This window comes from Thalassophryne amazonica, chromosome 7, assembly GCF_902500255.1.
Source record: "Thalassophryne amazonica chromosome 7, fThaAma1.1, whole genome shotgun sequence".
Lineage (NCBI taxonomy): Eukaryota > Metazoa > Chordata > Actinopteri > Batrachoidiformes > Batrachoididae > Thalassophryne > Thalassophryne amazonica.
The window spans coordinates 34,633,691-34,922,048 of NC_047109.1; the positions used below are offsets into that span (position 1 = coordinate 34,633,691).

General features: G+C 42.8%; 4 protein-coding genes across 7 annotated transcripts; all 4 read left to right on the forward strand.

Moving 5' to 3' along the window:
* The first annotated feature begins 31,550 nt into the window (after positions 1 to 31,550).
* trim35-28 (tripartite motif containing 35-28) lies at positions 31,551 to 74,320 on the forward strand. 2 transcript variants are annotated; one of them, XM_034174002.1, is made up of 7 exons: positions 31,551 to 31,561; positions 37,951 to 38,422; positions 54,950 to 55,045; positions 59,673 to 59,903; positions 60,038 to 60,060; positions 67,158 to 67,276; positions 72,453 to 74,320. In XM_034174002.1, exons 2-7 carry the CDS (start codon positions 38,000 to 38,002, stop codon positions 72,986 to 72,988), a joined length of 1,428 nt encoding a protein of 475 aa, XP_034029893.1. In that variant the 5' UTR covers positions 31,551 to 31,561; positions 37,951 to 37,999; the 3' UTR covers positions 72,989 to 74,320. The 2 variants fall into 2 exon arrangements, with proteins under 2 accessions (XP_034029893.1, XP_034029892.1); XM_034174001.1 differs by lacking the exon at positions 31,551 to 31,561 and having other exon boundaries at positions 37,798 to 38,422.
* A 3,062-nt stretch (positions 74,321 to 77,382) lies between these two features.
* On the forward strand, positions 77,383 to 200,072 carry megf8 (multiple EGF-like-domains 8). 3 transcript variants are annotated; one of them, XM_034173997.1, is made up of 44 exons: positions 77,383 to 77,720; positions 83,725 to 83,905; positions 84,015 to 84,178; positions 86,370 to 86,579; positions 86,716 to 86,896; positions 89,038 to 89,126; positions 93,548 to 93,761; positions 95,427 to 95,610; positions 96,425 to 96,570; positions 96,677 to 96,787; positions 96,893 to 97,044; positions 99,233 to 99,334; positions 104,459 to 104,606; positions 105,950 to 106,113; positions 106,418 to 106,606; positions 106,919 to 107,116; positions 107,439 to 107,684; positions 107,802 to 107,920; positions 108,137 to 108,268; positions 108,476 to 108,589; positions 110,021 to 110,104; positions 120,200 to 120,439; positions 121,076 to 121,260; positions 123,189 to 123,402; positions 123,517 to 123,757; positions 123,863 to 123,995; positions 127,353 to 127,609; positions 127,894 to 128,004; positions 130,315 to 130,433; positions 130,552 to 130,783; positions 130,887 to 131,058; positions 142,746 to 142,909; positions 147,129 to 147,264; positions 150,490 to 150,721; positions 150,808 to 150,934; positions 151,022 to 151,232; positions 154,467 to 154,681; positions 154,763 to 154,958; positions 155,061 to 155,229; positions 155,346 to 155,538; positions 157,073 to 157,243; positions 164,935 to 165,065; positions 172,798 to 172,930; positions 197,360 to 200,072. In XM_034173997.1, the coding sequence occupies exons 1-44, from the start codon at positions 77,697 to 77,699 to the stop codon at positions 198,845 to 198,847; spliced, it is 8,622 nt and encodes a 2,873-aa protein (XP_034029888.1). In that variant the 5' UTR covers positions 77,383 to 77,696; the 3' UTR covers positions 198,848 to 200,072. The 3 variants fall into 3 exon arrangements, with proteins under 3 accessions (XP_034029888.1, XP_034029889.1, XP_034029890.1); XM_034173998.1 differs by having other exon boundaries at positions 151,034 to 151,232; XM_034173999.1 differs by having other exon boundaries at positions 77,383 to 77,565.
* A 5,067-nt stretch (positions 200,073 to 205,139) lies between these two features.
* On the forward strand, positions 205,140 to 237,913 carry LOC117513770 (zinc finger E-box-binding homeobox 1-like). The gene is made up of 3 exons (XM_034174003.1): positions 205,140 to 205,310; positions 208,595 to 209,074; positions 237,375 to 237,913. Exons 2-3 carry the CDS (start codon positions 208,645 to 208,647, stop codon positions 237,893 to 237,895), a joined length of 951 nt encoding a protein of 316 aa, XP_034029894.1. The 5' UTR covers positions 205,140 to 205,310; positions 208,595 to 208,644; the 3' UTR covers positions 237,896 to 237,913.
* LOC117513417 (oocyte zinc finger protein XlCOF6.1-like) lies at positions 237,900 to 238,757 on the forward strand. Its single transcript, XM_034173602.1, has one exon. The coding sequence runs from the start codon at positions 237,900 to 237,902 to the stop codon at positions 238,755 to 238,757; it is 858 nt and encodes a 285-aa protein (XP_034029493.1).
* Positions 238,758 to 288,358: the final 49,601 nt, after the last annotated feature.

Sequence of the window (288,358 nt, forward strand, 5' to 3'; positions counted from 1 at the left end):
TCCTGAGACTCATGTCCGGCATGTCCGTCAGGTCCTGCAGCGGTTGTTGGAGAACCGCCTGTTTGTGAAGGGCGAGAAGTGTGAATTCCACCGCACTTCTTTGTCCTTCCTGGGGTTTATCATCTCCTCTAACTCCGTCGCCCCTGATCCGGCCAAGGTTGCGGCGGTGAGAGATTGGCCCCAACCCACAAGCCGTAGGAAGCTGCAACAGTTCCTCGGCTTTGCTAATTTCTACAGGAGGTTCATTAAGGGCTACAGTCAGGTAGTTAGCCCCCTGACAGCCCTGACCTCTCCAAAAGTCCCCTTCACCTGGTCGGATCGGTGCGAAGCCGCATTCAAGGAGTTGAAACGGCGCTTTTCGTCTGCACCAGTTCTGGTGCAGCCCGATCCTAGCCGCCAGTTAGTGGTTGAAGTGGATGCCTCGGACTCAGGGATAGGAGCGGTGCTCTCCCAGAGCGGGAAGACCGATAAGGTCCTTCACCCGTGTGCCTATTTTTCCCGCAGGTTGACCCCCGCTGAACGGAACTATGACGTCGGCAATCGGGAACTCCTTGCTGTGAAAGAGGCCCTCGAAGAGTGGAGACATCTGTTGGAGGGAACAGCCGTGCCATTCACGGTTTTCACTGACCATCGGAACCTGGAGTACATCAGGACCGCCAAGCGGCTGAACCCCAGGCAAGCCCGCTGGTCACTGTTCTTTGGCCGTTTTGACTTCCGGATTACCTACCGTCCCGGGACCAAGAATCAAAGATCGGATGCATTGTCCCGGGTGCATGAAGACAAAGTCAAAACGGAACCGTCGGATCCCCCGGATCCCATCATCCCGGAGTCCGCTATCGTGGCCGCCCTCACCTGGGACGTGGAGAAGACCGTCCGGGAGGCCCTGACCCGTGACCCGGACCCCGGACACGGACCAAAGAACAGACTATATGTCCCACCAGAGGCTAGGGCTGCAGTCCTGGACTTCTGTCACGGTTCTAAGCTCTCCTGTCACCCTGGGGTGCAAAGGACCGTGGCAGTCGTCCGGCAACGCTTCTGGTGGGCGTCCCTGGAGGCCGACGTCCGGGACTACGTCCAGGCCTGTACCACCTGCGCCAGGGGCAAGGCAGACCACCGAAAGACCTCAGGGCTGCTACAGCCACTGCCCGTGCCTCATCGCCCCTGGTCCCACATCGGCCTGGACTTCGTCACGGGTCTCCCGCCGTCCCAGGGAAACACCGTCGTCTTCACAATAGTGGACCGTTTCTCCAAGGCGGCCCACTTCGTGGCCCTCCCGAAGCTCCCAACGGCCCAGGAGACAGCGGACCTCCTGGTCCACCACGTCGTCCGTCTGCATGGAATACCATCAGACATCGTCTCCGATCGCGGTCCCCAGTTCACCTCGCACGTCTGGAGGAGCTTCTGCCGGGAACTGGGGGCCATGGTCAGCCTCTCGTCTGGGTACCACCCCCAGACCAACGGGCAGGCAGAGCGGGCAAATCAGGAACTGGAGCAGACACTTCGCTGTGTGACAGCCGCGCACCCGACGGCCTGGAGTACCCACCTGGCCTGGATCGAGTACGCCCACAACAGCCAAGTGTCATCAGCCACCGGCCTCTCCCCGTTTGAGGTGTGCTTGGGGTATCAGCCCCCCTTGTTTCCGGTGGTCGAGGGAGAGGTCGGTGTGCCCTCGGTCCAGGCCCACCTACGGAAGTGCCGTCGGGTGTGGCGTGCCGCCCGCTCTGCTTTGTTGAAGGCCCGGACGAGGGCGAAGAAACATGCAGACCGGCGGCGGGCCCCGGCCCCCAAGTATCGTCCTGGGCAGGAAGTGTGGTTGTCCACCAAGGACATTCCCCTTCAAGTGGACTCCCCCAAACTCCAAGAACGATACATTGGTCCCTTCACAATCCTCAAAGTCATCAATCCCGCCGCAGTGAGGCTCCAGCTTCCGGCCTCGCTGCGGATTCATCCAGTTTTTCATGTCTCCCGGATAAAACCCCATCACACCTCACCCCTCTGCACCCCGGGTCCGGCACCACCTCCTGCCCGGATCATCGACGGGGAACCGGCTTGGACTGTGCGCCGGCTCCTCGACGTCCGTCGAATGGGCCGGGGTTTTCAGTACCTGGTGGACTGGGAGGGGTACGGCCCCGAAGAACGCTCCTGGGTGAAGAAGGGCTTCATCCTGGACCCGGCCCTCCTGGCCGACTTCTACCGTCGCCATCCGGACAAGCCCGGTCGTGCGCCAGGAGGCGCCCGTTGAGGGGGGGGTCCTGTTGTGTGGGCCGCTGAAGAGGAGGTACTGCTGGCCCACCACCACCAGAGGGCGCCCTGCCTGGAGTGCGGGCTCCAGGCACCAGAGGGCGCCGCCGCCGTACGAGAGCAGTCAGGGTGACAGCTGTCACCCATTACTGGACACAGCTGACTCCACTCAGCCCGGGGGTATATCATCAGGACGGCGTCTCCACCTCAGTGCCGAGATATCGCCTTAAGACTGAGGTAACGTTCTCTGCATTCATATTCTGAATAACCAGCTAAAACTTGTTAAACCTTTTCAGGACTGCTGACTACTAATAGCTAAATTGCTTGGATAAGTACTCACCTTCCTGCTATATATTGACAAGAGGTGGAGGCGGCTCTTCCCCTCTCCGTTACTGGGTGCTGTCGCATCCACACCTGTGTGTTGTTGCTCTCTCCCGCCAGCAGTACCGGATCCGACGAGCGGAGGCAGTGGCCACCTGGGAATTCGGGACTTGGCGGTTCCAGTATTTCCAGGGTTCGGTGGCAGAGGAGATCTGGGTGGTTCCGGTTCGACTGAGACGGACGTCTCCTACCTTCGAGCCTGCCCACACAACACCAGCGGATTCGACCCCAAATTGTTAATTGTTGTATTCGTTGTGCTCGTTTCACAACAGTAAAACTTGTTATTCACCTTTCTCCATTGTCCGTTCATTACGCCCCCTGTTGTAGGTCCGTGTACCTACACTTTCACAACACTTTTATTGTGTGTGTGTGTGTGTGTGTGTGTGTGTGTGTGTGTGTGTGTGTGTGTGTGTGTGTGTGTGTGTGTGTGTGTGTGTGTGTATACACTATTATATACACTGAACAAAAATATAAATGCAACACTTTTGTTTTTGCTCCCATTTTTCATGAGCTGAACGCACAGAGCTAAAACATTTTCTAAATACACAAAAGACCTTTTTCTCTCAAATGTTCACAAATCTGTCTAAATCGGTGTTAGTGAGCACTTGTTCTTTGCAGAGATAACCCATCCCACCTCACAGGTGTGGTATAACAAGATGCTGATTAGACAGCATGATTATTGCACAATGTGCCTTAGGCTGGCCACAATAAAAGGCCACTCTGAAATTTGCAGTTTTGCTTTATTGGGGGGGTCAGAAAACCAGTCAGTATCTGGTGTGACCTTCATTTGCCTCACACAGTGCAACACATCTCCTTTGCATAGTTGATCAGCAGCCAAACACCATCAAATGTGAGCATTTGCCCACTCAAGTCGGTTATGACGAGGAACTGCAGTCAGGTCGAGACCCGAGGATGGCGAGCATGCAGATGAGCTTCCCTGAGATGGTTTCTGACAGTTTGTGCAGAAATTCTTTGGTTGCAGCAGCTGTCCAGGTGGCTGGTCTCAGACCATCTTGGAGGTGAACATGCTGGATGTGGAGGTCCTGGGCTGGTGTGGTTACACGTGGTGTGCGCTTTTGAGGCCGGTTGGATGTACTGCCAAATTCTCTGAAACGCCTTTGGGGATGGCTTATGATAGGGAAATGAGCATTCAGTTCAGGGGCAACAGCTCTGGTGGACATTCCTGAAGTCAGCATGTCAATTACCGTATGGTAAATCTGTGTGAAGTAGGCAGTTCTCCAAAATTAAGTGAGCATACTGGAAAGAGTCTCGTGAGAGAAGCCACAAAGACACCCAGACAACAACTTTCCACCCAAAGTCCTGCAGCCTCAGAGTGACGCTCACTAAGCCTCACCCTCCCTCGTTCTTGACACAGATATGTGTGTTATCTGTGTCTTGTACAAGTAAATATGAGATCATGACTCTGCATGAGAAAAGCAGAGTTCACCAGGTTTTATTTTTCCGTCTGCACAGGCTGTGGGTTTGTCTTTGAGCATCTATCGGTTTGTCCCTCATTTTCCACATATTTGCCAGAAACTCAGATTTTTTATTTTATTTTATATATATATATATATATATATATATATATATATATATATATATATATATATATATATATATATATATATATATATATACATACAAGGTCTATTAGAAAAGAAACTGACAGTTTTATTTTTTAAAAAACTATATGGATTTGAATCACGTGTGATTACATCAGCCAAGCTTGAACCCTCGTGCTCATGCGTGAGTTTTTTCACGCCTGTCCGTGATGTCATTCGCCTGTGAGCACGCCTTGTGGGAAGAGTGGTCCAGCCCCCTCGTCAGATTTTCATTGTCTGAGAAGTTGCTGAGAGACTGTCGCTGTGCTTGATCAAAATTTTTTCCAAAACTGTGAGGCACATCCGTGTGGACACCATTCAAGAAATTCAGCTGGTTTTCGGTGTAAATTTTAACGGCTGATGAGAGATTTTGGATTGTTTCTATCGCTGTAAGGACTTCCCACGGAGCGGGACGTCGCGCAGCGCTCCGAGGCGATGTTGTCATCCTGTTTCAAGCTGAAAACCTCCAAATTTAAGCCTCTGTTGACCGAGGACGTCGTGAGAGAACAGAGAACTTTCAGAAGAAGTCGGAATCAGCAGTTTATGCGGACATTCTACTGTTAAAGGAGATTTTTTTAATGACAGACGTGCGGACGGATTGGTGCATCGGCTCGCAGCCGGCGTGGCGCGCCCACCACAGGAAAAACACCTCCGTGTTGATAACCATTTATAAAATCCAGGCGGCTTTTGGTGGCTTTCAGTTGAGTGAGTATCTGAGAAATTGTTTAACAGCAGGGCATGTTCCAACTTGTCCTTAAGGCTTCCAACGGAGGTGTTTTTCCTGTGGTGGGCGCCAATCCGTCCGCGCGTCTTTCTTTAAAAAAATCTCCTTTAACAGTGGAATGTCCGGATAAACTGCTGATTCCGACCTCTTCTGAAAGTTCTCTGTTCTCTCACGACGTCCTGGGTCAACAGAGGCTTAAATTTGGAGGTTTTCAGGTTGAAACAGGCTGACGATGGCGCCTCGGAGCGCTGCGCGATGTCCCGCTCCGTGGGAAGTCCTTACAGCGATAGAAACAATCCAAAATCTTTCATCAGCCGTTAAAATTTACACCGAAAACCAGCTGAATTTCTCGAATGGTGTCCACTCGGAAGTGCCTCACAGTTTCTGAAAAAATTTTGATCAAGCACAGCGCCAGTCTCTCAGCAACTTCTCAGACAAAGGAATTCCGACGAGGGGGCTGGACCAATCCTTCCACAAGGCGTGCTCACAGGCGAATGATGTCACCGACAGGCGTGAAAAAACTCTTGCATTCCCACGAGGGTTCAAGCTTGGCTGATGTAATCACACATGATTCAAATCCATATGGTTTTTAAAAAAAATAATAAGGTCAGATACTTTTGTATATATATTATGGGAGGAGTCGTCCAGCCGAGACGACTCCTCCCACAAGGAGTGCTCACAGGCGAATGACATCACCGACAGGCGTGGAAAAACTCACGCATGCGCACGAGGGTTCAAGCATGTCTGACATAAAAACATATGAATGAAATCCATATAGTTTTTGAAAAAAATAAAAAGGACCTATACTTTATGGACAGCCCTCGTATAAGTCTGGTTAGCATAAGCCAGGTTTGTTTAATTGTACGATTGGTTACCAATGAGAAGGTCCATTGTCAGAGTTTGAGTTTTGTTAGTTTTGTATTATTGGGGTTTTGGTTTGTTTATTCTCTTGTTGGGATTTTTCTGCTTGGGTCTGTCTGTCTCTGTTTCTCTTGTCTCTCTCTTGGTTCTTGGTGATGGGTGTTTCTCTGTCTCTCTCTGGCCATGCCCTGCTTCTGGTGCTTTCCATGTGTGGCGGAGAGCCAGAAAAAGACTCAATTTGAATTAGAGCATTTCCCTTTTATTGGGGCTTTTATTTTGGTAGGACAAAAAACCAGAGGTGAAGGGTGCGTTTTTGTGTGGTTGAAGAGTAGTCTCTCATGGATGGTGTGAGTGGCAGGTGTGGTGAGACGGAGCGTGCAAAGAGAAAAAAAAAGAAAGTTCTAGACACAAGAGCTGCGGGGCTCGTCGCAGGAAGAAGGAGGATTTTTCTGCCACTAGTCACCATTTACGGACACTGTGGGCTCGTTAGCACTGAGAGACTACCGTAAAGCTGCTGCTGTGTGGTGCTAAGCGTCGTGCTAATGCTAGCGCTAGTGTTGTTCCGCCATTCATGTGTGTGCGGCTCGTCTGCAGCAGGCTGGAGGAAGGCGCCTATACGTCGAGTCAGGAAGAGCACCGCTGCCTGCCCACGATGGGTGAGTGAGGATGTGAGGGACCCGCTCCGCCTGTCAAGAGGGAGAGAGAGCGGGGTCCGCAGTTACGCCACGCCAGCCAAGGATGGAGAAACGGCAGCATGTGAGGACGAGAGAGCCTGACACGCCAGCAAAGAGGAAGAGAGAGAGCGGGGTCCGTGGTGTCGCTGTGCCAGTCCGGAGGGGAGAAGCGAGACCCATTTTGGTGCTATGTCGTCCTTCACTGGAGCATCGGAGGGAGGTGATCGCATCCACATTGCGACGTAACATTTAGAGTCTGTTTGAATGGGAAACTGTGTTGCGGAGGCTGTGAACATGGAAGGAAGTCTGACACGTGGTCCATTGTCTATCGGTATGAAGTGAAGCCATTATCCCTGCCAACCAGTGACTCCTTTTCATCGCCGGGTCCCTGATCAACACAGTATCCATAGATTTACGGTACCCATTCTGTTTCCTTATATTTGAACTAACTTTGTGTGTAATTTGAGGACACTGAGGACATTTTCTTGTGCAGTGTTCCCCGGTCACTGCAGTTTTGTTTGATATCTATGTTAAGGAGTAGGCTATAGTTTCATAAGGAAATTGTTCAAATTCTGAAGAAAGGTCCGTTGGCTGGGAGGTCATCGCACAATGTGTTGAGAAGTGACTCATTTATTATTCCTTCAAGTAAGATTTGCCTCTGAAGAGATTTTATTTTATTTTATTTTTGGAGGTATCTAAAGTTCTCCTTTTGCAACAAGCCAGTTACTTTCCTTATTAATTTTCTTTAGCTTGTAAATAAATTGTACTGCTAATTGTTTCAAAGGATTGTTCCAGTGACATTATTGAGTTTTTTGTTGTTGTTGGTTCAATCAGGTTTCTACTCTGGAGTGGGGGGGGGGGGGGGGGGGGGACTTCCCTTTTACCACTGTAGGGTTGCATCAGTTGGGGCAGATAAGGTAGGTCGCAGAACCTCACCCATACATGTCACACCCCCCAGGTAACCACCGTGATTCACATTAAATCCTGGGCCCAACTCATGCCACCTGTTAGGCTGGCACGGGGTATTTGGGGAAGTTAATTGAGTCAGGGACAGGGCTAAGACCCATCTGCATTCTCGGCCGTCCTGAGTAGTGTAATTATTCACCCCACTATGCGGACCCAGCTGGTCCGTTACACATGCGCACCTGTTCCTGATTTACTGATTACCACCTGGGGTTTATAAGCTCACTGGGTGGTTTTGTTCCTCGCCAGTTTGTCGTGCCTTGTGCCTTCTTTCCAGCTCTGTACCTATGTTCTTGTTCCTGCCTGCCTCATAGTGTGTACCTGACCTCCTGCCTGTTGCCTTGACCACGCCATTTTGCCTGATGATTTCTATACTGCTGCTTTTGTTTGACTGCCTACTCGTGTACCGACCACTGCTATCCACTTCACTAAAGTTCACTAAAAATCAAAGCTGTCTGCTGGAAGCATGCATTTGTGTCCTACCATTCCTGAGCATCCTGCCTATCATCCATACTGGAACAATCTGGGTTACATTGGTTTTGTATGGTATTCTTTTGGCTGCTTATGCTTTTCCTCAGGTTGCCACATCGAATCCGTGCTGGATCCAAACGTTAATTTGGGAATGATGATGACCACAGAGGTGATCTTTCTGTCACTTATAGAATTAGTTGACAACAAACACACACTTGAAGTTTAGTTCATAAGGTTGTTGGTATACATCAAATGTTCTCTGGCATTTTTTTTTTTTTTTTTTTATGTTAATAGGTCATCTGCTACCAAGTGACAACGTGGTTGCAAATTACATTATGGGGTGGCCCCTATGGGCCTGGGCCCGGTTTCATAAAGCAATCTAATCTTGTTTAGTCAACTAACCTTTTTTGTCTTACCTCAAAAATGGCGGCTATCATGTAGCACCACTGGATGGAGCAGGAAACTAGGAGAGCCTTGCGTCGGGAGCAGGTGTTTGGGACCAGAATAATCCACTGGAGATGTTTACAGATGCAAAGACCGGGAACGCTTCTCCTTGGGGCCCAGTTCTGGCCATGGTTGTAGCAGACAACCAACCCCGAAGTAAACACAACTTTTGCACATTGGAGGTTTCTTGGCAACGGCACTTGCCACCCCGCTATGCCCATGAAAACTGTCAATGGCTAATCTACAAGTTTAGCTGTTGATGTGAAAAGGAGATTAGAAGGCTAATGTTCGGTGACTAAATTTAGCAGACTAAAAGATTAGACCGCTTTATGAAACTGGGCCCTGGTCTTGCAGATGTGACGTGGCTGGATTTTCATCTGTCAAACTCCTCACCCACCTCCTGACTATACTGACATTCAAACAGGCATCGCTAAAGACAACACTTAGTAACTGATGAACGTCCACAGGTCCACAACCCTCCACCGTGAGGAGCTTAACAACAGAATGTTGTTTCAAACACACGTCCATGTATGGTGCTGTTTTGATCTCAACAACCAAAAAGCCTACATTGATCAAACGGAGCAGAAATATTTTTTGGATAGATACCAAGAGGTGATTAGATTTTAGAGTAGTTTGGTCAAACTTCAAGTTCATGGAGGCCGCGGTCTGAAAAATATCTTTTTTTGTATATTTAGTTTTCAATTAAACAGTATCAGTTATTTAATGTTTTTGAGACTTTTCACATTCTGAGTTGGATACGAGCAGAGGCATCCGGCTTCGCCCAGGTGAAAAATAGTTCAGCCAGAAATTAATAAATGGACATCATCAGCCTGTGACCTCCAGCACTCACTGCGTCGGTTCGCAGCTGAGTGTGAAGCGGCTGGGATGAGACTCAGCACCTCTAAATCTGAGACCATGGGTCTCAGCAGGAAACCGATGATTGTCTACTCCGGGTAGGGACTGAGGTCTTTCCCCAAGTGAAGGAGTTCAAGTACCTTGGGGTCTTGTTCACAAGTGAGGGAACAATGGAGCGTGAGATTGGCAGAAGAACCAATGCAGCAGGGGCAGTATTGCATTCACTCTGTTGTGTGTTGGGGGGTTTGGCTGGACATTTGGGTGTTCTTTTCTTTTCTTTGCTCTCCAGGTGGTATGCAAACTGATTTATTGTCTGTGGAGAAGGTGCTGGCAGAAGAGTCTTTCACCCTCATCAACGTGATATGCAGCACCTGTGGATGATGCTCACGTGCAACCTTAAAGACTTTCAGCTGAAGCAGATAATGAGATGGCGTTCTGCATTTAAGCCATGTGTGATTCAAGCAGAATTGCCGGGAACTCGACCTTGTGATGTTCGTTTGTGAGATGCTGAGGACCGCACCTGGGTTTGACACATCGTGCCTGTGAAGGAGGACGGGTGAGGGACACATGCTGTCAGCACACATCAGAGGTGATTTGATTGTCTGAATAATTGTTAACAGTAATTTGGTATTTTGTTATGCAGTATATGTGAATATTGATGAGAATTGTGCAGCTCCCTTCTCACGGCCGTGGCGTGCGGACTGATGATCCTCCACCTGTTGTGAGAAGCTGCTCATTTACATAAAGCTTAAATTCAGACCTGAATGTGTTGCTGATAGTGTGTGCCTTTGAAGGATATTAGTTGTAGCTGCTGACTTACCTCACCTTTTCTATCCTTCGCAGAGTCGGTTTGTCGTGTCCACCTGGGGGGTGTTTGGCGGTGAACGTGGGTCCAGAGGCGCCGGGCTTCGATCCTTTTGGGTGCTGGAGAGCGCGCCGTCCTTCACTCCGCCAGACAGACGCATTTTATGTTTGTACACTGAGTATTGCACAAAAGGGGGAAAATAAATTGTTTTGTTATTGGAACCGCTTTCTGGTTATTTTGGCGCTGGGTTCCGTCAGACGCAGGTCCGCTCCTCAACCTGCGTTGACACATAACACACTCTGTGGGACTGTTGTGATGAAAAGGGAGCTGAGCCAAAAGACAAAGCTCTCCATCTACTGGTCAATCTTTGTTCCTACTGTCACCTGTGGTCATGAGGGTTGCGTCATGACCAAAGAACTAGATTGCCGGTACAAGTGGCCAAAATGGGCTTATTCAGGAGGGTGGCTCGTGTCTCCCTTAAAGATAAGGTGAGAAGCTCGGTCATCCGTGGGGAGCTCAGAGTAGAGCCGCTGCTCCTTCATGTTGAAAGGAGCCAGCTGAGGTGGTTCAGGCATCTGGTAAGGATGTCCCCTGGATGCCTCCAGAGGGAGGTGTTCCAGGCACATCCAGGTGGGAGGAGACCCCAGGGAGGACCCAGGACTAGGTGGAGAGATTATATCTCCACACTGACCTGGGAACACCTCGGGATCCCCCAGTCAGAGGTGGTCAATGTAGCCAGTGAAATGGAAGTCTGGGGTCCCCTGCTAGCGCTCTTGCCCCTGTGATCTGATGCAGGATAAGTGGTTGAAGATGAGAAAGTGAGTGAGTGAGTAATAAATGGACATTAAATATGTCACTCATTAATTTTGCAGCAGCTCAGGATCGTAATTATGAGAGAGTAAAGTTAGGCTACAAATGAAATGCAGCACTCAGAGAATGCTCTGGTTTTTTACTGTATATTTAGATTATTTTTTCTATGCCCTGTAGTTACCAAGTATGAAGTGTTTGTCTTTGGCAGAGATATTCACTCTCTGAGTCAAGTCAAGTCAGGTCTGGGAGCATGCGCTGATGCGCAACACCATGGAACTGCCTTGGGTCCTGGATGGGAACCACCCAGGCAAACAACCAGTCCATTCCAAACTACAGCGCCTTCTGAGTGATTACAACTTCATTTAGTTGCTGGATTCTGTCATTTAAGTGTAGAAAAAATAACCAAAGTTTTGCAGTCAGTCCACAGTTCAGTCATTAGTCAACAGTTTTATAAAGTCAGTCTTTTAAAAGTGCTGGATGGTGGTGTTCATACTATCAAACGTGTGCTGTTTCCTCATAGTATTAATACGGTGCATCCATTATGATGCACTATTTTCCACATTTTGTTATGTTGCAGCCTTATTCCAAAATGGATGAAATTCATTTTTTCCTCAAAACTGAGATTGTTACAAATTTATTAAAAATTAAAAAAACTAAGAAATCACATGTACATAAGTTTTCACAGTCTTTGACATGAATCTCGAAACTGAGCTCAGGTGCATCCTGTTTCCACTGATCAGCCTTGAGATGTTTCTACAGCTTAATTGGAGTCCACCTGGGGTAAATTCAGTTCATTGGACATGATTTGGAAAGACACACACACCTGTCTATATATAAGGTCCCACAGTTGACAGTGCATGTCAGAGCACAAACCAAGAATGAAGTCAAAGGAAATGTCTGTAGATGTCAGAGACAGGATTGTCTCGAGGCACAAATCTGGGGAAGGGTACAGAAACATTTCTACTGCTTTGAAGGTCCCAATGAGCACAGTGGCCTCCATCATCTGTAAATGGAAGAAGTTCGTATCCACCAGGACTCTTCCTAGAGCTGGCCGTCCATCTAAACTGAGCAGTCGGGGCAGAAGGGTGACCAAGAACCCTATGGTCACTTTGTCAGAGCTCCCGCATTCCTCTGTGGAGAGAGGAGAACAACCATCTCTGCAGCAATCCACCAATCAGGCCTGTATGGTAGAGTGGGCAGACAGAAGCTTCTCCTGAGTAAAAGGCACACGACAGCCCGCCTGGAGTTGTCAGGATTCGTGGTGTGGCACAAACAGGTGGTGGACACAAATGCAGACTCATAGGCAGAGGAACAGGAGTAATCTCTCACAGACACAACTTCAACCGTTTAGTCCAGTTAAGGGTCATGGGGGTGCTGGAGCCTATCCCATCAGTCGCGGGGTACACGCTGGTCAGACACCAGTCTGTCACAGGGCCACATATAGACAAACAAACATTTTCACACCCGCACGCACTACAGACAATTTAAAGTTTCCAATCCACTTAAACTTTGTGTCTTTGGATGTGGGAGGAAGCCGGAGCACCCAGAGAGAACCCACGCAAACATGAGGAGAACACGCAAACTCCACATAGAAAGCCCATAGGTGGGAATCGAACCCATGAACTTCTTGGGAGTAATCAAAAAAGGCTTTATCTTGAGATCAGGCAGTAGTACAGTACACAGGCTGACAGTCAGCCATGCAGAGGTGAGACAATCGTTAGACAGTGTCGAGGTCCACAAACAAGCTAGGTTCAGAAACACGGCGAAACATCATCATCATGCTGTGAGGATGTTTCTCAGTGGTAGAAACTGGGAGATTAGTCATGATTGAGGGAAAGATGAAAGCAGCAATGTACAGAGACATCCTGGATGAAAACCTGTTCCAGAGTGCTCTTGACCTCAGACTGGGGCGATGGTTCATCTTTCAGCAGGACAATGACCCTAAGCACACAGTCAAGATATCAAAGGAGTGGCTTCAGGACAACTCTGTGAATGCCCTTGAGTGGCCCAGCCAGAGCCCAGACCTGCTGTGGTGACCCCTAAAGAATGTTTCATTTCTCAAGAATTTTATACAACCCCAATTCCAGTGAAGTTGGGATGTTGTGTAAAATGTAAATAAAACAGAATACAATGATTTGCTGTTATGCTGCCTTTGTTTGCTGTGCCTTGATGCTGGTTCTGCCTCAATCCCCCTCCCTTCCTGTGTCTGCTGGAGTCACCTGTGGAACTCATTGGATTCACCTGTTCACACTCATCATCCTCATGTACAAATACCTCTTCTCTTCACGCTCTCAGATGCCAGAAACTACATTTGCCTTCAGGTTCCCTCGGCCTAGTCTCTGCAGCATTTTCTGTTCCATGTTTCAATGTTATAAACTTACTCTGTGTTTCTTGCGTCCTCAGTGCTCCTGGTTCCATCAGCTTAATGGTACCACCTGGTCCTGTTCTGAGTTGGTTCCGGATGAACTGTGTAAAGGTGTGACGTTCCTGTCTCCTGTGTGCTCCAGTGGTCTCTCCCTCCTCCAATACTTGGCTTCTCAGTTTATACTATTTACTATATCAATAAATCATTATAATTTTGTACTTTGGCCTGTTTTCTGCATTTTGGGTCCAAACAAATTGTCTCCTGGGTTTTTCCCTAACAGGAGTTTCCGGCCACCAAATGGACTCAGTGGAAGCAGAGCAACTTCGCCTGGCCCTCAGCTTGCAGGGACAATTACTCGGTCAACAACAGCAACTTCAGTCCACCTTATCTAATCAACAGCAGTCCCTCGAATCACAGGTATCTCAGCTATGCAGCAGCATTTCTGTACTCTCTCAATGCTTAACAGATAGCTTAGCTTTAGCCGCCCCAGCAACAGTGCCGTCAGCGTCAAGAACCATTCCTCTGTCACACCGACCCATACACTGGTTCAGTAGATGAATGTGCTTCATTCCTGCTTCAGTGTTCGCTTGTTTTCTCACAAAGACCATCCATGTACACCAAAGATAAAGATAAGATAGCTTACCTTTTTAGCTTGCTTCGGGGGGAGGCCCTGGAGTGGGCCACCGCATTATGGGAGCAGCAGTCACCGGTGTTAGCATCTTTTAGCCAGTTTAAGCAGGAGTTCCGGACAGTTTTCGATCATCCGATGCGAGGCAAGCAACCTCCCAGTGATTGTTGGCCCTCAAGCAAGAGACCCGTATTGTGAAGGCATACTCCATTGAATTCCACATCTTGGTGGCCGAATTGGGCTGGAACGCCTCCGCGCTACGGAGAGTTTTTATCAGCAGCTTATCCAAGATGCTTAAAGACGAGCTGGCAGTCTGCGATGTTCCCTCATCCCTCAACAACCTCATCTCTTTAACCATTAAAATTGAGGGAAAGACGGTGGGAGAGAGGCCGAAGGGCGGCACGCGTTTCTTCCCCTCAGATCCCTCCGCAGGCGGACCCTGTTCCTTCTTCCTTGTGTTCCACCGGGAATGCACTCCCCGCGATCACAGCTCCCCCTACTGAGGAACCCATGCAGCTCGGTAGAGCTCGATTGACACCTGAAGAGCGTCGACGGCGCTTGTCAGCCGGGGAGTGCCTGTATTGCAGTACCCGGGGACATATTATTCGCGAATGCCCGGTTTGGCCAAAAGAGAACGCTCACCAATAGACCCCGGGCTATTGGTGAGCTGCACTCGTTTTTTTAGTGGGTAACACTTCATGTACCCAAATGCCAGTCACACTGTTTTTTTCCAATCAGTCATTTAAACTCCGGGCCCTTTTAGATTCTGGTGCAGACGCTAATTTCTTGGATCCTAGCGTGATCGACCAGGCCCACATTCCTGTGGTGAATTACCCTCCCCTATCCAGGTTTTGGCACTTAAAGGCACTCCTCTCCCCGCTATAACTCATCAGACTGTTCCTGTCTGTCCCTCACGTGTGAACAGTGATGTGGTCGCTGTATCGGACCGTCGTGGTGAAGAGAGAGCTGAGTAGGGGGGCAAAGCTCTTGATTTACCGATCGATCTACATTCCGATCCTCACCTATGGTCATGAGATTTGGCTCATGACCAAAAGAACAAGATCGCGAGTACAAGCGGCCGAGATGAGTTTCCTCCGCAGGGTGGCTGGGTGCTCCCTTAGAGATAGGGTGAGGAGCTCGGTCACTCGGGAGGAGCTTGGAGTCGAGCCACTGCTCCTCCACGTCGAAAGGAGTCAGTTGAGGGGGCTCGGGGATCTTTTCCGGATGCCCCCTGGACGCCTCGCTGGAGAGGTGTTCCGGGCACGTCCCATTGGGAGGAGGCCCTGGGAAAGACCCAGGACACGCTGGAGGGACTACATCTCTCGGCTGGCTTGGGAACGTCTTGGGGTTCCCCAGGAGGAGCTGGGGGAGGTGTGTGTGGATCGGGAGGTCTGGGCGGCTTTGCTTGAGCTGCTGCCCCCGTAACCTGACTCCGGATAAAGCGGAAGAAAATGGATGGATGGACTGTTCCTGTCTCATTGCTAGTTTCTGGTAGTCATCGTGAATCTATTCAATTTTTTTGTTTACACATCCACTCCATTGATTGCTTTAGGGCACCCCTGGTTAATCTTGCACAATCCGGATGTTGATTGGCCAACCGGGTCCATTTCCAGGTGGAGCGAAGCATGTCACCTCCGTTGTCTCTGTTCATCATTTCCACTCACCCAGAATTCCAGGGAGTCTATTATTCCCCCCCCCCCCCCCCAGACCTCTCTATAGTTCCTAAAGAGTACCTTGACGTCCAAGAAGTCTTTAGTAAGAGCCGTGCACTATCATTGTCTCCTCATCAACCGTATGACTGCTTCTCCTCATCAACCGTATGACTGCTCCATCGATTTGCTTCTGAGCGCAGAGCTTCCTTCCACCCGCCTGTACAATCTGTCACGCCCAGAGAGGGAATCGATGGAACAGTATATTCAAGACTCCCTGGCAGCAGGTCTTATTCGTCCCTCCTCGTCAACCTTAGGGGCAGGCTTCTTTTTTGTGGGGAAGAAGAATGGGACCCTCCGTCCCTGCATTGATTTCCGTGGGTTAAATGCCATAAGAGTTCGTAACTGATATCCTGACTCCACCTTTGACTCTCTGCAGGGAGCAGCCATCTTTTCCAAACTAGATCTTAGAAATGCCTACCACCTAGTCTGTATCAAAGAGGGAGATGAATGGAAGACTGCGTTTAACACACCCTTGGGGCATTTTGAATATCTTGTTATGCCCTTAGGTCTCACTAATGCTACTGCTGTCTTTAAATCTTTGGTTAATGATGTCTTCCGTGATTTTCTTAATTGTTTTGTTTTGTCTACTTAGACGACATTCTCATCTTTTCTAAGAACCTGCCAGAACACATTCAACATGTCCGTCGAGTGTTTAAACATCTCCTTCAGAATAGCCTCTTCCTCAAAGCTGAGAAATGTGCCTTCCATCAGACCTCCGTGTCCTTCCTAGGGTTCATATTTGAACACAATCAGATTAGACCAGATCCAGCCAAAGTCTCTGCCGTAGTGAAGTGGCCACCTCCCTCCAATCGCAAACAACTTCAACAGTTCCTAGGATTTGCTCATTTTTACCGTCGTTTCATACATAACTTTAGTCAAGTAGCTCCCCCTCTCCATAAACTCACTTCTTCCAATTCCAGTTTTCATTGGTCCACTGAAGCCGAATAAGCCTTTCAGTTCCTTAAACATAGGTTTACCACTGCTCCTGTCCTCATTCAACACGACCCGGACTGCCAGTTTGTTGTGGAGGTCGACGCCTCCGACATCGAGATTGGGGCCGTTCTCTCCCAGTGGGCTGAGGGCGACAATCTATTGCACCCTTGTGCTTTTTTTCCCCAGTGGCTCTCTCCCGCTGAGTGCAACTACGATGTTGGTGACCGGGAACTCTTGGCCATGAAGGAGGCGCTGAAGGAGTGGACACACTGGCTGGAAGGTACGTCAATTCCATTTGTTGTTTGAACTGATCATAAAAACCTGGCTTACATTCAACATGCTAAGAGACTCAATTCCAGACAGGCCAGGTGGTCTTCATTTTTTGGCCAATTTAACTTCACCCTCACCTACAGACCTGGTTCCAAGAACATAAAACCCGATGCCTTGTCTCGCCAGTTTGCTCCTGAGGACTACTCCCCTACACCAGACTGCATCCTTCCGAGCCACATTGTTGTAGGCGCCCTCACCTAGGACATTGAGCGAGTCATCCAGGAGGCCCAAAGAACTCATCCTGACCCTGGAGGGGGGCCTCCCGGCCACCTATTTATGTCACCTCAGCCAGATCTGATGTCCTACAGTCTGTTCATTCCTCCAAATTCTCCTGTCATCCCTGCATTCATAGAACCATGCACCTTGTTCAGCAGTATTTCTGGTGGCCATCTCTCCAAGCGGCACCCGTGGGTTTGTCAATGCTTGCACCATCTGCACCCAAAATACATCTTCTCACCAACAGCCATCTGGTCTTCTTCATCCGCTTCCCACACCTGGTCAACCATGGTCCCACATCTGCCTGGATTTCGTCACCGGATTGCCTCCCTCAAGCGGAAACACAGTCATCCTCTCCATCCTGGATTGGTTTTCAAAGGCAGGACACTTCCTGGCCCTGCCCAAGTTACTCTTCATACTGGAGACTGCAAACCTTGTGGTCCACCATGTGTTCCGGCTGCATGGCATCCCCCTGGACATCGTGTCGGACCGAGGACCCCAGTTTACATCTCAGGTCTGGAAGGCCTTCTGTGCTGCTTTGGGGGCTTAGGTCAGTCTCTCATCTGGATTCCATCCCCAGACCAACGGCCAGGCAGAGCGGGCTAACCAGGAATTGGAAGCTGCCCTTCGCTGTGTCACATCCTCCCACCAATCTTCCTGGAGTAGTCACCTGGGTAGAATATGCACATAATTCTCAGGTGAGCTCTGCCACCAGCCTGTCACCCTTTCAGTGCTCTGTGGGTTATCAACCACCTCTGTTCCCTGCTCAGGAATTGAACCTCTCAGTGCCTTCAGTCCAGGCCCATCTGTGGCATTGTCAATGAGTCTGGTGGAACCGCCTGCTCCGCCCTTCTCCAGACAAGGGAGAGGACTGTTCGCCATGCAGACTGGCATCGTGCCCCGGCCCCCCACTACTGGCCTGGCCAGGAGGTCTGGTTGTCCGCCAAGAATGTGCCTCTTAAGGCAGCCGCCAAGAAGCTGGTTCCTCAGTACCTGGGTCTGTTTCTTATTGATAAGGTTGTCAACCCTGCAGCTGTTAGGCTCAAGTTGCCTTGGACCCTCAGGATCCATCCTGTCTTCCACATGTCTCATCTGAAGCCAGTTTGTTCCAGCACCTTGTTTCCGCCTGCCGTTCCCCCATCTCCCACCTGGACTGTGGATTCCCATCCTGCCTGGACGGTGAGCCGCATCCTCGATGTTTGTCACTGGGGCTTCCAGTGTCTGGTGGACTGGGAGGGGTATGGACCTGAGGAGTGTTCCTGGGTCTCGCGGGGCCTTGTTTTGGACCCCTCTCTTACCTCTGACTTCTATCAGGTTCATCCGGGTCAGCCTGGTAGGTCACCTGCAGCTCCCATTGAAGGAGGGGGGTCCTGTTATGCTGCCTTTGTTTGCTGCACCTTGCTGCTGGTTCTGCCTCACTCCCCCTCCCTTCCTGTGTCTGCTGGAGCCACCTGTGGAACTGATTGAATTCACCTGTTCATACTCATCAACCTCCTGAACAAATACCTCTTCTCTTCACGCTTTCAAATGCCGGAAACTATAGTTGCCTTCAGGTTTCCTCGGCCTCGTTTCTGCAGCATTTCTGTTCCATGTTTCAATGTTATAAACTTACTTTGTTTTTCTTGCATCCTCAGTGCTTCTGGTTCCGTCAGCTTAATGGTGCCACCTGGTCCTGTTTTGAGTTGGTTCTGGACAAACTGTATTTGGGTTTGACGTTCCTGTCTCCTATGTGCTCCAGCGGTCTCTCCCTCCTCCAATACTTGGCTTCTCGGTTTATACTATTTAGAGTATATATCAATAAATCATTATATTTTTGTACTTTGGCCTGTTTTCTGCATTTTGGGTCCTAACAAACTGTCTCGTGGGTTTTTCCCTAACATTTGCAAATCCTCTTCAACCTATATTCAATTGAATACACTACAAAGACAAGATATTTAATGTTCAAACTGATAAACTTTATTGTTTTTGTGCAAATATTTGCTCATTTTGAAATGGATGCCTGCAACATGTTTCAAAAAAGCTGGGACGGGGCAACAAAAGACTGATGAATTGATGAAATTGATGAATGCTCAAAGAACACCTAATTGGAAACAGGTGAGTGTCATGATTGGGTATAAAGGAGCATCTCCGAAAGGCTCAGCCATTGACAAGCAAAGATGGGGTGAGGATCACCACTTTGTGAACAACTGCGTGAAAAAAATGGTCCAACAGTTTAAGAACGTTTCTCAACATTCAATTGCAAGGAATTTAGGGATTCCATCATCTACAGTCCATAATATAATCAGAAGATTCAGATAATCTGGAGAACTTTCTACAAGTAAGTACACTTCAGAAAACTATTGTCAGTTAACACAGTTTGTTGCTACATCTACAAGTTCAAGTTAAAACTCTACCATGCAAAGCGAAAGCCATACATCAACAAAATCCAGAAACGCCGCCGCCTTCTCTGGTCTCGAGCTCATTTGAAATGGACAGAGGTAAAGTTGCAAAATGTACAGTGGTCTGATGAGTCCACATTTCAAATTGTTTTTGGAAATCATGGACGTCGTGTCCTCTGGACAAAAGAGGAAAAAGACTATCCAGATTGTTACCAGCGCAAAGTTCAAAAGCCAGCATCTGTGATGGTATGGGGTGTGTTAGTGCCCATTGCATGGGCAACTTACACATCTGTGATGGCACCATCAATGCTGAAAGGTACATCCAGGTTTTGGAGCAACACATGTTGCTATCCAAGCAATGTCTTTTACATGGACCTTCCTGCTTATTTCAGCAAGACAATACCAAGCCACATTCTGCACGTGTTACAACAGTGTGGCTTTGTAGTAAAAGAGTGCAGGTACTAGACTGGCCTGCCTGCAGTCCAGACCTGTCGCCCACTGAAAATGTGTGGCGCATTATGAAGCGCAAAATACAACAACGGACACCCCGGAAAGTCATACATCAAGCAAGAATAGGGTTGGGTATCGAGAACCGGTTCTTTTCGAGTATCGTTAAGAAATGATTCGATCCATCAGTATCAGTAGCCTTTTTGCTTAATGATTCCCTTATCGGTCCTTCAGAGCAGCCATTGTTTTTGAGGGTGCTTGTCTGGAAAATGAACATTCCTCTACACTGATTACAGACCCTACAGCGGCTCTGTAATCAACCGTTTCTGCAGCACGACACCATTTTGAAGCGTGAACCAATAAAACAATACTTCGATCCACTAACTCATTGGTTCTTTGATTCGCTGCTCTTCAGAAACGGCAAGTCCGCTTCTTAACCACTCTCAAAGCCATTAAAATATCGTGAGTCACTTTTGTGTGGATTAAAGTCACTAACTGGGACTCGTGTCTTGTTGCAGTCAAGAAACTGTTCCGTTGTCACAGCTCCAAATGCTCTCTGCTGAGACAGAGTTTGCTCGGAATTAATAACTTCAAAACAAATTGCCGCTTTAAATAAAATGACACCTCTTACAAACGTTGTAATACAGACAATAAACTACAATCGACTAAAACATTTTTTCCTCCTAAAATGAGACGTCCTCCATTCTTCATAAATTACATTCTGATGTGAAGCACAGCCAGCTGAGCTCAGCTCAGATGTATGGTGTGACATTCATGCCAGTAGTGTCTGAAAGGAAATGCTTTTGACAATAACTACAGAGTTTGTTCATTTCTATTTATGTCCAGAAGTCAAGGAGCCACCATGTAGAGTTTATTATGTCCAGAGTTTAAGGATCCAGTGACCAATTTCATATTTATTTACTTTAAGACTCAATAAATTGTTGTTCAATTTCAATTTAATTGGCTTATAAAGCACCAAATCACGACAACAGCCATCTCAAGGCACCTCACATAGAACAGTTCAACATAGAAAAATGTAAATAAATAAATAAAAATTTAAAAATTCAAATACATAATTAAAAACTGAAAAAAAGAGAATAAAACAAATAAAAAAAAAAAAAATATTCATAAGAAACAGAATAAAAATAGGCTTTAAGTCTTTAAAACCTCCACGGACTCCGACTGCCTCACGGTCGCAGGAACCGTTCCACAGAGTGGGTGCACAATAAGAAAAAGCTCTTTGACCTGCTGACATAGAAAACCTGTAAAGCCTACTTTTAGTACACAAAAAAATTCACAAGAGGTATCGATAAGGGAATTGATAAGGAATTGGATCGATAAGCGGAATCAATAATGGTATCGATATCGATAAAATCTTATCGATACCCATCCCTAAGCAAGAATGGGAAAGAATTCCACCTACAACGCTTCAACAATTTGTTCCCAAATGATTATTGAGTGTTGTTAGAACGAAAGATGATGTAACACAGTGGTAAACATACCACTGTCCCAGCTTTTTTGAAACGTGTTGCAGGCATCCATTTCAAAATGAGCAAATATTTGCAAAAAACAATAAATAAATAAATATCTTGTCTTTGTGGTGTATTAAATTGAATATAGGTTGAAGAGGATTTGCAAATCATTGTATTCTGTTTACATTTTACACAACGTCCCAACTTCACTGGAATTGGGGATGTATGATGATCTACGGTATCAAATGCAGCACTGAGATCTAACAGCACAAGAGCCATAGTGGTGTCCGAATCCATTGCAAGCAGAAGATCATTCACTGTTTTCTAAAAGCACACTGCAGTGGCTCAAAGAGATTATTCTCAGTAAGATAGTCCACGAGCTGCTGTGAAACCACTTTCTCCAGACTTTTAGAGCAAAATGATAGATTTGATATCGTCGATAGTTTTTCAATACACTAGGGTCAAGATTAGGTTTTTTAAGTAATGGTTTAATCACTGCAGATTTGAAACATTTAGGAACAGATCCAGAAGTTAAAGAAAGATTAATAATTTCCAGCACAGTCGGCCCAAGAGTGGGCCACAGGTCCTTAAACAGTTTTGTTGGTATAGGATCAAATAAACAGGTTGTGATTTTTGTTGATGTTACAAGTTTTGTCAGCATACCTAGAGAGACACTCTCAAATTCTGTAAATCTAGGTAATACCTCAATAGTAGGGTGTAGTGGCTGGGTTAAGGCATGCTGGGATATGTTTAACCTCATGTCTTCTATTTTCTTCTGAAAGTAATCCAGGAAATCTTGTGCTGTAAAAGGAAAGCGAACTACAGGTGGTTGTCCATGAATAAGTGTTGCCACTGTGTCGAACAAGAACTTTGAGTTATGCTTGTTTTTGTTGATCAAATCAGAGTAATAGGTCCGCTTTGTAGCCAGTAATGCATGCTTATAGTCTAAGACAGCATCACGCCATGCAAGGTGGAATACTTCTAATTTTGAACTACGCCATTTCCGTTCAAGACCTCTAGCCTTATGCTTGAGGTCACGCAGGTAATCATTGAACCAAGGTGACTGTGTTTTGGAAGCGGAAGGGGAAAGGATTGATGTATTTGTTTTTTTGGTGGGAGAGTGTGTCGGCGTTTTTGGATAGCTAGTGTTCGGGCTATGAGTGATTGATTATGGCAGTAGAAAGTAGTTCTGGATTTGATTTGGTTGGACTGATGGAAGAAGGAGATCCGAAAGATCTGGCAGACGCAAAGAGTCCGATGCAAATCAAAAAAACACAAGATAGTCAGTCATAGACAGTCTGATAACACAACAAATGACAGCAGTAGCAAGAGGCAGGTTGCACCGGAACTGAAAGCTGTGTTAAAGATGGAAAAAGAAGGAGTCTCTTTCAATCGATGGAACCCTGTGAAACTGACAAAGATGATTCTGTAGCTTGTTGGTGATGTCAAGTTTACAAAAGTGCTGCGGGATGGGTTGCTGCTTCTCATATGAGGTCTGTTAGAAAAGTATCGGACCTTTTTATTTTTTGCAAAAACTATATGGATTTGAATCATGTGCACTTGCATCAGCCAAGCTTGAACCTTTGTGCGCATGCGTGAGTTTTTTCACGCCTGTCGGTTGCGTCATTCGCCTGTGGGCAGGCTTTGAGTGAGCACTGGTCCACCCCTCTCGTCGGATTTTCATTGTCAGGAAAATGTCTGAACGGCTGGAGCAGCGCTGGATCAAAATTTTTCAAGAAACTGTGTGAGACAGCCAGGTGGAAACCATTCGGAAAATTCAGATGGCTTTCGGTGAAAATCCTATGGGCATCACACAGATTAAGGAGCATTACAACCGGATTAAAGACGGCCCACAGCGGCTGTGGGTGCGCCGCGCTTCGAGCAGCCATTAACAGGCTGAAATGACCAGATCATTTCCAAAGTGAAGGCTGTGTTCATCCGGGACGTCATGTGACTACCAGAGAAATGGCAGAAAAGGTGGACATCAGCCATTTTTTGTCAGATTCCACTGTTAGAGGAGATTTTGTAATGAAAGACGTGCAGAAGCATTCGCGCGTCGGGACGAAGCCGCAATGGCGTTAGGTCTTCCACCATTCAGAAGATTCAGACGGCTTTCGGTGGCTTTTTAGTCGAGTGAGTATCCGAAAAATTGTGGAGAGCTGGGCATGTCACAACATGTCCTGTGAGACTTCCAACACGGACTTGCTTTTGTTCTCCGCCATATAGTTTTTGCAAAAAATAAAAAGGTCCAATACTTTTCTAACAGACCTTGTATGTAAAAACCTTGTTCAGTTGAAGAAAGTGATTGGTCTGACTGCATTTGGAGGAGAAAAAGTGCGTGGAAAAATAATGGAAGGGAAAACAGGAGTGTGCGATGTTATTACAGATGTTCCTACTGATTTGTCGACTGAAGAAATTACAGGAAATATTGAGGGAGGGAAAGTGCTGGAAGCCATTGATTACTTGAAAAAATTAAAATTACTTGAAATGGTGAAAGATGTGACAGTCTGTTGGTCACGTTGAGGTTTGAGCAGGAATTCCTCCCAGCAAAGGTTTGTATTGGATTCATGAGTTATGATGTTAAAATGTATCCCCCCCTCCCCCAGGCTGAGATGTTTCAAATGTCAAAGATATGGACATGTAGCTGCAGTGTGTAAAGGAAAGCAATGGTGTGAGAGATGTGCGGGTGATCGTGAAGATGGAAAATGTGAGGCTGGAGCTCAGCTGAAGTGCTTGGACTGTGGAGGGGAGCACAGCTCATCATATCGGGGCTGTGAATCCAGCAAAAGAGCAGTGGAAGTGCAAAAGATTAAAGCCACAGTGGGGGTGTCATATGAGGAAGCAGCCAATAAAGTCCCCCCGCCCACTGCAGTCAAACAAGACGGCCACTTTCCAACCGAAGACCCAAGTTGGCAGCAGTTGTCAGGGGAGATGTGATAAAGTAAAGGATGACTCCTTAGTCGTCAGAGAAAGAGATTTTGTCGTGTTTTTGGTTGATGTGATAATTGTTGTGTCCAAACAGACAGTAAAACCGAAAAAAAAAAAAACAATGATCATTTTGAAAGCAGCAGAAAAACATCTTCAAATTCAGGGCCTAACTTTGAAAACAATAACAGCTCAGGTAGAAAAGAGTAATAAAGCCTCACAATCATGTTCGGTGACTTCATCTTTATGTTAACAGTCTTGCAGTGGAATGCAAGACTTATCAGACTGTTAAAGTCTGATAAGTAATGGACAAGAATTTAAGAAGTTTGTTGCAGAATTAGAGGTTAAGCCGCATGTTATTTGTGTCCAGGAGTCATGGCTGAAGCCTTGGTTTGATTTTGTGATCCAGGGATATATAGGTATCAGACGTGATCGACAGGAAGGACAAGGGGGTGGAGTGGTAACCTTCATTAAAAATGGCATGAGGTCTAAGGTTGTGGGCTTAGGGCAGGATCAAGAGGCGATAGTAATTAAAATTTGGATTGAGAATATGGAATTGGTGCTGATTAATTTCTATAACCCCTGTCATGGATTAACTTTAACTGATCTGGATAGTGTGCGTGGGCTTGAACAGGGTAAGGTTTTGTGGTGTGGAGATGTGAATGGGTCTACTATTGACGACAAAGGAAAAAGATTTGGTTTGCCTCAATGACTACGTTTACATGCCGTTAATATTCGGGTTAAAGTCAATATTCCAGTTTCTGAATCATTACGAATAACCTGTTTACATGCTTAAGCAGACAGAGTTATTCCTGTATACATGGTCACTGGTATCATTTGGAATATCCCCATCTAAACAGCGACGCATGGACAACGTCCAGACGCACGGAGAACGTCATGATGCAAATATGCGTCATTTCCGTTTCTTCTTCCTCTTTCTACTGTCAATAAAAGACATTATATTCATGTCTTTCATGATACTAATGAAGTATTCGGTTTCCTCCTCGCTCCAAAAGTGTGATGCTGTACTGCGGCATCTGGATTTCACCATACTTGTTTTCCTCTGCTTCTGTGGTGTCCAGTGAGTTGCGCGCGCCACATACAAGTAGTTGCCGTACTCAAAAGATCAAGATTCCTTGCAGATAGGACATGCGCAGAACACAAAATAATGTTCCTTTCTATGGGGATATTCCAATGCGCGTTTATATGACCTGATATTCGGGTTAGAAAAGGAGTAACCCAGCGGTCATATTCTGGTTTTTAAAAACCGGAATATGAGCATATTCGGGTTTTTGAGGGTGTTTACATGGCCGCAACCGGGTTATTGTTAGTATTCCTGTTATGAAAGGGTTATTGGCTGCATGTAAACGTAGTCAATGATGGCAGAGCCACTAGATACAACACGACCAGTAATACAGAGTTGTATTGATCTCACCCTAGCATCTTGTGAAGTAGCGAGTATCACTACTTGGGAGGTTTTTAAGAAGTCCACTGTAGGTAGTGATCATTTTCCAATGATTACAAGCTTAGGAATATGAGTGCTGAAAGAGGAGCAAGCGAGAGTGCTCAGGTGGGTTTTGGATAAAGCTAAATGGGAGCTGCTTCAAGTTTTGATATAGGAAGAGTTCCTAAAATTTCATGACTTAGATCACATAGAAAGTGAGTGGCTTAATAGTGAAGTGGTTACCTGAGCTGCAAAAGTGGCTTTTCCAAAAGCAGTAGGACAAACAGTCAAGAAGAGTGTGCCTTGGTGGAGTTCAGAGTGTAGAGAGGATGTTAGAATGAGGGACAAAGCCTTTAAATGATTAAAAATATGTCACTCCTTGGAGACGCTCATTCAGTATAACAAGGTGTAAGCTCTGGTTAGGAAAACTATTAAAGTGGCTAAAAAAGTTTGTTGGAGGCAGTACTGTAATAATATTGGAAGGAACATAAACTTGTCAGAGGTATGGGGAGTGGTAAAGAAAATAAATGGTATCCGAAGAAGTGGAGCAATTCCTGTTCTAGAAAATAATGGTAGTGTGGCTACTCGTAACAGAAAAGGCTGAGGTTCTTGCTACCACACTTGCTAAAGTGCATAGTTCAACTAACTTGTCAGAGTCAGCAAGGAAATATAAAGACTACACATTAGCATTGCACCCTGACGCAATATCTTGGAAAAATAAATAATCAAATGAATATGTCGACTTACCCTTTTCTATGTTTGAGCTTAAGCGAGCCCTTAATAGTATGAGACAATCAACCCCGGGTAAAGATGGGATATGTTATGCCATGCTTGCCCATATGAGTGATGCGTCATTACCAATAATCTTGAAACTTTTTAACATTGTTTGGGAAACAGGCAGAATTCCCACTTCATGGAAGGAAGCTATTATAGTGCCGATTCTCGAGCCAGGAAAGGAAGCATCAGATCCTTCTAATTATCGGCCTATTGCTCTTACCTCTCAGCTGGGCAAAACAATGGAGCGTATGATAACAAACAGACTTAGTTATCATTTGGAGAGTAATAATTTGTTCAGTCCCTTTCAAAGTGGTTTCTGTAGAGGAAGGAGCACACTGGATGCTGCCCTGTGTTTGGAATGGTAGATTAAAAAGGCTCATGTTAACAGGGAGCATGTAGTGGCCGTCTTCTTTGATATAGAAAAGGCGCATGATATGTTGTGGAAGCAAGGGTTGCACATTAAACTGGATAAACGTGGAATAAAAGGCAAATTATATAATTGGGTTCTAGATTTTTTTAGCAGGGAGAACCATAGAGGTCCGAGTTGGATCTGACCTATCAAATCCTTACATTGTAGAAAATGGGATGCTGCAGGGAAGTGTGTGTAGTCCTGTGTTGTTTAACATTATGATTAATGATATGCACTGTAAAACTCAGCCACATGGGGTGTGCAGCCAGTACATTCTCAGTGCCGGTCCCAAGCCCGGATAAATGAGGAGGGTTGCGTCAGGAAGGGCATCCGGCGTAAAACAAGCCAACCCAACTATGCAGACTAAGAATCGAATTTCCATACTGGATCGGTTGAGGCCCGGGTTAACAACATCCACCACTGGTGCTGTTGCCCAACAGGGTGCCAGTGGAAATTGGGCTACTGCTGGGTGAAGATGATGAAGAAGAGGAGGAGAACGTTTCCACAAACAGTGGGAGAAGAAGAAAACTAGAAGGGTGGAAACGAGAGTGGGGACTTTGAATGTTGGCGGTATGACTGGTAAAGGATGAGAGCAAGCTGATATGATGGAGAGGAGAAAGGTAGACATATTGGGTGTGCAAGAGACCAAGTGAAAGGGAAGTAAGAGCAGGAGCATCGGCGGTGGGTACAAGTTGTTGTACCATGGTGGGGACAGGAAGAGAAATGGTGTTGAGGTCATTTTAAAGGAAGAGTATGTCAAAAGAGTGTTGGAGGTTAAGCGAGAGTCTGACAGGGTGATGAGTACGAAGTTGGAAATTGAAGGGGTGATGATGAATATCTAGCACAGCACAGCATTAGCACTAGTGCTGTGCTGTGCTAGATGGACTGTGCTAGATTGACTTCTGTGCTAGTCACAGTTTGTCCATCACAAACACCATGTTTGAGCCCAAGCGTGTCCATACGTGCACGTGGCACCAGGACACCCTTCGGCCATGTGTCTCGGACACTCGAGTGAAGAGAGGGGCAGAGCTGTCGACCGATTACCACCTGGTGGTGAGTTGGATCCGCTGGGAGGGGAGGAAGCCGGTCAGATCTGGCAGGCCCAAACGTATCATGAGGGTCTGCTGGGAATGACTGGCAGAACCCTCTGTCAGCGAGGTCTTCAACTCCCACCTCTGGGAGAGCTTCTCCCAGATCCCGGGGGAGGTTGAAGACATGGAGTCCGAGTGGACCATGTTCTCCACCTCCATTGTCGATGCGGCCACTCGTAGCTGTGGTCACAAGGTCTCTGGTGCCTGTCGCGGCAGCAATCCCTGAACCCGGTGGTGGACACCGGAAGTAAGGGATGCTGTCAAGCTGAAGAAGGAGTCCTACTTATCTTTGTTGGTAGGTGGGACCCTGGAAGCAGCTGACAGGTACCGGCAGGCCAAGCGTGCCGCAGCCCGTGCGGTCACAGAGGTGAAAACTCGGGTCTGGGAGGAGTTCGGGGAGACCATGGAGGAGGACTATCGGTCGGCCTCGAAGAGATTCTGGCAAACCGTCCGACGCCTCAGGGGGCAGAAGCAGCTCTCCACCAGCACTGTTTATGGTGCGGGTGGGGAGCTGTTGACCCTGACTGGGGATGTTGTCGGGCGGTGGAAGGAGTACTTCGAGGATCTCCTCAATCCCATCATCACATCTTCCAAAGAGGAAGCAGAGACTGGGGACTCAGAGGCGGACTCATCCATTAGCCAGGCCGAAGTCACCAAGGTGGTTAGAAAGCTCCTCGGTGGCAAGGCTCCTGGGGTGGATGAAATCCGTCCTGAGTACCTTAAGTCTCTGGATGTTGTGGGACTGTCTTGGCTGACACACCTCTGCAACATCGCGTGGCGATCGGGCACAGTGCGTCTGGATTGGCAGACCGGGGTGGTGGTCCCTCTGTTTAAGAAGGGGGACCGGAGGGTGTGTTCCAACTATAGGGGGATCACACTCCTCAGCCTCCCCGGTAAGGTCTGTTCCAGAGTACTGGAGAGGAGAATTCGACCGATGGTCGAACCTCGGATTCAGGAAGAGCAGTGTGGTTTTTGTCCTGGTCGCGGCACACTGGACCAGCTCTACACACTCCATCGGGTGCTCGAGGGTTCATGGGAGTTCACCCCACCAGTCCACATGTGTTTTGTGGATCTGGAGAAGGCGTTCGACTGTGTCCCTCAGGGCACCCTGTGGGGGGTGCTCCGGGAGTACAGGGTCTGGGGTCCTTTGCTAAGGGCTATCTGGTCCCTGTATGATCGCAGCAGGAGCTTGGTTCGCATTGCCGGTAGTAAGTCAAACCTGTTTCCAGTGCACGTTGGCCTCCGCCAGGGCTGCCCTTTGTCACCGGTTCTGTTCATTATTTTTATGGACAGAATTTCTAGGCACAGCCAGGGTGTAGAGGGGGTCTGGTTTGGGAACCACAGAATCTCGTCTCTGCTGTTTGCAGACGATGTGGTTCTGTTGGCTTCGTCAAATCAGGACCTTCAGCGTGCACTGGGGTGGTTTATAGCCGAGTGTGAAGTGTCCGGGATGAAAATCAGCACCTCCAAATCCGAGGCCATGGTTCTCGACCGGAAAAAGGTGCTTTGCCCTCTTCAGGTCGGTGGAGTGTCCTTGCCTCAAGTGGAAGAGTTTAAGTATCTCGGGGTCTTGTTCACGAGTGAGGGACGGATGGAGCATGAGATCGATAGACGGATCGGTGCAGCATCTGCAGTGATGCGGTCGCTGTATCGGACCGTCATGGTGAAGAGAGAGCTGAGTAGGGGGGCAAAGCTCTCAATTTACCGATCGATCTACGTTCCGATCCTCAGCTATGGTCATGAGATTTGGCTCATGACCGAAAGAACGAGATTGCGAGTACAAGTGGCCAAGATGAGTTTCCTCCGCAGGGTGGCTGGGCACTCCCTTAGAGATAGGGTGAGGAGCTCGGTCACTCGGGAGGAGCTCGGAGTCGAGCCGCTGTTCCTCCATGTCGAAAGGAGTCAGTTGAGGTGGCTCGGGCATCTTTTCCGGATGCCCCCTGGACGCCTCGCTGGAAAGGTGTTCTGGGCACGTCCCATTGGGAAGAGGCCCCGGGGAAGACCCAGGACATGCTGGAGGGACTACATCTCTCGGCTGGCTTGGGAAGGCCTTGGGGTTCCCCCGGAGGAGCTGGGGGAGGTGTGTGTGGATCGGGAGGTCTGGGCGGCTTTGCTTGAGCTGCTGCCCCCGTGACCCGACTCCGGATAAAGCGGAAGAAAATGGATGGATGGATGGATGATGAATATCATCAGTGCATATGCCCCACAGGTAGGTTGTGAAATGAAGGAAAAAGAAGATTTCTGGAGTGTGTTGGAGGAGGTGGTGGACAGTGTGCCCAAGCATCAAAGAATGGTGATAGGAGCGGACTTCATTGGACATGTTGGTGAAGGGAACAGAGGTAATGACGAAGTAATGGGTAGATATGGTATCAAGGAGAGCAGCACGGTGGCTTAGTGGTTAGCACTGTTGCCTCACAGCGAGAGGTCATGGGTTCAATTCCCGTGGAGTTTGCATGTTCTCCCCGTGTTTGCGTGGGTTTCCTCCGGGTGCTCCGGTTTCCTCCCACATGCAAAGACATGCGGGTTAGGTGGTTTGGAATCTTTAAAATTGTCCTTAGGTGTGCATGTGGGTGTGTCTGTTTGTTTGTCTATTTGTGGCCCTGCGACAGACTGGTGTCCTGTCCTGGGTGTACCCCGCCTCACGCCCTATGACTGCTGGGATAGGCTCCAGCCCCCTGCAACCTTTAATTGGACTAAGCGGTAGAAGATGGATGGATGGATGGATGGATGGATGGATGGATGGATGGATGGATGGATGGATGGATGGATGGATGGATGGATGGATGGATGGATGGATGGATGGATGGATGGATGGATGGATGGATGGATGGTATCAAGGATAGGAATGGGGACGGACAGATTGTAGTTGATTTTGCAAAAAGGATGGAAATGGCTGTGGTGAATACCTACTTTAAGAAAAGGGAGGAGCACAGGGTAACATATAAGAGTGGAGGAAGATGCACACAGGTGGACTACATTCTTTATAGGAGATGCAAGGTAAACGAAATCAGAGACTGTAAGGTGGTGGCAAGAGAGAGTGTCATTAGACAGCATAGGATGGTTGTTTGTAGGATGACTTTAGAGGTAAAGAAAAAGAAGCGAGTGAGAGCTCAACAAAGGATCAGATGTGGAAGCTGAAGGAGGAAGACTGTTGTGTGAAATTTAGTGAGCAGGTGAGAGAAGCACTGGTTGGAGGGGAAGCAATTTTGGACAACTGGAAAAGTACTGCAGATGTGGTGAGGGAGACAGCTAGGACAGTACTGGGTGTGACATCTGGACAGTGGAAGGAAGACAAGGAGACTTGGTGGTGGAATGAAGAGGTCCAGAAAAGCATAAGGAGAAAGAGGTTGGTGAAAAAGTTTTGGGATAGTCGGAGAGATGAAGAAAGTAGACAGGAGTACAAGGAGATGTGGCGTAAGGCGAAAACAGAAGTGGCAAAAGCAAAGGAAAAGGCGTATTGCGAGCTGTACAAGAAGTTGAATAGTAAGGAAGGAGAAAAGGACTTGTACCGATTGGCCAGACAAAGCGACAGAGCTGGGAAGGATGTGCAGCAGGTTAGGGTTTAGGGTAGGTGATGGTCTAGTGGTTAAGGTGTTGGGCTTGAGTCCAGAAGATCATGGGTTCAAATCTCCACCTGACTGGAAATTTACTAAGGGCCCTTGGGCAAGGCCTTTAATCCCCTTTTGCTCCCGGTGTGTAGTGAGCGCCTTGTATGGCAGCACCCTGACATCGGGGTGAATGTGAGGCATAATTGTAAAGTGCTTTGAGCGTCTGATGCAGATGGAAAAGCGTTATATAAATGCAGTCCATTTACCATTTTAGGGTGGTAAAAGATGCACATGGTAATGTGCTGACAATTGAGGAGTGTGTGCTGAGAAGGTGGATGGAATATTTTGAAGAGCTGATGAATGAAGAAAATGAGCGAGAGAAAGGCTGGATGATGTGGTGAGAGTAAATCAGGAAGTACAAGAGATTAGTAAGGAAGAAGTGAGGGCTGCTATGAAGAGGATGAAGAGTGGAAAGGCAGTTGGTCCAGATGACATTCCAGTGGAGGCATGGAAATGTCTAGGAGAGATGGCAGTAGAGTTTCTAACCAGACTGCTTAATAAAATCTTGGAAAGTGAGAAGATGCCTGAGGAGTGGAGACAAAGTGTGCTGGTTCCTATTTTCAAGAACAACGGTGATGTGCAGAGCTGCAGTAACTACAGAGGCATAAAGTTGATCAGCCACAGCATGAAGTTATGGGAAAGTTATGGGAAAGTAGTAGAAGTAGAAGCTAGGCTTAGAAAACAGGTGAAGATCTGTGAGCAGCAATATGGTTTCATGCCAAGAAAGAGCACTACAGATGCAATGTTTGCTCTGAGAATACTGTTGGAGAAGTACAGAGAAGGCCAGAAAGAGTTACATTGTGTGTTTGTGGACTTAGAAAAAGCTTATGATAGGGTGCCAAGAGAAGAGCTGTGGTATTGTATGAGGAAGTCTGGAGTGGCAGAGAAGTATGTTAGGGTAGTGCAGGACATGTACAAGAATAGTGTGACAGTGGTGAGATGCGCTGTAGGAATGACAGACTCATTCAAGGTTTAGGTGGGATTACACCAACGATCAGCTCTGAGTCCTTTCTTGTTTGCAGTGGTGATGGACAGGTTGACGGATGAGATCAGACAGGAGTCCCCATGGACTATGATGTTTGCAGATGACATTGTGATCTGTAGCGAGAGTAGAGAGCAAGTTGAGTCTAGTCTGGAGAGGTGGAGATATGCTTTGGAGAGAAGGGGAATGAAAGTCAGTAGAAGCAAGACTGAGTATGAGTACATGTGTGTGAATGGGAGGGAGCCCAGTGGAATAGTGCAGTTACAAGGAGTAGAAGTGGTGAAAGGAGATGCGTTTAGATATTTGGGGTCAACTGTTCAAAGTAATGGAGAGTGTGGTAGAGAGGTGAAGAAGAGGGTGCAGGCAGGGTGGAGTGGATGGAGAAAGGTGGCAGGAGTGATTTGTGACCGAAGAATATCAGCAAGAGTGAATGGGAAAGTTTACATGACAGTAGTGAGACCAGCTATGTTGTACAGCTTAGAGACGGTGGCACTAACAAAAAGACAGGAGGCAGAGCTGGAGGTGGCAGAGCTGAAGATGTTGAGATTCTCTTTGCAAGTGATGAGAATGGACAAGATTAGGAATGAACATATCAGAGGGACAGCTCAGGTGAGACGGTTTGGAGACAAAGTCAGAGAGGCAAGATTGAGATGGTTTGGACATGTGCAGAGGAGGGACCCACGGTATATAGGGAGAAGGATGCTGAGGATGGAGCCACCAGGCAGGAGGAGAAGAGGGAGGCCAAAGAGGAGGTTTATGGATGTGCTGAAGGAGGACATGCAGGTGGTTGGTGTGACAGAGGAAGATACAGAGGACAGGGTGAGATGGAAACGACTGATCTGCTGTGGCGACCCCTAACGGGAACAGCCGAAAGACAAAGAAGAAGAAGACTGTAAAACTGAATGAGTTAGCTGAACTCAAACCATTTGAGTTTGCCAACTTAAATAAAATAATTTTCAAAAATGTAATTGTTAAAGTTTTAGTAACTTAACAATTTCTAGTTAATTAAACTTATGTAAATCTAGTTTATGTTTTTCAATAAAAAAAAGTGACAAATAAATTTCTGCCTAAAACAATTTGCATTACATTTTGGATAAGATTTTTTGATGCATTCTTTGGTTTACTTGTTGACTCTGCATTGTGTTGTTATGACTCTGCCCCGTTGCTCCCCTCAGGACACAAACTCACGATTTCTGGCATGGAAGTCTGACTCTCTAACCAGAAGGCTCAAACCCAGGGCTCTGGCCTTGTGATCAGAGAATTCTTTTGAGCTGTTGGGAGTGAGGTTTACTAACTACATATGCACAGTGACACCAGCTGGCCTCTGTTACATAAACTCAGGGCTTAATTTGAGGGGGAGCAAGCCGGAGCGTGCTCCGGAACCTCTGACGTTGGCTCCGCCAGCTATTTGTACTGGATCCGTGATCCGCCACCTCTCTTGACTAACAAAATATTTTTTAAAAATCACCGCGATTGCTCTCACTGCCACTCACACCACCCTCCTGTCTGCTGTGCAGAATTGCGCCAAATCTGGCAACAGGTCCAGAGGCTACGCTCGCTGTTTTGATCCGGATGTTGACCGTAGCCGCAGAGCTCCGTGGCCACCGAGAGAGGACTTGGATTCTTTGCGGGTCCGGCATTGTGTTCTGCGTGTGTCTGTTTTACAGAAGAAAAAAGAGAGTGTTTACACAAGAGAGAAAAGTGAGAAAATGTTAATGCCTGTTTGAGAAAAGTGTGTAGTGAGGGGTTTTACAGCCTTAAAACATCTATAATAAGTGTAAAAAATAGTGCTACTTCGCGGATTTAATGCCGCGTTCACACTGGGCGCGATCAGACACTACAAATTTGCGGGGGCCGCGTGGCGACGGACGCACCTCCTTCGCCCGGTGTGTCGCTCTGCTTGGGTGGACTTTTGCTGCGAAAATTTGCCCCGATGCGTCATCAAATAGGAGGAGCTTCCATTCCGCTCGGTGTCAAGTCATCATGACGGACCTTGATCACACGGAGCGAGTTGCTGTGAAAAGCTCCCAATACAGAGAGTATCATTATTTGCTGCAGGAGCTGCATCTGGATGACGGCCGCTTTCAGTGGTCCTTCCGCCTCTGCGGGACCCAGTTTGAGGACCAACTGTCCCGTTTACACACGCACATGTAAACAATTAAAAAAAAAAGAAACTCCGCTACTTGCTGCAGCTCGCTCCTCCCCCAAAAAACTCTGTCATAATTGTGTTTAGAAACCAGTCACCATTTGTTTTATTATACATCTGTGTAGTTTAATAAAATATTCTCCACACAGACAATTCGCTCACGCACACACGTAAAGAAAAAAAAAAAAGAAAGAAAGAAACTCCGCGGCTTGCTGTGAGGCTGCTCCTCGCTCTTTCCCCCCAAAAAACTCTGTCATAATTGTCTTTAGAAACCAGTCACCATTTGCTTTATTATACATCTGTGTAGTTAATAAGTAAAATAATCTCCATGGACGATTCCCTCGGGCGCGCACATAAAATAAAAATAAAAACTCCGCTCCCCCTGCTGTGGGGCTGCTGCTCACTCCAAAAATTCTCTCATAATTGTGAAATAAAGGACAAAAGAGACATAAGTCTTGCTCACAGGCTGCTACCAGATACAGGACATGTTTACATCCTCAGTCAAACTCCAGACATCTCCACGTCACTACATATTCAGTCCCTGATTGGTCATCGCGGCACGAAGAGATGAAAAAGTTCAGATTTTTCAACTTCGGGAGGAGGACAACACGACGTGACGCGACGCAATATCATGCCACAAACGCGCAAAACGCTCAAAATCGCTTCACTTGCGTCGCACTGCACGGTTTGGCGCCAAAACGCGTCCTTACATAGGGATTACATGGCAACCTGTGGCTGCAGTCGCTCGCGTCGCGCCCGGTGTAAACACGGAGAACGTAACTCCTGCGATAAACGAGGGACCACTGTACATCATTAAACAAGAATTTGTACTCTATCCAGATTTGGTGTGACTAGTGTTATTAGGCCTACAATACATGCCCAGTTTATTTTCGGTGTGGTGCACAGCGTTGTTTGCAAGCCCCCCCCCCTTTTTTTTCTGCACCGGAGCCACCCATACTCTGCGCTCCGGGACCTCCCACTTTACAAATTAAGCACTGCATAAACTCAATTAAAATGAGTGAATGGAATGCACTGGAAATACATCACCAACACTTAAATGCCCTAAAACTTCAAATGCCCTTAAAGTAACTGAGTTGTTATGACAACAATTATTTTTTTAGTGAGTGTAATTAATGGAAATGAGTGACTATAACGTTTTTCAAAGTTTGAGTTACATTAACTTAATTATTGTATTAAATGGAGTGTTTGGTTTAACACTGTATTTGATGAGGTGGACGGGAATGTAGGGAGGTCCCTCTATGCTGACGATTGAGCTCTATGGGTTAGGAGTTGTAATTTGAAGTTTTTACAAACAACAATGCAGAGAGCCATTAATAAAGTGGAGGAGTGATGTAATAAATGGGCCTTTAGACTGTCAGTCTCAAAAACATGTTTTTCGAACTGGCGTAAAAACGTTATGCTAAAGATGTATGGTCAGGTACTTGAACAAGTAGATAGATTTAAATTCCTTGGCACCATCTTTGATGAGAAACTGACCTGGAAACATCAAATTAAGTATGTACAGGCCAAGTGCAAAAAGATCAATAACTTGCTTTGGTGCTTGGCAGGGCAGGAGTGGGGGGCTGCTTGGGGAACATTGTAAAATATTTACCCGTCCTTGATGAGAAGCACACTGTGTTTTGGTTCTCCTGCGTTTATATCTGCTGCAGAATTCCATCTCGTGAAACTTGATAGACAACAAGCACAAGCTTTAAGAACATATAGTGGAGCATTTAAATCTAGTCTGGTGGCTGCACTCCAAGTTGAGGTGGAGGAGATACCTCTCAGGCTGAGAAGACTCCAACTGATGATGAACTATTGGATCAATCTCCAGGAACATGCTCTGAGTCATCCAACTAAAGCTGTCTTGATGGAGTGCTGGGAGCATCAGGAAACTGATTTGTGGAACTTTGGCTGGGTTGGGAATGCTAAAGCCAAAGCTATAAATATACACCATCTTTAGTTGTGCCCTACAGTGCTGCGTTTGCCTGCCCCCCATGGATTTGCGATATCCCAAGAGTCGATATGGGTATACACCCGCTGCTCAATCGGAAGAAAAATATCCCAGAGTGGTTTCATGGACCGAAGTATTTTGAACAATACAAAGACTCTCTCTTCATTTTCACTGATGCTCAAAAGACCCAATGAGTGGTCACACTGGTTCTGCAATTTTCGTCCCAGAGTATAAAATCAGTATAAAAAGAAGAACATCTGATCACCTTTCTGTGGATTCTACTGAGCTGTGTGCTATCTTAATGGTCCTTAACTGGGCTGAAGAAATTCTGTCGCAGAAGTTAGTGTTTGCCTCTGACAGTCAAGCAGCTCTCCTGAGTATTGAATCTGGGAAGTCTTGCAGAACAGATTTGACATACAATATTTATTACTTGATATGGAGGCTGCGTGAGAAGGGAGTTTCTTTGTGCTTCCTCTGGGTACCGGCTCATGTAAGGAATGACGGAAATGAGGACATTGACATCCTGGCCAAACAATCTTTAAGAATGGACAGAATTGACTGGGACATTCCCTTGAGTAAGTTTGAAGAAAAGACTCTTATTAAAGGAAAGGTTATGGAGTTGTGGCAGGAATTTTGGGACATGCATGATACAGGAAGGCACCTATATCAAATCCATAAAGGTGTTTTAGGTAGAATGGATGTGGCTGGAAGCAGGAAAGAGTTAGTAGTCTTGGCCCATCTCAGGATAGGCCACACAGGTCTTAATAACACTCTTCTAAGGAACCATAAACACCCAACAGGAGTCTGCCCCAACTGTGACCAACTGGAAAGTCTTCATCATGCTCTTATACAGTGTGAGGCGTATATTGAGCAACGGAGGAGACTGTCCATAATACTGTGCAGGGAGAATAAGAACATGTCCATTGGAAATCTTCTGCAAAACCCATCACACATCGTGCAAAAATAATTATTTGAATATCGAAATGACACTGGATTACTTTATCGCATCTAAACAAATGCCTATGGCTGCCAGGAGCTAAGGTTTTGTAAATCTCAGCGATTACTCAACCAGCCCGGTAGGTGGCGGTAGATGCACCTTAAACTGGTGCCGTCCGCCATTGAATTCGAAAGAAGAAGAAAAGAAGAAGACGACGAAGCGGAAGAGGATTAAAAAAAGAAAAAGCTGATGGTTAAATGCGTGTAGTGGTTTTTGAGTTTTTCTCCCGCCTCGGTACGTCCCTAAAGCAATTTTGCGTTAATTCTTCAAGTAATAGACAGTACTGTCGTATTTCGTGGGCCACAGTGAAGTGGTTTGTGTGTTCTGGACGGTGTTTAGTTGAAGTGAAGGAGTCATGGCGGACTATCGGGACGAGGAAATGCCAGAGGAACCTTTGATTCTGGAGAAGGACCTGACGTGTCCCGTGTGCCAGGCCATCTTCGTGGAGCCCGTGCTGCTGCCGTGCACGCACAGCTTCTGTCGGGAGTGCCTGCGCCGGAGCTGGGAGCATAACATGAAGTGTCCCGTGTGCAGAAATGAGTGCGAACGCGGACAGGAGATCTTCAACCGCACGCTCGGCGACGCCTGCGAGTCTTTCCTGAAGGAGAAAAACCTGCGACCGCAGAACCGACGAGCCCCTGAGCAGGCGTGTAATCTGCACCTGAAGCCGCTGGAGCTGTACTGTGAGAAGGACGAGGAGCCCGTGTGCGTGGACTGCGTGAGCCTTCACAACACGCACCAACTGCTGACGCTCAGAGACGGAGCACAGCGCTGTAAGGTACGGAGTCCCCTAAGTACCAAAATTAAAATAAAATGTGTGTGGTCCCATAAAATACAAAAACTAAAACAAATAAATGAAATGTACGGAGTTCTAAAAAGTACTGAGTTCCATAAAATACCAAAAAAATGAATGTATGGAGTCCAATTAGGGTTGCCACCCGTCCCTTACAATACAGAATAGTCCTATATTTGAGAATTAATTGTTGCGTCCTGTATTGAATAAATACGGGATGTAAATTGTTCTGTATTTTCATAAATGTCCCTCACACACTCATCAAAACTGAATAATGAACAAAATAAAACACAGGAAATATTAAGGACTTCCAGTGTCTGTACCTCACGTCGGGTCCTGTAGTGAAGACCGGATGTGAGGTACAGCGGATACACTTCAGACTTTCATGTCTGCATCTCCGTGTGCCCAGCTTTCTGATTATGTCACGGGTTGCTTGGCATGTCTGCATCCGAATCTCCACCACATCCAAAGAAACAAAAAGGTTTGCAAATATACAGATGTGAGTGGGAAGAGTCGAACCCCTGGCCTGACACCGTTAGTGGCAATTGGTACAGTGCAAACTGTAGGCAAACAAACATTTTTATTGTTGATTTTCTCTTAAAGTAGCAACAGCAGCAGGCGCCGGCATGCACGTTTCCTATGCCCTATGTCCCTGTACCCATCCCTGGGTCCAGCAGCCAGCCTACCCAACAACGGGTTGGTAGCCCCACCCATCGCAGTGGCCAGGCCAGGTCCACCAACTGAGCACTGTGTGGGGCTCCCAGGAGGCTAGTTGGGTCCAGCAGCAGTTTTAGCACCAGCACATCTACCCCTCAGGCCACAGGGTGCCCCAACCACCTCTCCTGCAAGCACAGCCCTGCCATAGCCATCCCCCACACACCTCGGTGGAACGTCAGTGGCATCAGCGGAGGGTCCGCTGCCACCTACACCCAACTCCTCCACACTGACCTAGACGACACCACCACCCACATACACACCCAGCCACACATGCTCCCCCACACGTACACCGCAGACTGAGCAGCCCAACCAGGGACATGGGTGAAAGGGGGAGAGCACCTCAATGTGCTATATACACACCATGTGGGACTGTGTTTTTTTTTATTTGTTTGAGTTTGCTTTATTTTGTATATATACTGTACAAAAATCTAAACACAACACTTTTGTTTTTGCTCCTCATTTTTCATGAACTGAATTCTGATACAAAACATTTTCTATATACACAAATCCATCCCACATCACAGGTCCCAACTAGAGCATGACACGGGAGTGGATTTCCCATCCCGCTTCCAGAAAAAAAAATCCCATCCTGTCCCAATCCTGGACTGGAGTAAAAAAATAAATCCCATCCTGTCCCACTCCTGTAAAGATGACTCCCAATCCCATCCCGCTCCCACTCATAATCAGTCCCACTCCCATCCCACTCCCGTATGTCTCGCGCCGTGATGATCAATCAGGGACTGAATATGTAGTGACGTGGAGATGTCTGGAGTTTGACTGAAGATGTGAACATGTCCTGTGAGCAGGACTCATGTCTCTTTTGTCCTTTATTTCACAATTATTACAGAGTTTTTGGAGCAAGCAGCAGCACCACAGCAAGCAGCGGAGTTTCTTTCTCTTCATTTTACGTGCGCGCATGAGCGAATCGTCTGTGGAGAAGTTTTTTTGGGAAAGAGCGAGGAGCAGCCCTGCAGCAAGCAGTGGAGTTTCTTTCTTTCATTTTTTGTTTTATGTGCGCGCGCGAGCGAATCGTCTGTGGAGAATATTTTATTAATTAACTACACAGATGTATAATAAAACAAATGGTGACTGGTTTCTAAACACAATTATGACAGAGTTTTTTTGGTGGAAGAGCGAGCTGCAGCAAGCAGCGGAGTTTCTTTTTTTTCTTCTTTTTTTTTAAAATTGTTTACATGTGCGCGCGTGAACGGGACAGTTGGTCCTCAAGTTGGGTCCTGTAGAGGCGGAATGACCGCTGAAAGCAGCCGTCATCCAGACTCAGGTCCTGCAGCAAATAATGATACTCTCTGTATTGGGAGCTTTCCACAACAACTCGCTCCGTGTGATCAAGGTCCGTCATGTTAACTTGACTGACAACCGGAGCCGGCGAGCGGAATGGAAGCTCCTCCTATTTCATGACGCACCGGGGCGAATTTTCGCAGCAAAAGCAGAGCGACACACCGGGCGAAGGAGGTGCGTCCGTCGCCACGCGACCCCCCGCGAATTTGTAGCGTCTGATCGCGCCCGGTGTGAATACGTTTTGGTTGTTTTAAATAGATGAAAATCATCTATTTTTGGCATTCCCGCTCCTGCCCGCTCCCGTTCATTTTTATTCCCGTCCCATCCCAATCACGGGATTGATAAAATTTTGACTCCCATCCTGCGGGAATCCCACAGGAATCACGTGACCCACGGGAATTCCCGAAAAATGTCATCGTCTAGTCCCAACCTTACTTTTATTGTGGCCAACTGAAGACACACCTGTGCAATAAACATGCTGTCTAATCTGCATCTTGAAATGCCAAACCTGTGAGGTGGGACAGATTATCTCAGCAAAGGACAAGGGCTAACACAGATTTAGACAGATTTGTGAACAATATTTGAGAGAAATGACTCTTTTGTGTAGATAAAAAATGTTTTAGATCCTTGAGTTCAGCTCATGAATAAAATGGGGAGCAAAAACAATTTTGGTTGTATTTATGTTTTTGTTCAGTGTAGTTTAGCTTTTGTTTTCTGGGATGTCACCATGTGGAGGGTGGGTGTTATATTTCATTGGGGGTGCTTTATTTTGTATATAGTGTAGCTTTTGTTTCTGGGATCTCACCATGTGGAGGGTTTTTTCAGTTTATTTTCATTTATATAGCGCCAAATCACAACAGAGTTTCCTCAAGGCGCGTCACACAAGTAAGGTCTAACCTTACTAACCCCCAGAGCAGCAGTGGTAAGGTGACAAGTGACACAGTTTTTTATTCGGCACACAAAATATTCAAATAGAAAAAAATGAACAATTCCACAAACTAACACAGACAAAACTAGTGAGTCCGAAAGGGTGTGGGCTGAAGCAAAGCTTATTAGCGCCCACCCCTGCTAGTACAAGTCCAACAATTCTAATCAGTCATATTTACATAAATATAAATTCACTACTACATGTCGACACACAGACATACACATCAATATACTATTCACTTATAATTATATTTATATAGTACCAGATCACAAGAAAGTTGAATCAAGGCACTTTACGCCAGTAAGGACTAACCTTACCAACCCCCAGAGCAAGCACTAGGCAACTGTGTTGAGGAAAAACTCCCTATAAGGAAGAAACCTCAAGCAGACCAGGCTCTTGGGGGTGACCCTCTGCTTGGGCTGTTGATTTTCTCTTAAAGTAGCAACAGCAGCAGGCGCCGGCATGCACTGTATATATACATATACATATACACCTACCCATATCTATATATCTACATACGCATATACATACCCACACATTCAAATATACAATAAGTCCCACTTATAAATTGAACATTCCATATAAATCAAAATATATTTGCTTCTTTATGATACTTAGACATAATGTTCTTTTTGAGTAGTTTCTTAAATCTCACTAAGGTACTACTCATTCTAACCTCTGTTGAACATTTGTTCCATTTCCTCACCCCAACCACAGACACACAAAAACCCTTTACATTTGTTCTTACTGGTGGTTTCATAAAAATTGCACAACCTTTTAAACTATATCTGGATTCCCTCAATCGGAACAGACTCTGGACATGTCTCGGTAAGGCTTGGTTTTTCGCTCGAAATAAAGTTTGAATTGTAATGTAATCGACCAAATCAATCAATTTTAATAAATTTAAAGACACAAATAGAGAATGAGTTGGTTCATGATATTGTTTATTGCAGATGATTCGTATGGCTCGTTTTTGCAAAAGGAATATTGGATTGGTATTTGATTTGTAAGTGTTTCCCCATGACTCAACACAATATGTCATATATGGTACCATCAGAGAATGATATAAAGTAAGTAACCCTTCTTGCGGCAGTAGGTCTTTGGCTTTATACAAAATGGCTATAGTTTTTGACAATTTTGATTTCACATAATTTATATGTGGTTTCCAGCTAAGTTTATTATCAATTATAACACCTAAAAATTTATTCTCTGTTACTAACTCAATTTCCTTATTGTTTATAGTTAAATTTTTACATTTGGGTGCCTGTTTATTTCCAAATATAATACATTTAGTTTTCCCAAGGTTGAGTGACAACTTATTAGCGTCAAACCAAACCTTAAATTTTTCCAGTTCTTTCTCCACTATGTCCAGAAGCTGTTCAAGATTTTCACCGCTACAGAACACAGTTGTATCATCCGCAAAAAGGACACATCTCAGTGAACTCGACACCCAACTTATATCATTTATATAGATTATAAACAACAAAGGACCCAGCACTGAGCCCTGCGGCACCCCACATGTGACATCCCTGAGTTCAGAATTTGTATTATTGAATTGAACATACTGAAATCTGCCTTGTAAATAACTAGCTATCCATTCATATGCCAGACCTCTGATTCCATATTTCTGCAGTTTACTTAATAGTATTCCATGGTTAATTGTGTCAAACGCTTTCTGTAAATAAAAAAACAAAACACCTATTGTGTATTGTTTATTGTCAATTGCAGTTGCTATACTTTCCACAAAGTCCATCAAAGCATGTGATGTAGTTCGAGACCTTCTGAATCCATATTGTTCTTCACAAATGATGTTATGCTTCAGTAAATAATCATTTAATCTTTTAGCAAATATTTTTCCAAAATTTTGGAAAATTGTGGCAGGAGTGATATAGGTCTATAATTAGAAAATGTGTGTTTGTCACCAGTTTTAAACAGAGGAATTACTTTGGCTATTTTCATTTGAGAAGGAAATTTACCAGTACTTAGTGACATATTGCAAATATAATTGAACGGTTTTACTATACAATCAATAACTTTTTTTAATAAAGCCATATCCAAATTATTAAAATCAGTCGATTTCTTACTTTTTAAACCATGAACCAGATCAAGTATTTCCCTTTCATGAGTACCACCAATGAACATTGAAACAGATTTGTTAAACGTTGAATTATTTACCCAGAAGTTATTAGTTGATGAGTCAGTTTTACTGGCAAGATTTTTACCCACATTAACGAAGTATTCATTAAAGTGTTCAGCAATAGACTCGTCATTATCAATCGTGATGTAGTTGTTACTCTGAAAAAATGAAGGATAATCTCTAGTTACTCTGTTCTTTTTTTACTATTTCATTTAATATGTTCCATGTGTTTTTGATGTTATTTCTATTTTTGACAAGTAACTCATTATAATATATTTTTTTTACTGAGTCTCATGATATTGATTAACTTATTCTTATATGTTTTATACTTACTTTCAGCTTCCTTAGTTCGTAGTTTTATGAATTGTTTATATAGTACGTTTTTCTTTTTACATGCCCTCTGAAGTCCCTTAGTTATCCATGGTTTGTTGCTATATTGATTTCTATATATTTTGTCAACAAATGGACAGTGTTTATTATACAAACTGGAAAAATGGAAATGAAAGCATCATATGACCTGTCAACATCATCAACAAAAACATCTGACCAATTCTGACTTGATAAATCCTCCCTTAAATTATCAATTGTTTCAGGTGTTACTTTTCTACTCATGAATTTGATATTGCTTCGATACATACAACAACCCTCCAATGCAAAGACTGAGAAAACTGGCAAGTGATCACTGATATCACTGACCAGTAGTCCCCCACTAAGATTACCGGATATAACGTTAGTTAAAATATTGTCTGAGAGTTGTTGTATCCATAGTTATTCTGCTAGGATGAATGATGGTTGGAAACAGTCCTAAACAGTACAAGGTGTTTATAAATTAGGTAATTTGTGGATGATTGTGAGGGTTTAAAAAATCTATATTGAAATCTCCACAGACAAATAAATGCTTATTTCTGTTGATTTTGTTGTACATTCCTAAGATAATGTCTTCAAAGGTGTCAATATTTGTCCCAGGAGCTCTGTAAATGCAACTAACAACTATATTTTTGGAGTTTATAGATGTAATTTCTATGGTAACACATTCCATGATGTTGTCCACTGTAAATGACATGTTGTTAATGAGTTTACAGTTATAATCTGACCTTACAAACAATGCAACGCCTCCGCCCCTTCTCGTCTGCCTATTAACCAGGAACAATTCATAAACATCAAGATATACCAGATCTTTATTATCCTCATTTAACCATGTTTCTGAAATTGCAATAACTGAAAAACGTTTTTTGGATGTTTTCAAACAATCATTAATAGTGGACAGATTACGAGAAAGACTTCTGCTGTTGAAATGTATAATTGAAAAATCTTCATCATTGATTTTATAATTTTTGAATTGTTCTTCTGTAAAATATTTGCACTGTCTCACAATATTCTCACTGAAAAAGGTATCAGGATCATTTTCAGATTCGAAGGGGTGGTTAGCAGAGTTATTATAATTAAATGTATCTAGACAGAGCTCCTGGGCAGAAATAAATGGATCATTATCGTTAGTCATTATGTCTCTCTTGTCTCCGGGTGTAGATGATGTGGATGAGTGGGTTGCTCCAGTCTGCATCATGGTGCTGTGATGTGTTTGAGTCCTCATACCTATTGTTCATATTTGTCCAGCTCCTCGATGTTCCTTATTGCCATAACCTTTGCTTGTTCTGGTGATCCGTTCAGTTTGATGAATATTTTACAGTTTGAAGTCCATGTGTGCTGTATTTTTCCCTGTTTCTTTAAGAAGCATGCTTTCCTGGCGATGTCGGCATTCCGTTTGGTGAGATGTTCATTGATGAATACGTTTGTCCCTTTCAGTTTTCTTCCTTGTTTTAACAGTGCTGTTTTGTGTTTTCTGTTGATGAATCTCATGATGACGGTTTGTTTATCACCGTCATTTCTCCGGGGCAGAGGGTGGCACGCTTCAATGTTATTTAAATCCATTTCTATACCTTTAGATAGGAGGAAATCAGCAACCTGTTTTTCCACAGAGCTGACCTCCTGTTCACTGGGCTTCCCTCCGCTCTCATCTGTTACCGCCCGTGCGTAGGACCGTGGTTTGATGTGAAGACCTGTGATGATGACGTCGTTAATTCTGGTGTACTGCTCCAATTCAGCCAATCTATTTTCCAGCTGCACCAGACGCCGGTCTTTCTCGGCATTCTGGAGCCGTAATGCCTTCACCTCCTCCACCAGATCCATGATTGATTTCTGTTGCTGCTTCACAACAGAAATCTCCTCTGATAGAAAGTCCAGAGATTTTTTAATATCGTCACCTTCCTCCGCTGTCAGAACCTTCTTAGGCCCCATGGTCGGCTTATGAGCAGCTTGACGATCGCCGATGTTAACAGCCTGCGTTGTTTGTCACCGGGATGGATCTGCAGTGCGCTGGTGCCGCGCGGCCTCGGTGTTTCCGCGCTGTTGGATACGCGGTGGCTGCACGAGGCCTCGGGGAAGCGGCACTCATGATGCAGCGCGCGGCCTCAGTGAATTCACCACGTTGAGCGGGCCTCGGACGTTGTTGCTGTCCAGTCGCGAGGCTGAGTTGCCGGTTGAGGTGGTATTCCCACTGTCCGGGTTGGCAAACACCGGCGTGGCAGATGGCAACTACAAACACCACCTCTGAAAACTCAGGTACAAACTTTTTGCAGCTTGCTCTGACGACACGCAGCTCTCTAGTTACGACACGCAGCTCAATAACGACCAATCAGATAACGCAATACAACACCTACGTGTGTAAGGAAAAACTCCCTCTGAGGAAGAAACCTTAAGCAGACCAGATTCAAAGGGGTGACCCTCTGCTTGGGCCATGCTACAGACATAAATTACAGAACAATTCACAAAACGAATATACAGGAAATGCTGTTGGTGCACAGGACAAGAGGGTCTCCATCACAAATACCACACCCATCTCTGGATGGACCTGCACCTTAAACAGCATGAAAAAACAGAATCAGGCATCAGAAAGACAAGAAATACAGTATAATTTGCCAGCATTAAACAACAAGAAAAACAGGAAATACTAAGGTGATCACCGGCCACTAGCCCTAAGCTTCACTGAAAGACCCAGAATTTAGATCAAATTGAGGCCCTGGCACGCTCCGTTTCCTAATAAAATGAATTAAGAGTAAAAAGCGTAGAACTGTACTATGCCAGTATGCTAGCCATATGAAAGGGAAAATAAGTGCATCTTAAGTCTGGACTTGAAAGTCTCCACAGAATCAGACTGTTTTATTGACGCAGGGAGATCATTCCACAGAACAGGGGCACGATAAGAGAAAGCTCTGTGACCCGCAGACTTCTTATTCACCCTCGGGACACAAAGTAGTCCTGCACCCTTAGAACGCAAAGCCCTGGCTGGTACGTAAGGTTTAAATACGTCAGCTAGATAGGGAGGTGCCAGTCCATGAACAATTTTATGAACTAGTAGCAGAACCTTAAAATCTTATCTCACTGGGACAGGAAGCCAGTGAAGGGATGCCAAAATGGGTGTAATGTAGTTGAACTTTCTGCTTTGTGTCAAAAGTCTGGTTGCAGCATTTTGAACCAGTTGGAGAGTCCTAATGCTGGACTGTGGTAAACCAGAAAAAAAAACATTGCAGTAGTCCAATCAAGAAGAGATAAACGCATGGATCAGGGTCTCAGCATCAGCCATAGACTGGATGGGAGGAATCTTCGCTATATTTTGCAGGTGGAAGAAAGCAGTCCTTGTAATATTTGTAATGTGGAGGTCAAAGGACAATGTAGGATCAAAAATTACCCCAAGGTTCCTCACTTTGTCAGTGTGAGGTGTGACACATGAGCCTAGGCTAAGTGTTAACTGGTCAAATTGATGCCGATGTCTCACTGGACCAAGAACCATCATTTCAGTCTTTTCAGAGTTTAAAAGTAGGAAGTTTCTTGGCATCCAGCTTCTCACTGATGCAAGGCAGTCTTTTAAGGATTTTATGTGGATGAGATTACCAGCAGTTATTGCAAGTATAACTGATTGTCATCAGCATAGCAGTGAAAGGTAATCCCAAAGCGGGCATTTGCCAAATGTAAAGCTAAGACATCAGGCAGTCTAGGTTCGAGTTCAGCCTTAGTTGAGGAGTTGATGCATCGCCGCAGTGATATATAAGGCTGTTGTTCTACTGAACACGACAGTGAAACTGTAAACTTAAGTGAGTGATCAGAGAACACTGATGTAAGAGGCATGATGTCAATATTTGTGGCAGCAATACCACTTCGAGAACCAAATCCAGGGTATTTCCACTAATGAGCGTCGAGTCCCAGATGCATTGCCGAAATCCTAATGCATCCACAATTTCCATAAATGATTTGCAGAGGGGGTCAGAAGGCTTATTTATATGAATGTTAGTCACCAATGATCAGAATGTTATCTGCACTAGTTGACAAGTTAGAGATGAACGCACCAAATTCATATAAGAATTCAAAATATGGGCCAGGAGGCCTATATACAGTGACAAAGTAATACGGCTGCTTTTTATTCTTCTGACCTTGGCAATGCGTAATATCCTGAGTAGGGCTGCAGCTGTCGATTATTTTAGTAATCAAGTATTCTATCGATTATTCTGGTGATTAATCGAGTAATCGGATAAAAAGAACTTTTGTGCTTTAAATCATTAACAGTCCAGGGCTCTCCCTAAGTAATGGCAAAATGTCACTGCGTCATCACGGAGATTGTCAAATTCAGTGTATGCCTTTCTGTTTTCCTGGGTAATTATTTATTTTTTCACATCTTTACAGGTTTTGGCTCTTTCCTGTTGTCAGGAGCTCAACGAAAGTTGGGCCAAAGTCTTGACATTTTGCTGAAATGGCGATGGGTTGTGGCTTTCTGTTTTTTGTTTTCCCCAACTTGTAAAATTTAACCATTTTTATTCATTTATTTATTGATTTATCAAGGTGGTGTACTGGGTCCCTGCATGAATTTTTTTTACAGCTGGAAGTTGAACATGCAGCCTCGCAGTCACTGGTTTTATTTATTATTATTATTTTATTTGAGTTCCCATGTTTGTGAAGCATTGTGTGTTGTCCAAAAAAGCGAAACACTCATTGCGAGTCACACAGAAGAAAGAGTGGACTTCTTCCAGAGACTGTCTGTGGCCAGGATGGAGCTGTGTGAGGGCAGTGCTGAGTCGCTCACACCAGCCAGAGAGAGGCAGCAGCCGGCCGCAGCGAGTAGATGGACGAAACTGTATTAAAAAAAAAAAAAAAACACACACTGCTTTGCTTTAAATGCACAGTAAGCTATTTCAGATGATCAGCGTGGACCGTCTTTTTCCTAAAAGGCTTTATTTGCCTCTGTTTGTCGTGTTGGAAAGCTGTAGCTTTTGAGCTAATTTGATTAGCGCTTGCTCTACTTCTTCTTCTGTTTGTTTTCTTGGGACATTACAGCACCACACACAGGCCTGGCATATGTACTACAATGTTAAACGAAGCTTCGAGGCACAGAAATTGCCTCGAACTTTTTTGTAATCGAATTACTCGACTAATCGTTTCAGCCCTAATCCTGAGCAGAGCGGGGAATTGGATGCTCAAAAACCTCAATCAGAATTCTTCAGTATTAATCCAGAGTACGTAACATGAGCATCACTGGTGATGCATTTAGAATTTTACAGTTTATTTTACAGTTGAAGGGTTTTGTGTTTACAAAAAGTTCGACATTTGGGGGGGAGAGGGGGAGAGAGAACTTGTCATTTTTTATCGTAGCTCCACTTCAACTGTGAGAGACAGAATCTTAAAAAAAAAAATCACAAAATCACTTTGTAAACAAAACCTGAAACATCTCGAGAAGATCTGTATGGAGGAGTGGACCAAAATCCCTGCTGCAGTGTGCAAACTTGGTCAACAACTACAGGACGCATCTGACTTCTGTAATTGCAAACAAAGGTTTCTGTACCAAATATTAAGGTCTGTTTTTATATTGGATCAAATACTTTTTGCATGCAGTAAAATGTAAATTAATTACTTAAAATCATACAATGGGATTTTCTGATTTTTGTTTTTTTTTTAACTGTCTCTTACAGATCTCTTCATCCTTTGTAGATGAGAAAACTTGAAAAATCGACAATGGATCAAAAACAACTTGCCTCACTGTATTTATTTACTTTAGGACAAAATGAAAATTTTGTTGACATGGAAAACCTGTAAAACCTATTTTGTGTACACAGAAAATTCACATGCCGTAGTAAGGGACGTCATAAAGAATAGGATCGATAAGTGGGAAAACTCCTCAGAGGGAGTTTTCCTTACCTCTGTTACTCTGGGGGTTGATAAGGTTAGACCTTGGTCATGCATCGTTAGGTGGAGGGAATTTGCATCACAGTGTCAAAAATGACCATTTTCTAATTTTTTAATATACAGGTAGAGGTGCATAGAAAAATGGCATGGGGTGGTTTGTTTATTTATTTAATATTAACCCTTGTGCGGCCACTTTTAAGATGAACTTTTAAAGGAAAATGCATTATGACCAGAACACGTTTTGGCTGTTTTCTCCAAAGTGACCTTTTTTTTTTTTTAAAACATCATAAAATCGTTTGTTTTGGTCCAAACAAGACCTGGTTTAGACCAAAATGATCCTCGGATAACATTTTATTCAATAAACTGTAAAAGAATTCAGTTTGATTCATACCATGTATTCAAAACTTTGACAGAAATACAGGAATTTGTTTTTTTTTTTTTTATGGGAAGATGCCTTTTTTTTTACACAGCGATCTTTCTCATCAAATTTGGATGCTGCCTGCATCAAAATTACACACAAATGCTTTTTGAATGTTAAGAATTGCTCATCAGACCCCTAGTTAGGCTATTTTAGAGGGGTGCAGTGCCCCGCCCTACACTAGAGTGCCCCTGTGGCCTCCAGGGGGCACCTTGTGCCCTGCCCCTAAATTTTATTTTTTTTTTTTTTTTGTAATTTTGTGCCTCCAGCACCCTCTGCAAAGTGTCACTTCGGGCAAAAATTTTCCCACAAATGTCAGTCATTTCTGGTTTTACACTGAGAAATATGAGAGGTTCATTCGACTTGAGTACTGAACTGGATGCCATACTTTTTACACTTCACATCTGCAGCATGAATTTTCTCATGCCTAATCAAGTTGTCTCGATGAGAGTTTTTTTTGCAACATTTGCACATGTAGATGGATGTCTCTGCTGAATGAGAAATCGCATTTTTTTTTCTGTGGTCTTTTTTTTTTTTTTTCCAACGTGTAGTTTTTACTGCATTAAGTACATGGTATAAAAACAATCCTGCGTGATTTATACTGCTGGAACAATGGAACACAGCAGGAATCATAAATTGGCTTCCGAGTCATGCCGGGTAACGCCTCTTTGCCCCGAGTTACGCCTCTTTGCCCCAACTTGCGCTGGAACCACTTCCTTTCTGCGTCGAGCACAGGACGCCAAAAAATTAAACAGGTTTAATTCTTCGGCGCCCGACTTGCTTCCTCCTTTGCGCCCCTCGTGCTGTTGTGGCGCCGAGCTGCATTGTCTCGGCACTGAGTTGCTTCCACGCGGTGGTGTCATAATGACGCACGGCGCAACCGGGAGCACCCCCGGTGTGAAAGGGGCTCTAAGGAGATCAGCTCTTGTAAATGCAAATCCAGAAACATCACACAAATGCTGCTTCTCGGCACTACCAGGGTCATGTAATTTATAATGTCTCTTCAGGCTGTCTTTCCTTTTAAAGATCTTGTCACACACATCACAGCAAAACTGTGTCTTGGGCATCTAAAAAAAAAGGCACAATACAGTTGTCTGGTCACTCTGGGCTCTAGATATGTCACCAGTGAAGCAACGACAAAAGGCTATGGTGATTTTGACTAAAAAGGGTTAATTCAAATATGATGTTGACAAAGTTTTTTTTTTTTTTAAAGAGTACAGGACTATTCTAACTTCAGCATGCAACATGTGCAAAGAAACTGTTCAGGAAATTAGATGTGGTCCACGTGGCTGGCTGGCCGACCAGCAACTACACCACCACTGATCTAACCACAAGCATAAGTTTTTAAAGTTTTCATCATTATGAACAGATTTTTATGCAAACTTACATTCTGTTAGGGTCTTGACCACTAATTACAATAAATAAGCAGAAAAACCTTTGATAAGTGAAATTTACTGAAAAAATGTGGTGAAAACTTTCCATTCCAAAAACAAAGATGGCTTCTCCAGAGCACATGGAATTTAATTGACACTAATTGCCAATTAAGAAATTCAGTAGAGACACCTGGCATGATTTTAATGAACTACAAAGGGCAATGTGAAAGGTTTTGTGCATTATCTTTCAGTTCAGAATTTTGTCCGCCACATTCCGCCACGAAAAATCCACCCCTGACTTTTTTGCTTCATCAGCCTGGAGCTGTGACATAACAAACTGAAGGCAAATGAGTTTAATACCATCTGAAAGGAAAGATCCAAAGCTATAAAATGACACCTTATTTGCTATTATAAGCCTGGTTTTTGGTTATGAATTTTTCATTTTTTTGGCCCCCAAAAATTTTTCAGGTGTGACAAATCCACCTTTTTGGGGTACCCACTTCACAACACATGACCCCTTACTTGTGTGAAGCACCTTGAGGCGACTGTTGTGATTTGGCACTATATAAATGAAATTAAATTGAAAATTGAATTGATAATGACATCAATATTGATTTTAAAATCTTATCAATACCCATCCCTACTTGGGACATTCGTGTCACAGTCTGAGTCCATTCCTGTTATTCAGGATACATTCCCTTTGGGTCGTTAGACGTTCGCCATGCATTCGGCGCACATTCCAGGACTGTTCTGGCTGCCTTTGAGGTCCATTCATATAGCATTCAGGGCGCATTCTGTGCAGGCCTTGAGTGGTGGTCTGACAGCGTTCGGTCTCTGTTGTATGGCAGTCGAGATGCATTCTGCATATTCCTCATGCATTCGACCTGCATTCTGGGTATTCGTACTGCATTCCGGGTGCATTCAACCTGCATTCAAGAGCTGCTGCACACGGACTGTCAGGGCTGTGGAAATTCCACGGATCCGCGAAATTCCGCAGATTTCATCATGGCGGGGGGGGGGGTGTTAGTGTTTTACTCTGTAATCGTGATCGCCACTGAGTTTTTAAAATGTTTATCGCAAAGTGTTCTTATTCTACGACATTGTGCAAGTTTTATAAGACCATGGCGGTCCGCGGACACTGATCTGTGTGTTAGATACAAATCAGTGTCCTCCGATCCATGGAGTTTCGAGGAGAAAAAAGCCTGGCTGTTACAACAGTTGTCGTAAAGCGGGACTGGTTGGTTGCTGTGGCGACGCTGTGGGTCTCCTGCGTGCAGCTTACGCTAAACGTAGCATGTGGACATAGCAAACCTTTAGAGCTCTAAAGTTTTTTTAAAAGAAGACTTGTGCAGCATGTCTGTGTCACGGACGGATGTCAGACAGAGAGAAGATGGCAAGAAAGACTTTGGAAAAAGTCTGATAAGGACAACAATCCGTGGAATTGTCACTGGCTTCATCAACACACTTGAAAGACTAAAGAAATGGGAAAAGTGAACAGTGCCACCAGAAAACACGGTAAGAATTTTTCTCTCTCCTGAAAATAAACATTGTGCTGTTCAAACAGGATTTTAGACAAGATTATGTGACTTTTTTCATTAATCTAGACTTTCTTTCATTTGGGAAAAAACAAGACTGTGGCTTTGAATGGATTTACATGAATTTACACAAGTATGTAAAAGAGTTTTTATTAATGTAGAATTTTTTTTCATGGGAAAAGACACTGGATTTACAGGAATTTACACAAGAATATGTGGCTTTTTTACTATAAGGTATGTTATTGATGTTTTACCACAATTTTCAAAATATTCTCCAAGCTTTAGCTGTGGTTTTTGAAATGCTGTAACAGTCTTTTCAGTCTTCATGAATTTCATGTAGTTTAATTGTTCTGAGTTAATGCATAATTTGGTTTACAATTAAAAGGAAAATCATTCCAGGTCCTACTTCCACGTCATATTCTGTTAATTCAACATGATCATTGACAGTTCAAATGAAAGGTTGAATACAGGGTCATTTAAATGTTTTGAGCTACTTTTGAGACTTTGTTCCAGGAGATGGTGAAAATGTATCATTAGATAAAAAATTTATTTGGTTTCTGGGATCTCACGGGGCCTGAGACCCCGGCTCCTGGGGCCTATGCTCCCCAGACCCCCTGCAAATTTTCCTCAGATTTCACAGTTTTCATTTCACAGCCCTGACTGTACGCAAATCATTCGTGGCGGCTTTTACCAACATTCTAGGTATTCGAACAGCTGTTCCAATCTGTCCCTCCTGACTGTATCTCAAATTTGGACTTTTTTTTTTTTTTTGGTTTGTTTTTGTTTTTGTTTTGTTTTTTTACCATTCCGGCTGAATTGGTGGGGTTCCAGCTCATTCGTGCTAAGTGTGACAGGGCCCTATCTTTAACATTGACTGAATTTTCAAAAATTCATAACTCTGTCAAAAAAGATATTTGAGAGCATTATATAGGATGATACCCTTCATCGACTCACAAAGTTTGATCCACATCTGATCCAGATTGCAGACTTTGTGGCTATTTAAATTTAGCATTGAAAACCTAATTTTAATTTATATTTCCATTATATCTTAATCAAATGTGCCCCAGTCACTCTCATATTTTAAAGTGAGGTGCAGACTGGCACTCACTATCACATGACAGAAGTTTGATCTGGTTCTGATCCAGATTGTGGATTTTGTGGACATTTGAATTTAATATTGAAAAGCCCATTTGGTGTGCATTTTGCATTATATCTCAATCAAAAGTGCCCCAGTCACTCTGATTTTTCTGTTATTGATTTACCTACACCACCACAATTGCATGGGGGTTCCAATTTTATGCCCGTTTGTCAATCTTCCACTTATCAGTCGAAAACCAAGTGCCAAAAAGCAATGACAGATTGTTCTATGAAAATTATCTGAAAAAGAATTCAGAAACAGAAAACGTTGGGTTAAAAAAAAAAACAAAAAAAAAAACCCCTGACAACACCACTAAAAAAAATTTGGGTTCAAGTGCATGAACTAAATACATACTACTGACGTTTGATCACATCTAATTTATCTTGTGAAAAGCCACTTCAAACAGGATGTTGACCTTGAAAACCTTTTCCAAGGTAAAAATTTGTGGAATTGGAAACTAGTATTGATGGAAGTTTGCAGTCTGAGTGCAGTGCTTTAGTTTTTTTTTTTTTTTCTCTAACTGGTTCGAGAACTTCAGTTTTGGGGTGGAACCCAGCACTGCAAATATTAAAATACCGTTTCTGTTCAGAACAAACCAGTTGTGGAAAAAATTCTGGTTCAAATCCTGGTCATAAGAAATATGTTTTTAGGTAATACAGATTTTGTTGTAATATCTGTCATCAGCCTGAAACATACTAATTTTGCTTTTGTTTCTTTTGTGTTCTTTTTCTCATTGCAGGAAGAGCTGGGCTGGAGAGTCAAAATTTTCGAAACAAAATTGCAGTCACACGAGAAAATGATACACAAACTCAACAACTCCGTGGACTACATAAAGGTGAATTTACTGCCATGTCCCATGGTGCTGATAGCTGTTAGTGGTTCACCCAGCATGAACAGCCCCATTTGGTTTGGCTCTCACAGTACAGTGTATGAAAAACACATACAGTAATTTGTCTTATGGGAGTGCAGTAACCCGATGTCATAATACGTCACAATATGGATTGCGCAATACCATCAACTCTGTGATACTACAGAATACATGTTGGGCCAAAGGTTTTATTTTTTTGTTCCCAGTGTCGCAGACTGAACAGTCCCCACTAAAAATTTGTCCACCCTACCTTCACTGCGCATGCGTGATTTGGGAGCACAGCCACATGTCTGAGTCTCTACACCCAAAGGGTGTAATATGATTTTTAACCTTCAGATGACAAGGTAAAACTTCTTAAATCATTCTAAAGTCAGTTTTAAGCAGAAAGGAGGCTGTTTTAAGCAGAAATGAGGCCGTTTTAAGCAGAAAACGAGGCAATAATCGTTGAGTTGTTACTGACGCTCTGAAATGATGTTAGGCGCTGCAGCATGTCAGTCTAATTTATCTTATGAAAAGCCAGAGTCTGACATGCTGCTGCTGCAATCTAATCACTTCCCCCATCTTTTATGTTGAAATAATGCTGAATTTATGTGGAAATGATTGTTGCACAAAAGGTTCAGATATCTGTCGTTAAGATAGATGACGACTGGAGTGCAGTTTTAAGCAGAAATGGGGTGACGCTCAGAAATGATGCTGCTGAGCTCCAAAATGATGCATGCACAGTGACAGCAGGGTGGACCATTTTTAGGGGGTCTGTTTGGTCTGTGACACCGGTGTGTCCTGAACTAGCTGCTTGTTAGTCTGTTTTTGCTGTGCTTGATGATGTTTCTTGTAACCAATTAACATCTTGCATAGAACGTCTACCAGCACTGTGTAACTGGTGTAGGGGCCGGTTTGATTTACATTCTGCTTGTACTGTCTGTTGTGGTTTATAAGCTTTTGTTATTTTGAACTTGTTTCACTTGCTGTCTTTCTTTGTGATCTTACTATTGCATGCATGATTGTTGTTCCTACTGTTAAATTATAATTTATTATAATTGCATGGTCTTTTCTACAACCCCAGTTCCAGTGAAGTTGGGACGTTGTGTAAAATGTAAATAAAACAGAATACAATGATTTACAAATCCTCTTCAACCTGTATTCAATTGAATACACCACAAAGACAAGATATTTAATGTTTTTGCTCATTTTGAAATGGATGCCTACAACACGTTTCAAAAAAGCTGGGACAGTGGTATGTTTACCACTGTGTTACATCACTTTTCCTTCTAACAACACTCAGTAAGGGTTTCATACTGATGATTGTCAAATGCCTATCACTAAAACAGCCTATGCCACCTGACACCCCTACTCGACTGTCTGTGTGACATCAAGGCTTGGTTATCACAGAAGTTATTAAAACTTGATGAGGGCCTGGAAATGCGATCACATAAGCCCATTTCTTGCATCTTTGCACTGGCTTCCTGTTAATTTTAGAACTGATTTTAAGATTTTATTGTTTGTTTTTAAAACTTTGAATGGAATGGCCCCTCAGTACATTACTGATCTCTTACAAACTTACTCTCCGGCACGTGCTCTGAGGTCTGGCTCGTGGTGCCTAAGACGAGACTTAAAATCAGGGGGGACAGGGCTTTCTCTGTGGCTGGTTCCAGACTCTGGAACGCTCTGCCCCTCCACGTCTGAACAGCCCTCACAGTGGAGTGTTTTAAGTCCCGTCTGAAGACCCACTTTTATTCTCTGGTTTTTAACACCGCATGAGTTGTGTGGTCCTCTGTTTTATTGTTTGGTGTTTTTTATCCAGGTTGATTTTATTGGTTTTATGTTTTGTATGCTGTATTTATATATTTCTGTTGATTTTATTAGTTTTTTTTATTTTTGCATGTTTTATTTATTTTTATTGTTATTTTGCTTATTTTTAATTTATTTCATGACTATTGGGCTCTTATCTATGTTGTTTCTATGTGCAGCACTTTGGAACGTCTTTGTTGTTAAAAGTGCTATATAAATAAAGTGGATTGGATTGGATAATGGTATCAATATTGATACAATCTTACAATAGCCATCCCTGGTCAGGACCAAATACAAGCATAAATGCTGTGTAAAGATTTCTGAATTATTACACCCCTGGTCATCCATATTAAGTCCCCTTCAGCTGCTCCCCTGTTTTCACTCGGGGTCACCATAGCAGACCCAAGGTGTATCTGCATGTTGGTTTGGCAGAAATTTTATGCTTGATACCCTACCTGACACAACTCCACATTGCATGGAGAAATGTGGTAGTGGTGGGGTTTGAACTGGTAACCTTCCACATTGAAAACAAGCACACTAACCACTTGATCACATTGTTGTTGTTCTGCAAACTATTGATCTCTTTCAGTATGACAGCCAATCACAGGACTTTGGTTTTTAGCTGATCTAAGTTAAGGCCAGGTGGGCTTTTGCCATGGCACAGCATCTGTAAAGCCCCTCCCACACAGGAGGGGTGTTTGTGGCATTGAGGGGCATGTGTAGCACGCACCACTCAGTTGGCCAATCTGCCACTAACATGTCCGCCACTAAAAAGGCTTTTGTGTTGTTCCTCTAAAATGCATGAGGTTATTTTACTTTTGCACTGTGAAGGAGTTGAAAAACATTTAATTGAATATGATAGTTAAGAATCTGTAAATATTCAGCATTGATTTTGTTGTATTTGTCAGCAGCCCCGTCGTAACTTAAAATGTAGTCATTTGAGTGAATCAAGCAGGAGCCTCTTGGATTTCACTTACTGCAGCGAATGTTTGGCTGCTCAGAGCGCTCATGCTCAGCTAGCAAATTCTGCAGGTGTTGCTCACTCCTGGCTGCTGCTATAAACTCTGTGTTTTACTCCACATTCGGCACAGTCATTGCCGATGTTGATTGCACGCATATTTGCTGCACTTGCCTCGAAGGCTGCACTGGGAGACCAATCTTGTATGTCAATGAAAAGGAATGTTCAGTCTGCAGCTGGTGCACACCAAACCAGCAGTTTGGGTTGGTCAGGTCAGCCAACATAGTGGTTGGTGAGAGGACTGGAAAGTTGGGCTTGCCAAAGCCAGTACCAAAGCACAGCAACGGGGCAAGCATAGGAAGAACGCTTGTGCTACAAGATGGCAAGTGCACACCTCTCATCAGCTGGAACATGTTACTACTCACCACAAGCACATCACTATCTGTGCCAAAAACATGTCACACAATGCCACAGATGCCAAATCCATGATAAAATGAGGAGAAAAACAGTTAGTAAAACAGTGGCCAGGAAGCAAAAGACGTACAGGTTTTACAAGCTGTATTAAATACAGCTGTATGAAATACCGCTGAAAGATGCGCATACGCCGGCAGGAGCGACCAATACTGGAGGTTATAGTACATAGGGCTTGTCACCGATCACAAAAGACACAGTTCAGATTGGATGTAGTTTTTAAGCTGCAAATTGGAACATTTTCCAAATCAAAAAGAAGGGGATTACTTTACTTTCCATTTTTAAAAAGAACTTAATGAGCAATGAAAATAAGGCTCTTTTTTCCTGTGGTACTGATTAGAAACAAGGTGTCAGATGCGTTACATAATATTTTAATATAAAATACTTTGCGATATTAAACTGCAATTTGAAGTGCATCTGTGAATAACAAAATAAACATAACAAAATTATAAATAAAATTTGAAATCATGAAAAGCAGAAAATACAAAACCAATGCAGCAAAGCTTATAACCTCAAATTATTTTTAAAAATATGTAGATGTTTGCATTGTCTGGTGAGGGAGTAATAATTTTCTTTTTAACCCTTTCAGCATAAATACCTCTGGTCCATGTTCTTTTAGGTCAGTGGTCCTGCCTAGCAGATGCTTGGAAAAGTCAGGAACATTCAGTATTTTCTGGAGCTGCTGAAATTGAGCCAGCATGGCACTCTATTCACCAAGCTCAATCCTGTAGAGACTTGTAGACACTTAATCCTCAACTCCTTTCATTTTTGAGAGATTGTTTCTGTGGTTGGAGTGTACCAAGCCTGCTGTCTATTGCAGAGCAACAGGCTGTATGCACATACAGCTACAGTCATTCTATGAAGCTGTTTTTTTTTTTGTTTTTGTTTTTTTAACAGGCTGCAGGAGCTTTCAGCAGCTGTATTTCTTCTCTCTTTTTTTTTTTTTTTTTACTGCAACTGCATCAAATTTAATGCAGTTATCACCTTAAAAGCAAGTCACCATGACATACAAATATTAACCTGTAGTTCTCATGTGCTGAAGAGTTGGTCAATAAATTTAGAGACAGTCTGATTGTTGCTAACACTCCATGCATGCACCTTCTGTGTGATTGGGGCTTTAATAAAAAAAAGGCTTCTTCTCCAGCAATTATGGTGTGATTTGAATCAAATGTGTTCACAGTGTTCCCCAGGTGGACCTGGGGAACCAGGTGGCTCAAGGTCAAATGTCACAATCCATGGCTACCTAAGAAATTTAATGAAAACACTGCTACTCCTACAGTAGTGTCTGATTTGGACTAAATTTGCACACAGTGTGCTTACAGAATGTCCTCTAAGGCAGTCAGTTACAGACTTGCTTTCCTTTCTGGTTCAACGCAGTGCCAAGCTACACAGGCGGAAAACCAGATCAAGGCAGAGTTTGAGAGGCTCCGTCAGGTGCTCAATGAGGAGGAATCTCTTCGCCTACAAGCACTTTCTGCTGAGGAAGAGCAGAAGACTGCAGCCATAAAGGAGCTGATTGACCGCACCAACAAGGAGATTGGAGAGTTAAAGAAGCTCACTGAGACAGTGAAGAAAGAAATGGGAAATGAGGATTTACCTCTGCTGCGGGTACGGAAGCTCTTTCCTCACCCCTCACTGGAACAGTGTGTTATCACTTTTCAGACAACACCTTGGTTTAACGCTCATGTTTAAGTTGTTTTAAATAGCATTAATCTAACTGCAAGTATTCTTTTCCTTTTTAGACCTTCCAGTGCTTGAAAAGAACGTAAGTATCCCATTAATGCAATGAAACAATTACAATGTGCACTCATTGTTTAAATGTCACTTTTAGTGAATTCTACATGTACACAAAGTCCAAATAGTCTTGTTGCAAGCAGCTTGTTGTGGAACTCAAAATGCAGACTGACAGTTAAAATTTGAGGTCAGCCAACGTAGTGGTTGGTGAAAGGACTGGAAAGTTGGGCTTGCCAAAGCCAGTACCAAAGCACAGCAGTGGGGCAGGCATAGGAAGAACGGGCTTGTGCTACAAGATGCCAAGTGCACAGCTGTCATCAGCTGGAACCTTGTTGCTGAAGAGTACCAGGGGCAGCATCTTGCCTGTCAAGTGCCATGACTCTGTGCTTGGCTTCAACTTGTGCAGTGACCATAGATGTAGACTGCAACATTCATAAAGCATATTACGACTGAATACTATGGGTATGAGGCTCCATTTGACACAGAAATTAAAACTAAAGTGTGATACATAGGAGATCAACATAACGATGGTTTACCAACCTTGGAATGAAACTAGTCAACACCTCTGGTGACCCCTCAGCCACATGAACTGATATGCTGTTGGACCTCCAGATCACCAAAGATTGCAATAATAATTTACAGGCATTGTAACAACATGAAATGGAACACTTTTGACACCTAGATAGACCAGAATTCTGAGTGCTGCACCTAGTGTATGTGATGGTTTTATCGGAAAGGAACGTAATTATTTATTCTGTATTTATTTATTTATTTATTTTTAGAAAAAGCATATGATGCATTAAAGGACATACTTCAATTGGATTTCAGGGGGCACTTGCCCATTTTTGTTTACAGCTTTTTGTAAAATAGACAGTTAAGTGTTCATATTAGAACTTCTTTCTAATTCGTGTTTATGAGAACTAAGGAAGCATTCTCTCTGTTGCTTTGTTCAGTATTAAAATAGACAGCTTGGTCAGCACTTTGCACGCAAACTACATTTTTTTGTATGTGCTACAGTTTTCATGAAACAAAAACCGTTTGTATGCATTTGTGCCTGCTGCAGTCCCTTCGTTACAACCCTGAGGTCAACATGGATGGACATGCTGTGGAAAAAAAAGTCAAATAATACACATGCTTCCAAAACAAAAGCCTCCGAGGCCGAATATGTGCAATGCATCTGGAAAGTATTTACCACTTCCACTCAGTGGAAACAGGATGCACCTGAGCTCAGTTTTGAGCTTCATGGCAAAGGCTGTGAATACTTTTGTACATGTGATTTCTAAGTTGTTTTGTTTTTTTGTTTTTTAAGAAATTTGCACAAAAAAAAAAAAAAAAAAAAAAAATTTTCACATTGTCAATATGGGGCTTTGAGTTTGAAAGAATTTTATCCATTTTGGAATAAGGATGTAATATAAAATGTGGGAAAAATGCAGTGCTGTCAATACTTTCTGGATTCTCTCTCTCTCTCTCTCTCTCTCTCTCCCTCTCCCCCTCTCTCCCTCCCTCCCTCCCTCCCTCCCTCTCTGTGTGTATGACGGCCAATATTCAGAAGTAAATGAAGTCCAGTATTCACTGACCTGCATGCATCCCCTGACTTGTCTCAAGAAAACTGGCTGCAAAATGGTGATTTAATCCTTATACTAAGAACAAATTTCCCCCATCTCAACTTGTTTGAAATATGTTGTAGATGCATATTAAGGAAGGAAATGAAGGTGAAATGCATCTACTTCTGCAATGTTGTGTAAAGGTTTTGTTTTCTTTCCCAAAAAATGAATTCCGATTTTATGTCTTTATTTGATTGGTGTTTCAGCTGTGGTTAGTTGATATGTGACTGAAGTGGATACTTTTGTAGAGGAGACTTTGCTTGACATTTTGATGTATAATAAGTGTATGTTGGTGTCAGCATTGGTTAGTTATGAGTGTTCAAATGTTTCAAAACAGGGCAAGTCCCCAAATTTGGGGACTCTAGGGTTTAAGAGGTTAAGTGAGCATCCTGGAAAGAGTTTAGTGAGGGAAGCCACCAAGACACCCAGACAACAACTTAACACCCAAAGTCCAGCACCCTCAGAGTGACGCTCACTAAGCCTCCCCCTCCTTCTTTCTTTACACAGATATGTGTGTTATCTGTGTCTTGTACAAATAAATACGAGATCGTGACTCTGCATGAGACAAGCAGAGTTCACCAGGTTTTATTTTTCTGTCTGCACAGGCTGTGGGTTTGTCTTTGAGTATCTATCTGTTTGTCCTTCACTTTCCACATAGACTGAACAAAAATATAAACAGAACACTTGTTTTTGCTCCCATTTTTCATGAGTTGAACTCAAAGATCTAAAACATTTTCTATATACACACAAAAGAACTAGTTATCTCAAATATTGTTCACAAATGTGTAAATCTGTGTTAATGAGCACTTTTCCTTTGCTGAGATACTCCATTCCACTTCACAGGTGTGGCATATCATGATGCTGATTAGACAGCGTGATTATTGCACAGGTGTGCCTTAGGCTGGCCACAATAAAAAGGCACTCTAAAATGTGCAGTTTTGCTGTATTGGGTGAGCCGGGGGGGGGGGGGGGGTGTCAGATAACCAGTCAATATCTTGTGTGCCCAACATTTGCCTGTGAGCTTTTTCCCAGTTGACGAACTGCAGTCAGGTCGAGACCCCGATGAGGACAACGAGCATGCAGATGAGCTTCCCTGAGAGGGTTTGTGGCAGTTTGTGCAGAAATTCTTTGGTTCTGCAAACCAATTGTTGCAACAGTTGTCTGGGTGGCTGGTAAATGGACTGCATTTATATAACACTTTTCCATCTGCATCAGACACTCGAAGCGCTTTACCAATATGCCTTATATTCACACAGACACACATCGATGTCAGGGTGCTGCCATGCAAGGTGCTCACTACACATTGAAAGCAACGAGGGGATTGAAGACCTTTCCCAAGGACCCTTAGTGATTTTCCAGTCAGGCTGGGGTTTGAACCGAGGATCCTCTGGTCTTCAGCCCAACGCTTAACCACTAGACCAGGGGTCTTCAACTAATATAATATATCCCATACCTGTGAGGTGCGATGGATTATCTCTGCAAAGAAGTGTTCACTAACACAGATTTAGACAGATTTGTGAACATTTGAGAGAAATAGGTCTTTTGTGGTTACAGAAAATGTTTTAGATCTTTGAGTTCAGATCATACAAAATAAGAGCAAAAACAAAAGTATTGCATTTATATTTTTGTTCATTGTATTTACCAGTAACTCAGATTGTTTTGTTTTTTGTAGGATACTTAACGTTAACATAAACCAGGTTTGTTTAATACAACCCCTGGCAAAAATTGTGGAATCACCGGCCTCGGAGGATGTTTATTCAATTGTTTAATTTAGTAGAAAAAAAGCAGATCACAGACGTGACACAAAACTAAAGTCATTTCAAATGGCAACTTTCTGGCTTTAAGAAACACTATAAGAAATCAGGAAAAAAAATTGTGGCAGTCAGTAACGGTTACTTTTTTAGACCAAGCAGAGGGAAAAAAAATATGGAATCACTCAATTCTGAGGAAAAAATTATGGAATCATGAAAAACAAAAGAACGCTCCAACACATCACTAGTATTTTGTTGTACCACCTCTGGCTTTTATAACAGCTTGCAGTCTCTGAGGCATGGACTTAATGAGTGACAAACAGTACTCTTCATCAATCTGGCTCCAACTTTCTCTGATTGCTGTTGACAGATCAGCTTTGCAGATCGGAGTCTTGTCATGGACCATTTTCTTCAACTTCCACCAAAGATTTTCAATTGGATTAAGATCCGGACTATTTGCAGGCCATGACATTGACCCTATGTGTCTTTTTGCAAGGAATGTTTTCACAGTTTTTGCTCTATGGCAAGATGCATTATCATCTTGAAAAATGATTTCATCATCCCCAAACATCCTTTCAATTGATGGGATAAGAAAAGTGTCCAAAATATCAACGTAAACTTGTGCATTTATTGATGATGTAATGACAGCCATCTCCCCAGTGCCTTTACCTGACATGCAGCCCCATATCATCAATGACTGTGGAAATTTACATGTTCTCTTCAGGCAGTCATCTTTATAAATCTCATTGGAACAGCACCAAACAAAAGTTCCAGCATCATCACTTTGCCCAATGCAGATTCGCGATTCATCACTGAATATGACTTTCATCCAGTCATCCACAGTCCACGATTGCTTTTCCTTAGCCCATTGTAACCTTGTTTTTTTCTGTTTAGGTCTTAATGATGGCTTTCGTTTAGCTTTTCTGTATGTAAATCCCATTTCCTTTAGGCGGTTTCTTACAGTTCGGTCACAGACGTTGACTCCAGTTTCCTCCCATTCATTCGTCATGTGTTTTGTTGTGCATTTTCAATTTTTGAGACATATTGCTTTAAGCTTTCTGTCTTGACGCTTTGATGTCTTCCTTGGTCTACCAGTATGTTTGCCTTTAACAACCTTCCCATGTTGTTTGTATTTGGTCCAGAGTTTAGACACAGCTGACTGTGAACAACCAACATCTTTTGCACCATTGCGTGATGATTTACCCTCTTTTAAGAGTTTGATAATCCTCTCCTTTGTTTCAATTGACATCTCTCGTGTTGGAGCCATGATTCATGTCAGTCCACTTGGTGCAACAGCTCTCCAAGGTGTGATCACTCCTTTTTAGACGCAGACTAAGGAGCACATCTGATTTGATGCAGGTGTTAGTTTTGGGGATGAAAACGTACAGGGTGATTCCATAATTTATTCCTCAGAATTGAGTGAGTCCATTTTTTCTTGATTTCTTATAGTGTTTCTTAAAGCCAGAAAGTTGCCATTTGAAATGACTTTAGTTTTGTGTCATGTCTGTGATCTGCTTTTTTCTACAAAATTAAACAACTGAATGAACATCCTCCGAGGCCGGTGATTCCATAATTTTTGCCAGGGGTTGTAGAATTAGTTGACAACAAACACACACTTGAAGTCTAGCTCATAAGGTTGTTGATACATTGGGGCCAAAAAGTATTTAGTCAGCCCCTGATTGTGCAAGTTTGCCTACTTAGAAAGATGAGAGAGGTCTGTAATTTTCATCATAGGTACACTTCAACTATGAGAGACAAAATGAGGAAAAAAAAATCCAGGAAATCACATTGTAGGATATTCAAAGAATTTATTTGTAAATTATGGTGGAAAATAAGTATTTGGTCAATAACAAAAGTTCAGCTCAATACTTTGTAACATAATCTTTGTTGTCAATGACAGAGGTCAAACTTTCCCTGTAAGTCTTCACCAGGTTTGCACACACTGTAGCTGGTATTTTGGCCCATTCCTCCATGCAGATCTCCTCTAGAGCAGTGATGTTTTGGGGCTGTCGCTGGGCATCATGGAATTTCAACTCCCTCCACAAATTGTCTATGGGTTGGAGGTCTGGAGACTGGCTTGGCCACTCCAGGACCTTGAAATGCTTTTTACAGAGCCACTCCTTTGTTGCCTGAGCGGTGTGTTTGGGATCATTGTCATGCTGGAAGACCCAGCCACGTTGCATCTTTAATGCTCTCACTGATGTAAGGAGGTTTTGGCTTAAAATCTCATGATACATGGCCACGTTCATTCTTCCATTAACACGGATCAGTCGTCCTGTCCATTTTGCAGAAAAAACAGCCCCGAAGCATGATGTTTCCACCCCCATGCTTCACAGTAGATATGGTGTTCTTGGAATGCAACTCAGCATTCTTCTTCCTCCAAACATGACTAGTTGAGTTTTTACCAAAAAGTTCTATTTTTGTTTCATCTGACCACATGAAATTCTCCCAATCCTCTTCTGAATCATCCATATGCTCTCTGGCGAACTTCAGATGGGCCTGGACATGTACTGACTTAAGCAGGGGGACACGCCTGGCACTGCAGGATTTGAGTCTCTTTGTGTTGTGTGTAGCCTTTGTTACTTTGGTCCCAGCTCTCTGCAGGTCATTCATCAGGTCCCTCCGTGTAGTTCTGGGATTTTTGTTCACCGTTCTCATGATCATTTTGACCCCACGGGATGACATCTTGCGTGGAGCCCCAGATCGAGGGAGATTATCAGTGGTCTTGTATGTCTTCCATTTTCTTACAATTGCTACCACAGTTGATTTATTCACACCAACCTGCTTGACTATTGTAGATTCACTCTTCCCAGCCTGGTGCACATCTAAAATTTTCTTCCTGGTGTTCCAACACTTTTGGAGGGCACAGTATCCTAACATTATGATGAGTGCAAAATGAGTGTGGTATTATTCCTGTTTTGTTTAAGAATGTTTAATTTTCACTGTTGCTGCCCTTTGTGTCAATTCAGTCATATCGTATATCATACTGATATGACAATTCATTAAGGTATATCTTCTGTTATACATTCCAAATCTAAGGTGGAACTATACTAGTGTTTACTAAGGTACACCTAAATATCTTATACTCAAAATAAAGTCTGAAGGACCTAAATGACATGATGAGATGCTGACAAGCTTCGCTCATTCATGTCCGTGACATATGCATATTAGATTGATAGATTTAACATCTCCTTATAGTCGTTCAGATGAGCTGCGCTTTGATGCGATCCACTGACGCAACCACTCGCTCTGTTAACTTCTTCCTTATTCCACTTGATGAGCTGCATGTCGTGTTGGCGAGCATATCGCGCAACGTTGCACGACATTTATGCATGAAAAATGTATTTATTTATTTTTGAACATGTCAAAAGTCTCTTTGCGCAGTTACACGTGCCAACTCTCACATTCAGTCTGCACCCGTTAAAGACGAGTTTACTCTCTTGCACTATACAGGTCATGCAAGTGCGTGCATATCAAAGTCGTGCAAGTGTCAGCGCGCCTTTACGTATATGTGCTGTTCCTTTCTTTGGATAAACCTTGCTGAAAGTCTACACTTTGAGCTCATGTCCATTATTTTTCATCAACACAATATATATAAAAAGAAAACTTTGTAAATGTCCAAATATTTTTGAATAATTTCTGTGGAAATTGCGTACATATTTTATTTGTCAAATGTAATTTGTTAATAATAATTATTATTTAATGCTGGTGATTTGTGTCATCCATTTGTAAATGTAGCAATGTGAACTTTGTTACTTGTTGTGTTTGTGCAGAGCCCATTGGACTCATGAAGACCCTTGTCTCCCTGAAGGCTCTCTTTTGAACATGGGCAGGCATGTTGGTGCTTTGAGCTTCAAAATCTGGAAGAACATGCAGGCCCATATACAATACAGTGAGTGAACTCTAACAGCCTTCAGCAGAGAAGCTCTGCAAACTACTGATATTACATATGAAGTATATAACCTTTAGAAGTGAGAAGGAATTGGATTGCGACCGTATCACCCACATAGTGTTTTTCAGTGTGGGTACGGTAGTGTTCCTCTGTGGTTTGACTTTGGAAGGTGCACAAGACTGAGTTTTTATTTTGCTGTGTAATGTTTGGGCCAAAATTTAAGCACTGAGGGCCCTATCTTCAAACTACTACATTGCACAGTGCAGCACGTTGGACAGGCGGCACAGTTGTGGTTTTCACTCCCACTGTTCACATTCAGCGTGGGCTTATCTCTACACAACCTGTTGCAGCATCGAATTTTTGTCAGTTACACAATGCAGTATTCAGATAGCCTTACAAAGATTTCAAAGGGGTTTGGAATGAAAATAGACTTCTGACTGTGGTGGTCACAGTCAACCTAAATGTTAGCTTTGAGAACCATTAATCCGCTAACTGAAAAGTCATGACCCAGTCACACGGCACACAACGATTCCTGAACGAAGGGAAAAAAGTAAAAAAAAAAAAAAAAAAAAAGTCATAATTCGTTGAGTAAGGGTGGACGAAACAGCTTTATCACCGAATAGCCTGCGAAGCAAGAGCGCAAAATGGACGAAAGAGGAACTAAACAAAACCGAAGCCAATGATCTCAGTGCTTTAAACGAAACGCGCCTGGAAGCCACAGCTGGAGCAGTGTGTGTCTGCATCTCTGAGTTCCAGGACTCGGCGCTGGGACAGAGTTCATAGCGTCTGAGTCATGGAGAAACTGCAAACAGAAGCTGTGGGGAGATCTGTGCGCACGTCGGTGGACCCACCTACTCTGGTTCCTAATCCAGAACAAAAGAGGGATCATCTCCTTCATCATCAGAATCCTCACTGTCTGATGACACACTGTGCACTACGTCTTGCTCCATTTAAAAATAAAACAAAAAAATAACGGAAAACTGTCAAAACTGGGAATAAAGATGATTGAATATATCAGAGCAGTAAATTGATCAGTCCCTGTGAACGTGCATTGACTCACATGCGGTTATTTCCACCAGCTGCAGCTGATCCACAACGTGAATTCTGCCTTCCAGAACAGCTCTTTATATAATCATTTGAATTATCAAACTTCAGACAACTTTATTGATCCCTAAAAAGGCAATTCATTTCACGCCCAATTTCCTCAGACAAATATACAGCAATTAATCCACAATTATTACTCATTGAACATAATAATGGCACACATCAGAATTAAAACAACCGCACATATACACTTGACTGTTTATGCACACTAAACTTTGAAACAGTTCGTTATCTGAATTGAGGAAATGTGAGTGTGGGGGGGCCGCAGCAATACGTGGTCGCGCAGCCAGCTTGGGGAGAACAGGGAGCTGCAGCAGCTAAAGCTGCATTGCTACCCCGGAGGGGGAAGTGCGTGGTGTGAGCGGGGGCCGGGATGGGATGCGGTGGGGGATGGGGACATAAACACGAAGGAGGGGGTGGGGGGTGGGAGCATGTGTATCAGTCACTGTCCAAGTGCGAGTGACAAATGAATTAAGTTTCTGTCAGTGTGTGCTGGAGTTGCAGAAAGATAACAAGGCAGCCAAATGGTTCACTAAGTCCGTAGAAATTATTCTGGAGGAAAACAACGGGGCATTTTGCCCTTCAGAGGCTGATAAGCCTGCCATGTTTATGGTTGAGCAGTGAAAACACATTTGCAGCTTTTATGAACAACCAGATCCAATTTATGAATATTCTCTGGTCTCCGACATTTTCCTTTGCATGACGTGCATTTGCTCTGAGATGGTATCCAACTTGCGTCTGAGTTCAAGGGTTAACGCAGTCTGAGAATGTATCGCCTTGCCCAACTGATTAATTATGACGAACAGGTGAGGGGTCGTGGTTCTGGTGGCACCCATCTTGCCAATTATCCGGTAGGTCAGGGCAGCACATAAACCCATAAGTACCAGCCCTCCTACAATAAAACCAAATATTAATAAATCTTTGATGTCCTCCACAGAGAGTGGTGCCAAGTATGCGATGCGCCATTTCTCTCAGGCGTCGAGAACATAGGCCGCATGGTCCCCCGGCTCCTATATTCATGTTGAGAAAAATGGTGTCAATAGTGTTCGGAGACCAGCTGATCAATTCCATGGTTAATCCAATATAGTTTGAAGAATTCACAGACCGGTGAAGTAGGGACTTTGAAAGTTGGAGCAGAGATAGAGGAGAGAGGAGGAGATGCGTCCGCCCTCGCCAGAGTCCCAAGCAGTGAGTATCTACCTATTGCCACATGTACAGAAGGGCTGGATTGTTATTCCTACACTCATATTGTTATATTTAATAAAAAAAAATAAGTACACGCAGGAGCTGCTGCTCTCGCTGCTGCTGTGTTCAAGTACCATCAGAAATTACATAACTTTTTTGTTGTTTCAGATTCAGCAGTTGCTTGTGGCAAAATAATTTTATCCACACAAAAGATTAATTCTTCCCTGTAAAAGGTGCCTGAGGCCAGTGAAGCTGACCTCCCACCCAGATAAAAAAAAAAAAAAAAATCCAAGCAAACAGGCTGAGTTTGCCCTGTAATTTCCGATGGTACATGAACACAGCAGCAGCACTCACAAAGCAGCTTCTGCACTGTGTGAAAACATTCAGCCGGTCAAACGAAGTCAAACTAAACAATAACATTACAAAAACTAAACAAACGATTTAAAAAAAAAATGTCAAGAATGACAGCAAGATGAAACACGGATGAATTGAGGTTTTCGTTGCCCTTCGTTCAAATTTTTCAACAGTTTAAAAATCCTAACGAAGCGCCAGCATCAGGAATGAAGCTACGTGAAGGTTAAACGATGCCAACGAAAGTCCATATATCTTGTTTTGTTTGGGCTTCATTGCCCTTCGTTAAGTGCCGTGTGACTGGGCCATTAACTGTAATAACGCTAAACTGCTACAACATTTCGGTGAAGGTCCTGCTAACTTCTATAAATTCAGACTATTAGCGTTGGGGGGGGGGGGGGCGTAGAACCCAGAAAACCCAGAAAAGAGATGAAATATTAATATGCTGTAGCATAAACATGGAGGTTCCCAGAATGGGCTAGCATGCCAAGATCTGATGATGAGCGAGGTGTCCTAATTAAGTCAACAAATTAAGAAGTAGTCTCCATTTTGCAAAGTGTTTAATCACTATATAGAAAATATTAAACAAAAAATATTAAGAATATTAGCTTATTTGCACCCATGGATGGGTATATTGGGTCTTACAATGAGGTGTGGTCAGGTGCAGGGCCCGTGCATTGCAGTCTTGTGGCAGCAGAAAGTGATTGAGCCATAGACCAGAAAAGGAAATTATTTATGTAAGTTAATTTTAATAAATGCATTCACTCTGCCACGGCCTCCTGTTCTTCCATGTTCTTGACGTGATCCTTCTTGTCTTCGCGTGTTGTTGACTTTGCTTATTGATTTGTGTATAAGCTCCAACAGGAAAAATGTCATTCGACAAACATTTTTGCTGTTAAATTTTATTTTTAAAAAATGTCTGCTGACATAAAAGTCATCAAAACTTAATTTAGTGGAAGCAAATCGGTTTGCTAGTTGTTTGTAAAGTGAGCTAAAAAGCGAATCCACTTATGGAAAATTTAGCTTTGTTAATGAGCTGCGAGCTGATTAGCAGAACAGGTCCCACCGCTGCCTGCTGATAATGCGCCATTAACATGTGTAACAACATGTGCTTTGATGCAAAAACACATTACAGATGATAATTACACACTATGATGAACAGAAACACGCCATAATCTGTCAGGCTGCACAGAAATATTTCACCGCAGTGCCGTGGTTTGAATCCGAGTGAAGCGTTGTCATCTTTCTGTTGAAGGAGCTGCAGACGTCTCAGTGTGGAATCTCCTGTGAACCATTTCCCTCTAATGTATCAGGCATTTGCAGGGATTAAAGTTCTCCCTCGCTACATCGGGTTTCTGTCTGTTTGGCTGCCATTTGCTGATTTGTGACTTTTTTCCTTCGTTCAGCTAACGCTGTGTGCCATTAGACAAGCAGACAACTGCTAATATAGAGGAACAAGTCCACATTCAAATAAACAAGTTCTCAGCCGTAAGCACGTAGATCACTCTTGCCTCAACCTTAGAAACCCAAAACAGACACCAAACCACAAACATTCAATTTCTTGCATTACTACGTCCGTGACATTAACCCAGTGACTAGTTAAATAATGTAGCCAGCACTCGCCTCCTCAGCACTGCAGTGGCAGCCAGTAAATTTTAACATCAAGATTGAAGCTCTCATTCCAGTGAGCAAAGCGTTTCCATGACAACTCTAGTTCCTGCCACCTTTTTCAATGTGGCGTGCATGTTTTGTGCACAGAATTGTGTGTATGTGAGAAAATAGCTTTAATATTTCCATTTTTTTAATATCATTTCAAGTGTTTCTCTGCAGATGTCATCTCTGTTATTTTATATACAGCAGGTTAGTTATCAGATTATCGGATTGCCCAACAAGTAAACATGTCGAGAGGGTTCAGTACCCTCTCGTGATGTAAACGTCGCCTCCCATCTATGTTTTGAAGCACAAAATCTGCTGCCATCTTGGCTTTGGATCACAGCTAACTACCTTAAACCACCTCAAACGGGTGGTCTGAATTTGCAACCTTTGGACTAGAGTAAGATGGGACTAATTTGCCTATTCTGTCCCCATAGCACACCACCACTTTCAGTCTTTGACTGAGTTTGAGTACAAAGCGTGAATCTGTCCATCTCCTTTAGTGCTGCTTCATAAAACTGGGTCCTGGAGAAAAGTGCAGCAGACACCAGCAGACTTGCATCTTAAAGGGAGTGATGGATAGCATTCTGTTTTATTTCATGTTCTGCCCAAAACATGACCATGATGACATGGACCCACTATCCGCCCTGCACACTCATATAATACACAGTATAAATAACACTGTGGAGTTGGACTTGCTGCAAATCCACTTATGTTATGTTCTTTAGACCAGGCCCTGTATAGCCTCAAGATACGGCCCTCAGGAGTAGTCAGGGATTGAACCTATGATCTGTTATTTAACAGAAAAATATACTTTGGTGTCTCTGAGTGTGATCAACAAATGTTTGAAGGTATGTGATACAGATGTGTCCTGTGTGTGCAGATCCAGTGGTGCTGAATCAGAACACCGCCTCTCCTTTCCTGTCCTTGAACGCTGACCTGACGGTGATGAAGGAAAGCTCAGAGCGGGTGACTGTACCTGATAACCCCGAACGCTTTCATCCCTGTGTCTTTGTCCTGGGTGTTGAAGGTTACACCTTTGGAAAACACAGATGGGACATCATGGTTGGTGATAACCCCAAGTGGATTGTGGGAGTGTGCAAAGAGTCAGTGCCCCGTAAAAAAAAATTTACAGTTTGTCCAAACCGTGGCGTGTGGGCCATAGGACTAAGCAAAGGAGTGTACACCGCTTTGACAAATGACCGTACAGAGCTAGTAGTGCAGCAGCGTCCTGAAATGATTCGCGTCAAGTTAAATATTGATAAGGGCGAGGTGTCATTTTGGGACAGTGGAACGGCGAAGCACCTGGTTACACTGACTGATACGTTTGATGAGAGGATTTTTCCCATTTTTGGCCCTGGGCTGTCCAGTACACCCATGACTCTGGTCTCAGGAAAGATTGCTGTTCACACCTCATGATGGGTTTGTCTCAGTTAGAACATTAAAAGAAATAACTTTTCTAAACCTCAGGAAGTTGAGCAGAAAGACTAAAATGACGCGAAAGTAGTCATACAAGCATGAATTCAATTTTTTTTTTAAAAAAACAGAGGGTTGAGAATGACGGCAGAAAGGAGACGTGAAATATAGTCTGAAGTTCCGTTCCCACAACCACAATCACCACTCTTTAGAGACCACAAAACAACAAAAAAAAATTGTAAAAACACCACTTGAAATACGTATGTTTAATCTTAAAGGATCATATTATATATTATTAGGAAGATCATATTGGACACCAGGTGCCTTTCAGACAGCAATTGTCTCTCCAGTGATACAGCCCCCCCCCCCCCCCCCCCCAAAATAAAAAAAAATGTCAGTTACTTTTGACTGCTTTCTGTGCCTGTTGCTTTTAATGGAAAGGAGCTGCTGGTGTGCAGTGTAATTTTACTTTTGGAGGATTACTGTGGTGCATGTTACATCTGCATACATTTGGGGTTTAGGGTGAATTGAATGCCACAATTTTGCTGCTGTAATTCTGCCTTCTTCCTCTGCTTAGGGAAGCTTCTATCCTTATTTCTCGCTCTCATTCTGATCTCATCCTTTGCTTTGTCCAAGGAGTCACTGACCAAATGGTCCCCCCTAAAAATCGGCCCGACCTGGCTTCACTGCGCACGCTTCATTTCAGAGCTCAGCAGCATCATTTCATTAAAAACTGCACTGCAGTCATCATCCATTTCAGCGACAGATATCTGAAGCTTTTGTACAACAATCATTTCCACATCAATTCAACTTCATTTCATCATAAAAGACGGGGGAAGTGATCAGAGCACACAGCAGCAAGACGTGCTACGATGCCTACATCCTTTCAGAGCATCAGTAAGGACTCACCGATTATTGCCTCGTTTTCTGCTTAAAACGCCCCCCTAAAAATTGGCTGGTAATGCTCAGAAATGACAGATGCGCAGTGAAGGCAGGGCGGACCGATTTTTAGCGGGGGGGGGTTGTTCAGTCTGTGACTCTGGCTTATTCCAAGACTTTGAAATGTATTTTTTTAAATTGTTTATTTTTTATTAATGATGTTGCACCCTGTTAATAAACATCTGTGATGATTACAACTACTTACGTGTGTTATGCTGCTAAAGTAGTAAAAAAAAAGAAAAAAAAAAAAAGATTCCCAGTGGATTCTCGCGTAACACCATCCACCACTCGAAAATCCAGACTTTTGCTTCATCAGGAGCTTTGGGTTTTTGTTTTGTGACAAATGCAGTTTTATATTTGACTGCTGTTGCTGTATTAATAAAACTGGTCAGACTACGATACCCTGTCTGTTTCCCCTCTGTGATGGTCTCAGGACTTGCTTTGTAATTGTGACTGAAACATCTGAGCTCCAACAACCAGTGAAATGCTGATCCTTTGGAACATGCCAAAACTGGTCCTCAATACAATACACAGATTGATCACGGAGGATCTTTGAATAAGGCCTCCGTCAGTTACTTAACCATGGGTTTACATCCTATGAATCTCTTTTGTTAGAACATCGGCAGCAGTATGCTTGAATGGCAAGTCTTTTTCCATGAAAGCCACTTCTTTGTGTACTCTGGTCACCATGCTTCCCCACTTCCTGCAGTCTCTTATGTGGGGTTCCCCATGGGTGTCTGGGTTCAGCTTTGAAATCCTTTTTGCAGACATCCTTAAAGTGCAGCAGTGGGTGGACAGTATTTCTGAGTCCAGGCTCCATTTTTTTTTTTTTTTTTTTTTTTTTCCTGCTTGACATAAATTTGTTTATGATATGAAATAATTGGCGCTGGTATGGTGGCTAAATGTCCTCAGACAGGATTTGTTTCATAGGGTGATGCGGGGTAAAGTAATTATCAGAATTTCTGAGTGATGTTTAGCTCACCTGGACCAAAGGTCCGGTGGCCTTCTGCCATGGGTTGTCTGTCCTTTGTCGTCATGTGTAAATACCTTCTCAGAAAGCACTGAACTGATGAAGGTGAACCTTGGTGTGCATGTTCCTACAAATACGAGCACCAAAGATTGTTCTAAACGTTGCGATACAATTTAAAATCACTGATGGATCTTGGGTAGGGGGTTTAACACCCCCCCACCCCCAAGCTGCGCCAAACTGTTACAACTTGCCAGCCCACAACTCCAGGCTATAATTGGCCTTTTTTTGGACTACTTTTGGTTTTATCTTCATAATTTACCTTAAACTCTTCTTTGCCTTGTTTTGTATCAGTTTTTCAGCACAATCTCACCTGTGTGACTTTACAGTTTTTCTTTCATTTTTACATACTGTATTAACACAGTAAACCTAAATTCACACAAAAGCATAAACTATATAACTGAGAATGCAAATATAACTTGTAATTTTTTAAGAAAATATATATGTACAAATGTAGAAAACAAAATTACATACAACTATTTACAATAAAATTCAGGCATTTTGTACAACAAAACAATAAGGTGCCGCACAAATTATTTGTGCCACTCAAAACCACTTCCTGTCCAACACAAGATGGAGTGAACACAGTCCTGACCCAGAGGAGGAGTGTGACTCACAACACAGAGCCCTACAGGTGCCCACAACTGCAGAGGGAAGGGCTAAAGAACAACGTGTCCGGAAAGCCCTCACAGTATGTGGGTACCCACGATGGTCCCTGGACAAAGTGCAGAAGTCCCAGAAAACAAAGGGACCAGATAGACAGGAGACGGAGACAAGAAGAGGAGTGTCTCTCCCTTATTTAGCAGGAGTAGGGGAAAAACTACAGAGGATCTTCAGACAGCACAAAATCCCAGTTTACTTTAAACCGGTTAACACCTTGAGACAGAAATTAGTTCACCCTAAGGACAGGATCCCTAGTTACAAACAGAGTAATGCAGTGTATTCTATCAGATGTCAGGAAAACTGTAACAAACACTACATAGGTGAGACTAAGCAACCTTTAAACAAAAGGCTATACCAGCACCGCAGAGAGGGCACCAGTGGACCTCAGTCTGCAGTTCATCTCCACCTGAAAGACATTAACCACACGTTTGAGGACAAGGAAGTTAAAATCTTAGCCAGAGAGAAGAAATGGTTTGAGAGAGGGGTCAAGGAAGCATTCTTTGTGAAACAGTTGAAACCCAGCTTTAACCAGGGGGCGGGTCTCAGACACGCTTTGTCCCCTGTTTACAATGGGGTACTCAGGTCAAAGCAGTTTCAGTCTTTTGTTCATGGTAATGAGTCATTCACGTCATCAGCAGAGTCGTCAAGGGAGCCATCAGGAGAGGCTTCCGTCCCATCATTAGGAGGGACAGCTGCCCTGTCATTAGGAGGGTGCTAACTAGAGCACAATAGGTGCTAATTAGAGCTATTGTTTAGTCACTAGCCTATAGCAGTCGGCCTCTCAGTAGGAGGGGTCTGGTTAGGTTAAAAACTCCAGCTTTTGTTGGCTTCTGTTTATTCTTCTCTACAAGAGTCAAGACAGAAGTCAGACTACCAGAGCAAGAATTTTAGCTGTGGAAGCTTCTGTGATTTGAAGCAAAACGTCCTCACGTCAAGCAACCCAGTCCAGTCGAAGATTCAAGCTTCTCTACTCATGTTTTTGCATTTTAAATCGGTTTATTTATTTATTTTTTTAATTAATTTTAAATGTAAACATTAGCATTTTCGCTCAACAGCTTCTCAATAGCTTTAAACACTATCTCTGGTTTGAATATTCCACCTTTTTATTTTGAAAACAGGAAGTTGGTACTCGAAGTAGCCGTCTACTGTCGCCGCTTGTTTACTGTAACGTCTGCAATACGGGCGCACTTGAAATGTTGGAGTGGCTTGCTCAGAGTCACTCTGTCGCCGGAGCAAAGAAGAGGTTTAACTGGAGCGAAGAGGACGTTTACCCGCAATAAAGAAGAGGGTAAACCGGAGCGAATGTTTGTCGAATATCTGTCGAATGGCCAACGTAAAACTAACTTCACTGCGGGAAAGCACGAGGAGGAGCAGCAACTTAGTGCTGAGACTGATTTTTTATTTTTTATTTTTCTTCTGTAAGGGGGCTTTTTTTTTTTTTTTTAATTGTATGATTCCATTTGTATTCCCCCCCCCCCCCCTATTTGAACTACATGTCCTTAATCAAAATAATTGTCCTTAATCAAAATAATTACATTTATCTTGTTTGAAGGATATTTCACGAAGCTGGAATGTTTGGCTTTGTGAGTAAAAACATTTTTATTTGTGTCTAATTTATTTCCTACCATGTGAAAAAAGTATCCTCGCTTTGACGTCCAGATGTTTATTTTTCATCAACACTAGATGGCAGCCGTGAGACGTGACGAGGCTTTGTGTTAGTAATAAGCACCGGCTTCCAGCTGGACAGCTAAGGCAAAAAACAAAAAAAAAACCCAAATGTGCTACATTATTAGCTGACAGTATTTTCTGCTCATGACCGAGAGTAGAACACACTATATTTTGTGATTAGATGATGGCATGCATGGAGGAATGAGTTTCCCTGTCGGCCTTTGCAGCTGACTGACGTTTGCGCATCTGGATTACGGCAGAGCTCGCTTTAGCGCTAAGCTAGGTGTGTTTGTCTGTTAGCTGTCCGCTGCAGTGATTGTTTATATGTTTATTTTTTAATTGTTAATCGCCACCTGTCAGCAAGTTAGCTAGTGTGAATGCGAGCTCTAAAAAAAACAAAGTTAAAATGTAACCATGGAGCCCAAGATTCGGAAACTGGTGAGTATGCTAACTGGCTAATAGCCCCAGGTAAAAAACAAAACAAAACGGTATTTATGTGCTAGGTAGCGTTAGCTCCTCTAGCTTTGTTATTAGCCGTCGGGGGTGTCGTGTCCAACCGCTGCTTCGTCATTTTTATTGCCGAAGAAGTGCAATTTATAAAACGTTTTGTATTAGTTTGGATAAGGCCTACTGATCACTTCTTTGGGTTTGGTTGTCCGTTTCATAACGTTTCACTGCCATTTGAAAGGCAATAGTTTTTTTTTTCCGTAATTATGATGTGCAGTCCACATGATGCTCAATATTAATTACACGACAAAGTGACATTTATGAGATATATCGAAATTATGATTTAATATCCATATATGACAGCATCTCATAATTATGATTTTCAAATCAGTTTTTTTTTAAATTAAGGTACAAAGGGTGTTGTATAATTAACCTATACGACACTTTATATTCCTGTAAATCTTCATGGACAGGTGAGCTTGCCCTCAGGTTTGGGTCATAATATCACAGTTAAAGGTATAGCATATAATGTGATTATTATTTTATAAATGAGTATTTGCAAGAAAAGACGAGCTCCAGACAGGTGTCATGAGCAGGATTTGAATCCAGGTCTACGTATTGGCTGGCCTGCTCTTTATCCACTGAGGTACCTGCTGACATAGAGCACAGGCATGTCTTCTCGAAGATAAACACAATCTGAGTCGGCATTCCCAGTGACTTCTCACTGTATGAGTCTGAAGGGTAAACGACAGGAGGATGGAGAGTCTTCAGTAGAAAAAGAAAAGGAACAGGATTCATGTGGTTCACACCTTGGTGTAGACATCACGGTTTGGTACAAGTTCTGTTTTTTTTTTTTCATACATACAATAGCTTTAATCTGAGAGCAGTTGCAAGCGCTGCTGTTAGCTACTATGAGACAGAGTTTAAAATAGACTTTATGAATTTTACGTTTATGAATTGCATTACATCTCTTGTCATTTGTGTTGGGATGAATTTACTGTGCAGCATGTTATGTTTTGTTTTTGTTTGTTTTTTAGGGGTAGGGGGGAACGCATTGTTTTTGTTTTTATGTGTTGCAACATGTCGCACCAGACCACCTTCAATACTTTGTCCATTTTAAGTTTTGATTTTTGCTTGGTGATGGCTTCTCATAACACCTCACTCTACATATTTTAAATCGTTGATTGTATGCGGTGCTGCTATTCAGTGTTCATCTCATCTGTGAAATTTTACACTAATTTATATAAAATGTCAACTTTTGTTTAACATTTCATGAAACCCTTATAATAAAGAAATGTAATTGAGGTATGAAGTGTGAACTTTATGATAAATAACTATAAATATAACTAACAATCATTCAATGTACATTATGCTGCCTTTACTTAGCTTGGCAGTCACCGTGTCACATCACTTGGCAGTTGCATAAAACAGACTTCTTGTCTATTTTTGCCCCACCTAGCTGGTGGCGTAGCGACCACTTTTCTCTTGTTGCTGTGAAATGTCCACTCTGCTTGAAAATTAATGGTGGTTTTGTCTCTCTCTTATCGCGAGTGTAACCAAAGGTGATTGTGTCCCAGCCATGCTAATCAGCATTGTAATCTGTAGTCGTCAGATTGCCCTTTGCTTGACAAACTACATAATGGCACAACTTCGTACAGGCAGTGTTCTTCCCCAGTTGTTTATTCAGTAAAATAAGTTTTCATATTGGCAACAATAATGCAGATACCAATATATTCATGGAAGGCTGATTTATCAGTCCAGCTTTGAGGTAATTATGAATATGCATTTTATTATTTGTCTCATAATTATGTCTTACAATTCTTGCTATTTCATTGTAATTATGGATTATTATTTCAATGATAAATCAGGATCGAACAATTAGGACTAAATCTCCTGTAAGTAAGTCTTGGCATCTTGTAGTTTTAACTTTGTGGACAGCTATAGCTAACAACTGACCCTGTGGTCTCCCAGTTCATGTCATAGACTGTCTTGAAAGAAGAAAAAAAATGAAATCTTCTGTTGAAGTCATGCGACTTGGCAGAATCCTAAAGCTGTGTTTCAAACACTTTGTGATTTAAGAACCAGACATGGGGTCAAATACTTTTCATTGTATTTAAATACAAATACAGATACTTTAGATTTTCAAATTCCAAATACAAATACTTTCTACTTTTTCAAATACAAATACTTTCTATGAGCTATAAACAACAAATCAACACAAAAACTGATAAACCGGTGACAATTTATTGTGAAAATAGCATGACCAAATACTATTGATAAGTAAAGGATGGAATGTTTTATCACAAATTCACTATTATAATATTTCAGGCAATAATCAAACTATCACAATATATATTCTGTTTCCATTAATATTGCATCCTTTTGTATCCACCATATCACAAAACAATAATAAAATGTCATATCTTCTCGCCTCAGCATATTGTATTATTGTATCTCAAGCACAATAACGCAGAGCTTATCGTTTTCTGGTGTGTCTCAACACGGTGTCACAGAGATACCCAAGTTTGAAAAGTATTTGTAAAAGTATTTGTAAATACTTGGGATCGGCGATGTATTTAAAATACAAATACTTTGAATTCAAAATCAGAAAATACAAATACTCCGAAAAACGTATTTAAGTATTTTCAAATACAAATACTTTTGTATTTGGCCCCATGTCTGTTAAGAACTTTTGCAATTGGGCCATCAGAACTACATTTCAGAATTTATGCAATTACTGCCACGTGTATTTTTCACATTCCAGTTTGGAGGTTTGCAGTAATCCATCAGTCCATGAGTCTTGGCAGAACAACTCCTCAGCCAGTTAGTCGATACAGTAAAACTTCACACAATGGTAGCATACCTTATCAAGACGTACATGAAGGAAAATAATTTCCATGTGACATCTTCAAGAGACATAATTGGCCTTTTGTTGTTCTTTTTTTAATGCATCATATTTGTCAATTACATGTATATAACTTACAATGGCCTCTTCATTAAAGATGTTTGTTGGCCTGACTTTTAGTCCATTTGCTATCTTACACACAGTACATCTGTTTTTCTTCTTTCCATGCGAGCTAGCTCTCTCCCTTGACCAGTCATGCTTCCACCATTCAAAGTTCAGTCTTATTTCCACAATTCTAAATTTGCTCCTGTCCCACTTTCTCCAGACACGATCTCCACCTCTTGTTTTCTTTGCTTAACAGCAGCACAGTTTCCACCAGCACCACGTTCAGCAAAAGTACTGCTAACCGTCATTGTTCATCTGGTCTTTGACTGATTTGGTATAGAAATTTGACTTGTTTTCTGCTTTTGATTTGGCAAATTTTACACTGCATGCCTTTCATGTCTTTTACAAAACATGTCAGTGAGTTATTTCTTCAACTCAATACATAGAGATTTGTGCACATGCGATGGTAATTACTGGTCAGTGACTGATATATTTATTTTTTGCTAATTATTCATGACGGAGACTGTGCAGCTGGTCTGCTCTGTGTCAGCCTGATCCCGCCAGATCTCAGAAGCTAAGCAGAGCAGGATCTGGTTAGTACTTGGATGGGAGACTTCTTTGGAACTCCAGCGGTTGTGTGTGTTTCTCCGGGTAAAACTGGAGTTGTGTCAGGAAGGGCATCCGGCGTAAAACTTGTGCTGATTACCAATGCGGATCTGGCTGTATCCGCTGTAGCGACCCCGAACAAAACCGGGAGCAGCTGAATGAACAACAACAACATTCGTGATGGAGACTCCAAGCGTTTTGAACCACTGAATCAATATGAAACAATTGTGTTGAAATGGTTCAGTGTTTTGAAGCTTTTGATGCAATTAAATGTGGTGACATCTGCTGGCCAGTCTTTAACATAGCACTTACATGGAACAAGGAAACAGTCAGGTACTGTTATGTATATTAAATAATAAAAATTCTATGTGCATCTTGAAATTTTTGACTATATTTTCCTTTAAAGACATTAATAATATACTTGTGTTATAATGTGATTGTGCCATCATAAAATACTGTATGTAATAGAGATATAAATTGTGGAATGCTTGTGCAACTAGGGACTCTTATGACTATAGTTGCACAAAAAGAAAGGGGATTTGGGGGCTTCAAAGGTTTTTATTTTAAAACAAGATCATTTCAATGGTGTTAGGCTTGAGTCTGTTGTTCTCTCCAGTTTTGGAGAAGACCCTCTCACACAGCACAGAAGTTGCTAGCATATTAAGACAGAGTTTGTCCAGCTTGTAAAGAATTGGATAAACAGCTGCCTCCATCCCCCAATCTTCAGAAAATAGTTCTGGGGAGCATTTGCATAGCTAAAACCCTTCTGGGGGGCTTCTCTCTCCAGACACCCCCAACCAGGACCCCCTTGACCCCGTGGCATTTTAAGCATTTTTTATTTATTTGTCTCTCACATGCTTGAAGTTTTACTGAAATATTTATCAAATTAAAATAACAACATGGCCAATACCTTGTGAAAAAAGCAACATCAAAGGAACAAGCACTAAAGGGTTCTCACCAGTGCAGTTGAGCATAGGGGACCCCTATGCTGTGATTTGAACCTCTACACTGCGTTTCAACCAGCGCTTGGGGGGCTTATGTGATTTTTTTTTTTTTTTCTGTCTCCTTTTTTAAAAGACATTTCAAATGTTATTTAACATCCCAGGTCGCAACACAAAGTATCCATGATTGTAAATCTATCTGTGCACATGCGGTTATCATTAGCGGTCGCTTATGTATTTTACTGCTAATTAGTCCTCTTGCTTGGCAAGTCATCAGGTGCATTTCCGGAAAACATCAAACTCTGCATTTCTCATCATTTCTTGGTGTGTGACGCACATTTTAGGAAAGGCAGAAACATCCCAGTGGCCAACAGAGTGAAATGAATGCTGCTACATCCAATAACAAAGCTTCTGAGCTTTCATTCGAAAGTAATGGCGCAGATTAACATAGAATGTAGAACCCCAGTTCAAATGAAGGTGGGACATTGTGTGAAATGTAAATAAAAACGGAATGCAATGATTTGCAAATCCTATTCAACCTATATTCAATTGACTACACCACAAAGACAAGATATTTAATGTTCAAAATGATAGACTTTTTTGTTTTTGTGCAAATATTTGCTGATTTTTAAATGGATGTCTGCAACACATTTCAAAAAAGATGGGACAGTGGTATGTTTACCACTGTGTTACATCACCTTTCCTTCTAACAACACTCAGTAAGACTTTGGGAACTGAGGACACTAATTGTTAAAGCTTTGTAGGTAGAATTCTTTCCCATTCTTGCTTGGTGAAACTTTTAAATTGTCCGTAGGTGTGTGTGTGGGTGTCTATATGTGGCCCTGTGACAAATTGGCATCCTGTCCAGGGTATACCCCGCCTTGCGCTCTATGACTGGTGGGATAGGCTCCAGCCCCCTGTGACCCTTCATTGGACTATGAATTTTCATGAGGTGTGTGTGTGTGTGTGTGTGTGTGTGTGTGTGTGTGTGTGTGTGTGTGTGTGTGTGTGTGTGTGTGTGTGTGTGTGTGTGTGTGTGTGTGTGTGTGTGTGTGTGTGTGTGTGTGTGTGTGTGTGTGTGTGTGTGTGTGTGTGTGTGTGTGTGTGATTTTTATGTCAAACTAGAAAAACTTGTTTATTTTTAAATACAATGGAGTTCGATTCTAGTACAGGAGAGACTTGGTTTTCTTCAGTGAAGACAGTTATTATATTTCAGTATCTACATTGTTATTAGGCAGAATGACTTTGAAATATCATATCGAATATCGATAGCATATTGAATATCTGCAAAAATAAAATATTGTGCATCTCTAAAATAAATGACATGCAACCCAACTAACCCTTATCAACACCTATTTCATGTCATAGATGTTCCTTGTTTAAGATGCTGGGAGTGGGGAGAAATGTGAATGAACATTTATCAGTCATTTTGTCTTTCAGCCCACCTGTGATAGAGAATTAACCGATCCTCTTGAAAATTTTGTTTTCCATCAATTAGGCAATGGCCTCCCCCTTCAGCGTCTCCCTCTTGCTGGTGGCTCTGCTGCTGGCCGAGTCCCCTGGGTGCCAGGCAGGGGACTGCAAGAGCCACAGGCAGGTGTTGAGGGGAGCACCAGGCTACGTTACAGATGGACCAGGAAACTATTCTGTCAATGGGAATTGCGAGTGGCTCATCAAAGGTATAATGATAAAATTACTGTTTGCAGTATAAACAGTGGTGTGTGCATTTGTTGTGTAATATTGGAAACCAGTGACAGCAGTATTGTCCAATCCTTCCTTGTCTTTCAGCTCCCAGTAACAGTCACCGCATTGTCTTGAATTTCACCTTTATGGACACTGAGTGTACCTATGATTACTTGTTTGTGTATGATGGCGACTCTTACCAGAGTCCTCTGCTTGCCAGTCTCAGTGGCAACACAACACCACAACCCATTGAAGCCAAGTCTGGCATGGTAAGCAGTTTATTCATGATGAATAAAATGTCTCCTATGTTTTGGAGTTCTTTTTGTGTGTGTGTGTTTAAAGGGAATACGACCCTTGGCAATAATTATGGAATCACCGGCCTCGGAGGATGTTCATTCAGTTGTTTAATTTTGTAGAAAAAAAGCAGATCACAGACATGACACAAAACTAAAGTCATTTCAAATGGGAACTTTCTGGCTTTAAGAAGCGCTATAAGAAATCAGGAAAAAAAATTGTGGCAGTCAGTAACGGTTACTTTTTTAGACCAAGCAGAGGGAAAAAAATATGGACTCACTCAATTCTGAGGAATAAATTATGGAATCACCCTGTAAATTTTCATCCCCAAAACTAACACCTGCATCAAATCATCATGCAATGTTGCAAAAGATGTTGGTTGTTCACAGTCAGCTGTGTCTAAACTCTGGACCAAATACAAACAACATGGGAAGGTTGTTAAAGGCAAACATACTGGTAGACCAAGGAAGACATCAAAGCGTCAAGACAGAAAACGCAAAGCAATATGTCGCAAAAATCGAAAATGCACAACAAAACAAATGAGGAACGAATGGGAGGAAACTGGAGTCAACGTCTGTGACTGAACTGTAAGAAACTGCCTAAAGGAAATGGGATTTACATACAGAAAAGCTAAATGAAAGCCATCATTAACACCTAAACAGAAAAAAACAAGGTTACAATGGGCTAAGGAAAAGCAATCGTGGACTGTGGATGACTGGATGAAAGTCATATTCAGTGATGAATCTCAAATCTGCGTTGGGCAAGGTGATGATGCTGGAACTTTTGTTTGGTGCCGTTCCAATGAGATTTATAAAGATGACTGCCTGAAGAGAACATGTAAATTTCCACAGTCATTGATGATATGGGGCTGCATGTCAGGTAAAGGCACTGGGGAGATGGCTGTCATTACATCATCAATCATCATCAAGTTTACGTTGATATTTTGGACACTTATCCCATCAATTGAAAGGATGTTTGGGGCTGATGAAATCATTTTTCAAGATGATAATGCATCTTGCCTTAGAGCAAAAACCGTGAAAACATTCCTTGCAAAAAGACACATAGGGTCAATGTCATGGCCTGCAAATAGTCCGGATCTTAATCCAATTGAAAATCTTTGGTGGAAGTTGAAGAAAATGGTCCATGACAAGGCTCCAACCTGCAAAGCTGATCTGGCAACAGCAATCAGAGAAAGTTGGAGCCAGATTGATGAAGAGTACTGTTTGTCACTCATTAAGTCCATGCCTCAGAGACTGCAAGCTGTTATAAAAGCCAGAGGTGGTGCAACAAAATACTAGTGATGTGTTGGAGCGTTCTTTTGTTTTCATGATTCCATAATTGATTCCATAATGATTTACCCTCTTTTAAGAGTTTGATAATCCTCTCCTTTGTTTCAGTTGACATCTCTCGTGTTGGAGCCATGATTCATGTCAGTCCACTTGGTGCAACAGCTCTCCAAGGTGTGATCACTCCTTTTTAGATGCAGACTAACGAGCAGATCTGATTTGATGCAGGTGTTAGTTTTGGGGATGAAAATTTACAGGGTGATTCCATAATTTATTCCTCAGAATTGAGTGATTCCATATTTTTTTTCCCTCTGCTTGGTCTAAAAAAGTAACCGTTACTGACTGCCGCAATTTTTTTTCCTGATTTCTTATAGTGTTTCTTAAAGCCATAAAGTTGCCATTTGAAATGACTTTAGTTTTGTGTGATGTCTGTGATCTGCTTTTTTCTACAAAATTAAACAACTGAACGAACATCCTCCGAGGCCGGTGATTCCATAATTTTTGCCAGGGGTTGTAATGTCAGAAATTTTAATATGAATAAGCCTGAATGTTTTGTTTAATTTAGCAGAAAGAGTTTAGAATATGTAAAAGCCCAGGGGTGTGTAGACTTTCTGTGTCCACTGTATATTCCCAGGAACAATAAGCAACATAAACTGTGTTTTTTTCTCTTATGTTTTTGAATCTAGTTATCACTGGGGTTTAAAACACTTCACTTTAGATTGAAGGAGCTACTTGGATGACTGGTGAAATTGTGAAGAAAAAATAAGTTCCAGTTGGTTTGAACTAAATGTGCAAATTGACTGCATGACTGAGAATCTGCATTACTCTTTTCTAATGCTTGCTTTTATTAGTTGGTCTTTGGTTTGCTTCTTTATTCCAGATGCTCCTCCATCTTTTCAGTGATGCTAATTACAACCGACTGGGTTTCAATGCAACCTACACCTTCTCTTTGTGTCCTGGTGCCTGTGGCGGCCATGGCCGCTGTGATCCCTCTACGTCAAAGTGTCACTGCCATCATGGTTGGGGAGGTGCATCGTGTATGAGCCCTCTGTGCTCCAAGGCTTGCTCTGTGCATGGCCAGTGTGACAAGGTAAAAGTAGGAAAGGTGAAGTTATTAATGAAGATGGCAAACACGTCACCCAAAGCATCGCCTCTCTGTAGGAAAAGGACTGTTTGTCAGTGTATTATGGTTTATACTGTTCCAACTCTCCTTTGAACGTCCTCAGAAAGGCGAGCGGTGTCTCTGCCACACAGGCTTCTTGGGACAAAGTTGTCAGCTCGATCTCCATGATGACAGAGGAGCAGGGCAGTGGTGGCATGTGAGTGGGGGAGACCTCTACACCCCCCCTAGAACTGGTTCTTCTGGGGTGTACCTGAACTCAACAGGAGCCTTGTACTTATTTGGTGGTGAGGATAACTGAGTTAAATTCCAGTGATGTTATTTTAATGCCGACCTTTTGAATTCTGATCCGTCTCTGTAATTATTACATTGATGTTTTATGGTTAAATTTTATTATTTAACAAACCTTAGACAGTCTAACCATTTGGAGTTGTGACTGTGATTTGGTAAAGAGTTTATTAGAAATACTTAGAAAATACTTCAGGTGTAAGTTTGAAACTATTCTTTAATTAACCATCTTTCTTTGAAAAATTATAAACGTGGCAAATTTTCTGCCTCAGGAAATCGTACCCATTTCATTAGGTTCCCCCTTTTGCCTTCACTACTTAATTTTTCACGGCTTAGATTCAGCAAGATGTAAAGATTCGTTATAGCTTTTGATCCATGTGGAGACGATGGCATCACACAGATGACATATTACACCAGTTGCCTGGACTGGTGACAAAAAGCATGATGGATCCATACTTTCATGTTTTTACCCAGTTCTGAATCTACCTGAATGTTGAAGCAGAAATTAAGAGTCTTCAAACATGATACCTTTTCTCCCAATAGTCCATTTTCTAATTTAGGCAAGCCTGTGCCCACTTTGTCTTCAGGTGTTCTAAGCTGAGATTGTGTTGGTGGGGTTTCTGGCAGGACCTACAAGCTGTTTTTAAAAATCCTTTTGTTGTTGCTATTGAGGGAAATGTGTAACTGAGATGATCTCAACCTGATCACAGCCTGTTTTCTTGCCTCACTTAGAAAACTTGTTGAATTAATAATTTTGAATATATATATCCTTTCATTAAACTCTTATACCGTGTTGCAAATATTTTAAAGTAGACCTGCATTGAAATAAATGCAGTCAGATCTTTGGACCAAAAAATGACTTATATTTACACATAAGATCCTTCTGAATGTAGTAAAGTAAATCTGCAAGCCCAGATCTGTCATTCAACGGAGAAATCTTCATTTAAAAATGACAAATATACAGCTAAAATTTAGCCCTCTGCAAAACTGTCATCACATCCGGGACGCTGCCAAGACGTCAGGGAGAAGACCCTATCCCAGCATGTATTGCGCGCGCCAACTGTAATTTGTGGATTTACATCAGTTTGCATCTGCACCTTTTTCTTGTCTTATACGGAAGGATCTACTTTTTTTAAAAACTTCATATTGTCTTGCGGCATGTTTGGTGAGTACGCATTTCTTTTATTTGTGCTTGAAAATTATTTTTGGGGGACTTTTTCATATGCCCGTTTGATTGAGTGGTGTCGCATTGAAAATCTGCTGTCTTTCGCCTCCCGTGTTACTGTCGCGGGGTACGGAGGCAGGACCCGCAAAGAATTCAATTCCTTAAAAAGATATAAACCTCTCTCAGCGGGCACGGAGCTCTGCGGCTCCGATTACCGAGACGTGCGGTGCTGCGGATTTTGCCGCAAGAAGTCTGTCCTTGCGAGCAACAGGTGTCACCAGGCGCGCTCCGCATCAAAACGGCGAGCGTAGTCTCTGGACTTGTGCCAAGTTGGCTGCCCCTCCATTCAGTAGACAGAGAGGTGGTGCCAGCTGCACAGCAGACACGGGGGTGTGAGTGGCCCGCTTTGGCATTTACCGAGCCCGCAGACTCGGTAAGCGCATCGGAGGCAGATAGCGAGGCGTTGGGGAAGAACGTCGCCCGCTGTCGATGTCGCCGCTGATCTGAGCATGCAGAGCTGTATCTCACATTCATTGCAGCTTACTTTTGGATGCTGAAACCAGGATGTGTATAACAGTAACATTACTAACAGATAAAATCAATTTCAATGCGGGATCGGACTGAAGGCGCCAGCGCGCCATCTTCTGCCGGACGTCACTGCAATGTCCCGGATGTACAAACAGTTTTCGCTGAGGGCCAAATTTTAGCTGCAAATTTGTCTTTTTTAAACGAAGATTTCTCTGCTGAATTACAAATTTGGGCTTGCAGATTTACTTTACTGCATTCATAAGGGCCTTAGAAATACATATCAGCTATTTCTTTCTGAGATCTGACCACATTTATTTCAATGCAGGTCTACTTTAAACACTTGATTACAAACATAATGTGTTGTTCCAGTACTACTCATATGTGGTAGTGGTTTTGATGAAATAGGTAATGTGCTAATGCTTAATTATTGCCTCTTTTTCCTCTAAGGGTTTGACCTGAACAGAGCTCTAGGTGACTTGATCAAATACAACTTCACATCTAACCAGTGGGAGAGCAGATCTTATGGCCATTCACCTGTAAGTGGTTTGTAAATGTGCACGCACTCCTTCTCTTGTTCTCTTCTTAGACAACTTATACAGTACATTTCCAAGCATTTAAATAACATGTTTACTGTCAACTTTTTGCATCCTCATCCCTCAAAGTATGTATCACTAATAAATAAAATGTCAAATGTGCTGACTATTCTTATTATGAAAATATTGATTTATTTCATTTTATTTTTGGTGCTATATGCACAGAGAAATTACGTCATAAACATGGGGAAATTAGACTGATTTCACCTGCCTCTCATAAAAGCTCAAAAACCTCTAGCTGTGAGGAATATGAATTTTGGTGACGTCCTCTCAGGTCACGCCTCTGAAATGAATGGACCAGTGGGTGTAATTTTTTTTACACTGTGAAATCAGTGTTTTTTGTGGACTTTGACAGTGAAAATAGTTACAATGTGCATTTTGCAAGGTTATAGTCACATGACTAGTGTTGCTTATTAGGTGGACATATTTTCCCAAGATAATATTTTGAGGAGGAAAGTGAGTTGTTTGTTTGTTTGTTTTTTTTTTTTCATGGTGTTTTGTACAAACAGCCGTAAGTGAAGGCCAGCATAGCGTGAGAATGGTCTTCAAAACATGATGGATCTAACCATGAATTTAAAAAAACTCATATTCTGTTCCTATGTTAATGGATTCATGTCGCGGACATTAGCGTGGTGACATCACTTCCTGGTGTCACTAGCTGCTATCTTTGCTTTGTTTTTGGCCTAAATAACACCTTTCTCATATATTATGTAAAAGTAAAGTAAGTAAGTCCCTTCAGCTGCTCTCTTGTTTGCACTTGGGTTCGCCACAGCAAATCCAAGGTGGATCTGCATGTTGAATTGGCACAGGTTTTACGATGGATGCCCTTCCTGACGCAACTCCACATTACATGGAGAGATGTAACAAAGTGCTGTACAGTAGGGGACATAAAAGGCAACAAACCACAAAGTACAAATAAAAACAAGCCCCCCCCCCCCAAAAAAAAGAAAACTAAAACAAGTAAAAACAGTTAAAACAACCAAAACAGATCGATAATCTCATTCTGGGTTAAAAGCCAGTACATAAAAGTGGGTTTTAAGATTGGTTTTAAAAACAGAAAAAGAAAAGTTAGTGAGAAATAAACACTTCTAAATCTGAAAATGCTGTTTTTGGAACCTAATAACTCGGTTGAGACGGCTACTCGTTTAAGAGGAGTATCTGGTACGGATAAAGCATTTTTGACGAGCACGAGCATGATCCGAATAAAACTCATCAATATCTGTTCCCGTGCTGAAGGAAAATTCTCATTAGCTAATTGACTGTCTTCACGCTCTGATTGGCCAGTCACACGCAGCATCCGCCCTTCCCTACACAGACACGTCTCTCTGCAGCTTCTCACACACACACAGACAGGATCTGATGTCTCTCTGACCTTGGCTGCCTCACATTTCTCTCAGTATTCCTTAAGTTTTCTTCAGCTCGCCTCTTTGAAGTTACTTGGTGAACTTGTTTCGTATTGTACTCCGTGCTTTTGACATGACAGAGCTGAAACGGCTCCTGTCGAGTTGCGCCTCCACTCCAGTCTAGGTTTTCTATTTATTTATTTATTCATTCATTCATTTATTTTTTAACCATTTGTTTGCTCTTCATTTTGTTGGTGATATAAAGTCAGTTGCAAATTTGCAACTGAATGCAGTGCTTTTGAGAAGAACACAGTGAACAAGGCTGACATATTATTTCCCCGTTTGCCATCACTGGATATTTGCATGAATCACCAAGTTCACACAGATCATTAATAAATAAAAAAGTCTTACAGACCACTTACACACATACACACAAAGTAGCCTATAGTCATATTTTTATTGAATATGGTCGCATGCAGTATCTGACACTTTCTCATTGCAGTTCATAAAAATAAATTGGTCAGTTGAACAACCTCTCCCTCTCACACAGTCACTCAGTCACACACACATGCACACACAGACACACACACACACACACACCTTAATCAGTATTGTTTAACTTTGTGTCGAAAAAAATGCCAAGAACATTATGTAGTAAAAATAAATAAATAATTGGGAAAAAAAATCGCAGTTTGACCATAAAATTTTTTTAAAAAGTTGTGTTGAGTATGGCAACTCTTGTTCATGCAGTAGTAGTTCATAATTTCCTACTACATTGAATGTCAGTTCTGAGGCTGTTCTGTTATTCATTCATACACTTAAGAATATTCGTGTTCTGAGTTTATAAAAATCTTGTTCTGTAAAATAGTTCCTTTACTATTGTGATCAAAAACATTGAATCTCAATTCTGAGGCTGTTCTGTAAATAGTTTTCAAATAAACTATAAATATAGCAACGTCTGATCAATCCATATCAATTTCAGACTTAAAATAATGTACTGATTTAAGCCCCAGCCATTCTGGGTTAAACCACGCCCACTTCCGGTTTAGGCCCCGCCCAGTACGAGCACAGATATGGATACAGTTAATTTAGATGGTTGAACAGATACAGATAGTGGTGTACTCGCTCATCCCTACTAATAACACCTCTGGAGTTATTTATAAGACATTTTGTGGACGCCAGCATGCACGTTAACTTCCGCTAACTCAAAGCTAAATTCCTATGGAGTTAAATTTGTCTCATTAATACCTACAAATGCACAAAATGGGTGATCTATAAATATTCCTTGATTTGCACAATTTCTGCTCTTGTCAAAAGCTCGTGTACACGCACACTCAAAGCCTCCTGCAGATGCCGTTAAAACGTAAATATTGTTTTTGATTGATTGAGGGCCTTTATTGAACATACAAATTGTAAATGAGACAATAGGATCTTAATTAAACAGCTGAAAATTATAAAGAACACAATGCTCATACAGCCGAGGGTATTTTAGCATTACGTTATATTTTTATTTTTATTAGCTACATCGGGACTCACACAAGTTAAGACTTGGAAGTAGTGATTCATAATCTGGTATATAATTTTTTAAAAGACAGTGCTGATTGGAATGCAATGTGCCCTTTAAAGTTTACATTTACAAGAAATTGGGTTTTGGTAAGGCAACCACAGTTGTGCCCTAAAAAGCATGGTTTCTTTTGACGGCCTTGTGGTTTTTATATATATATATATAATAATATTATTATTATTATTATTATTATTAGCAGCAGAAATGCCCATTTGTTAGGATGCATAATACAAAAGTTAACAAATAAATAAATGCAGCAACCATATTATATTAGTCAGCGAATGAATTATTTGAAAAAGACTATAAATACTGGCCGTGGGCACTGTCATTTTTAAGGGAAATCAATGGTTATTGTCATTGTCTTTGAATGTGCTGTTGTTCAGTACTTTGCTGAAGGGAGTTGAAGATGTATGTAAGACCGAAGCCAGTGATATAATTTAAATATGTATTCACTGGCTTTTCCTACAGCGTCATCATGTTTTTCTTTCATTCACTCACGCCCAGTTATCCTCATCCATGAGGATTCTGGACACTTTGACGGACAGCCTGCATGCCAACACATTTTTTGTTGTTGTTACTCTTATTGCTTGTGTGTTGACACTATGGCTGCCCAGAGGCTCGGCTGGCTGCAGCTGCTGTGAAGGCCTTTTTTCTCACTTGGGAATATTTTATTACAAATATCTGTATTAATATGTCTTGTTGTGTCGTTAAATCACCAAAAGGGATGATCTAAGACATGCGTTGTATTTGCAAAGTGTCAAATTAGAATGTGACCTAATTTTGGGTTTGTGTGGAGTTTGCGCATTCTCCCCGTGTTCGCACTGGATTTCCTCTGGGTGCTACAGTTTCCTCCCACTTCCAAAAACATGCATGTTAGGTGAATTGGTGACTCTAAATTGACCGTTGGTGTGCATGTGTGAATGTATTTGTTCATCTATGTAGCACTGCGACAGACTGGCATCCTGTCCGAGTTGTACAGCCCTTCACGCCCTATAATTGTTGGGATAGGCTCCAGTCATCTGTGACCCTTGATTGGAGTAATTGGGTATAGAAGATGGATGGATGGAATTTTAGCTGCTGACAGTATTAGTGTTTGTAGCAAGCTGCTACAAACACTAATACTGTCATTCATGGTGTTAGGTTGGATGATTACAGAAGAAGTAAATTTTGATGCCCACACTAAAGCAAAAGATTATGAGAACCACCGCTCAGCCCCAAAAATAAGATCTAATAAACACGTAAACCAAGGTGAGCCTCTTAGCTGAGCTTGTTGGTGTTCGGGCTTCTTTTGTCCTGCCCAGGTCATATGGTCTCACCTACGCTTCTCTTTAGCCATATGTGAGCTGCGCACACACATACACACAGAAGGACACACACGAGGCATTTTATATATAAGATTATTATTATTGTTTACATATTTTTATGTAGTTTTTGTCTTTTTCTATCCTATGTGCCAGGCGGCTCGCCACTCACATACAGCAGTGGAGTGGATGGGCAATATGGTTGTTTTTGGAGGGGAGCTAGCCAGTGGCACTCTGGCCAATGATGTCTGGATGTACCGGCCACATCATGATGACTGGCAGCAGCTTGGTTTCTCATATTCACCTGGAGCGCCTAAATTGGCCAATCATGCTGCAGCTGTAGTGGACACCTATCTGTATGTCTTTGGAGGTACGTATCATTATTTGCACCAGATGATTTCTGTTTAAATTTACACAAGTTTGAGTCATTTTGTACCAGCTCAGAAAGCCAGCAACTTGTGTATGTAGTTTAATTATTGTACACAATGTATTCAATGAACTTGAAATATGCTCTATAGAGTAAGAAAGAAGCACATGGCAAAACAACAAAAACACGTAAAAAATGCACGAGTGCAAGAAGCCTAATTTCAGCCAATTTCACATATTTTGTTAGAGGATACAGCCCTGCAAACACAAGCACCTTCACAGTCACTCACATCAAAGTTATGGTTATGTATGTGGGTATCAGTTGTTTCTGAGGAATGCCAGTCTGGCTGTCTGTATTTCACATACAGTTCTATGCAAATGTTTGGGCACGCCTGCTAATTTTCATGATTTTCCTTTATAAATCATTGGTTGTCTGAATCAGAAATTTCAGTTAAATATATCATATCGCAGATGAACACACTGATGTTTGAAAAGTGAAATGAAGTTTCTAGTATTTACAGAAAGTGTGCAGTAATTAAAATTGGGCAGGTGCATAAATTTGGGCACCCTTGTCATTTTATTGATTTGAATACATTTTGCACTAATTATTGAAACACAAAATTGGTTTGTTAAGGTCATTGACCCTTGACCTCCTTACACAGATGAATCCAATCATGAGAAAGGGTATTTAAGGTGGCCATTTGCAAATGTTTCTCCTCTTTGCATCTCTTCTAGTGAGTGGCAACATGGGATCCTCTAAACAACTCTCAAATGACCTGAAAACAAAGATTGTTCAACATCATGGTCTAGGGGAATGATACAAAAAGCTATCTCAGAGATTTCAGCTGTCAGTATCCACTGTGAGGAACATAGTGAGGAAATGGAAGACTGCAGGCACAGTACTAGTTAAGGCCCGAAGTGACATTTGCTACCTACAGTAAAATTTGGAGGTGGTTCCATCATGCTGTGTGGCTAGTGCAGGTACTGGGAATCTCGTTAAAGTTGAGGGTCACATGGATTCCAGTCAGTATCAGCAGATTCTTGAGAACAATGTTCATGAATCAGTGACAAAGTTGAAGTTGCGACGGGGCTGTTTCTTTCAACAAGACAATGACCCAAAACACTGCTCAAAATCTACTAAGGCATTCATGTAGAGGAACAAGTACAACAGTCTGGAATGGCCATCTGAGTCCCCAGACCTAAATATTATTGAAAATCTGTGGTGTGATTTTTAAGCAAGCTGTCCTCAAACCTGAGATGTTCTTAAAGCAGAATGGTCCAAAATACCTACAACCAGATTCCAGACTCCCATTGGAAGCAATAGGAAGCATTTGGAGGCTGTTATTTCTGCAAAAGGAGGATCGACTAAATATTGATGTATTTTGTTTTCTGTTGGGGTGCCCAAACTTTTGCATACTACTGTAGCTTACAAAAATGTGTGTTTTTTTTTTTTTTTTTTTGGTCAGCTCATACAATGTTAGCCACTGGCCCATTTAATTTTAACATTTCAGAATCTTTATATCTCAGTACCTTCAAAGTATATTTATTCAGAATTACTCAGGAATGGTTGTCGCATTCATCTGTTGACTAGGCATGGAATGACACTGATCTTTAAAAAGATAAACACTGTCCAAGATACCAGCTTTTTTCTCATCTCCTTACCTCCTAGGTCGTACTGAGGAGGACATGTTTTCCTCATCTCTGTATCGGTTTGGCCTGCTTGGCTCTGGACTATGGGAAACAGTTGAGGCTACTGGTGGGAAAGCCCCAGCCACTGCTGGCCACTCCCTGGTGTACCACAGCCCTTCCAGGACACTGCTGGTGTATGGTGGTCACAGGCCTACCACTGCCAGGTATACAGTCATGAGCAAAGGTTGGTAACTGACACACAGTTAAGATGAGGAGCAGGAGAACACGAGTAGTTAGATGGGTCAGCGTAATGTCTTCTAGCCTTAATAGTAATGGATTTTGAGGATAGTCCAGATGTGATATGTTTTTATATTTGTAATTATCTGTGGACATTAGAATCGAAAACATTTTTAACCATCAGAGCGAAGAAAATGATCTCTTCAGACAGTTCATTCATTCATTTTCTGTACTCACTTACTGTAATCAAGGGTCAAGGGGATGCTGGAGGCTATCCCAGCAGTCATAGGGCGAGAAGCAAGGTACACCCTGGACAGGACACCAGTCTTAATTGCAGGGTCACATATAGACAGACAAACTCATACATACTCGTGCACACACACACCTACGGTCAATTTAAAGATTCCACTTCACCTAACCTGTATGTCTTTGGAAGTGGGAGGAAGCCAGAGCATCTAGAGGAAAGCCATGCGAACACTGTCTGGAAATGGGGCTAAATCGTCAAGGTGTAACAGCTGCATAACTTATTTGATGTATCCAGCATATTCGCCGTATTTTTCATATGTCAGCATACACTGGCTAAATCGTCAAGGTGTGACAGGGCCCTTAATCTGTATTGTCCCAGTCCACCCCAGTGTAAATGGATACTAGTTGTGGCTGAGGAAATGAGCTGTGTTGGACTTCACACTACGGTATCCAGGGATAAGAACATTTATGCACCTCAATGTTAGTGTCGGACCTACTTCTTTTTCATCGACTTTACTGAAGCGCTCCTGTCATTTCCATTTTGTTTTATTCAAGGTTTAGTGTGAGGGTGAACAACACTGACGTCTTTCATGTGGATCGCCGGTTCTGGACATCCTTCCGTTCCCGTTTTCCATCAACTGGCCCACGAGAAAGGGCCTTTCATTCAGCCACTGTTATTGGAAACTACATGGTGGTCTATGGTGAGCAGAGTCACCTGTGAGATGAGGATGTAAACAGATTTGATGCGTGTAAATGGGTGTGCCTTTTTTATGTTTCTCTCTTTGTCTTCTTACCTTTCTGTCTCAGGGGGAAATGTACATATTCACTATCAAGAAGAAAAGTGCTATGATGAGGAGATCTTCTTTTACCACCTGGGCTGTCATCAGTGGGTTTCTGCAGGAGAGAGCTTGTCATTCAGTGAGTATCATTATCTTCTCAAACTCTGAATGTTTTTGACACATTTCTTTTCACTTGCTTCAGTAGTCAGTGTCACTTTTTGGGGGGTGTTTTTTTCCCTCTAAGGTGGGGAGGATGTGAGGGGACGCTACTCACATGTTGCTGCAGTGATGGAGGGGCGGGTGCTGTTGGTCGCTGGGGGTTACAGCGGTGTTGTCCGTGGAGACCTGGTGGCTTACAAAGTTCCCCTGTTTGTCAGCAGTGATCAGGGTGACCGGGTGAGTCATAAGCCCCTTTTTCCTCATGAGAGAAAACACTCCTGTGACAGATACAAAGATGGTCTGGAAGAAGTAATTGTGAACATGGCTGTTGGGGCCGCCATTTGAGTGTATGTGTTGAATTGAGTACTCTGAGAACCTTCCAGCACTACACTGTCTTCATTTGTTCAGGTACACAGGAGTAAAAGTATATGTCTTTGGAAAGGCTGACAGAAATTCCTGTCAAATGTGAAGAGTGATGGAAATTGAGACAAACTATAACTTCATAATCAATAAATGTCAGTAAACACCAAGCGGTAAACCACCCTACTAGAAGAAGAAACAGTTGCAGTTGCTCGACTGGTCACTTAAGGGTGGTTCCTAAACAGAGCACACTCCCATAGGAGTCCATTTTAAAATATCTAACTTTGTTGTAGAAACAAACACAGCATGGTACCAAAAATAGGTTTTGGTCTTGATACAGTTTCCTGCTCTATGACAGCTGTATGGGATGGGTGAATGTTTTTCTGACTTCTTAGTTTAAGATGTTTTAAGCCATAACATTCTGTAAAATTAGCGATGTGGTCACTTTGACAGCGGCTGAGCCCAGCAACTCCGTCTCTCGTACTGTCTGACCATAGCTCAGAGTCTGCTCATTGTAGCTGCTCGCTGTTGTGGAGGCTGTATCTGTCGTTTGGAGTATCTTATTAGAAACACCTGGGCCTGGTTTCATGAAGCGGTCTCATCTTGTTTAGTTGACTAAACTCATTTAATCGACTAATCTTTTGACATTAGTCGTTGCACAAAGCACATAGTTGACTAACGTTTTGCGTTAGCCTGCTACAGTTTTTAGCCTGCTACAGAAGAGGCAAATCTTATTTTAGTGAGTAAAACCTCTGTGCCTTACCTAAAAAAAAAATTGGCAGCCATCATGTACCACCACTTGATGGAGCAGGAAGGAAGGAGAGCCTTGCGGTAGGAGCGGATGTTCCAGGACCAGAATAATCCATTGGAGATGTTTACGGCCGGGAGTGCTTCTCCTCAGGGCCTGGTTCCAGCCATGGTTGTAGCAGATAACCAACCCGGAAGCAGTGTTGCCGCAGTTACTTTGAAAAGTTACTTTATACAGTTACTTCATCAGCAGCTTTATGCAGTTACTTTATTAGCAGCTGCCGACAACTTGTAACTAATAAGTAATGTAACTAATAATCTAACTTGGTTACTCTTATGATTATGTAATCAGCAAAGTAACTAATAGTTACTTTGCTGATTACACAATCTTAAAAATAACCAAGTTAGATTAATAGTTACTTTATTAGTTACATTCAGCAGCTGCTGACAAGTTGTCCACAGCTGCTAATGAAGTAACTGTAAAAAGTAACTAATAAATAAATTTTCAAAGTAACTGTGGCAACACTGCCAAGAATGAAGCAAAACTCTCGTGAACTGTAGGTGTTTCTTTGCATTGGCACTCGAGAGTCCACTATGCCCATGAAATTGTCGACTAATGTTAGATGGCTAATCTGCAAGTTTAGCCTTCGATGCGAAATGGAGATTGGACGGCTAATGTTGGGTGACTAAGTAAGTATAATAGACTAAAAGATTAGACTGCTTTAAGAAACCGCTCCCTGGAATAATACGGCTTGTTGTGTGGTGAAACATCCTAATAAATTTTCTAAGACGTCTCTGCTGCAATATTTGTGTTGAGTGAAACTCTTGAATGTTGTATGCTAACGGCATTAGTAGCTTTAGCAGCTTTTGGTAGCCAGATCTGTAATGCATTGTTAATGCACAGTTACTGTGAAAATAAGCAGCTCACCACTTTTAATTTCCACACAAAGCAAATTGTAGAACTACAGTGCAGTCCCCAAAACTATGAATTCATAAATACCCAAACCAAGGATAGCCTGTTAGCTTAGGTGGTGTGGACTGGAAGGGAGGCATATGTTCAGGCTTCTTTTTTCACACACTGAGCCACCCACACTTCACCTGTTTATGCATTAGTGAATTAGTCGTCACATTGCCAGAATCAGCTTGGCCACTGCTGTCAACATAGTGATGCCCAGCCATGTGCTTCATATTATATGGGCTGTTCAGGGGCACTGTAGAAAACCTGTGGGTGACGTTATGAAGGTTTTGCCCAGTGTGTATACATTCTATGGGAAACACAGAAAAATCGTGTATATTTGCATTTGTGTTACTTTCTCAGGATGCTGTTTGTGCTGAGGCATTAGATGAGAGCATGTGCCTGAAGAATCCAGAATGCAGCTGGTGCGAAGGCCGCTGTCGAGAGTACCAGCCCACCAATCCGGTAACGCTTCTCTCAGCACAACCTTTGTACAAATGCACTATGGGTAAATATGAAAATCTTATTCTAAAGGCCACTTTTGTACTTCTGCACTGCTGCATGTTGGCACCGTGCCAGAAGATGGTTGTGTGTCTGCTAACCTTTATGGTTTGTCCGCTGGGACAGCGGTACAGCACAGTGGTGCACGTCATAGAAGAAGCAGGGGTTTGCAGTCTGCTATTGCTTTATTATCAATGTTGTTGTTAATGTTAGGGTTAGTGTTCTGAACTTCATCTGTGTTTCTTAAACACTGATGTAAACATCAAACTCCTCAGTGTTCTTTATTATTTTGTTCTTATTCATACTCTATGTGTAGGAAAGACAACAGGCTTTTATAATTCAGCAGAGGTGCAAAACAGCTCTTCAGAAAGTCTTTGCTTCTTTTGATTACTCAGTTTCTTCTTACTTTTTTCAGTCAGAAGCAATGTAGACATGTAGTAACACAGGAGTAAAAACATGCCTTTAAGATGCTTACAAAAACTGTTTTGGTGAATATTTGAAAACTCAGTTTGTTGAAGTTCATATGAAGTCTGTTAATTGAACAGTGGTGCAAACCAGTGACCTGTAGTGATGTCATTTGAAATAGGTGATTTATTTGCAGGCTGAAAACTAAACATACCAAACCAAGGATTGTGTGATAAAGTCTGAGACATGCATTATTTTAAATGCTAAACTGCTGCTTGTATAATCAAGGTATATTCTGGAAATGGTCAGTGAAATGAGGTACCATACATTACACAAGATATAAGTAGCACCAGAATATAAGCCGCATCTGTCCAAAGATGCCTCTTGAAGGGGGGGGGGGGGGGGGGGTGTTGAATCAAATGTATACTTTGCTCCAAAGTATTATGTTGCACTTTTTTTTTTTTTTTGGTATGTCTTCTTGCATGTGTACTTTTTAACACAGCATTTTCCTGGGGGTGACTTTAAACATTGGAAAGAATTCATGAGCACATGTACAAATCAGGTTTTTAATTTGGGATTTTTATTTTGTGTGTGTATTATTGACAGGAACTTTTTGTTTGCTGATTTTCCTTTTGCTTAGTGTGATGGGGACAACTCCATATAAATAGTTGTTGTTGGTGATTCATTTTCTGTACCCGGTTGCTCCAGTAAAAGGTCACGGGAGAGCTAGAGCATATTCTATGCATGTCTACTGGAACAGATGTGTATTAAGCATGACCACTGCCCACATTTAGTATTTTTTTCTGAAATCGATGTGGAACAACATTCAAACAAAGTACTTTGAATACTTTCTGGATGTACTGTATTTGTTCTAGGGCGTGAGGCAGGACCACATATAGACAGACAAACACTTTCACACTCTCACACACCAACAGCCAAGAGTCACCTATTCACTGAACCTGCATGTCTTTTGAAGTGGAAAGAGGCTGGAGCGTCCAGAGGGAACCCACACAAACACAGTGAGAACAAGCACCCTCCACAGAGAAAGGACCCGGTGGAAAGTGATGCCACAACCTTTTTGGTGCGATACAACAGTGCCAGTCATAAAGCCGCTGTGGTGCCCTGATTATTATTAATATTTAATAATGATAGCAGATTTGTAATGTTTTATGTTTTGAAGTCACAGGACCACCTAAACTAGTAAAAAACACTGCAGGTTTCTTTGGAAAATGGTGTAATCCAGAAGGAATATGGATAACTGCCCACAATAAAAGGCCACTCTGAAAGGTGCAGTTTTGTTTTACTGGGGGGGATACCAGTCAGTGTCAGTCAGCGAGTGTAAGCATTTGCCCACTCAAGTCGGTTACGACGACGAACTGGAGTCAGGTCGAGACCCCGATGAGGACGACGAGCATGCAGATGAGCTTCCCTGAGATGGTTTCTGACCGTTTGTGCAGAAATTCTTTGGTTATGCAAACCGATTGTTTCAGCAGCTGTCCGAGTGACTTTGCTCAGACGATCTTGGAGGTGAACATGCTGGATGTGGAGGTCCTGGGCTGGTGTGGTTACACATGGTCTGCGGTTGTGAGGCTGGTTGGATGTACTGCCAAATTCTCTGAAACGCCTTTGGAGACGGCTTATGGTAGAGAAATGAACATTCAATACACGAGCAACAGCTCTGGTTGACATTCCTGCTGTCAGCATGCCAATTGCACACTCCATCAAATCTTGCGATATCTGTGGTATTGTGCTGTGTGATAAAACTGCACCTTTCAGAGTGGCCTTTTATTGTGGGCAGTCTAAGGCACACCTGTGCACTAATCATGGTGTCTAATCAGCATCTTGATATGGCACACCTGTGAGGTGGGATGGATTATCTCAGCAAAGGAGAAGTGCTCACTATCACAGATTTAGACTGGTTTGTGAACAATATTTGAGGGAAATGGTGATATTGTGTATGTGGAAAAAGTTTTAGATCTTTGAGTTAATCACATACAAAATGGGAGCAAAACCAAAAGTGTTGCATTTATATTTTTGTTGAGTGTATGTATGTGTGTCAATTCTACATAAGTAAGCCGCACTCATCGATAAGCTGCGGGTCTCCACGTTATAACGAGATATTTACACAGAAAGATTTTTTAACTTTTAATTAAATATGTGCCATAAATGCTTCTCTGTCTTGGCGCAACATGTCGAAAAAGTCATAGCGCCTCAATAACGTCTCATTTACCACAAGCTCCATGTGATCCTGGCTGCACATGCGATGAAATATCAAGAAAAAGTTTTAAAATGACTCAGTTCTTCGTGTAGAGCAGGGACACCGTGTGTGCGCGCTGGATGACATGCGCGTCAATATTTATGTCTAACATTTCAAGGAAAAAAGAAAAGAAAAAAAACAGGAAAATAAAATAACTACAAAGTGCCGCAGAGTGACTTTTCTTCACTAAAACGCACAGGTAAGATCTCATATTTACACTGTGTGTGTGTGAATTCACAGCACATGAGGAGCGCGGCTTTCAGGAAAATCAGTTGACAGCGTCAGTTGACATATTTATTGTTTATTTGAGAACATTTTATTTAACTTATTACCAGGCAGCACTTTGCAGTTATTTTATTTTCCTGTTTGTATAATGTTTCAATGAATTGTTGGTTTAAACTACAAGCAAATTTATTTATTTATTTATTTTTTCTTATTTTGTTCCCATACTGTACCGAAAATGAACCGAACCGTGATCTTAAAACCGAGGTGCGTATCGAACAGTTAGTGTTGTACTCTTTAATTGTGAGCATCACTGAGTTTTTAAAATGTTTATCACAAAGCGTTCTCTTTTTTTACGACATCGTGTAAGTTTTATAAGTCCGCGGACACTGATCTGTCTGTTACAGATACAAATCAGTTTCCTTCGATCCGCGGAGTTTCGCGGAGGAAAAATGCCACTCAAAGCGTAGCTGTTACGACAGTTGTCGCAAAGCAGGACTGGTTGGTTGCTGTGGCAACGCTGTGTGTCTCCTGCGCGCAGCTTAAGCTAAACTTAGCATGTGGACATCTCAAACTTTTAGAGCTTTCAAGTTTTTAAAATAAGATTTGTGCAGCATGTCTGTGTCACGGACCGACGTCGCACAGAGAGAAGATGGTGAGAAAGACTGAAAAAGTCTGATAAGGACAAGAATCTGTGGAATCGTCGCTGACTTCATCAACACACCTGAAAGATAAAAGAAACGGGAAAAGTGAACTCTCAGGAAAACACGGTAAGAATTTTTCTCTCCCTGGAAAATAAACATTCTGCTGTTCAAACAAGATTTTAGACAAGATTATGTGACTTTTTTCACTAATCTAGACTTTCTTTCATTGTAAAAAAGACATTGTGGCTTTGAATGGATTTAGGCTGCATGAATTTACACAAGAATATGTGACTTTTTACTATAAGGTATGTTATTAATATTTTACCATGATGTTCCAAATATTCTACAAGCTTTAGCTGTGGTTTTTGAAATGCTGTAACAGTCTTTTCAGTCTTAATAAATTTCATGTAGTTTAATTGTTCTGAGTTAATGCATAATTTGGTTTACAATTAAAAGGAAAATCATTCCAGGTCCTACTTCCACGTCATATTCTGTTATTCCAACATCATCATTGACAGGTCAAATAAAAGGTTGAATATAGGATCATTTAAATATCCACTAATTTTGAGATTTGTTCTTCCAGGAGATGCTGAAAAAGTATCATTAGATATAAATTCCGGGGTCCCACAGGGCCCTAGACCCCGGCTCCTGGGGAGCTGTACTCCCTCCCCCAGACCCCCTGCAAATTTTCCTCGGATTTCACAATTTTCATTTCACAGCCCTGCATAGGAGAAGGGCCTTAGTCAGGGGGGAGACTAAGAACCCAATGGTCACTCTGTCAGACCTCCAGCATTCTTCTGTGGAGAGAGGAGAACCTTCCAGAAGAACAACCATCTCTGCAGCAATCCATCAATCAGGCCTGTATGGTAGAGTGGCCAGACAGAGGCCACTCCTTAGTAAAAGGCACATGGCAGCCCACCTGGAGTTTGCCAAAAGGCACCTGAAGGACTCTCGCACCATAAGAAACAAAAATAAACCTTGAGCTCTTTGGCTTGAATACCAGGCATCATGCTTGGAGGAAACCGGGAGCCATCCCTACAGTGACACTGAAGCATGGTGGTGGCAGCATCATGCTGTGGGGATGTTTTTCAGCAGCAGGAACTGGGAGCACAAGGGTGCTGGAGCATATTGCAATGGTCAGCAGATGACGTGGGGTACACACTCAACAGGCCTCCAGTTCAATCCAGAACTGATGCATATCGACATATAAATACGTTCTTACACTCACTCACGCTGAGATCAATTAGAGTCCCCAATTCACCTAATCTGCATGTCTTTTGGCCTGTGCTGTCAGTAATGACTCCCCTCCCCCTATGTTCTGCTGATAAACTCTTTCTTACAGATGCAACTGGCCATAAAGTGAATTTCACAAGATGATATATAACATTCATGTAAATGGTTAACCTGTGGTTCTGTTGAGGATGTATACTGCCTGTAACCCAGATACCGCTGGGATAGGCTCCAGCCACCCTGCGCCCACATACACACAGGAATTTTCAACACGGTGTGTTTATAGGTACTACTATTGTTTTTAATAACCCTGGTTTTTCTTGTTCACAGTGTGGTAGCACTGGATGCTTAGGTCTTGCACGCTTCCTATCCGACTGTCAGTCCTGCCTAGTTTTCAGCGGCACCCCAGCATCGCTAGCCCGTGCCCCCGGTGAATTTGGTTGGTGTGTTCAGAATGAGTCCTGCCTCCCAGTGTCAGGTGAGAGCCATGGAGGGAGGAGGAACAACAGAGAAGGGATCTTTCTAAAAATGAATCTGGAGAGGGTTAACATTGGAGGGACAATACTCATTTTGGACATGTTTTGCTGTTTGGAGGGGGAATAGATTGACTGCACCTACATGACAGTGGCACTCATTCAGACTCTGACTTGGTGTTCTGTTTTGTCATTCTGTACATTCCTGGTTGTAGTGAAGTCATAGTTTTACTTTTTTGAATCTGTTTCAAAATCAGTCACCAGGCATGAAATTTTCTGACTTCTGGAGGAATAGTGTTTTTTTTTGTTTGTTTTTTGTTTTTTTTTTCATCTCGAAGGGTAATTTTTGACAAAAATACATATTGGTGGAAAAATTTTAAGGGGAGGGAGAGTGTGGGGAGTAGATCTTAGTATTCGCCGTCAGTGGTCGCACACTCTGTATTCGGGGGGAACGTATACAACCAATGAATTAGCATGTTCACAGTAGAGTTAAGCTGGCCTATTCTGTTAATTAAGCCCTGCTGTCAGTTGAGCCTAGATGCTAAGCACAGTTAGCAACAGTTATGTTAGATGCACCCATTGAGCTGGAGTCGCATCAAATTTGACAGAGAGTGTGGGAATCATGTGATTGACAAAGGGAATATTTTTGCAACCGTATTTTATGGCATCAGTTTGTTTGACTGCTAAACTGGACTGCCGTAAAATGGTTGCGACTGAACCTCACGGTAACTGCAGCATGGTTGTAATAACATGTTCTTTGTAAACATCGCTTTGTTTTTACTATTTACTTAACAGGAAAATGAAAATATGAGAACTGATTGACAAAAAAATCATGAATCATTTTAAGTGAATACAAGATAATGAATGAAATTAATCAATTGAATGTTGAGTTATAAAGTTATGCCTGGAATCCAAGCGACACTGCGTAGCTGAGACTGAATTTACCATATAAATATGCAGTCTGTTATGTGTACTTCACTCTCAGACAGGGTGCGATTTGAAGTGAAACCATGTTTTCATTCAAAAAAAAAAAAGTTGCCATCAGAAAGAAATTGAGTGTTCATGATTTTTATGTCTCTTCTTATCACTGTTTTAAGTGTTCTTTATATGAATAGTCAACCTAATTTACCTTCAGGCAGGCTACAGTTTAGACCAGTGGTGTCCAAAGTATTCCAGGAAGGGCTAAGAGGGTGCAGGTGTGAGAGAGAGAGATTCAGTCTTTGTCTTGTTGAGTGACTCTCATTTAATGTATATTGTTATATGTGATAGAATCTGTTCCTCAATGTGTCATGTTTGTAAATGGCAAGCGCTTTATTTAAAAGGTGTTGTCTCCTTGTTGATCTTGTAGAGCAAAGTACATGCCGCGTGGGCCAGATATCCAGGGCTTATGGTTGGTGGGGGGAGCGTACTCGTTTCCTCACCTCCCTTGACTCCTGTCGCACAGAGAGCTATGTTCCAGGAATGCACCTGCTTACCTTCCATCACCCTCGCAATGACTCCCAACCTGACAAGGTAAGTGATACCTGTACAGTTCCATCCTCTGTGCTTATTTGCATCAATCTGCCATTTCTCAAATGTTGTTTTGATACTCTGACGCTGTAGGCTTGATAATGTAGTATTTTTTTTCTTTTTCCTCTTGAGTTCCACACTTCTTTTCATCTTTCATATATTTGTTTTGTTTTACTTTTAGAAAAGATTGCCTTTTCTTGTTGTTTTGTCAAAATGGCAGAGCAGTCAGTAGACAAGCGGGCTCCTGTTGATGTGTTTGTGTTCCAACCATCCTGTTATCTTTCTCATTCTTCACCCCCTTCACTAGGTGTCCATCCTCCGCAGCACCACTATTAGCCTTAGCCCCACCACAGAAATGGACATAGCACTGCAATTCAGGGGTTTCATCCACCCATTGTGGGGCGCCTCTCCCTCTGAGACAGTCTTCATGTGGGCTCGCATCCAGAGATTCCACTTTGAAGCACGGATGGCATCAGGACCAAATTCCAGCCAACTGGTGAGAGAAAGAGAATGTGACCACCAGAAACGCGTGTGTAAAGTGTGTCGTGTAGATAGTGTAAGTTGAGAGAGGGGATAAAAGTGACTCTGAATTGGTACACATGCTCTTAACACTGTGTGTATGATGCTGAAAGAATCTGGATTGGATCTGGATGTTCGAAGGTGATAACTCAAAAAACACCCATATTGACTTGGATTATCATATCTGGATCAGTGTAGGGGTATTCCTAAAAAATCCTGCCACCTGTGTGCTGCCACTGTTATTTGAATGTTGTTAGTTTTCTTTTGTTCTTGTGACTCGGCTGACCAGGAGGTGGTGGGTCGCTGGGATGCACAACAGGAAAAGGAGCTGAAGTTGCTGGCTCGCCCTGATGGCAGTAAACTGTTTCCCAACCTGACCAGAGGCAATCATTACCTGATTCAGGCCAAGGGATATCTCAACAACTCTGGCTCTGGTCAGAGCAGTGAGATGGCGCTGATCTGGAACAGGACGCTGCCAGGAGGGAGTGTGAGTACTGGCACAGTTGTGCTACTTTCTAAACAAGTAGTTAATTCAACAGAATTAGGGTTAGGATACACTTACTTTTGTCTGTTTTTGTTTGTTTTTGTTGTGTTTTTTAAGAACAAAACCACTGTCACTAAAGAAAAATGCATATATTTAATGAGGATTTTCAACTGTGTGAAATTTTATGAACTACAAACTCATGGAGTGAACATTTAACTTTAATTTCACAAAAGCACATTTGTGTATTTGTGTTTGCTATCTTTTGTCCATTATAGGCTTCCTTCTTTCCTTTCTGTATTCTCTTGTCATTATTTTGCTCTCCCAGGAGATCTCTTTCCTCTTTTTGGAGCCCTACCGTTCTGGTTCATGCTCAGGGTACATATCCTGCTTGGCTTGTTTGTCTGACCAGTCTTGTGGCTGGTGTCCCTCATTGTCCCGCTGCCTGTTGCGTGCTAACCCCAGTCTAGAGCGCTGCCCTGAAGGGCACGGATCAGGTCACCGCCATCTGCTGTTGGTCCCGCAGCACTGTACCTTATGTGAAGAGTATAGGGACTGCTCCGCTTGCACTCAGGTCCGTAACAAAAAGCAACTCAAAGAAATCATTACACTGATTTATGTCACTAGTATTAACGTAGCTTTAATACGGAGCTATGTGGGTGACTTTTCTAAAACTGTTTTTGGCCTGTAGGATCCTTATTGCGAGTGGCTGATGAACTCCAGCAAAAAAGGTGACTACCAGTGCAGTCGCAGAGGAAGACTGGATGGATCCATACGTGACCCAAGGGCATGTCCGAAAGTCTGCAGCCAGTGGGTTGAAATTTGTGTGTGTGTGTGTGTGTGTGTGTGTGTGTGTGTGTGTGTGTGTGTGTGTGTGTGTGTGTGTGTGTGTGTGTGTGTGTGTGTGTGTGTGTGTGTGTGTGTGTGTGTGTGTGTGTATAAAATGAAACTCTGTTTCTTAATCTTGGACTAACAAGATAATCGTCGACTCTCATTCTTGTCTTCGCTTCACTTTGTCTTTCAAAGGAGGAAGACTTGTGGTGATTGCCTGTCCAACTCCAGCCAGTGTGCATGGTGTGAATCTGCACAGGCCTGCTTCTATTTTGCTGCCTATTTGACAAAATACCCATATGGTGAATGCCGGGACTGGTATGACAGGTAATCACAATTTAAGGAAATTTACATTTTGTTTTCAACTGCTCACATTTTGCTCTCATGACTTCAATTCCTGTTTTGGGTGATTTATGTCATCACAAACTGTACAAGAAGAAGACAAAGTCCAGGCTGATATCTGTTTTGATTGTAATTCAACCATTGTACCTTGCCTGATTTTCATAATGTGATATTGTTTCTCTTATTTATCAGTGTCCATTCAGTTCCTCAGTGTAAGCAATGTACAGCTTTAAGCACTTGTACTGACTGCCTGCGAACATTCCAGTGTGGCTGGTGTGGCGACTACAACAATCCCACCATTGGAAAGTAAGATGTGTGTGTGTGTGTGTGTGAGAGAGAGAGTCACAAAAGTCTGTTTCGTAATCCTTGACTAATTTCGCTAAGATAGTAGCAGTAGATAACTGTCTTGGGGCTCAGTGACACCAAGAAAAACAGTGGTTGGAGATAGCACTGTGACCCAAATTATCGCAACCATGTGCAGTCACCTTGCTATCATGTTGCAACTAGGAATCCTTGAAATGGGCATGTCAAAGACAGCAACCAGGTTGACCAGTTAGACAGTGATAAAATGGTCATAAGACAACATTCAATGGTCATAAAATTGCAGCTTATCGCATTTTATCGATATCGATACCATTATCGATTTCGCTTATCAATCCGATTCCTTATTGATTACCTTATCGATACCTCCTGTAAATTTTCTGTGTGGTAAAAGTAGGCTTTACAGGTTTTCAATGTCAGCAACATTTTATTGAGTCTTGAAGTAAATCAATATGAAATTGTTCACTGGATCCTTGATCTCTGGACATAAACTCTACATGGTGGATCCTTGATCTCTCGACATAGAAAAAAATCTGTAGTTTTTGTCAAAACCATTTCCTTTCAGACATTAGCAGCATGGATGTCACTCCGTACGCCTGAGCTCAGCTGGCTGCTGGAGTCTGCAGGTCTGAAGCCATACAGTCTTGGGCTGCTGCACGTCAGCGCAGGACATCTCATTTTGGGAGTGAAAAAAAACATTTTGATTGATTGCAGTTTGTTTGCATTACAACTTTTGGAAAGAGGTGTCATTTGATTTAAACGGCGATTCGCTTTGAAGTTGTTAATTCCGAGTGGACTCTATCTTTCTAACTTGACTCGGTGGAGCAGCGTTTGGAGCAACAGAATGAAGGACGAGTCTTGTTTCGTTCCCGCAACAAGACAAGAGTCCCAGTTAGTCACTTCAATCCGCACAAAAGTGAATCGTGATTGACATATTTTAATGGCTTTGAGAGGGGATAAGAAGCGGAGTTGCCGCTTCTGCAGAGTGGTGAAGCAAAGATCCAACGAAGCAGCAGATCCAAGCACTGCTTCATTGGTTCAAAGTTCAAAGCAAATGACTCGTCAAGTACTAAATTAGTTGTAGACCGTTTCAATAGTCGATGTAGTCATGACTAGTCAACTAGTCATGGCAGCCCTACCAGGCAACCACCATGTTTTCCTCATCGCAGGGAGGTTGCCATCTTATTTTTACTCTCTCTGGGGCCTTAGTGGGAGGGGAATCCTTTCATTTTAAGAAGGATTTCTCTTTTTTTGTTTCTGTCTGTCACTCACCTTTCTACTGGGCAAATATTTTTAGCACAAGAAAACATGTATTGATTTGTTGTGGGAAATCCAGTTGTTGTGATTTCTTGTTTTCAGCTCATTCCAGAAATCTAGATTGTAATTATAGTTTTGGTTTTCCTCCCATTTTCTTAGATGTCTGAGGGGAGACTGGGCAGGAATGGATGATCCTTCTGTGTATAACTGCAGTGTTGCTGTGGCTGAAGCCCGGGCTGCAAAGTAAGATCTACTATTACCTCACTGTCATACACGATTAACGTCTTGGCATTTTTGTCAGAATCAAGTTGCAGCAATATAAATACACGACAACTTCATGTAAACAAAGGGCTTAGTTTTCAGGCTGCAAAGAAAAAGAACGAGGAACCAATCTTTTGAAAAACTCTAAAGGGCCTTTCGCACCAGACACGTCGGAAGCGTCAGAGGCGTCACGAATCAGTCTAAAAAGCATTATTTTCAATGAGACGCGTTGCTTTTTAGAGGCGTCAAAAGCCGAGCTAAAGCGATGCTTCTGACGGGTGCGCATTGCCACTTCTCGGCAGGCTGATGCGGTCAAAGTTCAGCCCAGTCAAACTTTCGTGATGTAGCTTCGCGCTGTCCAATAAGAATGACGCGTCGGGCCAAAACACGGAAGACTAGTGGCAGAACCACTGATCTCTACAAAACAGATCAATGCAGAAACCACTGATCTCTACAAAACAGAAACGTGTCACAGGACTGCTCATTTATAGAGCAATTTTCTGAAGAAAAATCTTTGCAAATGTTTTTTTAACCTCAAAATTTCTGATTACTGTTTAAAAAAAGTTTAGAACACTTGTAATTAAAATAGCTTAAATAACTAAATAAAAGGTTCTTTAGAAACCTTTCTTCATCTGTAAATTAAAACCACCTGTAACCTTGGAGATTTATTCTTAGACAAATAAAATAACATGGAAATTTGTATTTTTTATTATTTTTTTAAGTCTGGTAGATTATTCATATCTCATTTCAACCAGAAAAACACACTGTAAATAAATACAAATGTTTTTTATAAATGCAACAGGAGATAATTGAAGAATGACTGTAGTGTGATTGTAAAGTAAGATTTCTGTGACATAAACCTCATGAATTTTTTTTTTATTTTTTTATTTTTTTTAGTTATTTCAACTTGTAATTTCATCAAAATTTGTGATTGCCTTTAATATTGTGATCAGGACAGAATAATTTCTAAAATATGAATTTGACTAGTGATTGTGAATGTTTTAAAATTGTGCACAATAAGGGGAGAGCTTCTACCTGTGCAAATGTCTTTGATTTTGTGGACATTTTTAATGATCCATTCATTTATTGTTAAAATATAAAATGAAACAGCTTTTTTAAAAAAATAATAAAATAGTTGCTGTTTAAAGAGACTTTTATTTAGAAGCACGTGATGTTATGCTGGATTCTCAGGACCAGATGCAGGTCTCTTCTGCAGCTTTGACCTCTGGTGGTGTTGTTGAAGACACTTTTCTCCTATTTTGAAGAGCAGAGATGTTTTCTTCCGAATGGAATGCATGGAAGTCATCAATGGAAGTTTTTGAAGCGCATCTGTATTTAGGTTGTCTGCACAGCAAATGTTCCTGATTGGGACACATAAAAAATAAAAACTTATAGCTCGATCATTAAACCTTCACAGCAGTGCAGTAAATGTCACGTTTTATTTTTATATTATTCTCACCTCGATAAAGCTGCAGAACTAAACTCCGTTGGGAAAACTGGGACTTCGCATATATCCAAAAAGTGGGAGATTTCAGACTGAGTGGGTTTGCTCCATCACCCCGGCTGCCTGCCTCGCTCTGCCCAGGGATGATGCGTAAACGCCGGCTTCTCCATGCTGGTCGGCCTGCTGTCGTGGTTTGATCGATATCCCACCAAGTCGTCAGTCCTCCCTCGGTCGGCATCACTCCGAAAAATAGCTGAAAAAAGCTCCTCCCAGCAGGGTGATGGGAGAATCGTTCTACTGCTGTTGTTTTTTTAAAGCATTTTTGTGGTTCAGGCTATGCAAATTCAAGATGGCGATTGCTGAAAAAAAGCTCCTCCCAGCAGGGTGATGGGAGAATCGTTCTACTGCTGTTTTTTAAAGCGTTTTTGTGGTTCAGGTGACGCAAATTCAAGATGGCGATCGCTGAACTTCTTTCAGGTTGTGGAAACGGCAAGAGTCTGACGTCACGACGTGTTGGGAGACGTTGACGCATTGGGCTGATGCTTGCGGTGTGAAAGGCCCTTAAGAATGGAACAGAACTGTATGTCTGGCACACCATTGCATACCATAGTAATTGCTATTCATATTTAGACAAAATATTATACAAATAATAGATATTAAATAATGAATATTTTATAACTTCTATAGTTTTGTGTGCATTTTACTGGTCTTTGAATTGCTTTTGAGCTGGAAACCATCAACTGTATCTGGCAACACAAAGGATGATCATGCTTGAGCAGAACATGGACATGTTTGTGAGAAATTAATTTTAAAAAAGATTAAGCTTGCATGATGCATGTCACTTTTAATGATTCCATTGTAAAGTTGAAAGGTGACTTTATTGATGTTGTTTTGTTAAATAAGAAGTTGTAGTTTTGTTTAAATGACAGTGGAATTTGGAAGCAAAAGATGTGTAGCTACTGGTGTGTCGGGGGGTGCTCAAAAATATTTTTATCTACACAAGAGGAACTCTGCAGAAAAAGTATGGGAACCACTGATATAATCAATGACGTCAACCCTTCATTGAAGCCCTACTTACAGTAGTGTTCAGAATAATAGTAGTGCTATGTGACTAAAAAGATTAATCCAGGTTTTGAGTATATTTATTATTGTTACATGGGAAACAAGGTACCAGTAGATTATCACAAATCCAACAAGACCAAGCATTCATGATATGCACACTCTTAAGGCTATGAAATTGGGATATTACTAAAAAAAAGTAGAAAAGGGGGTGTTCACAATAATAGTAGTGTGGCATTCAGTCAGTGAGTTTGTCAATTTTGTGGAACAAACAGGTGTGAATCAGGTGTCCCCTATTTAAGGATGAAGCCAGCACCTGTTGAACATGCTTTTCTCTTTGAAAGCCTGAGAAAAATGGAACGTTCAAGACATTGTTCAGAAGAACAGCGTAATTTGATTAAAAAGTTGATTGGAGAGGGGAAAACGTATACGCAGGTGCAAAAAAATTATAAGCTGTTCATCTACTCCAGTGCTTTAAAATGGACAATAGAAGAATAACCAGAATGGTAAAGGCTCACCCGTTGATCAAAGACAGTCTGGAGTTACCTGTAAGTGCTGTGACAGTTAGAAGACACCTATGTGAAGCTAATTTATTTGCAAGAATCCCCCGCAAAGTCCCTCTGTTAAATAAAAGACGTGCAGAAGAGGTTACAATTTGCCAAAGAACACATCAACTGACCTAAAGAGAAATGGAGGAATATTTTGTGGACTGATGAGAGTAAAATTGTTCTTTTTGGGTCCAAGGGCCGCAGACAGTTTGTGAGACGACCCCCAAACTCTGAATTCAAGCCACAGTGAAGACAGTGAAGCATAGTGGTGCAAGTATCATGATATGGGCATGTTTCTCCTACTGTGGTGTTGGGCCTATATATCGCATACCAGGTATCATGGATCAGTTTGGATATGTCAAAATACTTGAAGAGGTCATGTTGCCTTATGCTGAAGAGGACATGCCCTTGAAATGGGTGTTTCAACAAGACAATGACCCCAAGCACACTAGTAAACGAGCAAAATCTTGGTTCCAAACCAACAAAATTAATGCCTCACAGATGTCAAGAAATCATGAAAAACAGTGGTTATACAACTAAATACTAGTTTAGTGATTCACAGGATTGCTAAAAAAGCAGTTTAAACATAATAGTTTTGAGTTTGTAGCGTCAACAGCAGATGCTACTATTATTGTGAACACCCCCTTTTCTACTTTTTTTTTTAATAATAGCCCAATTTCATAGCCTTAAGAGTGTGCATATCATGAATGCTTGGTCTTGTTGGATTTGTGAGAATCTGAATCTACTGGTACCTTGTTTCCCATGTAACAATAAGAAATATACCCAAAACCTGGATTAATCTTTTAAGTCACATACTGTAGCATTACTATTATTCTGAACACTAGTGTATGTTTTCATATTGCATTCATACAGGTGGAAATCTGTGGTCTGCATTGGCTCAGGCTGAGGTCACATATTATGTCAAGTTTTGAAGATGTCTGTCCACTAGGCATGTGAATCTCATCACTGACAACAATTCAGTACGCACCTCGATACACTACCAGCGCTGCGATACATTACTCTACGATGCGATACAGTTCACCCGTGTTCCCGATTCGATATGATTTGATATGTGTTCGATGGCGGTTCAATTCCTCACAATGCGATATGATACATTTTGGAGCGATACGATTAGGGATGGGTATTGTTAAGATTTTATTGATATTGATTCCACTTATCAATTTCGGTTAACGATTCCCTGATCAGTACCTTTTGTGATTTTTCTGTATGCTAAAAGTAGACTTTACAGGTTTTCTATGTCAACATTTTATTGAGTCTTAAAGTAAATAAATATGAAATTGGTCACTGGATCCTGGATCTCTAGACATAAATAAAATCTGTACATGATGGTTTCTTGATCTCTGGACAGAAATAGAAATAAACAAAATCTCTAGTTGTTATCAAAAGCATTTCCTTTCAGATATTAATGACTCAAATGTAACTCCATAGACTCTGAGCTGAGCTCTTGCAGTCGGTTGCTGCAAGTCAGGATGTAATTCATAAAAAATGGAGGCCGTCTCATTTTGGGGGAAAAACGGTTTTGGTCGGTTGTAGTTTCTTGTTTGTATTATAACGTTGGGAAAGAGGTGTCATTTGATTTAAAATGGTGATTCGCTTTGAAGTTATTAATTCTGACCGAAATCTGAGCGGTCTTTAGAGCTGTGCACTTAGTCCCATAAAACGGGATATTATTACAACCCCAATTCCACTGAAGTTGGGATGTTGTGTAAAATGTAAATAAAACAGAATACAATGATTTGCGAATCCTCTTCAACCTATATTCAATTGAATACACCACAAAGACAAGATATTTAATGTTCATACTGATAAACTTTATTGTTTTTGTGCAAATATTTGCTCATTTTGAAATGGATGCCTGCAACACATTTCAAAAAAGGTGGGACAGTGGTATGTTTACCACTGTGTTACATCACCTTTCCTTCTAACATCACTCAGTAAGCATTTGGGAATTGAGGACACTAATTGTTGAAGCTTTGTAGGTGGAATTCTTTCCCTTTCTTGCTTGATGTATGACTTCAGTTGTTCAACAGTCCGGGGTCTCCATTGTCTTATTTTGTGCTTTATAATGCGCCACACATTTTCAATGGGCGACAGGTTTGGACTGCAGACAGGCCAGTCTAGTATCTGCATTCTTTTACTACGAAGCCACACTGTTGTAGCATGTACAGAATGTGGCTTGGCATTGTCTTGCTGAAATAAGCAGGGACGTTGAAGAAGACGTTGCTTGGACAGCAGCATGTGTTGCTCCAGAACCTGGATGATTTCAGCATTGATGGTGCCATCACAGATCTGTAAGTTGTCCATGCCATGGGCACTAACACACCCCCATACCATCACAGATGCTTGCTTTTGAACTTTGCGCTTGTAACAATCTGGATGGTCTTTTTCCTCTTTTGTCCGGAGGACACGACATCCATGATTTCCAAAAACAATTTGAAAAGTGGACTCATCAGACTACAGCACACTTTTCCACTTTGTGTCTGTCCATTTCAAATGAGTTCATGCCCAGATAAGGCAGCGGCATTTCTGGATGTTGTTGACGTATGGCTTTCGCTTTGCATGGTAGAGTTTTAACTTGTACTTGTAGCTGTAGCGACAAACTGTGTTAACTGACATTGGTTTTCTGAAGTGTTCCTGAGGCCACACGGTAAGATCCTTTACACAATGATGTCAGTTTTTAATGCAGTGCCACCTGAGGGATCAAAGGTCACGGGCATTCAGTGTTGGTTTTCAGTCTTGCCACTTACATGTAGAAAGTTATCCAGATTCTCTGACTCTTCTGATTATATTATGGACTGTAGATGATGGAATCCCTAAATTCCTTGCAATTGAATGTTGAGAAACATTGTTCTTAACCTGTTGGACTATTTTTTTCATGCAGTTGTCACAAAGTGGTGATCCTCACCCCGTCTTTGCTTGTCAGCAACTGAGCCTTTTGGGGATGCTCCTTTTACATCCAATCATGACAGTCACCTGTTTCCAATTAACCTGTTCACCTGTGGAATGTTCCAAATAGGTGTTCTTTGAGCATTCATCAACCTTCCCAGTCTTTTGTTGCCCTGTCACAGCTTTTTTTGAAACGTATTAAAAACAAGCAAATATTTGCACAAAAACAAAAAAGTCTGTCAGTTTGAACATTAAATATCTTGTCTCTATGGTGTATTCAGTTGAATATAGGTTGAAGAGGATTTGCAAATCATTGTATTCTGTTTTTATTTACATTTCACACAACATCCAAACTTCTTTGGAATTAGGGTTGTATTATTATTATTATTATTACTTCCACTACCTGATGGACAACTTCAGTTTATGCACTGGCTGGTGCTCACGCCAGAGAACCATCACGTAAAACTCCGGTGTGGAACGGAGGACGATTAATCATTTCTTTCTTCGTGACTTTAATCCACACAAAGGTGACTCACAATTGACATCTTTAAATGGCTTTGAGAGGGGTTAATGAAGAAATTGCAGACCTGCCGCTTCTGAAAACCAGTGACGCAGAACCAGCAAAGAGCGGGTCAAAGCGCTGTTTCCTTGTTTCAAGCAGACGCACTGAAGTCTGCAATCAACGTAGAGAAATGATAATTTTCCCAATGAACACCCTCAAAAACAATGGCTGCTCCAGTGTGCCAAACTGAAGGACCAATAAGGGAATCGCTAAGCAAAAAGGCTATTGGTGTCGGTGGATCAAATCATTTCTTAACGATACTTTAAAGGTACCAGTATTCGATACCCAACCCTACTTCCAACTGCTTGCTGTGGTTCTCGCAGACCTGCATGTTTGTTGTGGTAGAAATGTGCTTTCTGGCTTTTGTCCGTGGTGCATTCAATGTGCTTCTGAAAAAATGAATGCAAGCAGGCAGCGAGCGATGCATCACTATGTCACCCGTCAATTAAATTGATGCACACTGAATGAATTGATGCACTTGCATCATGCACGTTTGACTCTAGATACCGATTTGTATTGATTAATCTCCACATGCCAACTGTCCACCAGGGGAAAAGTTGGGCATTTTAACATCAGTGAATTTTGCCCTTTAAAGGTGGGGTGGATGATCCAGTTGTCTGAGCATTTCATTCAGACCACGTGATTGGACAGCCTACTTGCCTGTGTATGTACTTTCCTACTTGTGTGCTCTCGGTCTCTGTAATGATGCAGAAACAAGAATTATTTAATTGGCTCACAAAGCGGCTGTCGGAGCTTAATGGTTCCACCTAAGAAATGCACCAAAGTGTTCACTATGACCCAGAGCCCTGTTGTTTTACAGGGTGGATATTTACTAAAGCACAGAGAACTTTAGATTAGTGCATCTGTGTAGAGGGGATATAGTTCGCTTTGTCTGTGAGGATAAACAAGTTATTGACAGCAGTGACATGCGGAGCTCCACATGTACATTAATACAATTATTCATTATGATTTTTGTCCCTCAGAAACTGACAGAGAACAGAACTAATGCAACAGAATGGAGAGAGACAGGAGAAACTCACTGAGTGATAGGTGATTTATATTCATGTTAATCAATCTGAACAAGTCTCACACACTTGTTCTCTAAACATGAGCCAGCTTGCAGAAAGTGTGTCAGCCACTGTCTCCATAATTTATTCATACTAACGCCATCTTCAGTCGCATACGTCCGCTTTGCTATACAATGGGCTGTCTTACACTGACAGACAAACAGTCAGGTCCATTAAGGAATTGGACAGTAACACAGTTTTTGTAGTTTTACTTCTGTACATCATCGCAATGGAGTTGAAATGAAAGTCAAGACAAGATGAGCCTATAGTGCAGTGGTGTCCAAAGCATTCCAGAAAGGGCCGAGAGGGTGTAGGTTTTCTTTGTAGCTGCTGACTCTAGCAGGTGATTTCACTGATTAACATCACTTTGAGCAGATGGGATTAGTTCATCAGTGAAATCACCTGCTGGAGTCAGTGGCTGCAAAGAAAACCTATACCCCCTCTGCCCTTTCTGGAATGCTTTGGACGCCACTGTTATAGTGTCGTCCTGTCCAAGAGGAATTGTAGACACTCATTCGCTTCACGTTAAGGAATCTAGAGATTAGCACCAGCAACAATGGTCCTTTTGAAAATGGCTTCTTCTTGAATTCAAGCTGACATTCTGTATTACAAGACAGGGCTTGACAATAAGGCAATTTATGCACTGGCCCACAGGGCCAGTAGAATCTGAAAGTTACTGGCCCGGATGAAAATATCACTGGCCCATACTTTCACGCCTGTGCCGAACCGGGGGGGTAACTGATAAGAATTTTTTAAATCAACACTCAGACATTAGAATTGGGTTTCCTTAATGTAAAAACACTTGAAAACAAACACAAAATTCTTATACTACATGATAAAAACCTTAAAGTGAGTAAACTTTGAAAAAAATGTCGGTAGGTAACTGATAGGAATTTTTTCAACACTCAGACATTAATACAAAAATAAATTTATTTCTTGATCATTTACAAAATTAATATGTTAAATTTCATAAACCAAGTTCCCTTGCTAATGTTGTCACCGTGGGGTTTCCACAAGGACATACTGATTAGACTTTTAAACTGGCGTATGAAATCATACCACATTGTCTACCAGGACATGGTATATTTATACTTACTTGTTAGCATATTCTGGCATGGCCCTACAAGTTCCACAGAAGACAACCTCACTCTCCTCATCACGCTCCAGCCATGGCCGTCTTTTCTTCCAGGAAGTTTGCCAAGTTTTCCTCACCCTTTTCTTCTCATATTCAGCATCAGCAGCCTTCCTCTTCTGTGCTTGTTTTGAGGGTGATAGCTGTTCTTTCCTTTGCTTTCCTGGTTTCTGCCCAGGGGCAGGAGGTTTCAAGAAATTCATAATATTCACTGCGCTCGATCTTGCTTAAGCGAAAATGACGCGTCAATGTTGAAGCGAAATTTGCGCCACATCAGAAGATGCGCCTGCAGACGAAGTTTGTCTGCACTTCGGCAATGTTCCCAACATTGCGAAGTGGTGCAACATGTCCTGTCTCTGGTAGCAGCCTGTGAGCAGGACGTATGTCTCTTTTGTCCTTTATTTCACAACTATGACAAGAGTTTTTGGAGGAGCAGCAGCCCCACAGCAGCGGGAGCGGAGTTTCTTTTTCTTTTTTTTTTCTTTTTTTTTTAATTGTTTACATGTGCGCGCGTGAACGGGACAGTTGGTCCTCAAGTTGGGTCCTGCAGAGGCAGAAGGACCACTGAAAGCAGCCATCATCCAGACGCAGCTCCTGCAGCAAATAATGATACTGCCTGAATTGGGAACGTCTCATGACGTTAGCCAGCTTTCCACAACAACTCGCTCCGTGTGATCAAGGTCCGTCATGTTAACTTGACTGACAACCGGAGCCGGCGAGCTGAATGGAAGCTCCTCCTATTTGATGACGCACCGGGGCGAATTTTCGCAGCAAAAGCAGAGCGACACACCGGGTGAAGGAGGCGCGTCCGTTGCCACGCGACCCCCGCGAATTTGTAGCATCTGATCGCGCCCGGTGTGAACGCGGCATTAGACTAATAAATCTGCCCAAAGTGATTTTAATTCTTACTGGCCCATACGGACCAGTGAAATATGAACTTCACTGGCCCGTGGTGGCCCGGAACATGTAAAAAAGGCCGCCGGGCCATCGGACCAGTGCTATTGTCGAGCCCAGCAAGAACATACTGATTCATTCCTTTTAACTCCATTGTGGTGATGTACAAAAGCAAACTTGCAAAAATATCATCATCCAGTTCCAGTTGGTACACTATGGTAATTATTCCCTATGTCTTAGGTCTGGACCTTTTTCTGGCCTGGTCAGCACCCTTTTTTGGCCCTATGCTGGTCTGGGGGCCAGGGTTTGGGAAACCTTTGTCTAAAATACCTTCAAATACACAGTACACGGCACAGTCAGATTAGGATATAACTATACTGTATAATGATATGTTTTTTCCACATTTAACTTTTTTTTCTCTGTGATTTTCAAATTCCACCCATTTCCTTATCCTGCTGTTGTAGTCCTGAGCCCCAAACCTCAGCCCCACCTCGACCTATGGAAATGGAAATGGAGCTGGAGCACCTGGATGATGAAGAACAAGATGCCATCTGGTCCTATCCCACCTGCCCCGATGTGGAGGAATGTAGGCTCGGTCTCCACAACTGCCATTCCTTTGCAACATGCATCAACACCCCCACCACCTATGAGTGCCACTGTGAGAGAGGATATACAGGAGATGGCACACAGCACTGCAACCAGACGTATGGGTCTTTAGCTAAAGTATACTCTTCTTTTGAATCAGTCATTCAGTCTAAAGCCCATTTCTTACACAAGCATAGAATTTTTTTGTTCTTTTTGTTGTAAAGACATTTCATATTTCTTTGCAGATATATGTTGGATTACACGTTTTATGTACTCTTCTGGGTTAAGCAACCTTAAAGCTGTCTGACCTAGTCTTTTGGAAGACTCTGCTAAACATTCTTGTACACAACATGAATTACTGCATTCATATTTTAAATCAGTGGAAACAGCTGTAAATGCCGATGTTCTGCATTTTCTTCTTTGCACGCTTGTTCATTGGCAAAAGCAGGGTTGTAAACAACAAAGTAAAAATTGGTTGGCCATTGGCTAATTTAACTGCTCATGACTTTTGCGTTCAGCAAAGTCAGAGATATGTTTGGAAACACATTTCAACAGCCAACCAAGTGCTAACAGACACCTGAATGAGTTAATCAGCTTGTAGGAGAGATGGAAAATGTGTAGGTCAGGTAGGCTTTGAGGACCAGTTTGGGAAACACTGGCATAGACCATCATTCTATCATAGTCCTCATGCAGTCTCGCTTTTGTAAATCCCATCAATTTGATGCTGCATTATCTCTTTTCTTCTTCTTCCACAGATGCTACAATGAGTGTCGTGAAGGTCAGTGTAGTGGCAGCCCAAGGTTTGAGTGCGAGTGTTCTTTGGGCTGGACCTCTGACCCTGCCACTTTAGTTCTAAGTGGTGTTGAGTGCGATGTTGACTGTGGCTGCAACTTCCATTCCACTTGCATTACTGCACCAGGAATCTGTGATGAATGCCAGGGTAAGATCTCATTTAAATTGTTTATTTTTAGTCTGTTATTATTATTAATGCGCCACACTGAGATATGTCTTTTCACAGCAGTAGTTGTTAAGCTTAATGACCTTGTGTCTTTAATTTCCTATTGGAACATTTAGCAGATAGTCATCTATTCTGAAAAATTAAACTGGGCACTGAATGTCCTGGAGGCGTTCCTTTATAAGATGTCATTGGTGCCAGGGTTTCCTGTTTGAATATAATGCACTTCAAAACACCAAACCTGTGCCATATCTTTCAGTGAAGTACCGTATTTTTCGGACTATAAGTCGCACTTTTTTTTTACGTTTTGGCCGGGGGTGCAACCTATACTCCAGAGCAACTTATAAGTAAGGATTAAACAACTCGAAGCCGTGCATTATATGGTTTGAATGCACTTTGCGTCGTGGTGTTTCAGACTCCGCGTCGTGCATTCAAACCGTATAATGCACGGCTTCGAGTTGTTTAATCCGCTTTTACCATGGTCCCACACAGTGCATTCAAACCGTACGTATAATGCACGCTTCAAGTTGTTTAATCCGCTTATACCATGGTCCCACACAGTGAGCTAACACACAAGTATTTATTTAAGTTAACAGAACTTGATAAAAATGTGTGAGTATTTGGGACTATTTTATGTTTTGTCTGATGCGCTTACCGAGTCTGCGGGCTCGAGCCGCAGCAGGCCACTCACACAGCCCCTCCTCTCTGCTGTGTCGCGCTGTGACAAACTCTGGCAAACAGGTCCAGAAACTACGCTCGCTGTTTTGATGCGATGAAACAGCGTGTGAAGCAGATGAACACGGTGCTTGCTGTTATTAGGGCTATTAGGGCTAACAAAACAGCTTCAACCCTTGGATATCAGTGTGAGCAGAGTGTTTAAGTTGACGCTGAGAGCTGCGTGGGAGCACTGGGTGAGCGACGGTGGAGGATTAGCGTCTGCACTTGGAAGGACCTGGCGTCGACACCACGGGGAGGTCATGAGCTGCGCAGGTAGGTGCTGCACGAACATCGGCAGCTGACACCTGGTGTGTACTATGGTCCACAGCAGGTAATGTGTTAGAAAAGAACCGTTCAGCGATGGTGCGGGTTATGGTTCGGCTCGCAATGTTGTCCGCAAAATACAAACATATCCGTAGGTAAAATGCAGCTCACGAGAGGGCGCTCAAGGCTTGTGTGACTGTTCCTGTGACTTCTGACTACCATAGAAAAATAAAAATTTCAACATTACTGATAACAAGACAACGGAGAAGGCCCAAAAAAATGCCACCAAAAAGAAAATCATACTCTGCAGATTACAAGTTACAACTGGTGAAATATGCATCCGATAATGGTAGCAGTCACAATATTATCATCTGAACTATTCATGTTAAGTTAACATACCTGTATGACCATTTTTCTTTATAATAGATAAAGTGGCTGGTGCGACTTATATTCCGGTGCGACTTATCGTCCGGAAAATACGGTAAATGTCCATGATGATATCATAAAAAAAAAAAGACTGCGCCTCAAGTCACCACCTGCAGACCACAGAAATTCTGCTATAAAGACAGCTGCTGTTGTTTGCTTTGCTGGGTGCCTCCACAGTGGAGAAGACACTGATGGTGGACAGGCGCAGTGAGGAAGTTTGACTTCCTGATCCTCCAGCTAACCAGACTCTAGCCACATTTGCGTTGAGACTTTGGCGAGTCCTGCTCAAATTCAGCGTAAATTGGATTATGTCGTTCAGATTTAGAAAGAAACCTATCCAGCTCAGGACAAATTGTTGTCGTTTTTTAAAACTTCTGGTCAAATCCAGATTGCCAGTCCCACTCTGAATGGGGTCTATCTTTGATCTGAATTTAAGAATCATAGTCCCAGTGCTGTCCCTAAGCCGTTCAGGAATCTTTCTTTCAGCTTCTTTGTTTGTCTTTCAGACTGGACAACAGGCCCTCATTGTGAGTACTGTCATCCGGGTAGCTTTGGTTCAGCCATAGCAGGTGGTGGCGGCTGTGTGCCTTGTGAGTGTAATGGCCATGGGGACCCACTCCAAGGCTACTGTCACAACCAGACAGGCCAGTGCTATTGCACACACAACACTAACGGAGCACATTGTGAGTCCTGTCTGCCTGGTTACTATGGAGACCCCAGGTGAGGAGACCTTTAGATTAGGATATGAATATGGTAGAACATTGAACTGGTTTGTTGCTCTTCTTCTGTGTAATTTATCATGATTTCTTCAATTTGACTTTCCTTTTGCATTAGAAACAATGGCACATGTTACCGCCAGTGTCAGGGACGATCTGTTCTGCTCTCTTCCTCCTCATCTTCCAAACTGCCCCTGTCCTCTTCTCTGGGTTGGAGAAGTGGCACAGAGGGGAAAGGAGGTCTGTCTCATTGCCTATGGGTCCTTTCTGTGACGGAGAACCTGGCACCCTGTCTCCCCATACAACTCTGCCCCCCTGTAGCTCTCACTCTGCATCCAGACTCCCATACACACTGTACTGTGAGTACTAAAATAACCTGGTCAAACAAACTAGCACACACACAAAAATGAGTAACAGCAATATTCACACAACCTTTGTTTAATTTTCTGTGGCTGGTTTTGCAGGACTCCTATGTCTATGTGTTTGATGGCCTTCCCCGTTTTCTGAACAATGGTGTGGTACATTTGGATCACAATCTGATTGGAGCATTTTGTGGCACCACAAGGACTCAGCCCATCACTGTGGAAGCCACGTCAGGTAGTTCTTCATTCTTACATCTCACACTGCAAAGATTTGTAGCACAGTTTGCCAGGGGAAATAAGGAATAACCACTTCATCTGTAAGAGGTGATATCATTGCACTCATGGGCTGTGACTGACTGGCAGTGTTAATTTTGTCACCCGTTATTCATTTTGGTTAGGTTTACGGTATTTTCCAGGGTATAAGTTACACCTATTAAAAACGCCTCTTGGAAGAGGGGGAAAAAACATTTATGTCATACCTGAGTATAAGTAGCACCCATTTTCTGTATTATCAGCTCATTCATTTGGAATTTTTATGTATTGTTGTAATGTAGTTTTTATTATTGACATCTATTCTTCTGTTGTTGAAGTTTTTGTTTAGTGATTTGATTCTTGGGAAAGTCCTATATAGATATGTATATTGTAATAGCTAAGTGACCTCTGTGTGCGTGCATGTGTATGGCTTCCTTCATGGACATACTGGGAAGAGCTGACATTTTCTGTTTGGTATGCTTATGTATTTTGGGATAAGGATGAATGCTGCGAAAAGGGAAAGTTGTTAAGACCAATATTTTTGGAGAAATTAGCAATTTTAGCTAACCAGTAAACAGTGGACGTGGTGCTGCAATGCACTGTGGGAGTTCAGGGTTTGGGGGTTTTAAATGTTGTTATTGTGGTTCATGTTAGTTTAACAGGGTTGTAAGTGTTATTGATTTATTGTGTTTTTGTAGTTCAATTGGTTTAGCCAGTTTAGTTAAGTGTCATGTTGCCAGTACCATGAGTGAGAAGTGTTGTGTGTTTGATGTCTTCTGCCACCGTCTCTGTTTGTGCATGTGTAAAAATAAAAGCACCTGCTTATGGCAGAATGCAGAAAAGACAAAAAGCTCTCCGTGCGTGTATGTGTGTGTATAACTTTGATCATGGACAAAGTGTGGAGAACTGACATTTGCCGTTTGTTATGTTTAAGAATTTGCATCAAGTATGAACACTGCAAAAACGGAACGTTGATAGGACTAATATTGTGGAGAAACTATGGATATTAGCTAACATTGCTAATTTCATTTTGGACTAACGTCCCATTCCAGCAGGGGGCAGTAGATCATCTTTATATTAAAAGCATGAGTGCATGCATGCATGGGTGATTTTATTTAGAAGTTCAATGTAAGTCAAAGTAAGTCCCTTTGGCTGCTCCCTTGTTTGCACTCGGGGTCACCACAGCAAATCCAAGGTGGATCTGCATGTTGAATTGGCACAAGTTTTACGCTGGATGCCCTTCCTTTCGCAACTCCACATTACATGGAGAAATGTGGCAGGTTGTGGGATTTGAACCCGGAACCTTCTGAACTGAAACCAAGCGCATTAACCACTTGGCCACCACCCCTCCTAGAATTTCAATGTAAATATGTAATATAATTGTAAATACATTAATAGAAATACATGGACGACACACGGAAGGGAAAACTGTTGTGTGGGCCGCTGAAGAGGAGGTACTGCTGGCCCACCACCACCAGAGGGCGCCCTGCCTGGAGTGCGGGCTCCAGGCACCAGAGGGCGCTGCCGCCTTACGAGAGCAGTCAGGGTGACAGCTGTCACCCATTACTGGACACAGCTGACTCCACTCAGCACGGAGGTATATCATCAGGACGGCGTCTCCACCTCAGTGCCGAGATATCGCCTTGAGTTTAAGGTAATCACCTCAGCAGCATATTCTGTGTTTTTGACAATATTTGATAACCCTTTCAGGACAGCGGACTACTGAAGGCCAAGTGTTTGGATAAGTACTCACCTTTCCTGCTTAAGTGTGACAAGAGGTGGAGGCGGCTTTGCCCCTCTCCGTCTACTGGGTGCGGTCGCATCCCTACCTGTGTGTTTGTGCTCTTCTCCGCCAGCAGTACCGGATCCGACGAGCGAAGGCAGTGGCCACCTGGGAATTCGGAACTTGGCGGTTCCAGTACTTCTGGGTTTCGGTGGCAGAGGAGATCTGGGTGGTTCCGGTTTGACTAGGACGGGCGTCTCCTACCTTCGAGCCTGCCCACACGACACCAGCAGATTTCGGCTTACGCCTCCAAATTGTGAATTGTTGTATTAGTTGTGTTCTTCTCACAACAGTAAAACTTATTATTTACTTTTCTCCATTGTCCGTTCATTGCGCCCCCTGTTGTGGGTCCGTGCACCTACACTTTCACAACAGAAAACACTTATTTCCATTGTGGTCCATTTAAAAATCAAATGATAAAATAGAAGTAATAATAATGATAATACAGGTGAGCCCTGTTATCTTGTGCGAGGTGGGGTCCACAAAATCGGACCGCGAGTTATCCGAAACCGGGAGTTAATTAAGTTGACTTAAAAAATTTAAATCAGCTTACCTTGCCATCTTATATAGTTTCGACCATTTGAAGCAGGATTCCTTCCTGGATGGTGATGTTTTCTTTATAGAGAGTGGGTTTGGGATCTTTTTTTCCCTCCTCCGGCTGCTGCAGGTCAGCAATGAGGGGTTTGTGGGTTTGTCAGTGCGGAAGTTGCAGGTGCATGTATCAGTTCTGGCCCATCTGAACCAGCATTCAGGATCTAAAGAGTCGTATCCAAAAACTTTGAATCATCAGGAAGTGGAGTTGCATCAGGAAGGGCATCCAGTTTAAAACTTGTGCCAAATCTTGATGCAGGTGTGTAGTGGATCTACTGGTGGCACCTCTGTACAAACGGGGCCACAAACAGCTGTTTATTCATCTAAAATCTCTGGTCATATCAGTCTACTAATTCATTCATGCATTCACTTTCCGAAGTGACTTGTGTCAGTTAAGGGTCCCGGGGGAGCTGGAACATATCCCAGCAGTCATTTTTTGTAAGGGGTGGGGACGGGGTTCATCTTTAACAGCTGCCAGTCTATCACAGGTCTGACACAACAAAAAAAGTCAAACTCTCACTCATGCCTGCAGTCAAAGTAGAGTCACCAAGTCACCTAACATGCATGTCTGTATTTCTGTGTCACGAAAGCACTGCTATCCCCAAGACACACTCCAAAATATGGACAGCCTCAGGTCACTGAATTATGTCTTGTCACTGCTGAGTCCAGTCAGCAGTATGAATTCCTGGAGGAGGAGAAACACATTTCCATTTTGAAGAATATTTTAGTCATGCTGTCCTGTGATTGTCACAAACTCACAAAGCTTATGAGACAAGAGGATAATGACTATTCAGTACATAGCCTCTGCTTAAAATGTTTATGTATTACATTAAATGCCAAAAATACTAAATATTTGAGACAAACGAAAGACACAACTAAAACATATTGACATGTCTATCAAATTGGTCACCTCCTGTTTGTTTTTCTGTGGAAAATCTGATGCCAAATATATTCTCTCGTCTTCAGGTGTGATCTCAGTCTATTTTGAGGCCAATGTATCTTCAAACAGACCTCAAGGCTTCAATGCTTCTTTCTGGGTGCGACGGTGTCATCACAACTCCAATAAAGGTGAAGAAGGGTCAGGGTCACCTGTATGCCTGGGTGGTGCCCAGTGCCACGGCGGACTGTGTCAGTGCCCTCGGGGGTACGGGGGGCCCCACTGTGACCGGCCTTTGTGTCCTCAAGACTGTGGAGTCACAGAAGGAAGAGGATCTTGTAATATAGTAAGATTGATGACACTTTATTTTGAGCTGTGGTTTTGTTCCCATTGGAATTATTTGTTATGAACAGGATTTTGGAGAATAAAATATGAAGTTGATTATTCTTAATTAATTAATAACATCTAAATTATTTAAGAATTTTAAAGTTCAGCGTACTACATTTTCTACATTTAATGTAGGAGATGATGATATTCAGCCTTGTTGTTGGTCATGTTTCCACCCTGAATAATTAGCAGTGATAAAAATGATTCTTTATGGAGTTTTAATATACATTTTGTCTCTGTCAGTCTCTGGGAGTGTGTATTTGTTCAGATGCCTGGGCTGGCTCTGATTGTTCAATCCCTGTGGATTCTAACAACCTGGTCTGGGAGACACTGATGGATACACAACTGACATCGGTAGGAGCTGAACACAGCAACACAAATAGTGTGCAGTACTATTCAAACATAAAAAGGCATATTTTTAGCATTTTTGCCTTTATGAATACCCAAAACTCCCTGTCTTGTAATACTAAAATTAGACAGTGGTCATACTAGGCAAAATCAGCTTTGATCTATGCGTTTGATGTTGAATAGCATGGAAGTCCCACAGTTATTTGACTGTGGATTGTACAAACCCCCCTGCTACAAGCAACATGTATGTCTGAAGCTCACTGTGACCTGTTCTGTGGATGTTCATGTTTGGACTCCTGGTCATGATGTACAGGAGGAGAAAACCTCTGCTTATACAAAGTAGGGGGTGGATGAGGAGCAACAGTAGACACTCAGGTTGAAGACTTGAAAGTTTTTGTTATTTTGTTTGTTTGTTTTTTTTGCGGGGTGGGGGTCTCACCCTTTAAAATTAGTTCATGTGATTCTGCTTAAAAAATAATACAGATGTGAGAATAGACCTCCCTGACAGCTGTAACTTGACAAGTGCGTCAAGAATTTGTGATGCCATGATTTCAACAATTAATAGATAAAAAGAAATTCATCCAATATTACACGTGCATATATAGATTTTATTTGCTGAATTAATTGTTGAAATCCTGGCATTGCAAATTTCTGTAGTGACTGACTAGAGGACACATCTCTGCTGATGGTCATTTGTCCTGTTTATTCTTTATCTGTTCTGCACTTTCTGTTGACGTGCAGCTGGAGGCGCTGTTCTTCTCTTTCTATCTTTTGCACTGTCTGAAGTACAGCTGGGGAGCTGTCTTCACAGTGTACAAATAACATGGAGTCACTGTCATAACGCGTTCACACTGCACGACACGTGACACCATCGCCTGGTGTGTCGCTCTGCTTTCGCTGTGAAAATTCGCCCCAATGCGTCATCAAATAGGAGAGGCTTCCATTCCGTTCGCCGGTTCCGGTTGTCAGTCAAGTCAACACCTCGGACCTTTATCACACGGAGCAAGTTGCTGTCCTTTATTTGTTGTGGAAAGCTGACAAACATCGCCAGCAGCCCCGTCCCTGGGTTAACAACATCCTCATGAGACGTTCCCAATTCGACAAGTTTCATTATTTGCTGCAGGAGCTGCAACTGGATGATGGCCGCTTTCAGCAGTGCTTCCACCTCTCCAGGACCCAGTTTGAGGACCTCCTGTCTCGTTCGCACGCGCATGTGAACAAAGAAAAAAAAAAACTGGCTGCCGCTGCAGTTCCTCACTCTCCTCTCCAACTCTGTCATAATTGTATTATAAACCAGTCACCATTTGTTTTATTATACATCTGTGTATTTAATAAAATTATCTCACAGACGATTCGTTTGCGCACGCACGTGGAAAAAAAAAACTGTTGCTGCTGCAGTGCTGCTGCTCGTTCTCCCCTCAAACTCTGTCATAATTGTGTTATAAACCAGTCACCATTTGTTTTATTATACATCTGTGTAGTTAATAAATAAAATAATCTTCACAGACGATTCGTTCGGGCGCACACGTGAAAAAAAAAAACGGCTGCTGTGCTGCTGCTCGCTCTCTCCTCAAACGCTGTCGTTATTGTGAAATAAAGGACAAAAGAGACATAAGTCCTGCTCACAGGCTGGCTGCCAGAGACAGGACATGTCCACATCAAGTATAAACTCCAGACATCTCCACATCACTACATATCCAGTCCCTGATTGGTCATCGCGACGCAACAAGATGAAAAAGTTCAGATTTTTCAACTTGGGGAGGAGGGTAACATGGCGCGATATCATGCCACAAATGCACCAATCACTTCATTCACATTCATTGCATCGCATTGCGTGGCTTGAACTTTTGTGGCACCACAACACGTCCTTCCATAGGGATTACATGGCACCCTGTCGCTGCTGTTGCTCGCGTGTCGTCCGGTGTAAAAGTGGCATCAGACATCGTACAGACATGAATGGAAAAATGTCCTGCATCAGGATCTAGCTCGGAACATGTTCATCTCTTCCTTGACCCAGGACCTTCCTTGTCAGCAGACTGCATTGAAATTTGCTGATTTTGAGAGATCTTTTTAGCAGACGACCAAAAATTACCTCCTTAATGGGGAGAAGCAAAATTGTGTATCAGTGCAGATTGTGAATTCTACACACTCATTCATTCATTTTCTATACCCGCTTACTCCACTCAAGGGTCACAGGGGGGTGGAGCCTATCCCACCAGTCATAGGGAGGGAGGCGGACCCACATTCATATGAATGTTTTATTTTTTACCTTCTGTGATCTTAAGTATGACTGTAAATTTAATTGTTGTTCCCCAGAACCAGGCCCACAGGTTCCTCCACAGGATGGGCCACTCTTTGGTGTCTGGACCAGAGGGAAACCTCTGGATGTACGGAGGACTCTCACTGTCAGAGGGCATTCTCGGAAATGTCTACAGGTCCGGCAGAGTCATTTAGTTCACAACATTATTAAAGTCTCATTTTGAGTATTTTGAAAAGGTCCCTTTGATAATGTGTATCCACATGTAGTATGTGTGTTTTCTCTGTTTGTTTTAGATATTCAGTGTTGGAGCGGCGGTGGACACAAATGTTGACAAGTTCTGCTGAAGAGGGCTCTACACCAAGCCCTCGATATCATCATGCCTCTGCACTGCTGACTGAGTATGGCTCTGGAAGTCACGGAGCAAACCACAACTTCATGCTGGTGGTGGGTGGTGTCACCCAAAATGGTGTTACCATGGATACGTGGAGCCTCAATCTTAGTAGTTTAGTCTGGAGCGAACACAAGGTCAGGAACAGATTATTTATGTCACTTAAAAATATTCAAAGAACAGTGTGTAAAAAATTAAACCTGATTTTTTTTTTTTTTTTTATTCCCCCACACCTGACAGAGCTCAGTGCTGCCCCCGGTGGCAGGTCACACTCTGACTGTATGTCGAGACTCGGCTGTATTGTTGATTGGTGGTTATTCCCCAGAGAATGGCTTCAATCATCATCTACTGGAGTTCAACCCTCATTCTGGAAACTGGACCATTGCCCCCCACACTGGCACACCCCCGACTGGTCCATGACTCTCCTTTTAATGAGTTGTTTTATGAATGTGTTTGTTTTAGAGGTGTGGGGAAAAATTGATTTAAGTCAGAATCACAAGTCTTATCCTTAACAATTCAAAATCTATTCAAACATTCAGAAATCAATTTTTAAAATGCAAGTCGCTGCTTCTGTTCCTCTGTCTCTTGCTTTCTGCAGGAGGCTGAGTCAGCCTGCTCTGTGTGTGAGCATAGACTGTGTAAGGGGCACTTAGAATGGACAACATACAACAGGGAACTAGCCTGCGTCACTCCATCAGAAAGTTTGGATAGTTACCAATTTTTTTTTCCAAATTAGGAACCTAAAAGCCAAAGCGTACTGATCCACATTTGTGTTAAATCACTGTCCTTTTAAGAGATCAGACCGCACTGCATCCAAGTTTAGGGACTTGATGCTACCCATTTATTGCAAATTTGACGTTTTATACGAATTGGTGTGAGTGTTCAGCTTTTTAATTTGTACATAGTGAGGCTTTCTAACATGTCATAATTTGCACAAACATCAAACAAACTTAAAATCGATGAAATATTGAAGGCTATTTGCCGTGACATGTCACGTGACTAGTAGTCCATGGGCCAAGCAGGTTTTCAGTACCACTTATAGTCCATTGGCTGAGGGGGATCCCGTGGCCATAAAATGTCCCCTAAATTTTTCTTCATATCTTTAAACTAGACCATTAGACATATCAAAAACGGCTGGTTAGACTTTTGCTACCCTGACAGCAAGTGAGAAAATTACGTAGCCACACCCACTTTCGGCTTCTGTAGGTGTATTATTCAGTGGTAAGGAAAACATAAATTGCAATATCTCGAGATTACATAAGTCTTGTAACAGCTATTTGTGATATGATAGACGAAATGGTCATCACTGTCTCTGAGGGACTTCAAACATTTGGCAACGTGATTCATTGGAATATCTGCAGCTTCTCGGATGCGTTTTCTCCCCATTTCACCACTGCTTGTGGCAACTCCTGTTTTCTTCTGGCAAATAATGCACTTGTCGGCTGCGACTTTGTTGACCTTGGCTGGTAGCAACTTCACCCCACTTGTTCCTGCCTCCATCTTTCATTGAATTCATGCAGGTTCCTGCAAGAAAGAGAAGGATACCTCAGCTAACTAGTAAGAACGTGGCCAGTCATGCATGTGCATATACAGAGGAGGGGGCGCAGACACGTACCCTTCTATTCTGATAGAAATAATGAATTTTCATGCTGATTTGCATAATTAATATGCACAATTATAAGAGGACTCAAATACAAGCATTTTGAGGTATATATGGTTGCTATGTGGCTTGTAAGTCTCGAGATACTGCAATTTATGTTTCCCTTACCACTGAATAATACAACTACAGAAGCCGAAAGTGGGCGTGGCTGATCACGTAATTTTCTCGCTTGCTGCCGGGGTAGCAAAAGTCTAACCAGCCGTTTTTGATATGTCTGATGGTCTAGTTTAAAGATATGAAGAAAACTTTAGGGGACATTTTATCAATCAATCAATCAATTTTTTTATATAGCGCCAAATCACAACAAACAGTTGCCCCAAGGCGCCTCATATTGTAAGGCAAGGCCATACAATAATCATGTAAAACCCCAACGGTCAAAACGACCCCCTGTGAGCAAGCACTTGGCTACAGTGGGAAGGAAAAACTCCCTTTTAACAGGAAGAAACCTCCAGCAGAACCAGGCTCAGGGAGGGGCAGTCCTCTGCTGGGACTGGTTGGGGCTGAGGGAGAGAACCAGGAAAAAGACATGCTGTGGAGGGGAGCAGAGATCGATCACTAATGATTAAATGCAGAGTGGTGCATACAGAGCAAAAAGAGAAAGAAACAGTGCATCACGGGAACCCCCCAGCAGTCTACGTCTACAGCAGCATAACTAAGGGATGGTTCAGGGTCACCTGATCCAGCCCTAACTATAAGCTTTAGCAAAAAGGAAAGTTTTAAGCCTAATCTTAAAAGTAGAGAGGGTGTCTGTCTCCCTGATCTGAATTGGGAGCTGGTTCCACAGGAGAGGAGCCTGAAAGCTGAAGGCTCTGCCTCCCATTCTACTCTTACAAACCCTAGGAACTACAAGTAAGCCTGCAGTCTGAGAGCGAAGCGCTCTATTGGGGTGATATGGTACTACAAGGTCCCTAAGATAAGATGGGACCTGATTATTCAAAACCTTATAAGTAAGAAGAAGAATTTTAAATTCTATTCTAGAATTAACAGGAAGCCAATGAAGAGAGGCCAATATGGGTGAGATATGCTCTCTCCTTCTAGTCCCCGTCAGTACTCTAGCTGCAGCATTTTGAATTAACTGAAGGCTTTTTAGGGAACTTTTAGGACAACCTGATAATAATGAATTACAATAGTCCAGCCTAGAGGAAATAAATGCATGAATTAGTTTTTCAGCATCACTCTGAGACAAGACCTTTCTGATTTTAGAGATATTGCGTAAATGCAAAAAAAGCAGTCCTACATATTTGTTTAATATGCGCTTTGAATGACATATCCTGATCAAAAATGACTCCAAGATTTCTCACAGTATTACTAGAGGTCAGGGTAATGCCATCCAGAGTAAGGATCTGGTTAGACACCATGTTTCTAAGATTTGTGGGGCCAAGTACAATAACTTCAGTTTTATCTGAGTTTAAAAGCAGGAAATTAGAGGTCATCCATGTCTTTATGTCTGTAAGACAATCCTGCAGTTTAGCTAATTGGTGTGTGTCCTCTGGCTTCATGGATAGATAAAGCTGGGTATCATCTGCGTAACAATGAGAATTTAAGCAATACCGTCTAATAATACTGCCTAAGGGAAGCATGTATAAAGTGAATAAAATTGGTCCTAGCACAGAACCTTGTGGAACTCCATAATTAACTTTAGTCTGTGAAGAAGATTCCCCATTTACATGAACAAATTGTAATCTATTAGACAAATATGATTCAAACCACCGCAGCGCAGTGCCTTTAATACCTATGGCATGCTCTAATCTCTGTAATAAAATTTTATGGTCAACAGTATCAAAAGCAGCACTGAGGTCTAACAGAACAAGCACAGAGATGAGTCCACTGTCCGAGGCCATAAGAAGATCATTTGTAACCTTCACTAATGCTGTTTCTGTACTATGATGAATTCTAAAACCTGACTGAAACTCTTCAAATAGACCATTCCTCTGCAGATGATCAATTAGCTGTTTTGCAACTACCCTTTCAAGAATTTTTGAGAGAAAAGGAAGGTTGGAGATTGGCCTATAATTAGCTAAGATAGCTGGGTCAAGTGATGGCTTTTTAAGTAATGGTTTAATTACTGCCACCTTAAAAGCCTGTGGTACATAGCCAACTAACAAAGATAGATTGATCATATTTAAGATCGAAGCATTAAATAATGGTAGGGCTTCCTTGAGCAGCCTGGTAGGAATGGGGTCTAATAAACATGTTGATGGTTTGGATGAAGTAACTAATGAAAATAACTCAGACAGAACAATCGGAGAGAAAGAGTCTAACCAAATACCGGCATCACTGAAAGCAGCCAAAGATAACGATACGTCTTTGGGATGGTTATGAGTAATTTTTTCGCTAATAGTTAAAATTTTGTTAGCAAAGAAAGTCATGAAGTCATTACTAGTTAAAGTTAATGGAATACTCAGCTCAATAGAGCTCTGACTCTTTGTCAGCCTGGCTACAGTGCTGAAAAGAAACCTGGGGTTGTTCTTATTTTCTTCAATTAGTGATGAGTAGAAAGATGTCCTAGCTTTACGGAGGGCTTTTTTATAGAGCAACAGACTCTTTTTCCAGGCTAAGTGAAGATCTTCTAAATTAGTGAGACGCCATTTCCTCTCCAACTTACGGGTTATCTGCTTTAAGCTACGAGTTTGTAAGTTATACCATGGAGTCAGGCACTTCTGATTTAAAGCTCTCTTTTTTAGAGGAGCTACAGCATCCAAAGTTGTCTTCAATGAGGATGTAAAACTATTGACGAGATACTCTATCTCACTTACAGAGTTTAGGTAGCTACTCTGCACTGTGTTGGTATATGGCATTAGAGAACATAAAGAAGGAATCATATCCTTAAACCTAGTTACAGCGCTTTCTGAAAGACTTCTAGTGTAATGAAACTTATTCCCCACTGCTGGGTAGTCCATCAGAGTAAATGTAAATGTTATTAAGAAATGATCAGACAGAAGGGAGTTTTCAGGGAATACTGTTAAGTCTTCTATTTCCATACCATAAGTCAGAACAAGATCTAAGATATGATTAAAGTGGTGGGTGGACTCATTTACTTTTTGAGCAAAGCCAATAGAGTCTAATAATAGATTAAATGCAGTGTTGAGGCTGTCATTCTCAGCATCTGTGTGGATGTTAAAATCGCCCACTATAATTATCTTATCTGAGCTAAGCACTAAGTCAGACAAAAGGTCTGAAAATTCACAGAGAAACTCACAGTAACGACCAGGTGGACGATAGATAATAACAAATAAAACTGGTTTTTGGGACTTCCAATTTGGATGGACAAGACTAAGAGTCAAGCTTTCAAATGAATTAAAGCTCTGTCTGTGTTTTTGATTAATTAATAAGCTGGAATGGAAGATTGCTGCTAATCCTCCGCCCCGGCCCGTGCTACGAGCATTCTGACAGTTAGTGTGACTCGGGGGTGTTGACTCATTTAAACTAACATATTCATCCTGCTGTAACCAGGTTTCTGTAAGGCAGAATAAATCAATATGTTGATCAATTATTATATCATTTACCAACAGGGACTTAGAAGAGAGAGACCTAATGTTTAATAGACCACATTTAACTGTTTTAGTCTGTGGTGCAGTTGAAGGTGCTATATTATTTTTTCTTTTTGAATTTTTATGCTTAAATAGATTTTTGCTGGTTATTGGTAGTCTGGGAGCAGGCACCGTCTCTACGGGGATGGGGTAATGAGGGGATGGCAGGGGGAGAGAAGCTGCAGAGAGGTGTGTAAGACTACAACTCTGCTTCCTGGTCCCAACCCTGGATAGTCACGGTTTGGAGGATTTAAGAAAATTGGCCAGATTTCTAGAAATGAGAGCTGCTCCATCCAAAGTGGGATGGATGCCGTCTCTCCTAACAAGACCAGGTTTTCCCCAGAAGCTTTGCCAATTATCTATGAAGCCCACCTCACGGGATCCCCCTCAGCCAGTGGATTATTAGGGGGACTAAACGACACAAAGAATCCTGCATCAGTGTACCATGGCCTACACAAAAATGTATGCTAGCCATCCCAGCATGGTAGTTATAGCTAGGTAGGGTTCATTGGGAGGAGGCCCTGGGGAAGACCCAGGACACGCTGGAGGGACTACATCTCTCGGCTGGCTTGAGAATGCCTTGGGGTTCCCCCGGAGGAGCTGGGGGAGGTGTGTGTGGATCAGGAGGTCTGGGCGGCTTTGCTCGAGCTGCTGCCCCCGCGACCCGACTCCGGATAAAGCGGAAGAAAATGGATGGATGGATGGATGATGGATGGGTTCAATGAAGAATTACACAGGGGTCAAAATTTAAAAATGCCTTAATCATATTGAAAACTATACCACATTATTTGTCTAAGCATAAAGATTCCAAAAAGGTATAGTTTGGATTATCTATGACTAAATGTTATGGAGTTGCGGAGTAAAAACAGCATGAATGGTAACAAAGGCCAATTTCAGGTTGTACAGAGGTCAGAAGTTAAAGTTGCTTCAGTCTTGGTAAAAACTGGTGCAAATTATTGGTTGAGTTAATAGGGTTTTAAAAAGGAATAGTTTGCACCACGTGTCATGCTTGGTTATCATGTTACAGGGTAACATATGTCACATATCATAGAATCCAGTGGACATCAACATTGTTTGAACTTTTACTTTGGAGACCAAACGTTCAACACAGTCAAAACTATTCCATTTATTGATCCTATTAGTTCAACCAATAATTCACAGCACTTTTTTTTTTACCAAAGTAGAGGGAATAGAACAGAGAATAGAGAGACTATTGTCATTGTAATAAACAACAAAACTTCATTGGTGACAACCAGTCAGTGGCAGCAAAGATTAAATATAAACAATAAAATAAATAAAATATAAGTGCAATAAGGTGCAAGAGACAACAATAGACATGTTATTTACAGCGTAAACTAAGATGCAAAAATTGCACTGCCCATGGCTGTTTGGAGAAAAAGCTGTTCCTCAATCTGCTAGTCTGGGTTTTTATCAGTGGTGGGCACAGATAACCAAAAAATTAACTTCGATAACAGATAATCAGATAACTGAAAAGTTATCTTTGATAAAGATAAAACAATAAACCACCCAAAAATGTATCGGAAGGTACAGATAACCGATAACAGATAAATGCCAATATTACCTCTGACACATCTACACCTACTAATAAAACAAATTTAATATAATGTACTTATAATAATATTAAAAATAACAACAGACCCAAACAATAAGACCACACTTTTCTTTCAACATTCAGCCCCTGCTGGAAGCTCTTGCTAACTACAGCGCTCCCAGCACAGAGGCACCCCGAGAGCAGTCATAAAGGCAGCTCTTTATCTATTACGACGTTCCGGTCAGGCGCAGGTCTTGAAAAATAGTCATGCTGAGTTATGGTTTTGATTTATAAATAACATTAATACCGATAGAATAACTCCATTAATGTCAATGATGTCGTTTGTACAAAGTTAAAATATAACATATATCGTTTAATGTTGAATAATGCACTAATTCTGAGGTTTTGTAACAAACAGACAGATTGCAAAGGATTCTGGGTAAAAGTGCTCAAAAAGAGTCAATTCAAACCCCTCCGTTTGGAGGGGTAGGAGGAGCTTACTGCTGTCTCTGAAAAAACAAACATGGCGCCGAATGAAGCAGATTTCGTTATAAATTAAGCTGTTTAGAAAGTTATAACTTGCCAAAAAACTTTACAGGCAGTTGTCTATGACAGCAACGTGTATGCTGCTGGATGCATGTTGTGTATGTTGTCGTTCTGAAGAATATCGTAACATCGCTCGTGCTGCGTTATAATGCATATACACACGAATGATAGGATAAGACACTTTTGTATCTCACAGTGGAGAAAATCATGATAAAGTGTAAGCACATTAATTTGTATGTTCATAAATCTTTGGATAATATTAATCCCTGCTGTTGGATTTCAAGGTCTATAACGTGTGTATTTTGTAAACAAACAGGGAGCCCTGAACACACTCAGCTAATAAGCTTTCAGGCAGAAAATGAGAAGGGCGAATACTGCCATGGCAGTAGAGGCCTTGAAAACAAAATTCCAGATACAGTAATCCATGTCTGCTACATTTAAAATGCGTGGAATTTAACAAATGCAAATAAAACCAACATCTATAAATGCAGAGAATATATTCCAGAGTTTTAGGCACTAGAGTTTAATGCTGTTGTCCGTGAGCCTGAACAGTGTCTCTGAAATGCATTTGTCCTCCTGTCGTGAATGTGAGATTACATCATCCTACCCATAATGCGCTGCTGGGCTCAGCATGTGCTCACAAAACCTTAAAAATTAGCACATTACTTTAAAACTAAAACATATATCTGATATTTTCACTTAATAAAACTTAATAAAACAGTAATTTTAAATAATTTGTCCAAAATTAGTTTTAAATTATTTGCCTCTGAATGACTTAGGTGATATCGCCAGCATATTGGTATGGTGTTAAAAGAAATGGGTTTTTTTTCTTTTGGGGCTGTTTCTCTTTTGTCTGCAGAAGTTTGAGATGCTTTTTATACAAGCAGTTCTCTTCTGTTTGCAAAGGTTATAGATGTGTGTCTGTTACAAAACTTTTAACAGGTGGGTGCTAAATTAATTTTAAAAATGCTTATCGCTGTTCAGCTTTGTTTATTTTGTTTATTGGTTTAAAAGTTATCGGACAAAGATTAATCGGAAGATAATTGGTCCGATAATGGTTTTTAAAGTTATCTAAAAAGATAATCCGATAAAGAAAATGTTATCTTCGATAATTATCGGTTATCGGATTATCGGAAGTGTGCCCACCACTGGTTTTTATGTTGCAGAATCGCTTCCCTGATGGGAGCAGGGTGTCCGGGATGTGTTTGGTCAGTGGAGATTCTGGTTGCTCTCCTCTGCAGGCGTCCAGCATACACAGCATCCAGGACAGGAAGCTCAGCTCCAACAGTCCTCTGGGCTGTCCTCACAGCCCGAGCCAAGTCTTTTCTGTTCTCTGCTGTGCAGCTGGCATACCATACAGCCATGCCCTGACAGAGGATGCTCTCCACAGTGCTCCTGTAGAAGTTCACCAGGTGCTGAGGGGATAGACCAGCCTGCTTCAACTTCCTGAGGAAGAAGAGCCTTTGCTGTGCCTTCTTCATCAGGTGTTAACTGACCGAGAGAGGTCCTTGGTGATGTGGAGTCCCAGGAATTTGATGTTATCCACCACCTCCACTGTCTCACCGTTTATGCGAAGTGGTCGGGGGGATGGTCTTCCTGGTCCACCTGAAATCCACAGTGATGTCCTTGGTTTTGGTTGTGTTCAGAAGCAGATTATTCTCTGAACACCACTGGATCAGATGTATCTCCTCCCTGTAGTGAGCCTCCTCATTGTCACTAATGAGTCCAACTACAGTGGTGTCATCAGCAAACTTCACCATAGTGTTAGAAGAGTGGATGGTGGTGAAGTCCTGAGTAAAGAGGGTGAACAGGGCTGGGCTGAGCACACAGCCCTTTGGCACCCAGTGTTCAGCATGATGGTGGTGGATGTATGTCTTCCTATCCTGATGTTCTGTGGCCTACAGGTAAGAAAGTCCATAATCCATGTGGAGAGTAAAGTGGTAAGTCCAAGATCCTGGAGTTTGTGAACCAGTTTATAGGGGATTATTGTATTGAAAGCAGAGCTGAAGTCTATGAAGAACATCTGGGCATATGTATTTGGTTGTTGAAGGTTGGTCAGGGCTGAGTGGAGTGCAATAGAGACTGCATCCTCTGCAGATCTGTTCCTCTGATAGGTAAACTGGTATCTATCCAGATCTGCAGGGATGATGTCTCTGATGTGGGACAGGATGATCCTCTCAAAGCACTTCATGACTACCGAGGTCAGGGTGACAAGGTGGTAGTGATTAAGGCAGGTCACGGATGTCTTCTTTGGTACAGGGATGATAGTGGTGGATTGAAGGCAAGTGGGGACAGCAGCTTGTTGCAACGACAGCTTAAAGATGTTGGTGAACACTCCCGTTAGCTGATAAGCACATGACTGCAGAGTGGGGCCTGACACCCCGTGAGTTCCTGCCACTTTAGAGGTCTTGATGTGCCTCAGAGCAGATCTCACCTGGTGTTGCTGCAGGACAAGTGCTGGTTCTTCACTTGATGAGGTGGTTTGAGGATCTGCTCTGATATTCTGCATGTTAAAGCGTGCAAAGAAATGGTTTAGGGTGTTAGGCAGTGTGCTGTCAGGGCTGATCTGTGAGCTGCTGCCCTTATAGTCTGTAATGGCTTTGATGGCAGACCACATGCTGTGGGGGTTGTTGTGGGCAGTGTCCTTCGAGGCGCTACCTGTTTGGCCTCTCTTATGCCCCTTTTTAGATCCCTCCGGGCGTGGCTGTAGGCCTGCATGTCACCTGACCTGAAGGCAGTGTCTCGAACCTTGAGGAGTGTCTGAACATGACTGTCCATCCACGGTTTGTGGTTCGGGAACACCTTCATGGTTTTGGTGGTCAGCACTGCCTCAGTGCAAAAGTGGACGTAGGCCAGGATAGCTGAGGTGTATTCCTCCAGATCTGCTCCCTCTGCAAACACCTCCCAGCGTGTGTCCTCAAAACAGTCCTGCAGAAGAGAAGTGGCTTCACCCCCCCAAACCTGGACAAAATTGAAGCAACTTTAACTTTTGACCCATGTACAAACTGAAATTGTCCTTTCTCACCATTCTTGCTGTTTTTACCCCATAACTCCATAACATTCAGTCATAGTTGTTCCAAACTATACCTTTTTGGAACCTTTATGTTCAGGCAAATAATGTGGTATAGGTTTCAACATAATTGGAGCATTTTTAAATTTTGACCTCTGTGTAACCCTTCATTGACCCCTGCCTGGCTATAGCTACCAGCCTGGGATGCTATCATACATTTTTGGGTAGGCCATGGTGCACTGAGGGAGGATTCTGAGTGTTGTTTAGTCCCCTTAAGTGGTACCGATTAGATCAAAACTGGTGACCGGCTCATAGTAATAGAGAAAGAAAAAAAAGACACAACAAAATACATTGCAGAGTAAATTTATCCAATGCAAATGACAAGAGCTCTAATCAATTTTAAAATAATTTAATGAAGAAAAAAAGTGTTTAATTACACTCTGTCTCATGGTGTTAAAGTATCTGTTGCAGCTATCTGCTGGTCATAGATTAAAACTGCTGTGTGTATGTTTTTGAACATGGCAGCAAATATCCATCCAATAGTAATGTTTTTTTAAACACTTTGTTGTTTATGACTAATATGTTACATCAAATCACATGAAATACAACGTAAAATAATGAAATTTGCATTGTATTTAACTTGAAATTAAATTCGCTCAAGTTGTGGCTCTTACAATAGATTAACCCCTTAAAGCCCTAGAGCCAATACCAAAATCACATACTCATACATTATGATTTATTTCTCAGCTTGTACAAGATCAAAAATGCAAAAGTTTGGATCAGCTAAAAGACAGGCCCTAGGGGATGTTGTAGATGCAAAAAATTGAAAGTAAATAATACTTGGTAGGAGTAAATTAGGTTTTTTTTCCCCAAAAAATTTATTCTGATTTATGTCTTTATTTGCTTGGCGTTTCAGCTGTGGTTAGTTGATATGTGACTGAAGTGGATACTTTTGTAGAGGAGACTTCGCTTGACATTTTGATGTATAATAAGTGTATGTTGGTGTCAGCATTGGTTAGTTATGAGTGTTCAAATGTTCCAAAACAGGGCAAGTCCCCAAATTTGTGGACTCTAGGATTTAAGAGGTTAAAAAAATTATTTACCCGGTCCCCACAAATCACTAGTAAAGTGTCATGGGCTCACCCAATAATTTATTAGATGTATGCCAGCATTTTTAATACGGTCGGCATATGCTGGCTAAATCGTCAAGGTGTGAGAGGGGTGTAATAAGGGTAGCAATGACATTATGTTGCTGTGACCTTGAAATGCTGATTGCTATATTCCGCCGGTATCCTACCGGGGTGATATAACAAATTACTTTTATTCTGCTTCCCTTTAACAAATTTCCAGCAAATTCTGAAAGTGCAAAAAGAATAACTAGGTCCATTGCCACACAACCTTTCTTAGCACATTGCAGCACATTTGAATTTGAATAGATCCTAAAATTTGTATTGAATTAATTTGGAATTAAAAATCAATTTTTGATTCAAATTGTGATCCCATGAATTGCAATCAACTAGTTGTGAGATACTGAAAGATTCACACCCCTAGTTTGTTTTGAACTGTTGTACTACATAAGCATTAACAAATAAAAGCACTTATTTTGTGTTGTTGAACAGAAAAATTTAGCTAAAAAAAAAGAATAAAATTGTAAAGTTGCTCACCTGTGTTGTAGCTGCTGCGTACCATCAGTTGTTGCATGGATTCCACATTTCTGTCTGACAGATCACTGATACATGGGAAGAGCTGCTCTGTTTTATGCTTTAACATGAACACTGTCCCATATGTGGTCTTCACTCAGGTTTATATGGACACACAGCGGTCTACCATGATCAGACTGATGCCATCTATGTCTTTGGAGGTTATCGCTTTCATGTGGAGACTGTAGAACCCTCAGGCGAACTCTACAGTCTGTATTACCCCAATTTCACCTGGTCTCTGCTGGTCCCCTCACTTGGAAATAAGGTGAGAACCCAACCACACCTAGTGTGTATCCGCTAGCAATCAGGATAATAGTATGTGCCAAATCAGATGTGAATCACAACATGAGGAGGCACATTTCTTCTGTAAATTTTCAGGTGTGTTAAATACAAGTATGAGTCGGACTAATTGCTACAAACTTTACCATGTAAATATCAGGTTAATTTGACAAATTGATTGAAAGCACTTTTGTATATAAACAGTTGTATTCAGTTTAATCTTCCATCATTTGTGGGCCATGAAATATGCATCACTGTTGAACCTCTCAGTGGTGCACTGCAAACAAATGATAAAATAAAATGCAATGAAACAGACCTATTAAAGCCCCACATACAGTCATTTTTAGTTACAGTCCATTAATTGGACAGTGACAATTTTTGTAATTTTGTCTCTGTACGCCATCATAATAGAGCTAACTGAAACATTCAAGATGTGATTATAGTGTACATTTGTACCATTAATTCAGTGGGTTTAACAAAAATCTTGCATTAACTAACTTCTTCGCTCTATGTGTATTCATTAAACACAAGCATAAACATTTGCAGTGCTTCTTTGAATTATATGATGACTTTCGGTGTGTTTGATTTGGTGGACCGGGCTGCTCTGTGGGTCATCCTGAAACTTTCTTGGCTGCTTTTGGAATGACTGTATTTGGGAAGTATGACCAACATCTCTGGAACCAGTGACCAACAGTAACATGGGCATGTTTAGTAATTTAGGTAAAATTGTACAAACTGACAGTGACTCAAATCAAGATTTTTCATGAAAGATAATCATTCATAATTTTTATGCTGCTTACACAGGTATGGGCTGTGTTGATTAAAAAGAAGAAAATCTTTGAAAGAAATCAAACTGGGGCAGCACAGTGGTTGAGTGGTTAGCACTGTTGTCTCACAGCAGGAAGGTCATGGGATTGATTCCTACCTGTGGCCTTTCTGTGTAGAGTTTACATCTTCTCCACATGTTTGTGTGGGTTCCCTTCGGGTGCTCCGCCTACCCCCCTCCCCCGCAAAAAATGGTCACATGACTCGTGGTGCCATCTTGGGGCCAAAATAGCGTTCACTGTTAACCTGTCTGCATGTAATTCCAGCTATTTTATTTATTAATTCGCTGAAAATGCTGGGTTGTACTGCACAAATAGACACAACAAGGGGTTCAAGATGTACAGATTCCCTTAAGATCCAAACAGAAGAAAAATTTGTACAAAGTTTTGAGAGGTAGGTACGTAAATTTCTCTATCGTAAATTTATTGTTCAGACCCATGCATAGCAAAACGCGCCTAAACCGTCGTATAAGCTGGTTGCTTTTTTATGGTTTTCCATTTAATAAACACCCTATATATAATGGATTTTGTACAACGGGTTTTCATTCACATTGGATGAAATGTCCTGTCCAATCGTAATGTATTTCCATTAAAAAAAAAACCCGCATGTACCAGACAGAGCAGTCTTGACGTGCACAGTAACGGAGGGACGAAATTAAAGCCTCTCCGATTCGAGTAAACTGGGACCAGAGTCATTTCCGTGATTAAAAGCCTGACCGTTTATTTTTTCAAACCATGCTCGGACACGGACCCGCAGCCTGACGTGCACCTGTTAAATCAGACACAGAAGACTGATTTGCAGTGTTGCCACAGTAACTTTGAAAAGTTACTTCATTAACAGCTGCGGACAACTTGTCAGCAGCTGCTGAATGTAATAAAGTAACTAGTAGTCTAACTTGGTTATTTTTAAGCTTGAGTTCTCATAAAAGTAACTCTTAGTTAATTTGCTGATTAGTTACTTTGCTGATTACTCAATCCTAAGAGTAACCAAGTTAGATTCCTAGTTACCTTATTAGTTACATTACTTACTGGATTCAAGTTGTCGGTAGCTCCTAATAAATTAAATGCATAAAGCTGCTAATGACATAACTGTATAAAGTAACTAAAGAAGTAACGAATAAAGTAACTTTTCAAAGTAACTGTGGCAACACTGCCAATTTGACACTTTTGTGCTTTCACTCTTTCCTCTCATATTTTAATATTTTTTGCAGTGCGCACGCAGATAAATGGATCACAAGAGTCTGCACATTTACAGTAGTGTTCAGAATAATATTAGTGCTATGTGACTAAAAAGATTAATCCAGGTTTTGAGTATATTTCTTACTGTTACATGGGAATCAGTAGATTCTCACAAATCCAACAAGACCAAGCATTCATGATATGCACACTCTTAAGGCTATGAAATTGGGCTATTAGTAAAAAAAAAAGTAGAAAAGGGGGTGTACACAATAATAGTAGCATCTGCTGTTGATGCTACAAACTCAAAACTATTATGTTCAAACTGCTTTTTTAGCAATCCTGTGAATCACTAAACTAGTATTTAGTTGTATAACCACAGTTTTTCATGATTTCTTCACATCTGCGAGGCATTAATCTTGTTGGTTTGGAACCAAGATTTTGCTCGTTTACTAGTGTGCTTGGGGTCATTGTCTTGTAGAAACACCCATTTCAGGGGCATGTCCTCTTCAGCATAAGCAACATGACCTCGTCAAGTATTTTGACATATCCAAACTGATCCATGATACCTGGTATGCGATATATAGGTCCAACACCATCGTAGAAGAAACATGCCCATATCATGATGCTTGCACCACCATGCTTCACTGTCTTCACTGTGAACTGTGGCTTGAATTCAGAGTTTGGGGGTCCTCTCACAAACTGTCTGCGGCCCTTGGACCCAAAAAGAACAATTTTACTCATATCAGTCCACAAAATATTCCTTCATTTCTCTTTAGGCCAGTTGATGTGTTCTTTGGCAAATTGTAACCTCTTCTGCACACGTCTTTTATTTAACAGAGGGACTTTGTGGGGGATTCTTGCAATTAAATAAATTAAATAAATAAATAAATTAGCTTCACACAGGTGTCTTCTAACTGTCACAGCACTTACAGGTAACTCCAGACTGTCTTTGATCATCCTGGAGCTGATCAGTGGGTGAGCCTTTGCCATTCTGGTTATTCTTCTATCCATTTTAATGGTTGTTTTCCATTTTCTTCCACGCATCTGGGTTTTTTTTTTTGGGTTTTTTTTGTCCATTTTAAAGCATTGGAGATCATTGTAGATGAACAGCAGCCTATACTTTTTTGCACCTGCGTATGTTTTCCCCTCTCCAATCAACTTTTTAATCAAACTATGCTGTTCTTCTGAACAATGTCTTGAATGTCCCATTTTCCTCAGGCTTTCAAAGAGAAAAGCATGTTCAACAGGTGCTGACTTCATCCTTAAATAGGGGACACCTGATTCACACCTGTTTGTTCCACAAAACTGACGAACTCACTGACTGAATGCCACACTACTACTGTTGTGAACACCCCTTTTCTACTTTTTTTTTTTACTAATAGCCCAATTTCATAGCCTTAAGAGTGTGCATATCATGAATACTTGGTCTTGTTGGATTTGTGAGAATCTATTGAATCTACTGGTACCTTGTTTCCCATGTAACAATAAGAAATATACTCAAAGCCTGGATTAATCTTTTTAGTCACATAGCGCTACTATTATTCTGAACTCTATTGTACAACAAGGAGTCGGAAAAAGAGGAAATTGTACAGCTTACCTTTGATTTGGAGGTGATGATTGTAGAAAGAAAAGGTTGTTGAGGGACAAATTAGTCCAGAATAAAGCATAATCCAGCAATGGAGAACTTTAAAACTGGCTCACACGTCGGTGTCATAACACAAGTTACAGAAGCATAAATCAGGCTTTAAATTAATTTAATGAATCATAAATTTTAAATTCATGTAAATTTGATATCTATTTTTATATTTATTTTGGTAGCACCTATACCAAAATACATAAAAGGTTCGTTCAGTAGTTCAGCACAGTTGCCCCAAAATGGCACCATGTGCTACTCGCTGAATAAAGTGACAATACCCCCAGTGGCCCTTATTTTGAGTAAGCAGTTGAAGGTGAGTGAGTGAAAGCAAACTGTTTTTGTGTTGTCCAGTAATGTTTATTGGAGTGTTTCTTGGCTTCTTTCCCATAGTCCTTCAGATCAAAATTAATCAATCATATGGCTTAATATTTGATCTTGACAGTACTATCAAGTATTTTTCTGTCTTGAATTGATTATAAAATATGGCTATTCTGTTGGCCTGAACTCTTATGTCCCTTTGTTTAATCATTTGTCCATTATTGCTTTGTCGTCTCTTTTCTACCCAGCCCCTGTCCCGTTTCTTCCATGCTGCAGCTTTGATCAAAGATACCATGGTCATAGTTGGAGGGAGGACTGGAACAGAAGATTATAGTAACTCAGTGTCTCTGTATCAGATCAACTGCAACACGTGGATACAACCAGGTGGTTGTTTAGAAGTTTTTCTTAAATGTTAGTTTGGCACATATTACCAATCACACCGGGTTTGTCAGTAGTGAGGCAAATCTGGACATTTTCCAGATTACTGTATTTCCTTGATTGAACACCCAGGCATTTATTTATTTATTTTATTTTCAAACCGTGCTAAGATGTGGCACCTAAACAATGCAGGCCTTTATTCAAGGCTGGAGATTATTCACAAAATGCTGCTTGCTACCTGCACTGTAATATGGTGTTGCGTTTCTCACATATCCCTGGGTGTGGCAAACCAAAGTCAACCGCTTTAGGTCAGAGCCATCTGCGTATCTGCGTACCTTCTCTGAGCCCCTCTAACGTAGCCTGATGTGCACCTCCCAAAAATTTAAACTACTTGCACGTAACAACGGAGACTCTGAAGGCTGTGATTGGACGCTTTTCTGGTTTCTCTCTTTCCTCTCATATTTTAAAAATTATTGCAGTGTGCATGCCAATTACATGTTGATCATGGATCAAACAGAGGACCGTAACTATTGATGTACCTTTGGCAGCAATTACAGCCTTAACTGTTCTTGAACATGATGCCACAAGCTTGGTGCACCTATCTTTGGGCAGTTTTGCCCATTCCTCTTTGCAGCACCTCTCAAGCTCCAGCAGGTTAGATGTGGAGAGTCGGTGCACAGCCATTTTCAGATCTCTCCAGAGATGTTCATTCGGATTCAGGTCTGGGTTCTGGCTGGGCCACTCAAGGACATTCACAGAGTTGTCCTGAATCCACTCCTTTGATTGGCTGTGTGCTTAGGGTCATTGTCTTGCTAAAAGATGAGTCACCGCCCCAGTCTGAGATCGAGCGCTCTGGAGCAGGTTTTCATCCAGGATGTCTCTGTACATTGCTGCATTCATCTTTCCCTCAATCTTGACTAGTCTCCAAGTTCCTGCCACTGAAAACATCCCCATAGCATGATGCTGTCACCATCATGCTTCACTCTAAGGATAGTGCCTTGTTTCCTCCAAATATGATGCCTGGCATTCATACCAAGGAGTTCAGTCTTTGTCTCATCAGACCAGAGAATTTTGTTTCTCATGGTTTGAGAGTCCTTCAGGTGCCTTTTGGCAAACTCCAGCCGGGCCTCCATGTGCCTTTTACTAAGGAGTGGCTTCCGTCTGGCCACTCTACCATACAGGCCTCATTGGTTGATTGCTGCAGAGAGGGTTCTCCTTATGGAAGGTTCGTCTCTCTCCACAGAGGAATGTAGTAGCTCTGACAGAGTGACCATCAGATTCTTGGTCACCTCCCTGCCTAAGGCCCTTCTGCCCAGATCGGTCAGTCTAGAACAGGTGGCCAGCTCTAGGAAGAGTCCTGGTGGATCTGAACTTCCATTTATGGATGATGGAGGCCACTGTGCTCATTGGGGCCTTAAAAGCAGCAGAAATGTTTCTGTACCCTTCTCCAAATTTGTGCCTCGAGACAATCCTGTCTCAGAGGTCTACAGACAATTCCTTTGACTTCATGCTTGGTTTGTGTTCTTACATGCACTGTCAACTGTGGGTCCTTATATGTAGACAGGTGTGTGTCTTTCCAAATCATGTCCAATCAACTGAATTTACCCCAAGTGGACTCCAAGTAAGCTGTAGAAACATCTCAAGAATGATCAGTGGAAGCAGGAAGCACTTGAGCTCAAGTTTGAGCTTCATGGCAAAGGCTGTGAACATTTATTTACATGTGATTTCTTTTTTTTTTTAATACCTTTGCAAAAAATCTAAAAAAGAAAGAAAAAAAGAAAATCACATTGTCATGATGGGGTATTGTGTGTAGAACTTTGAGGAAAAATTTAGTTTCACCCATTTTGGTATAGGGCTGTAATATAACTAAATGTGGAAAAAGTGAAGTGCTGTGAATACTTTCCTGGATGCACTGTATACCAAGAACAGTGGGGGTGCAGGCGGAAATAAAATGCTGTCTTGTTCTCCACGTCATGCCCCCTCCTATTCTGGCAGTAAATTGCATTATGCCACCCACCAATGAGAGGGAGAGCTTCAAAAGGGTCACCCCTGCTTTGACGTCATTGCGTGGCCAAAGAGTTACGGAGTTGTAGAAGCATAAATCAGGCCTGGAACTTATTTAAGGTAGGCTTTTTTTTCCAAACAAAGTTGTGACCCAGCCATTAAATGAGGCAGGCCCTTACTCAAGGCCAGATGGTAATTGTATTAGCTTTTCATACATTTGGATGCATTTTTCCCCCCCCTCTCTGTAATCCAGCTGTCAGACACAGTGTTTTGCCTTAACATCAGTCTACCACACAGGGCACTCTCTTACAGCTGAAAAGTAGCAACACCCAGTGCCAGCATCATTGCTAGGTTCCAACTGAAGGATATGCTGGCTGAATTGTCAAAGTGTGACATGGTTGTAAAGTGGAGTTGAACATATGACAAATGCATTTGAGCTGTGTGTTTTAGACTGTGCACTGGGTTGTCAGCATAGGGCCCAAGTGTTATCAGTCGTGAATGTCTGCAGTGGCTCATTCTTGCTCAGAGTGGTCCATGGACCACTGGTGGTGTTTGACGGACCCCTAGTGGTCTATGAGTGGTCCACACACACTTGAAATGTAACATTTCAAGTGTGTGTGTGTGTGTGTTGTAAATTCTTGTTTTTGCGTGTTTGGGAACTAAGGTGGTCCACAAGATTTATTTATTTATTTATTTTTATTTAAGTGGTCACTGCTGGTTATAGGCTCCAGCCCCCCATGACCCTTAATTGGAGTAAGTGGTTAAAGATGAGTGAGTGATTGACTGTTAAGTGGTCCTTGGTCTGAAAAGGTTTGAGAAACGCTGCTGCAAAAGAAGATTTCCTCATAAGACACTTTTAGCATCAATGTGTGCTGCATTTCTCAGGCAGCAGTGAATGTGGCTGAACAATACAGTAGGTTCACTTTAGCCACCAGAGTGGTTAGATTAGACTGCTAGAAAAGATGACAAATGGTGAATGTGGTTTTTGAGGTTGCCATTATTTTAAGGGCTTTGGCTTCTTAAGAAGAAACTGTCTCTAATTTCTGTGTAACTGTATGACTGCAGTGAGGCACTGATCCCCAATCTTACACATCAAACAAGCCTATTGGAAACCACACTACATTTTCTTGTTGCATTCGCTCTGAGTTGTCAGGTCTGTTACTTTTAATTTAACCTCACTTTTTTAAGGTCCCTCTCTCTCTCTCTCTGTTTCTCTGTTGTTTTCAGCCTCAGCTATAGGAGACCCCGTTAATCGTTCTGTCTCTCTTGCTATGACGAGTCTGGGTGGCCGTCTCTTCCTGTCGGGAGGTTTCAGTGGGGTCACACTGGGTCGCCTCATAACTCTCACTGTGCCCTCTGACCCCTGTTCACTGCTGCACACTCCAGAGGCCTGCAACTCCACTATAGTCAGCTGCATCTGGTGCAGAGGAACCTGTGCTTCCTCTGATGGTGCAGAGAGGTAATGTTTTTGTGGAATTGAGTTGCTAATTACAAGGTTTGTTCTTCAAGCCAAAATTATATCTCACTCACCATTCTGTCTCTTAGACTTGGCTGTTTGACCAGCCAGTCTTACTGCTCCCCAACTCCTACTCAACCAGAGCAGTGTCGCAGGCTGAAGACTTGCAGTGAATGTCTTGCACGACACCCCAAGACATTCTCCAGTCCATCACAGGTAGCATATAATGTCCTTTAGACATCACAAAGAGAGACTTTTCCCTGTTTACTTCAAAAAAAAAAAATCTGTCATTGAATTTTTCAGTTTGCTCTCCAGTGTAAATGGTGCACAAACTGTCCAGAAGGGGCCTGTATCAGCATTTCTGTTAGCTGCACATCTGAACACGATTGTCGGATCAACCAGAGAGAGATCTTCCTGTCAAGTAACTGCACCGAGACCAGCTGTGAAGCCTCTGACTGCCCCAAGTGTACTGCCTCAGGGAAGTGCATGTGGACTCGTCAGTTCAAGCGTACAGGTAAAGCCACCTGTGTTAAAAACACTGGAGGGAACTGAATGCATCAACAGAAAATTTCAAACTTTCATCTGCTGCGGTCTTGAAGCGGGGGGCGTGCTTAGGCTTCTTTGATCATGTGCTGAGTCACCCTATGCGCCACCCCTTAGGCATTAATGAGTTATAATACAGCCATTTATTGTCATTGTACACACACATATATATATACACACACACACACACATCAACATTTGTCCTCTGCATTGAACCCATCCTAATTACAGTTAGACACAATCCAGCCATTAGGAGCAGTGGGCAGCCACAGTCTGGTGCCTGGGGACCAACTCCACATGTATAGGATGTGATTGAAAATTCTGTAGGATTTAAGTAAACCAATTACTACTATAGCTCACAGTAGAGAAGAAATGCTTGTTGAAAGGCCTTCATTAATATTTACCCATACGCAACAGCTGAAAAGTGTAAAAGTTCTCAAATCAGAAATTTAACCATAACATGTGGAGCTTCTGCAGACAGCTCTGCTGCTTCAGCAGATGTTCCACATGTGCCTGAATGACTGCAATCAAAAAAATTATAGTCACTGCATGGACGTTTATCCATGTCGATCACAACCCAGTGACATTTCTGGCTTCTGCTGCTCTTCCCACAGACAACTGAGGAAAAAAGTCACGAAGCAAAAGTATATTTCACTCAAATACTGAACACATGAAGTCCTCTGTTAAAGGATTTACAAGTATCATTTGTTGTAGTTTTTTAAATTTTCTTCACTTCCTGATAGCATTTGAGAAATTAAATGTTGCCTGTCCAGCCACAGGGCTGTAGTACGTCTGACTAATCCAGTCACTTCATGTGGTGTGAATGCACTCCACATGTATACTTACTGCATGTGACTGGAGTTCTATTTCAGAGGGCAGTGCTTAGCGCTTGGATTGTCCCATGAGCAGAGGCCAAGATCTTATACCATCAAAATCATGTTAGTGAACGTGACCTGGTTGTCGTTGGCAACAATATAAAAAGACTGTGTCACCCAGCATTCTCTTCTATCTACATCTCTTGCATAGAGCAGAAGGCTGGAATATTTCAGATCACTTGTCTTGTTGTAGCATCGCAACCATTTTGTTTGGAGCTACGCATGCACATCCTCCAGAGGCTACAAGAGGACTACTTCCTTTCCTTTTTTCACAGTGAGTAAATTGGCTTACTGCGAGTAAACGTGGTGGCTTAACTCATTCCTGTTGCCGTTTGTGTTAGTCCACAGACTGCTGGCATATTTTTTAAATCAAACTGCAGGTTGTGAGTGTTTCCTGCTCTGTTTATATGGCAGCTATAGCCGGGACATACCGCGCTGACTTTGGCCGCTGCAGTGTGAGTATTTCCCACTACCTGTTACATCGCCACTGGGGGCTGTAACATTATGACAGCTGGCTGTGAGTCTGAGGTGCTGTGAGTGCTTTCCGCTTCTTGCCACGATCATTTTGTAGCGCAGAGTGAAGTAGCTGGTGGATGGAGTGTGCTTTCCGCTCCCTGTTTTGCCATGTATCGCCACAGGATTTGACTGCGTAATGTATTGACAGTGTGTGGGAGGCCGTTCTAACAGATACCTCACTTCTAGATTGGGGTGCAGTGTGGAGCCACAGAATGGTCAGTGGTGTCTGGAGCCCTTGGGAGAGGCTTCAACACATCAGTGTGCTGGAGCTGTGGGCTGTCCAGCTAGCTCTGAGTCATTTCTTCCTTGCTTTAGAGAGGAAACATCAGCACTATACCATATAAACCACCAAGGGGGCACCAGGTCTGTTCATTCCCTGAGAGAATCTGCAAAGTGTGTTGCAATCTCTATGCCTTGTCACTTGCTGAGGACTGTGTGCTGTGGAATTCTAATGGGTCAGGGGTTACGCTATGGCCTAACCCTTCCTTTCTGCCAGAGTAAGCTTTGGGTTTTCATGTTAACCAGCCTGTTACCTAGGCTGTCTTTGCCCCACAATTTAAGTCTGTTGTGTCCTGTTCAGGCACTTAGGCGTTATGTTGAATGACAGCTGAGTTCCGTGGAACTGATGCTCTGTTTGTCTGCAATGGGGAGCACAGGAAGGGCTGTGCCATGTCCAAACAAAGACTGTCACATTGGATTGTTGCGGGCTTATAGGGCTGGCATCTGTCAGCCTCGTCCAGTGAGATGTGATTCAGCCTGGGGCATATCCACTTCCTAGGCTGCCCTGAGAGGTGTGCCACTGAGCGACATCTGTGCTGCAACAATGTGGGCTTCCTCCTGTACTTTTGCCCCCTTCTACAGAGTTAATGTGACTGCTCCTCACCCTGTGATGTCAGCTGTATTATCAGCCTCTTCGAACTTCAATTGAGGTTCGGTAAGTTCAGATTCCTCATGACCTTGTTGGTATGAGGTCATTCAGGTGCAAAACACCTCCCTCTGACAGTCAGGAAGAATGAAATGGAACAAGAGTTATGTATGTAACTACAGTTCTATGCCAGAGTTGGATGTCACTCAGTCTAGTCAGTAGATTCTAAAAAAACAGAATGCTGGGTGATAGAGTCTGATATATTGTTGCTGACGTCACCCAGGTCACACTCACTAACTTGACTTTGTTGCTATAAGACCTCGACCTCTGCACATGCATGCATAGGATAATCCGGCCGGTCATCCGAAATTCATCGAACCGTAGATACATACGTAACTCTAGACTTCTGCTGAATGGTCTGTATCCATTTCAGTGTGGGCAGGGCTGAGCCACACACTGTAGAGCAGAGAAGTTGCAGCTGACCGAAGGAGTATCTGCCTTGCTTCATTCATATAAAATCCTTTCCACAGTGTTGTGAGAAGGTGGAACTGTTTTATGTAGTGCCCCCCCTCTCCAATCAGTATGCAAATGCTTTCTGAAATGTTAGCAGGTGTGTAGTCGATGTCTTCTCCAGGATTTATTGAGCAAAATGTTGGTGCTTCTCCTTTATTGTACTTGGTCAGTCATGATATAGAATCTGTTTCAGTCCTCAAGCATTTTTAAAGTACTTGTTTGTGAACATGTTATTTGGAAAATCTTTGTTAAAATCTCCTATTACAAATAGGTCTTCAGTCATTTGAACTTCATGGGCCCAGAGAAATGTTTGTGCTTTAAAAGTTTTTACTTCTACAATAAAATTGTTTCTTTTTATTTTATTTTATTTTTACCCCCATGAGGTGTTAAAAATAGTGAAAAACATGGACTGTACTGTTATTTATTTCCTCTACAGGAGAGACGAGGCGTATCCTGAGTGTCAGTCCCACCTATGATTGGACATGTTTCAGCTACGCCCTGCTTAATGTGTCACCTATGCAGGTGGAGTCTTCTCCCCCTCTCCCATGTCCTCCTCCCTGCCACAGCCTCCAGAACTGCAGCCTGTGTCTGGGCTCCAGAGGCTCTGATGGGGGCTGGCAGCACTGCGTGTGGAGCATGGCTCTGCAGCAGGTGAGACAGCTGAACATTATGGACCATTAAATGTGATTTAATAGTGGCATTATATGATCAATCTGTTTCCCTTCCCCACAGTGCATGAGCCCATCGTTTGTATCACTGCGCTGTGAGGCAGGTCAATGTGGTCGCCTGCTTTCTGGCGGGGACTCCTGTTCTCCACAGTGCTTCCATCTCACCCAGTGTTCCCAGTGCATTGCCAGACCTCAGTGTGGCTGGTGTGCAACTCGAGGTGGTAACGGGGCTGGACGGTGCATGCAGGGAGGACTTGATGGTGACAAATAGCTTTTCTGGATTGTAGGTCAGCGTTAGTTTGATCTTGCAAGATTCAGTTAACCTCTACTTTTCTACCTCCCTACACCGTTTTCTTTGCTAGGTGTGAGTGAGGGTGTTTGTCCCCTGAGAAACAGCAGCTGGTCTTTTCTCCACTGTCCCGAAGAAGACGAGTGTGCCAATGGCCATCACCACTGCAACAGCACCCAGGACTGCCATGATCTTCCACAAGGTTACCACTGTACCTGCAAACAGGGATACATACTCAACAGGTGAGGGTGCTCCTTTCTGAGGTTAAGTGTGGATTAAAAATACCAAGTATTGCTTATCACAATAGCTGGATGGTCTTTATCTGTTTGTCTTGCTGTCTTCCTTTTCTTCTGTTCAGTGTTTCGAGCCAGTGTGAGCCAGTTTGTGCACAAGGCTGTGTGAACGGAAGCTGTGTGTCTCCAGGAGTTTGTCAGTGTCACTTTGGCTTTGTTGGGGATAACTGCTCCTCTCAGTGCAACTGCAACAAACACAGCGACTGCGCTGGAGTTAACAAACTAGATGTATGCCTAGAGTGCCACAATAACACCATCGTAAGTGGTCGCAGATGAGGCTTTCATGCCTGACACATACCTTTACAGACCTGCCAACCTGTATGTAATTTGTGTACCAGGCACATATTTTGACATCAAGGTCCACTGCTATGATTTAACGCCCCCCCCAAAAAAGGAGATCTCAAGTCTACTGAAAAGCAAAGTAAGAGCTTGACAAATTACAGCTTGTAAACACGGTTACATTTGACCAATCATAGCTGTCTCAGAGCTGTGAGCTGAGCTCCACACAGTCCAAAGAGATGGCTGGAAGCACTGGCAGATAGATGCTGTGGACTGAAAGTTTCTGTACTCTCTGTAGATTTTACAGTATTACAAATATCTTACAGTTGTGCTCAAAAGTTTACATACCCTGGCAGATTTTATTTATTTATTTATTTATTTGTCTATTTTTCAGAGAAAATGAACACAAAACCTTTTTTTCCCACTCATGGTTAGTGGTTGGGTGAAGGCATTTATTGTCAGATATTTTTTTTACTCTTTTTAAATCATAATGACAACAAAAACTACCCAAGTGATGCTGATCAAAAGTTTATATACCCCTGTTCTTAATACTGTGTATTGCCCCCTTTAACATCACTGACAGCTTGGAGTCTTTTGTGGTTGTGGACGAGGCTCTCTGATGGTAAAGCTGCCACTGAATGTGTCTTGAACTTTATTTCCGTCAATTACGTAGAAATGCACACAGTATGGCACTCTGTGGTAAATCTGCATGGGGTAGACTGTTCTCAAAAACTGAGTGACTGTGCAAGAAGGAGAAGAGTGAGGAAAGCCACCAAGACACCCAGACAACCCAGAAGAAGTTACAGGCTTATGTGGCTGTGATTGGAGAAATTGTGCACAGTGCAAATTCTGCATTTTGCATCACCACTCAGGTTCATAGTGGAGTAGAGCAGAGAAGAATATTCACCAAAACAGATCTAGTCTAGGCTTGCATCTCAGATGTACCTTCTGGGAATTTGCAGCTAAACTTTCAGGTCTTCTTTTTAAGAAAATTCTCCTCTATACCACTTCATCATGAAGCTGAAAATTATAAAACTGAAAATGCTGTCTTGCCGAGTTATTTTAGCATTGCATTATATTTGAGAACTGCCTCCTCCAGACTGTTTTTACCTACAGTACCATACTGTTTGTATGTCATAATAATCGATGATAGTGAACTCCAACACATATTCATTGATTTGAAAATGTTCATGTGTCCATATCCTGACTTACCAAGAAAGCTAAATTTTTGATAATTTTGGCTTTGATATATTTATGCCAGTTATATCATGCAGATGTTTGTTGAGATGAACATCATTGAGACTCACGGCCTGTATGCGACTTCTTACGTTTTTGCCCCTGTGCATGTACATGAGCTGATTCCCCCCCCCCCCCCCCCCCCCCCCAACCCCAAAAATGAAGTAGTACTCCAACATGTCCTTCAAGGTTGGCAGGTCTGCTTTAAACATACTTCTTAATAATTCATTAGTGTAAAATCTCACATGCAAATTTGTTCTCATTCTCCAAATTTCAGGGTCTGCACTGTGAGAAGTGTAAACCTCTCTTTGTGGGCTCTGCCAAGGGTGGTGGTACTTGTCGACCATGTCGAGAGTTTTGCAGGGGTAACAGTGGTGTGTGTCTGTCCCGGGATGAGCATAAGAAGGCCCTGGAGAACCCGCGACTCTTCCATCTGGACCCTGTCTCTGTGAGTACCTGCTGTCATCCTGATCATATGTACTTTAAAGGGGCACTCTATCAAATTCTCTTCCTAAAATGGAGTACTTTTTTGTTTTGGTTTGGAGGTTTGAATGTATGCTGTTGTCACACCTGTTTGCTGTTGGCATACTTCATGTGTGACTCTTCTGCCTCACTGAGAGCAAATAAAACCCCAGCACAAAATACATGCCTCCAGCATGTGCAGCACAATTTAGTAACTTTGCTGAGTATAGGGGATATGGGTTATAAACATAACAATACTACAGCATTCATTTTAGAGCAGGGACAGAGAGGCTTTCTCAGCTTGTAAAACATGTAACAAAGAAACTTACTGGACACAGGTGCACTTACAGTCCTGCTCACAATTATGGACACACCTGATTTTCAAGAACATTATTCAGAATATCTTCAGAAAAAATCCAAACAAACCAGTTTTGTATAATCAAAATATTTATTAAAATATCCAATGGTATTAAATAATTACTATAATATAAACTATAGCTATAATAAAAATGCAAGTTTATATCATAATATATACAAACATACATGCTTAAAGGAAAAGAAAATTCACTGATAAAATACAACTGCGAAGATAGACTGTGATATAAACTGATTGATGCGTATAAATGAAAATAAGTAGCGCTTACATCTGAAATATCCGCCTGCAAAAGTCAGAATTCATCCATCATCAACAATTTCATGAATTGAATTGAATTCATTAGACATAGGTTTTCTCATAAATTGAAATTAGGGCTGGGCAAGTTAACGTGTTATTATCGTGTTAACACATTAATTAATTAACGCCAACAAATTTTTTTTCACGTTAATGCAGTTGGCTTTTTTTCTTATCAGTATAGTACTTTGAGTCTTAAATATCACCTAAATGCAGCACACACAGCTGATATCAGCAAATCGTTCAACAAAACACTGCAGCGCGAGGCTTCGGCAGACTATGTTAGATGCAGCGTGTGGGAGAACTATTGATAAACAAAGGCAAGAGAAGCTTGCAAATGCCACAGCAAAATGGATTGCTACAGACTGCAGGCCGATTAGTGTTGTGGAAGATGTCTGTCTGAGAGACATTCTGAGAATCACAAAAATGACGGCATGTATGCGATTCCCTCACAACACACCATAAAGGAGAGGACTGCGAAAGCCACAACTTTACATGCACCTGCTGTTGCTCTCACTGGGGACTACTGGACATCACTGGGTAATTTTACAGTGTAATTTAGCATATTTTGTTTGTTTTTTCCTTCTGGGTGGTGGTGGGACAAAGCAGGTTGAGAAACTCACCCAGAGCAGACAGACACTGAGAGACATCTTAAAAACTCCCTTAAAAACCCATAACAATTAATTTCCATTATAAGGAATTAACGCATTTCCAGACATCATCTTCCAAAACAAGTCTATCATGTGGAGAAAAGTTTTCATCTGTGATGATGAATCCTGGGAACAGATCAGATTAAAAGACTTTATTAATCCGTGAGCCGGCTTCTAAAGTTTTAGCTTTTGTTGTTAGCTCCACGTCTTCTCCATTTTTTTGTAGAAGCGTTATAGCACTACATACAGGCATGGCATATGTACAACAGCATTTTCACGCGGTTTCGCTGGATCTGTGAGAACGGAGATATTTCTTGAATGGAACACTTTTTGAAAATGACAAAGAAAAAGATTGTATAGGAGAAGTTCAGTTTCAGTGTAGACAATGCCTTAAAAACATGGGATGAAATTCAATTAAAAAATAAATGAATTATTTTGAAAATAATTCAGTTATTTTTTTAATTTCATTTCATTCTTGGGGATGCTGTGACAAATCCATGGGGAGCTCTCGCACTCCCCTGGCTAGAGTGCCTTTATTAGAGAGAGTGACAACATGGCAGGTCGGGGGGAAAAAAAGCGGTCACGTGACTCATGGTGCCATCTTGGGGCAAAAATAGCATTGGCTGTTAATGTGTCTGTATGTAAAACCAGCTATTTTATTTATTTATTTGCTGAAAATGCCGGGTTGCCGTGCTTTTGGATGCACAAATAGTCACAGCAAGGGCTTCAAGATATACAGATTCCCTTCAGATCTGAACAGAAAAAAAATTTGGGAAAATAAAGTCAGCCGTGTGGGATGTAAGCTGACTTCATCATCAAAGCTTTGCGAGGTAAATTTATTGTTCAGTCCAATGTACAGTAAAACTCAACTAAACCGTCATCCTATAAACCAGATATATGCAGTCACCGGACAAAAAAGTCCCAAAGTTTTTGTATTGTTTTCCATGTAATAAACACTGCATATAATGGATTTTGTACAGCAGATTTTTCACTCACATCAGATAAAATGTCCCATCTGATCATAATGTATTTCCATTAAAAACTCTGAACAATCTGGACACGCAGAGGTACAAATTAAAGTTCAGCTCTGACACTCGCCGATTTGTGAAAAGTGGGAGAGGAATCTTTTCTGTGATTAAATGTCCGACCATTTAGTTTTTCAAACGAGTGTTCAGACTTGGACCAGCAGCCTGACGTGCACCTGTTAAATCAGACAAAAAAGGCTGTGATTTGACACGTTTCTGCTTTTAATCCTTCATTTCCCATCATAGTAGTTTTTATAGCGTGCACGCTGATAAATGGATCAGAAAAGTCCGCATCACATTTACAGCACGAAGTCAGTAAAAGAGGAAAATGTACATCTTACCTTTGATTTGGAAGTGATGATTGCGGAAAGAAAAGCTTGTTGAGGATCAAATTAGTGCATAATCCAGAGACGAAGAACTTTAAAACTGTCACTCACGTCATTGCATGACACAGAGTTACAGAGCAGCAGCTGCATAAATCAGGCTTTAAATTAATTAAATAAATCGTAAATTTGACAGCTTTAACTATTTTTATATTTATTTTGGTAGTACCTGTACCTGGATGTGTTGCTGTATGTGATTAAGTGATTTTAAAAAAATGTTGAAAACATAAATGGTTCAGCACAGTTGGAGCCAAAATGGCGCCATGTTCTGAGTTGACACCACTCTCCAATCAAGGCACTCTGCCCCTGGCACAGCCCATGCTTTTGTTTATATGGCAGAACATTTAAAATAAAATTGTGCTGTACACTACTTTTGAATTCATTTTTGGATTTTGCATATAACAATGCGATTAATCATGGAAATCATGCGATTAATGTCGATTTAAAATTTTTAAACATTGCCCAGCTCTAGTCAAAATACATCAGTTGATGTTGCTCATTAATTGGCTGAAAGCTGCGGTCTTCATGCGTCATCAAACTCATTCCAGAAAGGGCCAAGAGGGTGCAGGTTTTCTTTGCAGCCACTGACTCCACCAGGTGATTTCACTGATTAATATCAGTAGGTGGAGTCAGTTAATCAGTGAAATCACCTGGTGGAGTGGGGGCTGCAAAGAAAACTTGCACCCTCTTGGCCCTTTCTGGAATGAGTTTGAGATCTCTAACATCTTTGCCCCTTCTATACTGCAGGGCGACACTGGTGGAGCGTTGAACCTCTGTGCCCATATGATGTCACATATCGCTGTTATAGCAGACGGCATGGCTGCCTGCTGGTGGCTTTAGACCAGCCATACAAAACGCGCTTAACTTTAACATAAATGATCACACATGCCTAAAACTTTTCATATGAGCTCTCAATATCATAGTCTACCAACCCAATCGTAAATTATCGGTGGGTTTTCTTTTCCTTTAAAATGTTTGCTGGACTTTTCTTCAAAACTATCATTAGAAATTGTTTTATCGCACAAAAAGCAGCTGATTTTCAGTTTCTTCTTCATAACGGTAAAAGCTAAATAAAGTGCTGTCTGAGAGCACCAGAAAAACCATCATCAAAACAACATAACTCCAAAGAAATACAAGGCAGTCATCAATGATCCTAAAATCAGAATCATGCTGTCAAGATGTTATTTTATCACAGTGATAAAACATTTCCAGGACACGGTGCTACAGTTAGTTAGTTGCACTAAACCAACTAGGGCTCTGTGGAATAACACCAAGAAGGACACAACTATTGATTCAAAGCACAAAAAGGCAAGACTGTTTGAATGAATCTTAGAAAAGCCACAGTCTTTGTGTGATAGTGGTCTATGGACTGATAAAACCAAAGTAGACCTTTCTGGGAATGAAGTACATCAGGTGACAAAAACCCACAAAGAAAAGAACATCCTGTCTGCAGACATGATAGATGGAGGTTATATGATGCTGTGGGACTGTTGTGTTGGATCTGGTACTGGAACTATTGAATTATCAAAGGAATGAGGAAATCAGAAAATTATTAAGGCATTTTAGGGCCGGTGTCAGAACACTGTTTCATCCGAAGGATTTGGGTGCAAAAGCCAGTGGTGGGCACAGCTAACCAAAAAGTTAGCTTCGATAACAGCTAATCAGCTAACTGAAAAGTTATCTTTGATGAAGCTAAACCGATAAACCACCCAAAAAATTATTGGAAGCTATAGCTAGCCGATAACTTTCAGTATTGTCTCCAGTACACTTGCAACTACTAACAAGCTGATTTTGAGTTTTAACACCACGATCGCTTAGAACTGGTAGCGTCAAAGGCGACCACAAACCCAAACAATGAGTCAGCACTTCTGTCTTTGTGCACCCTGCCCACTGCTGGAAGCTCCTGTTTACTACATATCTTGCAGCAGTGAAACACACACACAAAGACACACACACAAAAAATTCCTTAACAGCGTATAGCAGTGTTGCCATGAGGCAGAGGTCTTGGAAAATAAAGCAGTTTTGACTTCTAGTTTTGGTTTATAAATGAAATTAATCTGGATAGAATAACTCCATTAATGTCAATTCAGTCATTTGTGCAAAATTTAAATATTACACATATCTTTTCATTTTAAATGGTGCACTAATTCTCAAGTTTTGTAACAGACAGATGGCAAAGGATTATGCGTAAAATGAGCCTCTGCTAACACTGATTGGTTGACTCATTCATTCTATGTAAAAACCAACACATTAATGTGAGATGTGTGTTGGTGTTTACATATAAATGTGCTTTTGTAAAATATGCCTTTTTTATTATTTGTTTTAAAAAAAGCCATTTGCAAAAGACAGAAGTCAAATTGTGATTAGACAACCGTCTGATATAACGGGTCAAAATAAATAGAACACTGCCATCTACTGGCGCTCAGACCCTAACCCATAATCCTTTGCGTGCCAGAGAGTTGCTGCGGTTTAAACAGCACAGAGAGAAAACACGACGACAATTGTAAATGAACATTATAGAACCAAAATGTACATTTTTATTTATTTTCATCAGCTGCAGCAACTCTCTGGTGCGCAAAGGATTATGAGATATCTCAATAATTAGGGCAAATACTGCTATGAACACTACTGGCCAGGAGATGGCAGTAGAGACCCTGAAAACTTGCTAAAACATGTCGAGTGGAATTAAGACCAAAAGGTTCTATTTTGGTCTCATCTGAACACATAACTTTCTCCCATGACTCCTCTGGATCATTCAAATGGTCATGGGGAAACTTCAGACGGGCCTGGACATGTGCTGATTTAAGCAGGGGAACCTTCTGTGCCTTGCATGATTTTAACCCATGACGTCTTAGTTTATTACCCACAGTAACCTTAGAAACAGTGGTGCCAGCTCTCTTCGGATCATTGACCAGTTCCTCCTGTGCAGTTCTGGGCTGATTCCTCACCTTTCTTAGGATCATTGATACGCCACAAGGTGGGATCTTGCATGGAGCCCCAGTCCAAGGGAGATTGACAGCCATGTTTAGCTTCTTCCATTTTCTAATAATTGCTCCAACAGTTGATCTTTGTTTACCAAGCTGCTTGGCAATTGCCCCATAGCCCTTTCCAGCCTTGTGGAGGTCTATAATTTTGTCTCTGGTGTCTTTGGACAGCTCTTTTGTCTTAGCCATGTTAGTAGTTGGAGTCATACTGATTGTGTGGGGTGGACAGGTGTCTTTATGCAGCTAACGACCTCAGATAGGTGCTTCTAATTTGGAATAATAAGTGGAGTGGAGGTGGACTTTTTAGAGGCGGACTAACAGGTCTTTGAGGGCCAGAATATCTGCTGATTGGCAGGTGTTGAAATACTTATTTGCAGCAGTAACATGAAGATAAATTATTTAAAAAAAATCATACATTGTGATTTCCAGATTTTTGATTATGTCTCTCACAGTGGACATGCACCTAAGATGAAAATTTCAGACCCCTGATTTCTAAGTGGGAGAACTTGCAAAATCACAGGGTGTTCAAATACGTATTTTCCTCACTGCATATATTACTCTGGAACAAAGACGACAGACAGTGTTTGACATTAGCAAGACGTTAAAGAGCAAGTGGGAAGCGATTGCAGCTCACAGTGATTCCAATTGAAAATAATGGAGAAGCAACCTCAGCTTCTGGCATTTTTACATAAAACAAACACAATAACAATGTTTATAAACCCAGAGAATATAGTCACGAGAGGTTTAGGCATGTGGAGCCTGATCAGAGCATCTCAAATGCATTTCTCCTGTTGTAAATGTACTGAGATTACCCATAATGCAGCTGGACACAGCATATCCACACTAAAACCTTCAAAATTAGTGCATTACTTTAAAACTAAAACATATATCTGATATTTTCACTTTATAAAACTTCAGAAGTGACATTCATTTAAATAACCTGTCTGAAATTAGTTTGGTTCAAATTTAACCATAAGTTAAAACTGTATGTCTCTGGATGACTTGGGTTATATTGTCAGCGAGTCAGTATGGGGTCAAAAGAAATTAGATTTTTTCTTTTCTGTGACCAGTTCTTTGTCTGCAGAGGATAGAGTGGTTTCTCCTGGAACCAGCTCTCCTCTGTTTGCAGAGGATAGAACTGTACATTTACTAAAAAAAACATTTAAACGGTAGGTGCTCAAATCTTTGATGTCAGACTTCATAAATGTTTGTAACTGTTAAGCTTTGTTCACCATGCTTGCAAAAATATGTTAGCGGTGTAGAACTTATCTGACCAAAATTTATCAGAAGATAATTAGTCCACTGATGGTTTTCAGAATTATCTGAAAAGCTAATCCGATAATGAAAACATTAGCTTTGTTAATTAGCAGTTAGCGGATTAGCGAAACTGTGCCCACCACTGGCCAAAGCACACATCCAGAAACACAAAATAATGATTGAAAAACATGGATTGTGTTTAACTGGCCAGTAATGAGTCCGAACATGGAGAGAACTGTGCTGCTGCGAAAACGGCTCCTGCAAATTTAAAGAGTTTGGATGCATAGCAGTGGAAGAGTGACAGAAACTCAACAGACAGCTGCCAGCTTCTAAACACCACAAGAATCATTTGGAGGTCTGACGGTGTCGTCAACAGTTGTGCAACAAAACTTAGCAAAAGTTATCAATAATTCTGTGATACATTTTTGTTTGTATTATTTCAATAATATGCAGGTTTTATAGTTTTTCTTTGGTTCACTAACCCTGGACATTTTCTTAAATATTCTGACTATATATAATTGGTTGTTTTGCAGTCATGCCTCAATAACATCATAGTTCACCAGTATTACAAGATTGTTAAATGTATACAATATTGATACATTAAAAATCAACACTGAATAGAATGCAGGACAGAGAGATGTCACAGTTCATATCGTTAGGTACCATCTTTATTCTGTGTATCCTCTTGTCAAATTTTTCTTTTATTAGATTCAGAACTGGGTGTCAGAAGGGCCCACAGAAGAAAATGCTGTTTGTGTGAGTTGCCAGAACAACAGTGTGGGGGACAAGTGTGAGAGCTGCCTCAGTGGCTACTTCCTCCTGCAAGATAAGTGTGAGAAGTGAGTGCTCTTTGTTCTTTAATGCAAGGAGGAAATTGGTGTGTTAATTCAGATTGTGTACACAGATACACTTTGGGCCCTATTTTGACAGCAGCCACAAAAATTAGTTGTGTGGAGTGTGCAAGCCCATTTAGGGGATATCTAAGTTGTTGTTGCCCTAGTCCTGAGGCCCATTGGGCTGGTGCTTTTCTCCGCTATCTGTGGCATGAAGTAGACAAGAGACCACAATTTCCCTTGGAGAGGATGCCAATCCATCACAGGTTACTTCCCAGCCGAGGCTATTGTATTTATTTATTGTTTTGTTTTTGTTTTTTAAATAAAAAAAACACACATTTTGTTAAAATGTGACTGACAAATAAAAGCTTGCACTAAAGTCTTTTATATGTAGCCTAATTGGTATTGAATTAAGTAAAAGCTACAGAAAAGCTGTCCTTGTAAAATGTGTTTATCCTGAAGTATTTAAATAATGTGTAAGTTAATGTCTTTCTATAATATGCTGCATTAGAAAAGAGCAGCATTGGTTAGTGAGTGAAATATAATATTGTTCATCGGGAGAACAATTTGCTGTTTTCTTAGCTGTCTCCACCTTGTTTTACCTTAAATCCTAGGACGCAATCACAAAAGCGTTTCTATAACAGGTACTGTAGATGGTGAACAGCTTATGATTTAGCTGTAAAGAAAAAAAAAATGTTTTTTTTTTTTTTTTTGGCTTTAATCCCTGCCTGTAACGAATGTGTCTGTCTACGGATGGACAATCACTATCTATCAAAGAGTCTCTCTAGGGAGGAATGTTACCTTCTCCCCTGAACCACAAACAGAGCCATACTCCTCAAGCACTCCCTGGCTGAATTTATGACACATCAGGTCCCTAACTTGGATAAAGGATCAAAAAGCACTTGTGTTCCGGTCAACACTTATTCAAACAGGATTTACTCAATAGTTTAATGAAACCTGTCCAATTTGGAGAAGTTTCAAACCCAGAACAGGGCGCTTTCTGCCAATAACCTCTCAAGCGCCCTTTTTCTTGTCGTACAGTAGTGTTCAGAATAATAGTAGTGCTATGTGACTAAAAAGATTAATCCAGGTTTTGAGTATATTTCTTATTGTTACATGGGAAACAAGGTACCAGTAGATTCAGTAGATTCTCACAAATCCAACAAGACCAAGCATTTATGATATGCACACTCTTAAGGCTATGAAATTGGGCTATTACAACCCCTGGCAGTAATTATGGAATCACCGGCCTCGGAGGATGTTCATTCAGTTGTTTAATTTTGTAGAAAAAAAGCAGATCACAGACATGACACAAAACTAAAGTTATTTCAAATGGCAACTTTCTGGCTTTAAGAAACACTATAAGAAATCAGGAAAAATAATTGTGGCAGTCAGTAACAGTTACTTTTTTAGACCAAGCAGAGGGAAAAAATATGGACTCACTCAATTCTGAGGAATAAATTATGGAATCACCCTGTAAATTTTCATCCCCAAAACTAACACCTGCATCAAATCAGATCTGCTCGTTAGTCTGCATCTAAAAAGGAGTGATCACACCTTGGAGTCATGGCTCCAACATGAGAGATGTCAATTGAAACAAAGGAGAGGATTATCAAACTCTTAAAAGAGGGTAAATCATCACGCAATGGTGCAAAAGATGTTGTTTGTTCACAGTCAGCTGTGTCTAAACTCTGGACCAAATACAAACAACATGGGAAGGTTGTTAAAGGCAAACATACTGGTAGACCAAGGAAGACATCAAAGCGTCAAGACAGAAAACTTAAAGCAATATGTCTCAAAAATCGAAAATGCACAACAAAACAAATGAGGAACGAATGGGAGGAAACTGGAGTCAACGTCTGTGACCGAACTGTAAGAAACCTCCTAAAGGAAATGGGATTTACATACAGAAAAGCTAAACGAAAGCCATCATTAACACCTAAACAGAAAAAAACAAGGTTACAATGGGCTAAGGAAAAGCAATCATGGACTGTGGATGACTGGATGAAAGTCATATTCAGCAATGAATCTCGAATCTGCATTGGGCAAGGTGATGATGCTGGAACTTTTGTTTGGTGCCGTTCCAATGAGATTTATAAAGATGACTGCCTGAAGAGAACATGCAAATTTCCACAGTCATTAATGATATGGGGCTGCATGTCAGGTAAAGGCACTGGGGAGATGGCTGTCATTACATCATCAATAAATGCACAAGTTTACGTTGATATTTTGGACACTTTTCTTATCCCATCAATTGAAAGGATGTTTGGGGATGATGAAATCATTTTTCAAGATGATAATGCATCTTGCCATAGAGCAAAAACTGTGAAAACATTCCTTGCAAAAAGACACATAGGGTCAATGGCATGGCCTGCAAATAGTCCGGATCTTAATCCAATTGAAAATCTTTGGTGGAAGTTGAAGAAAATGGTCCATGACAAGGCTCCAACCTGCAAAGCTGATCTGGCAACAGAAATCAGAGAAAGTTGGAGCCAGATTGATGAAGAGTACTGTTTGTCACTCATTAAGTCCATACCTCAGAGACTGCAAGCTGTTATAAAAGCCAGAGGTGGTGCAACAGAATACTAGTGATGTGTTGGAGTGTTCTTTTGTTTTTCATGATTCCATAATTTTTTCCTCAGAATTGAGTGATTACATTTTTTTTTTCCCTCTGCTTGGTCTAAAAAAAGTATCCAACCATTACTGACTGCCACATTTTTTTTCCTTATTTCTTATAGCGTCTCTTAAAGCCAGAAAGTTGCCATTTGAAATGACTTTAGTTTAATGTCATGTCTGTGATCTGCTTTTTTTCTACAAAATTAAACAACTGAATGAACATCCTCCGAGGCCGGTGTTTCCATAATTTTTGCCAGGGGTTGTAGTCAAAAAAGTAGAAAAGGAGGTGTTCACAATAATAGTAGTGTGGCATTCAGTCAGTGAGTTCGTCAATTTTGTGGAACAAACAGGTGTGAATCAGGTGTCCCCTATGTAAGGATGAAGCCAGCACCTGTTGAACATGCTGTTCTCTTTGAAAGCCCGAGGAAAATGGCACGTTCAAGACATTGTTCAGAAGAACAGCGTAGTTTGATTAAAAAGTTGATTGGAGAGGGGAAAACGTATACGCAGGTGCAAAAAATTATAGGCTGTTCATCTACAGTGATCTCCAATGCTTTAAAATGGACAAAAAAAAAAAAACCAGAGACGCGTGGAAGAAAACAGAAAACAACCATCAAAATGGATAGAAGAATAACCAGAATGGCAAAGGCTCACCCATTGATCAGCTCCAGGATGATCAAAGACAGTCTGGAGTTATCTCTAAGTGCTGTGACAGTTAGAAGGCACCTGTGTGAAGCTAATTTGTTTGCAAGAATCCCCCGCAAAGTCCCTCTGTTAAATAAAAGACATGTGCAGAAGAGGTTACAATTTGCCAAAGAACACATCAACTGGCCTAAAGAGAAATGGAGGAATATTTTGTGGACTGATGAGAGTAAAATTGTTCTTTTTGGGTCCAAGGGCCGCAGACAGTTTGTGAGACGACCCCCAAACTCTGAATTCAAGCCACAGTTCACAGTGAAGCATGGTGGTGCAAGCATCATGATATGGGCATGTTTCTCCTACTATGGTGTTGGGCCTATATATCGCATACCAGGTATCATGGATCAGTTTGGATATGTCAAAATACTTGAAGAGGTCATGTTGCCTTATGCTGAAGAGGACATGCCCTTGAAATGGGTGTTTCAACAAGACAATGACCCCAAGCACACTAGTAAACCAGCAAAATTAATTCCTCACAGATGTGAAGAAATCATGAAAAACTGTGGTTATACAACTAAATACTAGTTTAGTGATTCACAGGATTGCTATAAAAGCAGTTTGAACATAATAGTTTTGAGTTTGTAGCGTCAACAGCAGATGCTACTATTATTGTGAACACCCCCTTTTCTACTAATAGCCCAATTTCATAGCCTTAAGAGTGTGCATATCATGAATGCTTGGTCTTGTTGGATTTGTGAGAATCTACTGAATCTACTGGTACCTTGTTTCCCATGTAACAATAAGAAATATACTCAAAACCTGGATTAATCTTTTTAGTCACATAGCACTACTATTATTCTGAACATTACTGTATCAGTGAAAACAAGTCACTCAACCCCGTCAGAGATGAAACAGACTATTGATACTGATGGAACCACAGTGCCCCCCGAAGGACATGTTGGGAACTATACTAAAACCATAAGAGGACTAAATCAGAATAGCGTTTATTCACCAAGTATCCTTAAAGAATACAAGGAATTTTATGAGCAGTTACATACAATAATTATTTGCCCAAGAATTTATATACTAATTCAATCCTGGATGAGTTTTCTTTCATATGATGTTAGAGTATTCCTTTGTGCATAATGTGTTGTTGCATACCTCAGTGTAATTTGTTTATTGTTAATAAGAACAAAATGCTTCAGTATGTAGAATATTTTCCCCACTTTGTTTCTTCCTGTGATCTGTTAGGTTAAAGATGATTTTAATTCAGGCATTTGTGTTAGTCAAAGAAAGAAGGCATAATGATATTTCATTTATTCCATATGCAGTTTTATTATTTCAAATACTCTCTGGTTAAAGCAATCTGATGCCAAGTGAGCAGAGCTTATGGTCATGTGTGAACCTCCTTTAAAAGAACACTCAAACAAAGAAGCTGGGATTTTAACTCTCTTGTATTCTCGTTTAGTCTTCGCTTTTTGTCTCTGTTCTTTCTTCGTAAGGTTTATTCCTGACTTTTCTCTGCGGCAGTCCATTTTTTCCCCAAAACAGAACACTACCCGAGACAAGTACCAAAAATAATTAAATAACATAAAATAAAAATGGTAATAATAAAAGTACAATGTATATAATCATTGCTGCATATGGTACAAAAGCACATTCTTCAATAAATACATATTATATAGTACAATAATAAAGATAACACATACACACTCAAAAAAAAAAAAAAAAACATGAGGGGGAAAAAAAACAAATTAACCTCATGCCAGAACCAGTTCCCAAAACATTTTGCACCCCAATACTTTAAAGAGAAAAATATTCTTTGACCATATACCATCTCCTGTTAAAAAGGTCCATTTTCATTTGTAATGATGCAGTCATTTTTTCCATCATATATACCTGTTTTGAACCTCTGTTTCCATTCAGTTATGGTTGGTGACTTCACATTCTTCCAAGTAACAGTCATGATTTTCTTGGCAATCAACAGTAAAATGCGTAAAATATATCTTTGGTCAGCAGTGAAAGCATCAACCAATGTAACACAGAATAAAATTCAAAAAACTTTATTTGTCCCCAAGGGGCAATTCAAATGCCAAGAGCAGCAATATTTCAGACAAAAAAAATAAAAATAATTAATTAATAAAAATAAAATAATACCACAATAAATAAATATCAATACAATTATAAGTACTTCAGAAGTAAAATAGTTGTATCACAAATTATTAAGGGATTGCAAACAAAATTCACTCCTGCCAGGGAAACAGAAAAAGGAGAAGGATTAAGAGGAGTTAGAGGAGAACAGCCCTGGGAACAAATGTCACTCTTCTCTGAAGTTGGTGCCCTGAGGGGAGCCACTCAAATGCAGTGTGCAGAGCATGTGTTGGATCCTGCATGATCTTTTAGCCAACCTAAGTGCTTGCTGATCGATGGTCAAGAGAGATCTAATGGGAAGTCCAGTCATTTTGGAGCAGACTCTGGCTATACTCTCTAAATGATTCCTGTTGTGAAAGCTAATGGAATGAAACAAGCAGGTCACAGAGAATGTAACAATGCTTTCTATAAAAGAAAAGTAAAAAGTTAACAAAATGTTTCTACTGACTCCAAAGGAATTGAGTTTCCTTAGGAGATACTGCCGCTGATGGCACTTCCTGACAATCTCCTCTGTATTGGAGGAGAATTTCAGCAGGCTGTCGATGATGGTGCCCAGGTATTTATACTCCTTCACGAACTCCACCAGCTTCCTGTGAATTAAAGTGATGGATGCTGCAGCCAGCTCTCTGTCGATTAGGGAAAAAGTCACCAGCATCTCTTTGGCCTTACTCACATTTAGCTCAAGACATGAGCTAAATGTGGGAAGGGACTTCCCAAAATATGTGTGTTGAAGGGACTTCTCTTTTAACAATTTTCTCAATCTCTTCTGTAGTGTTTTTCTAGTACTCAAAAACTTTTAACAGCTTTGCGAGTTTTTCCAAGTAACTTTAAGGCATGAGTCAAGTAGAGCTGAAACAACTAATCGAGTTAATCGACTAAAATCAATTATTAAAATAGTTGTCAACTAATTTAGTCATCGATTAGTTGCTAAATAACTTTGTTTTACCACAAATGTTTCGTTTCTTCCATATAATCAACCGAGCTTTGCTTTGAATCTTGAATCAGTGGAGTGCTTCGAGCTGCTGCTTTGTTGGTTTCATTTGTTTTATTTTGCTTTATCTTAATTTTTCCCCACTAAAAACCTAAAGAGCATATGTCTGTGAGGAATATTTGCCTTTTTTATGGTAAACTGACCTGTTATGGTCTTCTGAAACAGTTGATAGATGTATTTTATGCTAACGTTGATGCTAACACGTTAGCAGGTCTATGGCGTTTTCAGTGTTAAAGTTAGCATTAAGCTGCTGGCATTTCAGCATGTTTGTGCATTTGTTTTCTGTATAATAATTAATGGCTCAGCGTTTGTTGTCGTAAAAGAGTCAAATGTATTACAAATTATAATATTTTTAATTTTATTTATATATTAATAATAATAGCAACAATAATAATAGTAATAATAACTAATAATGCTACAATACAATTTTAGAGAAAGAGACATGAGTCACGTGTCATTGTGAAATGAGCACATAGTTTACAAGATAATGTTGCACATATGAGTCAGGCTATAGTTTTTGATTTAGGTTTTATGGTTAACTGGTTATGCCAATTGCTCATTTGCAGTAACAAAAATACCTGTTTTTTTCACCATATATAACGTATATATTTAAATGTTGTTTTATGGAAACTCAGCACTTTGATAAAGCAGTGTCATTTGAAATAATTATTTTTATTCTTTATTATAAACTGTTTTATTCTTTATTATTTTATATTTCAACAGCCAAGGGACATTTGACAATTGTTGATTTTCAAGTATTTTAAGTTTTCAAATAATGTTCTGTTGTTAAATAAAGTGATGGAAGGAGAGAAAAATTGTTTCCCTGGCACATTTTAAAATTTGTTTTAATTAATTAATTATTAATCGTGCCAAAACCCCATCAGATTCATCGATGATCCAAATAATCGTTTGTTGCAGCCCTAGAGTCAAGTCATCTGAGTTTTGAAGACAAACTTTTCTTTGCTTGCCAAAAGCTTTAACTTTAATTTTTCTTCTGTGACTTCCTTTGTCAAGTCTTGAGCCTTTTTCAATTTTTATAAAGGCATTAAATTGATTTTCCACAACTTTTGCAAGCTGCAGGAGCATTATTTTGACAGCAAACACTGATAGAAGTATTCCTCCAATATTAGTGAATCATGTATCAAAACGCACACTCAATATGCATATGAACTTGTTTGGTTAAATTAGTTTACTTTCCGTGCAGCAAGTACATTTGTCTCGCTACTTGCTTGGCATGGCAAGTGACCTCTAGTGGTTTGCATAGAGCCCTGTATGATTGTAACTTTTTAATTTTGTCTGATTCTTTGTTTTCATAGTTATATTTTCTCCTGTTTCTTGCAGGTGTCAGTGTAATGGCCATGCAGATACTTGTAATGAACACGATGGCACAGGTTGCCCATGCCAGAATAACACAGAGACATCTGCCTGCCTCAGCAGCCCTCCAAGTGATCGCAAAGACTGTTACAGGCAACAGGTAAGCATGAGCGAAGAAATTATTTTCAAGCATGGAAAATAATGCAAAAGAAAGTGAATTTGTATGCAGGACAATCAAGGTCTGAAGCAAACATTAAAGTGTCGACAGATTGATTCACAACAATGAAACTTCTGAAAACATGAAAACCTGTCAGCCAGGCACTGTTTTACCTCATATTTCTGGCCAGGGTTATAACAACGTAACGGCTCATTACACTACTGTCTAGACAAATTACACTGCAAATTGGGCCATTATGTTGTTTTCGAGTGTGTGTAGCGGGAAAATGATTTTTTTCTCTACATTGATTGTAACTGACTAACTTACATCTATCCAGGCAAATATTTAACAACAGGCGCCGGTGCAGAGCTTTGCCTTGTTTTGACATCTATCCACGTGTTTGTTTCCTTCCAATGTGGGTTATCTAGGTTCATTTATACCAACTACAGCCCGAGATCGGCTTTGTCATGCGTATGCCTCTACATTGCAATGCTCTCATAGCTCTTTTGTCACCTCATAATTCATCAACCTTCATCAAAGCCATTTAAAGATATTAATTGTGACTCACCTTTCTGCTGATTAAAGTCGCTAACGAGACTCTGGTGTGTTGTTGCGGGCAGGAAACATGAATCGTCCACTGTTTCACACTGGACAGGTTTTATTACTTCTCATTAACATGCTTTTCATGAGGTGTCCCACAACTGTTCGCCGGCATGGACTGGACCATTAATATCTCCCACTTCGCTAATTCCTAAACTGAAGTTATGGTTTCTCATGTAAAGGAAAAATAATTATAATAATATCCTCTGTGTGTTGTTGTGGGTTCTATTTCATTCCTCCTGACCGTCAGAGGGCGGTGCTTTAGCACCTGGATAACTACATGTGCGCAACACAGAGGTCGAGAATATATACCAACAAAGTCACGCCATTGGATGTGACCTGAGTGACATCAGTGGTTGTCTTTATATACCAGACGCACCCAGCGCTCGCTTCTTTCTACATTCTCACATTCTTAGAGGTTGAGAACGCATTTAGCTGCGATTGCCGCTCTCGCTTGTAGCCTCGCAACCCACCTTCGGTTGGAGCTATGTGCACTGCACACGTCCTCCAGAGGCTGCGAGACACGGCTTCACCGTTTTTTGTATTCCTTGACTGACACCTGTCGTGAGTACACCTTCCTAAACGCCGGGTGCGCACCTTCGCCGCTGCCCTGCTGGGTATTTTCCTCTGTGCACATTAGCTGTGTTGTTTTGACGAAAGCTGGCTATTTGTTCAGTTGTGTCACTAACCCCGTTAACTATGTGGTAGTGTGTTTATCAGAACCAGTATAGTGTACTGTGTTGGGCTTGCCGTGAGTGTTTTCCACTCCTTGAAGTACTTATCTGCACTGCCGCCATTTTGCTAAGTTTAACAGCTCTGCTAGCAGCTAGTGTTGTCGTTGTTGCCGTAAGTGACTTAGCACTTGGGCTGAGTTTTTCGGCTGTGTGCATCGTGTTATTACTGTGGCTTTGAGTGTTTCACACTCCGTGCCTTGTATTGACTTTTACACTGTGAGTGCTTCACGCTCCAGGCCTTGTATTAGCTTTTACACTGTTTCACGCTCCGTGCCTCGTCTCAAGTCTGCGGTTGGGAGTGCTTCACGCTCCGTGCCTCGTATCAAGTCTGCGGCTGGGAGTGCTTCACGCTCCGTGCCTCGTATCAAGTCGACGGCTGTGAGTGCCTCACGCTCCGTGCCTCGTATCAAGTCGACGGCTGTGAGTGCCTCATGCTCCGTGCCTCGTATCAAGTCGACGGCTGTGAGTGCCTCACGCTCCGTGCCTCGTGTCAAGTCGACGGCTGTGAGTGCCTCATGCTCCGTGCCTCGTGTCAAGTCGACGGCTGCAAGTGCTTCACACTCCATGCCTTGTGTTACTATTTACACTGCGTGTGATTCACACTTTGTCTTTCTATCTGTAACCGTCAGGGCTTGTGTTAGCCATCTGCACGCAGTCCACAATGTTGACAGGGCTTTTGTTGCATGGTTTGGCTCCCTTGAGCCCAGATGATGGACATATGTTTTGCCCCTTGTGTCTTGGGATTGGACACCTGAGGGAAGCCCTGACTGGCGATGCCTGCCGTAATTGTGCCAGCATGCCACTGGCAGAGAGATCTGCTAGACTTGCGGCATTGGAAAGTGGAATGTCTAGTGCAGCTTTGGCCTCCAGCCCCAGGAAGGAACCAAAGTGCCGTAAACGCCTACATGCAGGAGCCCCTTCTGCTAAGAAGGTTACTCGTGACCATGCTTTGGCTGAAAAGGTCGAAACATTGACTTCTGAGTTTGCTCAGATTAAGTCCTTGCTTCTGAATCTACAGCCTAGGGATGCCGTGACAGTTCCTGTTGTCCCTAATGAGGCTGATCAGACCAGTGTAGTTACTCAGCAGGAGGAAGATGTCATGTCTATTGCTGCGACTGATTCCTTGTACATGACAAGTGATATAAACTGTGTGGAGGATCAGAATGAGAGGGGTCTTTCTCCAAGCCATTCATTAGTGGGCTCTCACACCTCTGAGACAGAGTCCCTGCCGCATACCGGACCTGGACTATCCTTTATCAAGCAAGCTGTTCAGTTGGCTTTATCCAGGCTTGGGATCGACAATCCCCCTCTGGAAACCACCGCTTCAAGTGCCTTTTTCAAAGTCACTCAGAAGCCTGAGTTCAATGTTCCAGTTTCACAACCATATATCGAGGAGCTCCACCGATGTTGGGCGGACCCCAAATCATTTACCCATCTATCGCAGGGCTGTAGAGCCCTTAGCTTTATGTGTGATTCGGCGCAGTATGGTCTGAACCGTATGCCCGCTGTTGACAGCATTATTGCGAACCTGGGTGTGGCTCCGGCTGATGCTGCTTGGCCGGATGCCCGCTGGCCACGACCTCAGTGTAGGGTCACTAATGACCTCCTCACCAAAAGCTATGACATAGCTGCTCGCATCGGTCACCTAGGCAACTCACTGTCCCATTTAGCCCTTGCCCTCTCAAAGTCTTTGAGGGAGGCAGAGGTTGATGATGCTACGCAAAGTCTTAGTGATGCCTCACTGCAAACCTTTGCTTATATGTCCAGATATCTTGGCAGATTGATGTCAACCCTTACCATCACTAAGACATCAGGTGCGGCTTGCGCTGTCCCCCCTGTCCGAATCCTGCAGAGGCACACTCCGTTCACTGCCAGTTCTTCCAGACCAAGTATTTGGACCTGCAGCACAACAAACTTTGGAGTGTGCTGTTGAGGCTAGTAAATCTCGGCGACAGTTTGTTGACCTACACTGGTCTTCCAGACCTCAGCCAGTCAGACGTGCTACAGCTTTTCACTCTACATCCAGGCTCCCGCCGACTCCCAGAGCTGCGCGTGCTTTCGCAGTTGAGGGCCAGCTCTCCCAGCGCCCTGCTTTTCGGGAGCCTACGGGCAGACCCCCGAGAACTGAACGGTTTCACAGAGCTTCCAGTAATCGCGCCCAGAGGTCCTCAGGGATGTGAGGCAGAGGTGGTCGGGTCTGACTGCCAATGTTTGGCCCCCAGCCATTTTTCACGAAATCATCTCAGCCACTGGGAGGCTCAAGTTCAAGACCCATGGGTCATTTCAACCTTGTTTGAGGGTTACAGAATTCAGTTCAGATGTCATCCTCCAAAGTTCATTGGGGTGAGGATGACTGTTGTTTCCGACTCAGTGCAGTCTGCTGCCCTACAACGGGAGATTTTGGAACTCCTGGAGAAGGGGGCCATAGATCCAGTTCACAGTTCAGACCAGCTCAGGGGGTTCTATTCAATTTACTTCCTTGTTCCAAAGAAGGATATCGGCTTTCGTCCTATCCTCGATGTCCGACGTCTGAATTGTTATATCAAAGTGCTGCAGTTTCACATGCTCCACAGTAGACATCCTTCAAACTGTCACACCAGGAGCCTGGTTCACAAGTATTGACTTAAAGGACGCCTATTTCCATGTGCCAGTGGCGCCTCGTCATAGGCAGTTTCTCCGCTTTGCTTTCGATTGGCAGGCATACCAGTTCATGGTGCTTCCTTTTGGCCTCTCTCTTGCCCCTCATACATTTACCAGATGTATGGCTGCAGCACTAGCCCCACTGCAAGCTCTTGGATTAAGAATCCTATCCTACTTAGACGATTGGTTTGTCTGCGCTCCGACTCAGGAGCAGGCGCACAACGACACAGCTCTCCTACTGAACCATGTCTCTGTTAGGACTCACAGTGAACTTTGCAAAGAGTTCTCTTGTTCCCAGTCAACAAACGACCTTCATCGGCATTGCCATCAACTCCCTGACTATGACTGCATCGCCATCCCTGCAGAGAGTGGACGATGTAATTCGTCTCGTCTCACACATTCAACGGGCTGTGACGCTGCCTTTTGGTTTGCTGCACCGGTTGATGGGCAAATTAACTGCAGTGTCGCTAGTGGTACCTTTGGGACTTCTGTTCTTATGTCCCCTACAGATTTGGATCAACAACTTAGGCCTCAACTCAAAGTTGCATCAGCACAGGCTTGTACGACTCTCCAACCAGTGCTTTCTGCCCTGAGAGGAAGACATGTTCTTGTCCAGTCGGACAACACGTCAACAGTCTATCACATAAACCATCGGGGGGCACCAGGTCCAATCACTCATTGGCAGAAACTCGGAGGCTTCTCTTATGGGCGTTGCCTCACCTTCAAAGTGTCAGAGCAGTTCATCTGCCCGGTGTACAGAACAGTGCTGCGGATTTACTCTCCAGACAGAAACCACCACCGGGAGAGTCGAGACTGAACCCGATTGTGGTCCAAATGATCTGGCAGAAGTATGGTATAGCGGAAGTGGACCTTTTCGCTTCAAGCACCTCGACACATTGCCAACAGTGGTACTCCCTCTCAGAACCAGACAGCCCGCTGGGGCAGGATGCATTGGCTCACCCGTGGCTGGATTGCCTCCTTTATGCCTTCCCTCCTCTCCCGCTGCTAATGTTGACACTGCACAGGATAGACCAGAGCAACCACAGGGTGTTGCTGGTTGCATCGTTCTGGCCGGGGAGGATTTGGTTTCCCATGATTTACAAACTCCTCGAGAGGGAACCTTGGGCTTTCCCGGAGAGGAAGGATTTGTTGTCACAGCTACAGGGGAGGATTTGGCACCCTCACCCAGAATGCCTTCAACTGTATTTGTGGCGGTTGAGGGGCTGGACTACGTGTTAAGTTCTTGTGACCAGGCTGTTGTTCAGATTATCCTTAATTCACGTGCTGCTTCTACCAGGGCTTTGTATGACAACAGATGGAAGCTGTTTGCGCGGTGGTGTGAGAACCAAAAGTTAGACCTGGAGCATTGCCCTGTGCCTATTCTCCTCAAATATTTACAAGAACTGCTGGAGAAAGGACTTTCTGTCACTACCTTGAAGGTTTATGTTGCTGCAATCTCTGCCCGGCACATCTACGTTGATGACAGGTCAGTGGGTTCACATCTCTTAGTGTGTCGTTTTTTGAAAGGTGCTCTACGTTTGTGGCCTCCAAGGCTTGCACGCGTACCTTCATGGGACCTTCTTCTAGTCCTGGAGGGTTTAAGCTTATCTCCTTTCGAACCAGTTGAAAGTGCTGATCTTAAATGGGTGTCAGTGAAGACTGCCTTTCTACTTGCACTGTCTTCAGCTAAGCGGGTGGGAGAGCTCCGTGCCCTATCAGTCGCTGGGGACTGTTTGCGATGGAATTCTGACGGACCTGGGGTTACACTGTGGCCTAATCCGTCCTTTTTTACCCAAGAGAATGTCGCGGCTCGTCTTTTTGGTCTTCTCAGGATGTCGTCTTTTAGATAACACAAACTAATTGCAAGTGATATGCTAGAAAGAGGACACAACACTTTAGAATAATTCAGCCTTAAGCAAGATAAAATGCACAGAGTTTTTAAGTTTATTTAAGCCTTCGACACAAAGCTTAGACAAACTGAGTCCTCTAGAGAGACTGAATAGGTGACAACCGCGCTCATCTATTTATTGGAGACCCGCGGGCATCGCTCCTCCTTCGACTTTTTTATTTATTTCATTCCCAAGACATGGTTTTCTATTGGAAGCGTCCTCTAGTGAACCCTAAGCAGGTGTTAGGCCATTATTTCAATGTGACAAACGCTCCCATTAAAACATGAAGGATTTACAACTGATTTTTTTAAAAGACCTTCAGCCACAGGTGCAGCTGGCCTGAGGCCCCCTCCGCACGTGGCCTCAGCCACACGTGCAGCTGGCCTGAGGCCCCCTCCGCACGTGGCCTCAGCCACACGTGCAGCTGGCCTGAGGCCCCCGCACGTGGCCTGCGGGAAAGCACCTAAAAGGCCTTGGAAAGCCCCTGACAGACTAAATGACTAATAGAGCCCTTTTTTTGGGTTGAACACCTGCTAGTTCAACCAGAGGACATACAGTTCGGATCAGGACACTTGATAGTTCATCACAGTTCAAATATGGACCTAAAAATTCTTCTACAGTCCCTCCTCTGGGACTCGAAAGAGTCCCATTACATCAACTATACTCTTGGGTTGTTTACTGACAAGACATCCTCATTTGTGCATTGCAATAAAAAAGAAAAACACATCACTCGAGTTACTGATAACTCTGGTGCGGATATGAATATCAGTGATACTTCACACGGTAAATATATTGCAGTGCAGGTGATCCTACATACTAAGGCACAAGGTGAGCAATTAGCTGGATTATATCAACACAAGGTGACATTCAAACATTGAGTTTTGGTGTAATTCAAGGCACTTAAAATGGCCACATAAAACAAGTTACATCAACCTCTTAATCATGGCAAAGTAAAGGCTTCACATTGACATCAGTGCAACCAATCATCTTCTGGCATCTATTGTCTCACTCGACCAGAGGCTCCAACCCATTATACCTGGTTCTACATATTATTTTGTTAAAGAGTCACACATTTATTATTTAAATGCATCAAATAACCCCTACGTTACCACTATTTAGTCAACCAATCAAGAAACTATTCTAAGGTTAGCGCAGCTATGTCTAGTTAAATGATAAACACAATAAATGGTTTCCCTTCATGTCCGTCCTTAAGTCATTTGCCTTAGTCAATCATATAATGGTTTTCATTATAGGCCATTTCTCAACATTCTCCACTTTGTTTTTCTTCTTTTTCAGCTTGTTTTCTAATGCCCTTTTTGGCCAGACACCAAATTTAGGCAATGCATGTCTCTTGAGGCATGCTATAATTTAAGAAAAAAGGGGTCCCTATGGTGCATCTTTACTACTAAATCTACAAACACGCCGTGTAAGGGTCCCCTTTTTATAACTTTGCAATGTGATATCTATGTGTATGCATTTAGCTTTATCTGTGTTACGCAGATGATGGTAAGGACAGACATTTACCCAACTTTCGTTACTAACATATATCCTTCTTTGTTTTTAGTTACACTCAGATTTCTGAAACCAGTCCGCAATTCAAACTCAAGAACCAAGATCATAGTCCGTGTTCAGTGCCATTACGTCAGTCCGCGCTTCTCAGCATTTACTCAGCATCTGAAGTTTTGGGAGAAGTTGGGGAACATGGGGAGGTTGGCCTTTCAGGGGTAGTGGGGGGAGGATCAGGAATTCTGGCTTTCAGACAGTCGTGCAGTTCTCTGATGGATCTTTCCAGCTCCTTGTGCTGCTTGGCCAGGTTGTACAGGGCCCCCAGAGAATTCTTGCCCACATTCAGGGTGGTGGTGGCCAGCCCTAGCTGTTCCCTTTCCATATGCTCCATCATGCAGGCTAGCATGTCCATACTAGACTGAAGACCACACAGTTGAGTATGGAGGCCCTCCTGAGCACAAGAGATGTTGGCATTGTCACGGTGTATCCTGAACAGGTATGCAGCTGTCTGACTTAGTTGTGGCATGATTTCCTCAAATAGCTCATGGGGAATGTGATTTGTGAGGGGCAGGAGCTGCTCCAAGGTTTTTGGAACAGACTCTTGTGGAAGACGAAGCTCTCGAACTAAGATTGCCATGTCCTGTGGGGTGACCATGACCAGATTAAGGTTGTGCAGTCCAGGGGACAGGAAGTACAAGGGGGAAGGCATTTCGTGTGTGGGGGGAGTATTGTTGATGTCGCACAGGCAAGTGGGTGGGACACTCTGGGCATTTAGCAGCCTGTACAAAGCTCCCCTCTGTCCTGGTGGGTGAGTTCGGCTAAGGTCTACCCCTGCTGATCCTCCTCCAGAGGTACTGGGCTGATCAGAATATCTCTCCTGCCTTGGGGGTGGAAAGCTGGGGACAGGTCCTAGCAGTGAATTGGGTCTAGGATGCACTCGGGCGGTTGCTGCATATGGCCGACCTTGGCTGCCTCCCCTGGAGGGTATCGTTGCCACTGGCACATGTGACTGTCTCCATGGCATCTGCGGAAGGGGTGTGTTCCTGAGTCCAAAGGGTCCTTCAGGTGATGGTGGAGTCCTCGGGCCGACTCTTGCTGCAGGCAGATTCTGTGAAGCCGTCATCGCCAGGTGCTGGAACGATGAAGATCCTTCTGTTGCCAACTGGTTTAGCTGCTGGATGGATGGCGGCTGTGGCGATCAATCATGTCTCGACCATCCCTCTTGTATATCCTCTTCTCCAAACAGTTCTGAGAGTCCAATCAGACTTGATAGAGGCAGATCAGGCATAGGTCCCTGATCAGGGGAGTCTGGTCTCTCAGCCATACTCCTGTGTCCTAGTAATATACATATACGTTCATTATTACAGCTCCATGTCATTCTTTCAGATATTGTCTATCCTATCCCTCATTTTTGTGGGTGCATGTGTGTGAATGTAAATGTGCGTGCATGTCTTCTTCCTCGTCTACAATATCACCAAGCACGGTCCATCCCAGTCCTCCCTATCTGGGGTATACGCCACAATATTAGGGAGCTGGGGGCTGTCGGGGAGGATAATTGGTATTTCATCCATTTCCATATATTCTGGTTCTCTGTCTGTTTCGTTTGTGCTTTCTTCTAGGGCTCGGATGGCTAACAGTGGGAGCTGTCCTACTGTGGATGAAAGCAATTTATTGACCAGAAATTTTATCAAGGGAATACCACAACATATTACCAGCAAGACCGCCACCCCTGTTAGTGCCAAGATTACACCTATCTGGTATAACCAGTCTTTCCATGATATCCACCCTCTCCTTAGAGTCCCAAACAGTGAAAACAGTGGGCCAATATTCATTCCATTCCCTACAATGTATCCAGAATCGTCAGTTTCATTTCTCCCTCCTATGGAGTTACTTAACAGTTCCTGTTGCATCTCTTCAAGTGTGATTAAGAGCTCTGTCAAATTTCCGTCTTCCCCTGTACGCATGGGAATAGCTGTGCAACATTCGGTGGCTTTGATCATAATACAAACTCCTTGTTCATCAGCCATCATCATCTCGATAGCTAATCTATTTTGCATTGTCATTAGCGAGGTGGCGTGCAGTTGTTCGGTTAAGGCTCCTACTGCTGCCAATGTCCAGTTCAGGTATCTTTGCTGATTATACCACAAGTAATTAATCCACTGCACCTCCTGGAACCTAGAACGGATTTTTGGAGTAACCCCGAACAGAGCCAATGCCCATCCCCATTTATCCGCGTCTTCATCTGCTTTAACTCTGCTACTGTCTATGGCTTCTAACTGTCGGGGTATCCCTTCTGGTATCCCGTTTCTTACTGTGATGTTGTAGTCTGTTTTAAACGTCATTATTCCTCTTTTCTTACGAAGTTTCTCTGGCATGGGTTGTATTGAATTCGGCATTTCAATTACTGTTATTGCTCCTGTGAGCATCACAGGAGCACAAAGGCCTTTCCAATTCGGGGACAGCGATGACAGGAGTTTCCTTTTTTGTCCGCATATCCAAAAGATGTCAGCTAAGGGTACCGTTCCCTTAGCTAAATTTGGAGTAGATACCCATGAAGCATGGGTGAGATTCAGTCCAATTACAGACCCCCCTGTGGCCGGTACTATTTGTTCACACTGTATGCCTGCTGCTGGCAGGGTGTGACAGACGGTAATGTTCCATGCTGTTTTGGCCGGTTTGTATTCTTGCTGCTTTTGCATACACTGTATGTGGTGTTTTGGCTGGGTCGTCCCTACCTGCCAATCGCTTATGTATTGTGCTACTAAGCCTTTAGCTATACAGAATGGGTGTATCATCCCTTTCTCTATTTTAATCATAGGTGGAACGGTTCCTTCTGTACTTAGGGGCACTGGACAAAGTTTACTGTCGGCAGCATATTTTTCATCACCTACTGCCATTTTCATAACACATTGTGTATAGCATTCTGCTTGGTCTGAGTTATGTTGGGGACTCCTATAACAGTTGTTGATATCAGGTAGGGGTTTAGCCTGAGGTATCACACCTTTCCGGTGACAGGCTATGCAAGGCTTTTCACTGATCTGCCTAGCCGAAAATTTCAACCATTGGTAAAATAAATTGGTCTTCAACCCTTGTGTGCGGGCTAGGTCTGTACTGGGATCCCATCTCCCTAAGTGACTGCTTGTTTCTAGGCTTCTAATTGTCCTCTTTTTCCTTGGTTTGATTTTTACCCATTTTGTGGCTTCATGTACTGTAACAGTTACGTCTTGCTTGGTTTCCCTGCATCCTCTTTTATCACAAATGACCTCTATGTTGAGTGTTCCCTCCTCTTCACATTTGATGCTAATGGCTTCGCCTAATATGTAATCCCCCAGCTTTCCCTGTATTCCTATGTTCTTGTAGGCTTTTGATTTAATGTATACCAAATTATATGTTTTTCCTGTGTTTAGAATGCCTTGTTTAGCTGCTATTGCGGCCATGGCCACGGCACAGTCCGTTGTATGTTTTGGATGTCTATTTTCTCCCATACTGACCATCAGTAGTGTTGTCAATCCCTTGAATAATTCCTTAATCATTGCTCTGATGACTGTTGAGATACTAGAGCTACTAGATGTGCTACTAAGTGAGCCATCACTAGATGAGCTGTCACTAGGGATGTGTGGTGTATCTGTGCTTTGTCTGGGTTGTACTTCCTGCGGTTCTTCTGTCGGTAAATCTAATGAGTTGCTGTCCGAGTCTGATGTCTCCTGTGGCCTGTCTATCTGTCGGTCTGTATTTCTGTCTGTCTGTTGGCCTGCATCTCCAGTTGTCTCTGAGTCTGCATCTGAGTCTGTCGCTGCTCTATCTGGCAGGGATCCACTACTCTCTGAAGCTGTGCGTCGTCTTTGTTCAATCAGTCTCTGTGAGCGCCTTGGCCGGTGTTCGCCTGGCTGCAGGGAGGCGTGGCCTTCCCTCTGTGCTTCTTCTGGCTGCAGGGAGGCGTGGCCGTCCCTCGGTGCTGCTGTAGGGTCTCTGGCTTCTCCTGCTTCCCCCCTTGGCCCGGCGGCTCTGCCAAGACGAGCTTGCCAAGGCCGCAGGGGCGCTGGGCCACCAACCCTACATCAGTGGTTTAAATGAAACCAAGTGTCCTTACCGTCTACTTTGACTGCTGTACGTGAGGCAAGAATAACTTTAAAAGGACCTTCTCGGCGGGGCCTGTCCCACTTCTTTTTGAACACCTTGACGTAAACCAGATCACCAGGCTGGATGCTCTGATTTTCGAGTGGAATCTCTGCTTCTCTGTCTTCTGTAGCACCTTTGACCTGCAAAAAGATAGTTTTGTGTATTTGGGTTAACTGTCTCAGATAATTATGCCATTCGTCTTGTAGCTGCTCCAGCGATGGTCCTTTGTAGGGTCCTCTCAGGTATGGAATAGGCATCGGCCGACCTGTAAGAGCTTCAAATGGTGTCAAATGGGTTAGTCGGTTAGTTTGTGAGCGCATTGACAATAAAGCAAGCGGCAACGCATCCAGCCAGGTTAGTTTGCCATTGCTGTCTGCTATGATTTTTGCTAGTTTGTTCTTTAAAATGCCATTAGCCCGTTCCACTGCCCCATTTGATTGAGGGTGATAAACACACCCAAACTTCTGTTTGATACCCAATTGTTTGAATGTTTCTTGTGTAACCTTGGCTACAAAAGCCCTACCGTTGTCAGATGAGATAGTATCTGGAATGCCAAATCTTGGAAAGACATCTCGGCACAAGAATTTGGCTACCGTTTTATGGTCTTGATTTGCAGAGGCTACTGCCTCAATCCATCGGCTGAATCTGCATATCACTACCAAAACATATCTCATTCGTTTAACTCGATTTTCAGCTCCCATGTCTATGAAATCCATCATAAGATGTCTGAATGGCCCATCAGGGACCGGAATGTGGGCTAAAGGGGCTGTGAATGATTTCCGGACCTTGTACTGTGCACATACCTCACACTCATTCAACAAACGGTCCACTGTTGCTGCCATATATGGTGACCACCAGACAGCTTTTAGTTTGTTCATAATTTGGACTCGCGAACAATGATCGGGTCCGTGGGCCCAAATGATTGCATGTCGTAATAAATTGGTGGGTAACACAAAATGTCCATGACTACTGCGCCACAGCTTGTCCGCTGGCCCCTGACTGCGTGTCTCAATAGCGCCTCGTTTAACCCACATTCCTTTTTCTTCTCCACTGGCCCTACTTTGAGCCACTATCAGTGCGTCAAGTGAAACCAGTGGGGCACAATCTTGGATGGTTAGCAGGGGAAACATATTTTCTCCTTGTGCTCCTTTGCGAGCTGCGTCATCTGCTAGATTGTTACCTTGAACTATGATGTTATTATTCTTTTGATGAGCTGCACATTTAATGATGGCTACCTCAGACGGTAATTGGAGAGCTTGTAACAGTTGGGAAATCGCTTCTCCATGAGTGACAGGGGTGCCATCTGCTCTCAGGAATCCCCTTTGTTTCCAAATGTTGGCATGTACATGACATACGCCATAAGCGTAGGCTGAGTCTGTGTAGATATTAACACGTTGATCTTTAGCTATCTGGCAAGCCATAGTTAAGGCTTTGATCTCTGCCAGTTGGGCTGAACAAGGCTGATCAATTCCTTGGGACTCCAGTAATTCAAAGGTCTCGCCATCCGTGTTTAGTTTAACTATCCCCATACCCGCATGCAATCCCGCGGCATCCCGAAAGCATGAGCCATCCACGAACAGGGTTAGATCTGCATCTATGGCGTGATTATACAAATGTTCTCTGGCTCTCAAAAATTTCTCTGTCTCTGCCACACAGTTATGTGGAGTACCATCTAACGGTGTGGTCAATTTGGTGGCGGGATTCACCGTGTGACAACGTTGTATTGTTATTTCTGGAGCGGACAACACAACTTCATATCCAGTGCGTCTAGCTTGTGTTAAGACAAAACGTTGACTGGTTAGCAGGGCATGTAACTGATGCGACGTGTACAACGTTACTGCATGTCCCATGATTATGGATGATGCTTTTTGAAATGCAAAGGCAGCTGCTGCTAGACCCTGATAGCATGGTGGCAATCCTGTTTCAATGTTGTCAAGCTTTGTACTATAATAGGCCAATGGTTGTTTTCCTTCATTTGTTTCCTGCATTAGTACAGCACAAGCATATCCAGCTTTTTCAGTAACATACAAATGGAAAGGTTTCCCATAATCTGGGTTACCTAACGCGGGAGCAGATTGCATGTCTGTTTTTAGGGCCTCAAAAGCTCCCGTTGCCTGATCTGTCCAGACGAGGAGAGCTGCATTGCTTGTTTGCCCCACTGCTCTAATCATGGCACGCAAAGGTGCAGTTTTTATAGCATAATCACAAATCCACGGCCGACTGTACCCTGCCATCCCAAGGAATGAAAGCATCTGTCCCACTGTTTGGGGTTTGGGAGCCTTGCCTCCACAAGCCAAGCCTCCACTTGGCTTGGGGCTATACATCGCGTGGTCCCACACAACTGTCTTCCCAAGTATTCTACTTGTTGTTTGCAGAACTGCAATTTGTCCTTACTTACTTTATGACCTCCATCTGCCAATGCATGCAGTACAATTAATGCATCTTTTTCACACTGTTCTTGAGTCTCTGATGCAATAAGGAGATCATCCATATATTGCACCAATGTACTGGGTATATCAAGGTGTTGTAAATCTTCAGCCAGGACTTTGTTAAAGATGGCTGGGGACAGGTTCAGTCCCTGAGGTAGCCGTGTATACGTTAGCTGTTGTCCCAGAAATGTGAATGCAAACAAATGTTGTGAGTCTGGGTGCACAGGCACACTGAAATAGGCTGAACACAGATCGATTACTGTGTACCATTTTGCTCCAGCAGGGATGCTTGATAGTATAGTATGCGGATCAGGTACTATAGGTGCATCCATTTCTATAATTGCATTGATAGGACGCAGATCATGTACCAGCCGATACTCTTTGGTATTGTTTTTAGGGATAGGGTAGATAGGAGTATTGCATGGGCTTGCAGTTTTTATTAAAACTCCAGCTGCCATTAGTCCCTTAATTACTGGTTTTATGCCTTCAATAGCCTGAGGTTTTAATGGATACTGCCTTTGGTGAGGCAGTTTTGCTCCCGGTTTTACTTTTATTTTTACTGGTAAGGCTGTTTTTACTAGTCCTACATCTGTTTTGCTTTTGGACTACACCACTGGTGGTATTTGCTCTAACAATTTCTCTTGTTGGGCCGATAACACCATCTGTCCCTCTGGTCTAGGATTGAGCTCCACTTTTTGAGCTATAGCCTCATCATTTACTTTTAAATTAATTCGTACAAACTGCTGGTCTTTTGACAGATGTACTTGTGGACTTTCCATGTTTTGCCATTCTTCAACTTCTGAGGCTGTCTTTACCATTGGACCTAGGTCATGGGATTCGTACTTTTCTGAGACTAAAAGGGTCACATGAGGCGTGGCATTCGGCACTTGATACCATTGTTGTTCAGCTGAAGTTAGCTTGACAGAAGCTGCGGCCCCTTGGGGGCCTAAATAAATTTCTGTGGTGGTTATGTGAAACAGCCGTTGATTCATCAATGCATCCCAGCAGCATGCATAGTCAGTTTGTTCTTGTTTGGCGTCGAACATCAGGGTGACATGTAAAGGTAAACTAGGTGTACATACTGCTTCATAGTGTTGTTCTGCCCAGGGCTTCCATTTTTCCCATTCCAGTTGGAGATTTGAATTTTCTGGTTGTAACTTCAGCCAGTATACCATGGGTTGCACAGGTCGGCCCTTGTTTTCCATGTCCATAAGCACCATAATGTTGGCGAGTGCTTCGTCAGGAAAGTGTATTTGCAGTCCTTGATGGGTACACACTATCTGGGTTTGTAGCTTACATAAAATGTCTCTTCCCAGCAAATTCACAGGTGTATTTTGTGAGTATAACAGGGGTGCTTCAATTGTTTTTCCTGCAATCGTTACAGGAAGTGGGCGTGTAAACGGTATTATTTGAGTCTTCCCAGAGAAGCCGATGGTCTTAATTACAGACCCAGAGAGGGGGAGATGAGCGCCCATTTTCCCTATGCAAGAGTATGTTGCCCCTGTATCCACCATGAAAGGGAAATCTCTGTTTTGTATATTAACAGTGACGGTTGGCTCTTCCTTAGGTATCATCGAAATAGCCAATGCCACCGTTTCCCCCTCTGTCTTCTCTAGGCCTCCCTATTGCCAATAGGCAGAGGGTCCAACCCAAGGTCGGGCCGGACAATTTCTCATTCGATGTCCAGGTTGTCCACAGCTCCAACACTCATTAGAGGGTTGATCCCCTATTGGGGGTGTTGGTCCCATAGGCGGTCCCGCTTGACTGTTCCTGGGAGCTGAGTTTTGGAATCTACTTCCAAATGAAGGTTGGCGAGATCCTCTTCGCCACCCTCCTCTTTGACCTTGAAAGTTCCGTGACTCTCCTCTCCACCCATGACTGTAGGTGGGTCCATTTCCGGGTGTGCCAGTGCTATGGTAGTGATAGTGATGCTCCACTGGTGCTGAGACTTCTCCTGCATCAGTGCTCCCTGCTGCTCCTTGGGGGCTCTGTGTGGCTGTTACCACAGGTGCCTGTATGGTGGCAGCAGTGTTTGCCTTAGGGCCTAGGCTTGCCGACTCAGAAGGAACAGGGGTCATCATTGGTGCCTGGGTCTTTGTTTTTTCTTTCTTGACTTTGGTTAGCTCTCCCAACTGCATCTGCACCAATTTTTTCGTCAGGGATTTTGCTGCATCTTCTTCTTTTTGTTTTTCTTTCTTGTAGATTTCAAGATGGTGACAAATATGCTCAGAGTATAAAGCCCAATTCATTTTCGATAGTCCCACAACTCCATCTAGGGCTTTCTGACCCTCATCTGGTAGAGCCTTTTTTACAGTTATTTTAAACAGGATTTCAGTTGCTGGAGAATGGTTCCATGCATTTCCTGTTTCCTCCGCCCATCTTTTCTGGAATCGGTGCAGGAACTTCTTTGGGCACTCTTCAGGTGTCCACTCCTCATCATCCAATTTAGAGGGATCCAAGACCTCAGGGTACTTTCTTCTCAGTCCTTCCCACATGGAGTTTCTATAGCGATTAAAGGGGACTTCATCATGTTGATTAGTGCCCATCATTTGTGTTAGTCCAACCTTTCCTGCTAATTCTTCAGTGTCATGTTTTCCCATGACATGCATTAGCAAGGCTTTTATGTCACCTAAAGACAAGGTTACCCCTGCAGTGCCTTCTTCTAAGGCAGTTATCCATCTCCCAGCTCCTTGGGTGATGTCTGGCAGTCTGTTGGCCAGCCCCACCATGTCTGTCCAGCTCCATGGGGTATACACATGATGACCATTTCTAACCACCAATGGGCATATGAGGTCTTCGTCCTCCTCTTCTTCTGTGCGGACTCCATACTGTCTTCCAGATCGAGTGCGACTGACTGGTTCCAGGCAGTCCATCCAGTCGGTTATATTCTGTTCTAAAGCCGCTATGTCTTTGGCTACACATTGTTGTCTTTGCCTGAGTCGGGCCTCTTTTGCAGTCTCAATGATGATCTCACCAGAAATTTTTCGGGTGGGTGGCTGTATAATGTGATTCCCTTGATTGGGCGTCGATTGTTGTAATATTCTTCTTTCCTCGGCGTCCCTATGTCTTTGTATTCTTTCCTTCGCTAGCCGAAGTTGCTCAGCTAGTTCTTCATTATCTCTTCTGGCCAGATCCAGTGTGCCACAGAAGCTCTTGTGCCACTCTTCGGAGCCTCTATAGCCTGTGAAGGTCCAGTCGGCTGACTTATGGTGGGAGGGGACGGTTTTCAGTGGACCTCGATGTGCAGGCGGAGCCTTCAGGTCTCTCTCTTTATCCTCGTCTGCCTCCGTGTCACTGTTATTTGTGGCCCCCCCTGCTGGTCGTGGTGTGCGACCACTTACTTTCGGACTTGGAGACCTTGTATGATCCATTTGACAGACTGAGGACCTGTCTCCTTGTGGCTCTCGAGCTTTTAGTGTCAGTGTGAATTTGCCCTCCACATCCATGCCTTGGTCCTCTTCACGAGTTCCTAATACAAATTGTCCAGCTGTCTTTCCCATATCATGACGTTTATATGGGGGTGGCTCTGCTTCCCAGCTCGGTGCACTGGCTTTAGTCTCTTTGGATCTTTCCTCTGTCATTTTTTCTCTTTTCTGCTGTAGCCTCTGTGCTTCCTGCTTGAACAAGGCCAAAACTTCTTTTTCTTCAGTGCGTTTTTTGTTGTTTTTCACGTTCTTCTGCTGATCTTTAATTTCTTTTTTCTGTATTTCTACCGCAACTGCTTCACACATCACCGGATCAAATGATCCCACCAAAGGCCATTGCCTGCCCCCATGTGACCTTTTGTGCCACTTTCTCATACATTGGTTGGCCTTAGTGCGTTTTCCTGGATATTTTCTTAGTACTAAGTCTAGCGGGGTACTTTCCCGACCTTGACCTTGAGAGTTACCCATGTAACCCTGACAAACGCTATGTGAGGTGTTTCTATGGTGTTCTGGTAGTCCCTCAGGGGCTGTCCTGATCCAGACCAATAACTTGCTGGCTGTAACACCTGTTTTGTATTTTAAACCCTTAAAGGATTAAATTTCCAACTGCTATGCCCGTCTTCTTTTTCTTTAACTAAATATGAAAATTTACCTGTTTCCCACCGAACCTTCCTTGGGACCACAGTCAGAGTCAACCTAGGAAACAGTTCTTCACCTGGATCGGTTGGTAGTGTTACTAAATGATTTAATGGTATGCTAAGTTCTTTATTAGGGTCAGCACAAAGCAGCTCCAGCCACGGGGTTAAACCCTGATGCCACAGACGTCTTATCAGCAGCTCCCAATTAATTAGAGGGAATTGTTCTTTCTTTTGCTTCAGATTGATTACCTTAGTAATCTGCCATAATTTCTGATTGATCTCTTGTTCGTCCTGCCAATGTTCTGCTCCTACCCTGTCAAAATAGGTCCTTTCCAGCCAAAAATGTGTCCTGATTCCCTGGGTTTCGATGTCTCCGTCAGTCAAGTAATGTTCTGGGAGTATTATTTCATCATCACTTAAGTCTCCCATCAATGACTGTCCCAAGCATTGATCAGTCTGTCAGCTTTTTCACTATAATCTAAGCTTTATCTCTTTTGATTTATAACCAACTTTATTTATTTAATCCTCTTACAACCCTAACACTTCCTAATGTCTTTGCTCCCGACTTTCTTCTATTTTCCTTCTAATTTTTTAACTTTCTGCTTCTAGTCTTTTTCTGCTATATTTGTTTATTAGTTTTCTCTCTTTGAAATAATATCTACCTTCTCTGTATTTACATAGCACTCTTCTCCTGTCTTTTCTTCACTGTCTGTTTCACACTTTCCTCTCTGCCTGTCATGCACCTCCCAAGTCCTCCTGTTGGGTCTAAATACCTCCCCCTCGTACTCTTTCACATTAATCTTGTATGTCAGCCAGCCTGCAAGTTCTCACAGCTTTACACAGATTACTCTCCACTCTCCCACACACCAATCTTCAAAAGCTTTATACACAAAAATTATTAAAAACAACTTTCTATATATCTCTATCTAGACTTCTGCCACTTTTCACTCCACGGCTTTAAACAACCTTTTTATTCACTTAACACCAATGTGTTCTGTTTAAGCATGTATCTCTTCTTCACGTTAGACAGCTTCTCCAGCGCTGTCAGCAACTTCATATATTACTTTTTTACAAGCCCTCTTTGAGCGTACAATATTTCATTTACTTCTACGCCTTACCGCGCCTCGCGTGCGTATCCTGTGCTTAATATATTATTTTTCACCAGCTCCTTTCTGAGCATACAATATTTCATTTACTTCTACGCCTTACCGCGCCTCGCGTGCGTATCCTGTGCCTTTCTGCACTTTCTTCTACCTTTTTTCACTTACTGAGCTCCTCGTGAGCTTAATGTGCCTTTGCACTGAAAATATTCTCTTTTTCTTTTCTTATAAAAAAACTCATATTACTGTGTACTTAATTACTTATTCTTCTCCCACGCCCCACAAGCGTGTATCTGGTGCCTTACTGCACTATTTTCTGCTTCATTAATTCTCATGTATTCTGCACTAACTCTTCATTTATTTTATTTTTTATAGTTTTTCTCTTTTCTTAAAAAATGACGTCCTTTATTGAGCTCTTTTACTTACTATCAGCTGTGCCACTTTGCACTTTTAAATCTCTTTATCACGTACGGTATTTCTACTGCGCCCCCTCAGGCGCTTATCTTGTGCTTCCTCTGCACGTATTCTCTGTTAAACTCTTTTTTCTCACTTATTTCACTTCAGTCTCTGTTAAACTCTTTAAATAACCTTGTATTACCTTGTATCTATTTGTCAGTATACTCCCCTAAATTAACCCCTACAGCGCATGCTATCAGCCGGCACGTTAGTAACGAATTTCAACACCAATTATTCCCCAAGCATCCAGGTTAGTTCTCCACGCACTCTTTCCGCACCAGAGTTCATGAACATTCCTGAACTTTCACTCACATAGACATTCTTTTTCCCGGGAACACACACACCTTCTGAGCATTTTATCTACAAGGCCTGATAATTTTCAATCTTATCTTTTTTTAGTCTCTTATCAATTTTCTTAGTCCAGGTTCTTTTGGGTAAGAGGCAATTAAAAAATATCACCTGTCAACTTGGGCGGAAATCCCGACTCACTCCTCCAGATCGTGCAGAAATTATAAAAGGTTTCTGCTTACCTTTTAGTCGTGATCACTGTTATTTACGGTCTGGAGGGATGAGCTGGACTGCCCCAGGCTGCCGGAATGCCCCTGGACCCTCCTGAAGCTGGCTCGCCAAGTTCTGTCGCGGCTCGTCTTTTTGGTCTTCTCAGGATGTCGTCTTTTAGATAACACAAACTAATTGCAAGTGATATGCTAGAAAGAGGACACAACACTTTAGAATAATTCAGCCTTAAGCAAGATAAAATGCACAGAGTTTTTAAGTTTATTTAAGCCTTCGACACAAAGCTTAGACAAACTGAGTCCTCTAGAGAGACTGAATAGGTGACAACCGCGCTCATCTATTTATTGGAGACCCGCGGGCATCGCTCCTCCTTCGACTTTTTTATTTATTTCATTCCCAAGACATGGTTTTCTATTGGAAGCGTCCTCTAGTGAACCCTAAGCAGGTGTTAGGCCATTATTTCAATGTGACAAACGCTCCCATTAAAACATGAAGGATTTACAACTGATTTTTTTAAAAGACCTTCAGCCACAGGTGCAGCTGGCCTGAGGCCCCCTCCGCACGTGGCCTCAGCCACACGTGCAGCTGGCCTGAGGCCCCCTCCACACGTGGCCTCAGCCACACGTGCAGCTGGCCTGAGGCCCCCGCACGTGGCCTGCGGGAAAGCACCTAAAAGGCCTTGGAAAGCCCCTGACAGACTAAATGACTAATAGAGCCCTTTTTTTGGGTTGAACACCTGCTAGTTCAACCAGAGGACATACAGTTCGGATCAGGACACTTGATAGTTCATCACAGTTCAAATATGGACCTAAAAATTCTTCTACAAGAATTTCACAGGTCTGACCAATGAGACACTCCCTCTCTGCTCTCCTCACTCCTGCTGCTCTTCTGGCCTGGTTCCGAATGTCCAGGTGTTGGCTTGCTTTGGGCTGTCTGCTGGAGCATGTTTGAAGCCCAGTTGCTGTTTTCTCTTACTATGAGAAAACAACAGAAACATGATGATGAGACACAGTTTGCAAGCTCCTCACCAATGAATTATCCTGATCCAACAGCAGGTATTTTGAGAGTTTCACATATAATTTTTTTTAATTTACCCTGGTATTATATTATACCTGGTGTTCATATACTATTGACTTGAAGAAATTTAGACTGTAGACTACATGATTGTAGACAATACAGTTGTATGCAAAGGTTTGGGCACCCTTGATAATTTTCATGATTTTCCTTTTATAAATCATTGGTTGTTTGGATCAGCAGTTTCAGTTAAATATATCATATAGCAGACAAACACAGTGATATTTGAGAAGTGAAATGAAGTTTATAGGATTTACAGAAAGTGTGCCATAATTATTTAAACAAAATTAGGCAGGCGCATAAATTTGGGCACCCCAAGAGAAAAAAAATACATCAATATTCAGTAGATCCTCCTTTTGCATAAATAACAGCCTCTAAACGCTTCGTATAGCTTCTAATGAGAGTCTGGATTCTGGTTGAAGGTATTTTGGACCATTCTTCTTGACAAAACATCTCCAGTTCAGTCAGGTTTGTTGGTTTCTGATCATGGACAGCATGCTTAAAATCACACCACAGATTTTCATTAGAGCTCGACCGATATGGATTTTTTTGAGGCTGATACCGATAACAATATTTGGATGAAAAAAAATTCCGATAATCGATACATCGGCTGATTTGCCGATAGCCGATAAATCAGACAATTTTCTTTTTTTTTTTTTTTTATGAATAAAATGTTCTTTTTTGGACCCTTAACAAAAAAGGTATGAGCTAAAAGCTGAAGCTTTGTCCTCATATTGATTAACTTTATAACAGAGAAGAATTTTCAAGTTCAAAAAATGCAATCAAGAATTAAACCTTTGTGAAATTAGCAAATACATATCCTTAAAAAGAGTTGTGAAATATATCTGATCTTGTACCTCTTGTTGCTGCAACTTAGATATAGTTTATATTACAGGTAGAAAAACTTTGTAGTTGCAGACAAGTAACTGTGAGAGGAAAGAAACACAAACACTAAGGAAACATTATTTTCACAAGACTCCTTTATTTTTCTATTCTGCAACTTTCAAGAACAAAAAACTTTCAAACAACCTTAGTGCAAGCAGAGGTTGGTTTTAGTGCTGGTACAACATTTTAACAAGAACAACCTTTGATAATAACCTTTGATCAGCATGGGGTCATGATAATGTGTACCAAATTTGAAGACGATTGGACGAAATCCATAGGACGAGTTTGTTCAATTGTAAGTAGTGGAAATGACCAAAAATGGCAAAAATGGTATGTTTACCACTGTGTTACATCACCTTTCCTTCTAACAACACTCAATAAGTGTTTGGGGACTGAGGACACTAATTGTTGAAGCTTTGTAGGTGGAATTCTTTCCCATTCTTGCTTGATGTACCACTTCAGTTGTTCAAGTTGTCTTGCTGAAATAAGCAGGGATGTCCCTGAAAAAGACATTGCTTGGATGGCAGCATGTGTTGCTCCAAAACCTGGATGTACCTTTCAGCATTGATGGTGCCATCACAGATGTGTAAGTTGCCCATGCCGTGGGTACTAACACACCCCCATACCATCACAGATGCTGGCTTTTGAACTCTGCACTGGTAACAGTCTGGATGGTCTTTTTCCTCTTTTGTCCAGAGGACACGACGTCTGTGATTTCCAAAAACAATTTGAAATGTGGACTCATCAGACCACAACACACTTTTCCACTTTGCATCTGTCCATTTCAAATGAGCTCAGGCCCAGAGAAGGCAGCGATGTTTCTGGATATTGTTGATGTATGACTTTCGCTTTGCATGGTAGAGTTTTAACTTGCACTTGTAGATGTAGCGACGAACTGTGTTAACTGTCAATGGTTTTCTGAAGTGTTCCTGAGCCCATGCGGTAAGATCCTTTACACAATGATGTCTGTTTTTAATGCAGCGCCACCTGAGGGATCGAAGGTCACGGGCATTCAATGTTAGTTTTCGGCCATTCCGCTTATGTGTAGAAAGTTCTTCTGATTATTTATATTATGGACTGTAGATGATGGAATCCCTAAATTCCTTGCAATTGAATGTTGAGAAACATTGTTCTTAAACTGTTGGACTATTTTTTTCATGCAGTTGTTCACAAAGTGGTGATCCTCGCCCCGTCTTTGCTTGTGAATGGCTGAGCCTTTTGGGGATGCTCCTTTTATACCGAATCATGACACCTGTTTCCAGTTAACCTGTTCACCTGTAAAATGTTTCAAACACGGTGTTCTTTGAGCATTCATCAACTTTCCCAGTCTTTTGTCCCAGCTTTTTTGAAACGTATTGCAGGCATCCATTTCAAAATGAGCACATATTTGCACAAAAACAAAAAGTCTATCAGTTTGAACATTAAATGTCTTTGTGATGTATTCAATTGAATATAGGTTGAGGAGGATTTGCAAACCATTGTATTCTGTTTTTATTTACATTTCACACAACGTCCCAACTTCATTGGAATTAGGGTTGTAAATGAATTCCAGAGCTATTTCGTATATTTAGACTATATACGTATATTTAGTAAAAAATAAATCTTCCACGAATGTCACACACCACCCTCATTTCACCTCATGTCATGGAGCTCGCAACTGAGTGTGTTGATGCGTCTTGATTAGCGGTGATCCTTAATAGAGCGTGACAGCATTCACAGTGGTTCCTGTGATGGTTCTTGGAGCCGTACTGTCACTTGTTACGAATTGTTATGAAAACTGTCAGGTTTTGACACGAATTGTCATGCAGTGTCACATTTCACTGTGCACCACTATGAATCACTTCTCACATGCGCACAATTAAACTATGCTGCACCACATTCAGTTTCGTTGCTGCGGTATGCCAAAGCGCGGGACATTATTCTTGACCATGCGTAATGAATGGTTCCTGATAATTCACCAGTGAAACGTGCCATTAATTGTAACAGGTTGCAACACTTCCTGAGGACACCTGATGCCTCTGCCCCGAATCATCACATTCGTGATCAGCGGCCAAGAATGTATACTTTGTGGCATTCATGACTTGTCATCATAAAGTGTAAATGCAGCATAACCATAAAACCCACCACCAGGGCGCCACCTAAGCGGCCCCCGAACCCCCATCTTTTTAAGATGATTTTTCCATCCCACTACTCTTTTAAAAGAAAATCCTGGTAACAACCCTGTACCTAACTGCTCTTTTAAAAGTAATAATAATAATAGTCATCTCGGCTTACTGGTAAAAATGACAAATAAAAATTATCTTCTCTATTTCAATGTTTACTAACTTTTTTTTTTGGTAGGGGCACAGACACAATCTTATTGTTTGAATTGCTTCAGGTGTTTGCTCAAATTTTGTGCTTTATTTCTTAATCTCCATTTAGTGTGCCAAGTGCAAGGACTCCTTCAATGGCACGCCAGTGAACGGGCGTCAGTGCTACCGTCAGTTCAATGTGGACACAGAGTGCTGTTTTGACCCCACTTCCCAGACGAACTGCTTCCATGATCCCAGCATTCGCAATCTGCCCAAAGGCCGCACTGTCTTTTTCGCTGCCCAACCAAAGTTTACCAATGTGGACATTCGTGTCACAATTGATGTTACTTTTGGTGAAGTTGCAGTTTATGTATCCAACTCCCATGACACTTTCATCGTGGATGTGGAGCACCAAACAGGGATCCACACCATCAGAATTGAGGAGGAATCGGTGGTGCGTGGAGTCGACAAGGACTCGCCTCCTTCCCCTATTAAGGTGTTTGCCAATGGCTCTTCGAATATTGGGAGCCCCATGGTCCCCACAAACCCACTGCAGCTGCAAGCAAAACCCCCGGGAGCAGAAAGAGAAATCCGTGAAGAGCGTGCTGAAGGACTCATCACCTACATCACGGTGTGGAAGCCCCAGACGGTGCTGATTGTCCGTCGTGTTCGAGACCGTGTAGTCATCACCTTCCCCCACGAGGTGCACTCTCTGAAATCCAGCCGCTTTTATATTGCCCTGAGAGGTGTGGGAACAAATAAGAAAGACGGAGAGTCCCAGGGCCTACTGTTTTTGAGACAGGATCAAGCCCACATTGATCTTTTTGTGTTCTTCTCAGTTTTCTTCTCCTGCTTCTTTCTCTTCCTTTCTGTATGCGTCCTCCTTTGGAAGGTTAAACAGTTTCTGGACTTCCGTCGGGAGCAACGTCGCCACATCCAGGAGATGACCAAGATGGCATCTCGACCCTTTGCCAAGCTCACAATCTACCTAGAACCTGAGGAGCCCCAGCTCATCTACCTGCCATCAACCGGTGGAGGGGTGGGGGGCAGTACAGTGACACTCACACATGGCCGCACAAGCAAGCTTGGAGGTGTGGTCATAGGCCAGAGGGGAAGGGCAGGAGCTATTACCTACAAGCATGACCCAGGATCTGGACCCACAGCCCACCACCATCACCATTTCACTCTCGGTGGAGGGGGCAACAGTGGGCAGCACCTGCCGCTGCACTACCTGAATACCCACCATTACGCCAGCACCACTGGGGGCACGCAGGCCCCACATCATCAGCACACGTCGGCATACAGCGGCTACCAGCACTTCTGCCGTTCCGATCCCTTCCTCTCTCAGCTCATGGGGTTTTCCTATTCTTCTTTTAAAGTTGGACCAATCACCCTAGAACCCACAGACGACGGCATGGCGGGAGTAGCCACTGTCCTCTTTCAGTTACCTGGAGGGGTCTTGGCTCCAAACCGTGCCTGTCTAGGTTCTGCACTTGTTACATTGCGTCAGAATCTGCAAGAATACTGTGGCCACGGCAACGGAGGGGGGCACCCAGGGTCGGGTGCAGGGCGAAAGGGCCTGTTAGGGCATCAGCACCTCACCACTATGGCCGTGTAGACAAACACAAGGCCTTACAGAAAGAAGACTGTGGTCATCTATTATTGTTGGATAAAGATATAAAATATATAATAATTTAATTTTCTGAAAGAAATGTGACTGCACGTCAGAGTCCAGACGTTTCTGTGTCTGTTACGGTCATCCCAGTGAACAGAGTTGTACATACACTGTATATTAATTACTGTCTTGTGTTGCATCATGCCTTGCTGTGCTGTGTTTGAGTGCTTCACATGGCCCATCGGGCTGTCTCTACAATGCACCGTGGCTGCAGTACATAGCTAGAAAACTGTTGCATTCAGTCTGTGGTCACTACAGAGGAGGTATGAGTACGTAACAGCCAGATCTGACTGAGACTGAAGCCAGACTGTTGTTTAATGCATCACCAAGAAACTAAGAAGAAAAATAACTGCTTAGAGCCAACTAGTGCTTTATATACTCCCAAAAGTGTCAGTCACAACCACACTAAAGACAAGAGACTTTGGTTCAGCACAAACTGCAAGGTTTTGTTTGCCTGCACGGGGGGTACATGTTCATGAAATGTCTTTAATATCATTGAAGATTGGACTGATTTTTTTTTTTTTATCTTTATCATGTATGGCAGGCTAAGCTACGTGTTGTTTTGTTGATTTTGTATTTTGGCTTATTTTTCTGCTCTGCCTTCACTTCTTGCCTTGTCTGTGAGCCAGCTGGCTTACACTTAACATGCTAAAGGAAATGTGTTGGTGCTGCTCGTGGATGACTTAATGATCTACTGTTTCTTCATGGGCAATGTTTCATCTTGAGTTCATAATATTTAACACTACAGAATCCATACAAATGAAGTGATGTGTACGGGAAATTCTTTCATCAGTATGAGTGAAATTTAAAAGTAAAGGTCTCCTGGGAGAGTTTTTGTTTGTAATGAGACTGAATTAATTATTCACTGGTTGGTGTTTATGTGGCATCAACAGTTTTATGTTTTTGCACTGTTTGGAGCCAATGCATCCCATTTTTCATGTGAAAACACTAAAAGGTGAATTGATCCAAGTAAGGTATACAGTGACGCAAATAAGTATTTGATCTACTGTCGATTTTGCAAGTTTTCCCACATACAAAGAATGAAGATGTCTGTAATTTCTATTGTAGGTACAATTCAACTGTGAGAGACAGAATCTTAAAAAAAAAAAAAAAAAAAAAAATCATCATCTACACAATATTTTATGGTCTGAAATCTTGCTTGATTTAACCAGTCAGATTTGTGGAAAAAATGTAATTGGATTAGAATAAAATTACAGACATCTCCATTCTTTGTAGGTGGGAAAACCTGTAAAATTGTCCATGGATCAAATACTTATTTGCCTCACTGTAATTAGACTTCGTAAGAATAATACATGCTTGTTGAAATGTTCTCAAGGGAGTGAGTTGTTGAGTGGAAGAGTGGCACAGGGTCTCATTTTGGGACTTAGTGTGGTGCTACTGGAGCTTTCGTCAACTGCACACTGAAGCAAATTCCGTCTCACTATTTAAGGCTGGCCTCCACAAATGGTTTTTTTTTTTGTATGTGTGTTTTTATAGACTTTGTTTTTGTACATAATGTTTGTTTTTAATGAAGGGAATTTTGTTGTGCAGGAGATGTTCTGCTTGATGAATCTGTCCTGAGTCTCCCAAAATAAAATCTGTGGAACTTCGGAAGTTTGTGGGGATGGTTAAGTTTTTTTGGTGTGTGTGTGTGTGCGTGTGTGTGCGCGCGCGCGCGTGCCTGTGGCGGAAGAAGCTGTGTGCAATAAACTGTTTTATTAAAAAAATCTCATACGTGTAAACAGAAGACCTAATCTCTAAAATTACTTTCATGTGTGGCTAAGAGGAAAAAAATGTTCACAACAGCCAAAACTGTTTGAGAAAGATTAGTCCAACAGTTCTGATGGCAGCAGTGCCAGTAATGAGAACAAAGGGACTCTGCTGCACTGTTTTAGAGAGCAAATGGGTGGTATGCATAGAGAGTCTGTGTAATCAGAAATGTGGTCATCTGCCACATATGAATTAATTTTATTCGGCGCGCACACATACTTATCAAAAGAATCTCTCATCATACAAAAATTCAATTTCCCAGTTTTGTGCAGCTGAAAGGGCCAAGTTTTGCTGTCAAAGCAACCTTATCCCAGCTCGGTTTGGACTCCAAATACACTGTTAAAGCTGTGCTATGTTATCTGGCAGCAAGATATAGTAGCAGATCCTTGTGTTTGACTGGATCATATGGGCAATCTTCATTCCCTACCAGCCATTAAGCCTTAGCCGCTCATAACCCTCTCATTAGTTCATCGGTTGTACTTCCTTGGACCACTTTTGGTAGGTATTGACCACTGCAGATTGTGAACAATCCCACAAGAGCTACTGTTTCAGACATTGTCTGACCCAGTCATCTAGTAGTCTTTACAATTTGGCCCTTGTCAAAGTTCCTGAAATCTTTATGCTTCCCCATTTTTCCAACATATACACTTTGAGGGCAAAAAGTCTTCCAGCTGCCTGATACGTCCCACCCACTGACGGGTGCCACTGTAACAAAATAAGTTATTCACTTCACCAGTTGATGACTACAATGCTATGGCTAATCAGTGTACACAGAAAAACGGGTGGATCAAAACGCATGCAGTTGGAGGATGTAGAATCAGTGTTTGTCGTACCATCACTGAAGACAGAGAGGACCATGGCACTACACTGGGTGAGGGAACGTGGCTGAACAAGATAATTTATAGCTCTGATTCAGCTTCCATGGTATGTCTTCACACACATGACTGACAGTTGACCAGCTTCGTTATCTGAAGCACTTGAGGGAATAACAGTGGAGTTAATGTATCTGTCACTTCTTGGACTTTATGGGAATGTAGTAGATGAAATGTTTTGTCCGGCACTGACCGAGGTGACGGTAGCAAAAAAAAATGGCAGCAAACATGCGTTTGGGGCAAAAAAGTACTAGAGTCATTCATAGATCCGCTTATTCCAATTAAGAGTCACAGATGGAGCCAATTCCAGTTAACCCCTATCAAGCCGGGTGAGAGGTGGGGTACACCCTCGACAGGCTGACAGTCCATTGCAAGGCTACATATTCATCCATGGGCCAAGCAGGTTTTCGGTACCACTTAAGGTGACGAAACGACACTTCGAATCCAGCCTCAGTGTACCATGGCCTACACAAAAATGTAGTACAACCATTTCAGTGTGGCAACTGTAGCCAGGTAGGGGTCAATGAAGAATTAGAGGTCAAAATGTAAAATTCAGTCACACCTACCTGGTTACAGCTGCCACCCTGGGATGGCTGCACTACATTACTATAGGCAGCAGTGCTAACCAGTAAGACCCCATGCTGCCCTGCTATGTAATTGCAGTCCATTATTGCTGTGGCCATTTAACAGCCGGGATTGCAGACCTCTAGGATCTCTAAAAATAAGATCCATGCCATCAAGTTGTATGCTCTACCAGTCATAAAATACCCTTCAGGAATAATAAACTGACAAAGGAAAGAGACAGATGTCAAGACAGGTGTGTGCATGTGTGTGTGAGACATCAAGACATCCTACCACTGGTTAAAGACAACTGGCCTAAAGGACAGTGCAGAGGCTCTGATAATGGCAATATGAGAACAAGCCTTAAGCGTCAGGTCCATAGAGGCAGGAGTCCATCAGAGGCAACAGGACCGAAGTTGCCAGGTGTGCAAATGTGCCCCACAGACAGTCCAGCAAGATGGAAGCTGGGACAGAGTACAATGACACACAACCAAGTGTCGGGAATAGTGTACAGGAACATCTGTACCACACTCGGATTAGAAGGACCACTAGTGCAGAGCAAAAAGCAATGCATTCAACCACCATGGCCTATATGCACGCTCATATCTCCATTGCTGAAGAAAAAGCATGTTGCAGCTTATTTTAAGTTTGCTGAACAACATTTAGACAAGCCTTGTGATATACTGGGAGAATAAAGACTGGTCAGACGAGGCCAAAATCAAACTCTTTGGATGCATAATACTACACACCATAAATGGCACTGCACATCACCCCAAAAACATAAGTGAAGTTTGGAGGCGGGAACATCACGGTGTGTGGCTGTTTTTCAGCATCCGGCACTAGCAAACTTCATATGATTAAAGAAGCGATGACTGGAAAAATGTACGAGGATGATGAAAATTAAACGAGGATGGACATTTCAGCAAGACAGTGATCCCAAACACACAGCCATGGAAACAATGAAATTGGTTTCAGAGAATAAAAATAAAGCTGTGAGAATGGTCCAGCCAATCACCTGACTCGAATCCAATAGAAAATCTATGGAAAGAACAAAAGATCAGAGTTCATAGAAAAGGTCCATGGAACCTTCATGGTCCATGGAACTGACTGTTTGTGTGGCAGAATGGGTCAAAATCACACCTGAGCAATGCATGTGACAATATATAATATACGTCGTAATACTGCAAGTATATCAAAAAATTTTGGGCATGCACAATATTTTCGACATATGGCTCATATGTTCTGCATAAGCTGTAGGTAAGTTAAGAGATTGTTGACACGTTTCTTGTAAGTTACCCATAACTTAAAATACATCAATTGATGCTGTCCACTGATTGTCTGAACAACTGAAAGCTGCAGCCCTCATGTGAACAGTTCAGACTTTTAGGCTGAATGTGTAAATACTTACCATTAACTAATCTGCTAAAGTTTTAGGTTTGACAAAAAATTTGATCATGCATTTGCCTTTTTTTCTCCCTAATTTTTGCTCTTCATCTGTGGGTCAAAAGAAAATCTAAACTGAAATGTTACTGGCATTCCCATGACAATGAAATCAGATGTGATTATTTTTCTCCCTCAGATAAGCCAGTTCATTATGAAGATAAGCCTCATTTTAAACATTATTATTTGTAAATATTGAAGCCGATCTGCTCTGTGTAAGCCTGATCCCGTCAGATCTCAGGAGCTAAGCATTGCGGGGCCTGGTTAGTACCTGGATGGGAGACCTCTTTGGAACACCAGCGGCTGTGTGTGGATCTGGCTGTATCCGCTGTGGCGACCCTGAATGAAACGGGAGGAGCTGAATGGACAACAACATTTATTATTATTATTTTGTCAGTGTACTAGACAACAAAAAGAGTTGCTAGCTGCTGGAAAATTTTGGTAAAAATACTCGTACACTCTTACAGGCACTCAAAAAAGGGTCAGATTCAGTCACTTCAGCTAGTAATGTGAACACAGTAAGTTTGAATCCATCTTTACAAATAGGCAGGCTCTCCTTTCTGCAAACTTTTTTCCACGAGTGGGCAGTTTGTCCATGTCACCTGAGACTCTCAGGTGACATTCAAACCCGTTCTTACACTTTGGTTGCTTTCAAATGCTGCCTGCCTCGTTGCTGCTGCTGGATGATCTGCGGACCACACAGGAGGGGAGTGTCTATCACCGGCTTCCTGCCGCACACGGAGAGGATTCGGCTGCATCCCATAATATTAAGAATGAGATGTGTGTTATTTGGAAGAAAGTTGATGTGTAACTGACTGTAGCCAACGACCCCCCCGCCTCGTCCCTTCCATTACCAAGAGGTGAACTGTCCACCGCGTGCCCCTCCCCTTTCTTTCACCTTCTCTTTGCTTCTGTGAACTCTTGACAGCAAGCCGGGGTGCCTGCAGCTGCCTGCAGAGGGCGCCAATTTCACACACAATGACAAGAAAACGATTTTGCATTGGAGATTTTTATTTTATTTTATTTTTTTAGTGCTCGTGCCCATGGTGCCGCCCCACCATGTTTGAAACCCAGTTGCCTTAGAAATTCACTAACAAATACAAACTCTCTTACCACAAGAAAACAACAGTAACGTGATCATGACAACATGCCGTTTGCTCCTCACCGCAGAAATTATCCTGGTACTGGTAGCTCATTTTACAAGTTAAAATGCGCTATTTCTGTTTAAATTTGCAAACTCCCAGACCACGTGAAAGCATACGTGAAATGCACACATTCACCAACCGAGAAATGGCGCTGCTGTTGCGTGACAGTCCCGCAACAATGACATCACGCTGGCTTCCTCCATTTGTTTTAGTTTCTTTGTATGTGTGGATTATGTGGGTTGTTATTGACATATGGTGAAAATTTCATGTCAGTAGCACCTTTAGAAGTATATCTACTGAGAAAAATAGTGACGCGTTCAAAACTTCTATTACCTACTGTGTGTGTATATACACAGTTTCCAGTTATTGTTTCTTTGCGTTGGTTGCACCTGGTAGGGGGCGGTAGTGCAGTAAGCCTGCAAGTTAAACATCAACCGCCTGTAAAGCAAGAAGAAGAAAACTAAACGACGTCACTCCTCTTCTGCAGCTGATTGGCCACACTTACACGATGCTTTAGCCTAGCATTAAGTGGTTAGCAGACGTCAGGTTGTCCATTTGATGGGGGTGTCATTGGAACCTTTTAAAGTCTGGTGTGGTTGAATGACACAATTTATAAAGGTAAGTGGTGTTTTTAAAGGTGTTAAAGTCTGAGTAGGTGTCTGATGGCTGCTAAAAAGAAATGTGCATTTAGTGGGTTGTGGCTAAGCTAATGCTACTCTCAGTAGATGTGTTTAGCTACGCAGCTAGCGTTAGCTAAAGCTAACACAAATTCTGACAACTTCTGTATCAGGAAAATATGTCGGCCTTCTTACATTTTAATGAGACCACCCCGTACACAACTTGGTTATATACTGTAGTTCTTTTAGTGATATATATTTCTTAATTTTCTTTTTTTTTTCTTCGTCTTCTTTTTTGTCACCAACATTCAGAGGGTGGTGACAGTTGTGTGTGTGTGTGTGTGTGTGTGTGTGTGTGTGTGTGTGTGTGTGTGTGTGTGTGTGTGTGTGTGTGTGTGTGTGTGTGTGTGTGGAGGGAGGGAGGGAGGGAGGGAGGTTGTTTTTAAAAATTCAGGGATGTGGGATTTGTGGGCAGGTGGTCCATGGCTCAGGGAATCATACCCCCATACCAGGGGAACAGGAGCCTATCATGTATCCCTGTACTCCAAATATTTCAGTGCTCATTATGTATCATTAGTATTGTGGAACATTGTGTAAAGTATGCTATTGCCACAGTCAAGAAAAAAAAATTAAGAAAACATTGGCAGTTTTAGTTTGTTCGGATTTTTATTTGTTTTTAATAGTGAAGTGGATATTCTTCCGTGACCGAAAGAGGACTTACTTTGGGTATTTGTCCAGAACACGCTGTGACAGGAGCACGAGAAAGCAGCGCGGGCAGTCTGGGGTGACGCAGGGGAGTTGGGGTGGGGGGTTATGCTTAGGTTTGAAAATGCAAAATGAAGCCACATCACGAAAATATTAAAAACCCAGTGACCGTCTAAAGTAGGTCACGTGATGTCCTCATCTCACTTGATCAATCACAGCGTGTTCCGGTATCACCGACCAAATAGCACCCCCCCCTAAAAATTGGTCTGCCCTGCCTTCACTGTGCATGCGTCATTTCGGACCACAGCAGCACATCTGAGACTGACTCTCACTCTGAGACTGAGACTGTGTAAAACAGTATTCTTTTCGTAAGAGAGACACTTCAAATGAAAAGTCATTCACATAATGAAAACACTTATTGAATCCATCATAGTTTGCAAATATTTCAAATTAATTATGGGGGCTTTTGCACCAGGGACTCTGGGCCCAGATCAGAATACACTTGACCCCAAAGTCCAGTAGTGTGAACACTATACTCTGCGTGAGCCCGGAACAGTGAACCATGGGTGGGCCTACTTGAAAGGGTGGTTTTGACTACCGGTCGCAAATGCTGAGAAAGTATACTGCACTACAATAAAGTGGCCTACTAAGTGACAGTCTTTTTCAAACATGGCAGGGGATCTCTGTTCTACTGAAGATGTTACTCTGCTGGAAATTTGGGCAGACAAAACCAAACCCTTACAAACACAAATTCTGAGATTTTTTTTGAGTATTTATATGTGTGTGGATTCCCAACAAATGTCATGTGATGATGCAGGTGCACTCAAACAGTGTAGAGCCCCACCGATGTATTAGTTAGGTGTTTGTCAGCCAGTATGAGCCTTTCACAAACTTGTGTGTCTGCATAATTTTTTTTCCTTCTTGAAAAATTTTATTGTACTAAATAGACAATGCAGAAGAACACATTGGCTCTTGAAAAATGTCATTCTGTAATTTATCCAGCAGAAGGCACTCTGATGGCATTGTTTACAATGCTGTCAAGCATGGCTGGGACCTCCCATCACCTGTTGGTCACATTAGCTACAAGAAGCAGAGCCAATGTGACCAGCTGCCATTTGTTTGCAGTCAGAGTGGGCATTTTACAGCACCAGGAGACAAGTGGTCACTATGCCACCAGCAAGGTGGAGCCAAAATTGACAAGTCTGTGCAAATGCTGAATGTTGCGACATGTCGAGTGCCAATCTGAGTGAAGGCAGTGCAGCATATGTTATTGGTTGTTGTTTATATTAATAGTTACTTTAAAAAGTCATGTTTGAACTGTAAAGAATCAAGCCTTAATCCCATTTCTTTGTCACAAAGGTTAGATAACAAAATGTTAGGAATCACATGGTTCTACCAAGAAAATATTAGTATAGCAGTGCTGTAGGCAGTTATCACCTGAGGCGGCATGCCTTTCTGTGTGGAGTTTGCATGTTCTCCCCATGTTTGTGTGGGTTCCCTCCGGGCGCTCCGGCTTCCTCCCACATCCAAAGACACGCAGGTTGGGTGAATTGGTGAGTTTAAATTGACAGTAGGTGTGTGTGTGTGTGTGTGTGTGTGTGTGTGTGTGTGTGTGTGTGTGTGTGTGTGTGTGTGTGTGTGTGTGTGTGTGTGTGTGTGTGTGTGTGTGTGTGTGTGTCTGTCTCTGGCCCTGCTATAGACTGGCATCTTGTCTACGGTGTACCTCACCTCATGCCCTAACTGCTGGGATAGGCTCCAGCCCCCCCATGACCCTTTATTGGAGTAAGGGGGTATAGAAAATGGATGGATGCATATATTGTCAAATTTAATGGAAAAACAAACACTGCAAAATCTAAAAACGCTGTTTTTGAAACCAGATTTACATGACACTTTATGGATGTTATCGTGCACACCCTGTGTACGCACATCACATGAGGTCAAATGTCTTTTCCTGTCATTTCAAACTCTCATGCATGCACACGCACACACTTCCTCCTGATAATGGCATTAAAAGGAAATAAAGTATTTGCCGTGGAATTCTCTCAGGGAAATATGTTCGCTTCATTAAAATGAGCTGTAATTTTGCAGCACGTTTCATAAATAAACAGACATTATAGTGCTTGGATTTCAGTAGAAACTAAATGTGTCAGTTTTGTGAAATTTGAAAGGCTTTACTGCATTAAAAGAAATGAAATATTTTTAAAAGATTTTATTGACATCCATCCATTCATTGTCTTAGGGCGACAGGCAGGGTGCACTCTGGGCAGTATGCCAGTTTATTGATATTTATTATAAATATTAGATGCCTAATTTGCCTAAAACATTTGAAGTGGATTCTGCAGGTTAAGAGTTGTAGTGTGGGACAGACATGTATATTACATTGTAAAGATGTTTTCATTATTCTTTGACTGTGTTTTCATTGATTTTCTTCATTTCTATTAACAGCTCAAAATCCAACAGAATCAATATAAACCAGAGAAAAGTGGTGGTGCATCCTTTTGAGAAGCTACAAAAAGACTGTTTGATCAGAGTTAAGTTTTTGTTTTGTGTACTAATCTGTGATTTGTCTAATTATTGCAGCTCCACACCTCACACACCTGAGAAGAAAGTTTAATGGTGGCAAGAAAAAGATGAAGTCTGCCAAGACAAACTCTTTTGCTAACAAAGCAAAGAAGGGAAATGCGCAGTGCAGCGTGGTCATCGTTAAAATTGAATCTGGAGTTCAGCTGCATGATGATGATGAGGAGGAGGAGAGCTCTAACGAAGTTCTCACTAATGGAGTTAACCTTCAGATTAAAGAGGAGCCATGTTTGTTGGAGATCAATGAGGAGCACAATGAAGGCACATCAGGCTGTTCAGACACCAAACCTGACAGTGTGACCTTTACGTCACACAGTCTGCATCAGCACGCACATGTGAAGAGCGAGACTCTGTATGAGCTCACCGAGGTGGCTGTCAAAGAGGAAGTAGCGCCAGCCATTAAGAACGAGCCGGGCATTGAAGACGAGGAAGAAGATGGACATAGTGCTGATGAACAGAGAGAAGAAGGGGTCTGTGCTGGTAAGCATATATCATTAATGTTTATTAGTTTACTCACATTAAAGAAACAAACAAATTAAGTATACAGACAGAAATAGATATGAAACAAATTTACATTACACCTTCACGTAACAAATAAAACATAACCCAATTACACTAGTTTTGCACTAGTTTTCTATTGAACAGGAATAACGGAGTATGAGCATTCTTTCCCTCATGGAGGAACACTGCCTGATGTCACCGTTGCGCGATTGTCATGGCATCAGCTGTGCCTTTTCTGAGTTGGTGAAAGTGTGCCTTTCACACATGCTTTCACATGGTAGGGAAGTCAGCAAATTTCAAAAGGAATAGTGAATTTTCACTTGTAAAATGAGCTACCTGTGTGTGTGTGTGTATGTATACACACACAGTTGTATGCAAAAGTTTGGGCACCCATGATGATTTCCATGATTTTCCTTTATAAATCATTGGTTGTTTGGATCAGCAATTTCAGTTAAATATATCATAAAGCAGACAAACACAGTGATATTTGAGAAGTGAAATGAAGTTTATAGGATTTAAAGAAAGTGTACAATCATTTTTTAAACAAAATTAGGCAGAAATCTCAGATAGTTTTTGTATCCTTCCCCTAAACCATGATGTTGAACAATCTTTGTTTCCAGGTCATTTGAGAGTTGTTTAGAGGCTCCCATGTTGCCACTCATTAGCAGAGATGCAAAGAAGGGAAACATTTGCAAATGGCCATTTTAAATACCCTTTCTCATAATTGGATTCACCTGTGTAAGGAGCTTACCTAACCAGTTTTATGTTCCAATAATTAGTTCTAAATGTATTCAAATCAATAAAATGACAAGGGTGCCCAAATGTATGCACCTGTCTAATTTTGGTTAAATAATTATTGCACATGTTCTGTAAATAATAGAAACTTTATTTCGCTTCTCATATATCAGTGTGTTTGTTTGCTATATGATATTTTTTAACTGAAATTTCTTATTCAGACGCCCAATGATTTATAAAGGAAAATCATGAAAATTATCAGGGGTTCGCATACAACTGTGTATGAATATATATGTCCTTTATTTAACCATATAAACTGTAACTAACTTCATCTGACAAGCCGGCGAAGCAGGAGAGATTAATGTTCCAGTCCATGCCAGAGAAATGCCGTAAGTTGCCCTGGTAGAAAAAGGCACGTCAATGAGGAATGAATAAATGTTGTGTGTGAAATAGGGCTGGGCGATATGACTTAAAATTCACATCATGATATAAATTGAATCCCTTCACCATAACAGTATATATCACAATATAAACATAAGTGTAAAAGTTATAATGCAAGTGTTTCTGAATGGGTCATATAGTCCCTTTGCAAAGCTAAATTGAATAAAATAAACAAATAAAAACAACAACAAAAACAAACAGATATTAATTTTGAGCGCCTGATTCTCTGACTTGTTAGACATGTATTTTTGTGCATTGGAATAATCTCATTTTGCAATTCCTGCTTCTGTCCAGCAGCAAGCAGTGATAGTTTGTCTGCTTTTGGTGGCGTTTTTGCCAGAAAGCCCTCAGAGACCCCACCATGTGGGTTGATGAGCCTGATTGGCTCATGTCGTGGGGTTAAACCAATAATAAAGTGGAAGGCGTGTTTTTTTTGTTGTTTTGTTTTTTGTTTTGTTTTTTTCTCTGCTCTTCTGCCCCGAGACGGAGCTCTCAGTGCAGTTGAATGAGGAAATGTGAGTCTGTTTACTTACTGTCTGCAAATATGCGCACCAAATATGACCATAAAATTCACAAAAAACATTGCGGAAATTATTAATCATAATTCAGGCTATAGTAGGCCTATTAACATAATTTAAAAAACTCATATAAAGCTAGAAGCATGCACTTTTACAATGGATTGAAACAGACTGAGTCTAGTGAAATTAATGGGACAATTGCTTAATTTGGTCATGTTACTTTTACAAGACAGAATTCAGTCAGGCGACTTCAGAGGGTAAAAATAACTTGTAATTTTTACACTCTTACAAGCAGAAGATTTAATCTGCCAAGGTGATCAAAGCACTGACTGCAGCTTTTTCCAGTCGTACAGAGTCACTGAGGAAGATACGATGACGTCATCAACAAGCATTACCATGATTGGTCGGTGGAGTCTAAATCTCTACCGTCAGCCAAATTTATACCGTGAACCGACTATATTGTTTATACCTCCCACCCCTAGTCTGAAACGCCAGATGATTTTCATTTGTAGCCCGTAACAACAAACTGAATCCCATTTAGCGACTTTAATCAGCAGACGGGTGATTCAGGATTGACATCTTTAAATGGCTTTGATGGAAGTTGATGAATAAATTGTGGACCTGCTGCTTCTGATTAGCGATCCAGCTGTTACTGATTCTGCAAATCTGAATGAAAGCTTGAAATCTGACTCTTCCTGGTAGAAGGTGCACTACACTACACTACGGTGGTTTTACAAGTGAGAGTGTCTTACCCATTAAATGTGAGTGGAGTTATTAAAAACAGTCTACAGCGTTACTTTGTGCTCAGCAGAAAAATAGTGTCAATTGCTTTACACCTAAATTTTTTTATTAGACTGGCTGTACAGCCAGTGACACAACAGCCTTTTTGCATATTCACATTATCATAACTGCTCCGACAGCACTCCAACTGCTTCAAAACGCATAGAGAAGTTAGCTGCACTTTCAGCAACGTAAACAGTGAGACTGTGTTGCTGTACAGATCACATGACCAATGGCCCGTATGACTTCGTTCATTGGTCAAAAGTGCTGTGTTTGTTTTGGGGTTTGTGTCATAATGGCAGTTCAGAGAATCTAAGGAGATGCTTGTGTTACACACTGATGAAAAGTCTTTAACAGTTGTGTGTAAGTAGTCCATTTTCTACTTCTGCTTTTCACAAGCTGTGTAGTTATACTGGGGAAAATAAATATTTGATCCACTGTCTATTTTGCAAGTTTTTCCATCTACAAAGAATGGAGAGGTCTGTATTTTTATTGTAGGTATACTTCAACTGTGAGAGACAGAATGTTTAAAAAAAAAATCCAGAAAATCACATTGTATGATTTTTAAATAATTCATTTGCATTTTATTGCATGAAATAGGTATTTGATGCAATAGAAAAACAGACCTTAATATTTGGTACAGAAACCTTTGCTTGCATTTACAGAGGTCATATGTTTCCGGTAGTTCTTGACAAAGTTTTCATATCCTGCAGCAGGGATTTTAATCCACTCCTCCATACAGATCTTCTCCGGATATTTCGGGTTTCTGGGCTGTTGCTGGGCAACACTGAGTTTCAGCTCCCTTCAAAGATTTTTCTCTTGGGTTCAGGTCTCGAGACTGGCTAGGCCACTCCAGGACCTTGAAATGCTTCTTACGGAGTCATTACATGTTGTAAGGGCTCTCAGCATTCCATCTCAGATTTGCTTCATCTATTCAGAAGCTGATGTCTTTTATTCCCACTTGTAACAATAAAGAATTTTCACAACATTCACTCCTGAAAACACCATCTTTGACCCAGGAGGAGGATATATTATACTGAATATTGCATCACTCTATATAACCATAGCAAAGTTTTTTTTTGGCCCAAATACCAAAAATTCAATTTATTTATTTTGTTATTTATACATTCATTCATTTGTTTCCAAATATTTTTATTACAACCAAACAAATTACAAGAATACATTATTCTTTTTTCCTTTTTTACATATGCACCTATTGATACACTTTTTTAATGCAGACAGTATACTGACAAAATAGCGCACAAAAATAAATAAATACAATATAGTGTAAAGTTGTTTTTTCCATTCGTTTTTAATCCTCTCAAGTAACATGTTCTTCTGTTGTAATAGGAGGTAACGTCAACACTGTCATTGATGGATAGAAGCAGTACAGTACATAGTAAACAATTTTGCAATAAACAAATATTGGCAATAACTGTAAGATACCACATCCTGCTGCCAGATAATTGACAATTTTCTCAAATGTTCACATTTTGTACTCGCATCTTGTCTTGTTTTTAACTGTTAACTCAGTTACATCAATATATTGGAGTGTAATCATTAGAGACCATGTCCCAGCATCCATGACCTGTAATATAAGTACAGTAAACAAACCTTTGACTAAATGGTGTTTTAATTACCGTATTTTCCAGACTGTAAGTCACACCGGAGTATAAGTCACACCAGCCACTTTATCCATTATAAAGAAAAATAAACCATAAATAAGTTGCACTGGACTATAAGTCGCATGGACATACAGGTATGTTGACATGAAAAGTTCAGATGATAATATTGTGACGGCTACCGTTTTCGGATGCATATTTCACCAGTTGCAACTTGTAATCTGCAGAGTATGATTTTCTTTTTGGTTGCATTTTTTTCAGGCCTTCTCCGTTGTCTTGTTATCAGTAATGTTGAAATTTTTATTTTTCTATGGTAATCAGAAGTCGCAGGAACAGTCACACAAGCCTTGAGTGCCCTCTCGTGAGCTGCATTTTACCTACGGATATGTTTGTATTTTCCAGACCACATTGCGAGCCGAACCATAACCCACACCATCGCTGAATGGTTCTTTTCTAACATATTACCTGCTGTGGACCATAGTACACACCAGGTGTCAGCTGCTGATGTTCGTGCAGCACCTACCTGCACAGCTCATGACCTCCCCGTGGTGTCGACGCCAGCTCCTTCCAAGTGCAGACGCTAATCCTCTGCCGTCGCTCACCCAGTGCTCCCACGCAGCTCTCAGCGTCAACTTAAACACTCTGCTCACACTGATATCCAAGGGTTGAAGCTGTTTTGTTAGCCCTCCCAGAATAACAGCAAGCACCGTGTTCGTCTGCTTCACACGCTGTTTCACAATCATTGTCTGGGTGAGGTGAGGAATACACGTCCAGTGTTCTGTTTTCTGATTAGTTATCGTGACCAGCGTGACCTATAGGGCGGCCCCCATACTACAGTGCCCATGATGCATTGCATTTCCGTTTCCGGTGGCCATTTTAAAACATAGAGCGACTCTGTCACATAAAATTGTTTTATTACGGTAAATTAATTGAGAATCTACCGGGATATTTTTCATTTATAAGTCGCTCTGGAGTATAGGTCGCACCCCTGGCCAAAACATGTAAAAAAGTGCGACTTATAGTCCGAAAAATACGGTAATAATTTCTGGAAGATTCAGACTTTGATAATTATATCAAGGCGGAATGGGCTTCATTTCTAGATTAAAATGACTCCTCAGGAATATCAATAACACTACTCAGGCAAACTGGAAAAGTGGTACTAAGAGGAAAAAATAATCTCTTACTCCATATATACATATATATAAGAAAAAGAAGAGCCAGAAGGAACAAAATTGGAGGAACAGATTAATTGGCAAATATTAATTCAATTGGCCAAACAGAGGACATTCAGAAGGAAGTGCAGAAATCAAAACTTAATCTAAATGATATATTGTAAATAAAATAACTCAGTTCCTCATAGGTAGATTTAAATGTGAAGTTTTAAGTTGATTAATAAATCTGAAAAATGTCTAGCAAATCATATTAAGCACAACCAAGACCAAAACCACAAAAAACGAACTATTTTTAAAACTCCACAAGGGGAGGTTAAATTACTCCTTCAAGGGAATAAATTAAGTATTCAAAGCTTCTATGATAAACTGTATACATTGGAAAAAAGGGCCCAGATCCAGATGAGATTAGCTCATTTCAAAAGGCTGTCAGTTTTCCAAACTCACAGGAAAACAAGTTAATTGAATCACCTTTAGAATCCATGAAGTAGTTTTGATCTAATCCTTCAAAGCCTATATAAAGTGAAATCTGGATCTGAATCACCTCCAAAATTTAATGGAGTCTTCCATGGCCTTATATGTATCTGTGGTGAAAATGTCAGTGAGAATCCATGAAGTAGTTTTGAAGTAATCCTTCAAAGCCTGTATAACGTGAAACTTGATCCACGATTCGAATCACCTCCAAAATTTAATGGATTCTTCCATGGCCTAATATGTATCTGTGGTGAAAATTTCATCAAAATCCATGCAGAAGTTTAGACATAATCCTGCTAAAGACAGACAAATAAATAAACACCAGTGATTTTATTACGTTCTTGGCCTACGTAATAACAGTAAGGTACCAAGAACAGATGGCTTCCCTGCTGAGTTCTTTATAAGAATTTTTGGCCTACTTTTGTGCCAACAATTATGAGTAATATCGGAAATCAAACAAAAATCTCCTATTCCAGACAGTATGAATTCAGCAATAATAATCGCACTTTTATTGAAACCAAATATGGAACTTGCATGACCATCCAGTTACTGCCCTTTGTCAACACTGACTTTGAAATTATCATTAAGGTTCTTGCTTCCAAAATGGAAAAAGCTATCCCAGTTATTATCCACCCTGATCAAATTGGTTTTATTAAAGGGAGACAGTCAGCCAATAACACACACAGATTGTTTAATGGCATGCATTCCTCATTTATTCAACAAATAAAGCCAATTATATTCTCACTGGATGCAGAAAAAGCATTTGATAAGGTCAATTGGAAATTTCTGTTTGCCACACTACATAAATTTGGTTTTCGGGAGCCGTTTATACATTGTAATCCAATGTTATATTGCTCACCTATAGCCATGGTCAACAGCAATGGGCTGATGTCACCAAGGTTTAAATTGCACAGTGACACAAGGCAGGGATGCCCACTCTCCCCCTTTTTTTTCTTTGCTCTTTTTTAACTGAGCCTCTGGCAGCAGAAACCCTAAGAGTAATCATATTAAAGTAGTATTGACACTTAATCATCATTAAAAAAAAAAGTCTTACACCGATATGTTTTTCCAAGATTCTTCTTCATTACAGGTTACAGTTAAGCTTATTGAAACATTTTCAGATGACTCAATTAACTGATCACAGTCAGCTATCCTGTTTCTAATCTACAGGAGCGTGGGATGGGGCAACCCTCCCACAGCTTAGTCACATGCGCACTGGGAATATCACATACATAGGAGTGAACATCTCAGTTTGCATCTCTGCGTTAGTCGGTCTTAGCATAAATCCAATACTTAAAACAATCACCAGTGACCGATCACACTGGACTAATCTCTAAAATCAAAATTACAGTCCTACCCAAAGTTGTTATTCTCTATGATTCCAGTCTGGGCGTCATTCAAATCTTTGGAATCAAGTTATTACAAAATTCTACTCAAGAAATAAAACGCCAAGAACTTAATTTACCTAGTACAGTCAAGAAACCCAAATTGCAGAGAGGACCAGAGGATCCAAACTAAGCGGTTGTCGTGGTTCGTCTTTAGTCTTCTCGGGATGTCGTCTTTTAGATAACACAAACTAATTGCAAGTGATATGCTAGAAAAGGACACAGCACTTTAGAATAATTCAGCCTTAAGCAAGATAAAATGCACAGAGTTTTTAAGTTTATTTAAGCCTTCGACACAGAGCTTAGACAAACTGAGTCCTCTAGAGAGACTGAATATATGACAACCGCGCTCATCTATTTATTGGAGACCCGCGGGCATCGCTCCTTCTTCGACTTTTTTATTTATTTCATTCCCAAGACATGGTTTTCTATTGGAAGCGTCCTCTAGTGAACCCTAAGCAGGTGTTAGGCCATTATTTCAATGTGACAAACGCTCCCATTAAAACGTGAAGGATTTACAACTGATTTTTTTAAAAGACCTTCAGCCACAGGTGCAGCTGGCCTGAGGCCCCCCCGCACGTGGCCTCAGCCACAGGTGCAGCTGGCCCGAGGCCCCTCGCACGTGGCCTGCGGGAAAGCACCTAAAAGGCCTTGGAAAGCCCCTGACAGACTGAATGACTAATAGAGCCCTTTTTTTTGCGTTGAACACCTGCTAGTTCAACCAGAGGACATACAGTTCGGATCAGGACACTTGATAGTTCATCATAGTTCAAATAAGGACCTAAAAATTCTTCTACAGTCCCTCCTCTGGGACTCAAAATAGTCCCATTACATCAACTATACTCTTGGGTTGTTTACTGACAAGACATCCTCATTTGTGCATTGCAATAAAAAAGAAAAACACATCACTCGAATTACTGATAACTCTGGTGCGGATATGAATATAAGTGATACTTCACACGGTAAATATATTGAAGTGCAGGTGAACCTACATACTAAGGCACAAGGTGATCAATTAGCTGGATTATATCAACGCAAGGTGACATTCAAACATTGAGTTTTGGTGTAATTCAAGGCACTTAAAATGGCCACATAAAACAAGTTACAGCAACCTCTTAATCATGGCAAAGTAAAGGCTTTACATTGACATCAGTGCAACCAATCATCTTCTGGCATCTATTGTCTCACTCAACCAGAGGCTCCAACCCATTATACTTGGTTCTACATATTATTTTGTTAAAGCGTCACACATTTATTATTTAAATGCATCAAATAACCCCTACGTTGCCACTATTTAGTCAACCAATCAAGAAACTATTCTAAGGTTAGCGCAGCTATGTCTAGTTAAATGATAAACACCATAAATGGTTTCCCTTCATGTCTGTCCTTAAGTCATTTGCCTTAGTCAATCATATAATGGTTTTCATTATAGGCCATTTCTCAACATTCTGCACTTTGTTTTTCTTCTTTTTCAGCTTGTTTTCTAATGCCCTTTTTGGCCAGACGCCAAATTTAGGCGATGCATGTCTCTTGAGGCATGCTATAATTTAAGAAAAAGGGGTCCCTATGGTGCATCTTTACTACTAAATCTACAAACACGCCATGTAAGGGTCCCCTTTTTATAACTTTGCAATGTGATATCTATGTGTACGCATTTAGCTTTATCTGTGTTACGCAGATGATGGTAAGGACAGACATTTACCCGACCTTCGTTACTAACATATATCCTTCTTTGTTTTTATTTACACTCAGATTTCTGAAACCAGTCCGCAATTCAAACTCAAGAACCAAGATCATAGTCCGTGTTCAGTGCCATTACGTCAGTCCACGCTCCTCTGCATTTACTCAGCGTCTGAAGTTTTGGGAGAAGTTGGGGAATATGGGAGGTTTGGCCTTTCAGGGGTAGTGGGGGAAGGATCAGGAATTCTGGCTTTCAGACAGTCGTGCAGTTCTCTGATGGATCTTTCCAGCTCCTTGTGCTGCTTGGCCAGGTTGTACAGGGCCCCCAGAGAATTCTTGCCCACATTCAGGGTGGTGTGGCCAGCCCTAGCTGTTCCCTTTCCATATGCTCCATCATGCTGGCTAGCATGTCCATACTAGACTGAAGACCACACAGTTGAGTATGGAGGCCCTCTTGAGCACAAGAGATGTTGGCATTGTCACGGTGTATCCTTAACAGGTATGCAGCTGTCTGACTCAGTTGTGGCATGATTTCCTCAAATAGCCCATGGGGAATGTGATTTGTGAGGGGCAGGAGCTGCTCCAAGGTTTTTGGAACAGACTCTTGTGGAAGACGAAGCTCTCGAACCAAGATTGCCATGTCCAGTGGGGTGACCATGACCAGATTAAGGTTGTGCAGTCCAGGGGACAGGAAGTACAAGGGGAAGGCATTTCGTGTGTGGGGGGAGTATTGTTGATGTCGCACAGGCAAGTGGTTGGGACACTCTGGGCATTTAGCAGCCTGTACAAAGCTCCCCTCTGTCCTGGTGGGTGAGTTCGACTAAGGTCCACCCCTGCTGATCCTCCTCCAGAGGTACTGGGCTGATCGGAATATCTCTCCTGCCTTGGGGGTGGAAAGCTGGGGACAGGTCCTAGCAGTGAATTGGGTCTAGGATGCACTCGGGCAGTTGCTGCATATGGCCGACCTTGGCTGCCTCCCCTGGAGGGTATCGTTGCCACTGGCACATGTGACTGTCTCCATGGCATCTGCGGAAGGGGTGTGTTCCTGAGTCCAAAGGGTCCTTCAGGTGATGGTGGAGTCCTTGGGCCGACTCTTGCTGCAGGCAGATTCTGTGAAGCCGTCATCGCCAGGTGCCGGAACGATGAAGATCCTTCTGTTGCCAACTGGTTTAGCTGCTGGATGGATGGCGGCTGTGGCGACCAATCATGGCTCGACCATCCCTCCTGTATATCCTCTTCTCCAAACAGTTCTGAGAGTCCAATCAGACTTGATAGAGGCAGATCAGGCATAGATCCCTGATCAGGGGAGTCTGGTCTCTCAGCCATACTCCTGTGTCCTAGTAATATACATATATGTTCATTATTACAGCTCCATGTCATTCTTTCAGATATTGTCTATCCTATCCCTCATTTTTGTGGGTGCATGTGTGTGAATGTAAATGTGCGTGCATGTCTTCTTCCTCGTCTACAATATCACCAAGCACGGTCCATCCCAGTCCTCCCTATCTGGGGTATACGCCACAATATTAGGGAGCTGGGGGCTGTCGGGGAGGATAATTGGTATTTCATCCATTTCCATATATTCTGGTTCTCTGTCTGTTTCGTTTGTGCTTTCTCCAGGGCTCGATGGCTAACAGTGGGAGCTGTCCTACTGTGGATGAAATCAATTTATTGACCAGAAATTTTATCAAGGGAATACCACAACATATTACCAGCAAGACCGCCACCCCTGTTAGTGCCAAGACTACACCTATCTGGTATAACCAGTCTTTCCATGATATCCACCCTCTCCTTAGAGTCCCAAACAGTGAAAATAGTGGGCCAATATTCATTCCATTCCCTACAATGTATCCAGAATCGTCAGTTTCATTTCTCCCTCCTATGGAGTTACTTAACAGTTCCTGTTGCATCTCTTCAAGTGTGATTAAGAGCTCTGTCAAATTTCCGTCTTCCCCTGTACGCATGGGAATAGCTGTGCAACATTCGGTGGCTTTGATCATGATACAAACTCCTTGTTCATCAGCCATCATCATCTCGATAGCTAATCTATTTGCATTGTCATTAGCGAGGTGGCGTGCAGCTGTTCGGTTAAGGCTCCTACTGCTGCCAATGTCCAGTTCAGGTATCTTTGCTGATTATACCACAAGTAATTAATCCACTGCACCTCCTGGAACCTAGAACGGATTTTTGGAGTAACCCCGAACAGAGCCAATGCCCATCCCATTTATCCGCGTCTTCATCTGCTTTAACTCTGCTACTGTCTATGGCTTCTAACTGTCGGGGTATCCCTTCTGGTATCCCGTTTCTTACTGTGACGTTGTAGTCTGTTTTAAGTGTCATTATTCCTCTTTCTTACGAAGTTTCTGTGGCATGGGTTGTATTGAATTGGCATTTCAATTACTGTTATAGCTCCTGTGAGCATCACAGGAGCACAAAGGCCTTTCCAATTCGGGGACAGCGATGACAGGAGTTTCCTTTTTTGTCCGCATATCCAAAAGATGTCAGCTAAGGGTACCGTTCCCTTAGCTAAATTTGGAGTAGATACCCATGAAGCATGGGTGAGATTCAGTCCAATTACAGACCCCCCTGTGGCCGGTACTATTTGTTCACACTGTATGCCTGCTGCTGGCAGGGTGTGACAGACGGTAATGTTCCATGCTGTTTTGGGCCGGTTTGTATTCTTGCTGCTTTTGCATACACTGTATGTGGTGTTTTGACTGGGTCGTCCCTACCTGCCAATCGCTTATGTATTGTGCTACTAAGCCTTTAGCTATACAGAATGGGTGTATCATCCCTTTCTCTATTTTAATCATAGGTGGAACGGTTCCTTCTGTACTTATGGGCACTGGACAAAGTTACTGTCGGCAGCATATTTTTCATCACCTACTGCCATTTTCATAACACATTGTGTATAGCACTCTGCTTGGTCTGAGTTATGTTGGGGGCTCCTATAACCAGTTGTTGATATCAGGTAGGGGTTTAGCCTGAGGTATCACACCTTTCCGGTGACAGGCTATGCAAGGCTTTTCACTGATCTGCCTAGCCGAAAATTTCACCATTGGTAAAATAATGGTCTTCAACCCTTGTGTGCGGGCTAGGTCTGTACTGGGATCCCATCTCCCTAAGTGACTGCTTGTTTCTAGGCTTCTAATTGTCCTCTTTTTCCTTGGTTTGATTTTTACCCATTTTGTGGCTTCATGTACTGTAACAGTTATGTCTTGCTTGGTTTCCCTGCATCCTCCTTTATCACAAATTACCTCTATGTTGAGTGTTCCCTCCTCTTCACATTTGATGCTAATGGCTTCGCCTAATATGTAATCCCCCAGTTTTCCCTGTATTCCTATGTTCTTGTAGGCTTTTGATTTAATGTATACCAAATTATGTTTTTCCTGTGTTTAGAATGCCTTGTTTAGCTGCTATTGCGGCCATGGCCACGGCACAGTCCGTTGTATGTTTTGGATGTCTATTTTCTCCCATACTGACCACCAGTAGTATTGTCAATCCCTTGAATAATTCCTTAATCATTACTCTGATGACTGTTGAGATGTGCTACTAGATGTGCTACTGAGTGAGCCGTCACTAGATGAGCTGTCACTAGGGATGTGTGGTGTATCTGTGCTTTGTCTGGGTTGTACTTCCTGTGGTTCTTCTGTCGGTGAATCTACTAAGTTGCTGTCCGAGTCTGATGTCTTCTGTGGCCTGTCTATCTGTCGGTCTGTATTTCTGTCTGTCTGTTGGCCTGCGTCTCCAGTTGTTTCTGAGTCTGCATCTGAGTCTGTCACTGCTCTATCTGGCAGGGATCCACTACTCTCTGAAGCTGTGCGTCGTCTTTGTTCAATCAGTCTCTGTGAGCGCCTTGGCCGGTGTTCGCCTGGCTGCAGGGAGGCGTGGCCTTCCCTCGGTGCTTCTTCTGGCTGCAGGGAGGCGTGGCCGTCCCTCGGTGCTGCTGTAGGGTCTCTGGCTTCTCTTGCTTCCCCCCTTGGCCCAGCGGCTCTTCCAAGACGAGCTTGCCGAGGCCGCAGGGGCGCTGGGCCACCAACCCTTCTCGGCGGGGCCTGTCCCACTTCTTTTTGAACACTTTGACGTAAACCAGATCACCAGGCTGGATGCTCTGATTTTCGAGTGGAATCTCTGCTTCTCTGTCTTCTGTAGCGCCTTTGACCTGCAAAAAGATAGTTTTGTGTATTTGGGTTAACTGTCTCAGATAATTATGCCATTCGTCTTGTAGCTGCTCCAGCGATGGTCCTTCGTAGGGTCCTCTCAGGTATGGAATAGGCATCGGCCGACCTGTAAGAGCTTCAAATGGTGTCAAATGGGTTAGTCGGTTAGTTTGTGAGCGCATTGACAATAAAGCAAGCGGCAACGCATCCAGCCAGGTTAGTTTGCCATTGCTGTCTGCTATGATTTTTGCTAGTTTGTTCTTTAAAAATGCCATTAGCCCGTTCCACCGCCCATTTGATTGAGGGTGATAAACACACCCAAACTTCTGTTTGATACCCAATTGTTTGAATGTTTCTTGTGTAACCTTGGCTACAAAAGCCCTACCGTTGTCAGATGAGATAGTATCTGGAATGCCAAATCTTGGAAAGACATCTCGGCACAAGAATTTGGCTACCGTTTATGGTCTTGATTTGCAGAGGCTACTGCCTCAATCCATCGGCTGAATCTGCATATCACTACCAAAACATATCTCATTTGTTTAACTCGGTTTTCAGCTCCCATGTCTATGAAATCCATCATAAGATGTCTGAATGGCCCATCAGGGACCGGAATGTGGGCTAAGGGGCTGTGAATGATTTCCGGACATTGTACTGTGCACATACCTCACACTCATTCAACAAACGGTCCACTGTAGCTGCCATATATGGTGACCACCAGACAGCTTTTAGTTTGTTCATAATTTGGACTTGCGAACAATGATCGGGTCCGTGGGCCCAAATGATTGCATGTCGTAATAAATTGGTGGGTAACACAAAATGTCCATGACTACTGCGCCACAGCTTGTCCGCTGGCCCCTGACTGCATGTCTCAATAGCGCCTCGTTTAACCCACATTCGTTTTTCTTCTCCACTGGCCCTACTTTGAGCCACTATCAGTGCGTCAAGTGAAACCAGTGGGGCACAATCTTGGATGGTTAGCAGGGGAACCATATTTTCCCCTTGTGCTCCTTTGCGAGCTGCGTCATCTGCTAGGTTGTTACCTTGAGCTATGATGTTATTATTCTTTTGATGACCTGCACATTTAATGATGGCTATCTCAGACGGTAATTGGAGAGCTTGTAACAGTTGGGAAATCGCTTCTCCATGAGTGACAGGGGTGCCATCTGCTCTCAGGAATCCCCTTTGTTTCCAAAGGTTTGCATGTACATGACATACGCCATAAGCGTAGGCTGAGTCTGTGTAGATATTAACACGTTGATCTTTAGCTATCTGGCAAGCCATAGTTAAGGCTTGATTTCTGCCAGTTGGGCTGAACAAGGCTGATCAATTCCTTTGGACTCCAGTAATTCAAAGGTCTCGCCATCCGTGTTTAGTTTAACAATCCCCATACCTGCATGCAATCCCGCGGCATCCCGAAAGCATGAGCCGTCCACGAACAGGGTTAGATCTGCATCTATGGCGTGATTATACAAATGTTCTCTGGCTCTCAAAAATTTCTCTGTCTCTGCCACACAGTTATGTGGAGTACCATCTAACGGTGTGGTCAATTGGTGGCGGGATTCACCGTGTGACAACGTTGTATTGTTATTTCTGGAGCGGACAACACAACTTCATATCCAGTGCGTCTAGCTTAAGACAAAACGTTGACTGGTTAGCAGGGCATGTAACTGATGCGACGTGTACAACGTTACTGCATGTCCCATGATTATGGATGATGCTTTTTGAAATGCAAAGGCAGCTGCTGCTAGACCCTGATAGCATGGTGGCAATCCTGTTTCCATGTTGTCAAGCTTTGTACTATAATAGGCCAATGGTTGTTTTCCTTCATTTGTTTCCTGCATTAGTACAGCACAAGCATAACCAGCTTTTTCAGTAACATACAAATGGAAAGGTTTCCCATAATCTGGGTTACCTAACGCGGGAGCAGATTGCATGTCTGTTTTCAGGGCCTCAAAAGCTCCCGTTGCCTCATCTGTCCAGACGAGGAGAGCTGCATTGCTTGTTTGCCCCACTGCTCTAATCATGGCACGCACGCAAAGGTGCAGTTTTTATAGCATAATCACAAATCCACGGCCGACTGTACCCTGCCATCCCAAGGAATGAAAGCATCTGTCCCACTGTTTGGGGTTTGGGAGCCTTGATTATAGCCTCCACTTGGCTTGGGGCTATACGTCGCGTGGTCCCACACAACTGTCTTCCCAAGTATTCTACTTGTTGTTTGCAGAACTGCAATTTGTCCTTACTTACTTTATGACCTCCATCTGCCAATGCATGCAATACAATTAATGAATCTTTTTCACACTGTTCTTGAGTCTCTGATGCAATAAGGAGATCATCCATATATTGCACCAATGTACTGGGTATGTCAAGGTGTTGTAAATTTTCAGCCAGGACTTTGTTAAAGATGGCTGGGGACAGGTTCAGTCCCTGAGGTAGCCGTGTATACGTTAGCTGTTGTCCCAGAAATGTGAATGCAAACAAATGTTGTGAGTCTGGGTGCACAGGCACACTGAAATAGGCTGAACACAGATCGATTACTGTGTACCATTTTGCTCCAGCAGGGATGCTTGATAGTATAGTATGCGGATCAGGTACTATAGGTGCATCCATTTCTATTATTGCATTGATAGGACGCAGATCATGTACCAGCCGATACTCTTTGGTATTGTTTTTAGGGATAGGGTAGATAGGAGTATTGCATGGGCTTGCAGTTTTTATTAAAACTCCAGCTGCCATTAGTCCCTTAATTACTGGTTTTATGCCTTCAATAGCCTGAGGTTTTAATGGATACTGCCTTTGGTGAGGCAGTTTTGCTCCCGGTTTTACTTTTATTTTTACTGGTAAGGCTGTTTTTACTAGTCCTACATCTGTTTTGCTTTTGGACCACACCACTGGTGGTATTTGCTCTAACAATTTCTCTTGTTGGGCCGATAACACCATCTGTCCCTCTGGTCTAGGATTGAGCTCCACTTTTTGAGCTATAGCCTCATCATTTACTTTTAAATTAATTCGTATAAACTGCTGGTCTTTTGACAGATGTACTTGTGGACTTTCCATGTTTTGCCATTCTTCAACTTCTGAGGCTGTCTTTACCATTGGACCTAGGTCATGGGATTCGTACTTTTCTGAGACTAAAAGGGTCACATGAGGCGTGGCATTCGGCACTTGATACCATTGTTGTTCAGCTGAAGTTAGCTTGACAGAAGCTGCGGCCCCTTGGGGGCCTAAATAAATTTCTGTGGTGGTTATGTGAAACAGCCGTTGATTCATCAATGCATCCCAGCAGCATGCATAGTCAGTTTGTTCTTGTTTGGCATCGAACATCAGGGTGACATGTAAAGGTAAACTAGGTGTATATACTGCTTCATAGTGTTGTTCTGCCCATAGCTTCCATTTTTCCCATTCCAGTTGAAGATTTGAATTTTCTGGTTGTAACTTCAGCCAGTATACCATGGGTTGCACAGGTCGGACCTTGTTATCCATGTCCATAAGCACCATAATGTTGGCGAGTGCTTCGTCAGGAAAGTGTATTTGCAGTCCTTGATGGGTTGGCTCTTCCTTAGGTATCATCGAAATAGCCAATTCCACCGTTTCCCCCTCTGTCTTCTCTAGGCCTCCCTATTGCCAATAGGCAGAGGGTCCAACCCAAGGTCGGGCCGGACAATTTCTCATTCGATGTCCAGGTTGTCCACAGCTCCAACACTCATTAGAGGGTTGATCCCCTATTGGGGGTGTTGGTCCCATAGGCGGTCCCGCTTGACTGTTCCTGGGAGCTGAGTTCTGGAATCTGCTTCCAAATGAAGGTTGGCGAGATCCTCTTCGCCACCCTCCTCTTTGACCTGGAAAGTTCCGTGACTCTCCTCTCCACCCATGACTGTAGGTGGGTCCATTTCCGGGTGTGCCAGTGCTATGGTAGTGATAGTGATGCTCCACTGGTGCCGAGACTTCTCCTGCAGCAGTGCTCCCTGCTGCTCCCTGGGGGCTCTGTGTGGCTGTTACCACAGGTGCCTGTAGGGTGGCAGCAGTGTTTGCCGTAGGGCCTGTGCTTGCCGGCTCAGAAGGAACAGGGGTCATCATTGGTGCCTGGGTCTTTGTTTTTTCTTTCTTGACTTTGGTTAGCTCTCCCAACTGCATCTGCACCAATTTTTTCGTCAGGGATTTTGCTGCATCTTCTTTTTGTTTTTCTTTCTTGTAGATTTCAAGATGGTGACAAATATGCTCAGAGTATAAAGCCCAATTCATTTTCGATAGTCCCACGACTCCATCTAGGGCTTTCTGAACCTCATCTGGTAGAGCCTTTTTTTACAGTTATTTTAAACAGGATTTCAGTTGCTGGAGAATGGTTCCATGCATTTCCTGTTTCCTCCGCCCATCTCTTCTGGAATCGGTGCAGGAACTTCTTTGTGCACTCTTCAGGTGTCCACACCTCATCATCCAATTTAGAGGGATCCAAGACCTCAGGGTACTTTCTTCTCAGTCCTTCCCACATGGAGTTTCTATAGCGATTAAAGGGGACTTCATCATGTTGATTAGTGCCCATCATCTGTGTTAGTCCAACCTTTCCTGCTAATTCTTCAGTGTCATGTTTTCCCATTAAATGCATTAGCAAGGCTTTTATGTCACCTAAAGACAAGGTTACCCCTGCAGTGCCTTCTTCTAAGGCAGTTATCCATCTCCCAGCTCCTTGGGTGATGTCTGGCAGCCTGTTGGCCAGCCCCACCATGTCTGTCCAGCTCCATGGGGTATACACATGATGACCATTTCTAACCACCAATGGGCATATGAGGTCTTCGTCCTCCTCTTCTTCTGTGGGGGCTCCATACTGTCTTCCAGATCGAGTGTGACTGACTGGTTCCAGGCAGTCCATCCAGTCGGTTATATTCTGTTCTAAAGCCGCTATGTCTTTGGCTACACATTGTTGTCATTGCCTGAGTCGGGCCTCTTTTGCACTCTCAATGACGATCTCACCAGAAATTTTTCGGGTGGGTGGCTGTATAATGTGATTCCCTGGATTGGGCGTCGATTGTTGTAATATTCTTCTTTCCTCGGCGTCCCTATGTCTTTGTATTCTTTCCTTCACTAGCCGAAGCTGCTCAGCTAGTTCTTCATTATCTCTTCTGGCCAGATCCAGTGTGTCACAGAAGCTCTTGTGCCACTCTTCGGAGCCTCTATAGCCTGTGAAGGTCCAGTCGGCTGACTTATGGTGGGAGGGGACGGTTTTCAGTGGACCTCGATGTGCAGGCGGAGCCTTCAGGTCTCTCTCTTTATCCTCGTCTGCCTCTGTGTCACTGTTATTTGTGGCCCCCCCTGCTGGTCGTGGTGAGCGACCACTTACTTTCGGACTTGGAGACCTTGTATGATCCATTTGACAGACTGAGGACCTGTCTCCTTGTGGCTCTCGAGCTTTTAGTGTCAGTGTGAATTTGCCCTCCACATCCATGCCTTGGTCCTCTTCACGAGTTCCTAATACAAATTGTCCAGCTGTCTTTCCCATATCATGACGTTTATATGGGGGTGGCTCTGCTTCCCAGCTCGGTGCACTGGCTTTAGTGTCTTTGGATCTTTCCTCTGTCATTTTTTCTCTTTTCTGCTGTAGCCTCTGTGCTTCCTGCTTGAACAAGGCCAAAACTTCTTTTTCTTCAGTGCGTTTTTTGTTGTTATTTACGTTCTTCTGCTGATCTTTAATTTCTTTTTTCTGTATTTCTACCGCAACTGCTTCACACATCACCGGATCAAATGATCCCTCCAAAGGCCATTGCCTGCCCCCATGTGACCTTTTGTGCCACTTTCTCATACATTGGTTGGGCTTAGTGCGTTTTCCTGGATATTTTCTTAGTACTAAGTCTAGCGGGGTACTTTCCCGACCTTGACCTTGAGAGTTACCCATGTAACCCTGACAAACGCTATGTGAGGTGTTTCTATGGTGTTCTGGTAGTCCCTCAGGGGCTGTCCTGATCCAGACCAATAACTTGCCGGCTGTAACACCTGTTTTGTATTTTAAACCCTTAAAAGGATTAAATTTCCAACTGTTATGCCCGTCTTCTTTTTCTTTAACTAAATATGAAAATTTACCTGTTTCCCACCGAACCTTCCTTGGGACCACAGTCAGAGTCAACCTAGGAAACAGTTCTTCACCTGGATCGGTTGGTAGTGTTATTAAATGATTTAATGGTATGCTAATTTCTTTATTAGGATCAGCACAAAGCAGCTCCAGCCACGGGGTTAAACCCTGATGCCACAGACGTCTTATCAGCAGCTCCCAATTAATTAGAGGGAATTGTTCTTTCTTTTGCTTCAGATTGATTACCTTAGTAATCTGCCATAATTTCTGATTGATCTCTTGTTCGTCCTGCCAATGTTCTGCTCCTACACTGTCAAAATAGGTCCTTTCCAGCCAAAAATGTGTCCTGATTCCCTGGGTTTCGATGTCTCCGTCAGTCAAGTAATGTTCTGGGAGTATTGTTTCATCATCACTTAAGTCTCCCATCAAAGACTGTCCCAAGCATTGATCAGTCTGTCAGCTTTTTCACTATAATCTAAGCTTTAACTCTTTTGATTTATAACCAATTTTATTTCTTTACTCCTCTTACAACCCTAACACTTCCTAATGTCTTTGCTCCCGACTTTCTATTTTCCTTCTAATTTTTTAACTTTCTGCTTCTCGTCTTTTTCTGCTATGTTTGTTTATTAGTTTTCTTTCTTTGAAATAATATCTACCTTCTCTGTATTTACTTAGCAGTCTCTTCTCCTGTCTTTTTTCCCCACTGTCTCTGTTTCTCACTTTTTCTCTTTGCCTGTCATGCACCTCCCAAGTCCTCCTGTTGGGTCTAAACGCCTCCTCCTTCTCGTACTCTTTACATTAATCTTGTATGTCAGCCAGCCTGCAAGCCCTCACAGCTTTGCCTGCAACTCCCCGCTTACTCTCCACTCTCCCACACACCAATTTTCAAAAGCTTTATACACAAACATTATTAAAAACAACTTTCTATATATCTCTATCTAGACTTCTGCCACCCTTTACTCCGCGGCTTTAAACAACCTTTTTATTCACTTAACACCAATGTGTTCTGTTTAAGTATGTATCTCTTCTTCACGTTAGACAGCTTCTCCGGTGCTGCCAGCAACTCATATATTATTTTTTTTTTTTTTTCTTAACAAGCTACTCTTTGAGCGTACAATATTTCATTTACTTCTACGCCTTACCGCGCCTCGCGTGCGTATCCTGTGCTTAATATATTATTTTTCACCAGCTCCTCTCTGAGCATACAATATTTCATTTATTTCTACGCCTTACCGCGCCTCGCGTGCGTATCCTGTGCCTTTCTGCACTTTCTTCTACTTTTTTTTTCACTTACTGAGCTCCTCGTGAGCTTAATGTGCCTTTGCACTGAAAATGTTCTCTTTTTCTTTTCTTATAAAAAACTCATATTACTGTGTACTTAATTACTTATTCTTCTCCCACGCCCCACAAGCGTGTATTTGGTGCCTTACTGCACTATTTTCTGCTTCATTAATTCTCATGTATTCTGCACTAACTCTCTATTTATTTATTTTTTTTTATAGTTTTTCTCTTTTCTTAAAAAATGACGTCCTTTATTGAGCTCTTTTACTTACTGTCAGCTGTGCTACTTTGCACTTTTCTCTTTAAATCTCTTTATCACGTACGGTATTTCTACTGCGCCCCCTCAGGCGCTTATCTTGTGCTTTCTCTGCACGTATTCTCTTGTTAAACTCTTTTTTCTCACTTATTTCACTTCAGTCTCTGTTAAACTCTTTAAATAACCTTGTATTACCTTGTATCTATTTGTCAGTATACTCCCCTAAATTAACCCCTACCGCGCATGCTATCAGCCGGCACGTTAGTAACAAATTTCAACACCAATTATTCCCCAAGCATCCAGGTTAGTTCTCCATGCACTCTTTTCCGCACCAGAGTTCATGAACATTCCTGACCTTTCACTCACACAGACATTCTTTTTCCCGGGAACACACACACCTTCTGAGCATTTTATCTACAAGGCCTGATAATTTTCAATCTTATCTTTTTTTAGTCTCTTATCAATTTTCTTAGTCCAGGTTCTTTTGGGTAAGAGGCAATTAAAAATATCACCTGTCAACTTGGGCGGAAATCCCGACTCACTCCTCCAGATCGTGCAGAAGTTATAAAAGGTTTCTGCTTACTTTTTAGTCGTGATCACTGTTATTTACGGTCTGGAGGGATGAGCTGGACTGCCCCAGGCTGCCGGAATGCCCCTGGACCCTCCTGAAGCTGGCTCGCCAAGTTCTGTCGTGGTTCGTCTTTAGTCTTCTCGGGATGTCGTCTTTTAGATAACACAAACTAATTGCAAGTGATATGCTAGAAAAGGACACAACACTTTAGAATAATTCAGCCTTAAGCAAGATAAAATGCACAGAGTTTTTAAGTTTATTTAAGCCTTCGACACAGAGCTTAGACAAACTGAGTCCTCTAGAGAGACTGAATATATGACAACCGCGCTCATCTATTTATTGGAGACCCGCGGGAAGGATTTACAACTGATTTTTTTAAAAGACCTTCAGCCACAGGTGCAGCTGGCCCGAGGCCCCTCGCACGTGGCCTGCGGGAAAGCACCTAAAAGGCCTTGGAAAGCCCCTGACAGACTGAATGACTAATAGAGCCCTTTTTTTTGGGTTGAACACCTGCTAGTTCAACCAGAGGACATACAGTTCGGATCAGGACACTTGATAGTTCATCATAGTTCACATAAGGACCTAAAAATTCTTCTACACGGTGGTCGCCAAGGGCTTAAGTGTGTTTGTTTCTCAGTTCAAGGACAGCAATACCCCATAATGACAAGGTGATTTTTTTTTTTCTCGATTTTTGTAAATTTGCAAATGCTGTTTTGAGGCATATTGTGATGATTGTCAGTAAGTTATAAAAAGTGAATTTACAAATTTAATTATTTTTTCATTTTTTAAGTAAACTGTAGTATTTGTACTTGCGTCTGTCACCAAAAGCATGTGCCAGCAAACAGCTGTGGCATCAGCTGTTAATTGTGCTGATGCTGTGCTTGGAAATATGCAGTATGTGCCCCTGACAAACGGTGGTGGATAGGTAACATTCGTTCAACATCAGAGGAAGAAAAAGATGTACAGGTGACATTCATGCATCCACATGGTCTCTCCAAGAGCTGCAGTTGGCTTTTCATGAGAGGATATTTATTGGGTTCCTCTTGTACATATCCTGAGGATCATTGATGCCCCACTTACATCTACTGGCATGCAGTACAAACTCCCATCTGATGTGGAAAAAGAAACATATTCCTTGTACAAAATTTACAAACTTGCAAAGTAGTTTCGTTTTATAAATTTATGGCACTTATCAAAGTACAGTGTGTACCTTAAAACAGCATTTCCGCTGCAGTAAAACACGGCGTGTTTGATACCTTAATAAAACTAGTTTGGTTCAAGGTGCCAACTTGATATTTTGTGTTTTTATTATTATTATTTATTTTATTTTATTTTTTATCAATGAAGACGCGCTCTTTCCAGTGATAGTTCTTTTTGTGATACACTTTGTCATAGTTGGGCAGTATATATTTGAAAAATATGTATAATTTAAGAATGCCACATAAATCTAAATTTTATTTCTTTGTCACATTTCTAGTTATTAAGAATTATTATATGACTAATACCTGAAAATTTGAATGAACTGACATGCTTCATTATTGAGATGAAGAGGGTCAGAGTTGCTCTAAAACATAAAAGAAAATATTTTTATCTGAACTTTAGGATGCTGTCATTTAAAAAATATTCTTCATAGGATCACTTAAAGGTGATAGAGGTTGAATGGGGCATTAATCCTTGTTCTGTGATGTGATATGTAGCCCCCAAAAAATTGGTTGGGTCTGTAATGGCTCAGAACCTTCCTAAAAGGCTCTCTGAAACAGCTATGTTACTATGCTGGGTTTAGAATGCCTCGTTTGCCTTTAATGGCATCGTTTCGGCGCTTATTTGGCAACCTCATTATGAAATGCAAGTAGGTGACGCTGATCGGTTGCCATTGTTTGATTGGCTGCCCTTGCTCTCACTGAAAAGAAAGCATTATTTATTTATTTTCATTGCTTTTATATTTTCTGTTGTTTCTATTCAGATTTGTTTTGCCTCTTTCTCTAAAATTGTATATAATAATCATTAGATTATTAATATATAAACAAAAATACATTTAAGAAATATTACAATTTGAAAACAAATGCACCCAAACGTGATGACAGCTGCAATGCTAACTTTTAACATGAAATGAAAATGCCATAGACATGCTAACGCATTAGCATCGCTCCTGTTTTTGTTATAAAATACATCTATCTACTGTTTCAGAAGAACATAACAGGTCGGTTTAACATAGAAAAGGTAAATAATACTCACAGACGTATGCTCTTTAGGGTTTTAGCAGGAGAAAATTAAGCAAAAGAAAGAATAATCGAAGCATTGCTTCAATCTGCGAAGCACTGCTTCGATTGGTTCAAGGTTCAAAGCAAAGCCGCGCTGCAGAAAAGTTGTTTACGGACCCGCTGCAGGGTCTGTAATCAATACAGAAATGATCATTTTCCTGACAAACACCCCCCAAAACAACGGCCACTCTGAAGGACCAATAACATAATCGTTAAGCACAAAGCTTATTGATGTCGGTGGATCGAGTCATTTCTTAACGATACCCAAAAGGAGCTGGTTCTCGATACACATCCCTAGCTGCTAAGGGGTTAGCTCATTCCCTTTAGAGGAACAAACCAGAGCTAACGTGCAATTCTTACAACAGGAATATGGCGCAACACAAATTTAAAACAAAAGAAAATGTGATACTCACAGGCTGTACTGATTGCTGGGGTTGATTTTTGTCGCAGAGTCGGAACTGACCCTCTACTGAGTATTAAATGCTGACTGAAGTCAGCTCAAAATCGTGCAAGGTTTGTGAAACAGTCCTCCGTGAAATGCGCAGAGCAAAGAAATAGTCAGCGGTTGTATGTACTGGGGATGTTAAAAATGAATAAAAGCCAGTGATCGCGTACATTGCTTTCCGTGGGAAGATCGTAGTCCGCTAAAACAGCCTGGGAAAGCACACCTGTAGCTCGCCATTGCGTCTCTTCGAGTGTTACGAATGGGTGGGCACAACCTTATGAATAATTAATTTCGAAGGGGCGTGTGTGAAAGGGTGTGGGTGTGTGTGGGGGGGCTATTGGTGAAAAAGTGACGCAAGTTTTCTCTCAAAAACGGATTGTCTTGTTTTCTAGGGGCAATTCAGAAAAGGAGAAATACTTGAAACAGAGGTTCTGAAACTTGCTGGCACTTCATGTGTATTCCCCAGAGCGGGGAGACTCTGAACTAACACCAAAAACATGAAAAAGATGATTTTGATTCTCTATCCCCTTTAATTTTAAGGTTGAACAGTACTAATACCATAGAACAATCCCTGAAAATGTCATTCTTCTACAATGAGTTCAAACGTTATCTACAAGTTGTTGGGGGTTTTTTTTTCTGTTTTTTACTTTTTAGAAGTCCTTGATTTTGATGGAAAACTAGGGCCACATCCACTTTTTAGGACCTACATATCTGAAAAACTAATAATGATAGAAGCCTAAAGGTTTGCATGTTATTGAACCTGATGTCAATATTTCCAGAAAGTATGAAGGAAATTATAGCTGGTCAGGTGTGGGGCATCTGTTGATTTGGCATGGAATGACCCACAGGCTACCTTAAACCTATTAAATAATACATATACGGTACTTGCGAGTTGTTGTCATGAGGATTAATCCATCAGTCCAAAATGTTAATAAGCCTCAAACCTGAATTTTTATCAGAGGAAAAGAGAGTTCTCTCTGAAAAGAGACTTTCTCTGAAATATATATGCATGTGTGCTCTGTTGTCAGGCCTATTAGGGAGCAGAATTATGGAACTAAAGGAAAAACAAAATTTTCCAATCTCTCTTTTTTCATTTATTAGGCTTAATATAACAAATCACTCTAACAAGCACTTCTGACATGTCAGAAATATTCAGTGACCACTATAGCCACCCTTGTTAATAGTGGTCATGAGCCTTCGTCCATGGAGTCAGTCAGTTTCTTGATCTGTTGATGATAAATTTATATATACAACAACAACCACAGCCCCTCAAAATGCTGTTCAAAGAGATGTATTGTTTTCCCTTACTGTAAATTTCACATTTAGGAAGACTGAGGAAGGTGAGCCATGCCACTATTCATTTAATTTCAAATTCCATCTTCCACCTGAAAAGGTCCAACTATTTCCGGACTATAAGCCGCTACCTTTTTCACAGTGGCTTAAACATTGATGCAGCTAAATGATGGATATTTACAGGCTTTCTCATAAGTTGAAATACGTCAAATGATGCTGTCCATTAATTGGCTGAAAGCTGCATCCTCATGCAGCGCAAATTCACACATGCAATAAATATAAAGTCTTACCTGTTAGTTGATTCATCAACAAGTGCCAGGCCATCTGGCACTTTGCGCTACAGTTGTGCCTCCCTCAGATCAGTCAGCGGAGCCTTTTAGACAAGATTATGTGACTTTTTTCGCTAATCTAGACTTTCTTTCATTGTAAAAAAGACATTGTGGCTTTGAATGGATTAAGGCTGCATGAATTTACACAAGAATGTAAGTGACTTTTTACTATAAGGTATGATATTTTACCATGATTTTCCAAATATTCTACAAGCTTTAGCTGTGGTTTTTGAAATGCTGTCACGGTCTTTTTAGTCTTCATAAATTTAATGTAGTTTAATTGTTCTGAGTTAATTCCATGTCATATTCTGTTATTTCAACATCATCATTGCCCAGACCTCCGGATCCACACACACCTCCCCCAGCTCCTCCGGGGGAACTCCAAGGCGTTCCCGAGCCAGCCGAGAGACGTAGTCCCTCCAGCGTGTCCTGGGTCTTCCCCGGGGCCTCCTCCCGATGGGATGTGGCCGGAACACCTCTCCAGCGAGGCGTCCAGGGGGCATCCGGAAAAGATTCCCAAGCCACCTCAACTGGCTCCTTTCGACGTGGAGGAGCAGCGGCTCGAGTCCGAGCTCCTCCCGAGTGACCGAGCTCCTCACCCTATTTCTAAGGGAGCGCCCAGCCACCCTGCGGAGGAAACTCATCTCGGCCGCTTGTACTCGTGATCTCGTTCTTTCGGTCATGAGCCAAATCTCATGACCATAGGTGAGGATCGGAACGTAGATCGATCGGTAAATCGAGATCTTTGCCCCCCTACTCAGCTCTCGACGGTCCGATACAGCGACCGCATCACTGCAGATGCTGCACAGATCTGTCTATCGATCTCACGCTCCATCCGTCCCACACTCGTGAACAAGACCCTGAGATACTTAAACTCCTCCACTTGAGGCAAGGACACTCCACCGACCTGAAGAGGGCAAAGCACCTTTTTCCGGTTGAGAACCATGGCCTCGGATTTGGAGGTGCTGATCTTCATCCCGGACGCTTCACACTTGGCGGCAAACTGCCCCAGTGCACGCTGAAGGTCCTGATTTGACGAAGCCAACAGAACCACATCATCTGCAAACAGCAGATATGAGATTCTGTGGTTCCTAAACCAGACCCCCTCTACACCCTGGCTGCGCTTAGAAATTCTGTCCATAAAGATAATGAACAGAACCGGTGACAGTTTTCATTTCACAGCCCTGAATAATAATAGTAATAATAACTAATAATGCTACAATACAATTTTACAGAAAGAGACATGAGTCACGTGTCATTTTGAAATGACCACATAGTTTACAAGTTATACAGAGAATGTTGCGCATATAATGAGTCAGGCTACAGTTTTTGATTTAGGTTTTATGGTTAACTGGTTATGCTAATTGCTTATTTGCAGCAATAAAAATACCTCTTTTTTCACCATATATTTTATAACATATGTTTCAATGTTGTTTTATGGCAACTCAGCACTTTGATAAAGCAGTGCATTTGAAATTTTTTTTTTTTGTTCTTTATTATACACTGTTTTATTCTTTATTATTTTATATTTCAACAGCCAAGGAACATTTGATGATTTGTTGATTTTCAAGTATTTTAAGTTTTCAAATAATGTTCTGTTGTTAAATAAAGTGATGGAAGGAGAGAAAAATTGTTTCCCTGGCACATTTAAAAAAAATTCCCCGCTAATCCGATTAATCATGTTGAAACCCCATCAGATTCATCGATGATCCAAATAATCCTTTGTTGCAGCCCTACAAGCCACTAAGTTAAAGGTATGCCCACAATTTAGCAGCATACTTTAATGGCACACAAATGCATATCACCTGAGAATGATTAACTCTAATGAACATTTAGGTTTATGAGGTTTAGTTGGGAAATATGCACAGAAATGGTGAGGCCAGAATACTCGAAATTGTGCAATCAGTGTATCAAAAACATGAGGTTTGAGCTTTTTTCTGAAATTGCATTAAAATTCTTACAGGAATGTATATACGAGGTCTGTCAATAAAGTAACGGAGGACAAGTTAGGACAAGCCCAGCTCTCCACAATTTCTCTGATACTTACTGGACTGGTAAGCATTGAAAGCCAAGATAGGCATGTCCCAACTTGTCAGATGACACGCCGAAACGGAGGTGTTCTTTGTCTCGCTCAAACAGTGAGTCGGTCGTTACGCACGAAGCCTCCGCGCGGCTTTCCATGACAAAATCTCTTGTTAAAAGTAAAATCTGCTGGAAAATGGCTGATGTCCAGCTCTTGTGATAACCAGAGAAAGTGCACAATACGGTCTCGTATCCACAGAGCCATCAGCTTAGAAATGATCTGGCGTTTTCTGCCTCATCGTCGCAGCTCGGAGCGCGGCGCGCCGAGTGTCCTTAAAGCCGTCCTTAAAGCTGTAGTAACACTCCTTATTCTCTGTGAAGCCCGTAAAATTTTCACCGAAAGCCAGATAAATTTTTCAAATGGTTTCCAGGTGCCAGTCTCTAACAGCTTCTGAAAAAATTCTGATGGGGAAAAAAAGTCCAAATCATTCCGCCATTTCCAGACAATGAAAATCCGACGAGGGGGCGGGACCACTCCTTCCACAAGGCATGCTCACAGGCGAATGACGTCACCGACAGGCGTGGAAAAACTCACGCATGCACACGAGGGTTCAAGCTTGTCTGACGTAAAAACATATGAATGAAATCCATATAGTTTTGAAAAAAATAAAAAGGACAGTTACTTTATTGACAGACCTCGTAACTTTTTATGCACAACTTTAAGATATTATTTTAAATGAAAGTTTATTTTTTGCATTGTTTGTTTCTAATTTCATTTATTTCTCTTTGGTCAAAGATTCTTCATCTGACGTCTTCCCGTGTCCACACTGCACCATCTCCTTCACCGACATGGATTTCTTGGAGAAGCATGTCAAGTGGGTTCACCAGAAACAGTATCTCGCCAAGCTGAAGAAATGCCTCCCAAACCACAAACCTATCATTGACAAACACACCTGTTCGGTCTGCAGCAGCACCTTTACCTCCAAAGTATACCTTAGGAGACATATGCGTGAAACCCACCCTTCTGCCCCCCCTCGTAGGCTTCACCCTTGCCCAACTTGTGCACGCAGCTTTCAGTACCTGAAGAACCTGAAGAATCACTGCCAGCGCTGGCACAACATGTCCGTGGTCACCAGAGGGGGTTATCTCAGCTGTGCCAACTGTGGGAAGAGTTTTAAAACTACCTGGGGTCAAGGGCCTCATGTGTGCAACCAGCCAGCGAGCACAAAAGCTGAGGATGAGCCAATTTTCCTGGACACTGGGTGTGCAGTGTCCAGAATGTGGAAGAATGGTGAGCACGCCACAAAGCCTCGGTGACCACATGCGCACTCACACGGGGATCGGCCTTTCATCTGCAAAGAGTGCGGCAGGAGGTTTGTGGAGCGCAGCGGCTGGGCGACAGCACATGAAGATACACAATGGGGAGAAACCATACAAATGTCAGGTGTGTTCAAAAGCCTTTTTAAGGTCACAACCACCTCAAGTGCACTTAACCACCCACTCTGGGAAGAAGGAGTATTCCTGTTCTGAATGTGGAAAGCAGTTTGGACTCAAGGCGAGTCTGGATCTTCATGTGAGTACTCATTCCTCAGAGAGACCCTTCCACTGCACTGTGTGCAAGAAGAAATTTAACACACGGAAGAACTTGAGGGTCCACACTAAACTCCACACCAGAGACAAAGCCCACCAATGTGGCAACTGTGGGCTGAAAATGGGGGATCTTGGAGCTTTGAAAATCCACTTGAGGACGCACACCGGAGAGCGGCCCTACCATTGCACGGTGTGCGACAGCAGGTTCATTCGCCTTTCACACCTTAGAAACCATCAGCGCACCCACACTGGTGAGAGGCCCTACAAATGTGATGAATGCAGCAAGAGTTTTGCTCAGTCGGGCGACCTGGCCAAACATAAGAGGACACATTCTGGGGAAAAGCCCTTTGAGTGTCCGGAGTGTCAGCGCCGTTACACTTCCTCTGGGGATCTAGGAAAGCACAGGAGGAGCCACAGTAACCTGCGGCCCTACACTTGTCAAGAGTGTGGAAAATGCTTTCGCTTGTCGGGGCACTTGAAGACTCACATGTTGACTCACACAGGAGAGAAACCGTTTTCCTGTCCTAATTGTCTCCGAAGGTTTGCTCGCTCTCACCACCTCTCTGGACACGTAGCTAAATGCCGCTGAGTTTTCTTACGTTGTAAAATACTAACCCTACTTGAAAGTGCTATTTATGGGAACTGTATACACTCTACTACTGTATTTATCTAAGTTAACAAACCTACAGTTATTTATATGAACTAGTTATATCTAACTTGACTCAAGCAGCCTTTTAAATTATTTTGGAGATTGAATGATTGAATTTAAAATAATTTTGTCCTGTCATGGAACCTTGTACTGCACTACTTAAGACTTAGCGTAATGTTTGTCCAGAGTAGGCCTGGTATGATTTTTGAAAGACACTATTTACACTTGGTATTATGAAGTCATCCTGCAATCCACTGTATTCAGAACTCAGAAAAATCTCATCCCCGGCTTGGAAAAGAAAAATGGATTGGATTAAGTTCCAAGGTGGTAGGATCTTTAAAAAAAAAAAAAAATACATTGACATAGAATACCATCATACTGTAGCATGAGGCGAACATGCCACTGGTGAAATTGTACTCATTCATTAAAAAAAAAAAACCTCAACGTTTGGGATTGGCTTGGTCTCGTCTCCTGCTTCCGGTGGGAGAAAACTTGGATGCACCCATCATGCAGGTCAGACGGAATTCACGGACAACGGTTCATAAATGTGGATCGGTACACTTTTACACTAATATTTTGAATGAACAAGACACATTATGATGGGGGTCCAAGAAATCTAGTACTGCATTTAAGGATGCATTTCAGGGCTTTTCAATACGCTCTTTAAAATTGAATGAGTTGGTGACGTCGGCCACGTTGGAATATAAATCACTGAAGAGGCAAAGAGACAAACAGAGAGAGACTCACAGAAACACACAGAGAGACAGATACAGAGAGACAGATGGGCACACAGAGACTCAGAAACACACAGGGAGTCAGATACAGAGAGACAGATGGGCACATAGACTCACAGAAACACACGGAGTCAGACACAGAGACAGATGGGCACACAGACTCATAGACACACACAGAGATGAACAGAAACACTGGAAGTCAGACACACAGAGAGACAGATGGGCACACAGAGACTCACAGAAACACACTGGAAGTCAGACACAGAGACAGATGGGCACACAGAGACTCAGAAACACACAGGGAGTCAGACACACAGAGACAGATTGGCACACAGAGACTCACAGAGACAGATGGGCACACAGAGACAGATTGGCACACAGAGACTCACAGAGACAGATGGGCACACAGACTCAGTAACACACTGGGAGTCAGACACAGAGAGACAGATGGGAACACAGAGACTCATAGACACACAGAGATGAACAGATCAACCTACGATAAGCTGAGTGAGTCATATGGAAATGTTTGTTTTCAGCGCTGTGTTTGTGTATGTGCACACTAACAGTGAACCGGTGCACCCCATGCTTTTCACTGACCCTCATCAGTTTGGAACTTTGAGTTCTGCGTAAACAATGAGTTGTTACGATGGATTTCAGTGTCATGGATTTGTTAAATAGATATGTTTTAGTTTTGCTGTATTTGTAGAAATGTAATAAACCAAACCCTATGCATGAATGCTGCCTGACATTTTTGTACATTGTCATTGTCCAAATTACAACCCAATATAAGAAAAAGTTGGGAGAGGATGGTAAATGCAAAAAAAAAAAGAAAAAAAAACCCTGCTGTAATTCCTGCATAAACTTTGATTTTGTATGTCTCTGCAGACAGTGGGAACCAAAGATATTTCAAGTTTTGTATGGTCAGCTAAGTTTAATTTATATCCATTCCTGCTTTTTTAATGCAGCAGATAAATGTATATATCATAAGAATCTTTCATTTTGTGATACATGTACCAAATTTCAGCAAAAAGCAGTTATCCACTTCAATTTTCAAGATGGCACCTAGAATTATGAATCTTAATCATATATTTGCAGTTTTTTTTTTTTCTTCCAATGCTGTACCTGTTAAATACAGTGAGGAAAATAAGTATTTGAACACCCTGCAATTTTGCAAGTTCTCCCACTTAGAAATCATGGAGGGGTCTGAAATTTTCATCTTCGGTGCATGTCCACTGTGAGAGACATAATCTAAAAATAAAAAAAAAAAATTCAGAAATCACAATGTATGATTTTTTTATTTTTTTTTTATAAATAATTTATTTGTATGTTACTGCTGCAAATAAGTATTTGATCCCCTACCAACCAGCAAGAATTCTGGCTCACACAGACCTGGTCATTTTTCTTTAAGAAGTCCTCTTATTCTGCACTCTTTACCTGTATTAATTGCACCTGTTCGAACTTGTTACCTGTGTAAAAGACACCTGTTCACGCACTCAGTCACACTCCAACATGTCCACCATAACCAAGCCCAAAGAGCTGTCTAAGGACACCAGGGACAAAACTTTAGACCTGCACAAGGCTGGGATGGACTACAGGACAACAAGCAAGCAGCTTGGTAGAAGACAACTGTTATGATTATTTATTAGAAATTGGAAGTACTCAAGATGATTGTCAATCTCCCTTGGTCTGGGATTCCATGCAAGATCTCACTTTGTGGGGTATGGATGATTCTGAGAAAGCTCAGAACTACACAGGAGGACCTGGTCAATGACCTGAAGAGAGCTGGGACCACAGTCACAAAGATTGCATTAGTAACACATGATGCTGTCATGGTTTAAAATCCTGCAGGGCAGCAAGGTGCCCCTGCTCAAGCCAACACATGTCCAGGCCAGTTTGAAGTTCACCAGTGACCATCTGGATGATCCAGAGGAGGCATGGGAGAAGGTCATGTGGTCAGATGAGACCAGAATAGAGCTTTTTGGAATCAACTCCACTTACCATGTTTAGAGGATGAGAACAACCCCAAGAAAACCATCCCAACCATGAAGCATGGGGATGGAAACATCATACTCTGGGGTGCTCTTCTGCAAAGGGGACAGGACGACTGCACCGTACTGAAAGGAGGATGGATGGGTCATGTATTGCGAGATTTTGGCAAACAACCTCCTTCCCTCAGTAAGAGCATTGAAGATGGGTCATGGCTGGGTCTTCCAGCATGACAATGACCTCAACAGGGTTGGGAGGGTTACTTTAAAAATATATTCCGATACAGTTACTACACTCAACAAAAATATAAACGCAACACTTTTGGTTTTGCTCCCATTTTGTATGAGATGAACTCAAAGATCTAAAACTTTTTCCACATACACAATATCACCATTTCCCTCAAATATTGTTCAAAACCAGTCTAAATCTGTGATAGTGAGCACTTCTCCTTTGCTGAGATAATCCATCCCACCTCACAGGTGTGCCATACCAAGATGCTGATTAGACACCATGATTAGTGCACAGGTGTGCCTTAGACTGCCCACAATAAAAGGCCACTCTGAAAGGTGCAGTTTTATCACACAGCACAATGCCACAGATGTCGCAAGATTTGAGGGAGCGTGCAATTGGCATGCTGACAGCAGGAATGTCAACCAGAGCTATTGCTCGTGTATTGAATGTTCATGTCTCTACCATAAGCCGTCTCCAAAGGCGTTTCAGAGAATTTGGCAGTACATCCAACCAGCCTCACAACCGCAGACCACCTGTAACCACACCAGCCCAGGACCTCCACATCCAGCATGTTCACCTCCAAGATCGTCTGAGACCAGCCACTCGGACAGCTGCTGGAACAATCGGTTTGCATAACCAAAGAATTTCTGCACAAACTGTCAGAAACCGTCTCAGGGAAGCTCATCTGCATGCTCGTCGTCCTCATCGGGGTCTCGACCTGACTCCAGTTCGTCGTCGTAACCGACTTGAGTGGGCAAATGCTCACATTCGCTGGTGTTTGGCACATTGGAGAGGTGTTCTCTTCTCGGATGATGCGAAGGAGATGTGTTGCACTGCATGAGGCATATGGTGGTCACACCAGATACTGACTGGTATCCCCCCCCCCAATAAAACAAAACTGCACCTTTCAGAGTGGCCTTTTATTGTGGGCAGTCTAAGGCACACCTGTGCACTAATCATGGTGTCTAATCAGCATCTTGGTATGGCACACCTGTGAGGTGGGATGGATTATCTCAACAAAGGAGAAGTGCTCACTATCACAGATTTCGACTGGTTTGTGAACAATATTTGAAGGAAATGGTGATATTGTGTATGTGGAAAAAGTTTTAGATCTTTGAGTTCATCTCATACAAAATGGGAGCAAAACCAAAAGTGTTGCATTTAAATTTTTGTTGAGTATAGTTACCTGTTGAAAAATGTAGTCAGTAACGTAATCCAAGTACCATAATATTAAAGTAATGTAATTTGATTACGTTCAATTACTTCTGGATTACTCCAATATCAAATATGCTAATACAGACAAAAGAAACTAAATATAGTCTTGACCACATAGTACAGTTTATTAAGCAAAAATAAAACTTTTTCTTTTACATGGCATGCTCTATTTTACTTCACATTATGAATTAAGAGCACCACAATATTGTTTTAAACACACCCAGTGTTCACCTGCTAAATTTTCAACAAAAAATGCCAAACAAATGGATAATGAAAACTCAGGTGTGTGCGGATGAATTTTTAATTAAAAGTGGCTTGCAAAACAATATACAAAACAAAAAAAAAGTCTGCTACTTGTTCAGTAAAATTATCTTACTTTAGTTTTTCACGTAGCATTTGCACCATGTTTAACATATCAGTCCACTTATTGAACTTTCAAAATAAGAACAAAAGCATAATGAAAACAATTAAGTAAATACTGTCAGTAAGGAGGCGTGATCGCCATTTTAATTCCGGGCAAGTTAGTGATTTGCATGTTGGCAAAGCCACAAATGGAGGAACAAGGGAGACAATATTTGTTTCCATAAGTAAGTGGTTTTGATTATTCTTGTCACTTTATCCGTGATATTTGGATGATAAACAGCTGTATGTCTCCTGCCGTACCTGTGTCGCCCGATGACACGGACTATTAACTCTTCACTTATGGCTAGTTGATATTTTCCACTGCTAGACCAATGTGAAGTTAAAATACTTGTCGTTAGTGATTAAAATTGTTCGACAAGACTAGGGATTTTCTTTTTTAATTTGCACCTTAAAATAATGAGATTATAATGACCTGCGCTGTGCCGCTCACAGTCACACCCACACATATAGAGATGTGTACCCACACCACTGACTTCATGAATGAAACTCAGTCAATAAAGGATAATTGTGTAAAAAAATAAAATAATATATATATATATATATATATATATATATATATATATATATGTATTGTTATGGTTTTAGGAGCTGCGTTGAATAGCAGCTACAGTAGCAGGACGCCTCAGCTCAGCAGCTGGAACAGCGCAGATCCATGTAACTTTCAACACTAATATTTGGGAATGTGTGTGCCCAAGTAAGTTTAATACTTTCCTGACATAATTTAATGTAATTTAATTTTACTGGCTCGATATCCAGGTCAAAATGGCATTTTAACACGTATTTTGCGAGCATTTTTCTGAGTGTGTTCAGTCGCGAATCTCCATTGAAAATGCATTAACATCCGGGTACTTCATCAATATTTTGCCCAGTTAGGAGATGTCATGTCGCTGTTCATGAAAAGACGTTTTCCTTTCAAAGAAAAAAATATATACAGATAATATCATAAAATGCATTAAAATTGTAATCCTGCGAAGTAATCCCCATTTTTACTAAATATACCTGTAATCTGAATACATCTTTTTTTCTGTAACTGTAGCGGAATACAGTTACCTTTTTTTGTATCCTAATTACGTAATGCCGTTACATGTATTCCATTACTCCCCATGCCTGGACCCCAAACACACAGCCAGGGCAACTAAGGAGGGGCTCCATAAGAAGCATTTCAAGGTCCTGGAGTGGCCTGACCAGTCTCCAGACCTGAACTCAATAGAAAATCTTTGGAGGGAGCTGAAACTCCAAACCTGAAAGATTTGGAGAAGATCTGTATGGAGGAGTGGACCAAAATCCCTGCTGCAGTGTGTGAAAACTTGGTGAAAAACTACAGGAAATGGTTGACCTCTGTAATTGCAAACAAAGGCTACTGTACCAAATATTAACATTGATTTTCACAGGTGTTGAAATACTTATTTGCAGCAGTAACATACAAATAAATTATTTTAAAAAAAATCATACATTGTGATTTCCGGATTTTTTTTATTTTTTATTTTTTTTGATTATGTCTCTCACAGTGGACTTGCACCTAAGATGAAAATTTCAGACCTCTCCATGATTTCTAAGTGGGAGAACTTGCAAAATAGTAGGGTGTTCATATACTTATTTTCCTCACTGTATTGTACTTTGGATTTGAAATTAACTCCAGGCAAAATCATTTCATGCTTGTTAGCTGGCTTGTATATGTTTTTAATAAATGTACATGCATGTTGTAGTACAGTGTGTATGCTGCAAAATGTGTGATAGTGTTTGGGGTTTAGTAGTAGAGGCAGCACTTTTGCCTTTAAAGTCAGCCATGTCCTTTGGATGAACATTAGTCCTCACTGCTTACCTAACTCTTACCTATGGGTCCAAGTAGTTGCTTGTGTGTGGCAATGGCCACACCCCAGTAAACTGCATTGGATTGCAGGCTACACTAGGTAAAGGTAGAACACTCCCATATTAGTGCATGGAGACTGGAAACTTCCAGAATGGACTGTTGAACAGATGAAGCAATGATTTAAACATTATACCACCCCAAAAATTAAATATTGAAATTTCATATGGCTATTTTGTGGCTTTTAATCTTTATTTATTTATTTGAGGAAACGGATGTCTCAGAAGAGTTTATACCAAATTTAATGCTTGTATCATCAACTGAACGATACTTACAGTTGGCTGCACTGTTACGGCCTGCAGCACATTCCAAAAAAAAAGTTGGGAAGCTAAAGCGGTATCCACTCTAATGTTCCCATTTCTTCAGACATTTAAAAAAAATGTTTTGGCATTGAGGACACCAAAAGATGAAGCATTTCTCTTGTTCCACTCTTCCTGCAAACACATCTAATGGCCCCTTCACATATAACACAATTGAGACTGAATGACGCACGGAGGAGGATCTGAATGGCAATCGTGAAAAATCGGAGCTGCCTCGAACATCTTGTACAGCAGTCAGCACAACCATTCGGCCACAGCACGTGCACTTCCCATTTGCATTGCGCTCATGCTGAAAACCCAATTGAACAGCGTCAAGATGAAGTCGTACTGCCATCCAACTACGGTCACAACATTTGTACAGCATGTCATACGCAGGTCAAACCATTTGGACCGCGACCGAGGGGGCTGCATGAAATGATTGGCCACATCGAACTGTGGCCGAATGTGGTGAAGGAGCTAGTCTTCACACCAGCAGCCAAATGAGGGGAAAATGGCATCAAATGGCCATTCGACCCATGCTAGGTCAGAACTGAGGTGCCACCCACAAACTTCCAACAGCAGTTGCTGGCAATTGTGTACATGTCCCCTTCCCCCCACACACACACACACACCACAATCCAGCATTGTCGAGGTGCGGTTGAGGTGGGGAAGGCTCGATCGGTGGCCGATCGAGGTGCGGAGCAATTGCTATCCAGCGCAGCATGCACACCTGGATGCTGTCATGGCCCTGATGGAACAGCTGACAGCTGTGAAACATCCATCATGCAGATCCAAGCATGTCCTCCACGGGAGGTGGAGTCACCGGCCAGCAGCATGCTCACACCACCACAACAGAGGATAACAAATAAAAACCCGCTGCGTGTCACAGCGCCAGTGCGCCATCCGACCGGACAGCCACGTAATGTGACACACGATCGCTGATGATCACACGCGCATGTCACTAAGGAGATCATCATGATTGCAGCTGAGTTGTGGTCATCGCTACTCACAGGCTGGAGAACACATATCATGCCATGAAGAACATTTCAACCGCCACCGCAATGCACGTGTCCGGCATGCTCTTATGACATGGTTGGAAAAATAAAAATGCAGATCACCTTTGGAACGCGTTCAGCTGTGGCCTCAGTGCGCACGGCAGACCCCCATCAGCGGCTGTTCATGTGAAAATATCCGTCTGATCATGTGAACGGCCAGCTGGCGAGCCAAATGTCACATCCACAATGTGAATTATAGACCACATGATGTGTTGTTCTTCAGCTTGCTGATTGGTCATAGACAGCTGGATGCGCAGATCCTCTGTATGGCCGGCTGATGTGTTCATGATGTGAGTGCACCAATTCATTCATTAATTCAGATAATTCATCCCTTGTTTATGTCCATGGGCATGATTCATGAACATAAAAGAACAGAAGGATGATAATTCTTGTATTGTCTGCTCTTTATAACAGGAATTAAATATTTGAACAGACAAAACAAAATGAATTTGTTTCCTCAATTCCAACACAGGCCATCAAGCAGTAGTGGGCACAGTTCTGCAAATCCGCTAACCGCTAACTATCGAAGCTAACTTTTTCGTTAGCAGATTAGCTTTTCAGACAACTTTGAAAACAATCAGCGGACCAATTAGCTTCCGATAAATTTAGTTCAGATCATTTTTATACCGATAACATTTTTGCAGGCATAGTGAATAAAGCGTAACACAAAACATTTGTGAAGTCTGAAATCAAAGATTTTAGTGCCTGCCTGTTACATGTTTTGTAGCAACTAGCTCTATCCTCTGCAGGCAGAGGAGAGCTGACGACAAGAGAAAAAGAAAGAGGGAGGGTAAAAATTTCTCTTTTTTTTATTTCTGCTACTTTTTCAGTGTAACTGCTGTGAATTTTAACTCATTTATTTACTTCTGTGTGAATCCTGTGTGAGGCGTAGGAGTGGTTAGCTTATTCATTATTGCTTAGCTCGTGCTTGCTTGGCTGTACTCGCTCTTTTAGAGAGCCGTGTCCGTAAGTTAGAACAGCTCAGTGGAGTTAGATGTTACGGGCACTCCAGATGAGGTAAGAAACGCCGGCTGTGGAGGATGGCTTTCACACTGTGGCCAGGCGGAGGAAGCCCTGTAGGGCTTGGTGCCCAGTTGTGGTACCCCGATCACACTTCTCCCCCTTGGATTTGCCTGATGTGAATTCTCTGAGCTCATGAGCAACTTCCACTCCTGTCTCCAGGCCGAAAACGCCGGACTTTAGTGATAGGGGATTCTATCACCCGCAAGGCCAGGTTACAGACGCCAGCTGATGTTAAATGTATTCCTGGGGCCAGAGCTCCCGACACTGCCTCCCATCTTAGGGTGCTGACGCTGCAGAAGAGAAGACAGACTAAGGAACATGACATGAGATATAGTCACATAGTTATTCACATCGGCACTTACGCGTAGCCAAGGGTGGGCATGGATGGGCCTGGGCCCGCCCACTTGTCAGCCAGGCCCGTCCCATCCAATGAGAAGGCTGAATCGACAGTCACCTGTTGTTGCCTCATTGTATTCCTATGATATGGTATTGCATTAGCACTGAGCGACAATTAAATTTTGTCAAAAAAATCTGGTTCATCTTCTGTGATTTTTATTAATTCATTTTCAGAGTACAGTGGTCCCTCGCTATAACGCGGTTCACCTTTGGCGGCCTCGCAGTTTCATGGATTTTTTTAGTGCAATTTTGCATGCTTTTTTTTAAATGGTGCATTGTGTTCTGCCTCCTTATTAGGCGGGCTGTTCGCGGCACCGGTCGGCATCGCCGTGATTGCTCTCACTGCCTCCGATGCGCTTTCTGCGGGCTCAGTAAATGCCGCAGCAGGCCAATCACACCACCGCCCTCCTGTCTGCTGTGCGGAATTGCACCAAATCTGGCAACAGGTCCAGAGACTACGCTCGTTGTTTTGATCTGGATGTTGATCGCAGCCGCAGAGCTCTGTGGCCACCGAGAGAGGACTTGGATTCTTTGCAGGTCCCGCATCCTTACCTCCGGAGGTAGTGAGTGAAGGGAGAGCACGCGCATTGTGTTCTGCGTGTGTCTGTTTATAATCTTCTTGCACAGAAGAAAAAAGAGAGTGATTACACAGGAGAGAAAAGTGAGAAAACGTTAATGCTTGTTTGAGAATAGTGTGCAGTGAGGGGTTTTACAGCCTTAAAACATCTATAATAATTGCAAAGAATAGCGCTGACTACTTCGTGGATTTCGTTTATCGCGGGTTATTTTTAGAACGTAACTCCCGCGATAAATCAAAATCAAATCAAATCAATTTTATTTATATAGCGCCAAATCACAACAAACAGTTGCCCCAAGGTGCCTTATATTGTAAGGCAAGGCCATACAATAATTACGGAAAAACCCCAACGGTCAAAACGACCCCCTGTGACCAAGCATTTGGCAACAGTGGGAAGGAAAAACTCCCTTTTAACAGAACCAGGCTCAGGGAGGGGCAGTCTTCTGCTGGGACTGGTTGGGGCTGAGGGAGAGAACCAGGAAAAAGACATGCTGTGGAGGGGAGCAGAGATCAATCACTAATGATTAAATGCAGAGTGGTGCATACAGAGCAAAAAGAGAAAGAAACACTCAGTGCATCATGGGAACCCCCCAGCAGTCTAAGTCTATAGCAGCATAACTAAGGGATGGTTCAGGGTCACCTGATCCAGAGGAAATAAATGCATGAATTTGTTTTTCAGCATCACTCTGAAACAAGACCTTTCTAATTTTAGAGATATTGCGCAAATGCAAAAAAGCAGTCCTACAAATTTGTTTAATATGTGCATTGAATGACATATCCTGATCAAAAATGACTCCAAGATTTCTCACAGTATTACTAGAGGTCAGGGTAATGCCATCCAGAGTAAGGATCTGGTTAGACACCATGTTTCTAAGATTTGTGGGGCCAAGTACAATAACTTCACTTTTATCTGAGTTTAAAAGCAGGAAATTAGAGGTCATCCATGTCTTTATGTCTGTAAGACAATCCTGCAGTTTAGCTAATTGGTGTGTCCTCTGGCTTCATGGATAGATAAAGCTGGGTATCATCTGTGTAACAATGAAAATTTAAGCAATGCCGTCTAATAATACTGCCTAAGGGAAACATGTATAAAGTGAATAAAATTGGTCCTAGCACAGAACCTTGTGGAACTCCATAATTAACCTTAGTCTGTGAAGAAGATTTCCCATTTACATGAACAAATTGTAATCTATTAGATAAATATGATTCAAACCACCGCAGTGCCTTTGATACCTATGGCATGCTCTAATCTCTGTAATAAAATGTTATGGTCAACAGTATCAAAAGCAGCACTGAGGTCTAACAGAAAAAGCACAGAGATGAGTCCACTGTCTGAGGCCATAAGATGATCATTTGTAACCTTCACTAATGCTGTTTCTGTACTATGATGAATTCTAAAACCTGACTGAAACTCTTCAAATAGACCATTCCTCTGCAGATGATCAGTTAGCTGTTTTACAACTACCCTTTCAAGAATTTCTGAGAGAAAAGGAAGGTTGGAGATTGGCCTATAATTAGCTAAGATAGCTGGGTCAAGTGATGGCTTTTTAAGTAATGGTTTAATTACTGCCACCTTAAAAGCCTGTGGTACATAGCCAACTAATAAAGATAGATTGATCATATTTAAGATCTAAGCATTAATTAATGGTAGGGCTTCCTTGAGCAGCCTGGTAGGAATGGGGTCTAATAGACATGTTGATGGTTTGGAGGAAGTAACTAATGAAAATAACTCAGACAGAACAATCGGAGAGAAAGAGTCTAACCAAATACCGGCATTACTGAAAGCAGCCAAAGATAACGATACGTCTTTGGGATGGTTATGAGTAATTTTTTCTCTAATAGTTAAAATTTTATTAGCAAAGAAAGTCATGAAGTCATTACTAGTTAAAGTTAAAGGAATACTCGGCTCAATAGAGCTCTGACTCTTTGTCAGCCTGGCTACAGTGCTGAAAAGAAACCTGGGGTTGTTCTTATTTTCTTCAATTAGTGATGAGTAGTAAGATGTCCTAGCTTTACGGAGGGCTTTTTTATAGAGCAACAGACTCTTTTTCCAGGCTAAGTGAAGATCTTCTAAATTAGTGAGACACCATTTCCTCTCCAACTTACGGGTTATCTGCTTTAAGCTGCGAGTTTGTGAGTTATAGCAAGCCCATTGTCCATGGGGTGCTTGTGTCTGACACTTTGCGTCTGTGTAACTGTGCACACAGCGTCTGTGCAGTTGGCTGAGATGTGTTCATCATTAAACTTGGAATTCATTTTTGAAACAATGCCTTATTTAAATACCTATTGACGTTTTGGGTTTAGGCCGAGCCAAGTAGGCTACCAGACTTGCACTGAATGTGCGTGTGTGTGTGTGTGAGACGCTGCACTGCAGCTTGCATTATCCATGAAGAGTACTTGTGTCTGACGTGTCGCGTCTGTGTGCTCACTTTGCCAGTGCTATAGGCTAAGTGATAACGTTGCTTGTGATGTCCAAACGAGGCATACTTTTTCAAACGGTGTATTATAATACCTACACCTTACCTACAATCCCAAAGGTCTGATTTTTTCTGGGCCTCCCATTTTATGATTTCTGCCTACGCCCCTGCATCAGCATCAATGATGTCAGGATGAAACACTCAGAGGTCACAAAAATGGACATAGAGAGGACTTGTGACCTTGCCAGAAAGATGTGTCGGCATCGATTAATAGTCTCTGGTCCCCTCCCCTCCCAGGGTAATGATGAGGCGTTTAGCAGGCTGACATCATTAAATAGGTGGCTGGCACAATTTTGTAGACAGCAAGGCTTTAGCTTTTTTGATAACTGGCCTTCGTTCTGGGGCTGCTATGGCTTGCTGATGTAGGATGGCCTCCACCCTACTGGAGAAGGCGCCGCCATCTTGTCTGCGAACACAGATAGAACTCTGCAGGGAGGGTAAGATTAGGAATTTATAGCAGGCCATGGAGGAGGTGATTAGAGACCCTGCAAGGCTTATGATAAATGTGGGTGTGGAATCCATTAGCTTACCGGGAAATTAGTGCAGAAAATCCACTATGGTGATAGTGCAGTTTATCTGCCAGGGAGGGAAATTCAACAAGTTCAGACTGTGTCCATAAAAATCATAGAGGGATATGCTTTGCAAACTTAATACCCGTTACTACATTGGATGATGTTGAAACTGAGGATGGCCCAATGGTTGTTCCAGCAATATCAAAGATTTTGTGTCTGCTAACTACAACTTGTGTGTAATGTCTCAACCCTAAACCTACTTCTAGGCATCTAATAAATACTACTCTGGAACCACCCCAAAATCCAATCAGTCACACTGTCAACCCCACTGAGGTCCTTGGTCTGGGTCTCATTAACATAAGATCACTATTGTTAAAGATTTTGTATATATGTTATCACTGTTAAACATTTGTACCTTGTCTTCTTTCTCATGAGAACGGTGTTGTGCTGTTTTGCACCTAACCCTGAGACTGTATGTGTTATTCAACCTTGTTTTAGCATGCTGGGGTCAATCTGAACTGGGAATGAAGAGCTGGATGTACTTATTATTATTATACAACTTGTTTTTGTAGCCGCTAACGACTGGGAGTGAAGCATGACGGGGTCAGTCATGAACTGGGAGTAATAGACCTGAAGGTTGTTTTGACTGTTGTGATGTGATGCTTAGTGTGAAGACCAGGACACTCCAGGCAGATGCACAACAGCTGATAACTGCAACAGACGAACGAGATGTGCTGACCTCCGACGATAAGAGTAAAAGAAAGAAACTGTTTTTCCTTACAGCTGCACTTATTGACGTATGTGTTTATGTTACGGGAAGAAACTTGTCTCGCGTTGTCCCCCCCCCCCCCCCCCCCCCCTTAGGACAAGTTTTATGATGTAATGAGGGCATCTCTAATAAAAAGAGCGGGAGCACAGGCCAGACTTTAGTGTAGCCTTGGTGTACAGCCTGGACTGCACTCCGCGCGTGATTAATTTGACTTTCTGTCTCACTGGTGTTTCTTGACTCTGTTTGTCTTATAAAAGGTTTTAAGAATGTTTGGAGGAGAAAATACCCAACATTGACTGGGGGCTACGTCCGGGATCTCAACAACACCGGAGGTGTCCGGCGGGGGTCGCCAAGTCCAGACGTAAATCCTTGGCCAAGGTCCGATCGATTGATCGTGTCTGCAATTGTCGACCACCATTGGCATCGTCTGGTTGACGAGATTTTCCCGAAGAAGACAGACAGGAGGTCGAGTCAGTGAGTAGAATTTCTTTGTAACAGTACTGAGTGAGTGGTGATCAGATCACATAAACAGTTAAACTCCGTAAGCGATGGCGTGGAATCGTCTGTTAATGCAAAGCAGTTAAAATCCGCGAGGAGGGCGGACTCCTCTACGGTTGCGAGGGACGCCCGTAGTTAAATTCCGGAAGGAGGGTACGGACTCCTCTGTTTTAATACGTAAAGGAAATCCCGGGTAGAAATACGTGCACTGTAAAAAAGCAGTTAAATTTGGCAGGGACGGCGGAGTCCCCTAATGCAGGACATTAGTTAAATTTCACGGGAGGGCGAGCTCCCCTGGCATAAGAATACGCGTACGATTATTAAAAGTGTTTCTATGTGTAAATAGTGTTTTGTGTAAGTGTAAATAGAATAACTGTGTGAAAGTGTAATACTTTGGACAACGTTAGTGACAACCGTGTGTGTGGATGCGGAGGCAAGTGATTCCGCTTCCTACGGGGAGGTGAAAGGAATCAACCACACGACGGCAAATTAATTGTCACGTCCAAAGAAAGTGTGAAAACTTCAGATTTAGAACACCCTAGGTGTGCCCCCGTCTGAAGTCCAAATTATAACAAGGGATAATAAAAATGGGGGGTAAGACGTCTAAAAATAAGGAAAATTTATCAACTGACGACTGGAAATTTATGGAAGCAAAAAATCCAAAAGCAACAAAGAAATTGGAGACCTGGATAAATAAACATGACTTTGACGGACGACTGAACCTGATCAGTATACAGAAGCTAAGAAGGAGTTAGAACAGGAACATAAAGGTGATGAGAAAAAGATGCAGAAAGTAGGGGCAGATTTAGTGGCATTTTGGGAGGAGGAAGCAGAGAACAGACAGAAGGGAGCAGAGAAGCGACGATTAGAGAAAGCAAGGAAAAAGAAAGCTGTAGGTAAGGCAGAAGAAGATGTGATAATTCAGCACAGAGAACCAGAACAGCCTCAACAACCACCGCCGGCTGGATCGTCGGTGACAACAACACCTTTATCTCCTCTACCAGAGGATGACGATGTACCGCCACCACAGTATGATTTGGCAGTAAAACCTAAGGTAAAAAGTGAAAAACCAGAAAAACCACAAACACGCAGTCAAGCGAAAGTGCCCACAGCCCCTCCCATGGTGGAACACAGTGACCAGGGAGGTGCCTATCCTATGATAGAAGTACCAAATCCTCGTGCAGGAACAGCAGGACATCGATCAACCATGCTCGTATATCGAACATGGAATGCTGATGATATCAAAGCAGCAGTCGACATGATACCATCGCCACATGTCGATATCGAGGGATTTATGCAGGATATAGAAAACATTAGAAGTTCTTACCACCTTAGTGGACCTGAAGTCCAACAGGTGTGGATGAAAGCATGTGGCCCTAAATGGAGTCAGATACGCGGAGACTGGAATCCTGCAGACCAGGATGGCGTACCGTTGCCACATGATGATCCAGTCTTGAAAACAAGAGTGGAAGCTATGATTACACGTGCAAAAGGTGTGTTAGGACCAAAAATAAATTACACTGAAATTACCAGGACAACACAGAAAGAAGGAGAACCATGGACAGAGTTTAGATGCAGATTTGAGAGTGTATTTAGGGTCCATAGTGGCATATTGCTAGGAACACCAGTGTATGAACAACAATTGAAAAACGCTCTGATCCAACATTCCAATAAGGATATAAAAGCTTGGATACAGAAACATTGGATTGGCTTGCCTACAGGCACATTGGAAGAAACACATACACACTGCTGTCATGCAGAAGGAGTCTTAAAGCAGAAAAAGACAGGGAACAGCAACAAAGGAGTGTATGTAGCACACGGAGATGATGAAATATGTTACCAACAGGGTAACTTAAGACAGCAGAAGCAGTGCAAACGCCCCCAAAAGCCATGGCAAAACAGACAAGGTGGACAGCCACAACGTCAAGGACCATGGCAACCACAACAGCAGCACAGACAGGGAGGGCCACCACGTGGTCCCCTGATTCTGTTTCTTGACTCTGTTTGTCTTATAAAAGGTTTTAAGAATGTTTGGAGGAGAAAATACCCAACAACTATCCTCAAAATTATTGTTGGTTAATGATCTAATTACTGATCATCACTTAGATATGAACCTGGCCTAAACCTACAGCTGTCCTCCCCTTAAATGAGGCCTGCCCACCAGTATATACATTTAGTCACGTCCCTCATGATGCGAAGCAAGGTGGGGGTGTTGCTCTTATTTATAAATCTAGGTTTAGCTTATTAGCTGTTGGGGGTCACAAATATAACTCGTTTGACCATCTGATTCTCCGCTTTCCTCAGGATATTACACATTGACAAGGTCAGAAGAATAAAAATCAGCCGTATTACTTTGTCACTGTATTATAGGCCTCCTGGCCCATATTCTGAATTCTTAGATGAATTTGGTGCATTCATCTCTAACCTGTCAATGAGTGCAGATAACATTCTGATCATTGGTGACTTTAATGTTCATATAAATAAGCCTCCTGATCTCTTCTGTAAATCATTTATGGAAATTGTGGATGCAGTAGGATTTTGGCAGTGCATTCAGGACTCGACGCACATTAGTGGAAATACCCTGGATTTGGTTCTCACACATAGTATTGCTGTCACGAATATTGACATCATGTCTCTTACATCAGTGGTCTCTGATCACTCATTTATTAAATTTACAGTTTCGCTGCCGTGTTTTGTGGAACAACAACCTTATTTAGGGCAGCACAGTGGATTAGTGGTTAGCACTGTTGCCTCACAGCAAGAAGGTCGTGGGTTCGATTCCCGTGGCCTTTCTGTTTGGAGTTTGCATGTTCTCCCCATGTTTGCGTAGGTTTCCTCCAGGTGCTCCGGTTTCCTCCCACATCCAAAGACATGCGGATTAGGTGGATTGGAATCTTTAGATTGTCCGTAGGTGTGTGTGTGTGTGTCTGTGTTTGTTTGTCTATTTGTGGCCCTGCGACAGACTGGCGTCCTGTCCTGGGTGTACCCCACCTCCCGCTCTATGACTGCTGGGATAGGCTCCAGCCCCCCGCTACCCTTAATTGGACTAAGCCGTAGAAGATGAATGAATGAATGCATCAACTCCTCAACTAAGACTGAACTTGAAGCTAGACTGCCTGATGTCTTAGCTTCACATTTGGCAAATACCCAATCAGTAGACGGTCTTGTGGATAGCTTAAACTCAGTGCTCAAACAATTTCTCGGATAGTCACACGACTGAAAAGCCACCGAAAGCCGTCTGAATCTTCCGAATGGTGGAAGAGCTGGGCATGTCACAACATGTCCTGTGAGGCTTCCACACGGTGGTGCTTTTGCTCTGCCATCAGCTTCGTGCCAAAGCCATCGGCATGAATTTCGCTGCAACTCTTTTCATGGCAAAATCTTCTGTCACAGTGGAATGTGCCGAAAAAGTGCTGATGTCCACCTCTTCCGCAATTTCTCGGATAGTCACACGACGGTCCCATATCACCACAGCGTTCACTTTGGAATGATCTGGTCATTTCAGCATGTTGATGGCCAACCGTAGTGTGGCTCGCTCTCCACCGTTGTGCGGTCGTCTTTAAACGGGTTGTACCGCTCCTTAATCTGTGTGATACCCATAGGATCGTCACCGAAAGCCATCTGAATAATCCGAATGGTTTCCACCTGGCTGTCGCCCAGTTTCTAGCAAAATTTGATGCAGTCACACTGCTCCAGTCGTTCCGCCATTTCCTTGCAAAGAAAAAAACGACGAGAGACTACACCCATCCTCACACAAAGGCTGCTTACAAGCAAATGACGCAATCGACAGGCGTGAAAAAACTCACACATGCGCACGAAGGTTCAAGGTTGGCTCATGCAAGCACACGTGATTCAAATCTATCAGGTTTTTGAAAAAAATAAAAAGGTCAGATACTTTTCTAACAGACCTCGTATATTGATTTATAACAGAAAACTGTCAAAAGGGAGAATAAATATAAATATAAGTGTAAAGATGATTGACTATATCAGAGCAGTAAATTAATCAGTGCATGTGAACCCGCGCATTGACTCACGTGCAGTTATTTCCACCAGCTGATCACTGATCCACAACGTGAATTCTGTCTTCCAGAACAACTCTTTATATAATCATTTTGATTCAACTACCTGTTGCCACATGTACAGAAGGACTGGATTGTCATTCCTACACTCATATTGTTATATTTAATACAAAATAATGAGCGCACACAGGAGCTGCTGCTGCTAATGCTGCATTCAAGTACCGTTGGATATTAGAAACTTTTTTGTTGTTTCAAATTCAACAGTTGCTTGTGGCAAAATAACTAATTATATCCACACAAAAGATTAATTTTGGCCTATGTAAGGTGCACGAGTCCATTGAAGCTGCCCCCCACACAGATAAAAAAAAAAAAACCCAAGCAAGCAGGCTGAGTTTGCCCTGTAATTTCCGATGGTACATGAACACAGCAGCAGCCTCAGCGCTCACAGAGCGGTGTTCTGTTGAGATGAGGTTCCTCACGTAACTGCACATGTGCGCACTGAAAAAAATTACTTGACGAAGTTCACTTATTTTGATGGGCAAGTAAATGTATAAATTGTTCATCCAAACGTAGTAATGTATAAAATCTACTCACTATAAAACGATAAGTATTTTTAACCTGGAGTTAGCTTATTTTGACAGGCAAAATATACATATACATACATTTATGCTCCTAACATAAAATACAGAAAATGTTTTACTTACTAGGCTATAAATACACTGAATACAATTAATAAAAAATACAACTTTGACGGAAAAACAACAACAACAACAAAAAAAAAAACAAAATGCACATGTGCAGTTGCACGTCGAGCAAGTTACATCATCTCCCCATGTGCAGTAGCGCGACGCACCTCATCTCGACATTCACCTCATCTCGACATTCACCTCATCTCAACGGGACACCGGCTTCTGCACGGTGTGAAAACATTCAGCTGCTCGAACGAAGTCAAATTAAACAATAACATTACAAAAAGTAAATAACAATTAAAAAACATCAAGAACGACAGCAAAACGAAACACAGACGAATTGAGGTTTTCGTTGCCCTTTGTTCAAATCTTTCAACAGTTTAAAAATCCTGATGAAGTGCCAGCTGCAGGAACGAAGCTGCGCGAAGGTTAAACGATGCCAACAAAAGTCAGCGAAAGTCCAGATTTCTTGTTTCGTTAGGGCTTCGTTGCCCTTCGTTAAGTGCCGTGTGACTGGGCCATTAGAAATATTACAAGGACTGCTTTCTTCCACCTGCGAAATATAGCGAAGAATCGTCCCATCTTGTCTATGGCTGATGCTGAGACCCTGATCCATGTGTTTATCTCTTCTAGATTGGACTACTGCAATGTTCTATTTTCTGGTTTACCTCAGTCTAGCATTAGGAGTCTCCAATTAGTTCAAAATGCTGCTGCCAGACTTTTGACATGAAGCAGAAAATTTGACCACATTACACCCATTTGGCATCCCTTCACTGGCTTCCTGTCCCTGTGAGATCAGATTTTAAGATTCTGCTACTAGTCTATAAAATTTCACTTTTCACTCTTTTAATTCATTTAATTAGGAAATGGAGCATGCCGTGGCCTCAACTTTACCTAAATTCTGGATCTTTTAGTGAAGCTCAGAGCTAGTGGCTGGCGATCACCTTAGTATTTCCTGTTTTTCTTGTTGTTTAATGATGATAAATTATACTGTATTTCTTGTCTTTCTGATGCGTGATTCTGTTTTTTCTCTCTGTTTAAGGTGCAGCTCCATCCAGAGATGGGTGTGGAAATTGTGCTGGAGACCCTCCTGTCCTGTGCACCAACAGCGTTTCCTGTATATTCGTTTTGAGAATTGTTCTGTAAAGTATGTCTGTATCATGGCCCAAGCAGAGGGTCACCCCTTTGAGTCTGGTCTGCTTGAGGTTTCTTCCTCAGAGGGAGTTTTTCCTTACCACTGTTGCTCTGGGGTTAGACCTTACTTGTGTGAAGCGCCTTGAGGCAACTCTGTTGTGATTTGGCGCTATATAAATGAAAATAATAATTAAAAAATTAAATTAAATTAAAATTCTTCCCACCATACAGACTCACCGGCATATCACACATCATGCACAGGCATACAGAATTGACTTATGGCTAAAATTTTAAACAAACTAATTCCGGACAAGTTATTAAAATTAATGTAACGTTTGTTGTTTTATAAAGTGAAAATATCAGCTATATGTTTTAGTTTGTGTTTGTCAGAAGCTCCCATGACCAGTAAAAAATCAAGGACCGAGACGTCGCCCTGTATGGCGGAGCCGGGGCCCCACTCTGGAGCCAGGCCTGGGGTTGGGGCTTGCGCGTGAGTGCCTGGTGGTCGGGCTTTAGCCCATGGGGCCCGGCCGGGCTCAGCCTGAAAGACCAACGTGGGCCCACCCTCCTGTGGGTTCACCACCTGCAGAGGGGGCCATGGGGGTCGGGTGCAGAGAGGATTGGGTGGCGGTCGAGGGCGGGTGGCCCAGCGGCCTGGTCTGCACTCACAGCCCCTGGCTGTTGGGACGTGGAATGTCACCTCGCTGGGGGGGAAGGAGCCTGAGCTTGTGTGGGAGGTTGAGAGATACCGAATAGAGATAGTCGGGCTCACCTCCACGCACAGCTTGGGCTCTGGTACCCAACTCCTGGAGAGGGGGTGGATGCTCCACTTTTCTGGCATTGCCCACGGGGAGAGGCAGAGAGCTGGGGTTGCATTGCTTATTGCTCCCCAGCTCAGTCGCCATGTGTTGGAGTTCACTCCGGTGAACGAGAGGGTCGCGTCCCTACACCTTCGGGTCGGGGACAGGTCTCTCACTTGTCTCGGCCTATGGGCCGAGCGGCAGTGCAGAGTACCCGACCTTGTTGGAGTCCCTGGGAGGGGTACTAGATAGCGCTCCGACTGGGGACTCCATTGTTCTCCTGGGGGATTTCAATGCCCACGTGGACGGCAACAGTGAGACATGGAGGGGGTGATCGGGAAGCATGGCCTCCCCGATCTGAACCTGAGTAGTGTTCAGTTGTTGGACTTCTGTGCTAGTCACAGTTTGTCCATCACCAACACCATGTTCGAGCACAAGGGTGTCCATAAGTGCACGTGGCACCAGGACACCCTGAACCTGAGGTCAATGATCGACTTTGTAGTTGTATCATCTGACCTTCGGCCACGTGTCTCGGACACTCGAGTGAAGAGAGGGGCTGAGCTGTCGACCGATCACCGCCTGGTGGTGAGTTGGATCCGCTGGGAAGGCAGGAAGCCGGTCAGACCTGGCAGGCCCAAATGTATCGTGAGGGTCTGCTGGGAACGACTGGCGGAACCCTCTGTCAGCGAGGTCTTCAACTTCCACCTCCGGGAGAGCTTCTCCCAGATCACCTAACACCTCAGGAGGCAGAAGCAGCTCTCCACCAGTACTGTCTACGGTGCGGGTGGGGAGCTGTTGACCCTGACTGGGAATGTTGTCGGGCGGTGGAAGGAATACTTCGAGGATCTGCTCAATCCCATCGTCACATCTTCTGAAGAGGAAGCAGAGACTGGGGACTCAGAGGCAGACTCATCCATTACCCAGGCCGAAGTCACCAAGGTGGTTAGAAAGCTCCTTGGTGGCAAGGCTCCTGGGGTGGATGAAATCCATCCTGAGTACCTTAAGTCTCTGGTTGTTGTGGGACTGTCTTGGCTGACACGCCTCTGCAACATCGCGTGGCGGTCGGGGACAGTGCCTCTGGATTGGCAGACCGGGGTGGTGGTCCCTCTGTTTAAGAAGGGGGACCGGAAGGTGTGTTCCAACTACAGGGGGATCACACTCCTCAGCCTCCCCGGTAAGGTCTATTCCAGAGTACTGGAGAGGAGAATTTGACCAATAGTCGAACCTCGGATTCAGAGGAGCAGTGTGGTTTTCGTCCTGGTCGCAGCACACTGGACCAGCTCTACACTCTCCATCGGGTGCTTGAGGGTTCATGGGAGTTCGCCCAACCAGTCCACATGTGCTTTGTGGATCTGGAGAAGGCATTCGACCGTGTCCCTCAGGGCACCCTGTGGGGGGTGCTCCGGGAGTACGAGGTCCGGGGTCCTTTGCTAAGGGCTATCCGGTCCCTGTACGACCGCAGCAGGAGCTTGGTTTGCATTGCCGGTAGTAAGTCAAACCTGTTTCCAGTGCACATTGGCCTCCGCCAGGGCTGCCCTTTATCACCGGTTCTGTTCATTATTTTTATGGACAGAATTTCTAGGCACAGTGAGGGTGTAGAGGGGGTCTGGTTTGGGAACCACAGAATCTCATCTCTGCTGTTTGCGGATGATGTGGTTCTGTTGGCTTCTTCAAATCAGGACCTTCAGCGTGCACTGGGGCGGTTTGCAGCCGAGTGTGAAGCATCCGGGAGAAAAAAGTCAGCACCTCCAAATCCAAGGCCATGGTTCTCGACCAGAAAAAGGTGCTTTGCCCTCTACAGGTTGGTGGAGTGTCCTTGCCTCAAGTGGAGGAGTTTAAGTATCTCGGGGTCTTGTTCATGAGTGAGGGACGGATGGAGCGTGAGATTGATAGACAGATCGGTCCAGCGTCTGCAGTGATGCGGTCACTGTATCGGACCATTGTGGTGAAGAGAGAGCTGAGTAGGAGGGCAAAGCTCTTGATTTACCGATCGATCTAGGTTCTGATCCTCACCTATGGTCATGAGATTTGGCTCATGACCGAAAGAAGAAGATCGCAAGTACAAGCAGCCGAAATGAGTTTCCTCCGCAGGGTGGCTGGGCGCTCCCTTAGAGATAGGGTGAGGAGCTCAGTCACTCGGGAGGAGCTCAGAGTCGAGCCGCTGTTCCTCCACATCGAAAGGAGCCAGTTGAGGTGGCTTGGGCATCTTTTCCGGATGCCCTCTGGACGCCTCGCTGGAGAGGGTGTTCCGGGCACGTCCGATTGGGAGGAGGCCCGGGGAAGACCCAGGACACGCTGGAGGGACTACGTCTCTCGGCTGGCTTGGGAACGCCTTGGGGTTCCCCCGGAGGAGCTGGGGGAGGTGTGTGGATCGGGTGGTGTGGGCGGCTTTGCTTGAGCTGGTGCCCCCGCGACCTGACTCCGGATGGATGGATGGATGTTTTAGTTTTAAAGTCATGCACTAATTTTGAAGGTTTTACAGTTTAGACACACATGCCGCAATGCATTATGGGTTAATTAGTTTCCTGACGTGAGTGGTTGGGTGGTCGGTATAACACACGTTACTGAAAAGTGTGGTGGGTTTTACAAAACTGTATTTGTAAATAAGTCATTTTTTTCATTTGTAAAAAAAGGCAATTTGAAAACTGAAAATTCAATTTGTTAAGTGGATTCAACACTTTTAGCGAATATATGGCAGCAATTGTATTCACACTGCCATGAACACTGCCATCTACTGTCCATTAGATGGTAGTGTTCATGGCAGTAGGAACAGCATACCTTCCACCATATTTGCTCCAAACAGTTATAGCCATGGCCCTGCGACAGACTTGCGTCCTGTCCAAAGTGTACCCCGCCTCACACCTTATGACACCCCCCGGTTCCCTAAATTGTAGTAAGATGAGTGAGTGAGTTATGGACTTGAGTTTGACTTTTCAAGTCACACAAGCTCACAGGTCATGTGACCTGGTCTGGGCAGGTCAGGTGATGCATAATTTCATATTAGTATCCAATAATAATTAGCCATGTTAAGGAGTTTGACCCTTCATTGTCACCTAAGGTCAAAAGTCATGAGCAATACAAAGATGATATGTGACTTCATGTTGCTGTTTAATTATAACCATGTGTAGCTTTTACAATTCAAACAACGCATTCTAAATGTTTGAACTTTTGAGGAGAAAGTTCAATAAGAAAGCAACAAGACTTCATACTACAGTGTTCAGTAGTAATTCTAGGTATTTCTAATTATTTTCATTTATTTGCCATTCCAAAGAGTTTGCCCATTCAAGGTCATCTGAGGTCAAATGTCATGTGACCAATGCAAAGGTGATATTAGGCTTCATATTACTGTTGAATAGTAACCACGGGCACAGCTGCAACCAATCGGTCAAACTAGCAACTCCAAGTGAGCTTGACATTTCAAGGTCAAAGGCAATATTACTTCTTATTAGTGTTTTACTTGTAATGTCAGCTGTATCTTTACCTATTCCTCACAGTAACCACATGATCTTTTAGCCCTGGGCTCAAATTTGACATTGACCTGTGACCTTTTAACAGATTTTTCTCAAAATCAGATCACTTTGTTCTCGGCTGATTCCACCAAGTTTGGGCTAAATCGGCTCCAAACTCTTGAGTTTGGTTCAGACACAGACGTACAGATCAGGCTGAAAACAAGACCACCCACTTGCGCTACAAAGCTGCAATCCTAATTTTCAGACTGAACAAAAGCATGTTGAGACATCAGAAGTACAGTAGTCACATTTATTTCTAACCGTACAGGATTTGAAAATCTCACAGTGGAGCTGTATGTCGTTCATCTGAACTCTGACTCAGAGTGACTTTACAAGAGGTCACTTTGTGCATATTGCACATGCTCTTGGCCAGTGACTACTTATGTTGCTGTGAATTAATTTTGCTGCACACTGGAATTAAATTCCCTGACCTTTTAACCCGCTCGCTCAACTTGCGGAGTTCTTCCCCACAGGAGTATAAGAATGCTCTGATTAACCGGACTCAGAGGCCCGTGATGCCGAGAAGGTAAAAACACACACAAAAACTGTCTTAAAAAGAGAAAAGGAACCCAGTGGGCCTTATTAACACTCTTACAACAGGAAAAACTACAGCACTTAAAACAAAACAAACTTCCAAATAAAAACACAAAGGCGTGAAAGTTGAAATTGAAATAAATGAGACAGCTTTTGAAACTTGCTCTGTTTTCTGTCTTTCCTTTAGCTTCCTGTTTGGCTCAGAATAGATTGGTGCGCTCACACGGTGATTTACACTCAGGATATGCATCACGAGGACGTGAGCCACCGCCACACCTGTCTCAGTCGATTCAGTGGGAATTGCTCTATTATTTTTATGTCCGCAATTACGAGGACCGAGCAGTAACTACGAGTCCGCCGCAGATAACAAAGATATATTTAGGAGTAAATAATATTGACTGTACCTTTGTTTAAAGCTGGAATCAATACTTCTTAAAGCGTGTCCATTTTTCATTTAACCGCGTCATGTCTATGTGGAGGAGGGGGGCTGGGGGAGAGATGAATGGGTGGATCTCCTAATTCCCCGTTGCAGTTATCATAATTGTTGAACAACGTCCCTTTTTAAAGATCGGCCTGGAGGAGAGGCAGGCCGCACAAAGAAAGTTAATAGATTTTGGAAAATTGAGATGGATTGCACAGCCGGGCGTTTTTGGAACGTTCCATTGGAAAGGCAAGTGGAATGTGACACAGGAATGAGGAGCTGCAAACGGACTCTGACAAACAGTGCCACCGCGTGCCGGGGGCAACGACCGGTGATGCGCCAAAAATCTTCACTAGCACATTTACTAAAGCCCACTTCTTCAAACGCATCTGGGGCGTGGCTGCTTTGAGTGACAGCTTGTGTTTTCTCGCTGCAATTGGTTAGCGGATGCAGCTGTAAAAGAAAATATTAAAGGATTATTAACCAAGCACGAGGTCTGTACTAGAAAATATCAGACCTCTGTGTTTTTTGCACGGAACGAACATAGCGAGGTTAATAATTAATTTATTATATGGCTACTGTACGTGGTGTGTCCATAAAGTAACGGTCCTTTTTATTTTTTTTTAAAACTATATGGATTTATTTATTTATTTATTTATTTATTTATTTATTTATTTATTTATTTTAAATGAAAATGCATTGTGGTTGGACATTGTCCAATGTGAGTGAAAATCTGTTATGCAAAATTCGGTATGTACGGTGTTTATTACATGGAAAACTATATAAAAGCATTGGAACTTTAGTTTTTGTCCAGTGAGTGCGACTATCCAAATAAGTGCGAGTGCAAATAATTTTGGATGCTAAAGGCGTTAGCACTTTCTTAACCCCCAAAACATGAATCAGCTGCAAATGATGAATTATCGGCAAACCGCAAATTGCAAAACGTGAATACTGAAAAAATGTCTCACAAAACGTGAACGCAGGTCTCGGAAAATGTAAGTCGCAAAACATGAATATCATTCATGATACATACATACACTGAACAAAAATAAAATGCAACACTTTTGTTTTTCCTCCTATTTTTCATGAGCTGAACTCAGAGATTTAAAACATTTTCTAAATACACAAAAGACCTATTTCTCTCAAATATTCTTCACAAATCTGTCTAAATCTGTATTACTGAGCACTTCTCCTTTGCTGAGATAATCCATCCCACCTCACAGGTGTGGCATATCAAGATGCTCATTAGACAGTATGATCATTGCACTTGTGTGCCTTAGGCTGGCCACAATAAAAGGCCACTCTGAACTAATAAATTTTATCACACAGCACAATGCCACAGATGTCGCAAGTTTTGAGAAGAAAGAATAGAATAGAAATTTTATTGTCATTGCACGTATATACATGCTATGAAACGTTTCCTCTGCATTTAATCCATCCTAATGACAGTTAGTGTCATGACCAGCCCTGTTCCAGGCCTTGATCCCTTTTTTGCCCCTTTCTTTGCAGCATCTTCTGTTCCCGATTTGATTTATTAGTGGTTTATTTTCATCATGTGTTTCTGCTATGTTCTTTTTTTTGTCACTTTGTTTCCTTGCCTCTTTTATACTTTAGCCATTGTCCAGTTTTGTTCTTGTTTTGTTCAGCCAGTTTGTGTTTCCATTGTTTACCATTTGTTTATTTTGTCCTTCTCATTTGTTATATTATCTGTTGTGCTTTGGTGTCAGTTTTCATTAGTCTGTTTTATTTTTGGTTTGTTTTACCACTCTGTTTTCTTAGTCAGTCCAGCTTAGTTTTATCTTTGTCTTCTTTCAGTTTTCATGTTCATGCCTGGTTTGTCTTTGTATTGTATTCTACCCAATGATTCCCATTGTAGCTCAGTTCTGCTTTTGCCATTTGTTTCCACTCCGCACCTCCCATCAAGTCTTCTCATCTCATGCCCAGTTATTTATGTTACTTCACTTCACTACACCTGCCCCATGTCTTTGTCTTCCATCTTGTTTATGTCTGCTTTGTGTTTCCATTCACTCACACTCTTGCCGCCAGCTAATGTGTCTTTGTCTGTTACATCACTCCACTCTGTGTTCCCCTTCCTTCACTATCTTGCACAGTGCTTACTGTTTGTCCACTAGCCACACCCCCTTTCTAGAATCTTTGTTATGTGTCGACACGGGTTGAGGAGCGGACCTGCGTCAGACGGAACCCAGCGCTACAAATAACCAGAAAAGCGGTTCCAAAAACAATATATTTATTACACCCACTGTGCATAAAAGGTGTAAAAACAAAAACCGCATCCTTCTGGTGGAGTGACTGTTGGCACGCTCTCCAGCGCCCGCAAGGATCAAAGCCCGGCGCTCCTGGACTCACTACCACCACCAAACACCCCCCAGGTGGACACGACAAACTGACTCTCTGTGAAGCAAAGAAGACGTGAGGTAAGTCAGCAGTTACAACAATAACTTTCAAAAGACACACGCTATCAGCAACACATTCAGGTCTGTATCTTTTTTTAACTTTATGCAAATGAGCAGCTTCTCACAACAGGTGGAGGATCACTTATCCGCACGCCACAGCAGTGAGAAGCAAACTGCACAATTCTCATCACAATTCAAGTATACTGTGTAACAAAACACCAAGTTACTATCAACAATTAGTCAAACACTTAATCACCTCTGATGTGTGCTGACAGCATGTGTCCTCACCCTTCCTTGCTTCACGGGCTCGATGTGTCAAACCCAGGTGCGGTCCTCAGCGTCTCACAAACGAACATCACAAGGTCGAGTTCCCGGCAGTTCTGCTTGAATCACACATGCCTTAAATGCAGAACGCCATCCAATTATCTGCTTCAGCTGAAAGTCTTTAAGGTTGCATGTGAGCACCATTCACAGGTGCTTCACATGATGTTGATGAGGGTGAGGACTCTTCAGCCAGCACCTTCTTCACAGAAGAATCAGTTTCCATGCCACCTGAAGAGCAAAGAAAAGAAGAGAACACCAAAACATCCAGCCACACCCCCCAACACACAACAATCTTCCCTCCACACATGCACCTTGTTACCCAATCAGTCTATACATGCACTTCGTTTACTCCACCTGTTATTTAAGCCTCCACAAACTCACAGCTCACTGCCAGATTGTTGTCTTAGCACACTTTCCAGTGCCCATTACAGTCCTGTTTTTTGTCTTGCCGTGTTTTGGAACCTTGCTCTGTTACCTTGACCATGCCTTTTGCCTTATCCCGGATGTCTGGTATTGCTCGTGCCTCTGAACCCTGCTCGTTTGTGACTACGTCTCAGCCTGATCCTGTTTGTACCTCTGCCACGCTGACTGACCACATGTGTACTGAACCTTTGCCTGAAATAAAGACCACGTTTTCTCTTACACCTAAGTCAAGTCTGGGAGTCTGTATTGCGGGTCCAACCGCTCCTGGTGACGGGCTCCCGCCCGTCCTGACAGTACAATCTGGCCAAAACATGGACTCCGCAGACTCCACTCCTGCCATGGAAACCGCTGCTGTACTCCCAGATATTGAGGTGATTAAGAGGATTTTTTCTGACCTCTCATTTTTTTTTGTCTGTTTTCATGACTGTTATGCTCCAAGAGAAAAGTTTGATTGGATCAGGCTTGGAATCTAGTGAATTCAAACTCATGGCTGTTTGACTATTTCCCAGAGCTGCTGAGCCTGGACGATGTATTTTGTGAACAGAAGCGTCCAGATTGGATGAAGCATCCAGAGGCCTATGTGCCATCAGAGGACGACGAATCTGACTGGACGGATATGGACGAAGATGATGATTGTGAGTCGGAGCAGGTAGTTCTACAGAACATGACTACGTCTTTATTCAAGATACAAGACCTATTTTTTGATTATCAGGACTGCCGCAGTCAGCGAAGCAAACAGCGCATTTTTTCAGCTCTCGATCAAATCTTTCTAGCAGAGCCTGAGCTATTAACCACATTCCCGGAGCTGAGAGACATAAAAATGATGTTTGAGCAGGGTGAGGCCCCTTCCTGCATTGAGGACCCCATGGACCTTTTGTTCGAGTCTGAACTCACTGCCACCGGTTGTGAGAAGCCGCGTGTCATTACGCTTTCAGACGCCGCCCTCGCTCCACCCTGGTACGACATAACACCGAAGCCGACCGCTTACCTCATGCCTCCTGTTCCAGAGACGTCACCTCCTAAGCTTGCTCCACGGCGAAACCCAGCGATGTCCAGAATTTCGCACCCAGAACCCACAGAGCCACTCATCCCAGTCGTTACCTCCACAGCACGTCCGGCACTCATCACTCTAGTACCGGCGCCACGAAGATTACGTATACCACAGCATGAGCCTCAAGTTCCCGCTTCAGAGACCCCTGCACTGATGATCACCTCTGGTCTTGTGTTGCCCGACTCCTCTATTGCGATCACTCTTCCAAGATCAGCTGATCTCATACCTCCGAGATCGCAGATAGAGGCATCAGGAAAAGCCCCATCTTGGAGCTCAGCCTCAGCTGCAGTGCACAGCCCGCCGCCTGAAGTTTATTTCGTCTCGGCTCACGGCCCGCCGCCTGAAGTTAATGATGTCTCGGCACACACCTCGTCACCTTCATCCACTGAGTCATCTGCAGCCTGCCCGGCCTCTTTGCTGCCTGAAGCCGCATCTGCTTCCGCGAGCCTCATGGCAGCCTTGCCGGTGACGTCACTCAGATCAGCTGCTTCAATGACGCCGGCTGTGTTGATCGCGGCACGCTCCACGTCACCTGACTCAGCTCTCCAGTCCACATGTGTTTTGTGGATCTGGAGAAGGCGTTCGACTGTGTCCCTCGGGGCACCCTGTGGGGGGTGCTCCGGGAGTACAGGGTCCTTTGCTAAGGGCTATCCCGTCCCTGTACGACCGCAGCAGGAGCTTGGTTCGCATTGCCGGTAGTAAGTCAAACCTGTTTCCAGTGCACGTTGGCCCCCGCCAGGGCTGCCCTTTGTCACCGGTTCTGTTCATTATTTTTATGGACAGAATTTCTAGGTGCAGCCAGGGTGTAGAGGGGGTCTGGTTTGGGAACCACAGAATCTCGTCTCTGCTGCTTGCGGACGATGTGGTTCTGTTGGCTTCGTCAAATCAGGACCTTCAGCGTGCACTGGGGCGGTTTGCAGCCAAGTGTGAAGCGTCCGGGATGAAAATCAGCACCTTCAAATCTGAGGCCATGGTTCTCGACCGGAAAAAGGTGCTCTCCAAAAACGAAAAGAGACACCAGAAAAATATTCAATAAATTCAGTTGTGGTGTCACCAGATTCACTGATCACATCAGTGGTCTCCTGCTGGTTATACTACAGCACTCAGTTTGGGAAAATGCCTTTTTGAAAAATTTAAGTGAATTTTTCATTGTTTAAATTTTCACTTGTGTCATTGTTATGGGGGGTAGTGACAAAATCCACAGCACACATCAGTGGGGTCCTGTTATACTACTATAACATGATAACTAAGCATGTCACGTGGTACAAACTGAGGTTAGCCTGTGAGCCGAACTTGTTGGTGTTCAGGCTTTATTTGTCCCACCCATACACGGCCTTACCCTTGCTCCACCTCTTTACCCATATATGGACACACACATACAGTGAATTCAGAAAGTATTCCCTGCTCTTCCCCTTTTCCACATTTTTTCAATGTTACAGTCTTATTCCGAAAAGGATTAAATAATTTTTTTTCCTCAAAGGTCTACACCAATACCCCATAATGACAATGTGAAAAAAGTTTATTAATAATAATAATGAAAAAAAATCATGTGTACATAAGTATTCACAGCCTTTGCCATGAAGTTCAAAATTGAGCTCAGGTACATCCCATTTCCACTGATCATCCTTGAGATGTTTTACACTCAACAAAAATATAAACGCAACACTTTTGGTTTTGCTCCCATTTTGTATGAGATGAACTCAAAGATCTAAAACTTTTTCCACATACACAATATCACCATTTCCCTCAAATATTGTTCACAAACCAGTCTAAATCTGTGATAGTGAGCACTTCTCCTTTGCTGAGATAATCCATCCCACCTCACAGGTGTGCCATATCAAGATGCTGATTAGACACCATGATTAGTGCACAGGTGTGCCTTAGACTGTCCACATTAAAAGGCCACTCTGAAAGGTGCAGTTTTATCACACAGCACAATGCCACAGATGTCGCAAGATTTGAGGGAGCGTGCAGTTGGCATGCTGACAGCAGGAATGTCAATCAGAGCTGTTGCTCATGTATTGAATGTTAATTTCTCTACCATAAGCCGTCTCCAAAGGTGTTTCAGAGAATTTGGCAGTACATCCAACCAGCCTCACAACCGCAGACCACGTGTAACCACACCAGCCCAGGACCTCCACATCCAGCATGTTCACCTCCAAGATTGTCTGAGACCAGCCACTCAGACAGCTGCTGAAACAATCGGTTTGCATAACCAAAGAATTTCTGCACAAACTGCCAGAAACCGTCTCAGGGAAGCTCATCTGCATGCTCGTCGTCCTCATCGGGGTCTCGACCTGACTCCAGTTCGTCGTCGTAACCGACTTGAGTGGGCAAATGCTCACATTCGCTGGTGTTTGGCATGTTGGAGAGGTGTTCTCTTCATGGATGAATCCCGGTTCACACTGTTCAGGACAGATGGCAGACAGCATGTGTGGCGTCATGTGGGTGAGCGGTTTTCTGATGTCAATGTTGTGGATCGAGTGGCCCATGGTGGCGGTGGGGTTATGGTATGGGCAGGCGTCTGTTATGGACGAAGAACACAGGTGCATTTTATTGATGGCATTTTGAATGCACAGAGATACCGTGACGAGATCCTGAGGCCCATTGTTGTGCCATACATCCAAGAACGTCACCTCATGTTGCAGCAGGATAATGCATGGCCGGCATACTCACCGGACATGTCACCTATTGAGCATGTTTGGGATGCTCTGGACCGGCGTATACGACAGCGTGTACCAGTTCCTGCCAATATCCAGCAACTTCGCACAGCCATTGAAAAGGAGTGGACCAACATTCCACAGGCCACAATTGACAACCTGATCAACTCTATGTGAAGGAGATGTGTTGCACTGCATGAGGCAAATGGTGGTCACACCAGATACTGACTGGTATCCCCCCCCAATAAAACAAAACTGCACCTTTCAGAGTGGCCTTTTATTGTGGACAGTCTAAGGCACACCTGTGCACTAATCATGGTGTCTAATCGGCATCTTGGTATGGCACACCTGTGAGGTGGGATGGATTATCTCAGCAAAGGAGAAGTGCTCACTATCACAGATTTAGACTGGTTTGTGAACAATATTTGAGGGAAATGAAGATATTGTGTATGTGGAAAAAGTTTTAGATCTTTGAGTTCATCTCATACAAAATGGGAGCAAAACCAACAGTGTTGCGTTTATATTTTTGTTGAGTGTAGCTTAATTGGAGTCCACCTGGGGTAAATTCAGTTGATTGGACATGATTCGGAAAGACACACACCTGTGACACACACCTGTCTACGTATAAGGTCCCACAGTTGACAGTGCATGTCAGAGCACAAACCAAGCATGAAGTCAAAGGAGTTATTTGTAGGCCTCTGAGGCAGGATTGTCTCGAGGCACAAATCTGGGGAAGGGTACAGCAACATTACTGCTACTTTGAAGGTTCCAATGAGCACAGTGGCCTCCATCATCCATAAATGGAAGAAGTTCAGATACACCAAGGCTCTCCCTAGAACTGGCCACCCTTCTGAAATGAGCCATTGGGAAGAAGGGTCTTAGTCATGGAGGTGACCAAGAACCTGATTATCACTCTGTCAGAGCTCCAGCATTCCTCTGTGGGGCGAAGAGAACCTTCCAGATGGACAACCGTCTCTGCAGCAATCCACCCATCAGGCCTGTATGGTAGAGTGGCCAGACGGAAGCCACTCCTTAATAAAAGACACTTGGCAGCCACCTGGAGTTTGCCAAAAGGCACCTGAAGGACTCTCAGACCACGAGAAACAAAATTCTCTGGTCTGATGAGACAAAGATTGAACTCTTTGGCATAACTGTCAGGCATCACGTTTGGAGGAAACCAGGTACCTTCCCTACAGTGAAGCATGGTGGTGGCAGCATCATGCTGTGGGGATGTTTTTCAGTGGCAGGACCTGGGAGACTAGTCAGGATTGAGGGAAGATGAATGCAGCAATGAACAGGCTCATTCTGGATGCGCTGTTAACCTCATACTAGGGCGAAGGTTCATCATTTAGCAAGACATTGACCCTAAGTGCACAGCCAAGATATCAAAGGAGTGGCTTCAGGATGAATCTGTGAATGTCCTTGAATGGCCCAGCCAGAGCCCAGACCTGAATCTGATTGAACATCTCTCGAGAGATCTGAAAATGGCTGTGCTCTGACGCTCCCCATCCAACCTGATGGAGCTTGAGAGGTGCTGCAAAGAGGAATGGGCAAAACTGCCCAAAGATAGGTGCGCTAAGCTTGTGGCATCATATTCAAGAAGACTTCAGGCTGTAATTACTGCTAAAGGTGCATCAACAAGGTACTGAGCAAAGAGTGGGAATGCGTATGCACATATTTAGGAATACTTAATTTTTTAAAAAATAAATTTGCAAAAATTAAAAAATAAAACTTTTTCAATGTTGTCATTATGGAGTGTTGTGAGTAGAATTTTGAGGGAAAAAATGAATTCACTGCATTTTGGAATTGTTGTGTGGGCCGCTGAAGAGGAGGTACTGCTGGCCCACCACCACAAGATGGCGCCCTGCTTGAAGTGCGGGCTTCAAGCACGAGAGGGCGTCGGCTTTGCTGGAGGTGACAGCTGTCATCAATCAACACAAGCTGTCACCCATCACCACCACTACAAAGACCGGACTGCAACTCCACCTCCTCGCCGAGAAATCAACTACCATTCAGGTAATTTCTCTGCTGACTAACACTGTGTGTGTAATAACCTGAACTTCTATTTGCAGCCGTTTTCCTGGAGTGTGTCCTTATCTGAGGGATTGGCGTTTGGTGTGACAGCGACGGCTTCGCCTCACACCCCAACTCAGATAAGTGGTTGACCAGGAGCTGCACGAGTGTGTGTGATTGGAGGTGGAGGTTTTCCCTCCTTTACTTAATACAGACTGTGGGATTACTGAGTGTGCAAACTCACACTCATCTGGACTGTCTCTGTTCTCTGCCAGCAGTACCGGGTCTGACTGCTGAAGACAGCGGCCACCTGGGGCGCAGGGCTTGGCGGCTCCGGTGTTCTTCAGCTCCGTTGGTGGTGGAAGCTGTGTGGGGATCCAGCTCTTCTCTCTCCAGGCGTCTTCTATCGTCGAGCCTGCCCACACGTCACCTGGTGTATGATTGACAGTCCACCATATTGTTATTGTCTGTACGTTGTTGTGCGATTCACAACATTAAATTGTTACTTTTTGGCTTATCCATTGTCCGTTCATTAACGCCCCCTGTTGTGGGTCCGTGTCACGTCACTTTCACAACAGGATTTCTCGGCCAGCGTCATGGATCCCGAGGGGCGTCAACCATCGCTTGAACAGCCAATGGGAGAGTGAGGTGCACAGGCAGGAGGCGTGTTGGGTGAGCTGCAGCACATCTTAACCGCCTTTGCCGCTCGGTTGGACTTAGTTACCGAGCAGAGCAGTGTTCTCAATCGTAGGATGGAGGCTCTCACCGCCCAGGTGGAAGCGCGTGCTCAGGGCGCTGCTGCAGCACCTCCTCCTGCTGACCGTGTGCCAGAAACAGACATTCCGCTGGTCGTTCAACGACCCCCCCCACCTTCCCCTGAAGCATACATAAGCCCTCCGGAGCCGTACGGAGGCTGTGTGGAGACGTGCGCAGACTTCTTGATGCAGTGCTCACTCGTCTTTTCACAGCGTCCCGTCATGTACGCGTCAGACGCCAGCTGGGTGGCTTACGTTATAAACTTGCTTCGAGGAGATGCACGCGCCTGGGCTACGGCGCTTTGGGAGCAGAATTCACGGCTCCTAACGGTTTATACTGAGTTTGTGAGGGAGTTCCGACAGGTGTTCGACCACCCTCATAGAGGCGAGACCGCTTCAAGTGTGCTGCTGTCGATAAGACAGGGGTGTCGAAGCGCAGCAAAGTATGCAGTCGACTTCCGCATCGCGGCAGCGCGAGCCGGCCGGAATGCTGTTGTGCTCCGCGCCGCCTTTGTAAACGGACTGTCTCTGGTCCTCAAGGAGCACCTGGTGGCGAAGGACGAGCCGCGGGATTTAGATGGGCTTATCGACCTGGTTATATGGTTAGACAACCGATTAACAGAACACCGACGGGAGCGAGACGAAGGGCGTGGTCAGGCACAAGCCGTCCCTCTTCCTCCCGGGTCTGAAAGGGAGCCGACTTCCCCACGCTCCACTGCCAGGGCTCTCCACGTGACAACAGCTCCCCCTGCTGACGTTGCTATGGAAACGAGCAGGGCCAAAAAACGATCAGATCAGAGACAAAGGAGGCTGATCCGTGGAGAGTGTTTTCTCTGCAGCTCTACTGAGCATACACAGAGAGAATGCCCCAAACGATCAAAACAGCAGCACTCGTCCTTAGAGACTGGGCTAAGGGTGGGTCACAATACCCACGCGGGGAGACCCCGTAAATCTGCACGAATCCCAGTCACGATCCTGAGTGAGGATTTAACCCTTCACGCCCCAGCACTGGTGGACACGGGGTCGGAGGGAAATCTGCTGGATAGCAGATGGGCAAAGGAGGTTGGGCTCCCTCTAGTGGCCTTACCGTCACCATTGTCGGTGCAGGCACTAGATGGCACCCTTCTTCCACTAATCACACACCAGACTCAGCCAGTGACATTGGTGGTGTCTGGGAATCACAGGGAGGAGATTGTGTTTTATGTAACACCTTCTACCTCCCGAGTGATATTGGGTTTTCCATGGGTGTTAAAACACAATCCCCGGATTGATTGGCCGTCTGGGGTTGTGGTTCAGTGGAGCGAAACCTGCCACCGGGAGTGTTTAGGATCCTCGGTTCCACCCGGTGTGACAGCTAAGGAGGAGGTTTTAGTCCCCCCAATCTGGCGGCGGTGCCAGCCGAGTACCACGACCTTGCTGACGTCTTCAGCAAGGATCTGGCACTCACGCTGCCCCCGCACCGTCCGTACGATTGTGCCATTGATTTGATACCGGGCGCTGAGTACCCGTCCAGCAGGCTGTACAACCTCTCACGTCCGGAACGCGAATCAATGGAGACCTACATCCGGGACTCGTTAGCTGCCGGGTTGATCCGGAACTCCACCTCCCCGATGGGTGCTGGTTTCTTTTTTGTGGGCAAGAAGGACGGCGGACTCCGTCCATGCATTGATTACAGAGGGCTGAACGAGATCACGGTTCAAAACCGATACCCGTTACCTCTGTTGGATTCAGTGTTCACGCCCTTGCATGGAGCCCAAATTTTCACAAAATTGGATCTTAGGAATGCTTATCACCTGGTTCGGATCCGGGAGGGAGACGAGTGGAATACGGCATTTAACACCCCGTGAGGTCACTTTGAGTACCTGGTCATGCCGTTCGGCCTCACCAATGCGCCCGCGACGTTCCAAGCATTGGTTAATGACGTCTTGCGGGACTTCCTGCATCGGTTTGTCTTCGTATATCTAGACGATATACTCATTTTTTCTCCGGATCCTGAGACCCATGTTAAGCATGTACGTCAGGTCCTACAGCGGTTGTTGGAGAACCGGCTGTTTGTGAAGGGCGAGAAGTGTGAGTTCCACCGCACTTCTTTGTCCTTCTTGGGGTTCATAATCTCCTCCAACTCCGTTGCCCCCGATCCGGCCAAGGTTGCGGCGGTGAGAGATTGGCCCCAACCAACGAACCGTAGGAAACTACAACAGTTCCTCGGTTTTGCAAATTTCTACCGGAGGTTCATCAAGGGCTACAGTCAGGTAGTTAGCCCCCTGACAGCCCTGACCTCCACAAAAGTCCCCTTCACCTGGTTGGATCGGTGCGAAGCCGCGTTTAGGGAGTTGAAACGCCGGTTCTCAACTGCACCAGTTCTGGTGCAGCCCGATCCCAAGCGCCAGTTTGTTGTTGAAGTGGATGCCTCTGACTCAGGGATAGGAGCCGTGCTATCCCAGAGCGGGGAGTCCGACAAGGTTCTCCATCCATGTGCCTACTTTTCCCGCAGGTTGACACCAGCTGAACGGAACTATGACGTCGGCAATCGGGAACTTCTTGCGGTGAAGGAGGCTCTTGAAGAGTGGAGACACCTGTTGGAGGGAGCATCGGTACCATTTACAGTTTTCACGGACCATCGGAACCTGGAGTACATCCGGACCGCGAAGCGTCTGAACCCCAGGCAAGCCCGCTGGTCGCTGTTCTTCGGGCGTTTTGACTTCCGGATCACCTACCGCCCCGGGACAAAGAACCAACGATCTGATGCCCTGTCCCGGGTGCACGAAGAGGAGGTCAAGACTGAGCTGTCAGACCCCCCTGACACCATCATCCCCGAGTCCACTGTCGTGGCCGCCCTTACCTGGGACGTGGAGAAGACCGTCCGGGAGGCCCTGACACCGAAGAACAAACTGTACGTCCCACCAGAGGCCAGGGCTGCGGTCCTTGACTTCTGTCACGGTTCCAAGCTCTCCTGTCACCCAGGGGTGCGAAGAACCGTGGCAGTGGTCCGGCAGCACTTCTGGTGGGCGTCTATGGAAGCTGACGTCCGGGAGTATGTCCAGGCCTGCACCACCTGCGCCAGGGGCAAAGCTGACCATCATAAGGCCCAAGGCCTCCTCCAGCCTCTGCCAGTGCCTCGTCGCCCCTGGTCTCATATCGGCCTGGACTTTGTCACGGGCCTCCCGCCGTCCCAGGGAAACACCACCATCCTAACGATAGTGGACCGGTTTTCCAAGGCGGCCCACTTCGTGGCCCTCCCGAAGCTCCCGACGGCCCAGGAGACTGCAGACCTCCTGGTCCACCACGTCGTGCGTCTGCATGGGATTCCATCAGACATTGTCTCGGATCGTGGTCCTCAGTTCTCCTCCCAGGTCTGGAGGAGTTTCTGTAGGGAACTGGGGGCCACCGTCAGTCTCTCGTCTGGGTACCACCCCCAGACGAACAGGCAGGCAGAGCGGACAAACCAGGAACTGGAGCAGGCCCTCCGTTGCGTGACCTCCGCGCACCCGACGGCCTGGAGTGACCATCTGGCCTGGATCGAGTACGCTCATAACAGCCAAGTCTCGTCTGCCACCGGCCTCTCCCCATTTGAAGTGTGTTTGGGGTACCAGCCCCCATTGTTCCCGCTAGTGGAGGGAGAGGTCGGGGTGCCCTCGGTCCAGGCCCATCTGAAAAGGTGCCGTCGGGTGTGGTGTACCGCCCGCTCTGCCCTGCTCAAAGCCCGGACGAGGGCCAAGAACCATGCAGACCGCCGGCGTGCCCCGGCCCCTGCGTACCAGCCTGGGCAGGAGGTTTGGGTTTCTACAAAGGACATTCCCCTGCAAGTGGAATCCCAAAAGTTGAAGGACAGATACATCGGACCTTTCCCTATCCTCAAGGTCCTCAGTCCAGCCGCAGTGAAGCTGGCAGCTTCAGCTTCACTGCGGATCCACCCGCTTTTCCATGTGTCCCACATCAAACCTCACCACGTGTCACCCCTCTGTGCCCCCGGACCAGCGCCGCCTCCTGCCCGGATCATCGACGGGGAGCCGGCTTGGACCGTGCGCTGGCTCCTGGACGTCCGTCGGAAGGGCCGGGGGTTCCAGTATTTGGTGGACTGGGAGGGGTATGGACCCGAAGAACGCTCCTGGGTGAAGAGGAGCTTCATCCTGGACCCGGCCCTCCTGGCCGACTTCTACCGGCGGCACCCGGACAAGCCTGGTCGGGCGCCAGGAGGCACCCGTTGAGGGGGGGGTCCTGTTGTGTGGGCCGCTGAAGAGGAGGTACTGCTGGCCCACCACCACAAGATGGCGCCCTGCTTGAAGTGCGGGCTTCAAGCACGAGAGGGCGTCGGCTTTGCTGGAGGTGACAGCTGTCATCAATCAACACAAGCTGTCACCCATCACCACCACTACAAAGACCGGACTGCAACTCCACCTCCTCGCCGAGAAATCAACTACCATTCAGGTAATTTCTCTGCTGACTAACACTGTGTGTGTAATAACCTGAACTTCTATTTGCAGCCGTTTTCCTGGAGTTTTTCCTTATCTGGAGGATTGGCATTTGGTGTGACAGCGACGGCTTCGCCTCACACCCCAACTCAGATAAGTGGTTGACCAGGAGCTGCACGAGTGTGTGTGATTGGAGGTGGAGGTTTTCTCTCCTTTACTTAATACAGACTGTGGGATTACTGAGTGTGCGAACTCACACTCATCTGGACTGTCTCTGTTCTCTGCCAGCAGTACCGGGTCTGACTGCTGAAGACAGCGGCCACCTGGGGCGCAGGGCTTGGCGGCTCCGGTGTTCTTCAGCTCCGTTGGTGGTGGAAGCTGTGTGGGGATCCAGCTCTTCTCTCTCCAGGCGTCTTCTATCGTCGAGCCTGCCCACACGTCACCTGGTGTATAATTGACAGTCCACCATATTGTTATTGTCTGTACGTTGTTGTGCGATTCACAACATTAAATTGTTACTTTTTGGCTTATCCATTGTCCGTTCATTAACGCCCCCTGTTGTGGGGTCCGTGTCACGTCACTTTCACAACAGGAATAAGACTAACAAAACAACATGTGAAAAAAGTGAAGTGCTGTGAAAACTTTCTGGATGCACCGTACCTTAGGCTGACGTGTAGGATTTAAGCTCTTGTAACAGGAGTGGTTATTATTTGGGGTATATATATATATATATATATATATATATATATATATATATATATAAATTCTTAATCTTGTGTGAAGCATCTTGAGGCAACTTTGTTGTGATTTGGAGCTATATAAATGAAAATAAATTGAAATTAAATTGAAATTATATTGTAGCTTTTAAACAAAAATGAAGATGTTGCACACAAGTGTAGAATTCAGTATGTCTGGCCACTGAAATCACATAATTGCCACATGAACTGCAAACACATTTCTGGATAAAACTGTGATCTTTTGCGATAAAACTGTGATCAAGAAACCTTGAAGATTCACAGACACATACCACTGACATAAAAGCGAACATAAAGTTATGTGTATTTGCACAGCAGGCAGTCTGTTTCTTTTTTTTTGAGACCTCACCGGATCTGTCTGCGCTCCAGAAGGCTGCAGTCAGGCAGCAGTTCCTCTGGTGAGGCAGCAGGGGGAAATGGATAGCTGTGGAAAAGGATGCTGCAGGAGCAGAGGCTGAGGAAAATCACTCCCGCTGAAGTTCGGGTGTTTCATAGTGTTAATCCAGCTGAGAGTGCTCCCCATGTATGACCTCTGACCTTCTCGTTTGCCTGCTGAAGGTGGCTTTTAGACCCTCTAAAGGACATTACACAGCAGTGTTTCATCCGCATGGGCCTCTATTTGTTTCCATCCTTTTTTGATATCGCTCGTTGTTTTCACATTTGATGCATTTTGGCTTCTCTACTCAGAAATCATTCCCATGTCCAATTTTTACCATTCCCGTGTCCAATTTTCCCTAATACTGAGATGATTATGGCATGATGCTTTCCTTCCCTCCTCTCAGCATTCTGTTCTTCCCCTGCGCCTCCTCTTTTCTCCTCTCTCTCTCTATCTGCAGATTCTACAACACGTTATGAATGTCTGCGATGACATTATGTTTCATCAGTGCAGATACATGTACGAGAGTCGACTGCAAATCGTCAACAAATTGAAACCTAAAACCTGCATTTATTTAACCTCTGCCATCCCAAAGCCAAGCGGCAGAGACGCGCTCGCGCTGCCCTCCGTGACTCTCACATGGTGGTGTTTTAGGCTGCAGTCTGAGGATTGAATTACCCTCATATCGAATCTTATAAAAGTCCACTTGAGTGGATTTTCTTTTTGTGATGTAATTTGAGCGATCCAATTTTTCTTGTATTTACTGTCTATATTTTTGTCAATTTGGTGGAGGAACGCCTGGTGTGCGTCGGCGCCGGGTGTCACCGGTGTCGTCACACTGCGGTGGTTTTGGTGTTTGCTGGCCTCGGAGGTCATTGTGTGGGAAGAGACGGTGGCTCTGCGGGGCTTTGCGGCGGCTCTCGGCTTGTCCCTTTGGGCTGCGGCGAGCCTAAATCCACTCGTCTCATTCATGAAAGGGTCAACGCACGGGTCAAAACACACAGTTCGACTCCTACAAACACACTGGCATGTGGGCGTAGATGAAACCGGGAATTTTGCGGGCCTTTTGTAAACTGCGGATGGTAGCAGCTTTTATTTCTTTTCCTCTTAAGTCCAAATGTGCCTAAAAGCACAGAGAACACAAACGAGAGAGCGAGAGAAGGCCATTAAAGTGTGTTGCAGTGTGCGCTGAGAGTGGGCTGCCAACTCACACAAAGGGATGGAAAGATGCTCTTTATTTCCTATTAGTATCACTACGCTGACAGGTTGGTCAGGAGATAAGCAACAACATACAGTTTGGTCCACATGTATTTAAAAATCACCACTGTTTATGCTGTTTTCTTGATCACGCCGTTTTAGTGTTAAATAACGACTTTGCGCTCACAGTTCACACTGTCGGCTTTCATTTAAATGTAATTAGAAGCTGCTGTGACTAGAAAGCAAACCACAGCCCAAGCCAAGGAATAGCAAAGCTACTTGACCTTAGATCATTTCTTCTCTCAATCAAAGTCAGACTGACTACAGGTGAAGCGCTGCAGCGCTTTTCCACATCCGCCACACTATGGAATCACCTTGAGTTTTGGATGGGAACTCCACAGCAGATAATTGGTCCATCCCCACCTCTTGAAAGTAACCGTCTATCTGCTGCAGCCAGGTGAAATGTGAATGATCCCATGATCATTTCCAGCCTATGGGGTCTTCATCACTGGATGTGTCCCAGTTCATGGGTTGCAGCCATTGAATGCTGCGTTCACGTCAGCATCAGAAAAACAATCAGCGTTTGATACAGCAGAATTCCTGTTAACTGCAAGTGGTAACAGGAATTCTGTCATCACTTTTCAGTGCTAACAAGACAATTATTTACTTAATTAATAAATACAACAAAGTATTAACATTTTGCACAGTGTTCTATTAACCCTCAAGTGACCAAGCTATTCTAGAGACTAATATGACCGATGGGGTTATGTATGACCCCATTGACTTTATACTGGAATACTTTTGTATAAATGACTTTTAGGGTTCTTCATATTTATTTCACTCTCTAAAATATATGTCCCTCATCCTTTTCATCCTCACTGTGGGCATCAAGAATTACTCTCAATGCTTGTGCAGCTGTAAATCTCGCTGTTCTAGGTCTGTTGGCCATGCTTTATATGTTTAAAACCTGGTAACGCCCTGCACTTAAATGATCTTTTGCTGTCTGTTTTTCCTCCTTGTCAAAGATAAAACAACATCCGGTTTGTCCTTGTCGCTGCGGTAAGCAGCCAAAGTTGAAAATTTGTAACTTTTGACGGCAAGTGCCATCGCAGTGCGCGGCTGCCATTGTCACAGCCAGAGGTGGTGGGAATTTTTCCATCAACCTCTCACTGAAAACAATGAATCATCCGGTTGTCCATCTGCCACTTACGGTCATATATCATCAGGGTCTGTCCCATTTTGAAGACTTCTTGGAACACAGCCTTCTTTTCCCTGAAAACAAAGGATATAACAGGTGTATCATTTGTGGCCCAAACAATCCAATGATATTGTGCATTTTTCTTTCCCTAGGCAGAATAGTTGGTAAATTTAAAACAAACAAACAAACAAACAAACAAACAAACAAACAAACAAGCAAGCAAACAAATTCAAAATGTGTGCAATTGTAAATAAGTAATAATTTCCCTTGGCTTCTTCTTTTTTCCCCCACTCATAGCCACCACAGCAGATCTGAGAAGTTTTATGTTGGATGTCCTTCCTGACACAACGCCACGTTACATGGATAATGGGGCAGGGGTAGCCCTGAATTGGGAACCTTCTGCTCTGGAAACAAGTGCACTTAACCGCTTGGCCACCAAATAATATTTATAAGTAAGGTATAAATCTGTACTGCAAAATAAATGCTAAACTACGGGTTACACCCACTACACTACCTTGTAATGTGTAGCTGCTGAGGTTGCTAGGGGACAGGGTAGGGGCGGGAAAACTAATAATGCAGTTGCAAAGTGCTCTGTGGGTTACACTCTCTCATTTCAGAATGGTTGTTTCTGGCCTGTGCTGTCTCTGGAGGCCAGATCTTCATAGGATGCAGCTTTAGAAGTATGCAGCCCTTGAACTGAGATACAGCCATTGAGACATGTCCGTGCTGGCTCATGCATAGAAAAAAGCACCACATGGACATGTGACAAATGTCATCACAGATATTACCTCATCATGCAAGTGATAGTTATTAAATTTGTCTCCCTCATCACAGATATTACCTCATCATGCAAGTGATAGTTATTAAATTTGTCTCCCTAAGTTATTGCTCATTTGATACAAAGTAATTTCAGTAGTGTGCAAGGATCTTTTGAAGAGATCTAATATAAACGGTATCTAGTTGTCACCTTAGGTCACTGGTTAACATCCAAGTCTCACAACTATAAGCTTTTTCCAGGTGTCCACCAATTTCAGAGACCAAGGGCCCGAAGACATGAATGTCACTGCTGGGATAAGAGAATGTCTCAATAAGTTCAACGCCACAAACACATGCACGTTTGATGACCTTGAGACTGTCAGCATTACCATGAAAAACCAGATGCACCTTGAATCTGGGCTCAGCCAAATATGGCACCACAGTCTCATTTGAACCCTGCGTGATATTGCGGGATATGACCACTTACGGGGTCCTCCGCTGCCATTGTACAATATATACACAGCATAACTTCACATGGATAAATAGTGTACTGTTTTGTTTTCAGCTGCAGTCACTGAAGCAGTCACGAAAAATGTTTTTTTTGGTTCCCAGTGGAGAAGGGAAGACAAAACGATTGGGAGATGTCATGTCGATAAGTGCACCTGCAAAAACCGCTTTGACATGTTTGAACCCGGGTCATCAACAAACCGCAACACATGTCCACTTTCCACCACATCCTCACTTTTTGTTTTGCATTCTCACTTTGTTTTCATGTAATTTGCCCAAAAACCCATTGCAAAATGCCATGGTTTCCCCCCAGAAGTACAGAAATTACATCATATGCCTCAAATTTTACCCCTTTAGCGCTGCCCTCAAACGAGACTGCGGTGCCCAATTATCCTGTATGTGAGAACATAAGTGTTTATTACAAAGTAATTTCTATTTCAGTTTATTCATTTTATATAACGCAGACTCATGACAGCATCGCCTCTAGGCACTTCATACAAAACAATTCAAAAAACAAAATAAAATCAATCAATCAATCAACTTTTTTCTTATATAGCGCCAAGGCAAGGCCATACAATAATTATGAAAAACCCCAACGGTCAAAACGACCCCCTATGAGCAAGCACTTGGCCACAGTGGGAAGGAAAAACTCCCTTTTAACAGGAAGAAACCTCCAGCAGAACCAGACTCAGGGAGGGGCAGTCTTCTGCTGAGACTGGTTGGGGCTGAGGGAAAGAACCAGGAAAAAGACATGCCGAGAAGGGGGGCAGAGATCGATCACTAATGATTAAATGCAGAGTGATGCATACGGAGCAAAAAGAGAAAGAAACAGTGCATCATGGGAACCCCCCAGCAGTCTACGTCTAAAGCAACATAACCAAGGGATGGTCCAGGGTCACCCGATCCAGCCCTAACTATAAGCCTTAGCGAAAAGGAAAGTTTTAAGCCTAATCTTAAAAGTAGAGAGGGTATCTGTCTCCCTGATCTGAATTGGGAGCTGGTTCCACAGGAGAGGAGCCTGAAAGCTGAAGGCTCTGCCTCCCATTCTACTCTTACAAACCCTAGGAACCACAAGTAAGCCCGCAGTCTGAGAGCGAAGCGCTCTAATGGGGTAATATGGTACTACGAGGTCCCTAAGATAAGATGGGACCTGATTATTCAAAACCTTATAAGTAAGAAGAAGAATTTTAAATTCTATTCTAGAATTAACAGGAAGCCAATGAAGAGAGGCCAACACGGGTGAGATATGCTCTCTCCTGCTAGTCCCCGTCAGTACTCTAGCTGCAGCATTCTGAACCAACTGAAGGCTTTTTAGGGAACTTTTAGGACAACCTGATAATAATGAATTACAATAGTCCAGCCTAGAGGAAATAAATGCATTAATTAGTTTTTCAGCATCACTCTGAGACAAGACCTTTCTGATTTTAGAGATATTGCGTAAATGCAAAAAGGCAGTCCTACATATTTGTTTAATATGCGCTTTGAATGACATATCCTGATCAAAAATGACTCCAAGATTTCTCACAGTATTACTAGAGATCAGGGAAATGCCATCCAGAGTAACGATCTGGTTAGACACCATGCTTCTAAGATTTGTGGGGCCAAGTACAATAACTTCAGTTTTATCTGAGTTTAAAAGCAGGAAATTAGAGGTCATCCATGTCTTTATGTCTGTAAGACAATCCTGCAGTTTAGCTAATTGGTGTGTATCCTCTGGCTTCATGGATAGATAAAGCTGGGTATCATCTGCGTAACAATGAAAATTTAAGCAATACCGTCTAATAATACTGCCTAAGGGAAGCATGTATAAAGTGAATAAAATTGGTCCTAGCACAGACCCTTGTGGAACTCCATAATTAACTTTAGTCTGTGAAGAAGATTCCCCATTTACATGAACAAACTGTAATCTATTAGACAAATATGATTCAAACCACCGCAGCGCAGTGCCCTTAATACCTATGACATACTCTAATCTCTGTAATAAAATTTTATGGTCAACAGTATCAAAAGCAGCACTGAGGTCCAACAGAACAAGCACAGAGATAAGTCCACTGTCCGAAGCCATAAGAAGATCATTTGTAACCTTCACTAATGCTGTTTCTGTACTATGATGAATTCTAAAACCTGACTGAAACTCTTCAAATAGACCATTCCTCTGCAGGTGATCAGTTAGCTGTTTTACAACTACCCTCTCAAGAATCTTTGAGAAAAAAGGAAGGTTGGAGATTGGCCTATAATTAGCTAAGATAGCTGGGTCAAGTGATGGCTTTTTAAGTAATGGTTTAATTACTGCCACCTTAAAGGCCTGTGGTACATAACCAACTAACAAAGATAGATTGATCATATTTAAGATTGAAGCATTAAATAATGGTAGGACTTCCTTGAGCAGCCTGGCAGGAATGGGGTCTAATAAACATGTTGATGGTTTGGATGAAGTAACTAATGAAAATAACTCAGACAGAACAATCGGAGAGAAAGAGTCTAACCAAATACCTGCATCACTGAAAGCAGCCAAAGATAACGATACATCTTTGGGATGGTTATGAGTAATTTTTTCTCTAATAGTCAAAATTTTGTTAGCAAAGAAAGTCATGAAGTCATTACTAGTTAAAGTTAATGGAATACTCAGCTCAATAGAGCTCTGACTCTTTGTCAGCCTGGCTACAGAGCTGAAAAGAAACCTGGGGTTGTTCTTATTTTCTTCAATTAGTGATGAGTAGAAAGATGTCCTAGCTTTACGGAGGGCTTTTTTATAGAGCAACAAACTGTTTTTCCAGGCTAAGTGAAGATCTTCTAAATTAGTGAGACGCCATTTCCTCTCCAACTTACGGGTTATCTGCTTTAAGCTACGAGTTTGTGAGTTATACCACGGAGTCAGACACTTCTGATTTAAAGCTCTCTTTTTCAGAGGAGCTACAGCATCCAAAGTTGTCTTCAATGAGGATGTAAAACTATTGACGAGATACTCTAACTCCCTTACAGAGTTTAGGTAGCTACTCTGCTCTGTGTTGGTATATGACATTAGAGGACATAAAGAAGGAATCATATCCTTAAAAATGAATTAAAAGATTTAAAAAGCACAATAAAAGAGTAAAAAAAAAATTAAAAAGCATAGTAACACAATATGCTAGCCATAAGAAATAGAAAATGTGCATCTTAAGTCTGGACTTAAGTCTCCACAGAATCTGACCGCTTTATTGACACAGGGAGATCATTCCACAGAACAGGGGCATGATAACAGAAAGCTTTGTGACCCACAGACTTTTTATTCACCCTAGGGACACAAAGTAGTCCTGCATCCTGCGAACACAAAGCATGGGCTGGTACGTAGGGTTTAATTAGGTCAGCTAAGTAGGGAACTTAAAATCTGATCTCATAGGGACAGGAAGCCAGAAAAGAGTTGCCAAAATGGGTGTAATATTGTCAAACTTTCTGCTTCGTGTCAAAAGTCTGGCAACCAATTGGAGACCCCTAATGCTGGATTGCTGTAACCCAGTAAAAGAACACTGCAGTAATCCAATCTAGAAGAGACAAATGCATGAATCAGGGTCTCAGCATCATGCATAGACAGAATTGGATGAATTTTCGCTATATTTCGCAGATGGAAGAAAGCAGTCCTCCTAATATATCTAAAGTGGAGGTCAAAGGACAACGTAGGATCAAAAATTACCCCAAGGTTCCTCACTTTGTCAATGTGATGTATGACACAGCTTTTCAAATTGATGCCGATGTCTCACTGGACCAAGAACCATCATTTCAGTCTTATCAGAGTTTAGAAGTAGGAAGTTACTGGACATCCAGCTTCTCACTGATGTAAGACAATCTTCTAAAGATTTTATGTGGTTGAGATTACCAGCAGTTATTGGCATGTACAATTGAGTATCATCAGCATAGCAATGAAAAGCAATCCCAAAACGCCACAGTATATGTCCAAGGGGTGCTATACGTATATAGGGAGAAAAGCAGGGGGCCTAAGACGGATACCTGTGGAACCCCAAATTTCATGTCACTAAGGCTAGAGGTAGTGTTATTTTACAAAACACAGTGAGAATGACTGGACAGGTAAAATGTCAACCATGCAAGGGCACTTCCAGTAATCCCAAAATGAATCAAGTAGAGTGTGATGATCCACGGTATCAAACGCAGCACTGAGATCTAACAGCACCAAAACCGTAGTGGTGTCCGAGTCCATTGCAAGCAGAAGATCATTCACTACTTTAGTGAGGGCTGTCTCTGTGGAATGATATTTTATAAAGGCAGACTGCAGTGGCTCAAAAAGATTATTGTCAGTAAGGTGGTCCACGAGCTGCCATGAAATCACTTTTTTCCAGAATTTTAGAGCAAAATCGTAGATTTGATATCGGCCTATAGTTTTTCAATACACTAGGGTCAATATTAGATTTCTTAAGTAATGGTTTAATCACTGCAGAGTTGAAACATTTAGGAACAGATCCAGAAGTTAAAGAAAGATTAATCATTTCCAGTACAATCGGCCCAAGAGTGGGCCACAGGTCCTTAAACAGTTTTGTTGGTATAGGATCAAATAAGCAGGTTGTGCTTTTTGTAGACATTACGAGTTTCATCAGCATGCCTTGTGAGATACTATCAAATTCTGTAAATCTTGATAATACCTCAGTTGTAGCACCCACCTCAGTAGCAGAGTGTAGTGGCTGGGTTGAGGCATGTTGGGATATATTTAACCGAATGACTTCAATTGAATATAGGTTGAAGAGGATTTGCAAATCATTGTATTCTGTTTTTATTTACATTTTACACAATGTCCCAACTTCATTGGAATTGGTGGTGTAGTTGGAGAAACTGTGTATTGTGCAACGTTTGTCTGTTGCCTCAGTCGTTATACAACTTCATGATGAAGGGGTGTAGACTGTTGGGAAAGTGTAGTGACACGGACCCACAACAGGGGGCGTAAATGAACGGACAATGGAAGGAGTCAAATTATAACACTTTACTGTTGTGAATGACACAACCAAACACAGCAGATTACAGAATGTGCAAAAGTCAATCAATAAAGGTGTCGTGTGGGCAGGCTCAACGATAGGAGACGCCCGTCTGGAAACGAACCGGAACCACACGATTTCCACTACCACCGAACCTGAGGAATACTGGAGCCGCCAAATCCCAAAGTCCCCAGGTGGCCACCGTCTCAGCGTGTCGGATCTGGTACTGCTGGCAGAAAGCAAAGACAGTCAAGTGTGGGTGTGAGAACACCCAGCAACAATCCTGGTGGGAATTCCACCTCATCAGCATGCCTTGTGAGATACTATCAAATTCTGTAAATCTTGATAATACCTCAGTTGTAGCACCCACCTCAGTAGCAGAGTGTAGTGGCTGGGTTGAGGCATGTTGGGATATATTTAACCGAATGACTTCTATTTTCTTCTCGAAGTAATCCAAGAAGTCCTGTGCTGAAAAGGGAGAGTGACTTACAGGTGGTTGTCCATGTATGTTGCCACCGTGTTGAACAAGAACTTTGAGTTATGCTTGTTTTTATTGATCAAATCAGAGTAATAG

Coding starts and splice junctions, on each gene's coding strand:
- trim35-28 (XM_034174002.1), top strand. CDS start 38,000: ATGGCGGACTATCGGGACGAGGAAATGCCAGAGGAACCTTTGATTCTG. Junction 38,423..54,949: donor ACGGAGCACAGCGCTGTAAG/GTACGGAGTCCC, acceptor TTCTCATTGCAG/GAAGAGCTGGGCTGGAGAGT. Junction 55,046..59,672: donor ACTCCGTGGACTACATAAAG/GTGAATTTACTG, acceptor GGTTCAACGCAG/TGCCAAGCTACACAGGCGGA.
- LOC117513417 (XM_034173602.1), top strand. CDS start 237,900: ATGCGCACTCACACGGGGATCGGCCTTTCATCTGCAAAGAGTGCGGCA.
- LOC117513770 (XM_034174003.1), top strand. CDS start 208,645: ATGAAGTCTGCCAAGACAAACTCTTTTGCTAACAAAGCAAAGAAGGGA. Junction 209,075..237,374: donor AGAAGAAGGGGTCTGTGCTG/GTAAGCATATAT, acceptor CTTTGGTCAAAG/ATTCTTCATCTGACGTCTTC.
- megf8 (XM_034173997.1), top strand. CDS start 77,697: ATGGAGCCCAAGATTCGGAAACTG. Junction 89,127..93,547: donor GATCTTATGGCCATTCACCT/GTAAGTGGTTTG, acceptor CCTATGTGCCAG/GCGGCTCGCCACTCACATAC. Junction 123,758..123,862: donor ACTCCCATACACACTGTACT/GTGAGTACTAAA, acceptor CTGGTTTTGCAG/GACTCCTATGTCTATGTGTT.